Below are 288,358 nucleotides of genomic sequence, written 5' to 3'. Positions count from 1 at the left end.
AGTGCTTCTACTTCCTGTGCTTTGGGATGATTTGCATCAAATTGAATTTGATGCAAACCAAATTTCCTGACCTAATTTAAGTCAATCTGACCAGTTTGAATTTCACCAGTTTCACTCATCCTCAGTTTTAGTACTTTTTGACAATCTAAATAAGTATCTGACTTGGCACAAAAATCTAGATTTACATTTTCAGCTCTCTATTGATTTTACAATTTTACTATTTTTATATATAATGTATGTTTAGACTTTTAAAATAAGTCGATATTCCATATGGTATACTGTATGCTGTCTGCATTGGGCATCTGTAAACCTTTACCTGTCTCACCCGGATGAGGAAGCAGTCAATGTAATCTCGAGGACAGGAAGGGTCCAAGGTGTCTTCGTGAATTTTTATGCTCTCCTTTACAACTTCCCTTAGGTCTTTCAGCAGCTCAAACATTTTTTTATGTGGTCCAGGGAAATAGTCCATCCACTTTGGAAACATGTCATATGTCTACAAAAGATATAAATGACCATAAATGATGAGGTGAACTGAGCAGGCAGTGACTACATTAAGATAGAGTAATTTTTTATTATTTCTTTGCATACAGATTGTGCCCAATAGAATATGATTTATTTGTATCATATTTGTTTGATAGAGTATTGAATATCATCTTATTACATCTATGTCTGAACTTTCTCCTATGACCTCTGCCTCTGTCATTAGGAGGTGCTGCACTTGCACTGCTGACGGAGTTGGGGGGTGCAGGCACGATCCAGACCCGAAGTCTATTTCTTGATGTATGATTCTGATTATCTTTTGTAATCAGCTATCTGATGTGAGCCTTGGATTGGGCCACTCTCTATTTAAACTCCAGCAGCTAACTTCTAGCATCCAGTTATATTTGCAAATACCCCAGACTCTGGCTTTCTCTTGCCCTTTAATCCCCAATCTCATGTTGTTTAGTTCTTGACTTTGGCTCGTTTTCTGTTTACCCGAACACCTCACGAATTGTGATGGGCGGACCCAGACTGTAAAAGTCTGGATCCGCACGGTTTCAAAAGTATCCTGTTGCCGGACCCGAGTCCAGAGTTCTCAGAGAACTCCAGGTAAAAGTCTGGATCCGCACAGTTTCAGAAGTACCCAATTGCCGGAGCCGGGCCCGGAGTTCTCAGCAAAAAATAAAATAAAGGAAAAATAAATAAAACAAGCATAAAGCAGGTGTGCTATACTTACCAAGTCTCCGGCGCAGCTGTAATCTGCTTCCGGGCCCACTCATGCTCCATAGACTTACATGTGGACCGGCGCCTGGCCAGATATCTGGGATCAATTCTGGGCCGGACCTGTTTTTTTTAAATCCCGGATATCTGTGAGTCTGCCCAACACTACTCACGATTATGTTCCTGACTGTGACCTACTGGTAATTACCCGGCTTGGGCGATTCTTGTCTCTGCCAAATCTCTCCAATATCCAGGAACTACTTTAGGGTTGCAATTCAGGGGACCTTACATAAGTCCAGATTCCAGCACAGAGGTTAAAGGGTGAAGGGCTCGGTTCTTTTGGGACATGACTTGTGCAAAGCCGGTCCATTAGATCACTATTAAAAGCTGCCAGGCCACCAGAAACAGAGCTTCATTACACATCTCTACTCACACTGGATTAACTCTTCGCAATATGTCCTGGTGTCCACCTGACACCAGATTTATCTTCAGCATTCAGATGGTGACTCCTGGGTAGTTTAACTGTGACATTACTCCCGCAAAACCATGTCCTGGCTAATCTACTCCTGGCTCTAAAGTGGTTTTCTGGGACTTAGATATTAGTGAACTATCCTTAGAAGAGATTATCAGTTCCCCGAGGATTTAACAACTGCCCTCCCCAAGTGCTCAGCAGATACCTACCACAATTTACTGAGTCAGAAGATCACAGTTTTATATATATTGTGTAGTGGCAGTTTTTAGATATTGCCTCCTATGAAGTGAATGTGATCTGAATTGCAGTAGTCATGAGCATTCGTTCTACACTGTGATGTTCTACATTTTTGCATCCGTGGCACCAGGTTTCAACTGTAGAGGTGCCAAGTGAGAGACTCCAACCAATTTGATTTTGATGGCCTATTCTACAAACAACTTTTGTAACTCATGATAGGAGTTTGGCAATGCAAAAAAAATAAACTTTCGAGTGTCATAAAATAAATCATTGTATTACATAATCACCTGGCCCCAGACAGAAGAAATGATTGCAAACGACTCTCTCATGTCTCCAAGGATTTTCATCCATCTTTCATCACTGTATTCAAAACGTTTACCCACCAGTACAGAAGCAATGATATTGGAAGAAACACAGCTCAGGGTAGTGTTGGGGTTAATAGGTTGTTCTGAGGAGAAGAAATACAAAACTCTGAAAAGGCAACTAACTATGTCTATAACGAGTGACCACCTCCACTGATCTCTCAATCGCTTTCGGTAGGAGTAAGGGTTACAATACAGTAATTACTAATATACTACTAAACTAAACAGTGGCGTTTACTACAACACTTACTATTAGAACTTCTGAGATACTTCACGAGGTGTTCGGTTTCTATCTGTATTAGTTCTTCTAAACATTTTCTACCCATTCCAAAGTCTTTGAGTGTCAGGAGGGAAAACTGTCTCATTTGTCTCCAATGTTCCCCATTAATGAGTGTCAACCCTATACAATACAAATTTGGGTTAGGGTAGAAAGTCCTCTTGTCATGGTTAAAATGGTATAAAGACTGTCTGCTTGTTATATATGACCTAATCAAAAATACATAAAAACATGATGCAAAAAGGCTGCATGAAAACCCATATGAACAAAGAGCCACCCAATGGTATGATTCACACCATCCATTTCATCCACCAATGGAAATAAAGACTCACATACCATCCATTTTGGTAAAATCCATAATATGGCACCCATGAAAATTCATGAGCCCTTATTTTTCTTAGTTTATCTCTAATTTTGTACAGAGGCATCAGGAGAATCTTTCTCACCGGGTCATTCTCGGAACAATGTGTCCATGACACAGTAGCTCCCATATGGCACCTCTGAATAGCACTGTAGCCCTAGAATACCTATGTAATACAAGCAATATACCATGGCAGCACTTGGTTTTCAACACTGTGGACCTAAGCATGAACACAACTAAGGTTAACATTTGCATGGAAATTATATGTTCTCCTTGTGCTTGTGTAGGTTTTGGTCTGGATACACTGATTTCTTCCCATATTCTAAAAAAGTACTTATGGATTAACCAAGTTCCAGTTTGACCCTAGTGTTTGCCCTATAGTAGCAGGATATGTATCCCCTATGGGGTGCCGGGAGAGCAGGGATGAAAAATGGACCCTCACCCTACCTGGTGTTCAACTGCTTTTCAGACATCTGTTGGGTAAATACTGTAGACGTTGGGTGGATTTGTATGGAGTAGGCTCATGTGCTGAGTCTGCTCCATACCTGATGGATGCTGGCTGTTTTACACAGCAGACAACCTTCTGGTAAATGCTGTGATTGAAGCTATCCAAGACAGCAGCAGTTTAACCCCTGATGCAATGGTAAGCACCAACATTTGTTAGACTTGGATGGGGGGTGGCTCTATTACTTCCACTGGGCCACCCTCAAAATGTGATACAATGACTTATGTGGGTTATTTAAGGGCAGCTGAGTGAAGGATAAATATAATTGAAGACTGGATCTTTTGGATATCTACTTACCACTGTTGTCATAAAACTTCTCGAATACAGGAATAGTTCCTCTTCCTAAGAAAATATCTCCAAAATCTATCAGCACTTCTTTCACGGCATGATATCCAACAACAATGACTGTGGGCCTGGGACCAAAATGTATGGTATAAACCGGACCATATTTTTCTGCCATCTACAGAAGTATAAGACATATGTGCATGAATTCTGGCAAAGGCACAAATGTGTAAGACAGAGTTTGGTGAATTTCTGAATTCATTGCCAAATAGAGATGAGTAGACCCACCAAACACAGACTTTTCAAAAAACATCAATGTTCGAGTTTGAAGTTCGGGTGCTTTACGTATGTAAACCACTCAAGTGAGCATCGATGTGCTTTGGTACGCTCAGTGCTCAGCCCAGTGAGAGCCATTAGCAATGTTTGAAAGCCTTGCATTGGGGTAACAACAGCATGATTGGATGGAGTGTGTACCAAACCAAAAAAATGGAAAAACCCTGGTCACCCTCCCCTGGGAATGCTCTGTTTATGGTTGACTGCATGTGGGAAGAGACCCAAACTGCCCAATTAGTGACTTCCATTGGGGTTCAGGTCAAGTCTGGGTCCAGAATAAAACTTTATCTAAACTCCGGCTGAATACATCGAAACATCAACTGGTCCACTCATCTCTATTGACAAGTCATGCCCACAAATAGCAGACATGAGTGCGTCCTTTTGCAGCTCTATGCTGTTCACTATACCACAGAATAACCTTGTATGATTGACTCTGGAAATCTCTCATGTCAATTTGCCCATTGTCATAAAGGATTATTCCCATCTCCAAGATCCTATCCCAATATATAGTAGGTGTAATATTAATAATATTAACAAATACCTCCAATTAGGAATGTAGATACCTTAGGTATCCATGGTTATGATCACTCATAGTTAGTTTCTCGTGGTTCTAACCTTTGATACCTAAGCCCCTGCAATGCCCTGAACATGAGGTAAGCAACATACATTTCTAATTGGAGGCATTTGCTAATATTATTATTATTATTATACCTACTACATATTAGCATAGGATCTTGGAGATGGGAATACCCCTTTAAGCTCCGTTCACATAGGCCAATAATCAGCTCATAACATCATTTTTTTACAATCATTGATCCATATAAAAATGCTTCCAATCAGCAAACAAACTAGCAAAATAGTACCTTATTATTATTGAATCATGTATGCAGGCCATTAAAAGGAACATGTCACCAGATTCGCTGCGGCAACCAGCAGTGGGCTCTTATATACAGCATTCTAACATGCTGTATATAAGAGCCCAGGCCGCTGTGAAGAACATAAAAATCACTTTATAATACTCACCTAAACAGTCAGTGCGGTGCAGAGTGGTTGGATGGGTGTCTCTTTCCTCTGGGTGCAGCGCCTTCTCTTTTGGCCATCTTTCTGCACCTTCTTCTGAAGCCTGAGTGCATGATGCATCCTATGTCATCCACACTAGCCGTCATTAAGGTCCTGTGCAGGCGTATTTTGATCTGCCTGAGCAGGGCAGATGAAAGTATTGTAGTGCGCCTGCGCCTGACCTCAATGCCGGCTCGTGCGGATGAGGTAGGACACGTCATGCACTCAGGCTTCAGAAGAAGGAGGACAAAGATGGCCAAAAGAGGAGGCGCTGCACCCAGAGAACGGAGACACCCATCCAACCAGTCTGCACCACACCGACCATTTAGGTGAGTATTATAAAGTCATTTTTACATTCTACACAGCGGCCAGGGCTCTTATATGCAGCAAATTAGAATGCTGTATATAAGAGCCCACTGGTGGTGGCCGCAGTTTATAGGCCCCAAACCTGATGACAAGATCCCTTTAAATCATTGTTGGCACATAGAGATGATCAAATCTATCATATCATTATAATATGCATCAAAGCCTAGTTCCCGTACAAGTAAAGAGAAGAGTAGAATTGTTACTTATGGAGAAAGCAGAGGATCAGGGACAGGTGAGAGGCAAAGGTGAACATGATATTTTATTGCTTTTTTTACCCCTTTCTTGACATGATTGAATCTGGAAAACTTATGCTTGTCTGTCCCCTCTTTTGCTGAATTAGCGTGATTCAAATTCCCCAAAATTCTGATTTGCAAAAATCCGTGAATTTGTGAAAATTCTAAATTATTTCAATTTATTTAAAACTATTTATATCAATATTATGATCCACACATTATCCATGATTATGGAATAGTTGTATTAACTATTGTTCTGTCTCTATATAGTTTGGTTTAGCCCATGTAAATGAGATAATAAAAGAGCGTCAGTTGACTTTTACAGTATATTATCGATCAGTGGCCATTAGGAGCAGAAATTTTTAAACAAATCTTTACATTGGTTCATTGGCCCTTTTATGCCCCAAAAAAAGAAAATGAGTAAAAAAAATGACCATCTAAACTGGCCACAATGCTGTTTGTGTTATTATCCATGAACATTTGGACACGAGGAAGTGATCTGCAAAGTGGGTCCCCATATATTTGACAAAAGATCAGAGAAACATGGGAGTGAAAACTTTTCAGTCCATTTGTCAGCGTTTCCGGACTGATAAGAACTTACCGGATTGACTGGTCACTATGGATGAGATATGGATTTCTTTGTATGACCCTGAAAACAAGGACCTGTCAAAAGAGTGGAGACACAGTGGTTCTCCTCGTCCAAAGACATTCAGGGCGCAAAAATCAGCCACTAAGGTGATGGCGTCTGTGTTCTGGGATAAGGAGGGTGTGCTGCTAGTGGACTACCTTCAAAAGAGTTCCACCATCAATGCAAGGTATTACTTTGAACTTTTGGACCAATTGAAGGCAGCTTTGAAGGCCAAAAGGCGCAGCAAGCTCTCCAAAGGAATCTTGTTCTTGCAAAACAATGCCTCCGTTCACACTACACAAGCAACCACGGCAAAACTGGCAGAGCTGGGCTTCCAGCTGGTTGGGCATTGAGATTGGAGGAATGTATAACAAAAATCCAATAGGGCAATATTTAATACCAATAGAAGGTGCTGAGATGGAAAATAGTTTATGTCTACAGATGGCACAAACCTCATACAGTGAGATGCGCTTAAATGGCTTTTCCTGATATAAGATATTGATTCCCTATGGTTAGGATGGATGATGAATATCTGATCTGGGTGGGTCCAAAACCTGGTAACACCACTGAGCAGCTACTAGTAGCTCCAGAGATAGTAGCATTTTATTACTTAAGGCTGTCTATTGCATGGAGCTGCACTCCACATTTCTAATTAATGGGTAGTGGCTCTGCCGAGTACTGCAGATCAGCTACTATTCAAAGGAAGAAGAGCTGATCTGCTGTACCTGGCAGAGGGCACTACTCATTAAATGGAATAGCTCAGGGCAGCTCCATTCAATGAATACATCCGGAAGACAGAGCAAATAACAGCTAATCCGGGTGGGGTGCCCTTGAATCCCATATCCGATAATGATGATCTCTCCTGAGGATAGGTCATTAGTATTAAATTCCTAGAAGAACCCTTTCACTTGAGTCTTGGTTATATATTTGATACATTTTTGATGGAATGGAAAAGGTCCTTAGGGTAGGACAGAAACTGTAGCGCCTGCCTGGATCCACAGACTTAGACAGGCTGTAATGGACAGGCTAGAGGGAAGCCACTCACCAAGCAGGACCCCCAGAACCCTGAAACCCTTTAACCCCTATACAGGGATTTGGAATTACACAGAGCCCTGGAGATCACTACCTGTGGAAGGCTGCAGTCTGAGAGAGTAGTCGTCAGGCATGGTCAAACCAGGAATTGCGGAACAGGGACAAAATCGGCAGGCAATGACGTAATCAGAAACAAGCAGAGTTCTAAAACCGGATTGGGCAGTGAGGTACAAAAACAGCAGGCAGGAGGGTAGTCAGGAAACAAGCGGTAATCGGCACACGATATCACAGGACAAAACAGGAGCCAGAATTCTCAGAACTATCTCTGGCAGAGGTCAGCAGACAGGACGGGAATTAAGAAGGGTGTGGTGTCTTCCCATTGGCTGTAGCTGAATGATGGTACTTCAACTGGGAGACACCCGCCACCTACAGTCAGCCAATGGTACTGCAGATCCCCAGGAAACCCAGCCCAGTGGATGAGCGGAGCCTGCACCCACCAGCGCTGCTGGCATCGACTCCTCTCCCATCACCAGCACTATCCACGGCAGGAACACGGCGTCGCCTGGCGATCGGAGTAGAAGTCGATGGAGCGGACTCCGGTGGTGACGTAACAGAATCCTCTTCCAAGTTATGTGGAGCACTGCTATATATATGGTGCAGATATTGTAATTTTCCTCCTAGAGGCAACTTTGGTAATTTTAAGAGTAACATGCCCCAATTTTAGGCAATAATATTGTTTCATTAACACTTTGAGAAGTTATTAGTAACAATTCATGTTTTGATAATGCTTACCGAACACCGAGTACTATCCCAGTATTCGTCATGTCAAGAAAAATGCTTGACTTGCATTAGGCTCCTTAATCGTGATTAATACCGGAATAGTGCTTTGGGATTCGTTACAAATAATCCGAATGTGAATAGTTACTATTCGCTCATCACTAGTAGATATCAATCATCACCATAGGAAATAAATGAGTGGCATGCATCAGTGATGGGAATGACTTAGCATAACTGTGCAAAAATAATAGCACTTACCCACCTGTGTTTCCAGTCCAGAATTAGGTACAGAATAGATGTCATCACTTACCTTTATTAAGCATGGCAATACACCTTCAGATCTAAGTTGTAGAAAGTTGCCTAAAAAGGGCAATGGAAATGGACCAGGGGGCAACTTCCTTCGTTTCCATGTTAACCTTGCATAAGAAAGGACTATGATGATGGTGGTAAAGGCTGCCAAGCCGGCCGTTATAGAGATCAGCTCAGCCATGTCTTTGTCATTCCTGGGAAAATCTGTTTAAGCAACTTTCTATACAGTAAATGGAAGAGCGTGAGGGCAGGAGGGGAGTGTGAACTGAAGAGAGGAAATTTGGTACAGAGTTTCCGAGTCCCGCCGGTATTTGTTCAGAATTGTTTACATTCTTACTGCTCTCCACATGGTTTCAATAAGCGAAATTCTTCTGGTGCAAAGTCTAAAATGCTCTGATTTATTCCTAGCTACAAGCTCAAAAAACTGAGAGAGTGGCATGCAGTAAATATCATTGCTGCAATCTGTGCAGCTGCATTGGGGACCAAGAGTTAAGGGAGTTGTCCACTAGTAGGACAAACCCTTCTGATTCCACGTTTCCCCCAGGTAAAATAAAAAGCCTATACTCACCTCTAAGTCTGGCGTGGTGCCGTGGCTCTGACTGGACGCGGGACTCGTGTGATGTCATAACGTCAAGCGAGCCATGGGAGCAAGATCCTGGATACCGCTAGAAGGGCCCTGGTATGATAGGTGAGTATAGGTTTTATTATTTTACCTGGGGAAAAGATGTGGAATCAGAAGGGGTTGTCCTAGTAGTAGACATTACAACCCATTTAAAGAGTCCACTCCCAAGTCCAAAGCAGCAAGTAGCTTCTGTCATAGACAGAACTCTTGGATTGTAAAGGACCTGTAATGCCCATTCCAGCGTCCTCACACTCTGCTGTCTCCCTCACCCAGCGAGGAACTCGATTCCCTCATCTGTCCAGGCATCCTATGGCAGTGGTCCCGTCCTTGTTTCATGCTGCAGCCTCATGGAGCATCTATACGCCTGACAGGCTCCAGGCCTCTGCCCGTATGGCACGCCTGCGGCCACGCCCCCTGTATTAAAGGACCAGCATCCTCCTAACCCGGATGTGCCTCCCAGGTCAGCTGGGAGGCTGAAGTATTTAAGGCACCTCTGTCTTTTGAGAAGTTGCCTGGGCAATGAGTTAGAGCTAGACTCATTTCTGTAGACAGACTCCCTAGCACTGTGCTGCTGCTGCCACTGCTGACTCTTTTGCAAGTCATCTTAATTATTCCTATTTGTATTACAGAGTGCTGCCATTACCCAACCTGCCGCTGCTGCTGTGACTCGCCCACCCCAGGGCTATGGGACACCCGGTGCCGGGCCGGACTAGTCCGGTGGTAGTCAGTGGTGGCTGGGCCCGGCTCCGTGGCCCTGGTGGGTGTCAGTAGAATATGTGGCTTGATGAATAAAGTTTGTGTTCGTGACGCCACCTGTGGTCTGCGGCTATTAAGCCGCCGCTGCTGTGTGAGGCCTCCGGGGTGATGTTATGGCAGCAATGGTGGTACTGCTCCCCACAGGTGGAGCGGAGCCTGTTAGTGCTCGTGAAAGTCTATGGGGTTGTGTGGCTAACACGATGCAGGGCCGACAGGCAATGAAAGAACCAGGCACAAACAACAGTCTCTTTACCTTTTCCTCTTTTACTTTGGGAACAGTCCAGTCCTGGGAGACCGTTACAGGTGGTGATGGGGATCCAGTCGGCCTGGAAGTACTTGGGGTGATCTTTATGGCCAGCTGAGTATGAGGCCTACTCCTGTGCTTTTCTTTGTTATGATAGGACCCTGCTTCTCTGAATCCAGCAATGGCCCTCTTTGCTGCTGGGACTGATGGTACGTCCCTTTCCCTCTGTAGCAGGCTGCGCAGGCCCTCTCTCTGGTGCTTCTCTGCTGGAGTCCACACCGGGCCCTGATGCTGCAGCTGTACCTTCGGGATGTTTATGGGCCAGGTGCTTGCAGCTCTCCTGCCCTTCGGATTCGGCTACCAGGGAGTATTTTAAGCCCTGGTGGCCACAGACTCCGATGTCCGAGTCTCTCCGCTGCCTCTCTGCTACTCCTGCTTCCCTGGGCCAAGCTACTCTAGCTCTAGGCCCCAGATCCACAGGACAGCACACTCTGCGTCTGCTTCCTTCCACTTCTCTCTACAGACTGACCACTACTTCCTCCCTCAGGTCAGCCTTGAGGAAAGCTCCCTGGAATTCCAGGTTCAGAGCTCCCCCTGCTGGCCGGAGGGAGAACTGCGTTGGGTGTTAAACTTGCTGACCAATGGACCTCCCCATTATCTCCTTATTATTATTATCTTAACCCTTTGGGAGGGCAATGCTGTTGTGGCGACCAGGTCCTGGAGCGCCACAGCTGCAAGCTGCCGCACCAGCCACGTGCCCTGTTGCCTCAAGCATCTCCACCAGCTTCTGCTGGGTCAAGTGAACTTTCTTAAGGTTCAGCTGTATCTGCCAAACTGAATTTCCAAAGGTTCACTCATCTCTATCACTGATAAGGATGGACTACTTAACCCAAAGAGAGCTGGGTGCTAAACAAAGTCTGTCAGCACAAAATGATTCAAAAGTTCAAACCAAGCACAGGCATATGGGACCACCTTGCAATTGAGCAGTTTAGTGCACCTTCCGACCTACTTGTTTTCCATCTATCTCTGCTATCCTTTTGCTCCTGTAAAGATGGAGCTGTCAGTCAAGGTAGAGGCGCGTGAAGGTTGATGGCAGTGAGATGGAAAACGAGTTGGTAGGAAGGTGTGTTAAATTGCCCAACCACGTCAAGGTTGCATGGAGGACATGTGCTTCGTTTGAACAGTCATATTGTGCTGATTGTAGGCAAGGTAAGGGAGCAAACTAAGTTTGGTGCACCTTTCTATCTATCTTACCCCTTCTTGCCCAGCACTAGAATTAAAGTAGCCAAGATTGGAAGAGATGTTGATGGAAGACAAGTAATTAGGAAGGGGTACTAAATGATTAGTAGACACCAAATGTGCACCAAGCGCCTGTGCTTGGTTTGAATAGTCATTTTTGTGCTGACAGTATCCCAATAAATGAATAAAAGTTATTCTAGATATCTGATCAGCTCCTTCTTCTTTATAGCAAACCGGCCACAGATCAAACATCATGATCAATGTGACCGGACTGGGCCCTTTATAAACCTCTAACCGTTTTCTATTCTCCGCAGCTTACACCACAACCTCTTACACAAATTTACATTTCTCATGGGAGAAGCTCTGTTTGCTGAGAACATTGCTGAGGCTGCAGTTTATTCTGGCTGAGGTCCATTTTATACAAAGATTTCTATTGAAATACATTGCGAAAGAACGGATCAGTGGGGCCCGCGATGGGGCTCTCTGCCTCTCCAAATATTAATTACTTTTGGACTTTATTAAGCTTCTATTTGGTTAACTGGTCACATATTCAAACAGTTAGACTAAACAAGTATACATAAAATTTAGTTCTTATCTTATATGTTGACATCTTTTTTTTAGCAATATATACAATGCATGCCAAAGAGAAGGTATCAATGAGCAAAAAGGATTAGTACTAACGTTAAAACATTTCCTGAAAAATAAATGTATATATTTTTAGAGATCACATAGTTATTATTGCGTTTCATGTACATTATTGATTTTTGTTCCTGAAGAAGGAGTCAATGACTCTGAAACACGTAAAACAATAAAATCAGATGTTTTAACTCCCATTGATCTTCAGTGATCTTCCTCTGGCAGCATGGATTAGCCCTTGTCTTCTACCTTTTCCATTGCTTCTACAGGAACATTATTGATGTTGTTCCTGAAGAAGGAGTCGATGACTCCGAAACGCGTAGAACAATAAAATCAGATGTGTTAACTCCCATTTATCTTCAATGATCTTCCTCTGGTAGCGCGGATTAGCCATTTTCTTCCATCTATTCCATTGCATCTCCAGAAACATTATTGTTTTTGATCCTGAAGAAGGACTCGATGATTCCGAAACGCGTAGAACAATAAATTCAGATGTTTTAACTCCCATTGATCTTCAGTGATCTTCCTCTGGCAGCGTGTATTAACCCTTTTCTTCTATGTACTCCATTGCTATTATTGTGTTTCAGTAATACTTGTGACTGTACTATATACTGAGTCAGTGATGGTCACTCTATGGCAGTTTTGGTTACAGGGGTTGGCCATTTGGTAAGAAGAACCACCTTATTTTGGGCAAAATCAGCCAACCATTCTATGTGCATGGTGGCCTCCTGATTCTTAGGCAGAATGATCAGGTAGTTTGTGTTCTTATGCCCCATTCTTTCATTCTTTATTCTATACATGTTGCTGCCAGAAGTGATGGCAGCAGCTTCCTCTCCCCAGGCAGAACACATGCAAACATGTCCGATCCAAGCGTTCTTGTGTTTGTTGGAGTCAGTAGTTATACAGCAACTGTCAGACAGCCATCATTACTTGTTCGCCTCCAGACTCTTCAAACAACATAGTCACAGTGTACTTTTCTTCCACCTTTCATCTAACTAATTTTTTGACAACCTCTAATAATACTTCCATTCAAGGACTTAATGATCATGGTCACAGAGGGAACAATTGCAACTGGGCCTGTGCTGGAGGAGGTTCACCAACCAGAGAGCGTACTTCAGCTAGATGTACTTCCGTTGGGTCCCTGCACTGCAATACACGCCACTGGCCAACTTCTGGCCACCATCTGTCATTGGCGTGCCAGGCATTGGCGTCACATGGTAGAGACAACCTGTGTCACCATATCAAACGTGCTGACATCAGCTGCCAACTTCTGGACTGGCTACAGAAGGGGACACTCAATATGGGAGCAGAGGAAGGTCATAAGAATGTTTTCTTTATGTGTGAGAGAACAGCAGCAGGTCAGGGGGTACTTATACCAAGAAAGGGCCCAGGATGGGGTGCATATTTATAATGATAAGGACAAATATACCAGGAAGAGGCCCAGGATGGGGGATATATATACCAGGAAGTGGCCCAGGATAAAGGAAATATACCAGGATGGGGGACATATATACCAGGTATAGGCAAAGAATGGAAGACATATAAACTAGAATAGAGAACATATATAATTTAAAGGGTCCCCCAGGATGAAAGACATATATACCAAGATTGGGGACATATATACAAAGATAAGGACATGTATACCAGGAAGGGGCAAGGAATGTGAACATGTATACTTGGAAGTGGCCCAAGAATGGAGTTATGTATACCAGAATGGGGGACATGTATATCAGGAAGTGGTCTGGGACAGGGAACATATATACCAGGAAGGGGTCCAGGATATAATAATAATATTTATTCATTTAGGATGGAGGACACATAAACCAGGATGGGAAATATCTATACCAGGAAGGGGCCAAGTATGGGGGACATATATACCAGGATGTGGAAGCTACAGTTAGGTCCAGAAATATTTGGACGGTGACACAAGTTTTGTTATTTTAGCTGTTTACAAAAACATGTTCAGAAATACAATTATTATATTATTACAATTATATATTATATGGGCTGAAAGTGCACACTCCCAGCTGCAATATGAGAGTTTTCACATCCAAATCGGAGAAAGGGTTTAGGAATCATAGCTCTGTAATGCATAGCCTCCTCTTTTTCAAGGGAAATTAACAAAGCAGCAAGGACGGGGTACAAAAGTAATTAAAATATAACTTTTAATAATTCCTTTAAAAGGAAGCAGGTAAAGCCTCACTTCACAGAAGTTATCTTAAAACCAAAACCGCATCACAGTCCCCTTTAGCATGTATAGGGGTACCATCAAGGCCAGGACTGCGCCTGTACAGATAACGAAACTAGTATGCTGACCTGTTTTAAGCATATACCAGGACAGCTCACCAGTGGGGCTTGGACAGCCACAGTATCAATGAAGGTCCAACAACCCTGTATTTAGAGGTAGAAGAGGATGGAACAGTCTCACCAAATCAGACGACGGTCCATCCGCTACCAATAGAGATCCTCATATCCTCTTGGGCGTCCCAATAGTCCTATTTTGTGGACTTAACACATGGTCCCCTTATAGGGATTGAGGTCCCGATGTCCTTGTTCTCCCAACGCGTTTCATATAAAAAGATAATCGTCAGGGGAGTATAAAGTCAAATGTCAGTCCTTGCAACAGAAGGACAGAACAGGACATGTGGACGGCAGCAGCGGGGCTTCCAAACACTGTGCATGATTGTTTGGTGAGACTGTTCCATCCTCTTCTACCTCTAAATACAGGGTTGTTGGACCTTCATTGATACTGTGGCTGTCCAAGCCCCACTGGTGAGCTGTCCTGGTATATGCTTAAAACAGGTCAGCATACTAGTTTCGTTATCTGTACAGGTGCAGTCCTGGCCTTGATGGTACCCTTATACATGCTAAAGGGGACTGTGATGCGGTTTTGGTTTTAAGATAACTTCTGTGAAGTGAGGCTTTACCTGCTTCCTTTTAAAGGAATTATTAAAAGTTATATTTTAATTACTTTTGTACCCCGTCCTTGCTGCTTTGTTAATTTTGACACTACTTGTGGTACAATACCAGTGGCTATTATTTAATCTTTTTCAAGGGACCAAAAGTAATTGGAAAAGGGACTCTAAGGGCTGCAATTAACTCTGAAGGCGTCTCCCTCATTAACCTGTAATCAATGAAGTAGTTAAAAGGTCTGGGGTTGATTTCAGGTGTGTTGTTTTGCATTTGGAAGTTGTTGCTGTGACCAGACAACATGCGGTCTAAGGAACTCTCAATTGAGGTGAATCAGAACATCCTGAGGCTGAAAAAAAAGAAAAAATCCATCAGAGAGATAGCAGACATGCTTGGAGTAGCAAAATCAACAGTCGGGTACATTCTGAGAAAAAAGGAATTGACTGGTGAGCTTGGGAACTCAAAGAGGCCTGGGCGTCCACGGATGACAACAGTGGTGGATGATCGCCGCATACTTTCTTTGGTGAAGAAGAACCCGTTCACAACATCAACTGAAGTCCAGAACACTCTCAGTGAAGTAGGTGTATCTGTCTCTAAGTCAACAGTAAAGAGAAGACTCCATGAAAGTAAATACAAAGGATTCACATCTAGATGCAAACCATTCATCAATTCCAAAAATAGACAGGCCAGAGTTAAATTTGCTGAAAAACACCTCACGAAGCCAGCTCAGTTCTGGAAAAGTATTCTATGGACAGATGAGACAAAGATCAACCTGTACCAGAATGATGGGAAGAAAAAAGTTTGGAGAAGAAAGGGAACGGCACATGATCCAAGGCACACCACATCCTCTGTAAAACATGGTGGAGGCAACGTGATGGCATGGGCATGCATGGCTTTCAATGGCACTGGGTCACTTGTGTTTATTGATGACATAACAGCAGACAAGAGTAGCCGGATGAATTCTGAAGTGTACCGGGATATACTTTCAGCCCAGATTCAGCCAAATGCCGCAAAGTTGATCGGACAGCGCTTCATAGTAGAGATGGACAATGACCCCAAGCATACAGCCAAAGCTACCCAGGAGTTCATGAGTGCAAAAAAGTGGAACATTCTGCACTGGCCAAGTCAATCACCAGATCTTAACCCAATTGAGCATGCATTTCACTTGCTCAAATCCAGACTTAAGACGGAAAGACCCACAAACAAGCAAGACCTGAAGGCTGCGGCTGTAAAGGCCTGGCAAAGCATTAAGAAGGAGGAAACCCAGCGTTTGGTGATGTCCATGGGTTCCAGACTTAAGGCAGTGATTGCCTCCAAAGGATTCGCAACAAAATATTGAAAATAAAAATATTTTGTTTGGGTTTGGCTTATTTGTCCAATTACTTTTGACCTCCTAAAATGTGGAGTGTTTGTAAAGAAATGTGTACAATTCCTACAATTTCTATCAGATATTTTTGTTCAAACCTTCAAATTAAACGTTACAATCTGCACTTGAATTCTGTTGTAGAGGTTTCATTTCAAATCCAATGTGGTGGCATGCAGAGCCCAACTCGCGAAAATTGTGTCACTGTCCAAATATTTCTGGACCTAACTGTATATAGCAGGATGAGGAACAAATATACCTGGAATGAGCGCAGAATGGGGAAGATATATACTAGAATGGGACATATATACTAAGGATGGGTCACAGGCTGGGCTACATATATAACACAAAGGGGTCCAGGATGGGAGAGATATATACCAGAATGGGGCAAATGTACCAGATGGGTCCCAGGATGGGATACATATATAGCTGAAAGGGGCCCAGGATGGGAAACATATCCTCCAGGATGGGGGACATAGCGGTTTTAGAACTGTATTAACCTGCAGATTGACACTATATCTGCAGGTTAATAATGTTTCTTTACATGACAGGTTCCTTTAAGTTGTGCACATAGAGCGTCTCTGCTGTATTCGGCTGGAAAGAAGCCGTTTACACTTTGTCTAAGCAGAGATAATACGTTGCGGTGAGAACGGTGATGGAGTTTTTACAGAATTGCTATAAAAAAAAGCAGTGAAAAGGAGAATGTTTTGATATCTTTTTATTTGCAAATGCTTTTTCTAACCATTCTCCACTTTGGATTCCAACATTAGTCTCTTGATACACAAAGCCAAGCTGGACGGCACTTTACCAAAACAGTATCAGCACATTAACAGTACAAACAAGATACCATATACTGCACCGTGTGTAGCAAGCATAAGGTGTATATGTCAGATAGAAATGTATCAGGCTCCTTTATTACTCTGCATACATTTCTTCATTCGGCATCCTGTCTTAAAATAAGTAAAATCAAAGTGGATTTTATCTATTTCCTAAGATTGTCTTGTGCATTCCTTATCTCTTTGCAAAAATTACACAGTATGGAATAAAGGGACGGGGTGTAACGGGAAGCAGCAGTCACAATAGGAGAGCCACTTGCAGTCTTATCGATATTCCATTCACTTTCTACATTTCTGTCCAGCAAAGACAGGGTTAGTACAAGAATGTGAAGTGAGGAGGACTCAACATAACAAGAACTCCACTGCAAAATTAGTCTATACGCAACCTGATCTTGAGGATTTCTACCTAGAAAAATGACTGAAAAGGACTCAGTCACCCATAGAGACCAGCTATGGCAATCCATAGAGTTGAGTTTGGGTTCCATTGGTAGATCCTCAAGTATCACACATTGATAGCATTTCTTGCGAAAGTTGTATTCCCTTCTAAGAAATTTGTGGCATAACCATAAGTTATCCTGTAGATGTCTGACCCATGGTGATATCCTTTGGGATCCCTTAATGGGTAACATTTTCTAACGAGCTCCATCTTAAGCGTGCTTGGCTATTTTGGGAAGTCTTCTAGAAGGGAATGGAATCAGTTGGCACATGAGCACTATCTTTACATTTACAAGAGCATGAGATATAGACCCATTTTCAAGATAGATTCGAATGCCAAATGAAAGGCGTTAACATCGAAGACCTACTCTTAGGGCGGCGTTACACAGTACGATATATCGTGCGATATGTCGTCGGGGTCATGGAATTCGTGACGCACATTCGGCATCGTTAGAGATGTCGTACCATGTGACACCTCCGAACAACTGTTAACGAGCAAAAATACTCACCTTATCATTGCTCGTTAACACGTCGTTCTTTTCCATAATGTCATTCCTCCTTCTGCGCACCGGTTGTTCGTCGTTCCCGTGGCAGCACACATCGCTTCGTGTGACACCCCGGGAACGACGAACAACAACTTACCTGCATCCTGCCGGCAATGAGGAAGGAAGGAGGTGGGCGGGATGTTACGTCCCACTCATCTCTGCCCCTCTGCTTCTATTGAGCGGACGCTGTGTGACGTCGCTGTGACGCCGAACGTCTCTCCCCCTTCAGGAAGAGGATGTTCGCAGCCCACAGAGACGTCGATAGGGAGGTAAGTACGTGTGACGGGGGTTTAACGACTTTGTGGGACACGGGCAATGAATTGCCCGTGACGCACAAACGACGGGGGTGGGTGCCATCGCTCATGCGATCGCACGATAAATTGTTGCGTGTAACGCCGCCCTTAGGATAAGTCATCAATGTCTGATTGGTGTAGGTGCAATACCCGGCACCTCCACAAATCAGCTGTTTTCAGTGCCACCAGTGGCCGTATCCACTCATTTACAGAGATGCATTGCACATCTACATCTACCATATAGTGGTCCCTGGCTCGTTACTGCACATCTGCCCCTTATTGATTCAAAAAGCATATGTAGTACCCAGCCGGGGCCACTATATAGTTGATGAATCTGTGCTGTGTGGCTTCGCTCCTGAGTAATTCTAGTCGTCGGTGTCATTGGGATCAGCTGATTGGTGGAGGTGGCGGATGTCACACTTCCACTGATCAGAAATTGATGACCTATCCTGAGGATGGATCATCGATGTGAAAGTCGCAGACAACCCCTTTTAAGGAAGTGTAAACCTATGACCTTATGACAGCACTTCTAAATGGAGGTTGCCCAGTTGGATGTGTTCATGTAATTACATTGACCTAACTTTCCAGAGTACAAACTCTAGCTCCTTTTCTCCGAGCTTTTATACTACGCCAAAACCATCACCTGATCTGATTTTGTTCTGAAACTCTTCCCTTGAGGAAGCAGACCTGTTGAACATCTATTCCCAGTAGTTTTTCTTACCATGGCAGTGCTTCTCGACCAACATTTCTAGACATACCTTCAGGTGGTGTAGCTTGCTCCCACTTCCTTACACTATCACAATGCAAAGTCATGGACATGTTTTTCAAGTACGTTCTTACAGTTGACCAAATAGCGCTATTGTCACCATTCCTCCGCTTTATGATCAGGGGGTGCTGGGTTGTCAGTTGGGTGAGTGCCAACTCAGTTGCCCAACCTGGAGCTGGCGCGTGCTGAGCTGTTGGTGTTTTGAGTGAAAAATGAAAAATTGTGGTCTACTCAGTGTCTTAAAATTCAGAAATTTGGTGGTTCTGAGCCTGCATGAGCCTTATGCGGGCATCACACGGTACGATATATTGGGCGATAGGTCGTCGGGGTCACGTCGTAAGTGACACACATCCGGCATCGTCTGATATATCGTAGCGTGTGACAGCGGTGAACGAGCAGAAATACATTCTCGTTCATCGTTGACACGTCGCTCACTTTCAAAAAAAATCGCCCGTCAGGTTGTTCGTCGTTCCCGTGGCAGCACACGTCGCTCCGTGTGACACCCCAGGAAAGACGAACACAGCTTACCTGCATCCCGCCGGAAGGAGGTGGGCGGGATGTTTACGTCCCGCTCATCTCCGCCCCTCCGCTTCTATTGGCCGGCTGCCGTGTGACGTCGCTGTGATGTTGAACGTCCCTCCCCCTTCAGGAAGTGGATGTTCGCCGCCCACAGCGACGTCGCCCGGGAAGTAAGTACATGTGACAGGGGGTTAACGACTTTGTGCGCCACGGGCAACTAATTGCCTGTGACGCACAAACGACGGGGGCGGGTACGATCGCTCGTGCAATCGCACGATAGATCGTACCGTGTGAAGCCCGCATTCACCTTATGGTGAAATTACTATTCCTTTGGAATTTTGAAGGTCATGTTCACTTTCCTGATTCTATGACTACTAAAAAGGGGTTATTCTACGAAGGGCGGGGAAAAAATATATTTTGTCAATTCTCTTTTAAAAATTTTGATCTGGTCATCCATAAAAGTATATTGCTCCAAAAATGCACTGTATTATTGTTTAGGGGATATAAAAAAAATATCTTACCGATTTTAGGACATTGGGAGTGCTGCTCACACTAGAATATCACAGACCCTTCCTTTTTGGTGTAAAGAAATTATATTTATTTTTCTCACACAGAGGCACAACGGCTTGATGGTTACAGTCACTTTAAACATTTTGTGAGGTAAATCCGGAGATATGACGATAAATCATGATATTCAAGTTATGTCAGGAAGCCCTCTCCTGGTGTCACCCCCCCCCTTCCCTTCACACAACTGGTTTAGCAACAAATCCATGGCCATGTCCTGTGATATGGAAATGAGGTGGCTTAGGGACAATGGACACAGGATGACTCCCTGCCGTCACCCTGTAGTGGGGGCTGCTAGCTAGTTAGCAAGGCTATGGAAGTAGCCAGACAGAACGACTCCAGTAAAAAATGGTTCATATCTCGCAAGCCATATTTCCGATAAATATGGCAACCATAAAAATGGTGTCTCCGCATGTGGACGATGCCGGCACACCCTTTTTATGGGAGCAGGACATTGGGAAATGCCCCAGGCGTGATATCAGCCAATGGGGAACTGGCAGACAGGTCATGAGTCCCCTCGTTCTGTAGCTAAATTCATAACTGTCACAATGAGACCGTTGGCGTCTGCCTACGACGCTCCCAGGCCAAGTTATGGCCATATTCCATGTTGTGGATTTTGTCCATAACTCCAGCCAGGGGTGGAGCAGTGCTTCCCTGTGAGGTCACTAAGGTAGGAGGGGACCTGGATTGCCCAGGTTGATAACCCTACTTCGGCCATTTTCCAGTGTTCTTCTGCTCGGGGGCCTGGTTGGGAAAGACCTGTGAGAGAGTTCCTGGAAACCTGGTCTATGGCGCCCCCCTGTGGCCAGACGCACAAGGTAACTGATTGAATTCCATACCTGTTTGTAACCCATGCTTTGATTGTAACTGTACTCTGACATAACTGTATATTCTGTAGATTCCCTATTGTATATATTGTAGTTTCTAGTGTGCTTTAGGCGATTAAATTATATAATTAATCCTGGGCTGTTCTGTTATCTCGATCTTGAATCCCACGTCTGTGTGTTCGGCTAATAGTTACCGTGAAGCGGTTGGTGGCAGCGAGTTTGTGCCAAGGATTATTGTGGGGAGGCCAGTGAGATTCGGGGAGATTTTATATATTCCGCCCGCGGAGGTCGGGGGAATATATACCCTACTCTCACCGGGGACCCTTCAATAATCGGCATAAGTAGTATAGCGGCCTCCTTGCTTATTGTCGGGCAATTCCATAATTGGCCTGACTATAAGAGGGGCGCTAGAGAGCGCGTCACGTGCTCTGTCTGTCGGTCGGGAGGTATAAAGGAGGGGTGACCCCCACTTGTTACCCCCCGATTGTGACGTACTGGTAGCCAGCGCGGGGGATTTCTGAGTGACCCCCCGGTGGTTTGTGACACATTTCAATACACATTTTCTCTCATATTTGGTAATATTTTTGAATAGATAAATAGTAGAATTGTTGCAGAATTGCAGGTGGTCCCTTCCCTTGCTGAGGCCTAAAGTGCTGTGCTCACGACACTAATCCTCTAGAATATAAGGTTGTATCTCTAAAGTTGAGACATGTAGTAAAAATGAGAAATACTGGATGCGTAGTTTACAGAAAAAGGTGTATTGTGTTGTAAAGTAGCCAAAAAAGTATTGTTTGATGTTCTCAAACAAACCTCCGAGGTCTTCAAAGAACAGCTGCAGTTATCCTGAGAATTAAAGGGGTTGTCCACTACTTTGACATTGATGGCTTGACCTTAGGATAGGTCATCAATGTCTGATCGGCAGGGGTCTGACACCCTGCACCCCCACTGATCAGCTGATCCCGGTCCCAGGGGCAGCAGCAGGCAGCTGGAAATGCTCAGTGTCGGAGCTGCTCCGTCTTCTTATAGTGGCCGCAGCCGGGTACTGCACATCCGCCTCCTATTGATTAGAATAGGGCGCAGATGTGCAGTATCCGGCTGCGTCCACTATCAGAAGACGGAGCAGCTCCGACACTGAGCATTTCCGGCTGTCTGCTGCCGCCTCCGGGACCGAGAACAGCTGATCAGCGGAGGTGCAGGATGTCGGACCCCGACCAATCAGACATTGATGAGCTATCCTAAGGATAGGACATCAATGCCAAAGTAGTGGACAACCCCCTTTAAATACACAAAGGTGAACTCGATGTACTAATTATGTGACTTCTGGAGATAATTGATAACTCAGGATTTAGGGGTGTCAGATAACAGGGGTCTGAATACAAATGCATCTCACAGCTTGTAGATTTCTTTTTTTAACATATTTAGAAATCCAGGTATCATTCCCTTTATGCTTCACAAATTCTTGATACCTAGTGTTGGTAAATCACATAAAATCCCCCCAAAAATATATTTTAGTTTGTGGGTGCAACATGAAAAAACTTCACGGGGTATGAATACTATTTCAAGCCATTGTAAATGGAGGTTTAGTCTGTTTACACAATTATATTGACCGAACTTGACCTAACTTTCAAGGGTTCGCTCAATGAATCGAATTTTATGGGCTGGAGGAATATTTTCAAAACCACTTTCTATAGGAGAGATATCAAAATCCTTGGGGTCCACTGTCGGCTTCACGGTGAATTTTTGCAGGATGACTGTAAAGAAAATGAAAAGCTCCAGCCGCACCAAGCTTTCAGCGATGCATACTCTCTTCCCTGTATTGATGGGAAATTAAAGTACAGTAGATTAGCAAAGTGAATCGCTTCCATAAGAAGGCATTTATATATCACCATGTAGCACTATGGGGAATTTAAAACTATGATCATATGTATGGACTTAAAGAGGTTTTTAAAAACTACAGTGTTTCCCCAAAAATAAGACAGGCTTTTATATTATATTTGGCTCCAAAAGTTGCGCTAGGGCTTATTTTCAGAAGATGTCTTATATTTTCTGCTGGCATCAGTCGCCCTATTCACTCCCTTTCCCCACCCAGCCCACTGCACCAGTGTCACCGATTGTAATGAGTTAATTGTAAATGAATATTCACCCCTTTTCCCCGCCCACCCCTTTGCGCCGGCATTGGTGATTCAGTAAGACTGCCGTATCACTGCCTGAGAATTGAATCACAATTTTTGGACTAGCCGGCAGCTCTCCTGACCCGAGCATGATAGTGGCTTAGAAATACTGTACATGCCATCGCTCTCAGGTCAGGAGAGCTGTCGGCCAGTGCAAGAGTTGTGCTGCAATCCCAGGACAATAATATGGAAGTATGAATGAATCACTAGCGTGGCACAGAGCGGTGGGCGAGAATATGGGCGGGGGAAGGGGGTGAATATTAATTTGCAATTAACACGCAGTCCAAACACTGATGCCAACACAGAAGAGTGGGTGGGAATATGGACAGGGAAAGGTGCTGAATATTCATTTTTTATTTACACACATTCCAATCACTGATGTCGCTACAAAGGGGTGGGCGGGAGAAGCGGTGAATATTCATTGCATTAAATAGCTGGCATGTGACTATAAACTTCCAGAGCTTACACAAACATAATGGTGCAACGTACGCCAATAAAAGTTACATATCCTTAAAAGGTTGTCCAAGTCCTGTTTGAGGATACTATTAGTATGAAGATCCACAACTTATTTTTGGAGTAGTTTATATTATAATCATAATATAAAAAAAAACTACAGAAAAATCCTACTAGGGCTTATTTTTGGAGTAGGTCTTATTTTCTGTGAAACACGGTAATATAGTGATGTTTAGAACCCGTCATCAATATGAAATCATTGGCGGTCTGATACTATGTGCAGCTTCCATGGTGGTTGGATGTATGCAGTGAACAAAACTAGATCTGTTCAGCTCTGTACACCGAGCACATCCATCTGCCAAACAAATGATTAGTGAGGCTCCACAGTTTGATATTCATGACCTTCGTTAAGACTGAGCCATCAATATCAAATTCCTGGAGATCCCTTTAATGAGACACTGTCATCTGATTCATGCTGCCTAAACAATTGGCAGTATGAATCGGAGACTGGCTGCACAATTGCACTCCGGTATATTTTCTTCTGAAACAATCTGGTGTTTTAGAGAAAATAAACTTTAAAGATCCAGCTCTTCCCAGTGATGGTGGAGATGTTTGATAGTTCTCCTCGTCATATATACATCGGGAGAGACCTGTCAGTCACCAGCAGCAGCGTTGGGAGGAGGCGGCTGGAGGAGCACCGGACTAGTCTGATCTCCAGCTACCTATGGTTTGTGCAGCATGAATCAGATGACAGGACCCCTATAAGTTTGGTGTTCACAAGACTTAAGCGGGCTTTACACGCTGCGACATCGCTAATGCGGAGTCGTTGGGGTCACGGAATTTGTGACGCACATCCGGCTGCATTAGCGATGTTGCTGCGTGTGACACCGATAAGCGATTTTGCATCGTTGCAAAAACGTGCAAAATCGCTAATCGGCGACACGGGGGTCCATTCTCAAAAATCGTTACTGCAGCAGTAACGAAGTTGTTCCTCGTTCCTGCGGCAGCACACATCGCTGCGTGTGACGCCGCAGGAACGAGGAAGCTCCCCTTACCTGCGTCCCGGCTGCTATGCGGAAGGAAGGAGGTGGGCGGGATGTTACGTCCCGCTCATCTCCGCCCCTCCGCTGCTATTGGGCGGCGGTTCAGTGACGTTTCAGTGACGTCGCTGTGACGCCGCACGGACCGCCCCCTTAGAAAGGAGGCGGTTCGCCGGTCACAGCGACGTCGCCGGACAGGTAAGTATGTGTGATGGCTGTTGTGCGACACGGGCAGCGATTTGCCCGTGTCGCGCAACAGATGGGGGCGGGTACCCAAACTAGCGATATCGGGACCGATATCGCAGTGTGTAAAGTAGCCTATAGACTATGATATACAAAAGCCAATAGTTTGTTGGAAGGGAAATCCAGTTATTCCTTTTGCAGCTTTACATTTTATATTCAGATGCTATGGAGCCACCATTTATAGGATTGTCCCATCTGTACAGATTGGTTTCCAAATAGAATCAGCTTATTGCTACATGTCTGCTAGAGACAACCTGCAGTAATTAGATGTGATTTCTTGCAGTGCCCACTAATAGAGAAATATGGTTCTGCATAGTGCCAATTTAGTAAATGTATAATGCAAAAGCACAGAGTACATCAAAGCTACGGCTCTTTGCAAAGGTTTTCCACTCTCTACAGCAGGGAACCTCCATCAAATAAGTCAACATTCTGTAAAAGCATAGACAAAAAAACACAAAGCTCAATAGGGTTTTGTCCAGGTATACAGTGAAAAGAAAGCTAGTGTAGTGCTCACCGGATGTGGTTGTGTGAGACGTAACTGTGCCGCCCCATCAGCGGATCGAACCGCTCGGATCCGGGGGTAGTGTCCGTTCGTGACTCGAGGGCCTCCGGACCCAGGGGCTCAGGAGCCACACTCTAAAGTTTAAAGGGGAATATTTACAGGGGACTTGGTATAGTTTGTGATGTGATGCCACCCGTGGTATACGGTGATTGGGAGTACCGCCGCTGCCATTGGGAGTACCCGGGGTGATGGAGTGGAGCAGCTAGATGACTTTGCCCTCCATGGGTAGGGACAGGCCCCGAGACTCTGGATGGTGATGTGGGGACGCAGTGAAGGGGTCAGTCGGATACTCACTCAGCAATGAAGAACAGGCAACAGGATAAACCAAGTCTCTGAATGCCGTTGCCTCTCAAGGGGAGCTCGTCCAAGTTCCGTCCCCTGCAGTGCTGCTGGTGGTCCGTAACCTGCCTCCTGGCACTAAGCTTTAGATTGTCCATTGTGGCTCGATAGCTTGGTGCTATCGGGGCCCCGCTCCCCACTGTGGCTAAGTGAAGGAACCTGCTCTCAGGAGCTCACGCTTGGGATTTCAGTGCGCTGCTTGCTAGGAAAGCCCTATCCCCCTCATTGCACTAGTGCCCCTGAGCTCTGAGCTGGTTGAGAACAGTCCATAAAGGCCCTGTCCTCCACAGGTTAATTACTGGGTTGCCTGAAGCTTCTCCCCAAATTAGGGTCCGTGTACCCCGTCGTGCCTTTGGTCCCGGACCGGTGATAGGACCAGGCTGCTGGCCGTCCTCCTTGACGGGTTCCAGTCACCAAGCCTCAATCCCCAGCGACTGGAGGTCCGACTCCTTTTGGACCAGACCACCGTCTGCGACCTAGTTTTCTTCTCCCCTGGGAGCTCCAACTTCCAGCTTCCTCAGAGCTCCTTACAGCTCGAGTGCTACCACACAACTAACTTGACACCTCCCACCTCCTCGCCTGACCCCTAGGTGGGCGACCCTATTCCAGCTTAATCAACCCACTGGTGTGCCTGACAGGTGTATATATATACAGTATATACAAATGTAAAAGGAGTTTTGTAGATGACAAACATCCAAACCTGCAGAAAATGGCATAAAGGCATTATTTTTCTTAAATTTATTGTTCTCATCCATGAAGTGATTGATGTTGAACTCTTGGGGTTTTTCGAATTGTGAAGGGTCCCGCATTACAGTGGACAATATGGTAAGGACATCTGTACCCTGGGAAGAAACAATAAATAATCAATACACATAACACGTGTTGTCTTCTGCTGATTGGTTTTATCATAGCATGTGTTTTAGGTCTATTACCAGAGAAAAGGATGCCATAAGCAGCCTCCTAAAAGGAATCTATCATCAGCTTTTTGCTATGCAATTCCTAGATTACATAGCAAAAACCTGACGATAGGTTCCATTTAAGGGGCTGTTTATAGCATCCTAGCATCCTATGAACAAATCGACAGTTGGGTGTTTTCAGTAAATGGGCATATTCCTCCGTAATCTGACTTTATCCAATCAGTGATGGTGGTGTCAGATTGTGTAGGGATACACCCCTTTGAAAAGAAAATATTAGCACCCACTTGTTACTCAATACACAGATTATTCAGAGGAATAATCTGAGGAATTACTTTTTCTGATTTTTTTAAAAAGATTGCAAAAAAAGAAAACCAAGACTAGAGAGATGAGTGGACCCAAACCTCAAAGTTCAGTTTTCTTACCAATTACAGACGTTACAGAAAAAAAATTCAGCGTTCACGTTTGGAGTTCGGATGTTTTCCATATGTAAACTGTCATGGTTCCACCTCCCTGTCCACATAGCTACGGGGCAGAGCCTTCTCCCGGGCCTCACTTCCGGGGCTTGGATGCTTTAAATTCTGTCATCTCTGGTAAACCAGCACCGGCTATAAGCTTTGCACTGCTTTGCCTGTGATTGCTGGTCCCTGTAAGTGTTTCCTGATCCGTCCTTCCCCTGTGCTCTGTCTGTGTTCCATCCCACCTCCTTCCTTCCCACAATAGCCCCGGTCGTTCCCCCTTCTCCTACCTCCCCTTTCGGTTGCTTCCGCTGGTACTGACCTCGGCCTGACCTCGACCCCGCTTTTGCTTGTTCCTCCAGTCTTCTTTCTTACGGTACTGTGTATGACCTGGCCTGCCTGACCATCCCCCGCATGCCCCGTGACCTCTGTATTCTGGCTGACTCTGCAGTGCAGTGCTCCAGCACACACTGTGTGTCCACCTCCATGCTGATTCAGCTCTGTGTAGTGTCTTTTCCTGCAGGGCTCCAGCTCCCCCTGGTGGTAGCCTGACACAAACCACTCGTACGAGCATCGCTGTGCTCATGTACGCTCAGTTCTCAGCCCAGTGCGAGCCGCTTCCAGTGTTGGAATTTTTCGTACCTGGGGTAACAACAACGTTATCGGATGTAAAATGATGTGAACTGTTTAGGGCTGGCTGCATGTGGGCAGAGAGCCAAACTGCCCAATTAGTGACTTCAGCTGGGGTTTAGGTCAAGTCCGGGTCCCAAACTGAACTTTATCTAAAGTCCGGCTGAACCTGGAGAACCTGAACCTCCACATGTCCGCTCATCTCTAATCAAGACTGATGATGATTTTCCTTTGAGGCATAATCATTCTGAAAAACTTCTGTTATTTATTTGTCCAAAGTTGTCTTCACCAGTTGCTTTGAAACCATGTAGCAGTTTGTTATAGATACAACCATAACATTTTATAGAAGGAAGTTGACTACATTCTTATTTCCCAAACATTAGTAAAGACTATACAGTACCCAGAGATCCCAACTCATTTGAAGCTAAAAACCCTTCAGGTAGGTGTGGGATGTTCTTTTGAGTCCAAACTCCCATCACTATCTTCTCCTCTGTGTGCCTTCAGTGACCATTTGGGACTATCAGACTTTTAAGGTGCTACCACATATGAAAAGGCTTTCAAGACTAAGTTACACATTAATTTCTCACAACCTTGACTACCAGATGTAGCAAAGATTGAACCAAAGATTGACGCGCTTAGAGTGTCATTTCTTAGTGATAAAGCCCCATAACATTTCTGCCCTAATACCAAATTAATGAGGGGTGATGCTACGCAGCTCACTTTGCCACACTTGTAATTTTAATGAATGTTATACTTGTATAAGATATTAACCTCAAACGCCATAGACCGCTAAACTTCCAAATACAAAAATATGTTAGAAGTTTGAATAGTTAGGAAGATCTTCATAATTGGATGAATTTGATCATCTCCATTGGAACCAACATACTTAGAAGCACTCTTGAGAAGTTCCAAGTCTTGATGTCACCACATTAATTGCAGAGGTTTACCTTGGGGATGTCGTAGCCATAAAATTTCACATGCTTTGTGGTCGATCGAACACCGCCCATTGGGAAGACATCACTATGTCTCTGTACCTCATGTAGGAAAGCATTAGTGTAGGGCATATGGTTCCTGTCATCTGCCCTGGGCTCCTTTTCTCGTCCAATCACTTGGTCAATCTCCCTATGAACTTTATCTGTAGGTGAATATATAAAATGTACAGATAGTCGGCTTATGTTGTTTAAAGCTTCTACACTGGTTGGCATAGCAATGCAAACCTAAGGCGTTGGATAAGAATTAAAATGGAGCGAATATCTCGAAATTGGTTTTGGTCAAATTTACTCGAATCAGTCAGTAGACATGGTGTCCAGCTGGCCATCATTTTGCTGGATTCATGCAAATTGAAGAGCAAATAATTTTGCATTTCCCTGAATCTAAAATGTTTGACAACTTTGGAACAAATTTGATTAATTAAGAAATAATTTTCTCATCTTTAATAATGAATCATAATTGAAGATGACTTTGACATCGACAACTTAAACATGGTTATGCAGTATCAGTTGGTTATATTTACTCTATGGTATTCATAAAAGAATAGAAAGGTTGAAGGGGATTCAGGATCTCAATAGTGTTAGCATATCCTGAATATAAGTATTCAATGTCAGATGGGGGTCCCACTCTCAGTCTGGGGAACTTAATTAGCTCGTTGAAGGGGCAGCTGATTGGTGTGTTGGCCGAAAAAACATCTCTGAGCTACAGATATGAATTTTTCATTTTAAAATGTATCCTCCTGTTTTACAAAAATCTATCAATGTCTTGGAAGTAAATCCCATAACCTAAAAACATCTTGTATGACACATGCCATTATAAGGAGTTTTCTAGCGACACATTGGGTTGTTCTGAATGAGTTTTTGAAAGACTATCTCAAATATTTGAAGGGCATATGTGGGGGTACCAGATTGTGTACACCTGACTACTTACCTTGTATCTCTGGATGCTTTGCAAGTAATAAGAAACCAAAGTTTACTGTAATTGAAGTACTCTCTGAACCGACAAGGAACATGTCATGCACGGTTGCTACAAGATTTGTTATGGTAAAAGCTGTCTTGTCATTCTTCTCTTCCTTTGAAAAAAAGAAATTCAAAGATTGTCAATCATTTTTCTTGAGTTCAACTTGACATTGGGGAACATTAAAGGGAGTCTGTAAGCAAAAATTCACTTTTAAAACCACGTTTAAGCAGTTGGAGCATCTTTGGCTTGGCGGAGCAGTACAGCGCACCTTCTCACCAGAGCTGTTAATCAAGGATTAAAGTGGTAGAATTAGATATAAAAGAAGTATTACAGGTACATAGTTGACCAGCTTTAGGAGTCGGGAAATATTTTTTTTCCCTATGGGGAAAATTGGCTTCTACTCTGTGGGTTTTTGCCTTCCCCTGGTTCAACACAGCAGAACAGCGGCACTAACAAAAGTCTGAACTAGATGGACATAAGGTCTTCCTTCAGCCTTACAAACTATGTTACTATTTTAAGTAGCTGGGAAGGTACACTGAACGGCTTAGTCATGTCAATGATGCACTGAGCGCCTGTACTTGGTTTGATCAGTCATTTTGTGTTGACAGAATCCCTTTAAAGGGAACCTGTCATTTACCCGGTCCAAGCTTTAGGCGCCCTGTCAATTCACCCGACGAGGACGGAGCCTTCAAGATCCGTTCTCCACCCGCTCCAAAATCGGGGGAATACTAGCGTAATGAGGGGGATAGGACTTCCCATTTACCCGGTCCAAGAAATCCCAAGCGTGAACCCTGAGAGCAGGCTCACTCCATTAGCCACATGGGTGAGCGGGACCCGAGCAGTTTCATACTTCAGGGATCCACAAAGAGTTACAGACTGCCAAGGAAGAGGTCACAGATCAACAGGCAACACCAGCAAAACAGGACCCAAAACGTGCTCCCCCAGCGGCAGCAGTGCTCAGAACTTTGGTTTACAAGTTGTCGGTGTCAGCGTTATTGGACTGAGTGAGTATGCAGTGACCCTTACCTCCCCAACGGCACTCCGTCACGATAATCACCGAGTCCCGGGGCATTCCCCCTACCCACAGAGGGGTTAAACACCTGGCTGCCATCCCATCGCCACCAGGCACTCCCATCAGCAGCAGTGGTAATTCACCTTACCGCACACCATGGGTGGCGTCACGAAACATAGACTTTGTCCCCTGTACATACCTTTCACTTCAAGTGTCCGGGTCCGGAGACCCCTCGAGCCACCGCGGATCCGGATCCGAGCAGCCCCGGCTGCTGACACGGGGGCGGTACATATGCAACCCCTCCACCAACATTGCAGGACCTACGATGACGTATCACAGATGCTTGTGCAAATGTGTCTCCTACCATATTGCACAACGTGCAGCAAGATACAGTATGCTGTGCAGAGTCCAGATGTGCATTGCAGCTGACGGGGGCCACTTTGAGCATCAAAGTTAAATGAGCGCTATATGTGTGACCAGCATTCAATGTTTTGGTGGGGTCATGGGTTTCATATCATAGCATTTCTGTATGCAAGGTGTCGATTCGTATTGAATTGATGATGCCCTGCAACTTTGTAATTCCCTTTTTTTCTCTATCTCGTTCCGTTTTCGAGATGAAAATGCTAACTTCGTTGTTTTCCATGAGGTGGTGCTATAGGTGGTTTCATTGCGTAGCACATGGCTACTTTACTATACCTAGACACCACTTCTATGTCTATAGCTTCCGCCGTTCTCAAGTTAATAGCAGTGGACAGGATATGGGTGTACACACTGTATACAGTATTCCAGAATACTTTATATAAGAGCCCAGGCTGCTCTGTAGAATGTAAAAAAAACCTTTATAATACTCACCAGGGGAAGAGGGGGGCATCTGGTCAGATGGGTGTCGCTGGTCTCAGTCTGGTGCCTATCACATCTTGTCTGAATTCCATGCTCCTGATCAGCCTCGTGTGCATGTCGCATCCGGTGGCATTCACAGAGAAGGCTCCATTGTGCTCCTGCACATGCGCACTTTGATCTGCATGGCTGAGGGCAGAGCAAAGTGCTATAATGCACAGGCGCGAGAAAACCCGTGCATGCGCACTACAATACTTTGCTCTGCCCTCAGCTGGGAAGATCAAAGTGCGTCTGCGCGGGAGCACAATGGAGCCTTCTCTGTGAATGGAGCTGGATGAGACATGCACACGAGGCTGGGCAAGAGGACGCCGATCGCTGCAAAGAGGAAAAGCCTGACCGGAGAGTAGGGACACACATCAGACCGGACTGCTCCCTAGGTGAGTATTTTAAAAGTGTTTTTTACATTTTACAGAGTGGCCTGGGCTCTTATATACAGTATTCTGGAACGCTGTATTTAAGGGCTCACTGGTGGTGGCCAAAATCCTGCTGACAGGGGCCCTGTCTTTATCTTTATCTTTAAAATAATTATGAATTTGAATGTAACCTAAAAGAGTTTATGTAATGTTTCAATATATTTTTTACTTTATATGTAATATAATTGGATCTATGCCACAGAACAAAGTTCTACAAGGTGAAGACATGGCTGTTGCAATTGGGCCAGGTGTTCGATGATGCCTAAAAGCCCCATATCATATATTCCAAATTTTGTGTTGAGACTGAGTAAGGGTGAAGGGTTATTTGTTTTGATATTTATGTCCATATAGATATAAAACAATGGTTGTTTTTAGAAATGAGCAAATTTATTTGAGTGGAATTGAATTCTCAAAAATAAGGTAGAACCTTACCAACACCAGGTCAGATTACCAATGCACTAGCAGGATGCAGCAGGCCCTATGATAAAGGTGGGGGCAGCAAAGGTGCAAAATCCTGATGAAGAAGCCACTCACAGAATTACCAAATCATGCAGAGGGTGGCTGACTAGTATTAAAAATGCAAAGAAATGAAGTTTTCACATGGTACTGTTCACAAAGTTACGTGTGATGCAATGCCTGGATTACAGCCTATTGATGACACCCATACTATTAGATCAAGCCAGTTGACCAGCACTATATAAGTGCACCCCACAATGACAGACACCTCAATACACACAACCAACATTAAAAGGCGTGGCTGTATCATGCATAAAAAATGTGCAATAAAAAGATGAAAAAAAATCCATATTTTGGCTAAAATAAGTAATAATGGTTAGTAAAGATGAGCACATTTTTTTTTAGTGGAATTGAATTCTCCTCGACTTTAACGAAAATTTGTATCTCTTAAAATACAGATTTTTTTTCAATTCACTCTACTGTAATTCAGAAAAATTCCACCAAGCTTGGGCTGCCATTTGGCTGAACAGCAGAAAGCAACTGTCTAATACTCGTGTATTCATTCCAAATAGCGAGGCAATGCAAAGTTAATGGGGAATACTCGCAATGTAACAAGTAACCTGAATTCCGCACTATTCGCTACTCGCAAGAATAGTACGGTATTCGGGTTACTCGTTATATTGCGAGTATTCCCCATTGACTTGCATTGCACACAATATTCGGAACAAATACGAGAGTAGTAGACAGTACTCGTTATGAGTATAGCGAGTACGAATAGTTAGGTATTCGCTCAACTGTAGTGCTCACCTCTCTTGCTCACTTGTCCTACTGTCCCCATAGCCTCTTATCTGGTCCTCAACACCTCTTCTTTTCTCCTAATCCCATCACACTCATCCTGTTTGACTTCTTCAACTCAGATCACAGCTTCCCGCTTGATCTCGACACATGATGTCTCAACACACAATGTTTTTGGTCACAGGCATAGTTGAGATGAAAGCCATTGCCAGGCATGAAGAGTCTGAAGAGGATGTGTGCAATAGGTAAAAGAGGAAAAGAAGAGGAGTTGAGAACCAGGCGGCAGGCTCCGCGGAGAGCACCGCTGGTGAGTAATCATTTTTTTATTTACTCCCTACGGTTATTATGCTCTGGGGTCTGGACAGACATTCAATTTGTAGACAGTAATTTCAAAGTAAATCTAATTCCCTTGTAAATTTTGACAATTTGTCAGGTTTGAAGATTTGATCACCTCTATAAATTTTCTAAAACCCAAACGTCTTGTGTTGTTGCCAGAAATATGGTTCAGTGAAGCTCCTCCATAAAAAGATATGTCAATTTTCAATTACTATATACCGTGTTTTTTTAAAAAATAAGTCACTATCTTATATTTTTTTGGCCCTGAAAAAAGCACCAGGGCTTATTTTTGGGTAGATCTCGATCTTGGTGAAACACCGTTAGAGGTAAAGCGGGCTTTACACACTACGATATCGCTAGCAATTGCTAGCGATGTCGAGCGCGATAGCACCCGCCCCCGTCGTGTGTGCAATATTGTGTGATCGCTGCCGTAGCGATCATTATCGCTACACCAGCGTCACACGCACATAACTGTGCTGCGACGACGCTGTGACTGCCGAACAATCCCTCCTTCAAGGGGGAGGTGCGTTTGGCGTCATAGCGACGTCACTGCGGCGTCACTAAACGGCTGACCAATAGAAGCGGAGGGGCGGAGATGAGCGTCCGGAACATGCCGCCTACCTCCTTCCTTCCGCATTGCTGGTGGATGCAGGTAACGAGATGTTCCTCGTTCCTGCGGTGTCACACGTAGCGATGTGTGCTGTCGCAGAAACGACGAACAACATCGCTAATCAATTTTTTGTTTCAGGACGATCTCTCCATGGTCAACGATTTTGACACCTTTTGTGATTGTTTAAGGTCGCTAATAGGTGTCACACGCTGCGATGTCACTAACGGCGCCGGATGTGCGTCACAAACACCGTTACCCCGATAATATGTTAGCGATATCGTAGCGTGTAAAGCCCACTTTAGTTTACCCACCAAAAAAAGGTGACCCTCCCTTTCCAGGAGAATCATACTTACCAGGGCTTGGACGTCTGCGTGGCTCCCAGGTCCTCCTGTGATCTTTGGCGGATGCTCCCAGCACGTATGATGCACGCTGTCCTCCCCTGCTTCTGGCCAACACACTCACATACATCAGATAATGCACACACTCAATCACCACATCCGGCGATACAGATTGCTGCCGGCCAGCAGGGGAAGATGGGACGAAGTGCATGGGAGCGTGAGGACCTGCAGTGGAACACATGGAGAACTCGGCAGGGGAATGCTTCAATGCACTCCACCGCAGCTCCCCTATGTATTCCACTGCACTGAGTCCAAGATTCTCTGCCGGCCAGAAGCAATCGGTATCACCAGATATGATGTGTGCGTGTGTGTGTGCGTGCAATCTGTTGTGTGTGGGTGCGCGATCTGATTGTGTGTGCGTTCCACTGCAGGTCCTCCTGTTCAGAATCTGCTGAGTGTGATTGTGGGGTCTTGTGTGTTCTCTCTTTTGGGGGTGTCTGCTTTCTATAATGAAGTGTTCTGCAGTAGTTTCTTGTTTAGCTACATCGACACTTTATTATTGAACTCTGACTAGAGCTTATTTTGAGGTAGGGCTTTTTTTTTTTGAAAAACAGGGTATGTACACCTTTCTAGTTGGAATCTTTTCTTTAAGTGGGGTTTCTCCCTTCATCTTCATAGTCTCACAGTAAATAACATGATAAAACTACTTAGAGAAGATGTAGAGTTACCTGAAATGATTGCTAATATAATGTATGGAAATGTCTGATCCACCACAGTGAGAGCTCTGCTCTGCGGTGACTCTCCACTATGGTCCATTGAGGATAGTCCTGTACAAATGACCCCTCCACAGATATCCATATCTTGAATATAGCATATAACAAACTTGCCAACCTTTCAAAATATCTTTTCCTGAGATTATTATTTTTTTACTTCTGTAGAAGGAGGTGCTGTGCCCTACAACTGACTTACCCATGGGTTCTGGGGGGTTACTCCGGGCCAGGCCGGAGTAGGGGAGTGGGATGTCACAGCAGCCAGGCTCGGTTCCGTGACCCTGGCGATGGCAATAAAGATCGACGAAGGGAATATTTAAAGGGGAGAAGAGTTTGTATTTGTGACGCCACCTGTGGTCTGCGGCTAGCATAGGAGCCGCCGCTGCAGGAGGTGTCCTCCGGGGCAGATTGTAGCACAGCTCGGTTGGTGCAGCTCTCTACAGGCAGAGCTCAGGCCCCGGGGATGATGAGAGTAGTAGTCACTAATGATGGCAGGGTGTGAGGGCGATGCCGCTGGCAGTGAAGGGATGACACAGGGACTGCAGTCAAAGTTCTTTACTCACTGAGATGTCACCACTTTGGAGCTAGGAGATCCGCTGTTATCAGCTCCAGCAGATCCCGGATTGTATGGAGGTCAAGGCCGGTGTTCCTTCTGTGTTTCCTTTCTATTGATAATCTATCCACCCCAGTTCCTGGTCAGTGGAATGGGTCATGGGCACTTTCCGTGCTACCCGTGAGCCCTGGGATCCCCCTTCTTCCTAAGAACCCGGGCCAAGCAGCTCCAGTTCCAAGCCACGGGTTCCTTGTTCTTTTGTGTCCTCTCTCCCTTGTCTCCTGTTGCCTGTCACAGGTCCAGTCTCAACTCTCCTCCATGTGTGATGTCGCCACTCCCTTCCCCTGACCGTGCCCCGCCTCCCGGGTTGCTGAACTAGTGGGCAGGAGGTCCCATACCTTCTGATGGCCATCCCCAGTACATACTCTAGCACAGTCCCAGTGGGGGGGCAGCTAACTGTGTGTTGTATGAGTTGTGGTGTGCATCGGTGTATAACTCTCGTCTTACCCGGGATGAATACTACACCTCGGCTGAAGTGCAGTATCCTGTGGCGCCCTGAAGATGTCATAGTTCAAACATGTGTATTTGTGTGAAATGTTATTTATATGCGTGCCTTCGGGTACAGTGTTTGCCAGTTGCCAGCCATCACTAGGTGTCACCGGTTCTGGGTCCCATAGCTGTAGGGGAATGCTTAGGGCTGAGGTGTAGTGGAGAAAAGAGGCCGTCCCACAGTAAGGGGAAATGGCAGTGAGAATTTGATCGTTTTAGTGAGATAGGATCACAAGAGAGTGGAGTACAGGAGCTGTACCTGTGGGAGGTACAGCGAGTAGAAGTCCAGTGGTTAATTTGGTCAGACCCCCAGGGTCACACTGGGTAATCCGGACTGGACTCGGTGAAAGTTAACATAGACCTGGTTGAACAGGTCGACATAGAGCCAGTGGTGAAGGAACTCCGTCCAGTGGTAAAATGAATCCCTGTGGGTGGGGACGCAGATAGAGCCTTGTGGGAATCTTTGAATTTATTGCTTGCAGCTATGGTGTTACATGGAGAGGAACACAGTCTTAAAGCAACAGCAGAAATGTACGTAAAGAAGCAGTGTGCAGCAAAGTGTGAAATTTAACTAAAGTGTAAAAAGCCTGAAATGTTAAAGCTATGTGCCCGCAGTGAGTGTGATTCAAGAGTACTGTGTGAAGTAAAGAATAGTTGAAAGCTATACTGGAGTTCGTTTCTAAACTACCGTACCCCTGGAGAAGGGGTGTTTTGGTGTCTTTAATTGCACTTTGTAGGTGGCTGGGGTGCAGCCCAGAAGAGAAGCTCTGCCTGGATGCAGGGGCTCGCCCTTGCCCACGACTACTGCCCCGTGCCACTCCTTCACTTCATAGTCTTATGACTTTCTGGCATGTCCTGGCCCATCAATCCTCCTTTCCTGTCCTTAAATGTGCCCCTGGATGACAAAGCTCTGTATATCACCGCAATTAAAACAAAATTGGAAGAAAATTACTTTTTGGCATTGCTGGAAGGCTCTTGAAACATCAAAGTAGGGTTTTTCCAACTCTTACAGGATTCTGGGAGGTGTCTATATTTTCCAGAAACCTCCAGATGTTCCTTGGGAGTTGCTAAGTAGGGAATATCGACAGTAATTGTGACTATGAAAAAGTGTTAAGGCGGCGTTACACGCAACGACGTATCTAATGATATGTCGCCGGGTCACGGATTCCGTGACGCACATCCGGCATCGTTAGCGATGTCGTTGCTCGTGACACCAACGAACGGCCGTTAACGATCAAAAATACTCACCTTATCGTTGATCGTTGACACGTCGTTCATTTTCATAAAATCGTTGATTGTAGAGGACGCAGGTTGTTCGTTGTTTCTGTGGCAGCACACGTCGCTTTGTGTGACACCTTGGGAATGACGAACTGCAGCTTACCTGCGGCCGCCGGCAATGAGGAAGGAAGGAGATGGGCGGGATATTCCGGCCGCTCATCTCCACCCCTCCGCTTCTAATGGGCGGCCGCTTAGTGACGCCGCTGTGACGCCGAACGAACTGCCCACTTGAAAGGAGGCAGTTCGCCGGCAACAGCGAAGTCGCCAGGCAGGTAAATCCGTGTGACGGCTCCTAACGATTTTGTGCGCTACGGGCAGCGATTTGCCCGTGACGCACAAACGATGGGGGCGGGTTCGCTCGCTAGCGATATTGCTAGTGATATCGCTGCGTGTAACACCCCCTTTAGGTCCTGCTATTTATTGGTCTATCCTTGACAAAATAATCTCTATTAATCTATTAACAGTATATTGCATACGTACAGGTATCTTGATTAACCTTTTCTACTTAATTTTTTACTTTAAGTTTTACAAACTAATCAAAATTAAATTTACAGTCTTTTTCCGTTGTCCACTTACTTGCTTCATACGGAGGAGAAAGCAATCAACATAATCTCGAGGGCAAGCTGGATCCAGTGTCTTTTGGTGGCTCCTAACTGATTCTATCACAGCCTCTTCAAGTGGTTTGAGAAGACTAAATATTTTTTTGTGGGGCCCGGGTAAACAATGCATGATTCCAGGAAATATATCATATAGCTGCAAGGAAGAAATTAAAATTGCAGATGAAATATGAACAAACCTAGATACATTAACTAATTACTCACAAAAACTTGACCAGACTTCTATGTACTGACCAATGTGTGGACTGTCATCAACAACCATTGCACAAGCCACTCTACAGTATTCAGAAGAATCTAGGACCATCCTGGTTTTTGTTAGATACTAGGATTCTGGCCTTCACTGCAGGTACCTTAGTGTTGCATTTACAAAGTAGCTGCTGGCTGTCGAGTACGGTGAAAGAAATACTTAGTAAGCCACGTCAGAGAGATTGGAAGAACAAAATAGCAACCAATAGCCAGGGTGGAAAATACTGAGTCTGAGAACTGGATCCCAGACAGTAACAATAGGCACAGAGAAAAGTCAAAACGTAATAGGGTGAATCAAAAATGGCATCCAGGGATTATTTAGATATATTTTCAGGATATACTAAAAGATCACAGACAGCACATGAGTCATCAGAGTGATGCAGCAGCAAAAAAGGCAAATACAGTTCTGGGATGTATTAACAGAAGCATAGAGTCTAGGTCATGTGTGGTAATTATCCCCCTCTACTCTTCTTTGGTTAGACCTCATCTTGAATATTGGTGCAAAATTGTTACGTCACCGCCGGAGTCTGCTCCAGCGGCTTCTGCTCCGATTGCCAGGCAACGCCGTGTTCCTGCCGTGGATGGTGCTGGTGATGGGAGAGGAGTCGATGCCAGTGGCACCGGTGGGCGCAGGCTTCAATTATCCACTGGGCTTGGTTATCTTGGGATCTGCAGTACCGCTGGCTGACTGTGGGTGGCATGTGTCTTCCAGCCGAAGTTGCCAGCGTTCAGCTACAGCCAATGGGAAGACACCACACCCTTCTTATTCCCCCTCCTGTCACATGACCACTGCCAGAGATAGTTCTATACTCCTGGCTCATGTGCTGTTTGTATTTTGATTCCTGTGTGCTGACGTCTGTGTGTTTTTTGACTACCCTTCTGCCTGCTGCTTTTGTACCTCGCTGCCCGACCCGGATCTGACCACTGCTACGTTTTCTGTTTACGTCTTTGCCTGCCGATTCTGTCCCTGTTCTGCTATTCCTGGTTTGACCCTGCCTGACGACTACTCTCATCGGACTGCAGCCTTCCACAGGTAGAAATCTCCAGTGCCCTGTGTAATTCCAAATCCCTGTATATGGGTTAAAGGGTTTCAGGGTTCTGGGGGTCCTGCTTGGTGAGGGGCTTCCCCCTAGTCTGTCCATTACATCCCACCTGAGTCTGTTGATCCAGGCAGGCGTTACAAAATTCCAGAGAAAAGCACCAGAATAGTAACCAGTCTACAAAACATGTCTTATGAGGAACAATTACAGGATTTGGGAATGTTTAGCTTCCAAAAAAAGAAGATTGGGAAGAGACTTAATAGCTGTCTACAAATTTCTGAAGGGCTGTCACACTGTAGAGCGATCGGCACTATTCTCATTTGCAAAAGGAAAGACTAGAAACAAAGGGATGAACTGAATGGGAGGTGACACAGCTTAGATATTAGAAAAACGTTTTGACAGTGAGGGTGATCAACGAGTGGAACAGGCTCCTACCAGAAGTAGTGACTACTCAGTTGCCCTTCAATGGCAGTCTTGGAAAAGAGGCTGGATAGACATCTGTGTGGGATAGTATAGTGAATCCTGCATTGAGCAGGGGATGGGACCAGATGACCCTAGAGGTCCCTTCCAACTCCTGGAAGTTCATTGACCATTGAACCTTCCCTTGTTCTCTTATCGACCCCATTAATCGGCTAATTATCCCTTAAAGAACTATGTCAATGACATATGCTGCTTGTCTTCAAATTTATGCACCCCCGTACCTCATCCCTGCAACTAGTGACAGGGTGGTGGTACCTGCAGTAGGGGAAACTGATTATTATTTAACAAAGATTTGCAAAAGTAGAATCATAAGATGGTAATAAGGCATAACACAGTTGATACAAGAACCATTGGGCCATGCATGTAATCTATGGATATGTCAAGTCCTCCAGGATGAGAGAACCTCCTTGATGATTTTATAATTACAAAATTCCATTCTCACCTGTCCCCAGATGGATGAGATGAGTTCAAAAGCATCATGAGAGTCCTGGAGAAATCTCTGCCACTTCTTGTCATCATAGCTATAGCGTGTTCCAAATACTATGTTTGCAATTACATTAGAAGTTGCAAACATCAGAACTTTGTTGGGGTAAGCAGGCTGCCCTAAAAGAAGAAATAACCTTAGTTTTGAATGTAATGTTTTAGTTTGGCAGTAATTTATCATGGCGAACAACATACTGTACAATACATCAGAAAACAGATTGTTCGTTTACGACAAACTACTGCATAAGGCAGAAAAATGTCCAAAATGTTGAGGCGTGGAAACTTCATGTGCCCATGGTCTACCCATGCAATTCTTCTCTAAAATTGAGAAATGTATTCTTGGTTCCAAGATTTCTGTCTTTACTACTTTAACCTTTTACATAAAGGAATGGTCTTAACAACTGTGTATTAAAAAAACCCTACCGTTTAATGTTTTGAAGTGATCCACAAGGTGCTTTGCCTCCTCCTGTAGAGGTTCTTCCAAACTTTTCTTTCCCATTCCAAAATCTTTGAGAGTCGTGAGAGAAAAATGTCTTAGTTGACTCCAAGTTTCATTATTGGAGAGCGCCAATCCTTAAAAGAAAAGGACAGATATGGTTCAATTTGCTAATTAAAATGTCTTTTTATGCTTCTTAGCTCTAGGTACAAGAGATGTCGCTACTGTAAGTTAGAAGAAGTTAAGGTCCCGGATGGGAGAAATGTGTCATCGAGGTGGCTGGCCTCAGTGATCTAAGTCCCAGGAGAAAATGCAGGAGTAACAATAGGTTACTGAGATGGTTTTATTTTGACTTTGATTGATTTTGGACTTTGGGTCTGGGATTTCGGAGCTACCAATAGAGACTGGGTGGGAAAGGCCACTCCCATACTCCAGTCTGGGTCTTACAGGCCTTATGACATGAGCTGGGTTAGCTCAGTAGTGTGTGTCGAGCTGAAGCTGAAGAAAGACACCTCATGGTGGATACTCTATGTCAGAGGCTGAGAAGTGCCTGTGATAGCAAATTCGAGAGACTGATTTCTTTTTGACTTACCCAAAAAGAAAGGACTGTTTTGTTATTGATTTGTTCTGAAGAAAGCTGTGTTCCTTTTTGGAGATAAGAGTTTATAAAAGACAATAAACTTTACTTCGTTTTTTTTTTATATTAAACGATGTGCCTGGTGCCTGGTTGTAACAGCGTGGCAGGGGGCGCTGTGGTCATGGCCTGTGTCATGTCTGGGTGCGACCCCCACACATGTATGGGGTGCGTTCACTTACTTGCTGCAGTGGATGCCTCGGCTGTGATGGTGGGATGTGCGGGAGGTGTATCTTGCTGTACAGATTCCTATTTCAAGCTTGGTTCATTGTCTTATTTGAACTACTTCTGTGTACATTTCTATTGTTGTAGGTAATCAACCCCTATAGTGCAAGTGTGCAGCCTCTTGAGGCACTTCCATCCCTTGGAGTAGGGGGAGGTGGGCCTAGAGTCCAACTAGTGTAAACTCTCTGCTTACCTGGGAGATTCAGTCAGTCTGTGTGAAACTTGAAGAAAGAAGATTGATCCTCTGGGAGGGAATAGCTGAGGCTGGATCCTAGAGCCGGTGTATGGACAGTTACAGACTGGAGATCAGTGGCCACGTGGGATTGCGTTTTGTTGTTCACCTGTTGGACTCAAGGAACTCATATAAGGTTCCATTGCCATATTTTCCCTGGCATCGGAATACCAGGCGGTGCCCCTGGATCTTTTGTTTTGTTGTGGACTCGTTGCAGACTTTAAGGATCTATATTTTTGTTTGGTGCTTTATCTTTGTGGTTCCAATAAAGCCCTTTGGATTGTTCCTTGGCCTGTTGTCCCTCCTTGCTCTGCTGTACACCCCGTCACAAACTGGTTGGCAGCGGTGGGATCAGAGCAGAAGGAATGGAGGACAACGGCAGTGCAAAGTATGGGGTGTCTGATCTGGCTATGAGAAGCTTTGTGGGATCACGGGGGAACACTATTCTCCTTATGGAGACTTTGCAAGCCAGTCTGACTGGATGCTAGTAAGGGGACTTATAGCTGCCATGCCCCTCTGCAAAATATTCAAATTTTCTCTCCAGGAAAGGAGACAAACTCTAGCGCAGCGCCACCTATTGGAAGTAGCGATCCTAAAAGTTAAATGTGGATTTTTAACAATCCGTTACATATAACTTAGGATATATATGCCAGATCAGAATCCCAATTTGCAGACAAGGTGTGGAATTTCAAGTCCCAAAGAGACAGGAGAGTCTGGGAGTACAAACTTATGATGACCTTTGACACATTCAGAGCAGGAATGAATGTGCCTCATGGATTTATATCTTTTTACATCAATTAAGAAATGTGCTCTTCAGAGCATGGGGGGTGGGGGAGGGGGGGTCATGGGGCTTCCCAGCCAGGACCAGACCTCAATCAGAGGACAATTAAACTTTCACACTGCTTATCTTTGAACCACAACAATATTTATGGCCACAACAGTTTGCCCCCTTGCCATAGTGATAGTTCTGCTTCACAGGACTTGGTTTTTTTTGCTTTTTTTCACTGCACTATTCTAAGTCCTGTTGTGAATAAATAGGTGACTCTTCAGATTTTGTGTTATACCATGCCTGATGAAGAGACCTGAGTAGTCTCGAAAGCTGCTATTATTACCATCTTTTCAGTTAGCCATTAAAAGGTATCAACTACTGAGGACTCTCAGTTCTTTTAAACAAACTTTTTTTTATCTCTACTGGCTAACACGGTACAAAGATATATTTTACTGTTGGCTGTAAACTTACCTCCATTGTGAAATAGATGATCAAAAATTGGTATAGTGCCTCGATTAGAAAAAGCATCTCCCAGTTCAACCAGTGCCTCCTTTACTGCCTGATATCCAGTCAGAACCACCGTAGGTCTTGAGCCAAAGTACAAAGTGTAAACGGGACCAAACTTCTCAGCCAACTGTGAAAGTATCAGAGACCTCCTTAGAAGATATTTATTTGTTTTTTGACTATTGCATGTTTTAGCACAATGCGTAGTGAAAGGAGTTGAAAACCAAAGAAAAAAAGACAGATAGTCCAATATATGAAAGAATGTATATTTTTATGAATGGCTCAAAAGAAACACCCCATATCCAGAGCATAAATTCACATGAAACGCTATAGGCTATACAATAAAGTCATATCATGTGCACGGTATATACAGTATATGTAATATCACCGTATATACAGCAATCACAGCATAGCCAATAGTAAATCAGTATGAACACATAGAATGCAAAACGGATGGAAGGAATCGAGGTACAGGAAAAATATGCATAATGTCACTATGTATATACATTCGCTGACAGAAGTTCTGTCCCTTATCCATGTTATGTAAATGAAAGCTATTACCTGACTTTAAATTCATCCATTGGTTTTATAAATTACTCTTTTTTAAAGCTGAAGTCCTCCCAAATTTGGTTTAGGTTATGGAAATAAAGTTGCTGCAAAGCTGAAATATTGATCATTTAATGAACACAGAAAGATCAGATTTTGGCAAGACAAAAGTTTTGTCGCCTTGTCGTATAATGCACCCAATCCTAATTTACATCCTCACCTGTGCTCCCTAAATGATCGGTTAATTAGTGGGTGTGTCTAAAGAGAAACCCAGCACCCCAGACCTTCACTTGAACTACAACTTGACCTCTGACAACATGCCAAAAATCCACCCTGTGACCTAAGCCTTGATTATCTAGAGCAGAGGTTCCCAACTCCAGTCCTCAAGGCACACCAACAGTGCATGTTTTCAGGATTTCCTTAGTATTGCACAGGTGATAATTTAATCACCTACAAAGGTGCTGAATCCAACACCCTTGCAATGCTAAAGAAATCCTGAAAACATGCACTGTTGGTGTGCCTTGAGGACTGGAGTTGGGAACCTCTGATCTAGAGGTTGAAGACAAGATCCACTGCAGAGGTGGCTGGCACCTTTAATGTGTCTCAGCATCGAGTACAAAGAAAAAAAAAAGATTTGAATAGACTGGAGATGTTTTTGACAAGCCAAGGTCCGGCAGACCCCGCAAGACAACTGCTCAGGAGGAACGTTTGTTGGTTAGAAAATCCAAAGCCAGGCCCTCTTCCACTGCACCAGAGCTCCAAAAGGCCTGGTCACCTCAAGTCCCTGTGTCAACTAGAAATGTTTGTAGGATTCTGTCTCAAAATGGCCTCCATGGTCGAATCAGTGCCCAGAAGCCAGCACTAAAGAAAAGGCAATTAAAAAAAACGTATGGCATTTGCCAAGTCCCACAGCCTGCTAAACAGATGGACGCTGGAAAAGTGGCAGAAGGTGAATTTCTCTGATGAATCTTCAGTTGAATTACACCACAGGTGCCGCAAATACTGCAGGAGACCTACTGGAGCCCGTATGAATCCAGAAAATAGTTAAGTTTGGTGGTGGAAAGATCATGGTCTGGGTCTGGGGGTGTGCGAAACATTTTCAAGGTAGAAGGCAATATCAATAGCCTAAAATATCAAGAAGTATTAGCTACCTCTTACATTCCTCATCATAAAATGAGTCAAATTCTGCAACAGGATGGTTCTCCATCTCATACATCCATCTCTGCAACAAAGTTCCTCCTGGCAAAGAAGATCAAGGTGCTCAAGGACTGGCCAGCCCAGTCACCATACATGAACATCATTGAGCATGTTTGGGGTAGGATGAAAGAGGAAGCTTGGAAGACAAAACCAAAGAATCTAGATGAACTCTGGGAGGCATGTAAGACTGCATTCTTTGCTATTCCTGATGACGTCATCAATAAATTGTATGAATCATTGTTGAACCGCATGGATGCAGTCCTTCAAGCTCATGGAAGTCATACAAAATATTAAATATGGCTTTAATAGCACCACAACTTCATTCACCAATGTTATGCAACATAGCTTTGTATTAGAAGTTAATTATTTGTTTGAATTTCACATTACTTTCTGTGGGCGACAAAACTTTTGTCTTGCCAAAATCTGACCTTTCTGTGTTCATTAAATTATCAATATTTCAGCTTTAGCAACTTTATTTTCATAACCTAAACCAAATTTGGGAGGGTTTCAGCTGTCAAAAGAGTAATTTATAAAACCAATGAATGAAATTAAAGTCAGATAATAAGCTTTTATTTACATAACATGGATAAGCAACAGAATTTCTGTCAGGGACTGTATACATTTTAAGTCCCCACTCAGCCTACTACATAATGCAAGTATGGTGCCCCTGCGGCTTCAGGCACCTCAGGGTACTGCATCTCACCCGAGGTGCAGTATTCATCTCGGATACGGATGAGATCATCGCCGGTAAACCACCACAACACATCCAACACACAACTAGGGAGCTCTATCACTGGGACTGGGCTAGGGTAGGTGCCATGGGGGGCCATAACGAGGTATTGGACCTCTTGCCCACTAGTTCAGCAACCCGGAAGGCAGGGCACCTGCAGGGGAAGTGAGGAGCTACAGTGCCTACAAGTAGCATTCAACCCCCTGCAGATTTAGCAGGTTTACACATTCGGAATTAACTTGGCATTGTGACATTTGGACTGTAGATCAGCCTGGAAGTGTGAAATGCACTGCAGCAAAATAGAATGTTATTTCTTTTTTTATTTATTTTTTTTAAATTGTGAAAAGTTTATTCAGAAGGTCATTTATTATTCAACCCCTCAAACCACAAGAATTCTGTTTGGTTCCCCTAAAGTATTAAGAAGTATTTCAGGCACAAAGAACAATGAGCTTCACATGTTTGGATTAATTATCTCTTTTTCCAGCCTTTTCTGACTAATTAAGACCCTCCCCAAACTTGTGAACAGCACTCAAACTTGGTCAACATGGGAAAGACAAAGGAGCATTCCGAGGCCATCAGAGACAAGATCGTGGAGGGTCACAAGGCTGGCAAGGGGTACAAAACCCTTTCCAAGGAGTTGGGCCTACCTGTCTCCACTGTTGGGAGCATCATCTGGAAGTGGAAGGCTTATGGAACTACTGTTAGCCTTCCACGGCCTGGACAGCCTTTGAAAGTTTCCACCCGTGCCGAGGCCAGGCTTGTCCGAAGAGTCAAGGCTAACCCAAGGACAACAAGGAAGGAGCTCCGGGAAGATCTCATGGCAGTGGGGACATTGGTTTCAGTCAATACCATAAGTAACGTACTCCACCGCAATGGTCTCTGTTCCAGACGAGCCCGTAAGGTACCTTTACTTTCAAAGTGTCATGTCAAGGCTCGTCTACAGTTTGCTCATGATCACTTGGAGGACTCTGAGACAGACTGGTTCAAGGTTCTCTGGTCTGATGAGACCAAGATCGAGATCTTTGGAGCCAACCACACACGTGACGCTTGGAGACTGGATGGCACCCCAAGAATACCATCCCTCCAGTCAAGCATGGTGGTGGCAGCATCATGCTGTGGGGCTGTTTCTCAGCCAAGGGGCCTGGCCATCTGGTCCGCATCCATGGGAAGATGGATAGCACGGCCTACCTGGAGATTTTGGCCAAGAACCTCCGCTCCTCCATCAAGGATCGTAAGATGGGTCGTCATTTCATCTTCCAACAAGACAACGACCCGAAGCACACAGCCAAGAAAACCAAGGCCTGGTTCAAGAGGGAAAAAATCAAGGTGTTGCAGTGGCCTAGTCAGTCTCCTGACCTTAACCCAATTGAAAACTTGTGGAAGGAGCTCAAGATTAAAGTCCACATGAGACACCCAAAGAACCTAGATAACTTGGAGAAGATCTGCATGGAGGAGTGGGCCAAGATAACTCCAGAGACCTGTGCCGGCCTGATCAGGTCTTATAAAAGACGATTATTAGCTGTAATTGCAAACAAGGGTTATTCCACAAAATATTAAACCTAGGGGTTGAATAATAATTGACCCACACTTTTATGTTGAAAATTTATTAAAATTTAACTGAGCAACATAACTTGTTGGTTTGTAAGATTTATGCATCTGTTAATAAATCCTGCTCTTGTTTGAAGTTTGCAGGCTCTAACTTATTTGCATCTTATCAAACCTGCTAAATCTGCAGGGGGTTGAAGACTACTTGTAGGCACTGTATGTCACACAGCATTCAGTTAGCCCCAGGCGCAGCAAGCACCAGGTCAGACTCAGGAGTAGAGTTGAGCGCGGTTCGTGGTTCGTGGTTCTCCAGTTCGCGGCTCGAGTGATTTTGGGGCATGTTCTAGATCGAACTAGAACTCGAGCTTTTTGCAAAAGCTCGGTAGTTCTAGAAACGTTCGAGAACGGTTCTAGCAGCCAAAAAACAGCTAAATCATAGCTTGGTTTCTGCTGTAATAGTGTAAGTCACTCTGTGAATCAAACTATTATCACATTTCAGTGTATAGTGTGCGTGAACAGCGCCTTCAGATCACTGCTGTTTCTATAATGGCGATCGCCATTTTTTTTTTTTTTTTTTCTTGTCTTCCTTCCCTAAGCGCGCGCGTCTTGTGGGGCGGGCCAGCATGTCAGCCAATCCCAGACACACACACAGCTAAGTGGACTTTGAGCCAGAGAAGCAACGGCATGTGTGATAGGATCTGCATGTCACATGTCCCTCCATTATAAAACTGGACATTTTCTTCACGGACGCCATTATCTGCCTTCTGCGTCTTTGGTGTCAGACATCACTGTCGCAGCTCCGTCTTCCTGAGTCCTATAGCCGATACAGCTGTATGCGCTGCATACACAGCGTTAGACAGCTTAGGGAGAGCACTTTATAGCAGTCCTTTTAAGGGCTCCAACCGGCAGGGTCAGAGAGCCATAGGTGACAGGTCCTGCAAACAGCAACAGCGTCTGTGTAGCCCAGGTCAGGGATTTCCTACCTGCATTTCACCATTAGGAGGGAATAGAAAGGCAGGCTTCCATTCCTCTACCCAGAGCACCACAATCCTGCCACTGTACCCTCTTGTCCTCTGCACACTCCAACTGATAACTAAGCCATTATACTAGCAAACACTCAGTGTACCTAGTGGCATCCTATACGTGGCTATTGGACTTTGCTATAGTCCCACTAGTGCAAAGACATTTGCAGAGCGCGTCTGCCTGCATTGCACACTACAACTCATTCTAACCAAGCCATTATACTAGCAAACACTCAGTGTACCTAGTGGCATCCTATACGTGGCTATTGGACTTTGCTATAGTCCCACTAGTGCAAAGACATTTGCAGAGCGCGTCTGCCTGCATTGCACACTACAACTCATTCTAACCAAGCCATTATACTAGCAAACACTCAGTGTACCTAGTGGCATCCTATACGTGGCTATTGGACTTTGCTATAGTCCCACTAGTGCAAAGACATTTGCAGAGCGCGTCTGCCTGCATTGCACACTCCAACTCATTAAAACCAAGCCATTATACTAGCAAACACTCAGTGTACCTAGTGGCATCCTATACGTGGCTATTGGACTTTGCTATAGTCCCACTAGTGCAAAGACATTTGCATAGCGCGTCTGCCGGCATTGCACACTCAAACTCATTTTAACTAAGCCATTATACTAGCAAACACTCAGTGTACCTAGTGGCATCCTATACGTGGCTATTGGACTTTGCTATAGTCCCACTAGTGCAAAGACATTAGCAGAGCACATCTGCCTGCATTGCACACTACAACTCATTCTAACCAAGCCATTATACTAGCAAACACTCAGTGTACCTAGTGGCATCCTATACGTGGCTATTGGACTTTGCTATAGTCCCACTAGTGCAAAGACATTTGCATAGCGCGTCTGCCTGCATTGCACACTCAAACTCATTTTAACTAAGCCATTATACTAGCAAACACTCAGTGTACCTAGTGGCATCCTATACGTGGCTATTGGACTTTGCTATAGTCCCACTAGTGCAAAGACATTAGCAGAGCACATCTGCCTGCATTGCACACTACAACTCATTCTAACCAAGCCATTATACTAGCAAACACTCAGTGTACCTAGTGGCATCCTATACGTGGCTATTGGACTTTGCTATAGTCCCACTAGTGCAAAGACATTTGCAGAGCGCGTCTGCCTGCATTGCACACTCAAACTCATTTTAACTAAGCCATTATACTAGCAAACACTCAGTGTACCTAGTGGCATCCTATACGTGGCTATTGGACTTTGCTATAGTCCCACTAGTGCAAAGACATTAGCAGAGCACATCTGCCTGCATTGCACACTACAACTCATTCTAACCAAGCCATTATACTAGCAAACACTCAGTGTACCTAGTGGCATCCTATACGTGGCTATTGGACTTTGCTATAGTCCCACTAGTGCAAAGACATTTGCAGAGCGCGTCTGCCTGCATTGCACACTCCAACTCATTAAAACCAAGCCATTATACTAGCAAACACTCAGTGTACCTAGTGGCATCCTATACGTGGCTATTGGACTTTGCTATAGTCCCACTAGTGCAAAGACATTTGCATAGCGCGTCTGCCTGCGTTGCACACTCAAACTCATTTTAACTAAGCCATTATACTAGCAAACACTCAGTGTACCTAGTGGCATCCTATACGTGGCTATTGGACTTTGCTATAGTCCCACTAGTGCAAAGATATTAGCAGAGCACATCTGCCTGCATTGCACACTCCAACTTTTTTAAACTAAGCAATTTTACTAGCAAACACTCAGTGTACCTAGTGGCATCCTAAACGTGGCTATTGGACTTTGCTATAGTCCCACTAGTGCAAAGACATTTGCAGAGCACGTCTGCCTGCATTGCACACTACAACTCATTGTTACTAAGCTATTATACTAGCAAACACTCAGTGTACCTAGTTGTATCCTAAACGTGGCTATTGTACTTTTGTCTATTCACAGTATTGGAACGATATTTGCAGCACGTCTGCCTGCATTGCACACTCTAACTTTTTTAAACTCAGCCATTTATAGTAGCAAACACTCAGTGTACCTAGTTGTATCCTAAACGTGGCTATTGTACTTTTGTCAATTCACAGTATTGGAACGTTATTTGCAGCACGTCTGCCTGCATTGCACACTCAAACTTTTTTAAACTCAGCCATTTATAGTAGCAAACACTCAGTGTACCTAGTTGTATCCTAAACGTGGCTATTGTACTTTTGTCAATTCACAGTATTGGAACGTTATTTGCAGCACGTCTGCCTGCATTGCACACTCAAACTTTTTTAAACTCAGCCATTTATAGTAGCAAACACTCAGTGTACCTAGTTGTATCCTAAACGTGGCTATTGTACTTTTGTCTATTCACAGTATTGGAACGTTATTTGCAGCACGTCTGCCTGCATTGCACACTCTAACTTTTTTAAACTCAGCCATTATACTAGCAAACACTCAGTGTACCTAGTTGTATCCTAAACGTGGCTATTGTACTTTTGTCAATTCACAGTATTGGAACGTTATTTGCAGCACGTCTGCCTGCATTGCACACTCAAACTTTTTTAAACTCAGCCATTATACTAGCAAACACTCACTGTACCTAGTTGTATCCTAAACGTGGCTATTGTACTTTTGTCAATTCACAGTATTGGAACGTTATTTGCAGCACGTCTGCCTGCATTGCACACTCAAACTTTTTTAAACTCAGCCATTATACTAGCAAACACTCACTGTACCTAGTTGTATCCTAAACGTGGCTATTGTACTTTTGTCAATTCACAGTATTGGAACGTTATTTGCAGCACGTCTGCCTGCATTGCACACTCAAACTTTTTTAAACTCAGCCATTATACTAGCAAACACTCAGTGTACCTAGTTGTATCCTAAACGTGGCTATTGTACTTTTGTCTATTCACAGTATTGGAACGTTATTTGCAGCACGTCTGCCTGCATTGCACACTCTAACTTTTTTAAACTCAGCCATTATACTAGCAAACACTCAGTGTACCTAGTTGTATCCTAAACGTGGCTATTTTACTTTTGTCTATTCACAGTATTGGAACGATATTTGCAGCACGTCTGCCTGCATTGCACACTCTAACTTTTTTAAACTCAGCCATTATACTAGCAAACACTCACTGTACCTAGTTGTATCCTAAACGTGGCTATTGTACTTTTGTCAATTCACAGTATTGGAACGTTATTTGCAGCACGTCTGCCTGCATTGCACACTCAAACTTTTTTAAACTCAGCCATTTATAGTAGCAAACACTCAGTGTACCTAGTTGTATCCTAAACGTGGCTATTGTACTTTTGTCAATTCACAGTATTGGAACGTTATTTGCAGCACGTCTGCCTGCATTGCACACTCAAACTTTTTTAAACTCAGCCATTTATAGTAGCAAACACTCAGTGTACCTAGTTGTATCCTAAACGTGGCTATTGTACTTTTGTCTATTCACAGTATTGGAACGTTATTTGCAGCACGTCTGCCTGCATTGCACACTCTAACTTTTTTAAACTCAGCCATTATACTAGCAAACACTCAGTGTACCTAGTTGTATCCTAAACGTGGCTATTGTACTTTTGTCAATTCACAGTATTGGAACGTTATTTGCAGCACGTCTGCCTGCATTGCACACTCAAACTTTTTTAAACTCAGCCATTTATAGTAGCAAACACTCAGTGTACCTAGTTGTATCCTAAACGTGGCTATTGTACTTTTGTCTATTCACAGTATTGGAACGTTATTTGCAGCACGTCTGCCTGCATTGCACACTCAAACTTTTTTAAACTCAGCCATTATACTAGCAAACACTCACTGTACCTAGTTGTATCCTAAACGTGGCTATTGTACTTTTGTCAATTCACAGTATTGGAACGTTATTTGCAGCACGTCTGCCTGCATTGCACACTCAAACTTTTTTAAACTCAGCCATTTATAGTAGCAAACACTCAGTGTACCTAGTTGTATCCTAAACGTGGCTATTGTACTTTTGTCTATTCACAGTATTGGAACGTTATTTGCAGCACGTCTGCCTGCATTGCACACTCAAACTTTTTTAAACTCAGCCATTATACTAGCAAACACTCACTGTACCTAGTTGTATCCTAAACGTGGCTATTGTACTTTTGTCTATTCACACTACTGCAAATCTATGTGCAGCACCTCTGCATGACAACCTCGTGCTCTGTTTTTAATAAGCTATAATGATAGCACAAAATACTGCCATTTTGTGGCATCATAGAACTGGCTGTTGTATTCCATTAGTGCCCCACTGGTGACAAGCTATTTCTAGCACCTCTACATCACACCCTCATGCACATTTAGCTACGCTAATGTTATAGCAAACTCATGGAATTCATTGCTGCATTTCATAATTCGGAGGGATAGAAAGTCAGGCTTCCTTTAGCTTTTCCTTCTGTTCATAGACAGCATCTCCAAGACAAATTTCCCCTCCACGTCTAAGTGTGGAGAGGCAGCTAGTGCGCATGCGTGTGCCGATGTACCCCAGCTGCAGCATAATTACAGTGTTTCGCCTAGTGAGTATGCTCAGCCTGACTGTGCCATTCCTGACGCTAAGTCTTCATTTCGGGATACAGCGCATGCTCCCACACTAAGTGTGAAAAGCCTCTTTGCACAGGTGCTTGCATTCTGTGCCGGGTCTAAGTCCTGTTTTGTGCCTAGACACCATGCTAAAGCTGATAGTCTTTTTTCAGAGACTGTATTTCATGCTACTGAGCATGCTCAGGCACTTCCTGCATCAGAGACTAGGTCCGGTAATGAACTCTTTGGCCCTGGCCCTGATGTGGGGGTCCCATATAGACCACAGGGCATCAGGTGTCCTCCCAAATGGCTTGCAGAGGCCCACACCTATGACTTGTCACCGCATTATTGATGGTCAGACGATGACTGGTGAGGTGTTTGGGTCATGGCAGCCATGAGGTCATCATTGAAGTTGCGTTTCCAAATAGGACGCTAGTTATGCCACTCATGACGTGTCACTCTGCTTTTGTCTCCAGGAGGTGCATTGTGGTTCACCCTGGTTTGGGGCGGACCCAGGTTATAAAAGGGGCTGGAGCCAACAAGGAGGTGCGCAGTCTTCTATTATGCTCCGAAAGAGCACACCTCCATGTGTTGAACCCATTGCGGCTTTAGGCCAGAGGTAGGCAGGGATAGGGTGGTGGATGCAGGCCACCACCACAGTTGGTAACGCAGAACGGTTAAGACCAGCTCCTGTCCTAACAGTCCTGCTTGTGCAGCCCAGTGGCATTAACAGGCCTGCTGCTGCTGATGCGCCTGCTGTCCACAGGTGTGGCCCCTACGCACACGGTCAGCGTACTCAATGGCCCCTGTGTTGTTAACAGGGAGTTCCTGGGCTGGGTGGGCATGTGGACCCTGTGACGCTAACAGGGCTCACAGTCTCCAGATCCGAATGGCGTCTAACTCGGTTCAGGCTACTATTAGTTTCATAGCCACACAGCTCTGTATCCTCCACCAAACCTTCAAGTTGCCAACCTCTCCTTTTCCAACTGGGAGCACGGTGGACACTGACTGCTGAAGGTGATATATACCTTTCTCTTTCTTTTCTTATTAATTTTTGTTATATAGCGGTCACAGATTATATACCACTTTATCCAAATCTGCCAGTCCCACTGTAACAGATGTTGTTTCTTCAGCAAATGTTACAGTTGTTTAACCACCAAATCCACGGACCAAAATTTTTTTCCCCTTTCCAACACACCTGTTCCCCTTTCCAACAGCATCTGTCCTTTTTCAACTCATTTTGGGATATGACCAAAAGTGCAACTGTGCAGGGACACCGTACTCAACGCCATCTCAGCACAGCAGCCATCCCTCGGTCCCTCCGATGTGGACAAGTAAAAGACCATTTCCTCCTATCCATGACAAAGTGTTGAGATTCACTCTGTGCAGCACTGGTGTTTAGTGGAAAAGTAGATCTAAGATTGCGTACCACATTCTGCAGATACTCCTGTATACGTGCGTCTATTTCTATGGCAGGAATTAGTTCGCCAAATTTTGTCTTGTACCGGGGATCTAACAGTGTGGCAACCCAGTATTCAGGATTACTTCAAATTCATACAATCCGAGGGTCATGTAGGTAGTGCAGCAAGAAGGCGCTCATGTGTCTTGTGCATCCAGGAGGACCAAGTCCTTGGTGTGTTGGTGGCAGAGAGGTGAGAATCGTGCATCCTTCCTCTGCCCTCTACCCACAACCTCGCACAACCGAAATGTGAGCAAGCTCTCACTCATCTGCTGAGTCTTCCATGCCCATCGCCAGTTCGTCCTCCATTTCTTCATGGGCTCCTGCACTTTCATCAACACTTTTTGCTGATACTATGCGCCCTTGTTAATCCCTCTCCCTCACCATGACTGCCGCATAGGTGCCGCTGACCATCTGGACCTCGTAGATCTTGTTATCCCTTCCGCATATGACTCCTCCTGTACTTCCTCCCCTTCCTCTTGTCCCAACACCTGACTCCGAATAATAATTACAGTGTGCTCCATCATGTAGATGACCAGAATTGTCACGCTGAGAATGACATTGCCAGTGCTAAACATCTTCGTCGACATTTCAAAACTGTGTAGCAGGGTGCATAGGTCCTTGATCTGACACCACTCCAGCAGCGTGATCTGCACCACCTCTGGATCAACTTATCCCAGGCTATATGTCTTACCGTATTTCAGCAGGGCTCTGCGGTGCTGCCACACACGCTGCAACATGTGCAGATTCCAATTCCTGCGTGTCGGAACATCGCATTTCCGGCGTTTAACTGCCAGACCCTAAGACTTCCGGAGTGATGAAAGTTGTTGAGCTGCTGTGTGCGCACGATGGAAGTGAGCACATAGCGAGCGTGCCCGCTGCACAAGGCCATGTAGGCCGTGATGGTGTTTTAAAAATTGCTGGAGAATTCGGATCAACACGTGAGCCATAAAAGGCACGTGTGTCACATTGCCCTGAGGATGGCCCGCAGCCAGGTTTGCATCATTGCCGCACACGGCTGTTAAGTCACCAACGGAGTCCGCTCCGTCAATTTGTACTCCGGTCGCCAGGTGACAACGTGTTCCTTTCATGAATAGTGCTGATGATGGGAGAGTAGTCGATGCCAGCGGCGCAGGTGGACGCAGGTTATGCTCACCCACTGGGCTGCATTACCTTGACAGATGCAGAATCTCTGGCTGAATGTAGCTGGTGGGTATCTCACAGATGAAATACCATCATTCAGCTACAACCAATGGGAAGACACCACACCCTTTTTTATGCCCATCCTGTCTGCAGACCACTGCCAGACATAGCTATGAACCTCTGGTTAATTTTACCCCCAGTTCAGTTTTATGATTTTGTGTGCTTGTTACCTGACTACTTTTCCTGCTTGCTGTTTATGTACCTTGTTGGCCGATACGCATTTCACCTCTGCTTGTTTTCTGATTAAGTCCTGGCCGTCCCATTCTGTTCCTGTTCCTCAATTAATGTTTTGACCCTGCCTGACTACTATTCTCTGTAATAGCGGTGTGACTCACATTTCCCATACATTTCAAAGTAAAACTTTGACCGCCTGATGGCATTGAGCTCTGCTGCCAGCATAGTAAGGAGGTGTGTGGTAGTCCTTGTGCGCAGTTGCAAGGAAGGGTGGCCTGACCACACAGGGTTTGCGCAAAGGTAGAGGACCCACACGAGGTTGAAGAGGCAGAAGCAGTGTATTAACTTCTACATACAGAACAAGGATTGAAACAACTCGTGGGGACGGCAAGACTTGTACAGCAGACCCTTCTCCATCTCTCACCATAGTTTGCCAGTGCCCAGTCAGTGACATGTAATGACCCTGTCTATGCTTACTGGTCCAAGTATCTGTGTTGAAATGCACCCTGTCGCACACAGATTTTCTCAAGGAAGTGGTGATGTTGTGTGCGACATGCCGGTGTAGCGCGGGCATGCTTTTCTTGGAGAAGCAGTGGTGATTGGGCATCTGGTACTGGGGCACAGCGACAGACATAAGGTCTGTAAAATCCTGTGTGTCCACTACGCGTAAAGGCAGCATTTCGGTAGCCAACAGCTTACAGAGGGATAGAGTCAACCACTTAGCTTTGTCATGGGTCGCAGTAAGTGGCCTTTTATTTGACCACATCTGAGGGACAGAGATCTGGCTGCTGTCTGTAGACGGTGTTGAGTAGGGTGTCCCTGGAAAAATGCAGGTTTGTGAGAAAAGTGCAGGCGGAGACATGATGTTGGCTTCATCTTGCCTTCAGATCTGTTCATCTTGTATCATTTTTAAAAAACACAGCAAGCAAGGGTTACTCCAAGCGGAGTCTCCCTTTTTTTCCAAAAATTGGGCCCCACACAGACACCTTATCAGTGGCAGCACTTGTGCCCTAGTTGCAAACAGGATGTTTTGATTTGCATCAAGCACATTCCAAATCCACAAGCATTTACTCTCCCCAGGATGACACAGGGGTAGTAAATTCCTTCTGGATCCATGACTTGTTCATTTTGATGAACGTCAGTCTGTCCACATTGTCACTGGACAGACGCGTGCGCTTATCTGTCAGCACACACCCAGCAGCACTGAAGACACGTTCAGAGACAACGCTGGCAGCTGGACACGACAAAATCTTCGAGGCGTAACTGGAGAGCTCTTGACATTTTTCTAGATTTGAAGCACAAAAGGAGCAAGGCTCCATTTGCAAAGTCATTGCATCGATGTTCATTTGGAGATACTCCTGTATCATCCTCTCCATCCGTTGACTATGTGTCAGACTTGTTGTCTCTGGTGGCCTTGCAAAGGAGGGTCTAAAAAAATTATGAAAAGATTCCATAAAATTGCTGTTACCAGCACCAGATACGGTCCTACTGGTACGGGTAGACTGTTGAAGATGACGAGGCCGTCCCATGTTTGTCAAGTTACAACTGGGAGAATCACTCCCTTCACCTGCACGGTTGTTTGGTGGAAAAGCCGAGCTAAGATCGAGTAACAGCTTCTGCTGATACTCCTGCATACGTGCGTCCCTTTCTATGGGTGGAATTATGTCACAAAATTTGGACCTGTCCCGGGGATCTAATAGTGTGGCAAGCCAGTAGTCATCATCACTTCTAATTTTGACAATACGAGGGTCATGTTGGAGGTAGTGCAACAAGAAGGCACTCATGTGTCTTGCGCAGCCATGCGCACCAAGTCCACGCTGTGTTTGTGGCATAGAGGTGCTAACCGTTCTTTCTTCCTCTGTCATCTCCCCCCAACCTCTTTCAACTGAAATTTGACCAAGGTCCCCCTCATCTGCTGAGTCTTCCATGTCCATGGACAGTTCGTCCTCCATATCTTCATGTCCTCCTGCACCTTCCTCAACATCTCACCTGCTACCATGCGCCCTTGTTGATCCCTGTCCCCCATGGTCCCATGCCTGCCGCGTTGGTGATGATGAACGTCTGGACCTTGGTGATGTTGTTGTGTCTTGCGCATATGAATCCTCCTGTAGTTCCTCCCCTTCCTGTTGTCCCACCCCCTGACTACGAATAGTGTTTAGCGTGTGCTCCAGCATGTAAATGACTGTAATCGTCATGCTGATAATGGCATTGTCAGCGCTAAACATATTCGTCGCCATGTCGAAACTGTGCAGAAGGGTGCATAGGTCCTTGATCTGAGATCACTCCATCAGGGTGATCTGCCCCACTTCTGCATCTCGTTGGCCCAGGCTATACATCATGACGTATTGCACCAGGGCTCGCCGGTGCTGCCACAGTCGCTGTAACATGTGGAGAGTTGAATTCCAGCGTGTCGCCACATCGCATTTCAGGCGATGAACCGGCAGGCCGAAAGACTTCTGGAGCGATGCAAGTCGCTCAGGTGCGGCGGTTGAACGGCGGAAGTGAGCACTGCAGACAGTTTCCGTGCCCTGGTCAGAAGGCCATCTAGGCCGGGATAGTGTGTTAAAAATTGCTGGACAACAAGGTTAAACACGTGAGCCATACAAGGCACGTGTGTCACCTTGCCCAGGCGAAGGGCCGCACCCAGGTTTGCAGCATTGTCGCACACGGCCTTACCAGGCTGCAGGTTGAGTGGAGACAACCATTTATCAAAATCAGTCTCCAGAGCTGCCCACAACTCAGTCGCTGTGTGACTCCTATTTCAAAGACATGTCAAGCTAAAGACCGCCTGATGCCGTTGCGCTCTGCTACCAGCATAGTAATGAGGGGTGCGTGATTCCTTCTGCGCAGTGAGAACGCTGGTGGCCTGACCAGGCAGGCTTGGGGCGGAGGTGGAGGACCCAGATGAGGTGGAGGATGCAGAAGCAGTGGCGGAACTTGGACAGACAGAGGATTGACACACAAGTCGTGGGGACGGCAAGACTTGTGCAGCAGACCCTTCACCATCTATCACCATAGTTACCCAGTGGCCAGTCAGCGACATGTAACGTCCCTGTCCATGCTTACTGGTCCAAGTATCGGTGGTGAAATGCACCCGTTCACACACAGAGTTTCTCAAGGAAGCGGTGATGTTGTGTGCGACATGCTGGTGTAGCGCGGGCACACCTTTCTTAGAGAAGTAGTGGCGACTAGGCATCTGGTACTGGGGCACAGCGACAGACATAAGGTCTCTAAAATCCTGTGTGTCCACTAGGCGGAAAGGCAGCATTTCTGTAGTCAACAGCTTACAGAGGGATAGAGTCAACCTCTTCGTTTTGTCATGGGTCGCAGGAAGTGGCCTTTTATTTGACCACATCTGAGGGACAGAGATCTGGCTGCTGTGTGTAGACGGTGTTGAGTCGGGTGTCCCTGGAAAAATGCAGCTTTGTGAGGAAAGTGCAGGCGGAGACATGATGTTGCCTTCATCCAAAGTTGGTGCTATCGATGTCTGAGAGAGCTGTACACACTCACTTGTTTCCCCTTCCAAACCAACTGACGACCTACCAAGCAAACTGCCTGTTGCGGTTACAGTGGTGGAAGTTGTGGGTGGAAAAACAGGTGTGACAGCTGTCCCCACAGTCCTAGAAGATGACGAGCGCGCGGATGCACTGGAAGGGGCAGGCGGTGGATGGTTCGCTCCGCTAGGCCGCATTGCAGCACGGTGAGCTTCCCATCGGGCCATATGATATTTATTCATGTGACGATTCATGGAAGAAGTTGTCAAACTGCTGAGGTTTTGACCTCTACTAAGAGAACCATGACAAATTTTACAGATCACATAATTTGGGCGATCTTTTTCTATGTCAAAAAAGGACCTGGCTAGGCAAGGCTTAGAGGCCATGCGACCTGTTGATCCACCCCGAATAATGCTCAGAGGCAGAGTGGTGGCTGAGGATGCAGTTGTAGACGTGCTACCAGTGCTCCGACTGTGTCCAGGAAGGCGCCAGGTTACTTCGACGTCGGTTGCATCCTCCTCCACCGCCTCTGTTGACCTCCTCGAGTGTCTGACTGTGGGTTGACAGTAGGTGTGATCTAGAACTTAATCATCAATTGTTGTGTTTGCACTCCCCTACCCCTCAGACCGAGTTTCTTCTTGCCCTGACCGAATATTTAAGTTGTCATCCCAATCGGGTATCTGCGTCTCATCTTCATCAGTATGTTCCTCATTGCCTATAACCACAGTTGTTGGAAAGGCAGCATTTTGGTAGCCAACAGTTTGCATATGATGAAAGTCAACCTCCAAGCCATTTCATGCCCTTCTAAAAGCATGTAAAACACAGCGAGGGGACTCCAACCACAGTCTCCCTCGTTGCCACTAACTGGGCCACACACACCCCACTTGACTGGCATCGGTTGAGCCCCCTTTTGAAAAAGAAAAAGATGCTTTGCATGAAGCACTCTCAAAAATACGCGTGCCTTTCCCGTCCCCTGGCTGACCCAGGGGAAGAAAAGTCCTCTGAGAGCCATGACTTGTTCATCTTGGTTCTTTTAGAGACACAGCGAGGGGACTCCAACCACAGTCTCCCTCGTTGCCACTAACTGGGCCACACACACCCCACTTGACTGGCATCGGTTGACCCCCCCTTTTGACAAAGAAAAAGATGCTTTGCATGAAGCACTCTCAAAAATACGCGTGCCTTTCCCGTCCCCTGGCTGACCCAGGGGAAGAAAAGTCCTCTGAGAGCCATGACTTGTTCATCTTGGTTCTTTTAGAGACACAGCGAGGGGACTCCAACCACAGTCTCCCTCGTTGCCACTAACTGGGCCACACACACCCCACTTGACTGGCATCGGTTGACCCCCCCTTTTGACAAAGAAAAAGATGCTTTTCATGAAGCACTCTCAAAAATACGCGTGCCTTTCCCGTCCCCTGGCTGACCCAGGGGAAGAAAAGTCCTCTGAGAGCCATGACTTGTTCATCTTGGTTCTTTTAGAGACACAGCGAGGGGACTCCAACCACAGTCTCCCTCGTTGCCACTAACTGGGCCACACACACCCCACTTGACTGGCATCGGTTGAGCCGCCTTTTGAAAAAGAAAAAGATGCTTTGCATGAAGCACTCTCAAAAATACGCGTGCCTTTCCCGTCCCCTGGCTGACCCAGGGGAAGAAAAGTCCTCTGAGAGCCATGACTTGTTCATCTTGGTTCTTTTAGAGACACAGCGAGGGGACTCCAACCACAGTCTCCCTCGTTGCCACTAACTGGGCCACACACACCCCACTTGACTGGCATCGGTTGAGCCCCCTTTTGAAAAAGAAAAAGATGCTTTGCATGAAGCACTCTCAAAAATACGCGTGCCTTTCCCGTCCCCTGGCTGACCCAGGGGAAGAAAAGTCCTCTGAGAGCCATGACTTGTTCATCTTGGTTCTTTTAGAGACACAGCGAGGGGACTCCAACCACAGTCTCCCTCGTTGCCACTAACTGGGCCACACACACCCCACTTGACTGGCATCGGTTGACCCCCCCTTTTGACAAAGAAAAAGATGCTTTGCATGAAGCACTCTCAAAAATACGCGTGCCTTTCCCGTCCCCTGGCTGACCCAGGGGAAGAAAAGTCCTCTGAGAGCCATGACTTGTTCATCTTGGTTCTTTTAGAGACACAGCGAGGGGACTCCAACCACAGTCTCCCTCGTTGCCACTAACTGGGCCACACACACCCCACTTGACTGGCATCGGTTGACCCCCCCTTTTGACAAAGAAAAAGATGCTTTTCATGAAGCACTCTCAAAAATACGCGTGCCTTTCCCGTCCCCTGGCTGACCCAGGGGAAGAAAAGTCCTCTGAGAGCCATGACTTGTTCATCTTGGTTCTTTTAGAGACACAGCGAGGGGACTCCAACCACAGTCTCCCTCGTTGCCACTAACTGGGCCACACACACCCCACTTGACTGGCATCGGTTGAGCCCCCTTTTGAAAAAGAAAAAGATGCTTTGCATGAAGCACTCTCAAAAATACGCGTGCCTTTCCCGTCCCCTGGCTGACCCAGGGGAAGAAAAGTCCTCTGAGAGCCATGACTTGTTCATCTTGGTTCTTTTAGAGACACAGCGAGGGGACTCCAACCACAGTCTCCCTCGTTGCCACTAACTGGGCCACACACACCCCACTTGACTGGCATCGGTTGAGCCCCCTTTTGAAAAAGAAAAAGATGCTTTGCATGAAGCACTCTCAAAAATACGCGTGCCTTTCCCGTCCCCTGGCTGACCCAGGGGAAGAAAAGTCCTCTGAGAGCCATGACTTGTTCATCTTGGTTCTTTTAGAGACACAGCGAGGGGACTCCAACCACAGTCTCCCTCGTTGCCACTAACTGGGCCACACACACCCCACTTGACTGGCATCGGTTGACCCCCCCTTTTGACAAAGAAAAAGATGCTTTGCATGAAGCACTCTCAAAAATACGCGTGCCTTTCCCGTCCCCTGGCTGACCCAGGGGAAGAAAAGTCCTCTGAGAGCCATGACTTGTTCATCTTGGTTCTTTTAGAGACACAGCGAGGGGACTCCAACCACAGTCTCCCTCGTTGCCACTAACTGGGCCACACACACCCCACTTGACTGGCATCGGTTGACCCCCCCTTTTGACAAAGAAAAAGATGCTTTTCATGAAGCACTCTCAAAAATACGCGTGCCTTTCCCGTCCCCTGGCTGACCCAGGGGAAGAAAAGTCCTCTGAGAGCCATGACTTGTTCATCTTGGTTCTTTTAGAGACACAGCGAGGGGACTCCAACCACAGTCTCCCTCGTTGCCACTAACTGGGCCACACACACCCCACTTGACTGGCATCGGTTGAGCCCCCTTTTGAAAAAGAAAAAGATGCTTTGCATGAAGCACTCTCAAAAATACGCGTGCCTTTCCCGTCCCCTGGCTGACCCAGGGGAAGAAAAGTCCTCTGAGAGCCATGACTTGTTCATCTTGGTTCTTTTAGAGACACAGCGAGGGGACTCCAACCACAGTCTCCCTCGTTGCCACTAACTGGGCCACACACACCCCACTTGACTGGCATCGGTTGAGCCCCCTTTTGAAAAAGAAAAAGATGCTTTGCATGAAGCACTCTCAAAAATACGCGTGCCTTTCCCGTCCCCTGGCTGACCCAGGGGAAGAAAAGTCCTCTGAGAGCCATGACTTGTTCATCTTGGTTCTTTTAGAGACACAGCGAGGGGACTCCAACCACAGTCTCCCTCGTTGCCACTAACTGGGCCACACACACCCCACTTGACTGGCATCGGTTGACCCCCCCTTTTGACAAAGAAAAAGATGCTTTGCATGAAGCACTCTCAAAAATACGCGTGCCTTTCCCGTCCCCTGGCTGACCCAGGGGAAGAAAAGTCCTCTGAGAGCCATGACTTGTTCATCTTGGTTCTTTTAGAGACACAGCGAGGGGACTCCAACCACAGTCTCCCTCGTTGCCACTAACTGGGCCACACACACCCCACTTGACTGGCATCGGTTGACCCCCCCTTTTGACAAAGAAAAAGATGCTTTTCATGAAGCACTCTCAAAAATACGCGTGCCTTTCCCGTCCCCTGGCTGACCCAGGGGAAGAAAAGTCCTCTGAGAGCCATGACTTGTTCATCTTGGTTCTTTTAGAGACACAGCGAGGGGACTCCAACCACAGTCTCCCTCGTTGCCACTAACTGGGCCACACACACCCCACTTGACTGGCATCGGTTGAGCCCCCTTTTGAAAAAGAAAAAGATGCTTTGCATGAAGCACTCTCAAAAATACGCGTGCCTTTCCCGTCCCCTGGCTGACCCAGGGGAAGAAAAGTCCTCTGAGAGCCATGACTTGTTCATCTTGGTTCTTTTAGAGACACAGCGAGGGGACTCCAACCACAGTCTCCCTCGTTGCCACTAACTGGGCCACACACACCCCACTTGACTGGCATCGGTTGAGCCCCCTTTTGAAAAAGAAAAAGATGCTTTGCATGAAGCACTCTCAAAAATACGCGTGCCTTTCCCGTCCCCTGGCTGACCCAGGGGAAGAAAAGTCCTCTGAGAGCCATGACTTGTTCATCTTGGTTCTTTTAGAGACACAGCGAGGGGACTCCAACCACAGTCTCCCTCGTTGCCACTAACTGGGCCACACACACCCCACTTGACTGGCATCGGTTGACCCCCCCTTTTGACAAAGAAAAAGATGCTTTGCATGAAGCACTCTCAAAAATACGCGTGCCTTTCCCGTCCCCTGGCTGACCCAGGGGAAGAAAAGTCCTCTGAGAGCCATGACTTGTTCATCTTGGTTCTTTTAGAGACACAGCGAGGGGACTCCAACCACAGTCTCCCTCGTTGCCACTAACTGGGCCACACACACCCCACTTGACTGGCATCGGTTGACCCCCCCTTTTGACAAAGAAAAAGATGCTTTTCATGAAGCACTCTCAAAAATACGCGTGCCTTTCCCGTCCCCTGGCTGACCCAGGGGAAGAAAAGTCCTCTGAGAGCCATGACTTGTTCATCTTGGTTCTTTTAGAGACACAGCGAGGGGACTCCAACCACAGTCTCCCTCGTTGCCACTAACTGGGCCACACACACCCCACTTGACTGGCATCGGTTGAGCCCCCTTTTGAAAAAGAAAAAGATGCTTTGCATGAAGCACTCTCAAAAATACGCGTGCCTTTCCCGTCCCCTGGCTGACCCAGGGGAAGAAAAGTCCTCTGAGAGCCATGACTTGTTCATCTTGGTTCTTTTAGAGACACAGCGAGGGGACTCCAACCACAGTCTCCCTCGTTGCCACTAACTGGGCCACACACACCCCACTTGACTGGCATCGGTTGAGCCCCCTTTTGAAAAAGAAAAAGATGCTTTGCATGAAGCACTCTCAAAAATACGCGTGCCTTTCCCGTCCCCTGGCTGACCCAGGGGAAGAAAAGTCCTCTGAGAGCCATGACTTGTTCATCTTGGTTCTTTTAGAGACACAGCGAGGGGACTCCAACCACAGTCTCCCTCGTTGCCACTAACTGGGCCACACACACCCCACTTGACTGGCATCGGTTGAGCCCCCTTTTGAAAAAGAAAAAGATGCTTTGCATGAAGCACTCTCAAAAATACGCGTGCCTTTCCCGTCCCCTGGCTGACCCAGGGGAAGAAAAGTCCTCTGAGAGCCATGACTTGTTCATCTTGGTTCTTTTAGAGACACAGCGAGGGGACTCCAACCACAGTCTCCCTCGTTGCCACTAACTGGGCCACACACACCCCACTTGACTGGCATCGGTTGAGCCCCCCTTTTGACAAAGAAAAAGATGCTTTGCATGAAGCACTCTCAAAAATACGCGTGCCTTTCGCCTCCCCTGGCTGACCCAGGGGAAGAAAAGTCCTCTGAGAGCCAGGTCCACATTGTCAGTGGACAGACACGTGTGCTTATCTGCCAGCAGACCCCCAGCAGCACTGAAGACAGGTTCCGAGAGAACGCTGGCTGCAGGACACGACAAGATCCTCAAGGCGTACGTGGCGAGCTCAGGCAATTTATCCAGATTGGAAGCCTAAAATGAGCAGGGCTCAAGTTGCACAATAATGGAATCGATGTTTCTTTGCATATACTCATATATCTGTGTGTCTCCCTCTTTTTCCTTGTCCAGCTGTTTTGTTTTCACATGAGTATATGTCCTTGTCACTTTCCCATGTGTTTGTGTTATGTTGTGAGTTGTTTGTCACCTTTTGGACACCTTTCAGGGTGTTTTCTAGGTGTTTTACTGTGTTTGTGATTGCCTACCATTGTTTCCTATGGGCTCGAGTTCGGTTCGTCGAACGTTCGACGAGCCGAACTCGAGCCAGACCCCCCGTTCGGCGAACCGCCTCGAGCCGAACCGGGACCGGTTCGCTCATCTCTACTCAGGAGAGATGTCGTAATGTCGTAAAATACTTCACAGAATGGGGCCTGTGGTCAGGAGCTGGAAGGTCAACCTGGGTTCTTAGGAAGAATGGGGATCCCAGGGTTTGCGGGGAGTGCAGCAGACACCTGTGACCCGTTCCACAGCCCAGGAGCTGGGGTAGAGGGAAGACCACTGGTAAGGACACACAGAAGGAAACACCAGCTTTGACCTCTGAACTCTCTGGGATCGGCTGGAGCCCATCACAGCAGAGCACGGCACTCCAAAGGTGGTGTAATTCCAGTGAGTAAAGAACTTGAACTGCACCCTCTGTGTTGTCCCATTATTGCCGGCGCTCTCATCATCGCGTCCCTGCACCATAGGCGACTACAACTCCCAACATCCTCCCTGGGGCCTAGCTCTACCTGTGGAGAGCTGCAACACCCAAGCTGTGTCATCATCTGCCTCAGAAGAGAGACTTCCCGCAGCGGCATCTAATAACTGGTCGCATACCACAGGTGGCATAACTACTCCCATCATCCCCATCCCCAACTTTATTGACACCGCCGGGGTCATGGAAGTGGGCCTGTGACAACCCGAATCGACACGTAATGGTGATGAGTAACCCCGTGGGCACGTCACAAACATCACATGCACATGGACAAAAAAAACACCACATGCTCACCTTGCTACCTTTTTCTTGGCGCTCTTCTCCGGTCTACAGTGCACTGATGTCCATTTAGCACATGCGAAGATGTGACATCATCGTGTCTGCTGTGTCTCACGCTGACTGTTGTAAGACAGAGCAAGCGGCACAGTTCTCTATCAATGTGTTCAACTCTCTCTACATCCTGTGGATGCAAATATCGATGATATCAGAAAGCAAGGTAGACGGGCAGTAGATGTGTAGCCCATGGTCCACTGTTTTCAGACCTTCGGCTGTCTCCGTCCACGGGTCGGACTGGAACAGCCAGATGGTTGGATGTGGCCCACGGGCCACACTAGGCCCAGGCCCATGTAGCATGGTCCACACTGTACTTGCAATTTGTATACCATCATGCGATATGAATTGTAATTTACAATATTTGTACTTTATGAATAGTATTTTATGGTGTGGCTGCAGTCCACATGATATGACTTTATTGTATAGCCTATAGTGTTTCATGTAAATTCATATTTTGGATATGCGGTCTGTTTTTACTTGTGTTATCCACACACCTTTCTTTTGTTTCATTCAATAAAATATACATTCTTTCAAAAAGTAGTTGGACTATCTGTAATTTTTTTCTTTGGTTTCCAATATTAGGTATTGTACCTATCAGTCTTTTTCGGCCTCAAGTTTTCCATCCATACACCATCTTACTTTTGTACTAAAATGTACACATATAAAAAATCTTTTTGACCATACAGGTTTTTTTTTGTTGTAAGTTTTCACTTAATCCATTTTTTGTTCATATTTAAAGGACTTGTATCATGTTCATAAATGGCTAAAATTGCAAAGTGCACAAGCACTTGTGTCTAAAACCTATTTTGACAGGGGGCAGAGCTTACACTTCCAACATTTTTGAAGCAGGACCTCCTGGTGGACAGGGAATTAATATTCAGCATAAGAAACAGTCCAGACATGAAGCTTGGATTATGTATATTTAAGGGCGGAAACATAGCCTTTCACAGGAACCAGTGTGTTCAGTTAAAAAGATTTTTTCACTTGGGCAATGGTGCAAAATTATGAATATTGGGGATTGTAACAATCAAAGATTGATGTAAAATACTGTATATTTTCAGCTTTGGATTCCCAAAGCAAGGACATACATATTTTTCATAACTGTGAGACATGCCTATGATCTCCAAATTAATATCAGGCAGGTAGATGACAATATCTATGTCAGGTTTCCTATCTATGAACAAATAAAATCATGATAAGAAAGATGATGGTAATATCTCCCACCTGGGACCTCCAGGGGCAAACATATTGAAACAGTTGGGGATCACATACATTTCTGAAGGGCCGAGCACATCCCACAAACACCCACGCCCACATCAAGTCACCAACAGGAGGTATGTGACAGTGACTGGTTATGAATAAATACAGAAAGCTGAATTGACCCATTGTTTGATGCTGAAAGGTGCACTTCGGTGTCAGATTGATCCATATTTTCTATTAGGAGAACTTTCCTCCAAAAAGAGAATAGTGCTACCCCTGTGACCACAGGTCAAGTACTTTTTTTTATCCTTTTTATTTTATGTAATTTTAAATACCCTATTGTTTTGTCCCCTTTGTAACATCTTTTGTATATTATTATTATAAACACTGCCTGCCTTTCAGATAACATATATAAAATGTAATAGCTTTGCTCTTCTTGCACTATTTTCCGCATCCCCAAAGCAATACACTACCTGCAACGGATGTCCAATCTACCTACATAAACAATTGGTGGTGGGGAGCTAGTGTGATGCCCTGGAAAACCAGGAGTTACACAGTTTAGGTCCCTGCACAACACTAGTCCCTGGGCGGGAAAAGAGTCAGTTTGAGTTTGAGTGTTGGAGTGTAGTGAGGAGTTGAGTCTAAGAGGAGCTCAGGAGTCAAGGCCTGGAGCTTGAGCTGACAGGTGCCAGGGTTTGAGCCCTGACACCTTGGCTAGGTGGCAGATAGTAGTCAGAGCCCGCAGGAGACAGGAAGACGGAGCTGGGGATCCCAGCTGGACCGGGACAGGGTAGGAGCCCGCCGGTACAGACACAAGAGAACCGTTCCGGAAACCGTGTGCACAGAGGGGGTACTCGGACCCTGAAGTCAGGACCAGCAGACGGCTTAGCTAATTAACCGATTGAGGGCAGGATTTTAGGTCCTGTCCCAACCTAAAGGCTGCTTTACACGCTGCGACATCGCTCAAGCGATCTCGTTGGGGTCACGGAATTTGTGACACACATCCGGTCGCTTTAGCGATGTCGTTGTGTGTGACACCTATGAGCAATTTTGAATCGGCGCAAAAACGGTCAAAATCACTCATTGGTGATCGGTGACATGCCCCCCTATTCTCGAATATCGCTACTGCTCGGTGTACGAAGTTGTTCATCGCTCCTGCGGCAGCACACATCGCTATGTGTGACGCCGCAGGAACGAGGAACCTCCCCTTACCTGCTGCCGCCAGCAATGCGGAAGGAAGGAGGTGGGCGGGATGTTACGTCCCGCTCATCTCCGCCCCTCCGCTTCTATTGGGCGGCGGTTCAGTGACGCTGCTGTGACGTCGCTGTGATGCTGAATGAACCGCCCCCTTAGAAAGGAGGCGGTTCGCTGGTCACAGCAACGTCGCAGAGCAGGTATGTGCGTGTGACGCTGCTGTAGCGATAGTGTTCGCTACAGCAGCGATCACACGATATCGCATGTACGATGGGGGCGGGTGCTTTAGCGCTCGACATCACTAGCAATTGCTAGCGATGTTGTAGCGTGTAAAGCGGCCTTAAGTCCCGAAAAGTAGACAACCACCCACCGTGAGGGATAAGGCAACCACCAGGTCCCATAGATCTCAAGGGTCAGCGTCAGACGGGCACAGCTCCCAAGCAAAGGACCAGGAGTGGACTCCCGTGTTCCATACTGGGAAGTTCCATCAACACAATACAGAGTGCAGAGGAGAAAGGCTTTGATTATCATCCCGGGTGTGGGATCAGATACACCCATATGTGGCAGCCGTCCACCATCCGGTTGGTTTACCACAGACATTTTACAAACAATCCCGTACAAATACATCCCCTCTTTTATTCGGAGTGTCCGCGAGACCCCCGGGTCCGGAAGACCCCTTGAGCCGTACCGTAGATCCGGACCCGAGCAGCGCAGGCTGCTGGCACGGGGGCGGCACACTAGCATATTTCCTGGATTATTGTGGAGCTGGGCAGTGACTCTACCAAGATATATGTCGCGGGCGGAGGAGGGGACGCCGCGCTCTCCCACTGCTGCTCGGGTCCGGCTGCCGCGGCTGCTGCGGCCTGCTGTTGCTCGGTGGCTCGAGCGTTGGGCCGGATCCCGGGGACTCTAGCGGCGCTCCTCGCCCGTGAGTGAAAGGGGGGTTTTTGGGTGTGGGGATTGAGTCTATTGTCCGTGACGCCACCCACGGTTGTGGTGATTTGTTAGCACCACCGCTGCTCGATATGGGAATCCCGGGAGTGATGATGTGGAGCAGCCAGTTGTTGTGTTGCCCCTCCGTGGGTAGGGGTTGGTGATCCCGGGACTCAAGGGGGAGGTGAGAGATGCAGGGCCTGGTGGGCGCAGGGACGCGGGGGCAGCGCTGTGCCTTCCGGCACTGTGGTACTCACTCAGCCTGAGACGGTGACACAGTTCTCGGTAAACAAACGGCTGGTAAGACGGTTCCCACGGACGGCTGCACTTGCTCTCCCAGTAGGTAACGGTGATGTCCCTTTGTCCTGCACCTAATGTTCGTGTGTTGGTAGCGATGGGTTCCCACCGGTAACCCGCTCCCCGGCTTGGATATGGGCCGGAGGAGCCCTACTTTGCCCGCAGACGCTGGCCCCGAGGAACTGGTGCCCTGGCGGTGGCGGTGTTCCTCCTTAATGGTTGGACTGTTGCCTTCAATCGGGACTTGGTTGTTGGGAGACAGATGTCCCCTTCACTGACGGATTTGGCAAATTATGGCGACTCCTAGCCTTGCCGGGGTCCGAGAGGCCCCTGCCCTGGTGCTGACTGTCCTTCGTATACTGCTCCAGACCGCCGGGCCACTACCCGTCCGCGGTCCTTCCAGCAACCTCCGAGCAGTCCCCCTCCAGACAATCACCGCTGTTGCTGACCTTGCTGACACTGTCCTGCACTTAGCCGGACCAACTTCAGGTCTTTCTTAACTCTTTCTTGTTACTTCTTTACTCCACTTACAAGCTCCTCTCCTTTGCTCCACTACCACTTCACTTCCTTCTACTTTCACTTCCTAAACTGATCTTCACTGTTTACTCCTTCACTCAACTCTACTCTGGCTTCAACTGCCTGGTTCTTCCCGCCTCCAGGGCTGTGTACTCCTCGGTGGGTGGAGCCAACCGCCTGGCCCACCCCCTGGTGTGAACATCAGCCCCTGGAGGAAGGCAACAAGGATTTTAGTAGCCTTGGTGTTCCTAACTGGGATGCAGGGTGTGGTGGTGTTGTGACCTGTGACCCCTGGCTTGCCCAGGGCATCACATATATATATATATATACATTTTCCATGAGTTGGAATCAGTCGCATATACAGTATACAATAAACTCACTGTGTTCTCCAAAAACAGTGATGTTTGTGACAAATTGGTGATAGCGGTGGAATATCTGTGTGACCCCTCTGGCTGTCTACTTGAGACTGGTGATTACGTGTTTGTCATTTTTTTAGTGGTCTAAGGCTGATTTTATATTGGCTAGTGCAATTCATTGGGCCTTGGTTTTCCACCATACGGAGTACAGATACATTTACCACCATATAGTGCCTAATGATACTTATACAGTATTGAGTACCTGTTAACATCAGGTTGTGAGCTTTCTGATGAAGATATGTTTTGGGAAGTCTCGAAACTTAAACCTCAAATGCAAGTCTCTATCTTATCATATTGTATTGGAAGTGGCTTTTTGTCCTGTGTTGAGCACGTCCCATGCCAGATGAGTTAAGCCGGCACCTCCAGCTGGTGAATTTGGGGCAATATGATTAATTATGAGGTTGGGAGAGGGGGAGAAGTTGCAACAAATTCAACAGCAACAAAAATCATCCATGTCAGTAATACAACAACAACAACATAAGGTATTCTAAAAATAATGTGGTGACTACCAAGACAACAAGATCATTTTTGCCATAATCTCTTATTATGTGGTTGCTGGAGGCAATGGCTTTGTGTGAATAGTATAATTTATCTGTCATTCGGAAGTGACCATCTATTGAGATTTCACTATAAGGCAAAGACCTTCTCCTTCCTACATTTCGGGCTTCCCCAGTTCTGCTTTCAGCTCCCATGTGAACAGTGCCTTATTGCTCCCCCTTCTCTAGAGACGCAGCTTTTCGCAAGTAGAGAGTATCATGAAGACATCAGAAGTTTTTGTGGAATTTCCTCTTGGGGAAGGTCCAGGGACAGTTGTCCATTGACTAAGTTGTGCCACTAAACACATGGATTTATATTCAATTTTAGGGCCCATGGCAGCATTAGTTTCCAATATGGGCCTGTAAGTTATGGTGTTATACGACGATTATCAGATTGCAACGGACAACACAACCATCAAAGAAAACACTGATACCGATAACAGACTTACCTTTGTTAAGCATGGCATCAATCCCTGAGAATAGATCAGGAGAAAGTTGCCCAAAATCGGCAATGGGATAGGTCCAGGGGGCATCCTTCTTCTCTCCCATAAATGTTTCCAGTAAAATAAGGCGAACGTAAAAGTAATAACACCAATCAAGATGGCCAAGGCATTCTGCGGGTCAGCCATGGCTCTGGAGTTACCTGCATCTACTTTTTGCTCTGTCTCTTTGCCTTGTATGTTCTAATATGTTGTTATGGTGGGAGGTTTCATTGGATCTTCCCCAAATATTGTGAAAAAGGTTTCCTGGGGCTGTGTTCTGCAACTGGCTCTGATTAAGCAGATCTTGCATAATGATTGAATCTTTCAGAGCAGAATGAAAAGCAGAGCAAGAATACACACGATAGCTTGGAATTATAAAATGTTACGAATGATTACTGATATGGTGGAGCCAGGCATTGGTGGGCAACTGTCCTGGCACTTTTATTTATTTCTCCAGGGTCCCTTGAGCCCTGGCATATTTTTATAAATTTACATAGCTAAGAGAGTGCCCCGTATATTAGGTCCCCGTTTGTACTCTCTTAACTAAATAGTTATATTGTCTATTGCATGAAGGGCCATTCATCCACAATGTCTCGTAGTGTGAGGTCAATGCTCCTTCCCGTAATGGGAAGTTCCCAGCTATTTCTTTATAGTGAAGTAAAGTGGAATTGCATCACCACTAGAGTTGAGCGGACCCGTGTAAGTTCAAGTTTGCCGGCTTCAGCCAAACTTTAGTTAAAATTTCAGTTCGGAACCTGGACTTGCCCTGAACTTGATCCCGAAGCCCGAACCCCATATAAGTCAAGAACTAACAGGCTTGACTCGACTAACAAGTATAATTGAAGTCAATGTTGGGCAGTTTAGCTCTCCGCTCTCATATAGCCAGCTATAAACAGGGCATTTCAGGGGAATGGAGAGGGTGTTAGTTAGTTTTTTACGCAGCATCCACAAAATATTATTTTTACCACCAGTGGGAGCCATTCAGAGATGACAAGTAGCTGCAGTGGGAAGAGCATCGAGCGTATCCCTCACTGATTTTCCAGAAAAAATATTCGAGTTCCCTATTCACTTCCATTATACTAGGGTACTGGAGTCGCACCCATCTGAGCATCCAACTGTTCTTAAAGAGAACCTGTCATCAGATTTGGTGACTAAAGACTGCGGCCACCACCAGTGGGCTCTTATATACAGCATTCTAACATGCTGTATATAAGAGCCCAGGCCGCTGTGTATAACGTAAAAATGACTTTATAATACTTAACTGCAGCAGCTATGGGGTCCTGGGTTCAAATCCCACCAAGGACAACATCTGCAAGGAGTTTGTATGTTCTCACTGTGTTTGTGTGGGTTTTCCGGTTTCCTCCCAAACTCCAAAGACATAGTGATAGGGACCTTATATTGTGAGACCCAATGGGGACAGTGTTGCCAATGTATGTAAAGCGCTGTGGAATTAACAGCACTATATAAATGAATAAATAATAATAATAATAATAAGAATACCTAAACGGTTGGTTCGGTGCAGACGGGTCAAATGGGTGTCTCCGTTCTCCGTGTGCGGCGTCTCCTCTTTCGGTCATCTTTGTCCTTTTTCTGAAGCCTGGGTGCATGACGTTTACTACGTTATCCACACTAGCTGGCATTGAGATCCTGCGCAAGTATTGTAGTGCGCCTGAGCAGGACCTCAATGTCGGACATTCTGCATGATGTAGGACGTGTCATGCACCCAGGCTTCCGAAGTAGGAGGACAAAGATGCTCGAAAGAGGAGGCAGCGGTACTGGAGAACGGAGACACCCATCCGACCAGTCTGCACTGCACCACCCCTTAGGTGAGTATTATAAAGTGATTTTTTACGTTCTACACAGTGGCCTGGGCTCTTTTATACAGCATGTTAGAATGCTGTATATAAGAGCCCACTGGTGATTGATTGCTGCAGCTTATAGTCACCACATCTGGTGACAGGTTCCCTTTAATGAGTACGGTGCACTCAAGCATGGTAGCGCTCGTTCATCACTAGTAGCTACGTTATATGGATAACTGATAATTTGTTTCCAATAGGTAAATTGCAAGGAAGACAATAACACTTTAAAAGGAACATTAGCTCTTTAATACATTAGAAACATGGAATCCTAGTAATTTTTCTAATCATTGCCCTGAATACCTCTTCTTCTCCTTCAGGCTCTCACTAAGATGTAAATAACGCTGCTTAGGGCATGATAAGAGCTTACCGGGCTAGAATGTTCTTGGCAACGTTCTGTACTGGTCTTGTTAAGTTATCTGTAACACACTGGGATTAAATTTACCCTAACTGATGCCACAATTATCTATAGGACGGTTAGAAACTGTATCATGAATGCTCCAAATACATCACAGAGCTGGATCCTGATGAGAGGTTCCCTTTAAGTAGAATGCGTTAACTTAAAAAAAAAATGATTTTAAGAATCATGAAGATGATTGTGTTTGTTTAATTTGTGCTTGGTTGCATTTTCCAAGAGTAGCAGAAAACAGGAGTGAACTTGTTCTACAATTACCTAATATATACGAGTAATGTCTTCCAACTTGTTTTCAAATTCTTACCATACTTAAGTCATTTTCAATTATTATTACTTTTTAATCTTAGATTGATTATCAGCTTTTATTACCAGTTGTAAACATTAAACCTTAGTAAAATCTGGCTACGTCACAATAAATCAGGCTAATGGGGTCCCTCAGGTCAACAGTCATGGCTACCAATGGGAGCACGAGATTACAGTAAAATTGAGGTGTTACCGGCAACCTCATGTATTCATTCGCTCTTGTAAGTTGCAGTGACTGTTGACTTAGGGGTACTTTGCACGCTGCGGCATTGCTAGCCGATTGTAGCGATGCCGAGAGCGATAGTCCCCGCCCCCGTCGCACATGTGATATCTTGTGATAGCTGCTATAGCAAACATTATCGCTACGGCAGCTTCACACGGACTTACCTGCCCTGCGACGTCGCTCTGGCCTGCGACCCGCCTCCTTCCTAAGGGGGCGGGTCGTGTGGCGTCACAGCGACGTCACATGGCAGGCGGCTAATAGAAGCGGAGGGGCGGAGATAAGCGGGACGTAAACATCCCGCCCACCTCCTTCATTCCTCATTGCAGGCGGGACGCAGGTAAGGAGATGTTCCTCACTCCTGCGGCTTCATACACAGCGATGTGTGCTGCCGCAGGAACGAGGAACTACATCGTACCTGTCGCTGCAGCGAAATTATGAAAATGACCGACACTACACAGATCACCGATTTTTGTCGTTTTTGCGATCGTTTATCGGTGCTTCTAGGCTTTACACGTTGCGACGTTGTTACCGGCGCCGGATGTGCGTCACTTTCGATTTGACCCCAACGTGATCGCAGTAGCGATGTTGCAACGTACAAAGTACCCCTTAGATCACTTTTCTTTTTTTCCACGTTTCTTGAATTAAGCCCTATAGGTTTCCAAACCCTTGTTTATTTCCCCTCTTACCTGTTATTTAGGTTTAGCTAGTTATATTTAATTTTGGATTGGTGATGTTAAGTTTAGTACCCCTACTTTATTACCTTTTCTTTTTTTTATTTTTGTTTTTTTGTCTTTGCTTTTCGTCTTTAGTCCATTTCTTGCTGCTTACACAAAGATTGTCAGCTTTGATGTCCATGTACTGTAATCTTCTAGGTTCTTCCGATTTCCATACTTAGTTGATCACGTTGTTCCATTGCTTTTTCCGAAGAACGAGAAATTAATTTCATCTTATGGCTCAGAGGAAGATTCTCTAATCCACTTTCTGTAGGTGGGATATCGACATCGATGGGGTAAATGATAGACTTCAGAGTGAATTTTTGTACGATGACAGTGATGAAAACAAAGTTGGAGGTGCACCAAGCTTTCAGCAATACATGCCCTATTTTGGGTTAACATAACAGCAGCAAGGTTTGTGATAAAAAGGCAATCCCCACTTGTTTACAGGCTGAAAATCAGGCAAGAAACATGCGGGGCGGGTAATCGAGTATGGCGCCCGAGTACCAGGATATTCAATCGAGTACCATGCGTCTAGAGCATCATGGTGCTCGATTGAGTACCGAGCAGTTCCGAGCATGCTCGCCCATCACTACTGTTCACATGTTCCCCTTTCTCTGACTGTTTATCCTCCATCATATCATTTTTGGTATACTCCTAACACTGTTATACTGATGACAATTCTAGAAGTTGTTTATATCTTTTGATTTTTTTCATTCTAATATGAATTCAGTCTCTCTCGGATCATGTTAGGGATCTCCAGTCGTGAAAAGACAGGTGTCTCCACTAAGATGGGCATTTAGTGTCTTTTCTGACAGCTAATACATTGTAATAATGTATTCCAGCACTTTATCACAGTGAATCTGTTTATCATATGGCTTGTTCAGTGGCGGACATAGACAATAGAGGGCCCATGTGCAAGAGCGGAGTATTGGCCCTTTCTGTCCAATAGCTCCTCATAATACACTATTCCACGTGTTTTTAGCTCTTGTGCCCCTATGTGACTCACAGATTGTACCAGTAATATGTCCATATGAGGAATATTACATTCATACATGTCAGTCAGCTGTCACTGTTCATTGACACACACCCTGCCCTGCAACAATGAGAATTATCCAGATCTGGTCACCAAATGGCAGGGTGACAAAAGTTAATTAAGACAAAAAAAAAGATCTAGCCAGCAAGTTTCCTGCTAATAAAGTAGTCAGCTAGGGACATGGGTGGACAACTACAAGTTTTACAAGCAGATTCAAACAGGATTGTTCAGATTTTGAGGGGAGTGCTTCACTCCCACAAATAGGACAGGCATATTTCTGGCTTTCTGATGACGAAATGCATGTCAAACCTGTTTTTTATTAATAGTATGATGTTCGAATCAGCTCAAAATTAATAACTTGCTGTGGGAAGCCAACAGCCACCTTGTATTTCCTATCTCAGGATAGAGTAAATCATAACTTGAAATATGTTGATCATATCTTCCACATGGGACACTCAGAGACAGAGATGTAGGGAACACTGCCAATTCATAACGTTCTTCAAAATGGAAGCACAGCCTATGTTCAGCCCCGTCTTAGATCACAAGGGGTAGAACATGGAAGGTACATAAGTTCATAAAAATGAGAGTAAACATATTGAGTGCATCTGTTCTTACGTGTCACATGTGGGAAATTGCTAAGGAAACCAGTGGCTCCACAGTACCCCCCTGAGCCCGCACCAGGCCTAATCATATGGAACAAGGTAACTTAGCCATCTGTATATTTGTTTGCAACCATAACTTACTTGTAACTGTATTTCTGACATAATATCTGTAATCTCATCTTGAATATAGTATATTGTCTAGTGTGCACTTAAAGCAATTAAATATATAATTTAATCTTGGGCTGTTTCTTTTATCTCGATCCTTGAATCCTATGTCCGTGAGCTCAGTTTAACATTACACGCTACCTGGGCTGGTTTCTGGTATGATATAGCCCTGCTAACAGACCAGACCTATATCTAACAAAGAACTGGTGGCAGACTACTGTGCTGGACCAGCAGAATCCTGTTTCACTGGGGCTAGAGGAAAGGTTATGGTGGCCAGTCAGGGTTGTAAGAGAGCTTAGTGCCGCATTTGGGTAACATTTCTTGGGGCTAAATTGTTTATGCTTTTTTTAAGATAAAAAGAATACTGTATGTTTACCTTATCCTATTACAGTACTCTATAATTATATTTTTTTTACATTGTCCTACAGATAATACATATAGTTCAAGTTTCTGTATTTGAGAGATATATGCCAAATCTATCTATAAATTTACAATTTATATAAGTCTCTTTTTCAATGCATGGTTAATTATTTGATCTGGATGATAATAATTGTGTATTAAAAATGTTTCTGCAATGAATGTTCAATAATTGATGTATTATCATTTGTAAAGTTGACTGGTGGAGCGATATAAGCATTTCCCACCATTTGTCAGGATATACCGCTGGCTGGTCCACTAGACTGTATTTTTTATTGTCCTTTAGACCCTTAGGGTATTTTATATTTTTCTGAACACCCCCCCTTCCTCACTTCACGTTTTCAATATATTGATATTCAATAAAAGTTTAACGAAAAATTTTAGGAGTATTTTTTCTGTGATTCATATTTTCGGGTTACTCCCTTTTGATCGTTTTTTCTGTGAATTGTTTTACACATCTCCATCTACCCTATAGTGGCCCCAGCTGGGTACTGCAGATCTACCCCTCATATATTCAAAAAGGATATGTAGTACCCAGCCAGGGCCACTATATAGTTGATGGATCTGTGCTGTGTCGCTCCGCTCCTGAGTAATTCTAGTCGTTGGTGTCACTGGGATCAACTGATTGGTGGAGGTGGCGGGTGTCAAACTTCCACTGATCAGACCTATCCTGAGGATGGATCATCAATGTAAAAGTGCAGGACCTAGAACCTTATGACAACACTTAAAAATGGAGGTTGCCCAGTTGGATGTTGTCACGCTCCCCGGGTCCTTGGCTCCCCTCCCCGGGTCCTCCGCTCCGCTCCCCGGGTCCTCAGCCCCGCTCCCCGGCTCACCTGCCACGCTCCCCGGGTCCTTGGCTCCGGTGCCCGTCCTTCCCAGGCCCCCTGGTCTCCGATCGCGGCGCCCGACGGCTTCCCAGGCCCTGGCCGGCTCCCCTGCGTCCTCTTCTCAGCCTCCTTCCCTGGCTTCTGGCACCCGGGCTGCGCGCATGCGCATTAGGGCGCGCGCGCGGTCACTGACCCTTTCTTAAAGGGCCAGCGTCCATTAACAGGAAATGAGGCTAAACAGGTACAGGGTATAAAGGGGTGTATTGTCCAAGAGGGCGGGGCCTGATCTTCGTGTTTTCCAAGCTAGGAGTCAGGTCTCCTTGTGTCGTCTTGCCATACTCACGTATCTCTCTTCTAGAGCTGATCCTGCCTCGCCATCCGGTCCTGCTGAATCCCGAACCCCGCACGCTGTCCGTCTGCCATCTGACAGTCCGTACCATCTCGGATCCCTGCGGTGACCCGTCATCTCGCTCCAAAGGTTCCGGACCCCGCCTGACATCACCTCGGCTTCCGAACCTGAGCTACGTCACCCGGACTACCATCTGTGACTCCGCGGTCCCAGGGACTCCTTCGTTACACTCACTGGCACGGACTGTTCTACTGCCCATAGTGCTTCAGCTACCGGACTCCTTACCACCATCTTAGAGTTCGGCCCAGTGGATCCACCTCCTGGGTCTGCCCGACCGCCTTGCCCTGACAGTAAGATCAGGCCATGGATCCCGCTGCAGCACTAGCAGCCTTGCAAGAGGAACTCCAACGCCAGCGTGAAGTCCAGACCCGCATGCTGAACTTTATGACTTCCGTGGACACCCGCCTGACCACGCTACAAGCGGCAGTCACGTCTTCGACATCCCAAGCCGCCACTAGTCAAGCCACGTCCCCCGCTCCCGTGGCTGCTTCTTCGGATGCTTCCAGACTGCGTTTGGCCTCACCACCCCGGTACGCCAGAGATCCCAAGTCCTGCAGGGGGTTTATAAACCAATGCTCCCTCCATTTCACGCAGCTGCCACATCTGTTTGCCTCCGACCAAGCCAAGGTCGCCTTCATCATGTCTCACCTGGAGGGCGAGGCACTGGCGTGGATGAACCCGTTGTGGGAGAAGGAGGACCCTATGACCAAGGATCTTCAAGAGTTCCTGCAGGCCTTTCGCAGCACCTTTGACGAGCCGGGACGCGCCTCTGCGTCTGCTACATCCCTCCTCCGCTTACGTCAAGGAACACTGACGGTGGGCCAATACGCCATCCGTTTCCGCACTTTGGCTTCAGAACTCGGGTGGAATAATGAGGCCCTAACAGCCGCCTTCTGGGAAGGACTCTCGAGTCGCATCAAAGATGAGTTGGCGGGTCGTGACGTGCCCTCCACCCTAGATGCCCTGATTGCCCTAGCAACTCGAGTGGACATACGTTTTCAGGAGCGCTCCAAAGAGCTGTCTCGTGAGAGACGTCCGGTACGGCATTCCTCTCCTCCACAGAAGCCCTCCGTATCTCAGTCATCAACAGCTGGGATTCCCGTCCACGAGCCCATGCAGATCGACCGAGTACGACAGTCTGAACAACGTCGAGCAGAGCGGCTCGCCAAGGGTCTCTGCTTTTACTGCGGAGAGGACACACACCTCCTACGCTCCTGTCCGGAAAGGCCGGGAAACTCCAAAGCCTAGGGTTGGTAGGAGAGGCCACCCTAGGTGCTGGGACTCTCTCAGACCCGGTTATGTGGACTGTGCAAGTGTCAACGGGAGAGACGCGCTTCACGGCTGAGGCATACCTCGACTCTGGAGCAGCAGGCAATTTCATCCAGCAGGCCACGGTGGACAAGTACCAGCTGCCTGTTACTCCACTCGAGAAGCCCCTAGTGATTGCCTCTGTGGATGGGAGACCCCTCTCTGATACCATCTCCTGGGTCACCAGTCCGGTCGAACTGCGTATCGGTGCCCTGCACACCGAGAACATCGCTCTCTACGTCCTTCCACACATGTCCCATCAAATCCTGCTGGGACTTCCCTGGTTGCGGACACACGAACCATCAGTCAGCTGGGGTACTGGCGAAATCACCCGATGGGGTCCTGCTTGTCATGAGAAGTGTCTGAAGTCCATACAACCCATCCGACGACCTCCGGTTCCAGAGAACCTGCCGGAACTGCCTTCGGCCTATTGGTCCTTCGCAGACGTTTTTGACAAGAAGGAGTCTGAGGTACTTCCGCCACACCGTCCCTACGATTGTGCCATCGACCTGCTCCCAGGAACAACACCGCCTCGAGGACGGATATATCCGTTGTCTCCAGCCGAAACCAGGGCCATGTCCACCTACATCACAGAAAGCCTGGCAAAGGGATTCATCCGGAGATCCTCCTCTCCTGCGGGAGCAGGCTTCTTCTTCGTTAAGAAGAAAGAGGGTGACCTACGCCCATGCATCGACTACCGGGGTCTGAATCAGATCACCGTAAAAAACAAGTACCCTCTGCCGCTCATCCCCGAATTGTTCGACCGGCTCAGAGGAGCCCGTGTGTTCACCAAGCTGGATCTTCGGGGTGCCTACAACCTAGTTCGTATCCGCTCTGGGGACGAATGGAAGACCGCATTTAATACTCGCGATGGGCATTATGAATACTGCGTGATGCCCTTCGGCCTGTGTAACGCACCAGCAGTCTTCCAAGAATTGGTGAACGACATATTCCGGGACCTCCTCTACATCTGTGTAGTAGTTTATCTGGATGACATCCTTATCTTCTCTCCGGACCTCCAGACCCACAGAGAGAACGTACAGCTGGTTTTACAAAGACTGAGAGAGAATCGTCTCTACGCCAAATATGAGAAGTGTGTCTTTGAGCAGTCTTCTCTCCCTTTCCTGGGATACATCATCTCGGGCACTGGACTGCAGATGGATCCAAAGAAGATCTCCTCCATACTCAACTGGCCTCCCCCTTCTGGACTGAAGGCAATCCAACGGTTCCTGGGATTCGCCAACTACTACCGCCAGTTTATCCCTCACTTCTCTGCCCTGACTGCTCCTCTCTCCGCTTTGACCAAAAAGGAGGCTAATCCAAAGGACTGGTCACCTGCGGCCGACGCCGCGTTTTGCTCACTGAAGCGAGCATTTGCCTCCGCTCCTGTACTCCACCGTCCGGAGTTAAACCGCCAGTTCACCTTGGAGGTGGATGCCTCCTCCTCAGGAGCCGGAGCAGTGCTCATGCAGAAGTCCTCCTCCGGCAAGATGGTGACGTGCGGTTTCTTCTCCAAGAGCTTCTCAGCGCCTGAACGTAATTACACCATCGGTGACCGAGAACTATTGGCGGTCAAACTGGCTCTGGAGGAGTGGCGCTACCTCCTGGAAGGAGCAGTGTACCCCGTGATTATCTACACGGACCACAAGAACCTGGAATACCTGCGGTCCGCTCAGCGACTGAACCCACGGCAAGCCAGGTGGTCCCTATTCTTTGCCAGGTTTGACTTCCAGCTCCATTTTCGACCCGCGGACAAGAACGTACGCGCTGATGCTTTGTCTAGGTCTTTCATGCCCATGGAGCAGGAGGAAGAGACTACCCAACCCATCATCTCTCCTAGCAAGATCATTTCGGTGGCCCCTGTCACCCTGGCCCAGATACCGCCCGGAAAGACCTATGTCTCTGAGACTGACAGGCAAAAAGTGTTACACTGGGGTCATGCCTCAAAAACAGCCGGTCATGCAGGCCAGAAGAGAACATGGGGTGCGATTGTACGCCATTACTGGTGGCCATCCCTTCGCACGGACGTCGCTGCTTTTGTCTCTGCCTGCTCCTCTTGTGCCAGAAACAAGACGCCCAAACACCTGCCCTATGGCCGTCTTCTGCCTCTGCCTATACCCTCAGTTCCGTGGCAACACATAGCGATGGATTTTATTACGGACTTGCCATTATCCTCTGGACACACAGTCATATGGGTCGTGGTGGACCGGTTCTCCAAAATGGCTCACTTCATCCCCATGGCTGGACTGCCCTCTGCTCAGGAACTCGCGGAAGCCTATATCCATCACATCTTCCGCTTGCATGGCTTTCCATCCCACATCGTGTCCGACAGAGGAACTCAGTTCACCTCCCGCTTCTGGAGGGCGCTCTGCAATCATCTGGGAGTAACTCTGGACTTTTCTTCCGCATACCATCCTCAGTCTAATGGCCAAGTGGAGAGGGTCAATCAAATCTTGACATCCTTCTTACGTCACTATGTCAACACCCATCACGACGACTGGTCCACGCTTCTGCCTTGGGCTGAATTCTCACATAACCACCACATCAGTGAGTCGTCCTCCAAATCTCCCTTCCATGTCGTTTACGGACTTCAGCCCTCCGTTCCATTGCCTATATCCCCTTCTTCGGATGTCCCTGCGGCTGATACTGTAGCCCGTGACTTCGCTACCATTTGGGACTCTGTCAAGGCGTCCCTTGGACGCGCTTCCCAGCGGATGAAGAAACACGCTGACAAGAGGCGTCTGGACCCTCCGTGTTTCTCTCCTGGTGACCTGGTCTGGCTTGCTTCCCAGTACATCCGATTGAAGATACCTTCCTACAAGCTGGGCCCTCGCTACATCGGGCCGTTTAAGGTCCTCTGCAAGATCAATGAGGTCTCCTACAAGCTACAGCTCCCGGCCACGATGAGGATACCCAACTCATTCCACGTCTCCCTGCTCAAGCCGGTTGTCCTTGGTCCCTTCTCCGCTGCTGCCAGTCCGGCTCCTCCACCTATTGCCGATGACGACATCTATGCGGTAAGGGATATCGTGGCCATGAAGACTGTTCGAGGCCGACAGTTCTTCCTGGTGGACTGGGAGGGGTATGGTCCTGAGGATAGGTCCTGGGAGCCCAGGGAGAACGTGGGCACTCCTCTGATCCGTGCCTTCATGTCCCGGTTGCGGGGAGGGGGGCGTGGGGGGGGGGTACTGTCACGCTCCCCGGGTCCTTGGCTCCCCTCCCCGGGTCCTCCGCTCCGCTCCTCGGGTCCTCAGCCCCGCTCCCCGGCTCACCTGCCACGCTCCCCGGGTCCTTGGCTCCGGTGCCCGTCCTTCCCAGGCCCCCTGGTCTCCGATCGCGGCGCCCGACGGCTTCCCAGGCCCTGGCCGGCTCCCCTGCGTCCTCTTCTCAGCCTCCTTCCCTGGCTTCTGGCACCCGGGCTGCGCGCATGCGCATTAGGGCGCGCGCGCGGTCACTGACCCTTTCTTAAAGGGCCAGCGTCCATTAACAGGAAATGAGGCTAAACAGGTACAGGGTATAAAGGGGTGTATTGTCCAAGAGGGCGGGGCCTGATCTTCGTGTTTTCCAAGCTAGGAGTCAGGTCTCCTTGTGTCGTCTTGCCATACTCACGTATCTCTCTTCTAGAGCTGATCCTGCCTCGCCATCCGGTCCTGCTGAATCCCGAACCCCGCACGCTGTCCGTCTGCCATCTGACAGTCCGTACCATCTCGGATCCCTGCGGTGACCCGTCATCTCGCTCCAAAGGTTCCGGACCCCGCCTGACATCACCTCGGCTTCCGAACCTGAGCTACGTCACCCGGACTACCATCTGTGACTCCGCGGTCCCAGGGACTCCTTCGTTACACTCACTGGCACGGACTGTTCTACTGCCCATAGTGCTTCAGCTACCGGACTCCTTACCACCATCTTAGAGTTCGGCCCAGTGGATCCACCTCCTGGGTCTGCCCGACCGCCTGGCCCTGACAGATGTGTTCATGTAATTACATTGACCTAACTTTCCAGGGTACGAGCTCTAGCTCCTTTTCTCCGAGCTTTTATACTAGGCCAAAACCATCACCTGATCTGATTTTGTTCTGAAACTCTTCCCTTGAGGAAGCAAACCTGTTGAACATCAATTCCCAGTAGTTTTTATTACCAGTGGCAGTGCTTCTCGACCAACATTTCTAGACATACCTTCAGATGGTGTAGCTTGCTCCCACTCCCTAAGGCTATGTTCACACACTGCGTTTTTGTGCGTTTTTTAGCGCTAAAAACGCACAGAAACGCAAGAGAAACACAAGAAACGTCTTTAAAAACGCATGAAAAACACGCATGCGTTTTTACCGCGTTTTGGTGTGTTTTTAGCTGCGTTTTGCTGCGTTTTTTCTCACTGCGTTTTTCTGCGTTTTTTTATCAGTAAACATTGCCATTAAAGATTGTTGGAAAAAAAAAAAAAGGTCTGATGTCATTTCCTTCTTCCATATGTTCTTCATTCTCCACTAGTGTATGCAGGAGAGCAGACAGATGCAGAACTACTAGGCTCAGCATGCTCCATCCAGGACTGTATGCTGGAGGGAGAGTCAGGGGGAGCAGACATACAGGGCTCAGCATACTCCATCCACTAGTGGATGCAGGAGAGCAGACAGCAGCTGTCGAACTACAAGGCTCAGCATATTCCTTCCAGGACTGTATGCAGGATTTCTTTGCCCCCCCAAACAAAAAAAATGACGTGGGCTTCGCCATATTTTTATATGCTATCCGGGTACAGCAGGCAGCTACGGGCTGCCCCCAACCCCCAGCTGCCTATTTGTACCCGGCTGGGAACCAAAAATATAGGGAAGCCCTTTTTTTTAATTATTTCATGAATTTCATGAAATAATTAAAAAAAAATGACGTGAGCTTCGCCTAATTTTTGTGTCCAGCCGGGTACAACTAGGCAGCTGGGGATTGGAATCCACAGTGCAGGGTGCCCATGCTTTCTGGGCACCCCCGCTGCGAATTGCAGTCTGCAGCCACCCCAGAAAATGGCGCTTTCATAGAAGCGCCATCTTCTGGCGCTGTATCCAACTCTTCCAGCTGCCCTGGTGACGGTGGCTTGCTGGGTAATAATGGGGTTAGGGCTAGCTTTATATTATCAGCTGGCCCTAAGCTCGAAATTCATGGTGTCACGCCAATATTAGACATGGCCATCATTAATTTCTAGTAAAGATAAAAAAACCACAACACACGGAAAAATATTTTTATTAGAAATAAAACACAACACAATTAGTGACTCCATCTTTATTGAAATAAAGCGCTCCCCTCCGCAGTAATTTTGGGTCAAGGGTCCCGCACCATCCAATCCGGATGCAATATCATCTGATCGGTTTGCTGGAAGGCAAAGCGATCAGATGATGTGTCAGGTTCAAGTGCCTGAATCACATCACACATCAGCTGATTGCATAAAAGCCGTTTATACAATCAGCTGATGCATCAGTGCAAAAAAAAATAAATAAAAATACTTACTTATGTGCTGATTACCGGCAGCTCCTGGAGCGAGTCTGATCCCGTTCGATCGCTGCAGGAGCTGCCGGTAATCAGTGATGAAGTCTCCTGACGGCATCCGCTGATAGGTGAAACCAGCCGGTCGCCGGTATCACCGCGAGACTTATGATCAGCTGAAGCGTCAGGTGACTGCATCAGGTGATCCATCGTCAGGTCCTGCATCCATCGGACGTACCCGGGGAGACTGCACACAGCCGGAGCGGCGGTACCGTGAGAGGAGCTGGGAGCGGACATGGCACCGGGAGTCTGCAGACAGGTGAGAATGACTTTTTTTTTCTACTGTTCACTTTTGATTTCGCAGCTGCCTCCACCTCCCGCCCAGACATGGTGCCGCACGGCAGCATACATGCACAGGACTGGAGGTGGAAGCAGCGGTGACGGTACCGGGAGGATTCACGCTTCTGTATTTACTGACAGAAGGAATCCTCTTCCTATACATGTCACTTTACTACCCACCTCCTGTGTTTATAGCTGCGTTTTTGGTCTTAGAAACGCACCAAAACGCACCAAAATGCAGCTATAATAACAATTTGCGTTTCTCATTGCGTCTTTCAACATCCCATTGCACTCAATGGATGAAAAATGCGGTGAAAAACGTGGGAATAATTGACATGCTGCGTTTTTGTGGTCACCACAAAAACGCAGCTGAAAAAGAAACGCTGTGTGCAGTCAGCAAAAATGAAAACTCATAGACTTTGGTGGGGGATGCAAAGTCATGCAGTTTTCTGGGCAAAAACGCACCCGAAAAACGCGCAAAACCGCCACGAAAAACGCACTGTGTGAACTTACCCTTACACTATCACAATGCAAAGTCATGGACATGTTTTTCAAGTACGATCTTACAGTTGACCAAATAGCCCTATTGTCACCATTCCTCCGCTCAGTGATCAGGGAGTGCTGGGTTGTCAGTTGGGTGAGTGACAGCTCAGTTGTCCAACTGGGAGATGGAGTGTGCTGAATTGTCGGTGTTTTGAGTGAAAAATGAAAAATTGTGGTCAACTCAGTGTCTTAAAATTAAGAAACTTGGTAGTTCTGAGTCGGTATGACCCTTGAAGCAAAACCTTAAATTCCTTTGGAATTTTGAAGGTCATGGTCGTCACCCTCATGATTCTTTGGGTCCTAAAAAGGGGTGATGGGTGGGGAAAGAATATGTTTTGTCAATTCCTTTTCTAGAATTATGATCTGGGCATCCACAAAAGTATATTGCACCAACAATGCATTATATTATTGTTTAGGGGATATAAAAAAAATACCTTACTGATTTTAGGAAATTGTGAGTGCTGCTCACTCTAGAATATCACAGACCCTTCCTTTTTGGTGTAAAGCAAAGATATTTATTTTTTTCACACAGATGCACAACAACTTGATGGTTACAGTCACTTTAAACAGTTCAATATACAATTTCTCTCATATTTGGTAACATTTTTGAATAAGAAAATAGTAGAGTGGTCTGGACGGCAGCCACAGACAGAGGACGGCACGGATCACCTGTAAGCTCCCAGTGTGTTAGAGTGCCTGTCACTCGGGACTTACAGTCCTTGCTGGTAGAGCTCTAGGAATAGAAGATATACATCTGGACTGATACCACTATACAGGAACGTGATACCATACGAATTTTTCCCTTACAGGCAAGGAAAGATTACCTTTCATACATTTTTCTTCAAAAGGCGTCACTAGTATATTCAAATTCTTGAGTGATGTGATGGTTCCCAAACACCGCTAGAAAACCTAGTCTGTCCTCGTTATCTGCCAAGAGGATTGGCAAATATACCATACTATATAACTGTAAGATAAGACTATACATCTCCTTGAGAATCAGAGTGGACATAAGAACCTGCCTACTCAAAAACAAGTGTGCACACTACTACGTCCATATCCAGGGACTAGCCTCTGATAACTCCATTAACCTCCTGGACATTAAATAGTCCTCTCATTCAACTATACATTAAAAGCGAACATACATCATTACTTTGAATAAGAGGACCGGTTCCCCTGTGTCAATTTTGAGAAGTGACTCATAACATATCCCCTGATGATCCCCTTTACTGCGTTAGGGGGGGTGAAACGCGTCAGGAGAGCAGGGGGATCCATAAGCGCAGTGGAACTCCAGGCTCTTACCTAACCTATCCAGTACCTTTCTATTAGGGAACCTATACCTAATATAAGAACCCTGGACATCTATCGCATTACTATTTTTGTTTGTCTACGGTTCTATATGTATGCACCTTATCACTTTTCTGGTGGTGGTTATCCCTGCTGGAGGTCGACAAGGACAGTGAGGGTTACATATACCTCAAGTAGAGAGAGGCTAGTACATCTATTCACTAACACATCAAACGAGTATCAGCCTGACAGTGATCTAGTAACAACTATATTCTGTCCCCCTCTGTATCAACCACTGTCCGAGGCTACGCTCAGGCGTGGGTATAACCTTGGTTTACACCTGCACTTTATATGTATGACTATGCGATCTACAAATTTGAAAAATAAGAACACTACAAATGTTCTGTTTTAATATTTATGAAATTTAATAAAAACATTTTTATGAGAGTAGTCATAGTAGTGGTTTTCTGAAAATAGTAGAACAGTTGTAGAATTGCAGGTAGTCCCTTCCCTCGCTAAGGTCTAAAGTGCTCTGCTCACGGCACTAATCCTCCAGAATATAAGGTTGCATCTATAAAGTTGAGACATGGAGTAAAAATGAGAAATATTGGATATGGGGTTCACAGGAAAACCATGCATTGTGTTGTAAAGTAGTCAAAATATTATTGTTTGATGTTCTCAAACAAACCTCCGAGGCCTTCACAGAACAGGTGTAGTTATCCTAAGAATTAAAGAGGTTGTCCACTACTTTGACATTGAGGGCCTATCCTTAGGATAGGTCATTAATGTCTGATCGGCCAGGTCTGACATGCTGCACCCCCACTGATTAGCTGCTCCCGGTCCCGACAGTGGTAGCACATTGCCAGAAATGCTCAGTTCCGGAGCTGCTCCGTCTTCTGATAGCGGCCGTGGCTGGGTACTGCACATCCGCCTCCTATTAATTAGAATGAGGGGCAGATGTGCAGCCACTATCAGAAGATGGTACAGCACCTGAATTAAGCATTTCCAGCTGCCTGCTGCCGCCTCCGGGAACAGAACAGCTGATCGGCGGGGGTGTGGGGTGTCAAACCCCATACTAAGCATAGACCATCAATGCCAAAGTAGTGGACAACCCCTTTAAATACACAAAGGTGAACTCAATGTACTAGTTATGTGACTTCTGGAGGTAATTGGTAACTCAGGATCTAGGGGTGTCAGATGACAAGGGTCTGAATACAAATGCATCTCACAGCTTTTAGATTACTTTTTTTAACATATTTAGAAATCCAGGTATCATTTCTTTTATGCTTCACAAATTCTTGCTACCTAGTGTTGGTAAATCACATAAAATCCCTCCAAAAATACATTTTAGTTTGTGGGTGCAACATGAAAAAAAAAGGAAAATCTTCACGGGGTATGAATACTATTTCAAGCCATTGTAAATGAAGGTTTAGTCTGTTTACACAATTATATTGACCAAACTTGACCTAACTTTCAAGGGTTCGCTCAATGAATCGAATTTTATGGGCTGGAGGAATATTTTCAAAACCACTTTCTATAGGCGAGATATCAAAATCCTTGGGGTCCACTGTCGGCTTCACGGTGAATTTTTGCAGGATGACTGTAAAGAAAATGAAAAGCTCCAGCCGCACCAAGCTTTCAGCGACGCATGCTCTCTTCCCTGTAATGATGGGAAATTAAAGTACAGTAGATTAGCAAAGTGAATCGCTTCCATAAGAAGGCATTTATATATCACCATGTAGCCCTATGGGGAATTTAAAACTATGATCATATGTATGGACTTAAAGAGGTTTTTAAAAACTACAGTGTTTCCCCAAAAATAAGACATGCTTTTATATTATATTTGGCTCCAAAAGTTGCGCTAGGGCTTATTTTCAGAAGATGTCTTATATTTTCTACTGGCATCAGTCGCCCTTTAAAGAAAGATGAATATTCACTCCCTTTCCCTACCCAGCCCATTGCACCAGTGTCACCGATTATAATGAGTTAATTGTAAATAAATATTCACCCCTTTTCCCCGCCCACCCCTTTGCGCCGGCATTGGTGATTCAGTAAGACTGCCGTATCACTGCCTGAGAATCGCATCACAATTTTTGGACTAGCCGGCAGCTCTCCTGACCCGAGCATGATAGTGGCCTAGAAATACTGTAAATGCCATCGCTCTCAGGTCAAGAGAGCTGTCGGCCAGTGCAAGAGTTGTGCTGCAATCCCAGGACAGTAATATGGAAGTATGAATGAATCACTAACGTGGCACAGAGCTTGGGCGAGAATATGGGCGGGGGAAAGGGGTGAATATTAATTTGCAATTAACACGCAGTCCAAACACTGATGCCAACACAGAAGTGGGTGGGAATATGAACAGGGAAAGGGGCTGAATATTCATTTTTTATTTAAACACATTCCAATCACTGATGTCGTTACAAAGGGGTGGGCGGGAGAAGCAGCGAATATTCATTGCATTAAATAGCCGGCATGTGACTATAAACTTCCAGAGCTTATGTGGCACCCCAGGGTTCAGTTGCCACAAATATACCTGTACCTGGGCAGGGAAGGATCTCCACATCAGGCAATCCCACATACAACATTTCCACTCCAAGCCTGGAGGGGGAGCTCTACAAGTCGAGTTCAGGTGAGGTCCCCTTTAAAGCCAGGTTTGGAGGCGGAGTCAGAGAGACAGTTGACAGTTGGAGAAAAGGAGACTGTGCGAGCAGAGAGTGAGGGGAGACATCAAAATGGGGAGGGCAGTGCTTAGCCCGCACAAGTAACTGTGTGACCGCCTGAGGGATCAAGAGTGAGGCAAAAGAGGAGTGACCAGGGAGGTGGAGCCCGACCGGTTCATCCCCAAGGAACAGCGCTGATTATCGGACACCGGTGTCCGAGATTGTGAGGGATCTAATCTACCCAGCAATAAAGACCGGGGGCCAGGGAGACTGCAGATCTCCTGGCCGCAGCAGCATCTGAAGGCAAAGCCGCTACACAGAGCTTAGGGACCGCAGTGAGTACAGTAGTGCCCCTTAGAGAAGCTCCCGCCACCTGCCATACAGGTGAAGACAGTGAGAGAGGGACAAGGTATAGCTACAGGCAGCCTAGGACCAATGAGAGACACAGCGCAGCAGGGAGGCCACACAACTAACCTGGCATAGAGATCCTAAACTGTTCCCAGATCACCAAAAACTGTAACATCAGAAACTGAACCCATTTTTAACACCTGCAAGTAAAATCTGGTCAGAGTTAATGAATTGGTGTGACGCACTTTATTTCTTCATCTGAGGAGCCATAGGCTGCTGCACTAAAGTGACAGTTGAAAAGGCTCTGAAGAAAAACCGCCATATCTGTGTACTACTAAAACTGCCCTGGGAACCCTGCTTCACCTACGGGAAGCGTAAACCACTGGCTGCCTAACCATCACCCCAGAGATCTGACCTGCAGCCCCAGTAACCATACTGGAACCGTAGGTGGCGTCACAAAATACTTTTATTTATTTATTTATTTATTTATTTTTCTTTATTATTTTTTTTATTTATTTATTTTTTTTATTTTTATTATTTATTGACATTCAGCGACCACCAGGGCCACGGAACCGGGCACAGGCCCCCGTGACATAATCCCATTAACCAACACCCGAAACCGAGTACCCCACGGCCCTGGGGCGGGTCACTTACACAAACACAATGGTGCAACGGACGCCATTAAACGTTACATATCCTTAAAAGGTTGTCCAAGTCCTGTTTGAGGATACTATTAGTATGAAGATCCACAACTTATTTTTAGAGTAGGGTTTATATTATAATCATAATATAAAAAAACTACAGAAAAATCCTACAATGGCTTATTTTTGGAGTAGGTCTTATTTTCTGTGAAACATGGTAATATAGTAATGTTTAGACCACGTCATCAATATGAAATCATTGGCGGTCTGATACTGAGCGCTTCCATTGATCACCTGTGTGCAGCTTCCAAGGTGGTTGGATGTATGCAGTGAACAAAACTAGAACTGTTCAGCTCTGTACACCGAGCACATCCATCTGCCAAACAAATGATTAGTGAGGCTCCACAGTTTGATATTTATGACGTTCGTTAAGACTGAGCCATCAATATCAAATTCCTGGAGAATCCCTTTGATGAGACACTGTCATCTGATTCATGCTGCCGAAACAATTGGCAGTATGAATCGGAGACTGGCTGCACAATTGCACTCCGGTATATTTTCTTCTGAAACAATTTGGTGTTTTAGAGAAAATAAACTCTAAAGATCCAGCTCTTCCCAGTGATGGTGCAGGTGTTTGACAGTTCTCCTCGTCATATATACATCTTCAAAGCAGGAGGAGAAAAAGGGTTAATGCCACGCAATCCACCAGAATAAGATGTGGAAATATTGATAGATTAATAACTCTTCTATTCCATAGGTCTACTCGTTTCGAGGTATGAAAACCTCTTCCTCAGGACCAGAATATCAAACAGATTGAGAATATCAAACAGATTGTTGATATTCTGGTCCTGAGAAAGAGGTTTTCATACCTCGAAATGCATAGACCTATGGAATAAAAGAGTTATTAATCTATCAACATTTCCGCATCTTATTCTGGTGGATTGCGCGACATTAACCCTTTTTCTCCTCCTGCTTTGATTTCCATGTGGGGCCGCAGCAGCCGCCATTATCTCATGCTATCTACGGTGGTTGTGACCCTTCACAACCACATCTGGTGAGTGTATTATATCATATATTACCTTGTTTGTGTATCTGGTAAGACCCTATCAGTGCTTCTGTTTTTCTAGCTATATTACCGTCATATATACATTGGGAGTGACCTGTCAGTCACCAGCAGCAGCGTTGGGAGGAGCCGGCTGGAGGAGCACCGGACTAGTCTGATCTCTAGCTACCTTTGGTTTGTGCAGCATGAATCAGATGACAGGGCCCCTATAAGTTTGGTGTTCACAAGACATAGACCATGATATACCAAAGCCAATAGTTTGTTGGAAGGGAAATCCAGTTATTCCTTTTGCAGCTTTACATTTTATATTCAGATGCTATGGAGCCACCATTTATGGGATTGTCCCATCTGTACAGATTGGTTTCCAAATAGAATCAGCTGATTGCTACATGTCTGCTAGAGACAACCTGCAGTAATTAGATGTGATTTCTTGTAGTGCCCACTAATGGAGAAATATGGTTCTGCATAGTGCCAATTTAGTAAATGTATGATGCAAAAGTGCAGAGTCCATCAAAGATACTGCTCTTTGCAAAGGTTTTCCACTTCTAGAGCAGGTAACCTTCATCAAATATGTCAACATTCTGTAAAAGCGTAGACAAAAAAACACAAAGCTTAATAGGGTTATATCCAGGTATACTGTGGAAAGAAAGCTAGTGTAGTGCTGACCGAAAGTGGTTGTGTGAGATGTTACCACTAGAGTTAAGCGGATGGCTAATAATCCAGGTCCAGCGGATTGAACAATCAGTCCGATCCGATACGGAATCCGAGAGAGACAGAGAGAGAAAAAAAAAACAAAAACAAAAATAAATTTCCGGATCGTGCACCTGGAATCCCGCGTCCGGGTCGTCCCCGAAGATAGCACTGAAACCGTGCGGATCCGGACATTTACAGTCCGGGTCCGCTCAACACTAGTAACCACTAGTATGGTAAAGGTCCAGCTGCTGCAGCATCCATAATGTATATGAAGGAAGAGCAAGGAAAAATGGAAGATTCTGCTTTGAGGCTATCCAAAAAAAGGTCCAAGAAAAAGGATAAAAAGTGATTTTATTATCAATGCGTTTCAAAGTCAATCCAACTCTTTCCTTGGGACAACCACAATGTCCTGAGGAAGGAATTAGATTGGCTCTGAATCGCGTTAACAATAAAACCACTTTTTCTTTCTCCTGTTTTTTGGATTGGATAAGATGCTGTAAAAGGACAAATGAAAATGTAAAGTTCATACTACTCTCATATAGTCAAAAACGTTTTCTAAAGTATGGACATCACTCATTAGAGATTCAGAAATGTGATTTGCAAAATTCGCTTGAATTTGGCTTGAAAATTTAATTTACTTTCAATTTATTCACTTGTAAAGCGCCATGGAATAAATGGTGCTATAATAATAAATAATAATAATAATAATTTATTCAGGTGTGAATTGAATTGCCGGTAAAAATTGCTTAATTAGTGCTGAGATCTATCCGGACCCCATTGAACAATAAACTGGGGGGCTAAAACTAGACAAAAGCTAAAAAAAACCCCAACATTTAACATTTCACATTTCACACTCAACTTGTCTCTCATCTGTCCTGGCATCACAGTTCCCCATCCAGTCCTCCAGTGGCTCGAGTCCTACTTGTCTCCGGTCTTCTCTTCCATCTTCAGTCTTCTTCACTCTTTGCACCTGTCTAGGCTTTATGTGACGTCATCATGACCTGAGTCAACCCGCACCATCATGATGTCACTTGAGATCTACTCAGTGCCGGGAGTTCCGTCCGAAAATGGAAGAGATGACCAGATCCTGAGAGAGGAGGTGAGCCAGTGGAAGACCAGGTGGGGATCGGTAAGGCGATTATGGCTTTTTAACCCCTTTTACCCTAAAAAGAATCAAGCAAGACCGATCTTTTGTATAGTGACTTGAATCAAAACACCAAATTTTTTTTTACTAAAGTCGAAGTGAATTAGTTTCACCTTGATTCAGTTCGCTCAAGTTTATGAGCCAAACATAGCTTCTCCTTGTAGAAAAATAATTTGTAGATGAGAATATTCCAACTATATCCAGTTTATATTTATATATATATATATATATATATATATATATATATATATATATATATATATATGTAAAAGGAGTTTTTTGGTAGATGTCAAACAGTCAAACATCCAAACCTGCAGAAAATGGCATAAAGGCATTATTTTTCTTAAATTTATTGTCCTCATCCATAAAGTGATTGATGTTGAACTCTTCCGGTTTTTCGAAATGTGAGGGGTCCCGCAATACAGTGGTCAACAGGGGAAGAACATCTGTACCCTGGGAAGAAACAAGAAATAATGAATACACATAACAAGTGTTGTCTTCTGCTGATTGGTTTTATCATAGCATGTGTTTTAGGTCTATTACGAGAGTAAAGGATGCCATAAGCAGCCTCCTAAAAGGAATCTATCATCAGGTTTTTGCTATGTAATTCCTAGATTACATAGCAAAAACCTGACGATAGGTTCCATTTAAGGGGCTGTTTATGGCATCCTAGCATCCTATGAACAAATCGACAGTTGGGTGTTTTCAGTAAATGAGCATATTCCTCCGTAATCTGACTTTATCCAATCAGTGATGGTGGTGTCAGATTGTGTAGGGATACACCCCTTTGAAAAGAAAATATTAGCACCCACTTGTTACTCAAGACACAGATTATTCAGAGGAATAATCTGAGGAATTACTTTTTCTGATTTTTTTAAAAAGATTGCAAAAAAAGAAAACCAAGACTAGAGAGATGAGTGGACCCAAACTTCAAAGTTCAGTTTTCTTACCAATTACAGACTTTACAGAAAAAAAATTCAGCGTTCACGTTTGGAGTTCGGATGTTTTCCATATGTAAACTGTCATGGTTCCACCTCCCTGTCCACATAGCTACGGGGCAGAGCCTTCTCTCGGGCCTCACTTCCGGGGCTTGGATGCTTTAAATTCTGTCATCTCTGGTAAACCAGCACCGGCTATAAGCTTTGCACTGCTTTGCCTGTGATTGCTGGTCCCTGTGTTTCCTGATCCATCCTTCCCCTGTGCTCTGTCTGTGTTCCATCCCACCTCCTTCCTTCCCACAATAGCCCCGGTCGTTCCCACTTCTCCTACCTCCCCTTTCGGTTGCTTCCGCTGGTACTGACCTCGGCCTGACCTCGACCCTGCTTTTGCTTGTTCCTCCAGTCTTCTTTCTTACGGTACTGTGTATGACCTGGCCTGCCTGACCATACCCCGCATGCCCCGTGACCTCTGTATTCTGGCTGACTCTGCAGGGCAGTGCTCCAGCACACAATGTGTGTCCACCTCCATGCTGATTCAGCTCTGTCTAGTGTCTTTTCCTGCAGGGCTCCAGCTCCCTCTGGTGGTAGCCTGACACAAACCACTCGTACGAGCTTCGCTGTGCTCATGTACGCTCAGTTCTCAGCCCAGTGCGAGCCGCTTCCAGTGTTGGAATGTTTCGTACTTGGGGTAACAACAACGTTATCGGATGTAAAATGATGTGAACTGTTTAGGGCTGGCTTTATGTGGGCAGAGAGCCAAGCTGCCCAATTAGTGACTTCCGCTGGGGTTTAGGTCAAGTCCGGGTCCCAAACTGAACTTTATCTAAAGTCCGGCTGAACCTGGAGAACCTGAACCTCCACATGTCCGCTCATCTCTAATCAAGACTGATGATGATTTTCCATTAAGGCATAGTCATTCTGAAAAACTTCTGTTATTTATTTGTCCAAAGTTGTCTTCACCAGTTGCTTTGAAACCATGTAGCAGTTTGTTATAGATACAACCATAACATTTTATAGAAGGAAGTTGACTACATTCTTATTTCTCAAACATTAGTAAAGACTATACAGTACCCAGAGATCCCAACTCATTTGAAGCTAAAAACCCTTCAGGTAGGTGTGGGATGTTCTGTTGAGTCCAAACTCCCATCACTATCTTCTCCTCTGTGTGCCTTCAGTGATCATTTGGGACTATCAGACTTTTAAGGTGCTACCACATATGAAAAGGCTTTCAAGACTAAGTTACACATTAATTTCTCACAACCTTGACTACCAGATGTAGCAAAGATTGAACCAAAGATTGACGCGCTTAGAGTGTCATTTCTTAGTGATAAAGCCCCATAACGTTTCTGCCCTAATACCAAATTAATGAGGGGTGATGCTACGCAGCTCACTTTGCCACACTTGTAATTTTAATGAATGTTACACTTGTATAAGATATTAACCTCAAACACCATAGACCGCTAAACTTCTAAATGCAAAAATATGTTAGAAGTTTGAATAGTTAGGAAGATCTTCATAATTGGATGAATTTGATCATCTCCATTGTTGGAAAACAACATACTTAGAAGTTCTCTTGAGAAGTTCCAAGTCTTGATGTCACCACATTAATTCCAGAGGTTTACCTTGGGGATGTCGTAGCCATAAAAGTTCACATGCTTTGTGGTTGATCGAACAACGCCCATTGGGAAGACATCACTATATCTCTGTATCTCATGTAGGAAAGCATTAGTGTAGGGCATATGGTTCCTGTCGTCTGCCCTGGGCTCCTTCTCTCGTCCAATCACTTGGTCAATCTCCCTATGAACTTTATCTGTTGGTGAATAAATAAAATGTACAGATAGTCGGCTTATGTTGTTTAAAGCTTCTAGAATAGTTGGCATAGCAAATAAAACGTAAGGTGTTGGATAAGAAATAAAATGGAGCGAATATCTCGAAATTGGTTTTGGTCAAATTTACTCGAATCAGTCAGTAGACATGGTGTCCAGCTGGCCATCATTTTGCTGGATTCATGCAAATTGAAGAGCAAATCATTTTGGATTTCCTTGAATCTAAAATGTTTGACAACTTTGTAACAAATTTGATTAATTAAGAAATTATTTGCTCATCTTTAATAATAAATCATAATTGAAGATGACTTTGACATCGACAACTTAAAAATGGTTATGGTTATGGTTATATTTACTCTATGGTATTCATAAAAGAATAGAAAGGTTGAAGGGGTTTTCAAGATCTCAATAGTGTTAGCATATCCTGAATATAAGTATTCCATATCAGATCAATGGGGGTCCCACTCTCAGTCTGGGGAACTTAATTAGCTCTTTGAAGGGGCAGTTGATTGGTGTGTTGGCCGAAAGAACATCTCTGAGTTACAGATATGAATTTTTCATTTTAAAATGTATCATCCTGTTTTACAAAAATCTATCAATGTCTTGGAAGTAAATCCCATAACCTAAAAACATCTTGTATGACACATGCCATTATAAGGAGTTTTCTAGCGACACATTGGGTTGTTCTGAATCTGTTTATGAAAGACTATCTCAAATATTTGAAGGGCATATGTGGAGGTACCAGATTTTATACACCTGACTACATACCTTGTATCTCTGGATGCTTTGCAAGTAATAAGAAACCAAAGTTTACTGTAATTGAAGTAGTCTCGGAACCGCCAAGAAACATGTCATGCACGGTTGTTACAAGATTTGTTATGGTAAAAGCTGTCTTGTCATTCTTCTCTTCCTTTGAAAAAAAGAAATTCAAAGATTGTCAATCACTTTTCTTGAGTTCAACTTGACATTGGAGAACATTAAAGGGAGTTTGTAAGCAAAAATTCACTTTTCAAACCAAGGTTAAGCAGTTGGAGCATCTTTAGCTTGGCGGAGGAGTACAGCGCACCTTTCCACCAGAGCTGTTAATCAAGGATTAAGGCGGTAGAATTAGATATAAAAGAAGTATTACAGGTAGATAGTTGACCAGCCTTAGGAGTAGGGAAGGAATTTTTGAACTAGATGAACGCTGTCTATAAGGGCTCACTGGTGGTGGCCGCAGCTCATAAGGGAAAATCCGAGTGACAGGGGCCCTGTTTTTATCTTTATCTTTAAAATATTTATGAATTTGAATGTAACCAAAAAGAGTTTATGTAATGTTTCAATATATATTTACAGTACTCGTTATGTGTATAGCGAGTACGAATAGTTAGGTATTCGCTCAACTTTAGTGCTCACCTCTCTGCTCACTTGTCCTACTGTCCCCATAGCCCCTTATCCGGTCCTCAACACCTCTTCTTTTCTCCTAATCCCATCACACTCATCCTGTTTGACTTCTTCAATCCAGATCACAGCTTCCCGCTTGATCTCGACACATGATGTCTCAACACACAATGTTTTTAGTCAGAGGCATAGTTGAGATGAAAGCCATTTCCAGGCATGAAGAGTCTGAAGAGGATGTGTGCAATGGGTAAAAAGGAAAAGAAGAGGAGTTGAGGACCAGGCTGCAGGCTCCGCGGAGAGCACCACTGGTGAGTAATCATTTTTTTATTTACTCCCTACGGTTATTATGCTCTGGGGTCTGGACAGACATTCAATTTGTAGACAGTAATTTCAAAGTGAATGTAATTTCCTTGTAAAAATTGGCAATTTGTCTGGTTTGAAGATTTAATCACCTCTAGAATTTTCTAAAAACCAAACATCTTGTGTTGTTGCCAGAAATATGGTTCAGTGAAGCTCCTCCATAAAAAGATATGTCAATTTTCAATTACTATATACCGTGTTTTTTAAAAAATAAGTCACTATCTTATATTTTTTTGGCCCTGAAAAAAGCACTAGGGCTTATTTTTGGGTAGATCTTGATCTTGGTGAAACACCGTTAGAGTAAAGCGGGCTTTATACGCTACGATATCGCTAGCAATTGCAAGCGATGTCAAGCGCGATAGCACCCGCCCCCGTCGTGTGGGGGATATTGTGTGATCGCTGCCATAGGGAACATTATCGCTACGGCAGCGTCACGCGCACATACCTGTGCTGTGACATCGCTGTGACTGCCGCACAATCCCTCCTTCAAGGGGGAGGCGTCATAGCGACATCACTGCGGCGTCACTAAACGGCCGCCCAATAGAAGCGTCGGGGCGGAGATGAGCGGCCGGAAAATGCCGCCCACCTCCTTCCTTCCGCATTGCCGGTGGACGCAGGTAAGGAGATGTTCATCGTTCCTGCGGTGTCACACATAGCGATGTGTGCTGCCGCAGAAATGACGGACAACATTGCTAATCAATTTTTTGTTTCAGGACGATCTCTCCATGGTCAACGATTTTGACCACTTTTGTGATCGTTTAAGGTCGCTAATAGGTGTCACATGCTGCGATGTCGCTAACGGCGCCGGATGTGCGTCACAAACACCATGACCCCGACGATAATATGTTAGCGATATCGTAGCGTGTAAAGCCCGCTTTAGTTTACCCACCAAAAAAAGGTGACCCGCCCTTCCCAGGAGAATCATACTTAGCAGGGCTTGGATGTCTGCGTGGCTCCCAGCTCCTCCTGTAATCTTTGGCGGATGCTCCCAGCAGGTATGATGCACGCCGTCCTCCCCTGCTTCTGGCCAACACACTCACATACATCAGATAACACACACACTCAATTACCACACCCGGCGATATAGATTGCTGCCGGCCAGCAGGGGAAGATGGGACGAAGTGCATGGGAGCGTGAGGACCTGCAGTGGAACACATGGAGAACTCGGCAGGGGAATGCATCAATGCGCTCGACCGCAGCTCCCCTATGTATTCCACTGCACTGCGTCCAAGATTCTCTGCCGGTCAGAAGCAATCGGTATCACCAGATCTGATGTGTGCGTGTGTGTGTGTGCATGTGTGTGTGCGTGCAATCTCTTGTGTGTGGGTGAGCGATCTGATTGTGTGTGCGTTCCACTGCAGGTCCTCCTGTTCAGCATCTGGTGAGTATGATTGTGGGGTCTTGTGTGTTCTCTCTTTTGGGGGTGTCTGCATTCTATAATGAAGTGTCCTGCAGTAGTTTCTTACTTGTTTAGCTGCATCGACAGTTTATTATTGAACTAGGGCTTATTTTGGGGTAGGGCTTATTTTTGGAAAAACAGGGTATGTACACCTTTCTAGTTGGAATCTTTTCTTTAAGTGGGGTCTCTCCCTTCATCTTCATAGTCTCACAGTAAATAACATGATAAAACTATTTAGGGAAGATGTAGAGTTACCTGAAATGATTGGTAATATAATGTATGGAAATGTCCGATCCACCACAGTGAGAGCTCTACTCTGCGGTGACTCTCCACTATGGTCCATTGAGGATAGTCCTGTACAAATGACCCCTCCACAGATATCCATATCTTTACTATAGCATATAACAAACTTGCCAACCTTTCAAAATAGCTTTTCATGAGATTATTATTTTTTTTACTTCTGTAGAAGGAGGTGTTGTCCCCTACAACTGGCTCACCTATGGGGTCTTGGGGGGTTACTCTGGGCCAGGCCAAAGTAGGGGAGTGATATGTCACAGCAGCCAGGCTCGGTTCCGTGACCCTGGCGGTGGCAATAAAGATTGATGAAGGGAATATTTACAGGGGAGAAGAGTTTGTATTCGTGACGCCACCTGTGGTCTGCGGCTAACATAGGAGCCGCCGCTGCAGGAGGTGTCCTCCGGGGCAGATGGTAGCACAGCTAGGTTGGTGCAGCTCTCCACAGGCAGAGCTCAGGCCCCGGTCGTGTCCTCTCTCCCTTGTCTCCTGTTGCCTGTCACAGGTCCAGTCTCAACTCTCCTCCATGTGTGATGCCGCCACTCCCTTCCCCTGACCGTGCCCCGCCTCCCGGGTTGCTGAACTAGTGGGCAGGAAGTCCCATACCTCCTGATGGCCACCCCCAGCACGTACTCTAGCACAGTCCTGGTGGGAGGGCAGCTAACTGTGTGTTGTATCAGTTGTGGTGTGCACCGGTGAATGATCCTTGTCTTACCCGGGATGAATACTACACCTTGGCTGAAGTGCAGAACCTTGTGGCGCCTGGCGCCCTGAAGATGTCATGGTTCATACATGTGTATTTGTGTGAAATGTTATTTATATGCGTGCCTTCGGGTACAGTGTTTGCCAGTTGCCAGACATCACTAGGTGTCATCGGTTCTGGGTCCCATAGCTGTAGGGGAAAGCTTAGGGCTGAGGTGTAGTGGAGAAAAGAGGCTATTCCACAGTAAGAGGAAATGGCAGTAAGAATTTCCTCATTTTCGTGAGATAGGGTCACAAGAGAGTGGAGTACAGGAGCTGTACCTGTGGGAGGTACAGTGAGTTGAAGTCCAGAGGTTAATTTGGTCAGACCCCCAGGGTCACACTGGGTAATCCGGAGCGAGTGAGAAGGAAACACTTCAGTAGCCGGGTCAGAGAAAAGTCATTGCCTGTCTCCAGAAGTAGTGATCCTTGGCTCTAAGTGTACTTCTGGAAAGCGACTGACTCCAATTGGACTGGACTCGGTGAAAGTTAACATAGACCTGGTTGAACAGGTCGACATAGAGCCAGTGGTGAAGGAACTCCATCCAGTGGTAAACTGAATCCCTGTGGGTGGGACGCAGATAGAGCCATGTTGGAGACTTTGAATTTATTGCTTGCAGCTATGGTGTTACATGGAGAGGAACACAGTCTTAAAGCAAAGTGTGAAATTTAACTAAAGTGTAAAAAGCCTGAAACGTTAAAGCTATGTGCCCGCAGTGAGTGTGATTCAAGAACACTGTGTGAAGTAAAGAACAGTTGAAAGTTATACTGAAGTTCATGTCGAAACTACAATACCCTTGGAGAAGGGAGGGTTTTGGTGTCGTTAATTGCACTTTGTAGGCGGCTGGGGTGCAGCCCAGAAGAGAAGCTCTGCCTGGATGCAGGGGCTCGCCCTTGCTCACGACTACTGCCCCGTGCCACTCCTTCACTTACATAGGCCTGGACATGCCAGAAAGTCATGAGACTATCAATCATCATTTGCTGTCCTTAAATGTGCCCCTGGATGACAAAGCTCTGTATATCACCGCAATTAAAACAAAATTGGAAGAAAATTACTTTTTGGCATTGCTGGAAGGCTCCTGAAACATCAAAGTAGGGTGTTTCCAAACCTTACAGGATTCTGGGAGGTGTCTATATTTTCCAGAAACCTCCAGATGTTCCTTGCGAATTGGTAAGTGGGGAATATCGACAGTAATTGTGACTATGAAAAAGTGTTAAGGCGGCGTTACACGCAACATCTAACGATATGTCGCCGGGGTCACGGATTCTGTGACGCACATCCGGCATCGTTAGCGACGTTGTTGCGTGTGACACCAACGAACGACCGTTAACGATCAAAAATACTCACCTTATCGTTGATCGTTGACACGTCGTTCATTTTCATAAAATCATTGAGTGTAGAGGACGCAGGTTGTTCGTCGTTCCCGTGGCAGCACACATCGCTACGAGTGACACCTTTGGAACGATGAACTGCATCTTACCTGCGGCCGCCGGCAATGAGGAAGGAAGGAGGTGGGCAGCATGTTACGGCCGCTCATCTCCGCCCCTCCACTTCTAATGGGTGGCTACTTAGTGACGCCGCTGTGACACCGAATGAACCGCCCCCTTAGAAAGGAAGCGGTTCGCCGGCAACAGCGACGTCGCTAGGCACGTAAGTCCGTGGGACGGCTCCTAACGATTTTGTGCGCTACGGGCAGAGATTTGCCCGTGATCCACAAACGACAGGGGCGGGTACGCTCGCTAGCGATATCGCTAGTGATATCGCTGCGTGTAACACCCCCTTTAGGCCCTGCTATTTATTGGACTATCATTGACCAAATAATCTCTATTAACAGTATATTGCATACGTACAGGTATCTTGATTAACCTTTTCTATTTAATTTTTTACTTTAAGTTTTACAAACTAATCAAAATTAAATTTACAGTCTTTTTCCATTGTCCACTTACTTGCTTCATACGGAGGAGAAAGCAATCAACATAATCTCGAGGGCAAGCTGGATCCAGTGTCTTTTGGTGGCTCCTAACTGATTCTTTCACAGCCTCTTCAAGTGGTTTGAGTAGACTAAATATTTTTTTGTGGGGCCCGGGTAAATAATGCATGATTCTAGGAAAGATATCGTATAGCTGCAAGGAAGAAAATAAAATTGCAGATGAAATACGAACAAACCTAGATACATTAACTAATTACTCACAAAAACTTGACCAGACTTCTATGTACTGACCAATGTGTAGACTGTCATCGACAACCATTGCACAAGCCACTCTACAGTATTCAGAAGAATCTAGGACCATCCTGTTATTTGTTACAGTAGATACTAGAATTCTGGCCTTCATTGCAGGTTGAATGTGTTGCATTTACAAAGTAGCTGCTGGCTGGTCGAGCACGGTGAAAGAAATACTTAGTAAGCCAGGTCAGAATCAGAGAGATTGGAAGGACAAAATAGCAACCAATAGCCAGGGGGGGAAATACTGAGTCTGAGAACTGGATCCCAGACAGTAACAATAGGCACAGAGAAAGTCAGAACGTAATAGGGTGAATCAAAAATGGCATCCAGGGATTATTTAGATATACTATCTGGATATACTAATAGATTACAGAATGCACCTGAGTCAACAGTGTGATGCAGCAGCAAAAAAGGCAAATACAGTTCTGGGATGTATTAACAGAAGCATAGAGTCTAGATCATGTGTGGTAATTATCCCCCTCTACTCTTCTTTGGTTAGACCTTATCTTAAATATTGGAGCAAATTCCAGAGAAAAGCCCCAGTATAGTAACCAGTCTACCAAACATTTCTTATGAGGAACAATTACAGGATTTGAGAATGTTTAGCTTCCAAAAAAAGAAGATTGGGAAGAGACTTAATAGCTGTCTACAAATTTCTGAAGGGCTGTCACACTGTAGAGGGATCGGCACTATTCTCATTTGCAAAAGGAAAGACTAGAAACAAAGGGATGAAACTTAATGGGAGGAGACACAGTTTAGATATTAGAAAAAACCTTTTGACAGTGAGGGTGATCAACGAGCGGAACAGGCTCCTACCAGAGGTAGTGACTACTCAGATGCCCTTCATTGGCAGTCTTGAAAAAGAGGCTGGATAGACATCTGTGTGGGATGATATAGTGAATCCTGCATTGAGCAGGGGATGGGACCAGATGACCCTAGAGGTCCCTTCCAACTCCTGGAAGTTCATTGACCATTGAACCTTCCCTTGTTCTCTTATCGACCCCATTAATTGGCTAATTATCCCTCAACAAACTATGGCAATGACATATGCTGCTTGTCTTCAAATGTAAGCACCCCCATACCTCATCCCTGCAACTAGTGACAGGGTGGTGGTACCTGCAGTAGGGGAAACTGATTATTATTTAACAAAGATTTGCAAAAGTAGAATCATAAGATGATAATAAAGCATAACACAGTTGTTACAAGAACCATTGGGCCATGCATGTAATTATGGACATGTCAAGTCCTCCAGAATGAGAGACCCTCCTTGATGATTTTATAATTACAAAATTCCATTCTCACCTGTCCCCAGATGGATGAGACGAGTTCAAAAGCATCATGAGTGTCCTGGAGAAATCTCTGCCACTTCTTGTCATCATAGCTATAGCGTGTTCCAAATACTATGTTTGCAATGACATTAGAAGTTGCAAACGTCAGAACTTTGTTGGGGTAAGCAGGCTGCCCTAAAAGAAGAAATAACCTTAGTTTCGAATGTAATGTTTTAGTTTGGCAGTAATTTATCATGGCGAACAACATACTGTACAATACATCAGAAAACAGATTGTTCGTTTACGAAAAACTACTGCATAAGGCAGAAAAATGTCTAAAATGTTGAGATTTGGAAACTTCATGTGCCCGTGGTCTACCCATGCAATTCTTCTCTAAAATTGAGAAATGTATTCTTGGTTCCAAGATTTCTGTCTTTACTACTTTAACCTTCTACATAAAGGAATGTTCTTAACAACTGTGTATTAAAAAAAACCCTACCGTTTAATGTTTTGAAGTGATCCACAAGGTGCTTTGCCTCCTCCTGTAGAGGTTCTTCCAAACTTTTCTTTCCCATTCCAAAATCTTTGAGAGTCGTGAGAGAAAAATGTCTTAGTTGACTCCAAGTTTCATTATTGGAGAGCGCCAATCCTTAAAAGAAAAGGACAGATATGGTTCAATTTTCTAATTAAAATGTCTTTTTTTGCTTCTTAGCTCTAGGTACAAGAGATGTCGCTACTGTAAGGAAGAAGAAGTTAAGGTCCCGGATGGGAGAAATGTGTCATCGAGGTGGCTGGCCTCAGTGATCTAAGTCCCAGGAGAAAATGCAGGAGTAACAAAAGGTTACTGAGATGGTTTTATTTTGACTTTGATTGATTTTGGACTTTGGGTCTGGGATTTCGGAGCTACCAATAGAGACTGGGTGGGAAAGGCCGCTCGCATACTCCAGTCTGGGTCTTACAGGCCTTATGACATGAGCTGGGTTAGCTCAGTAAGGTGTGTTGAGCTGAAGCTGAAGAAAGACACTTCATGGTGGATACTCTATGTCAGAGGCTAAGAAGTGCCTGTGACAGCAAATTCGAGAGACTGATTTCTTTTTGACTTACCCAAAAAGAAAGGACTGTTTTGTTATTGATTTGTTCTGAAGAAAGCTGTGTTCCTTTTTAGAAATAAGAGTTTATAAAAGACAATAAACTTTACTTTGTTTTTTTTTATATTAAACGATGTGCCTGGTGCCTGGGTGTAACAGCATGGCAGGGGGCGCTGTGGTCGTGGCCTGTGTCATGTCTGGGTGCGACCCCCACACATGTATGGGGTGCGTTCACTTACTTGCTGCAGTGGATGCCTCGGCTTCTTCTCCTCTTTGGGATCCGGTTCAAGCAAGGAGACGCCACAATGGGTTTCTTTTCAACGTAACCCTTACTTTTCTACTACAATAAAGTCAAACTCTTCTTTTCTCTGTGCACTCCACCTGCACTGTACTAATTCTTCTTAAGGCGGCGTTACACGGTACGATATATCGAGCGATATGTCGTCAGGGTCACGGAATTCGTGACGCACATCCAGCATCGTTAGAGATGTCGTACCGTGTGACACCTCCGAACGACTGTTAACGAGCACAAATACTCACCTTATCATTGCTCGTTGACACGTCGTTCATTTTCATAATCTCGTTTCTGCTTCTGCGTGCCGGTTGTTCGTCGTTCCTGAGGCAGCACACATCGCTATGTGTGACACCCCAGGAATGACGAAAACAGCTTACCTGCGTCCCGCCGGCAATAAGGAAGGAGGTGGGCGGGATGTTACGTCCCGCTCATGTCCGCCCCTCCGCTTCTATTGGGTGGCCGCTGTGTGACGTCGCTGTGACGCCGAACGTTCATCCCCCTTCAGGAAAAGGATGTTCGCTGCCGACAGCGGCGACGTTAGAGAGGTAAGTACGTGTGACGGGGGTTTAACGACTTTGTGCGCCATGGGCAATGAATTGCTCGTGATGCACAAACGACGGGGGCGGGTGCGATCGCTCATGCAATCACACGATATATCGTCCCGTGTAACGGGGCCTTTGTTCTCCTTATGGCTGCGATTCTATCAGCAGATTGGCATTCTCATTGAACTGTTCTCAGGGTCCCGCATACCCCCATAATCGCGCAGCAGTACTTCCGACAATGGGGACCTGCCAATAGGGGGACCAGTCCGACCTCTGCACACCGCACACCTTTCTCCTTAGGCAGCCATCTATTTCTACTTAGCTTCTTCCTGTACCAGGTACTTATCCCCCTAAGACCCCTCTCAGGGGCTAAATATTTTCCTTAACCCCTGGTGTACTTACTGTGGGATGCAGCTGAGATCCCCAGCTCTGCCATCCACACAGGCCGGCATTGAGGTCCTGCACAGGCGCACTTTTATCTGCCGTGAGCAGGGCACATCAAAGTATTGTAGTGCACCTGCGAAGGACCTCAATGCCAGCGCATGTGCATGACGTAGGACATGTCATGCACCCAGGCTTTAGAAGAAGGAGAACAGAGATGGCCAAAAGAGAAGGCGCCGGTACCGGAAAAAGGAGACACCCATCCAACCAGTCTGCACTGCACCACCCCCTAGGTGAGTATTATAAAGTGATTCTTATATTCTACACAGTGGCCTGGCTCTTATGTACAGCATGTTAGAATGCTGTATATAAGACCCTACTGGTGGTGGCCGCGGCTTATAGTCACCAAATCTGGTGACAGGTTCCCTTTAAAGCATTATGGTCGGTGTCTTCAGGGGGAGGTTTTCCTACGCCAACCACCTTCTTACATGGGCATGCCCAAGCGGGTACCAGAAAGCCAAAACTCCTAAATTACAAAGAAATCAGTATTGTACCTACCATTGCTAGCCTGTCTACTGTTGGCTAAAAAAAGTTTGTTTAAAAGAACTGAAGTCCTCAGTGGTTGATACCTTTTAATGGCTAACTGAAAAGATGGTAATAATAGCAGCTTTTGAGACTACTCATGTCTCTTCATCAGGCATGGTATAACACAAAATCTGAAGAGTCACATATTTATACACAACAGGACACAGAATAGTGCAGTGAAAAAACCCCCCAAAAAATAAACAAGTCCTGTGAAGCAGAACTATCACTATGGCAAGGGGGCAAACTGTTGTGGCCATAAATATTGTTGTAGTCCATGGATAAGCAGTGTGAAAGTTTCATTGTCCTATGATTGAGGTCCGGTCCAGGCTGTGATGCCCCCCCCCCCTCCCCACCCCACCACCGGATGCTCTGAAGAGCACATTTCTTAATTGATACCTCTTGTAATCACCTACAATCCACATCTGGAGGTGTTTAGAGGAGCTGCACGGAAACTACAACCATTACTGCCAAAAGATGTCAGATTAAAATCTATTTTTCCAGATCCCCCACTTCTGTGTTTTAGGCAGCCCCCGAATCTAAGAGGCATCATTGTCAGAAGCTCCCTGTCCTCTCCAACAACAACAGGAACATTTCCCTGCAACCAGAAAAAATGTTAGACCTGTCCATTTATATTGACAACGGACAAGATAAAGATTCCCAGATCACTTCAGGACTACAAGATCCCAGGTACCTTCAGCTGCACCCCAACCAATGTGGTGTACTTAATTATATGTACCAAATGTCCAACTGGAGGTCTGTATGTAGGGGAGACAGGACAACAGCTCAGGACAAGGATGAATTCTCACCGCCACACAATTAGAGAAAAAAGGATGGATCTACCTGTGGCCAATCATTTTTGTAACTCAGACCACAGCATCATGGACATGAAATTGCTGGTACTGAAAATTTTCTCTCCAGGACAGGAAACAAACTCTAGCGCAGCGCCACATATTAGAAGTAGCGATCCTAAAAGTTAAATGTGGATTTTTAACAATCTGTTACATATAACTTAGGATATATATGCCAGATCAGAATCCCAATTTGCAGACACGGTGTTTCGGGGGGGCTTGCCCCTCGTCAGTGCAAAGTAGGGGGGAGTCTGATCTGGCTATAAGAAGCTTTGTGGGACCACGGGGGAACACTATTCTCCTTATGGAGACTTTGCAAGCCAGTCTATGTGAGCAAGGATGGTTGACCTTAGGGAGATCAACATCCACCACTGCGGAGACACCATCACGTGTTTCTCAACGTAGTGATTCTAGAGCAATGCCCCCTGGGAAATATTCAAAGCAAGAAGGCCTGCGGAGACACCATCACATGTTTCTCAACGCTGGCAGGAAACTAGCCAGGTCTTTCACCGGGAAGGAACAACCACGGGAAGGGCAGTCTCCAGTCAAGGAGACCACCTATGCCAAACATGGTATCCATCCACAGACAGCCGTTTCGGGGTATTTGCCCCTCATCAGTGTGGAGTAGGAATCTGGCTAGTGGGACATTGCCTAGTAAAAGACTATGTGAGCAAGGATGGTTGACCTTAGGGAGATCAACATCCACCACTGCGGAGACACCATCACTTGTTTCTCAACGCAGTGATTCTAGAGCAATGCCCCCTGGGAAATATTCAAAGCAAGAAGGCCTGTGGAGACACCATCACATGTTTCTCAACGCTGGCAGGAAACTAGGCAGGTCTTTCACCGGAAAGGAACAACCACGGCAAGGGCAGTCTCCAGTAAAGGAGACCACCTATGCCAAACATGGTATCCATCCACAGACAGCCGTTTCGGGGTATTTGCCCCTCATCAGTGTGGAGTAGGAATCTGGCTAGTGGGACATTGCCTAGTAAAAGACTATGTGAGCAAGGATGGTTGACCTTAGGGAGATCAACATCCACCACTGCGGAGACACCATCACGTGTTTCTCAACGCAGTGATTCTAGAGCAATGCCCCCTGGGAAATATTCAAAGCAAGAAGGCCTGTGGAGACACCATCACATGTTTCTCAATGCTGGCAGGAAACTAGCCAGGTCTTTCACCGAGAAGGAACAACCACGGGAAGGGCAGTCTCCAGTCAAGGAGACCACCTATGCCAAACATGGTATCCATCCACAGACAGCCGTTTCGGGGTATTTGCCCCTCATCAGTGTGGAGTAGGAATCTGGCTAGTGGGACATTGCCTAGTAAAAGACTATGTGAGCAAGGATGGTTGACCTTAGGGAGATCAACATCCACCACTGCGGAGACACCATCACGTGTTTCTCAACGCAGTGATTCTAGAGCAATGCCCCCTGGGAAATATTCAAAGCAAGAAGGCCTGCGGAGACACCATCACATGTTTCTCAACGCTGGCAGGAAACTAGCCAGGTCTTTCACCGGGAAGGAACAACCACGGGAAGGGCAGTCTCCAGTCAAGGAGACCACCTATGCCAAACATGGTATCCATCCACAGACAGCCGTTTCGGGGTATTTGCCCCTCATCAGGGTGGAGTAGGAATCTGGCTAGTGGGACATTGCCTAGTAAAAGACTATGTGAGCAAGGATGGTTGACCTTAGGGAGAGCAACATCCACCACTGCGGAGACACCATCACGTGTTTTTCAACGTAGTGATTCTAGAGCAATGCCCCCTGGGAAATATTCAAAGCAAGAAGGCCTGTGGAGACACCATCACATGTTTCTCAACGCTGGCAGGAAACTAGCCAGGTCTTTCACCGGGAAGGAACAACCTTGGGAAGGGCAGTCTCCAGTCAAGGAGACCACCTATGCCAAACATGGTATCCATCCACAGACAGCCGTTTCGGGGTATTTGCCCCTCATCAGTGTGGAGTAGGAATCTGGCTAGTGGGACATTGCCTAGTAAAAGACTATGTGAGCAAGGATGGTTGACCTTAGGGAGATCAACATCCACCACTGCGGAGACGCCATCACGTGTTTCTCAACGCAGTGATTCTAGAGCAATGCCCCCTGGGAAATATTCAAAGCAAGAAGGCCTGTGGAGACACCATCACATGTTTCTCAACGCTGGCAGGAAACTAGCCAGGTCTTTCACCGGGAAGGAACAACCACAGGAAGGGCAGTCTCCAGTCAAGGAGACCACCTATGCCAAACATGGTATCCATCCACAGACAGCCGTTTCGGGGTATTTGCCCCTCATCAGTGTGGAGTAGGAATCTGGCTAGTGGGACATTGCCTAGAAAAAGACTATGTGAGCAAGGATGGTTGACCTTAGGGAGATCAACATCCACCACTGCGGAGACACCATCACGTGTTTCTCAACGCAGTGATTCTAGAGCAATGCCCCCTGGGAAATATTCAAAGCAAGAAGGCCTGCGGAGACACCATCACATGTTTCTCAACGCTGGCAGGAAACTAGCCAGGTCTTTCACCGGGAAGGAACAACCACGGGAAGGGCAGTCTCCAGTCAAGGAGACCACCTATGCCAAACATGGTATCCATCCACAGACAGCCGTTTCGGGGTATTTGCACCTCATCAGGGTGGAGTAGGAATCTGGCTAGTGGGACATTGCCTAGTAAAAGACTATGTGAGCAAGGATGGTTGACCTTAGGGAGATCAACATCCACCACTGCGGAGACACCATCACGTGTTTCTCAACGCAGTGATTCTAGAGCAATGCCCCCTGGGAAATATTCAAAGCAAGAAGGCCTGTGGAGACACCATCACATGTTTCTCAACGCTGGCAGGAAACTAGCCAGGTCTTTCACCGGGAAGGAACAACCACGGGAAGGGCAGTCTCCAGTCAAGGAGACCACCTATGCCAAACATGGTATCCATCCACAGACAGCCGTTTCGGAGTATTTGCCCCTCATCAGTGTGGAGTAGGAATCTGGCTAGTGGGACATTGCCTAGTAAAAGACTATGTGAGCAAGGATGGTTGGCCTTAGGGAGATCAACATCCACCACTGCGGAGACGCCATCACGTGTTTCTCAACGCAGTGATTCTAGAGCAATGCCCCCTGGGAAATATTCAAAGCAAGAAGGCCTGCGGAGACACCATCACATGTTTCTCAACGCTGGCAGGAAACTAGCCAGGTCTTTCACCGGGAAGGAACAACCACGGGAAGGGCAGTCTCCAGTCAAGGAGACCACCTATGCCAAACATGGTATCCATCCACAGACAGCCGTTTCGGGGTATTTGCCCCTCATCAGTGTGGAGTAGGAATCTGGCTAATGGGACATTGCCTAGTAAAAGACTATGTGAGCAAGGATGGTTGACCTTAGGGAGATCAACATCCACCACTGCGGAGACACCATCACGTGTTTCTCAACGCAGTGATTTTAGAGCAATGCCCCCTGGGAAATATTCAAAGCAAGAAGGCCTGCGGAGACACCATCACATGTTTCTCAACGCTGGCAGGAAACTAGCCAGGTCTTTCACCGGGAAGGAACAACCACGGGAAGGGCAGTCTCCAGTCAAGGAGACCACCTATGCCAAACATGGTACCCATCCACAGACAGCCGTTTTGGGGTATTTGCCCCTCATCAGGGTGGAGTAGGAATCTGGCTAGTGTGACATTGCTTAGTAAAAGACTATGTGAGCAAGGATGGTTGACCTTAGGGAGATCAACATCCACCACTGCGGAGACACCATCACGTGTTTCTCAACGCAGTGATTCTAGAGCAATGCCCCCTGGGAAATATTCAAAGCAAGAAGGCCTGTGGAGACACCATCACATGTTTCTCAACGCTGGCAGGAAACTAGCCAGGTCTTTCACCGGGAAGGAACAACCACGGGAAGGGCAGTCTCCAGTCAAGGAGACCACCTATGCCAAACATGGTATCCATCCACAGACAGCCGTTTCGGGGTATTTGCCCCTCATCAGTGTGGAGTAGGAATCTGGCTAGTGGGACATTGCCTAGTAAAAGACTATGTGAGCAAGGATGGTTGACCTTAGGGAGATCAACATCCACCACTGCGGAGACGCCATCACGTGTTTCTCAACGCAGTGATTCTAGAGCAATGCCCCCTGGGAAATATTCAAAGCAAGAAGGCCTGCGGAGACACCATCACATGTTTCTCAACGCTGGCAGGAAACTAGCCAGGTCTTTCACCGGGAAGGAACAACCACGGGAAGGGCAGTCTCCAGTCAAGGAGACCACCTATGCCAAACATGGTATCCATCCACAGAAAGCCGTTTCGGGGTATTTACCCCTCATCAGTGTGGAGTAGGAATCTGGCTAGTGGGACATTGCCTAGTAAAAGACTATGTGAGCAAGGATGGTTGACCTTAGGGAGATCAACATCCACCACTGCGGAGACACCATCACGTGTTTCTCAATGCAGTGATTCTAGAGCAATGTCCCCTGGGAAATATTCAAAGCAAGAAGGCCTGCGGAGACACCATCACGTGTTTCTCAACGCTGGCAGGAAACTAGCCAGGTCTTTCACCGGGAAGGAACAACCCCGGGAAGGGCAGTCTCCAGTCAAGGAGACCACCTATACCAAACATGGTATCCATCCACAGACAGCCGTTTTGGAGTATTTGCCCCTCATCAGTGTGGAGTAGGAATCTGGCTAGTGGGACATTGCCTAGTAAAAGACTATGTGAGCAAGGATGGTTGACCTTAGGGAGATCAACATCCACCACTGCGGAGACACCATCACGTGTTTCTCAACGCAGTGATTCTAGAGCAATGCCCCCTGGGAAATATTCAAAGCAAGAAGGCCTGCGGAGACACCATCATATGTTTCTCAACGCTGGCAGGAAACTAGCCAGGTCTTTCACCAGGAAGGAACAACCACGCGAAGGGCAGTCTCCAGTCAAGGAGACCACTTATGCCAAACATGGTATCCATCCACAGACAGCCGTTTCGGGGTATTTGCCCCTCATCAGTGTGGAGTAGGAATCTGGCTAGTGGGACATTGCCTAGCAATGTCCCACTAGCCAGATTCCTACTCCACACTGATGAGGGGCAAATACCCCGAAACGGCTGTCTGTGGATGGATACCATGTTTGGCATAGGTGGTGCCTAGCAATGTCCCACTAGCCAGATTCCTACTCCACACTGATGAGGGGCAAATACCCCGAAACGGCTGTCTGTGGATGGATACCATGTTTGGCATAGGTGGTCTCCTTGACTGGAGACTGCCCTTCCCGTGGTTGTTCCTTCCCGGTGAAAGACCTGGCTAGTTTCCTGCCAGCGTTGAGAAACATGTGATGGTGTCTCCTCAGGCCTTCTTGCTTTGAATTTTTCCCAGGGGGCATTGCTCTAGAATCACTGCGTTGAGAAACACGTGATGGTGTCTCCGCAGTGGTGGATGTTGATCTCCCTAAGGTCAACCATCCTTGCTCACATAGTCTTTTACTAGGCAATGTCCCACTAGCCAGATTCCTACTCCACACTGATGAGGGGCAAATACCCCAAAACGGCTGTCTGTGGATGGATACCATGTTTGGCATAGGTGGTCTCCTTGACTGGAGACTGCCCTTCCCGTGGTTGTTCCTTCCCGGTGAAAGACCTGGCTAGTTTCCTGCCAGCGTTGAGAAACATGTGATGGTGTCTCCGCAGGCCTTCTTGCTTTGAATATTTCCCAGGGGGCATTGCTCTAGAATCACTGCGTTGAGAAACACGTGATGGTGTCTCTGCAGTGTTGGATGTTGATCTCCCTAAGGTCAACCATCTTTGCTCACATAGTCTTTTACTAGGCAATGTCCCACTAGCCAGATTCCTACTCCACACTGATTAGGGGCAAATACCCCGAAACGGCTGTCTGTGGATGGATACCATGTTTGGCATAGGTGGTCTCCTTGACTGGAGACTGCCCTTCCCGTGGTTGTTCCTTCCCGGTGAAAGACCTGGCTAGTTTCCTGCCAGCGTTGAGAAACATGTGATGGTGTCTCCGCAGGCCTTCTTGCTTTGAATATTTCCCAGGGGGCATTGCTCTAGAATCACTGTGTTGAGAAACACGTGATGGTGTCTCCGCAGTGGTGGATGTTGCTCTCCCTAAGGTCAACCATCCTTGCTCACATAGTCTTTTACTAGGCAATGTCCCACTAGCCAGATTCCTACTCCACACCGATGAGGGGCAAATACCCCGAAACGGCTGTCTGTGGATGGATACCATGTTTGGCATAGGTGGTCTCCTTGACTGGAGACTGCCCTTCCCGTGGTTGTTCCTTCCCGGTGAAAGACCTGGCTAGTTTCCTGCCAGCGTTGAGAAACATGTGATGGTGTCTCCGCAGGCCTTCTTGCTTTGAATATTTCCCAGGGGGCATTGCTCTAGAATCACTGCGTTGAGAAACACGTGATGGTGTCTCCGCAGTGGTGGATGTTGCTCTCCCTAAGGTCAACCATCCTTGCTCACATAGTCTTTTACTAGGCAATGTCCCACTAGCCAGATTCCTACTCCACACTGATGAGGGGCAAATACCCCGAAACGGCTGTCTGTGGATGGATACCATGTTTGGCATAGGTGGTCTCCTTGACTGGAGACTGCCCTTCCCGTGGTTGTTCCTTCCCGGTGAAAGACCTGGCTAGTTTCCTGCCAGCGTTGAGAAACATGTGATGGTGTCTCTGCAGGCCTTCTTGCTTTGAATATTTCCCAGGGGGTATTGCTCTAGAATCACTGCGTTGAGAAACACGTGATGGTGTCTCCGCAGTGGTGGATGTTGATCTCCCTAAGGTCAACCATCCTTGCTCACATAGTCTTTTACTAGGCAATGTCCCACTAGCCAGATTCCTACTCCACACTGATGAGGGGCAAATACCCCAAAACGGCTGTCTGTGGATGGATACCATGTTTGGCATAGGTGGTCTCCTTGACTGGAGACTGCCCTTCCCGTGGTTGTTCCTTCCCGGTGAAAGACCTGGCTAGTTTCCTGCCAGCGTTGAGAAACATGTCTCCGCTGGCCTTCTTGCTTTGCAAGCCAGTCTGACTGGGTGCTAGTAAGGGGACTTATAGCTGCCATGCCCCTCTGCAAAATATTCAAATTTTCTCTCCAGGAGAGGAGACAAACTCTAGCGCAGCGCCACCTATTGGAAGTAGCGATCCTAAAAGTTAAATGTGGATTTTTAACAATCCGTTACATATAACTTAGCATATATATGCCAGATCAGAATCCCAATTTGCAGACAAGGTGTGGAATTTCAAGTCCCAAAGAGACAGGAGAGTCTGGGAGTACAAACTTATGATGACCTTTGACACATTCAGAGCAGGAATGAATGTGCCTCATGGATTTATATCTTTTTACATCAATTAAGAAATGTGCTCTTCAGAGCATGGGGGGTGGGGGGGGGGGGCATTGGGGCTTCCCAGCCAGGACCAGACCTCAATCAGAGGACAATAAAACTTTCACACTGCTTATCTTTGAACCACAACAATATTTATGGCCACAACAGTTTGCCCCCTTGCCATAGTGATAGTTCTGCTTCACAGGACTTGTTTTTTTTTTGTTTTTTATTCACTGCACTATTCTATGTCCTGTTGTGTATAAATAGGTGACTCTTCAGATTTTGTGTTATACCATGCCTGATGAAGAGACCTGAGTAGTCTCGAAAGCTTGCAATTATTACCATCTTTTCAGTTATTAGCCATTAAAAGGTATCAACTACTGAGGACTCTCAGTTCTTTTAAACAAACTTTTTTTTATCTCTACTGGCTAACACGATACAAAGATATATTTTACTGTTGGCTATAAACTTACCTCCATTGTGAAATAGATGATCAAAAATTGGTAAAGTGCCTCGATTAGAAAAAGCATCTCCCAGTTCAACCAGTGCCTCCTTTACTGCCTGATATCCAGTCAGAACCACCGTAGGTCTTGAGCCAAAGTACAAAGTGTAAACGGGACCAAACTTCTCAGCCAACTGTGAAAGTATCAGAGACCTCCTTAGAAGATATATATTTGTTTTTTGACTATTGCATGTTTTAGCACTATGCGCAGTGAAAGGAGTTGAAAACCAAAGAAAAAAAGACAGATAGTCCAATATATGAAAGAATGTATATTTTTATGAATGGCTCAAAAGAAACACCCCATATCCAGAGCATAAATTCACATGAAACACTATAGGCTATACAATAAAGTCATATCATGTGCACGGTATATACAGTATATGTAATATCACCGTATATACAGCAATCACAGCATAGTCAATAGTAAATCAGTATGAACACATAGAATGCAAAACGGATGGAAGGAATCGAGGTACAGGAAAAATATGCATAATGTCACTATGTATATACATTCGCTGACAGAAGTTCTGTCCCTTATCCATGTTATGTAAATGAAAGCTATTACCTGACTTTAAATTCATCCATTGGTTTTATAAATTACTCTTTTTTAAAGCTGAAGTCCTCCCAAATTTGGTTTAGGTTATGGAAATAAAGTTGCTGCAAAGCTGAAATATTGATCATTTAATGAACACAGAAAGGTCAGATTTTGGCAAGACAAAAGTTTTGTCGCCTTGTCGTATAATGCACCCAATCCTAATTTACATCCTCACCTGTGCTCCCTAAATGATCGGTTAATTAGTGGGTGTGTCTAAAGAGAAACCCAGCACCCCAGACCTTCACTTGAACTACAACTTGACCTCTGACAACATGCCAAAAATCCACCCTGTGACCTAAGCCTTGATTATCTAGAGCAGAGGTTCCCAACTCCAGTCCTCAAGGCACACCAACAGTGCATGTTTTCAGGATTTCCTTAGTATTGCACAGGTGATAATTTAATCACCTGCAAAGGTACTGAATCCAACACCCTTGCAATGCTAAAGAAATCCTGAAAACATGCACTATTGGTGTGCCTTGAGGACTGGAGTTGGGAATCTCTGATCTAGAGGTTGAAGACAAGATCCACTGCAGAGGTGGCTGGCACCTTTAATGTGTCTCAGCATCGAGTACAAAGAAAAAAAAAAAGATTTTAATAGACTGGAGATGTTTTTGACAAGCCAAGGTCCGGCAGACCCCGCAAGACAACTGCTCAGGAGGAACGTTTGTTGGTTAGAAAATCCAAAGCCAGGCCCTCTTCCACTGCAGCAGAGCTCCAAAAGGCCTGGTCACCTCAAGTCCCTGTGTCAACTAGAAAAGTTTGTAGGATTCTGTCTCAAAATGGCCTCCATGGTCGAATCAGTGCCCAGAAGCCAGCACTAAAGAAAAGGCAATTAAAAAAACGTATGGCATTTGCCAAGTCCCACAGCCTGCTAAACAGATGGACGCTGGAAAAGTGGCAGAAGGTGAATTTCTCTGATGAATCTTCAGTTGAATTACACCACAGGTGCCGCAAATACTGCAGGAGACCTACTGGAGCCCGTATGAATCCAGAAAATAGTTAACTTTGGTGGTGGAAAGATCATGGTCTGGGTCTGGGGGTGTGTGAAACATTTTCAAGGTAGAAGGCAATATCAATAGCCTAAAATATCAAGAAGTATTAGCTACCTCTTACATTCCTCATCATAAAATGGGTCAAATTCTGCAACAGGATGGTTCTCCATCTCATACATCCATCTCTGCAACAAAGTTCCTCCTGGCAAAGAAGATCAAGGTGCTCAAGGACTGGCCAGCCCAGTCACCAGACATGAACATCATTGAGCATGTTTGGGGTAGGATGAAAGAGGAAGCTTGGAAGACAAAACTAAAGAATCTAGATGAACTCTGGGAGGCATGTAAGACTGCATTCTTTGCTATTCCTGATGACTTCATCAATAAATTGTATGAATCATTGTTGAACCGCATGGATGCAGTCCTTCAAGCTCATGGAAGTCATACAAAATATTAAATATGGCTTTAATAGCACCACAACTTCATTCACCAATGTTATGCAACATAGCTTTGTATTAGAAGTTAATTATTTGTTTGAATTTCACATACTTTCTGTGGGCGACAAAACTTTTGTCTTGCCAAAATCTGACCTTTCTGTGTTCATTAAATTATCAATATTTCAGCTTTGAAGCAACTTTATTTTCATAACCTAAACCAAATTTGGGAGGGTTTCAGCTGTCAAAAGAGTAATTTATAAAACCAATGAATGAAATTAAAGTCAGATAATAAGCTTTTATTTACATAACATGGATAAGCAACAGAATTTCTGTCAGGGACTGTATACATTTTAAGTCCCCACTCAGCCTACTACATAATGCAAGTATGGTGCCCCTGCGGCTTCAGGCACCACAGGGTACTGCATCTCACCCGAGGTGCAGTATTCATCTCGGATACGGATGAGATCATCGCCGGTAAACCACCACAACACATCCAACACACAACTAGGGAGCTCTATCACTGGGACTGGGCTAGGGTAGGTGCCATGGGGGGCCATAACGAGGTATTGGACCTCTTGCCCACTAGTTCAGCAACCCGGAAGGCAGGGCACCTGCAGGGGAAGTGAGGAGCTACAGTGCCTACAAGTAGTATTCAACCCCCTGCACATTTAGCAGGTTTACACATTCGGAATTAACTTGGCATTGTGACATTTGGACTGTAGATCAGCCTGGAAGTGTGAAATGCACTGCAGCAAAAAAGAATGTTATTTGTTTTTTTATTTTTTTTTTTTTAATTGTGAAAAGTTTATTCAGAGGGTCATTTATTATTCAACCCCTCAAACCACAAGAATTATGTTTGGTTCCCCTAAAGTATTAAGAAGTATTTCAGGCACAGAGAACAATGAGCTTCACATGTTTGGATTAATTATCTCTTTTTCCAGCCTTTTCTGACTAATTAAGACCCTCCCCAAACTTGTGAACAGCACTCATACTTGGTCAACATGGGAAAGACAAAGGAGCATTCCAAGGCCATCAGAGACAAGATCGTGGAGGGTCACAAGGCTGGCAAGGGGTACAAAACCCTTTCCAAGGAGTTGGGCCTACCTGTCTCCACTGATGGGAGCATCATCCGGAAGTGGAAGGCTTATGGAACTACTGTTAGCCTTCCACGGCCTGGACAGCCTTTGAACGTTTCCACCCGTGCCAAGGCCAGGCTTGTCCGAAGAGTCAAGGCTAACCCAAGGACAACAAGGAAGGAGCTCCGGGAAGATCTCATGGCAGTGGGGACATTGGTTTCAGTCAATACCATAAGTAACGTACTCCACCGCAATGGTCTCTGTTCCAGACGAGCCCGTAAGGTACCTTTACTTTCAAAGCGTCATGTCAAGGCTCGTCTACAGTTTGCTCATGATCACTTGGAGGACTCTGAGACAGACTGGTTCAAGGTTCTCTGGTCTGGTGAGACCAAGATCGAGATCTTTGGTGCCAACCACACACGTGACGTTTGGAGACTGGATGGCACTGCATACGACCCCAAGAATACCATCCCTACAGTCAAGCATGGTGGTGGCAGCATCATGCTGTGGGGCTGTTTCTCAGCCAAGGGGCCTGGCCATCTGGTCCGCATCCATGGGAAGATGGATAGCACGGCCTACCTGGAGATTTTGGCCAAGAACCTCCGCTCCTCCATCAAGGATCTTAAGATGGGTCATCATTTCATCTTCCAACAAGACAACGACCCGAAGCACACAGCCAAGGAAACCAAGGCCTTATTCAAGAGGGAAAAAAATCAAGGTGTTGCAGTGGCCTAGTCAGTCTCCTGACCTTAACCCAATTGAAAACTTATGGAAGGAGCTCAAGATTAAAGTCCACATGAGACACCCAAAGAACCTAGATAACTTGGAGAAGATCTGCATGGAGGAGTGGGCCAAGATAACTCCAGAGACCTGTGCCGGCCTGATCAGGTCTTATAAAAGACGAATATTAGCTGTAATTGCAAACAAGGGTTATTCCACAAAATATTAAACCTAGGGGTTGAATAATAATTGACCCACACTTTTATGTTGAAAATTTATTAAAATTTAACTGAGCAACATAACTTGTTGGTTTGTAAGATTTATGCATCTGTTAATAAATCCTGCTCTTGTTTGAAGTTTGCAGGCTCTAACTTATTTGCATCTTATCAAACCTGCTAAATCTGCAGGGGGTTGAAGATTCTTGTAGGCACTGTATGTCACACAGCATTCAGTTAGCCCCAGGCGCAGCAAGCACCAGGTCAGACTCAGGAGAGATGTCGTAATGTCGTAAAATACTTCACAGAATGGGGCCCGTAGTCAGGAGCTGGAAGGTCAACCTGGGTTCTTAGGAAGAATGGGGATCCCAGGGTTTGCGGGGAGTGCAGCAGACACCTGTGACCCGTTCCACAGCCCAGGAGCTGGGGTAGAGGGAAGACCACTGGTAAGGACACACAGAAGGAAACACCAGCTTTGACCTCTGAACTCTCTAGGATCGGCTGGAGCCCATCACAGCGGAGCACGGCACTCCAAAGGCGGTGTTATTCCAGTGAGTAAAGAACTTGAACTGCACCCTCTGTGTTGTCCCGTTATTGCCGGCGCTCTCATCATCGCGTCCCTGCACCATAGGCGACTACAACTCCCAACATCCTCCCTGGGGCCTAGCTCTACCTGTGGAGAGCTGCAACACTCAAGCTGTGTCATCATCTGCCTCAGAAGAGAGACTTCCCGCAGCGGCATCTAATAACTGGTCGCATACCACAGGTGGCATAACTACTCCCATCATCCCCATCCCCATCTTTATTGACACCGCCGGGGTCATGGAAGTGGGCCTGTGACAACCCAAATCGACACGTAATGGTGATGAGTAACCCCGTGGGCACGTCACAAACATCACATGCACATGGACAAAAAAAACACCACATGCTCACCTTGCTACCTTTTTCTTGGCGCTCTTCTCCGGTCTACAGTGCACTGACGTCCATTTAGCACATGCGAAGATGTGACATCATCGTGTCTGCTGTGTCTCACGCTGACTGTTGGAAGACAGAGCAAGCGGCACTGTTCTCTATCAATGTGTTCAACTCTCTCTACATCCTGTGGATGCAAATATCGATGATATCAGAAAGCAAGGTAGACGGGCAGTAGATGTGTAGCCCATGGTCCACTGTTTTCAGACCTTCGGCTGTCTCCATCCACGGGTCGGACTAGAACAGCAAGATGGTTGGATGTGGCCCACGGGCCACACTAGGCCCAGGCCCATGTAGCATGGTCCACACTGTACTTGCAATCTGTATACCATCATGCGATATGAATTGTAATTTACAATATTTGCACTTTATGAATTGTATTTTATGGTGTGGCTGCAGTCCACATGATATGACTTTATTGTATAGCCTATAGTGTTTCATGTAAATTCATATTTTGTATATGCGGTCTGTTTTTACTTGTGTTATCCACACACCTTTCTTTTGTTTCATTCAATAAAATATACATTCTTTCATATAGTTGTTGGACTATCTGTAATTTTTTCTTTGGTTTCCAATATTAGGTATTGTACCGATCAGTCCTTTTCGGCCTCAAGTTTTCCATCCATACACCATCTTACTTTTGTACTAAAATGTACACATATAAAAAATCTTTTTGACCATACAGGTTTTTTTTTTGTTGTAAGTTTTCACTTAATCCATTTTTTGTTCATATTTAAAGGACTTGTATCATGTTCATAAATGGTTAAAATTGCAAAGTGCACAAGCACTTGTGTCTAAAACCTATTTTGACAGGGGGCAGAGCTTACACTTCCAACATTTTTGAAGCAGGACCTCCTGGTGGACAGGGAATTAATATTCAGCATAAGAAACAGTCCAGACATGAAGCTTGGATTATGTATATTTAAGGGCGGAAACATAGCCTTTCACAGGAACCAGTGTGTTCAGTTAAAAAGATTTTTTCACTTGGGCAATGGTGCAAAATTATGAATATTGGGGATTGTAACAATCAAAGATTGATGTAAAATACTGTATATTTTCAGCTTTGGATTCCCAAAGCAAGGACATACATATTTTTCATAACTGTGAGACATGCCTATGATCTCCAAATTAGTATCAGGCAGGTAGATGACAATATCTATGTCAGGTTTCCTATCTATGAACAAATAAAATCATGATAAGAAAGATGATGGTAATATCTCCCACCTGGGACCTCCAGGGGCAAACATATTGAAACAGTTGGGGATCACATACATTTCTGAAGGGCCGAGCACATCCCACAAACACCCACACCCACATCAAGTCACCAACAGGAGGTATGTGACAGTGACTGGTTATGAATAAATACAGAAAGCTGAATTGACCCATTGTTTGATGCTGAAAGGTGCACTTCGGTGTCAGATTGATCCATATTTTCTATTAGGAGAACTTTCCTCCAAAAAGAGAATAGTGCTACCCCTGTGAACACAGGTCAAGTACTTTTTTTTATCCTTTTTATTTTATGTAATTGTAAATACCCTATTGTTTTGTCCCCTTTGTAACATCTTTTGTATATTATTATTATAAACACTGCCTGCCTTTCAGATTACATATATAAAATGTAATAGCTTTGCTCTTCTTGCACTATTTTCCGCATCCCCAAAGCAATACACTACCTGCAACGGATGTCCAATCTACCTACATAAACAATTGGTGGTGGGAGCTATTATGATGCCCTGGAAAACCAGGAGTTACACAGTTTAGGTCCCTGCACAACACCAGTCCCTGGGCGGGAAAAGAGTCAGTTTGAGTTTGAGTGTTGGAGTGTAGTGAGGAGTTGAGTCTAAGAGGAGCTCAGGAGTCAAGGCCTGGAGCTTGAGCTGACAGGTGCCAGGGTCGGAGCCCTGACACCTTGGCTAGGTGGCAGATAGTAGTCAGAGCCCACAGGAGACAGGAAGACGGAGCTGGGGATCCCAGCTAGACCGGGACAGGGTAGGAGCCCGCCGGTACAGACACAAGAGAACCTTTCCGGAAACCGTGTGCACAGAGGGGGTACTCGGACCCTGAAGTCAGGACCGGCACCGACGGCCTAGCTAATTAACCGGTTGAGGGCAGGATTTTAGGTCCTGTTCCAACCTAAAGGCCGCTTTACACGCTGCGACATCGCTCAAGCGATCTCGTTGGGGTCACGGAATTTGTGACACACATCCGGTCGCTTTAGCGATGTCGTTGTGTGTGACACCTATGAGCAATTTTGAATCGTCGCAAAAACGGTCAAAATCACTCATCGGTGACATGCCCCCCTATTCTCGAATATCGCTACTGCTCGGTGTACGAAGTTGTTCATCGCTCCTGCGGCAGCACACATCGCTATGTGTGATGCCGCAGGAACGAGGAACCTCCCCTTACCTGCTGCCGCCAGCAATGCGGAAGGAAGGTGGTGGGCGGAATGTTACGTCCCGCTCATCTCCGCCCCTCCGCTTCTATTGGGCGGCGGTTCAGTGACGCTGCTGTGACGTCGCTGTGATGCTGAATGAACCGCCCCCTTAGAAAGGAGGCGGTTCGCTGGTCACAGCGACGTCGCAGAGCAGGTATGTGCGTGTGACGCTGCTGTAGCGATAGTGTTCGCTGCAGCAGCGATCACACGATATCGCATGTACGATGGGGGCGGGTTCTTTAGCGCTCGACATCACTAGCAGTTGCTAGCGATGTTGTAGCGTGTAAAGCGGCCTTAAGTCCCGAAAAGTAGACAACCACCCACCGTGAGGGATAAGGCAACCGCCAGGGCCCATAGATCTCAAGGGTCAGCGTCAGACGGGCACAGCTCCCAAGCAAAGGACCAGGAGTGGACTCCCGTGTTCCATACTGGGAAGTTCCATCAACACAATACAGAGTGCAGAGGAGAAAGGCTTTGATTATCATCTCGGGTGTGGGATCAGATACACCCATCTGCGGCAGCCGTCCACCATCCGGTTGGTTTACCACAGACATTTTACAAACAATCCCGTACAAATACATCCCCCCTTTTATTCGGAGTGTCCGCGCGACCCCCGGGTCCGGAAGACCCCTTGAGCCGTACCGTAGATCCGGACCCGAGCAGCGCAGGCTGCTGGCACGGGGGCGGCACACTAGCATATTTCCTGGATTATTGTGGAGCTGGGCAGTGACTCTACCAAGATATATATATATATATATATACATTTTCCATGAGTTGGAATCAGTCGCATATACAGTATACAATAAACTCACTGTGTTCTCCAAAAACAATGATGTTTGTGACAAATTGGTGATAGCAGTGGAATATCTGTGTGACCCCTCTGGCTGTCTAGTTGAGACTGGTGATTACATGTTTTTCATTTTTTTAGAGGTCTAAGGCTGATTTTATATTGGCTAGTGCAATTCATTGGGCCTTGGTTTTCCACCATACGGAGTACAGATACATTTACCACCATATAGTGCCTAATGATACTTATACAGTATTGAGTACCTGTTAACATCAGGTTGTGAGCTTTCTGATGCAGATATGTTTTGGGAAGTCTCGAAACTTAAACCTCAAATGCAAGTCTCTATCTTATCATATTGTATTGGAAGTGGCTTTTTGTCCTGTGTTGAGCACGTCCCATGCCAGATGAGTTAAGCCGGCACCTCCAGCTGGTGAATTTGGGGCAATATGATTAATTATGAGGTTGGGAGAGGGGGAGAAGTTGCAACAAATTCAACAGCAACAAAAATCATCCATGTCAGTAATACAACAACAACAACATAAGGTATTCTAAAAATAATGTGGTGACTACCAAGACAACAAGATCATTTTTGCCATAATCTCTTATTATGTGGTTGCTGGAGGCAATGGCTTTGTGTGAATAGTATAATTTATCTGTCATTCGGAAGTGACCATCTATTGAGATTTCACTATAAGGCAAAGACCTTCTCCTTCCTACATTTCGGGCTTCCCCAGTTCTGCTTTCAGCTCCCATGTGAACAGTGCCTTATTGCTCCCCCTTCTCTAGAGACGCAGCTTTTCGCAAGTAGAGAGTATCATGAAGACATCAGAAGTTTTTGTGGAATTTCCTCTTGGGGAAGGTCCAGGGACAGTTGTCCATTGACTAAGTTGTGCCACTAAACACATGGATTTATATTCAATTTTAGGGCCCATGGCAGCATTAGTTTCCAATATGGGCCTGTAAGTTATGGTGTTATACGACGATTATCAGATTGCAACGGACAACACAACCATTAAAGAAGACACTGATACCGATAACAGACTTACCTTTGTTAAGCATGGCATCAATCCCTGAGAATAGATCAGGAGAAAGTTGCCCAAAATCGGCAATGGGAGAGGTCCAGGGGGCATCCTTCTTCTCTCCCATAAATGTTTCCAGTAAAATAAGGCGAACGTAAAAGTAATAACACCAATCAAGATGGCCAAGGCATTCTGCGGGTCAGCCATGGCTCTGGAGTTACCTGCATCTACTTTTTGCTGTGTCTCTTTGCCTTGTATGTTCTAATATGTTGTTATACTGGGAGGTTTCATTGGATCTTCCCCAAATATTGTGAAAAAGGTTTCCTGGGGCTGTGTTCTGCAACTGGCTCTGATTAAGCAGATCTTGCTTAATGATTGAATCTTTCAGAGCAGAATGAAAAGCAGAGCAAGAATACACACGATAGCTTGGAGTTATATAATGTTACGAATGATTACTGATATGGTGGAGCCAGGCATTGGCGGGCAACTGTCCTGGCACTTTTATTTACTTCTCCAGGGTCCCTTGAGCCCTGGCATATTTTTATAAATTTACATAGCTAAGAGAGTGCCCTGTATATTAGGTCCCCGTTTGTACTCTCTTAACTAAATAGTTATATTGTCTATTGCATGAAGGGCCATTCATCCACAATGTCTCGTAGTGTGAGGTCAATGCTCCTTCCCATAATGGGAAGTTCCCAGCTATTTCTTTATAGTGAAGTAAAGTGGAATTGCATCACCACTAGAGTTGAGCGGACCCGTGCAAGTTCAAGTTTCCTGGCTTCAGCGGAACTTTAGTTAAAATTTCAGTTCGGAACCTGGACTTGCCCTGAACTTGATCCCGAAGCCCGAACCCCATATAAGTCAAGAACTAACAGGCTTGACTCGACTAACAAGTATAATTGAAGTCAAGGTTGGGCAGTTTAGCTCTCCGCTCTCATATAGCCAGCTATAAATAGGGCATTTCATGGGAATGGAGAGGGTGTTAGTTAGTTTTTTACGCAGCATCCACAAAATATTATTTTTACCACCAGTGGGAGCCATTCAGAGATGACAAGTAGCTTGCAGTGGGAAGAGCATCGAGCGTATCCCTCACTGATTTTCCAGGAAAAATATTCGAGTTCCCTATTCACTTCCATTATACTAGGGTACTGGAGTCGCACCCATCTGAGCATCCAACTGTTCTTAAAGAGAACCTGTCACCAGATTTGGTGACTAAAGACTGTGGCCACCACCAGTGGGCTCTTATATACAGCATTCTAACATGCTGTATATAAGAGCCCAGGCCGCTGTGTATAACGTAAAAATGACTTTATAATACTTAACTGCAGCAGCGATTGGGTCCTGGGTTCAAATCCCACCAAGGACAACATCTGCAAGGAGTTTGTATGTTCTCACTGTGTTTGTGTGCGTTTTCCGGTTTCCTCCCAAACTCCAAAGACATAGTGATAGGGACCTTATATTGTGAGACCCAATGGGGACAGTGTTGCCAATGTATGTAAAGCGCTGTGGAATTAACAGCGCTATATAAATGAATAAATAATAATAATAATAATAATAATATGAATACCTAAACGGTTGGTTCGGTGCAGACGGGTCAAATGGGTGTCTCCGTTCTCCGTGTGCGGCGTCTCCTCTTTCGGTCATCTTTGTCCTTTTTCTGAAGCCTGGGTGCATGACGTTTACTACGTTATCCACACTAGCTGGCATTGAGATCCTGCGCAAGTATTGTAGTGCGCCTGAGCAGGACCTCAATGTCGGACATTCTGCATGATGTAGGACGTGTCATGCACCCAGGCTTCCGAAGTAGGAGGACAAAGATGCTCGAAAGAGGAGGCAGCGGTACTGGAGAACGGAGACACCCATCCGACCAGTCTGCACTGCACCACCCCTTAGGTGAGTATTATAAAGTGATTTTTTACGTTCTACACAGTGGCCTGGGCTCTTTTATACAGCATGTTAGACTGCTGTATATAAGAGCCCACTGGTGATTGATTGCCGCAGCTTATAGTCACCACATCTGGTGACAGGTTCCCTTTAATGAGTACCGTGCACTCAAGCATGGTAGCGCTCGTTCATCACTAGTAGCTACGTTATATGGATAACTGATAATTTGTTTCCAATAGGTAATTGCAAGGAAGACAATAACACTTTAAAAGGAATATTAGCTCTTTAATACATTAGAAACACGGAATCCTAGTAATGTTTCTAATCATTGCCCTGAATACCTCTTCTTCTCCTTCAGGCTCTTACTAAGATGTAAATAACGCTGCTTAGGGCATGATAAGAGCTTACCGGGCTAGAATGTTCTTGGCAACGTTCTGTACTGGTCTTGTTAAGTTATCTGTAACACACTGGGAATAAATTTACCCTAACTGATGCCACAACTATCTATAGGACGGTTAGAAACTGTATCATGAATGCTCCAAATACATCACAGAGCTGGATCCTGATGAGAGGTTCCCTTTAAGTAGAATGCGTTAACTTAACAAAAAAATGATTTTAAGAATCATGAAGATGATTGTGTTTGTTTAATTTGTGCTTGGTTGCATTTTCCAAGAGTAGCAGAAAACAGGAGTGAACTTGTTCTACAATTACCTAATATATACGAGTAATGTCTTCCAACTTGTTTTCAAATTCTTACCATACTTAAGTCATTTTCAATTATTATTACTTTTTAATCTTAGATTGATTATCAGCTTTTATTACCAGTTGTAAACATTAAACCTTAGTAAAATCTGGCTACGTCACAATAAATCAGGCTAATGGGGTCCCTCAGGTCAACAGTCATGGCTACCAATGGGAGCACGAGATTACAGTAAAATTGAGGTGTTACCGGCAACCTCATGTATTCATTCGCTCTTGTAAGTTGCAGTGACTGTTGACTTAGGGGTACTTTGCACTCTGCGGCATCGCTAGCCGATTGTAGCGATGCCGAGAGCGATAGTCCCCGCCCCGTCGCAGATGCGATCTCATGTGATAGCTGCTATAGCAAACATTATCGCTACGGCAGCTTCACACGGACTTACCTGCCCTGCGACGTCGCTCTGGCCTGCGACCCGCCTCCTTCCTAAGGGGGCGGGTCGTGTGGCGTCACAGCGACGTCACATGGCAGGCGGCTAATAGAAGCGGAGGGGCGGAGATAAGCGGGACGTAAACATCCCACCCACCTCCTTCATTCCTCATTGCAGGCGGGACGCAGGTAAGGAGATGTTCCTCACTCCTGCGGCTTCATACACAGCGATGTGTGCTGCCACAGGAACGAGGAGCTACATCGTACCTGTCGCTGCAGCGAAATTATGAAAATGACCGACACTACACAGATCACCGATTTTCATTGGTTTTGCAATCGTTTATCGGTGCTTCTAGGCTTTACACGTTGCGACGTTGTTACCGGTGCCGGATGTGCGTCACTTTCGATTTGACCCCAACGTGATCGCAGTAGCGATGTTGCAACGTGCAAAGTACCCCTTAGATCACTTTTCTTTTTTCCCACGTTTCCACGTTTCTTGAATTAAGCCCTATAGGTTTCCAAACCCTCGTTTATTTCCCCTCTTACCTGTTATTTAGGCTTAGCTAGTTATATTTAATTTTGGATTGGTGATGTTAAGTTTAGTACCCCTACTTTATTACCTTTTCTTTTTTTTATTTTTGTTTTTTTGTCTTTGCTTTTCGTCTTTAGTCCATTTCTTGCTGCTTACACAAAGATTTTCAGCTTTGATGTCCATGTACTATAATCTTCTAGGTTCTTCCGATTTCCATACTTAGTTGATTACGTTGTTCCATTGCTTTTGCCAAAGAATGAGAAATTAATTTCATCTTATTGCTCAGAGCAAGATTCTCTAATCCACTTTCTGTAGGTGGGATATTGACATCGATGGGGTATATAATAGACTTCAGAGTGAATTTTTGTAGGATGACAGTGATGAAAACAAAGTTGGAGGTGCACCAAGCTTTTAGCAATACATGCCCTACTTTGGGTTAACGTAACAGCAGCAAGGTTTGTGATAAAAAGGCAATCCCCACTTGTTTACAGGCTGAAAATCAGGCACAAAACATGCGGGGCGGGTAATCGAGTATGGCGCCCGAGTACCAGGATATTCAATCGAGTACCATGCGTCTAGAGCATCATGGTGCTCGATTGAGTACCGAGCAGTGCCGAGCATGCTCGCCCATCACTACTGTTCACATGTTCCCCTTTCTCTGACTGTTTATCCTCCATCATATCATTTTTGGTATACTCCTAACACTGTTATACTGATGACAATTCTAGAAGTTGTTTATATCTTTTGATTTTTTTCATTCTAATATGAATTCAGTCTCTCTCGGATCATGTTAGGGATCTCCAGTCGTGAAAAGACAGGTGTTGTCCACTAAGATGGGCATTTAGTGTCTTTTCTGACAGCTGATACATTGTAATAATGTATTCCAGCACTTTATCACAGTGAATCTGATTATCATATGGCTTGTTCACTGGCGGACATAGACAGTAGAGGGCCCATGTGCAAGAGCAGAGTATTGGCCCTTTCAGTCCAATAGCTCATCATAATACACTATTCCACGTGTTTTTAGCTCTTGTGCCCCTATGTGACTCACAGATTGTACCAGTAATATGTCCATATGAGGAATATTGTGAGGAATATTACATTCATACATGTCAGTCAGCTGTCACTGTTCATTGACACACACCCTGCCCTGCAACAATGAGAATTACCCAGATCTGGTCACCAAATGGCAGGGTGACAAAAGTTAATTAAGACAAAAAAAAAGATCTAACCAGCAAGTTTCCTGCTAACAAAGTAGTCAGCTAGGGACATGGGTGGACAACTACAAGTTTTACAAGCAGATTCAAACAGCATTGTTCAGATTTTGAGGGGAGTGCTTCACTCCCACAAATAGGACAGGCATATTTCTGGCTTTCTGATGACGAAATGCATGTCAAACCTGTTTTTTATTAATAGTATGATGTTCGAATCAGCTCAAAATTAATAACTTGCTGTGGGAAGCCAACAGCCACCTTGTATTTCCTATCTCAGGATAGAGTAAATCATAACTTGAAATATGTTGATCATATCTTCCGCATGGGACACTCAGAAGCAGAGATATAAGGAACACTGCCAATTCATAACTTTCTTGAAAATGGAAGCACAGCCTATGTTCAGCCCCGTCTTAGGTCACAAGGGGTAGAACATGGAAGGTACGTAAGTTAATAAAAATGAGAGTGAACATTTTGAGTGCATCTGTTCTTACGTGTCACATGTGGGGAATTCCTGAGGAAACCAGTGGCTCCACAGTACCCCCCTGAGCCCGCACCAGGCCTAATCATATGGAACAAGGTAACTTAGCCATCTGTATATTTGCTTGCAACCATAACTTACTTGTAACTGTATTTCTGACATAATATCTGTAATCTCATCTTGAATATAGTATATTGTCTAGTGTGCACTTAAGGCAATTAAATATATAATTTAATCTTGGGCTGTTTCTTTTATCTCAATCCTTGAATCCTATGTCCGTGAGCTCAGTTTAACATTACACGCTACCTGGGCTGGTTTCTGGTATGATATAGCCCTGCTAACAGACCAGACCTATATCTAACAAAGAACTGGTGGCAGACTACTGTGCTGGACCAGCAGAATCCTGTTTCACTGGGGCTAGAGGAAAGGTTATGATGGCCAGTCAGGGTTGCAAGAGAGCTGAGTGCCGCACGGAAGGTGTGCAAAACCTGCTCTGTTTCTCTCCCTGTGCCTGCCTCCCTGAGCCTGCGAGAACAGGAGATGTCAGTGTTACATTATGCGAAGTGGACCTTACGTACTCCTCGAGGGCACGGAACGTTGCGTGTTGGCAGAAGTGACAAGGTTGTATTGCATGGTTCCGACATATTAGAGATGTCAGGGTGGGGCTGCGAGGTGCACTTTCATCAGAGATTGACAGGTTCACAGCCGAGCAGAGGGATGTCTGCGTGACCTTCCCCGGCTCGGTTCGTGACAGTCTACCTCTGGCCTTATTCTTTCTTGGCAGAGGTATCTATGTACCAGGGCCACTGTGTAAATACTATCTCTACAGTTATGTTCTGCTGCCACCAAAAAGATGGACCCTCACACAGTTCTTGCACAATGGGCCTTCGATTTCATCATTAGCACAGATATCATTTCATCCTTCACCATCTTGTACTGGTTGACATAACATTTTCAAAGACAGCATCAAACCTACACAATAGTTGTGAGAGACGACTCTGGACTATATCTCCATCAGATTTTTACAAACCTTTTCTGGAGCTTTTACCAAAGTCCTTTCAGTCTCTCCCCTCCCAATTCTTCTCAGACGTGGGTGCCCCGTCAATTTAATTAGCAATATTGTGTGCATCACAAATTGCATTTGGTAACTGGGCCCCCATAGACAGGAATGTCGGCCTCCCAGAACCTCCCTCTCCATTTCCTATCTCTTGCTTTAAGAGTCAGTAGTAGATAAGAGCCGGTTAATGCTGGATTCTGGCCTTTTGGCTTTCATCCATGTAAACACAGAAGCTGCAGCTCTGCTAATGTGATCTCTGGATCTAATGCTGCTAGACATGGAGCCACTGGGATGTGGGACAATCCTGTTCTCTGCTGTCCTAGGTCTTATAGTATTTTATTTGATATGGGCCCATCTTTATAAGAGGCACAGGCTTCCACCAGGTCCAACTCCTCTTCCACTAATCGGAAATTTGATGGAAGTCAGAAATGGACAGATGGCGAAGACACTTATGGAGGTAGGAGAGATCCACGTTGTCCTTAATCATTGTAATATTTTGACCTCACAGCCCTATTACTTTGCACTTGAGTTTGGGTTGAGGCTTATGGTGTCGCATGCACAGTGCACATGATCTCCTACTCCGTTTCTGTACTTGGATGATCTAGATAACCGCATTGTTGGCTAATTAGGTGGTCACGTTATTTGGCCAATCAGAGCACTGACAATTGTATTGGATCCCTCTGTAGTGGAACATATTGTGTTGGTTGCCACTTGCTTCTAAACCAACTTGATCCTTGAATCTGCTTCTGCATCCTGTCCTTATCTGACTGTTTACTTGTTGCTGGCTTCTAGATTGTTTGACTCCTCATTTGCCAGTCTTTTTGGGACTCCTTAGGGGTACTTTACACGTTGCGACATCGCTACTGATATATCGTCAGGGTCATGGTTGTTGTGACGCACATCCGGCGCTGGTAGCGACATCGCAGCGTGTAAATCCTAGGAGCGACGATGAACGAGCGCAAAACAGTCAAAAATCGCTGATCTGTGTCACATCGTTCATTTCCATAATGTCGCTCCTGCTGCTGATACGATGTTGTTTGTCGTTCCTGCAGCGTCACAAATCGCTGTGTGTGACACCGCAGGAACGACAAACATCTCCTTACCTGCGTCCACCGTCAATGCGGAAGGAAGAAGGTGGGCGGGATGTTACGTCCCGCTCATCTCCGCCCATCCACTTCTATTGGCTGGCCGCTTAGTGACGACGCGGTGATGTTGCAGTGACACCGAACGCACCTCCCCCTTGAGGGAGGGATTGTTCGGCGGTCACCGCGACGTCGCCGACCAGGTATGTGCGTGTGAAGCTGCCATAGCGATAATGTTCGCTATGGCAGCAATCACAAGATATCGCATGTGCGACGGGGGCGGGTGCTATCGCGCTGGACATCGCTAGCCGATGCTAGCGATGTCGCAACATGTAAAGTACCCCTTAGTTTACAACCTTGGCTTGCTCCTGACCTGCTTTCTGACATGCCCTGCTTTGACCTTCATCAATTTTACACAGTTAAATTATTATACAGGGTGAAAAAAATTCTTAGGTTTATCAACTTCAACATTTCTCCACCAGTCTCTTTTTAAAATGCTAATATAGTATCTGCCATTACCTCTTGTTCTCGGTATTCCGCAGTCTGACTGCTCTAACTGTGAAGAACTCTTTCCTATTTAGCTGTTGAAATAGCATTTCCTCCACACAAAATGGTCCTTTGTAAGGTGTTTGTAAGGAATAAGTCATGTGCTCGTCCTTCCTTTGTATTGACCACACATATATTCATATGAGATATCCTTATACAGACATTCAAGCATAGGATCATAGCTGATTCTTCTTGTGAGGTAAAATATTTCTCTGCCTGTTTTTAAAAAATGTTTTACCTCAGAGAAAGACATATTTTGTGATTCCGTGCTGTAATGTCTGTATACTATTTTGTGTCCTCCCCAACCCAGGAGATGTGCTATGATCAGACCATGTCCCTGCACGGTCAGACACGGCCATTACACAGCACATAGCAGGGGCACATATATTAGATTTTCTCAGCACAGGAACAATTTTTTCAAACACATCCAATTGTGGAAATTATTATTATTCCAAGATCTATTGGTTAAAGGGACCTTTGTTCATGGGAAAACCCCTTTTTCTTAAGAAAGTGTACTAGATCATCTATGTTAGGGTACGTTCACATGACCATATGACTCGGACGAGTGCAATGCGAGAAAATCTCGCATTGCACTTGGACCAATGTTATTCAATCAGGGAGAGCAGATGGTCAGCTTTTTTCTCATCCAGATTCTGGATGAGCAAAAAGTTGCAGCATGCTGTGATTGTCAGAGAGTGCCGTCTCACTCGCACACATACAGGTCTATGGGTGCGAGTGAAACATCGGACTGCACTCAGATGACATCCTAGTGCAGTGCGATATATACACAGGCTGACAATGGAGGAGATGGGTAGAGTAATCCCTCATCCTCCTCCATAGCTGTGATCTGATCGCAGGATTGGGTCACGGTTACATCCGGCATCGTAAGTTACATTGTAGCATGTAACAGCTACGTGCGATTGCGATTGAACGGTAAAACATTCATTGCATACACGTCGTTCATTTCCTAAAAGTGAACGTCAGATTGTTCATCGTACCCGGGGTAGCACACATCGCAGTGTGTGACACCCCGTGAACGATGAACAGATCTTACCTGTGTCCTGCGGCTCCCGCTGGCAATGCGGAAGGAAGGAGGTGGACGGGATGTTTACATCCCGCTCATCTCCGCCCCTCCGCTTCTATTGGCCGGCTGCAGAGTGACGTCGATGTGGCGCCAAACGTCCCTCCCACTCCAGGAAGTGGACGTTCGCCGCCCACAGCGAGGTCGTATGGACGGGTAAGTACATGTGACGGGGGGGTTAGGCTCCTTTCACATTGCGTTTTACCTTCCGCTCACAGGTCCAAACCGCCCCTCCCCCACTCTGCCAAGTGTGTTCCAGTAGCATGCGCGTGTGTATATATGCACAAATTGGCACAAAACAGAGCACACGCTAACGCAGTGCGCTCCACAACAGTGAATGGCCCTGCCGGGCGCATGCGTCTGGAGCACGCTTTGCAGGGTGGGTGAGGAGCGGTTCGGACGGATGCTCCGACGGGACCTGTGAGCGGAAGGTAAAACGCAATGTGAAAGGGGCCTTACTCGTTTGTGCGACAAGTTCAACAAATTGACCATTTCGCACATATGATGGGGGCGGGTACGAGTACGATCGCATACGATATCGTATGCTTAATTGCAAGGTGTAAAGCAGGCTTAAGTATGTAAAATTGTATACATTACACATTCCTTGAATTCTTTACATGCCGTGGTGACTGCAACATATCGTCATTGTATACAGTCCTTGTTCCCATCCTTCCTTCTCTTATATCGTTACTCTTTTCTGCAGCTGGGCAAGAAGTACGGCCCCGTATACACCTTTTATTTTGGACCTCGCCCTGTGGTCGTGTTTTGTGGCTATGAAGCTGTAAAAGAGGCTTTGGTGGATCATGGTGAAGACTTTATAGGTCGCGGAAAACAGCCGACTGTGGACAGAGTCTTTGATGGATATGGTAAAAAAACGTTACTACATATAGAGCTGAAAAAAAAAACAAAGACAAACAAAACATTTTCAGTAGTCCATATTCACACATTTATGTAGTGGTTCTGCACAAAAACTGCTTTTCGGTTGTGTTGCGCTGTCAAAATGAAATTATGCAGAAGTAGAATAGTTACTGGGCTTCATGGGAGATAATAAAATTTACCATAAAGTGCAGTATTGAGGTATTGAAGCATATAGTACATGACTTAGGTATTGTCGTGTACCGGCAACTCCCAAACCTGTTTTCCCCCCTTTTACCCCTTAACCAACACTATAAAATAACCACTGACAACAAAAGTTGGAAGAAATGGCCACAGCAGCCTTTATTTATACATACAATACATAACATAACACGATAGGGGTGGGGTCCTCAAAGCTAAAAAATCTGGTGATGATGACACGTGACCTTTTCTAACATTACCTTCCCCCTGAACCACACTAAAGGGGGCTTTACACGGTAGCGATATCGCTAGCAATTTGTAGCGATATCGAGCGTGTAAGCACCCGCCCCCGTCGTGCATGCGATTGTTTGTGATCGCTGCCGTAGCGAACATTATCGCTACGGCAGCGTCACACGTACTTACCTGGTCGGCGGCGTCGCTGTGACTGCCGAACAATCCCTCCTTCAAGGGGTAGGGACGTTCGGCATCACAGCGACGTCACCGCAACGTCACTAAGCAGCCGGCCAATCAAAGCGGAGGGGCGGAGATGAGCAGGACGTAACATCCCGCCCACCTCCTTCCTTCCGCATTGTGGCCGGCGGCAGGTAAGGAGACGGTCCTCACTCCTGCGGTGTCACACATAGCGATGTGTGCTGCCGCATGAGCGATGAACCACCTGGATAAACAACCCTTACCGATTTTTGAGTTTGGGACGACCTCTCCATGGTGAACGATTTTCACCATTTTTGAGGTCGGTTAAGGTCGCTGGTCAGTGTCACACGCTGCGATATCCTTAATAACGCCGGATGTGCGTCACTAAAAACGTGACCCCGACGACCAAACATTAACGATATCGTAGCGTGTAAAGCCCCCTTTACTCCCAGCTGTAACCACCAAACTCGGGAGCACCAATGTAAAAGAGGAGGGGGAAGGGGTAAATTCCACACCCGGGACCCAACATTCCATTGCCGGTGTTCCTTCAAAATCACCAGTCCATCAACTAAACCATCCAGTTAAAGGGATCCACATCTCCATGGACACCAAATCACAATTTACACCAACTTCGAGGACCCACCCCCAACCGCCACAAGCTACCATACCCCTCAAATAGGGAGGGCAGGCGGGACAATCCCCAGGGACACCACAGGTCAAAGAGGTTCTCCGCCCCCCAGCCTGCCCCATATATACTCAACTGTCCCTTGGTCCCCACCCCCTTTCTTCTAAGTCACCTCCCCTCCCCAACCAAAGTCATGCCGACCTGCCTCCGGGGTGGGGGTTCCGACCGTGTACTGGAGATCAAATGTTGGCAGCTTTAAGTAAAACAAGACAAAAGTAAAAAAAAAAATAAAAAAAAACTTCTTAACAATATTAAGAAATAAAACAAAATCAAAAAGCCTGGAATTGTTAACTTTTCCCAAAACAAAAATAAATACACACATATATATCTAATATATAAAGCTGAATGTGTGTATGTATGTGTGTGTGTGTATGTATGTATGTATGTCCAGGACACTTACTTCCCCGGAGGGTCCGCACTGCCCGCCGTATGGAGGAGACTTTTCCCTCAAAAGGGACACGCGTGGCCCCCAAATGCTTCATGCTATGGGGACTCAACTCCCAGAAAGTACCGGGGACAGAGCAACCTAGGTCACTACATTGGCACTAATACTCGTGGGACCGGAACCAGCACACCCTTGGGTACAAGTGAGTGGAGACTGTTAGGGCCCTGTCACACACACAGATAAATCTGTGGCAGATCTGTGGCAGATCTGTGGCAGATCTGTGGCAGATCTGTGGCAGATCTGTGGCAGATCTGTGGTAGATTTATGGTAGATCTGTGGTAGCTCTGTGGTTTCAGTGAAATTGTGGACAATCAGTGCCAGGTTTGTGGCTGTGTACAAATGGAACAATATGTCCATGATTTCACTGCAACCACAGATCTGCCAAAGATTTATCTGTGTGTGTAAAGTGGCCTTTACAGTTAACCCGGTGTGGTCTCCATCATTATATACCATTACATCTCCCAGACACAGCCCTGCCTGTGGAAGGCCTAACACCTTTGCTGCAATCACCACCAGCTCTGGGACTACCCACATTCAGCAGCGGCGGTTCCCTATCTTTAACCGCAACCCACAGGTGGCGTCACATGACAAAACTCTTATCTCCCCTGTAAATATTCCCATTAACAAAAGGGGCCCAGGGCACGGAAATGGGCAATGGCCATCAAAGTGACATTCCCATATACTGTATATACATTCTCCGGGACCAAGTACCCCATTCTCTGGGCGCTACACATCCACATTAGGTTGCCATCTCCAATGGGGACTGGGCCAAGGTCGGATCATAGTAGGGGGTCACTACAGCGATTGGGTTTACAGGAAGCCCCTGCACCAGGGGCTTCTCAGATCCACTGGCACTGGGACCTAGGGTCAGGGACAGGCAACCATCAGGGGAAGTTAGGAGCACACGGGAGGGGGGCAGGTTGATGTAGTGAGAGTAGTGAACCAGCTGGTGGGAGCAGCTGGGGGCAACAGCTTCCTGACCGCAGTACACACTGCTGAGCGAACGCATCATGGACAGCTCCATGAGCCAAGGGGGTTTCTTTCTACATCGTCGCTGGGAGGAGTAGGGATCTGTTTCTACAGGACCAGCGCTTCGAGGTACAGAACCCTAGGGCCGATCTACTTCACGTGTTCTACCAACTCTGCAAGGGTCGCAAGAACCGGCTGAACAGCCACCGGACTCGTCCCAACGAGCCTGCAGCCAAATAGCATATAGGATCCGAGGCAGAGGTCTACGGCCGGCCCCACTTCGGAACCGTGCTATCAGCATACAGGTGGGGACACTGAACTGACACTGGGATCCTCAAATGTTTCACACCACGGGGATCCGATTCTCAGTGCATCACAGGAAGAAGGGCTCACAAGATGACACACTGCCCTTGACTTTTGGTGGGATCGGCTGGAGTTCATCGTGGCAAAGACCAGTACTCTGAGGCAGCACTTGTAAGAGCTGTGAGTAAAGACCTGGAACCGCAGCCCCTACCTCTCCTAAGCAATGCGGCGCCTGTGAGGACTATGACAACCACCGTCCCTGTCCTCTATCATCCCTCCTGAGGTAATCCTGCTCCACCTGCGGGGAGCAACACCATCCCGGCTGCGACTCCCACCATCAGCCCTGGAGAGCAGCATTCGCAACGGCGGCCATACCTGGCCGCGTACTGCATGTGGCGTCACGATCATCTAGAGACTTTCCTCACCTGTCACTCCCATCCTCCTCCACCAACTACCACCTCCATCCTTCCTACCACCCTCCATCCTCCCTTTCTGTACACCTCGGGGCAACGTAACGGGGCCAGGCCACCCTGTGACGATGCAGAGGATCTGCACCCTCGGCCCGGCAACGAGTAGGTTAAAACACCTGCTCCGTGGAGCGCTACACTGTAAGAGTAGACTCACCTTGTGGGGTTCTGAGAGTCACAACCATGGCGTAAATACAGCTGTAACAGAAGCCACGTGGAGATGCAGCTCAAATTTGGAGAGAAAAGGGTTAATAGACCTGGTTGCCGTAGAAAGGAGGATCCATGTAGAAGGAAGGATTTTATTTGTCTATGCATTTCAAAGCCTTATGGCTTCTTCCTCAGGACAAATCATATACCATATTGGATTTGTCCTGAGGGAGAAGCCATAAGGCTTTGAAATGCATAGGCAAATAAAATCATTCCTTCTACATGGTGTGACGCTACACCTGGTGCAGTTAGCAACTAAACCACCAGGTGTAGTCTAAGCACAAGCAAACAGGATCTATAGGGGAGAGTAATAGAAACAGGCCGAGGTCGATGCACAGAGAGGTAATAATAGTCAGGACAAAAGGGGAAAGCCGAGGCAGAGTCAAAACACAAGCCGGAGTCGGTACATGAGGGAGTCCATCAGGAGTAGGGGAAGGCATAAGACAACAGAGGTGGGACAGAGTGGAGAAGGTGCGTAATACAGAGGGAGGTAAACGGAGGGAATAAAACAAAACACAGGGATGAGTAGACATGTGGAAATAAGACGGAGGGGGTCACAGGGAGGTCAGGGAAAGCAGACACTGACAGTCAGGGGAGCTGGAGAAGGGGAATGATAGTGAGACAGGATCAGGGAAGACACGAGCACAGGAGAGACAGCAGAGACTAAGGCGGGCTTTGCACACTACGACATCGCAGGTGCGATGTCGGTGGGGTCAAATTGAAAATGACGCACTTCCGGCATCGCATGCGACATCGTAGTGTGTAAAGGCTCGATGATACGATTAACGAGCGCAAAAGCGTCATAATCGTATCATCAGTGCAGCGTCGGCGTAATCCATAATTACGCTGACGCGACAGTCCGATGTTGTTCCTCGTTCCTGCGGCCGCACACATCGCTGTGTGTGAAGCCGCAGGAGCGAGGAACATCTCCTACCGGCGTCACTGCGGCTTCCGTAGGATATGCGGAAGGAAGGAGGTGGGTGGGATGTTTACATCCTGCTCATCTCCGCCCCTCCGCTCCTTTTGGCCGCCTGCCGTGTGACGTTGCAGTGACGCCGCACGACCCGCCCCCTTAACAAGGAGGCGGGTCGCCGGCCAGAGCGACGGTCGCAGGACAGGTGAGTCCATGTGAAGCTGCCGTAGCGATAATGTTCGCTATGGCAGTTATCACAAGGATATCGCCGCTGCGACGGGGGCGGGGACTATCGCGCTCGGCATCGCAGCATCGGTCTGCCCCTAACACTTGCCAAAGCCGTAAATATCACTGGCGGTGCGGCAGCAGGGTCGGCTCCATAATAAAGCAGAGGAGAGTCCAAATCTAGGTCCGAGGACCCCTCCCCCAAGGTTAGGGAGAGGCTGAAAACCAAGAGGGGATCGAAAGACGTAAACCAGCTCTGCAGGGAGCCGGCCAGCAGACCAAGGTGAGAAACTGGTCATGACACATGGATCCTCTTTTCTACGGCAGCGCAGTCTATTAACCCTTTTCTCTCCAAATTGGAACTGCTTCTCAGATACTATGAAATTCTGAAAGAAAAAAAACAAACAAAAGGAAAGGAAAAACACATATGACAACAAAGAGGGCTGCACTTCCGGTTGCTGCTCTTAGCAAAATAGATACCACAATATAAAAAAAGAAAAATACCAATATTTCTGGTATAAGTGCAAACATAAATACTGAACCTTGATATTCATTCTAATTTTTTTTTTTTTTTTTTTTTTTACATATGTTTATATTTGGGAAATTGTAATTTTTGTGTGAAAATCCCTTTTAAGTAATGTGGGTCAGATGGTACACATCAGCCCGAAGTTTCCTCATTAATAAAAAATTCTAAACTAATCAGGCTCTAATCTTCGGAGCTGTAGAACAAAATATAGCAAAAACACAATTTCCTCATTACCATTGGTAAAATCTGAATGATAAAAATTCTGCCATATATTTGCCTCAAACCGGGGGGTGAATATATCATTGCTGCAATCTGTGCGGCCAGACTGGGGCCCAAGAAACAATTGGGCCCATTTCTACCTCCAAAGCAGGTGGAATTGTGCATTATGATGACCTTTTGGGCTGAAAAGGCTCCATATAATGTTCTTGCACAGGGGCCTCTTCTATTTGTGTCCTCCAGTGCCTCAAACCCCAATGAGACATTTTTGGGTGGGGTTTGTACAAACTTTGCCCCTTTTAGTTGTAGGAATTGTCTGATTTAGCTGAGATTAATTCTAAAATTTATGACTGTTCTCAAATCTTCAAATACACCAGCATCATAAATACTTGGTGAGGGATCAGGCAAATAGCATACCTCCCAACTTTTCATGAAAGGAAAGAGGGACAAAGTATGCGGCGCGCGCAGCGCGCCGCGGCAAATTTTGACCACGCCCCTAGCCACACCCCTAGCCACACCCATTTGGCAGTAAGGGTCATTCAGCAGATGCCCCGGACTGTTCATTCATATTTATAGCAGTCAGAATTTTTTTATATTTCTGTGTCACTATATGACATGTTGCTTATTTGTGCCTATCAATCTGTGTTCACACGTTGCATAAATTCTGTTTCTTTTTGTTTCTGTCTGCACCAAACTACACAATAACAATCTTCTCTGTTTTTTCCATTTTTGCTGCATTTTTCCTGCCTTTTCTCCATTATTTAATGCGTTTTTGGTTCAGATGTGAATCTGCGTTTTTAAGTGTTTTTATTGTACAGAGAAGCTTTTTCCTGCATTTTTTAAGCTCCACATAGAAACCTCCAGAGAACCCCCCCCCCCGAAAACCGCAGAATTCAGCGGCGTCTTTTCATGGAACCACATACACTTTACTTGGACAATTAAACACAGCAGAATAAATGTGCAAAAAAACAGCAGAAAAATATGCAGCATTTACACTACATGTGAATATGGACTAATTGTCCAAGCAAAGTGGATGAGACGTCCTGAAATCTCCGCCCCTGGTGCGTGGAAAGACGCCGCTGAACGGTGCGGATTTGGTGTTTCTTTCTTTATAAGCTTCAGGATTCACATCAGCAACAAATATGTATCAAATAAGGGGGACAATGTATAAATAATACCGCAAACACGCAATAATCAGAGAACATTGTTATTGCACTCGTGGCACGGACACCTGCAGAAAAAATGCAGCATTTACGCTATGTGTGAACACGGCCTCAGTGATCCATTTTTATTACATTTTTTATGGGTTTTAATAAAGAAAAATTATAAATTGCGCCTTTTTTTTCCCGCCATTTACCGATCCCCATAAATAATCCTGATCGCTGTGTTGTTCAGGTCATTACGATTACGGGGACAACAATCATCCATGCATCCATCCCTCCCTCTATCCCTCCATTCATCCCTCCATTCATCCCTCTATCATCCATGCATCCATCCCTCCCTCTATCCCTCCTTTTCATCCCTCTATCCCTCCATTCATCCCTCCTTCTATCCCTCCATTCATCCCTCTATCATCCATCCATCCATCCCTCTATCCCTCCTTTCATCCCTCTATCCCTCCATTCATCCCTCTATCATCCATCCATCCCTCCCTCTATCCCTCCATTCATCCCTCTATCATCCATCCATCCCTCTATCCATCCCTCTATCATCCATCCATCCATCCCTCCCTCTATCCCTCCATTCATCCCTCCATTCATCCCTCTATCATCCATCCATCCCTCCCTCTATCCCTCCATTCATCCCTCCCTCTATCCCTCCATTCATCCCTCTATCATCCATCCATCCCTCCCTCTATCCCTCCCTCTATCCCTCCATTCATCCCTCTATCCCTCCATTCATCCCTCTATCATCCATGCATCCATCCCTCCCTCTATCCCTCCATTCATCCCTCCATTCATCCCTCTATCATCCATGCATCCATCCCTCCCTCTATCCCTCCTTTTCATCCCTCTATCCCTCCATTCATCCCTCCTTCTATCCCTCCATTCATCCCTCTATCATCCATCCATCCCTCTATCCCTCCATTCATCCCTCTATCATCCATCCATCCATCCCTCCATTCATCCCTCCTTCTATCCCTCCATTCATCCCTCTATTCATCCCTCTATCATTCATCCATCCCTCCCTCTATCCCTCCTTTCATCCCTCTATCCCTCCATTCATCCCTCTATCATCCATCCATCCCTCCCTCTATCCCTCCATTCATCCCTCTATCATCCATCCATCCATCCCTCTATCCCTCCATTCATCCCTCTATCATCCATGCATCCATCCCTCCCTCTATCCCTCCATTCATTCCTCCCTCTATCATCCATCCATCCCTCTATCCCTCCTTTCATCCCTCTATCCCTCCATTCATCCCTCCTTCTATCCCTCCATTCATCCCTCTATCATCCATCCATCCCTCTATCCCTCCATTCATCCCTCTATCATCCATCCCTCCCTCTATCCCTCTATCATCCATCCATCCATCCCTCCATTCATCCCTCCTTCTATCCCTCCATTCATCCCTCTATTCATCCCTCTATCATTCATCCATCCCTCCCTCTATCCCTCCTTTCATCCCTCTATCCCTCCATTCATCCCTCTATCATCCATCCATCCCTCCCTCTATCCCTCTTTTCATCCCTCTATCCCTCCATTCATCCCTCCATTCATCCCTCTATCATCCATCCATCCCTCCCTCTATCCCTCCTTTCATCCCTCTATCCCTCCATTCATCCATCCCTCCCTCTATCCCTCCTTTCATCCCTCCATTCATCCCTCCATCTTTGCAGCTGAATAACCTGCTTCTGGTGTCTCCCCTGCAGTATAGAGGTCAAGATAACAAAATCTTCCCATTGCTTTCAATAGAGGCAGTAGCTCAGTGGTTAGAGCTGCTGCCTTTGAAACAATGAATCACAGCTCCACGAGTTCGAGTCCCGGCCACCCCGAAAATCCAGAGCCGATGATAATTTAATTTAATTTATTCACTCCACTGAGAGGAGGAGCCCGGACATCAGCTGTGAGCCGCGGGAGTGCGGGACAACCCTGATAAATCGTGCAAGTCCCGCAGAATCCGGGACGGTTGGGAGGTATGAAATAGTGACACGATTATTGGTTTCAGGTTTAATTCCAAGTGAAGGAAATCGGTGGCGTCAGCTTAAGCGGTTCTCCCTCACGACACTGAGAAATTTTGGAGTGGGTAAGCGGACTATTGAGGACAGGATTAAGGAAGAATGCAACTATTTAGTCGAAGAACTCACCTCATATAAAGGTAAATTACATGTTGTGTGTCACTACACTAAGTTACTCCATTTTGAGACCATCAGCAAAACAAACTAGGAAACAGTTAATCAATATAGTGACGGACCGAAAGGAAGAAATCTGATTCTTTAATGCCTGCATTTGAGGAAGTTATCATAAAAGTCTTTGCCACAAGACTTAAGGGGGTGTTACACGCAGTGATATCGCTAGTGAGCGTACCCGCCCCTGTCGTTTGTGCGTCACGGGCAAATCACTGCCCGTGGTGCACAAAATCATTAGTAGCCGTCACACATACCCGCCTAGCGACGTCGCTGTTGCCAGCGAACCGCCTCCTTTCTAAGGGGGCGGTTCATGCGGCGTCACTAAGCGCCCAATAGAAGCGGAGGGGCGGAGATGAGCGGGCGAAAGATCCTGGACACCTCCTTCCTTCCTCATTGCCGGCGGCCGCAGGTAAGTTGTAGCGATGTGTGCTGCTTTGGGAACGACGAACAACCTGCGTCCTCTACAATCAACGATTTTATGAAAAGGAACGACGTGTGAGTATTTTTCATCGTTAACGGTCGCTGCTGCGTGTCACACGCAACGACGTCGCTAACGATGCCGGATGTGCGTCACGGAATCCGTGACCCCGTCGATATATCGTTAGATCTATCGTTGCGTGTAACGAGGACTTAAGGATATAAATCAAACCAGAAACTTCACAAGAAGAAAGTAACTCCTATTTTCAGGTTGTTCCTGGGTTTTTCCCCTTCATCAGTACAGATCAAAGTACTATTTGCATGCACTCATTGAGGACTTTGACAGATTGTCAGGTGATACTGTTTCTTCTTTTGGGGACCACCACGTATAAGGGTACTAATTTGCATATAATTTTCCTAAATTTCATTTTTATGCAGGTCGTGAGTTTGATGCAGCTATAATCATCACCAAAGCTGTTTCCAATGTCATCTGCTCAGTGGTGTTTGGGAGGCGCTTCCAGTATGATGATGCTCGGTTTCACAGGATGCTGGATATTTTTTATGAAACTTTTGAGCTCATGAGCTCCACCTGGGGACAGGTACAATAACAGAAAATCCTGATCTTGTGTTTTCTAGCCATTCAATGAATTCACCATATACCAACTCGTGGCCAGGCCATTCTTTTTTTTTTATTCAGTTCTCCTTATGTGATCATGGAGACAGCCATCTCCCCCAGTCACTGTAAAAACAGTTGTAGAAATTTGCTTCACATAAAAAACCAACCTATTATCTTCTATGCAAAAGTGTAGTGAGCATGCTCTGAAGTGGGCATGTTGTGTAGTGAGCATGCTCTGAAGTGGGCATGTTGTGTAGTGAGCATGCTCTGAAGTTAGCATGTTGTGTAGTGAGTATGCTCTGAAGTTAGCATGTTGTGTAGTGAGCATGCTCTGAAGTGGGCATGTTGTGTAGTGAGCATGCTCTGAAGTGGGCATGTTGTGTAGTGAGCATGCTCTGAAGTGGGCATGTTGTGTAGTGAGCATGCTCTGAAGTGGGCATGTTGTGTAGTGAGCATGCTCTGAAGTGGGCATGTTGTGTGTAGTGAGCATGCTCTGAAGTGGCCATGTTGTGTAGTGAGCATGCTCTGAAGTTAGCATGTTGTGTAGTGAGCATGCTCTGAAGTGGGCATGTTGTGTAGTGAGCATATCCTGAAGTGAGCATGCTCTGAAGTGAGCATGATGTGTAATGAGCATGCTCTGAAGTGAGTATGTTGCGTAGTGAGCATGTTCAGCACCATGTACAATGACCAATTGACACTCATGGCAGGGAGCACGCTCTGTGTCACTAGCAGTAGTCATTGTGTATTAAAAGCAAGGAAGGAAGAGGAGATGAGCTGTGTTAACGACTTATTGTCAAGAGTTAACCATGCTGTGCCCCACCTAAGTGTACACAAGCGTGCTGGCCTATTGTGAAGACTGCAATCATCTGCCTCTAACAGCCGCGGCAGATGATAGCTGATTCTCACAGCCATCATGTGCTGGGAAAAATGTGGGCTAGAGCCGGTGAGACGACATCAAAGGCAGGGAGGTGGCACATGATGGACACAGTCCGTCATATATCATTATGGCCTGGCGCTGAGACCAACATTCCTGGCATGTAAACCATAAAGATGCTAATATCTTTTTTTGACATGTATATAATTCCTGTTTCATTTTAAATAGTCCTATAGATTATTCTTTGTTCCAGATACAAGACATGATCCCAATGATAATGAACCACATCCCAGGACCCCACCAGAAAATCACCACATTATTGGAAGAGTTGAATGATTTCATTGCTGAGCGAGTGAAGCTGAACCAAGAGACGTTGGATCCACAGAGTCCCAGGGATTACATAGACTGCTTCCTCATGAAAATGCAAGAGGTACCAGCAACAAGGCTCTTCTTAATAATTTGATATTTGGTGGATGAGATTGATTTGGATGATTTTATTGATAGAACACTAAATCTAGAAGGAAACCTGTCATGTGCGAAGAATTGTATAATCCTGCAGATATGGGGTTCACGTTTATGTGTTGAGTTTTCTGTATGGAATGTACCTGGTGGACATCTGAGATCCGATCTTGCATTTTTAGGAGAAGGACAATCCTGAATCAGAATTCCACATGAGGAATCTAATTCTCACACTCAACAATCTATTTTTTGCTGGTGGTGAGACCGTGGCCACTACCTTAAAACACGGATTTCTTGTGCTCCTCAGGTATCCGGATATACAAGGTAAGAAAAAGGAGACGCAAGGCAAGAATTCTGAACCTTCTGAGCAGTAGTTTTCCACTTTGCATATTAACAGGGTTCCCAAACAGAGGACTATGTCGTGCCTTTAATGTGTCAACTATTTTGATATAATTTTTAATTGTGTTGACTTAAAATTAAAAAGTAAAAAGTAACAGTTTTTTCTTTTTTTTAAGCTAAGATACATAAAGAAATAGATGAAGTGATTGGACGGGAACGTCAGCCAAACATTGACGACCGGAGCAAGATGCCGTACACAGACGCCGTGATCCATGAGATCCAAAGATTTAGTAATGTGATCCCTATGAATGCACCACATTCAGCTACTAGGGATACAAACTTTAGAGGATACGATATTCCTAAGGTATCAGATGAAATGATAGCAACAGTACATTGTGGTTATCGTGTATAGCGGGCACAAGTCTTCAACATTCTCTTTTCAATAGAGTTGAAAATGAGTTTGTCACGGTTTCGCCTCCCCGTCCACATGGCTACGGGATGGAGCCTTCTTCCGGGCCTCACTTCCGGAGCTTGGATGCTTTAAATACTGTCATCTCCGGTGAACCAGCGCCAGCTATAAGCTTGGCGCTGCTTTGCCTGTGATTGCTGGTCCCTGTAAGTGTGATCCTGATCCGTCCCCTCTCTGTGCCCTCGGTCTCTGTCTGTGTTCTGTCCCCTAGTCGTTCTGCCATTCCTCTGTCCCACCTCCTTCCTTCCAACATTAGCCCCGGTTGTTCCCATCTCTCCTAACTCCCCACTCGGTTGCTTCCTCTGGTACTGACCTCGGCCTCACCTCGGCCTCGCCTCGCTCGTTCCTCTGGTCTTCCTTCTCCCTGTACTGTGTATGACCCGGCCTGCCCCACCATCCCCCGCTTTTTCTTTCTGGCTGATGCTGCAAGACTCTGCACCAGTACACATTGTGAGTTCTCCTCCTTGCTTATTCAGCTCCGTGTAGTGTATTTCCCTGCAGGACTCAGGATCCCCCTAGTAGCAACCTGACAGAGTTTTCCTCCTTTTAACAAACATCACAGACTTATGCTATATAAACACTTATTGTTTTCTGTTGAACTGTTCAGGACTTTGCTAACATCATGTTTATATTATAACATTTTATTATATAGAATACAATGTTTCAAACTACGTCATGTGTATATGTATGCTAAGACTGGGTTGCAAGTCACATCCAGAGCTATCCCTCTTCCCCACCGAGTAGTGACATCCAGAACCCACTCTCTCACACCCAAAGCCCCTATTACTGGTATAGTAACAGCCAAATCGTCTATATAGAAATTGTAATGCTGCCACCAGGGGGAGCCAGAGCTCTGCAGCAGACGACACTACACAGAGCAATGAGAACCAGGAAGGAAATGCACAGCGTTCTCATGCACTGCCTAATCAGCACAGCTGAGAGGCAGAACTGCAGGGTTTGTGAGGAATAGTTAGACAGGCTGGGTCAAACACCGTACGGGCAGAAGCAGGAGGAGGAGCGAGCAGAAGCGAAGTCAAAGTCAGGCTAAGGTCAGTACCGGAGGAAGCAACCGAGTGGGGATAGGAGGGGGGACACAGGACAGAAGGGACGACCAGGGGACAGAACACAGACAAGGGCACGGGGGCACAGGAAAAGACAGATCAGGATATCACTCACAGGACCAGCAATCACAGGCAAAGCAGAGCTAAGCTTATAGCCGGCGCTGGTGCACTGGAAGTGTCAGCTTTTAAGGCATCCAGGGGCCGGAAGTGAGGCCCGAGAGAAGGCTCCGCCCCCTAGCCATATGGATAGGGAGGCGAATCATGACAGAAATCATGTAAAGGGGTTCCAAGGGATGTCCAGCCAGGCTCCTCTCTACTTCACTAAACTGATCTTATGGATGTTTTCTGCCCCAGTCGGGGGGGGGGTGCAACACTTACTTGAGTCTTCAGGGGTGCGTCCACCTCCCCACAGTTGGTCACTGTTATAGACGTAGCAGGGCAACACTTCACACACGGAGAATCTTTGCAACACAACTTTTTTATTTCCCTTTCAATCTTATGGAAAGACATGGCCATACATTCCTGGTCTGCTACAGCTATTCTTTAGGGTACTTTCCAATCTAGCTCTTGCCTTCCAGCAGCTGAGTCTACACTTCTGCATTTCCCCGTTTCTTGTCTCCACGGCTTCCTTGGTCCGCTCCATTACCTTGGACGGCATCCAGCCTCTTGACCTGTATATGACCGGTGGTACACTTGCCCCAGCATCCCTGGATTTTCCTAAGCACGTCACGGGGTGAGCCATAGGCTCTGGACCGTTGAAGTATACTTCCTGGTTCCGCGACAGACTCTAGTACAGAGCTCATCCTTGCTTCAGCAAGTATTCTGTAGAACCAAGGGGTACTTTGCACGTTGCGCCATTGCTACTGCGATATCGTCGGGGTCAAATCGAAAGTGACGCATATCCGGCGCCTGTAACGACTTTGCAACGTGTAAAGTCTAGATGCGCCGATAAACTATCGCAAAAGCGTCGTAAATCGGTGATGTGTGTAGTGTCGGACATTTCTATAATGTCGCTACATCTGGAGATACAATGTTGTTCCTCGTTCCTGCGGCAGCATACATTGCTGTGTGTGAAGCCGCAGGAGCGAGGAACATCTCCTTACCTGCCTCCACCGGCTATGTGGAAGGAAGGAGGTGGGTGGGATGTTTACGTCCCGCTCATCTCCGCCCCTCCGCTTCTATTGGCCACCTGCCGTGTGACGTCGCTGTGATGCCGCACGACCCGCCCCCTTAGGAAGGAGGCGGGTCGCCTGCCAGAGTGACGTCGCAGGGCAGGTAAGTGCGTGTGAAGTTGCCGTAGCGATAATGTTCGCTACGGCAGCTATCACACAATATCGCATGTGCGACGGGGGTGGGTACTATCGGCTAGCGATGTTGCAGCGTGAAAGTACCTATACGTCTCTTCCTGGCTTGTCTCGCTAACCAACCCTCTGCTCTCTCACACTACTTCCATCTTGGCTGTAGTTCGCTCAGCAATTAGGATGTATCTATTATACTAGATAGTTTAAAACTCTCTCTTTCTCTACCATCTATCCACTAACATTCCTACTTAACATTTCACAATTAACCCATTAGATTATACAATAAAATACATATTATACAGTAAAATGCAATTTGCAATAAAACACTTAAAACTGCCTTTTGCTAGAGGGTGCCAATCGCTGCCCTGCTGTGGCTCTGCTATATCGCTAGCCATATACTCTACCTGTAGCATTTAGACATTTACTTTAATAGACATTATTTGTACATCGTAGGAGTTAGGTGATCCGACAACCTCCTACAATCACACCGAGGCAATATTCTTATATTGAAGGCTTCCCACCTTAACCCTATATGGTATTTGTCAGTCATCTCTCTGTTGAAGAGACTAGTGACAGGTTCTGGGCCAGAGTCTCTTTGTTTTGAGAATCTGCAGATTAAATGTATTCCCTTTCCTTTGGGTACGAGAGGGTTAATGTCAGAATTTCTTGCCAGCAAGCATTTTCATCACCTTCCCAGGTGTTTCTGGTTTGGACTACTCCAAGTCCCTATATATACCTTCCACTCCCAGTCCCTATATATACCTTCTACTCCCAGTCCCTATATATACCTTCTTCTCCCAGTCCCTATATATACCTTCTACTCCCAGTCCCTATATATACCTTCTACTCCCAGTAGAGGGTGATGGTTATTCTCTCATTAATTTGGATGTTTGGCCTGGAGGTTGAAGGAGCTGGTGGTGCCCTCTCTGAAAGTTGCTTTGTAGGCTTTAGTCCCGGTGCTGACTGCAGCTCTCTGTCATTGTGTTTCCCCCTGTCTGTCTTCCTTCCCTGATGTGTTGTTTTAGTACAGTGGTGTGACTAGTTGATCCTTACCTGCCCACTCACTAGCCAGGACTATTGTAGGGTCACTTAGGGCTTCAGGTTGCTGCTCAGCAACAGGTGAGGAACCTGTATAGGAACTGGCTACGAGTGCAGGCTACAGTGGCAGATAAGTGGAGGAGGTGTCCATCTTCTCTCTCACTAGCACTAGAGCCCGCGGTTGTAAAGTGATCTTGGTGTACCCCTTTCTGTTGTATTGTGTTGTGTCATGCGCCATATATTCCTGGCACTCATGTGACAATATTCTCGCATAAAATGCTCTCACCACACTATTGTATCCAGCTTCAAGCACCTCCTCCGACTGGCAGTATCATCCTATACCAAGGCCAGTATGTGCACATCCAGATCTGCTCTTCTGTGAAGGGCTACTCATAAAATCCACCATCAGGAGATGCTCTTCACAGCTGTTTTCTAGAGCTGGTGCTAATGTACCAACCTGGGAGACAGCCGTGAGCAACACATCACAGGCCGGTGAACCACATGTGGCTCCCAAGCCACAGGTTGGGGATCCCTGTCTTAAAGACTCTATAATCCTTTCTAAACATTTACTTGCCTAATATTAAAATAAGTATTTTATGAGTTTAGCTAAAGTTGCGTGTCCTACTATGTAAAGGAAGCTTGAAGACCGCAAATTAACAAAATGGCCGATTACAATAGTATCACATGACGCATATATTGCACTATCCATTTAATATAAATTTTAGTCCAGAATTATATAAAGACTCAGAATTCAAGAATGCGTGAAGATCATGGGTTTTCCTTTTTTTATGTTCTAGGGTACAGGAGTCTGCGCCTTGCTGTGTTCTGTACTCGAAGATCCTACGTATTTCGCCACCCCAGGAAAGTTTAATCCGAACCATTTCTTGGATTCTGAGGGAAATTTTAAGAGAAATGAGGCCTTTGTGCCATTTTCTCTAGGTAAGTACACACAAAGCAAAACTACTATGGATTTCTAATACCCAATCCTCACATAACAGAAAAAAGTATTTTGCGTGAACATATCCTTAGATAGTCGTGATCTGTCTGAAATTCTTGCGGGTTTCTCCCGATCAATGTAGGATCAGCAAGACAGTTTTTTTACTAAATATTTTCCTGCTTTAGGCCTCTTTCACACATGAGTGAAAAACACACGTTTTTCACTGACGTGTTAAAGGTGCGTATGGCTCGCCATGTGCCACGATTTTGGCACACGTGTGTTCTCCGCGTGCTATCTGTGATAGCACTCGGATAGCAGGAACTTTATACTCACCTGTCCATGCCCGCTGCTGGTGCTGATGTCTCCTGCGCTGTTACTTCCAGGTCCTCGGTGCAGCGAATATTCATGAGCATAATGAGCGGACCAGGAAGCAAGTGTCAGCAGAGCTGAAGATAGCAGCGCTGGAGACAGGTGAGTATAAAAATTAATTTTATTTCGCAGACACGTCTTTTCTCCAGTACGTGTCACACGGATCACATCAGTGTGTGGTTCATGGGACATCAGTGGTGCCGGAGACTTGTCTCCATGTGGAACACACGGTCCGTGAGAAACACGGGGTCCGTGAGAAATGGTGTGTGTGCAGACCCATTGATTTTAATGGGTCTGCGAATGACCATGATTCCGATACGTATGAAAACGGCGTCATACACCGGAATTACTGACGTGTGAAGGAGGCCTTACAAAATAGAAAAATGGCACAAAATGTAGTAGAGAGATCGCGGTATGTATGAGGTATTGCAAAAATTAGACGTTATTGCATCCACTTTAATTCAGCATAGTCCATGAATTTGTTCTTGGAAATATTAGCGCAAATTCACCAATGTATGTAAGTCAGTGAAAATATGTCTAAATGCCATTATTCCTTTAAAAAAAATAAGTAGCCACATGACTCAATTTTTGCCTTGGTATGATTATAGCCCATGCTGGCTGAGGTCCACACAGTTGATGATTGAAGCATTACCTGCATAGGTGAGAGATACCGGTACACCCTGTCATGTGTGCCCGTATTAATAATCTCCTTCATTGCTGCTAAACCAAAAAAACAGCTTAGAAAATTCTACATATAATTTTTTTTTCCACTGGATGGACCAGGAACCTTTTTACTCAGTCCTTAAATGATTGGAAATGGGACCACAGATGGATACGTGACCATGATGGCCAATCAATGGCCAGAGCTCTGATATCAATTCATAAGAAACGTCAGTGTCATCCCTGTGGAGGGACTTGTCATTTGATTACTATGGTCACTAGTCCATGTATGATCAGCTGTGACAATGCCTCTGTAAGCAAGATGCAGAATTTGGCCCAAAAATGAAGTTATGAGAGATTTTATGCATAGCAAAATATAAGAGGATTCTGTATATTTGATACAATTTCTTCTTCCTCCCCATAGGGAAAAGATTATGTATTGGAGAAGGTTTGGCCCGCATGGAGCTTTTCCTGTTCTTGACATCCATTCTACAAAATTTTGTTCTGACATCACAGACACGGTTTACAGACTCTGATATTTACCCCAGAATGGCTGGTTTTGCCAATGTTCCCATTCCTTACAAGATGTCTTTTGTGGCACGTTGATTAAGATGCTCTGCTGAGGATCATTTCCGTCCTACACACTTGAAGTTTTTGATCTACATAGTTCTCACTAGTGTAGTCGCACCTTTTGGACATGTGGTAAGATCTTATTGAACATATGGTAGGACCTTCTTGGACATATGACAGGACATTATTGTACATGTTGTAGGACCTTATGAGATATGTACTAGGACCGTAGGACCTTACTGGACATATGGTAGGACCTTATTGAACGTATGACAGGACCTTATTGGACATACGATAGTACCTTATTGGACATGTAGTAGGACATATCTATATATAAAATTGCCTTATTCTGTCTGTCTGTCTGTCTGTCTGTCTTGCTCCAAAATTGTGTCCTTACGGTGACACAAAGCTGATTGGCCGCTGGGCTCGCCATGGCCCCGCCCCCCCGCACGGATTGTCCCTCGCCCAGGCTGCGCCCCCACACGGATTGGCCGGCCGCTCGCCCAGGCTCCGCCCCCCCCCACAGATTGGCCTCTCGCCCCGGCACCCTGCAGGCATTGGCAACTCGGCCCCGCCCGGCCCCCCTCACGCAATGCACGCTAGCTCTGGCCCTCTCCCCCGCATTCCCCGAACCGACACGGTCATGGAGCTACGACTACCAGGTGAGTACTGTACCCCTGGGAGCCCACATCAGCGTACGCCGCCAAACCAGCCGACACATACCCTCGCATTGCTGGGGCTGGCCGGCGTATACTGGTGTGGGCTCCCGTGCGAGCGGGGGACGAGATGCGCTGGTAACCATGGTAGCATAGTTACCAGCGCATCAAGGTCCTGCAGCGGCGAAAAATACACACACGCACACACATAACAGCACACACACACACACACTCTCACACACACATCGGATCTGTGAGTGTCGGCAGAGGAGCACGGCGTGCTGGAGGAGGCTGGGAGGGGAGAGGCTGATCCTGGGGAAGGCTGGGATGGGGAGGCTGAGAGAAGAGAGGCTGATGCTGGGGGAGGCTGAGGCTGGGGTAGGCTGGGAGGAGAGAGGCTGATGCTGGGGACCGAAAAGGCATCAGCTGGGGACAGAAAAGGCTGATGCTGGGAGGAGAGAGGCTGATGCTGGGAGGAGAGAGGCTGATGCTGGGAGGAGAGAGGCTGATGCTGGGAGCAGAGAGGCTGATGCTGGGGACAGAGAGGCTGATGCTGGGAGCAGAGAGGCTGATGCTGGGAGCAGAGAGGCTGATGCTGGGATGAGAGAGGCTGATGCTGGGATGAGAGAGGCTGATGCTGGGAGCAGAGAGGCTGATGCTGGGAGGAGAGAGGCTGATGCTGGGGACAGAGGCTGATGCTGGGGACGGAGAGGCTGATGCTGGGATCAGAGAGGCTGATGCTGGGGACGGAGAGGCTGATGCTGGGATGAGAGAGGCTGATGCTGGGATGAGAGAGGCTGATGCTGAGATGAGAGAGGCTGATGCTGGGAGGAGAGAGGCTGATGCTGGGAGGAGAGAGGCTGATGCTGGGAGGAGAGAGGCTGATGCTGGGAGGAGAGAGGCTGAAGCTGGGAGGAGAGAGGCTGATGCTGGGAGGAGAGAGGCTGATGCTGGGGGAGAGAGGCTGATGCTGGGATGAGAGAGGCTGATGCTGGGATGAGAGAGGCTGATGCTGGGAGCAGAGAGGCTGATGCTGGGAGGAGAGAGGCTGATGCTGGGGACAGAGGCTGATGCTGGGGACGGAGAGGCTGATGCTGGGATCAGAGAGGCTGATGCTGGGGACGGAGAGGCTGATGCTGGGATGAGAGAGGCTGATGCTGGGATGAGAGAGGCTGATGCTGAGATGAGAGAGGCTGATGCTGGGAGGAGAGAGGCTGATGCTGGGAGGAGAGAGGCTGATGCTGGGAGGAGAGAGGCTGATGCTGGGAGGAGAGAGGCTGAAGCTGGGAGGAGAGAGGCTGATGCTGGGAGGAGAGAGGCTGATGCTGGGGGAGAGAGGCTGATGCTGGGATGAGAGAGGCTGATGCTGCGGGTAGAGAGGCTGATGCTGGGAGGAGAGAGGCTGATGCTGCGGGCAGAGAGGCTGATGCTGCGGGTAGAGAGGCTGATGCTGGTGCAGCATGGGGGATGGAGCACGATGGGGGGTGCGCAGCATGGGGGATGGAGCACGTTTGGGAGTGCGCAGCATGGCGCATGGAGCACGTTTGGGAGTGCGCAGCATGGCGGATGGAGCACGTTTGGGAGTGCGCAGCATGGCGAATGGAGCACGTTTGGGAGTGCGCAGCATGGCGGATGGAGCACGTTTGGGAGTGCGCAGCATGGCGGATGGAGCACGTTTGGGAGTGCGCAGCATGGGGGATGCAGCACGATGGGGAGTGCGGAGTATGGCGGATGGAGCACGTTTGGGAGTGCGCAGCATGGCAGATGGACCACGTTTGGGAGTGCGCAGCATGGCGGATGGAGCACGTTTGGGAGTGCGCAGCATGGGAGATGGAGCACGATGGGGGGTGCGCAGCATAGGGGATGGAGCACGATGGGGAGTGCGCTGCATGGGGGATGGAGCACGATGGGGAGTGTGGAGTATGGCGGATGGAGCACGTTTGGGAGTGCGCAGCATGGCGGATGGAGCACGTTTGGGAGTGCGCAGCATGGCGGATGGAGCACGTTTGGGAGTGCGCAGCATGGGAGATGGAGCACGATGGGGGGTGCGCAGCATAGGGGATGGAGCACGATGGGGAGTGCGCTGCATGGGGGATGGAGCACGATGGGGAGTGCGCTGCATGGGGGATGGAGCACGATGGGAAGTGCACACCTCCCCCCAACACACACACACACGCGCGCGCACTGCACAACACACCACACACACACACTGGGAACCACAAACAACTGCCCTACACAGACACCCACACACACAGACAACGCTGCACACACAAATATACGCACATACCGCACAACACACACATTGCACAAAACATACCTCCCCCCAAAACACACCACACACACACAAACCGCGCAACACACACACAACGCTACAGACACACAGCGCTCCACAAACAACGCAACACACATAAAACACCGCTCTCACCCCCCGTCACACCCAGACAACACCCAGAACATGTACAGCGCCCTACACAAACACTTGGTAACTACACACAACAACATCTATATATATATATAACAAAAATCATACATTAACTACACAATACGTAAATTCTAGAATACCCGATGCGTAGAATCGGGCCACCTTCTAGTTGAACATATAATAGGACATTATTTGACATATGACAGGACTTTTTGGACAGATGAAAGGACCTTGCTGTACATGTAGTAGGACCTTATAGGACATATGTTAGGACCTTATTGGACATTTGGTAAAACCTTATTGGACATATGGTAGCACCTTATTGGACATACAATAGGACTTTTTTGTACATGTGGTAAGACCTTATTGGACATATAATAGTGGTAGGACATTATTGGACATATGGTAGGACCTTATTGGACATATGATAGGACCTTACTGTACATGTGGTAGGCTCTTATTAGACATACGATAGGACTTTATTGTACACGTAGTAGGACCTCATTTTATGTGTGATAGGACCTTACTGTACATATAATAGGACCTTATTGTACATGTGGTAAGACCTTATTGGACATATGGTAGGACCTTATTGGACATATGGTAGGACCTTATTGGACATATGATAGGACCTTATCGTACATATGATAGGACCTTATTGTGCATGTGGTAAAACCTTATTGGACATATGGTAGGACCTTATTGGACATATAGTAGGACCTTATTGGACATATGGTAGGACCTTATTGGACATATGATAATTCCTTATTGGACATATGGTAGGGCCTTATTAGACGTATGATAGGACCTTATTGTACACGTGGTAGGACCTTATTGGACGTACAATAGGACCTTATTTTACATATGGTAGGACCGTATTGTACATGTGGTAGGACCTTATTGGACATACAATAGGACCTTATTGTAGATGTGGTAGGACATTATCAGAAATGTGGTAGGGCCTTACCGGCTGCTCATCATTAAATCCTAAAACCACCTTTTTAAAGAGATGTTCTATATAGACAAAGTACACATGTGGATATATATTTTACAACCTGTTTAAAAGCCACTATATACTGTATACTTTAATGAACATTTTGTAAATGGATAGAAACTGCAATGTCTCTGGATCATTTTCAAAATATAATAGATGTCTGTGCTTTAAAAGTTCAAGAATAATGAGTTTGCACTAAAAAGTGATGTTGAAATCTGACTTTTTATTTAACATTTTTATTTCTTGTCCTTGTTATACCTAACAATGCACAAATGACACAAGATAAGGGTATGTTCATATGTGACTTTTTTGCAGCGTTGTTTCTCTGCAACAAAAAAACCCAGAATGATAGCAGGAAAAAAAAACCCGCTGTAGATAATACGTACATTTTTTGCTTGAGTTTTCCACGTATTCATTTTAATGGAGCTGAAAGAATTGACATGCTTTGTCTTTGGGAAAAAATGCAGGAGGGCTTAAAAATATGTGCGGTAAAATAATGCAGCATGTACTTGAGATATCTGATTTCTCATAGCCAGTGGCGTAACGTCAATAGAGGCAGGCCACACCACTGCTATGGGGCCCATGATGTCTATGTACGCCCCTGTTCATAGCTAATGCAGATACTGTGAAACAATATGTATTTTAGGCACCAAAAATGCCACATGTGAACATAGCCTAAATTCAAGGGTTTTGGTCCTTATCTAATTGTCATGCAGGGTAATTTTGTTGATAATGAGACTAAAGTGGGCTTTACACGCAACGACATCGCTAATGAGATGTCGTTGGGGTCACGGAATTCGTTTCGCACATCCATCCTCGTTAGCGACGTTGTTGCGTGTGACACCGGTGGAACCACCGGTAACGATCAAAAATACTCACCATATCGTTGATCATTGTCCAGTCATTCCTATCCTGATTATCATTGCTGTTGCAGGTACGATGTTGTTCGTCGTTCCTGCGTCAGCACACATCGCTATGTGTGACACCACAGGAACGAGGAACTACATCGTATCTGCGGCTGCACGCAATGAGGAAGGAAGGAGGTGGGCGGGAAGTTTGTCCCGCTCATCTCCACCCCTCCGCTTCTATTGGGCGGCTGCTTAGTGACGCCGCTGTGACGCCGCACGAACCGCCCCCTTAGAAGGGAGGCGGTTCACCGGCCACATCGAAATCAGTAGGCAGGTAAGTACGTGTGACGGGTTAAGCGAGGTTGTGCACCACGGGCAGCGATTTGCCCGTGACGCACAACCGACGGGGGCGGGTACGCTTGCTAGCGATATCGATAGCGATATCGCTGCGTGTAAAGCCAACTTAAGGCCGGAGTTCCACTTGCGTATGACTTGTGCGAGTCTTGCATCAGCATCACCCGGCACGGCACACACTCTCTGGACACGAGCGTCTCAGCTTCATAGAACTACATGCAACCGACCCACTCCTGTCAGGAGATTGTGCGGCCGTGCTGGGTGATGCCGATGCGAGAGTCACACGAGTCATACGCAAGTGGAACCGTACCCTAAAGGGTAAATTGAAGATATCGCTCACTTATTATCTAACCTAATTAACATATATATAATGCTGTACTGTATGTACTGTAGATAAAGCAAACAGTTTGATCTACTTTATGTCAGTTTTTATCAGCAGAGCAACTATGGAATAAGAGTGAAGTAATAAAGCAATAAAAAAGTCTCACCAGTCTACGAAGTCTGTGTGTTTTTTCATTAATTGGATGATAACCGCTAATACACTGCACTGTTGATTTTTTTGCTGGCTGTTAATCAGTATGTCATACATAGCGGAGGCAGACATATAATTGGTGCAGTCTGTGCAGCCACACAGGGGCCCAAGAGCTAAGGGGGCCCATTTCTACCTCAAAAGCTGGATCAATTGTGCATTATGATGAGATATTGGGCTGCAAAGGGTCCATATATTACTGTTGCATAGGGGCCCCCTTTTCTTTGTGTCCACCAGTGTTACAGAGCACTGTATATAATATATGGCCTCAGCCCCCTTGGCCTTTGTGACTTCTGATTAAGTCATGCTTCCATCTACCAGCCATAAACTACTCAAAAAAAAGGTCCCAAAGTCAGCTCACCCATCCATAGGAAACCGTGCTCGAAACCCGATAGGGCTTATCAGTGGATAAACTTGATCCAGAAAAAGAAAAATCCGGCATCTAGGCTTCAAAAAAGCTAATTTATTTCAAATATCCTTTAAAAGTAACAAGTTAGGTCTTCCAAAAAAAAGACATATTAAAACCACATATACAACAAATTCCAACAAACGCGTTTCGGACTGGTGGCCTTAATCATTGTACGTGTTTGTTGGAATTTGTACTGCATGTGTCTTTAACATGTATTTTTGGAAGACCACGGGGGAACACTATTCTCCTTAAGGAGACTTTGCAAGCCAGTCTGGCTGCCAGGTAAGGGGACTTATAGCTGCCACGCCCCTCTAAGAAATATTCAAATTGTCTCTCCAGTAAAGGAGACAAACTCTAGCGCAGCGCCACCTATTGGAAGTAGCGATCCTAAAAGTCACAAGTGGATTTTCAACAATCCTTTGCAATATGACTCAGGATATATAAGCCAGATCAGAATCCCAATTTGCAGACACGGTGTTTCGGGGTGCTTGCCCCTCGTCAGTGCAAAGTATGGGGGGGTGTCTGATCTGGCTCATGAGAAAGCTATGTGGGGACCACGGGGGAACACTATTCTCCTTAAGGAGACTTTGCAAGCCAGTCTGGCTGCCAGGTAAGGGGACTTCCTTTTTGGAAGACCTCACTTGTGACTTTTAAAGGATATTTGAAATAAACCAGTTTTTACAAAACCTGGATGCCAGATCTTTCACTTTTAACTACTGACAAGCATTATCTGGTTTCCTGCTTGGTGTCCCCTCTATTTTTCATAACCAGTGCAGGTAAAGCAGACAACTGCAGGCTACAACCCTCACCTGTTCACTTTACTTTGGCTGATTATTGTCATGGTTTCGTCTCCCCTGCCACATGGCTAGGGGGTGGAGCCTTCTCCTGGGCCTCATTTCCGGTGCCTGGACTCTTTTAATGGCTGTGATTGCTGGTCCCTGTAAGTGTTTGATAGTGATCCGTTTCCCCTGGGCTCCTGTCCTCTGTCTGTGTCTCATCCCTTGATCTCTGTCTGTCTCCCCTGACATACCTTCGTTCCTTCCTGCCCGCTTCTTGTCCTCTCCCCCTCCTACCTCCCCTCCTTAGTTGCTTTCTCTGGTAATGACCTCGGCCTGACTCCGACCTTTCTCCTGCGCGTCCCTCTGGTCTGTTACAGCTTCTCTTGTGTTCGACCTGGCCTGTCTGACCATCCTCCACACACCTTGTGGTATCTGCTCCCACTGCTGGTACTGTAATGTATTGCATCAGCCCACATTGTGCTTCAGGTCCCCAGCTGATTTTTGCACAGTACTGTTTCTATCCATCAGGACTCCAGCTCCCCCTGCTGGTGTCCTGACAGTTATGAAAAATAGAGGGACTCCAAGCAAATTTTGTTTTTTTTTTTAATTATTTAAGTGAATAATTAAAAAAACCCAGTGTGAACACTGCCCTACTTTTGATAAGTAGCCAAGGTAAAGCAGACAGCTGTGACTGATATTATCAGGCTGAGTAGGTCCATGGTTATTTGGCCCCTCCCAGCCTAAATATAGCAGTCTGTAGCCACTCCAAAAGTGGCGTATCCATTAGCTGCACTAATTCTGGCTCTTTACCCTGCGCTTCCCGATTGCTCTGGTTTGGTAGCAATCGAGGTAATACTTTTGGGGTCGATGTGAGCTGGGAATTGATAGCTGGCATCAAGGTCATGGATTAGTAATGGGGAGGTGACTATCAGACACCCCCATTTCTAATCTGGTAGTAATAGAATTAAAAAAATACACACGCAGGAAAAAATGTTTTTCCCCCTCACTCCCTCATTCACCATTGAATTAAAAAAATCCTCAACATTCCAAAGTAAGGAAATTGGTGAATAAACACTCCCTTGTTCACAAATTTAAAAAGAAATATGAAATCCTGGAAGGTCTGACTTACTCCAATGGAGTAATGTCTCACAATGCCCATTGATTCCTATGGACCTTTGTTCTGAGAACATTCTCATAACGAGGCTGCATCTGGTCTGGTCAGTGGTAGGTACGGAATTACTCATGAATGTAAATGTTGCAACCATCCTCCTACCTGAAGACACCTCCTTTGATTAATTTCCAAATTTCCGACACTTTTGAGGGTCATCAGATACCAGAACTTCCAAAAAATTCAAATGACCCAAATTCTTATGAAACATTAAATTCTTTATTCTTCATTAGACATACAAGCAAAACATAATTAAAAAGATGGATAATGATATAAAAATATCCTGGGCTCAACAAGTGTTAATTTTTCTTTTTTTGGTTATATATGATAAATTCATACAGGTTCACAATGCAATCAAATTGATTAGTAGGCCCAGGGCAAGTCATAGTTGTAGCGCATAGCAACTGGTCATACGAGCTATTATTTGTGTGTTTTCTTGTTTTCCTAGTTGTAGAAAGACATTCTTGCCAACTTTATCTCTTGCCAGTTTTGAGGGTTTTCCGTCCTCACTGCATGAAGTTGAATTCTTCTTTTATTAATAACCAAGGCTCTTTTTAATCTTGACCTACTTGGTTCTTCTTCCTTTACATACTTGATTCCGTTTCTCTTTCCTTTCTATCCCCTAAATGTGTACCAGAACTCCATCACAAACTTGCCAGAAGTCCTGGTTTGTAGAAAATGTTTGAGAAAAATTGTGCACATTTTCTAATTATTCAAGAAGCCAAGGATCATTGTCTTCCCAGTAACGTCCGTCACCGGCGCCGCTCACTAAACTCTTACCATCCTCCATTATTCAAGAAGTTCAAGAAGTTTTTCCTTTTTCAACAAGAATGCCAAAAAGTAATGTGGGCTCTAGTCTAGCAAGATACTAGGCTCCTTGCCTAACTAAAGCCCTTATTCATATAGTGAACATGGCAAACTACCATCTACCATGTGCAGTACCTATGGCCATATAACTTACATGAATAGAATACCTATGAATAATGTGCACTTTACAGTGAAGAATACAACCACATTTGACTATCTATACTAGGTTTTAAATGCTTATTGAGTGGAGGTCCAACTACTGAACGTCCCACAAATCACCAGAACAGGGTAACCCCCACTAATAGAATGTAACGCTCACAGCCGATGTAGGGACAGCAAGCGGAATTAGTGGACCCACTAGACCACAGGGTGGACCTGGGCTTACCCCTTAGTGGTAGGAGCTTAAATAAGCACCCACCACCAGGCGGACGCCAGTTTCTATTCCCAGGGCAGTGACCGGGACTGTGGCAGCTGACCCCTAGGACAGGAGACTTGGGTATGGACACAGATGCAGACAAGTACAGGTGAGATGACCAGAGCGGACAGGCAAGTTTGTACAGACAGGAATGGTGAGCATGTCAGGGATAGATAGGTATGGGAAGGCAGACTCGGGTACAGGAGGACACTGGGGTAACGGACCTGACAGCTAGCTAGACAGACAGGACTCTGACTAACTCAACGTGTTGCGCAGGCACTTCCCCTAATGGGAGGGTGCCTTAAATAGATAGGCTGAGAGGCCTTTCCTGGAAATAGCATGCCAGCCCTTTAAGAGGAGAGCTGGTGTGCGCATGTGCATCTTAGGTGCATTTACGGGAACCCTATGCAGCATGTACAGGGCCCAGGAGTGGAGGAAGGCAGGAGAGCACATTGAAGGCCTCAGGGCAGAAGGTGAGAACAGGACCTAGTTGGGGTGATGAGTAAGGGCCGCTTTACACGCTACGACATCGCTAGCAATTGCTAGCGTTGTCGAGCGCGATAGTACCCGCCCCTGTCGTTGTAACGATATGTGGTGATCGCTGCCGTATCGAACATTATCGCTACGGCAGCATCACATGCACATGCCTGTGCAGCGACGTCCCTCTGGCCGGCAAACCGCCTCCTTTCTAAGGGGGCGGTTCGTTCAGCGTCACAGCGATGCCACAGCAGCATCACTGAACCGCCCAATAGAAAAGGAGGGGGGGAGATGAGCGGCCAGAACATGCCGCCCACCTCCTTCCTTCCTCCTTTTCCGGTGGACGCAGGTAAGGAGATGTATGTTGCTCCAGCGGCGTCACACATAGCGATGTGTGCTGCCGCAGGAATGACAAACAACATCGTTACTGCAGCAGCAAACGATATTTGGGAAGGGACCCCCATGTCACCGATGAGCGATTTTGAACGTTTTTGCAACAATTCAAAATCGCTCATAGGTGTCACACGCAACGACATCGCTAAAGCGCCTGGATGTGCGACACAAATTCCGTGACCCCAACGAGATCGCTTTAGCGATCTCGTAGCGTGTAAAGCCACCTTTAGTCGGCATCCCTGTAGGGACGTCGGTGCTACTTAGAGCATTTGTTAACTTGACAGTGTAGAGGTGATAAGTGATAATGATAAGTTATTTTGGCTAGAATATCTTTTAATGGGGTTTTCCATTACATCAATATTGAAGATTTTTGGTAGGAGGTGGACCATTAAAATCAGATCGTGGCAGATAGACTCCCGACACTTCACCAATGAGCTATTGTATCCCAACAGTTGGATGTAAACATTGTACATAAAAGAACACTGTTAAAATATAAAATAATTTCCATGTTTTATATTGGTTATAACCGCCGATCGTTGGGTGCGAAGGGCGTCTGACCCACAATTTGATATTGATGATTAATATTGATTTCTTGGAAAACTTTTTTAAGTAAAGAGACTTTTCAGCTGCTGCTTTTAAGCACATTTTTGTATAGTAGAGTTTGTACACCTTACTAGAATCAAAATAATCAATAAGTACTGATTATAGACCAAAAAAATATGTATTTAGCTTTCCTGAAAATACATTGACTTTCTGAATAAGGCGGGCTTTGCACGCTGCGACATCGGTAACAATGTGTTACCGATGCTGCAGCGATAGTCCCGCCCCCATCGCACGTGCGATATCTAGTGAAAGCTGCCGTAGCGATTATTATCGCTACGGCAGCTTCACACGCACATACCTGCCGTGCGACGTCCCTTTGGCCGGCGACCCGCCTCCTTCCTAAGGGGGTGGGTCGTGTGGCGTCACAGCGACGTCACACGGCAGGCGGCCAATTGAAGCGGAGGGGCGGAGATGAGCAGGATGTAAACATCCCGCCCACCTCCGTCCTTCTCATTGCAGCCGGGAGGCAGGTAGGTGATGATCCTCGCTCCTGCGGCTTCACACACAGCGATGTGTGCTGCCGCAGGAGCGAGGAACAACATCGCACCTGTCGCTGCACCGGCATTATGGAAATGTCGGAGGCTGCAGCGATGATACGATAACGGCGCTTTGCGCTCGTTCATCGTATCAAAAAGGTTTTACACGTTGCGATATCGACTGCGACGCCGGATGTGCGTCACTTTCGATTTGACCCCATCAACATCGCACGTGCGATGTCGCAACGTGCAAAGCCGCCCTAAGTAAGACCAAACCATCAAGCATTATTTGTTGCCCATGTTATACTACACACAAAAAATTCTTTTTAAATACTATCCAAAAGATATTATTTGTGGGTTTTTCTTCTGTGACTCCATTTATATATCATCTGTGGACAAAATTAAACTCGAGGGACGAATGACATCTGATAAAATTTGGGAATATTTGCAAAACCGGTCATCACCGGCCTGATGTCTTCTTCTGTGAAGGTTGTCTTTGATGTTAAGTTGAAGTGCTGTAAGATGGTTGTAAAGAAAATGAATAATTCCATCCTGGCCAAACCTTCTCCAAGACAAACCCGCTTCCCTAATAAGAGAAAAATTTGTTAGCTGCATATTATATACTTAGTTGACTGCATTCCACTAAAAATTGCTTCAATCAAACATCTCATCACTCATAAGTTTGGCATGGGTTAACCCAATTTATACCTGCAGAGAATGGCATGTAGGCCTCATTTTTCTTAAAACATCCTTTGTCGTCTAAGAAATTGTTAGGATCAAACTTGGTGGGGCAAGCTAGTTTTGTAGGGTCTTGGAGAACCGAGCACAACAAAGGATAGACATCTGTGCCCTAGAAAACACAAGGGATGAAATCTGTTATGGTAAAAATTCCATAGCCGGATGATGGTTTCTTTAAAAATACAAATTGTCCCAGCTCTACAGAAGAAAAGACCCCCACACATCATAATACCACCACCATGTTTAACTGCATGATCTGCTTATGGTGAGATGCGGTATTAGCTTTATGTTAGATGTTGTAGGACACTTCCTTCTGGAGGCAAGCTCCGGGGGGCATTACCTGGCCCATATGACATGGTACACAAGTTGTTGGTCTCACAAAGACAAACATTACCTCTGATAAGTCACTATATAGAAAAATTGATGCCTCACCGTACTACCAATATCTTGCAACTGATACCATGTATTTCTGGACTCTAGGCTTGAAAGCCATGATCATGGACTGAACCCTCAATAACTAATCTTAGTACTAGTTATGCATCATATCATTATCCTACCTTAGGAATCGTGTATCCCTTGAAGGTAACATCTCTTGTTGTTGCGTGAGGAACATTCAGAGGGAGAATATCACTGAATCTCTGGATCTCATGTATTACAGCATCCGTATAGGGCATTTTGCTGCGATCCTCAATATTTGGGACTCGGCTGTCACCAATCACACGGGCTATTTCTTGATGTAGTTTATCTAGGGAAATAATATTCGGAGGGAACTAACAAAAATTAGCTGAAGCTACAAATGAAGAAAACGTAGATTTCTATAGAAACAGTGTATAATATATAAATGTAAAAAGAAAGGAAATATAATCCTATATAATATGTGATATCAAAGCTCTTGGATGCCAGTTTAAAATCAGTATCGGTGTTTCCACCTGCGATCTGTCATATACAATTCTGGTCTCCAAATTTGGGACCCAGGGCTTGGATGTTATTGCATTCTCTGCACCTCGCATAGTACTACCGGTACAAAGTGTAATACAAAGTGTAATACACTTTTCAAGATTCTAGATAAGGCCGATGTTTATTGTAAGTGGTCCAGGATATCTATTAGTTTTCTAGCCATGTCGAAAGTGTATAGAAGGGAATATTTGGTATAGGGGTTGTCCAACTTTTTTTTTACTTTGAAAAAGGATTAATGGTGGTCTTGAAGCGACCGGTGGTGGGGCCGCAGGTGTGTGTGTATGCTCTATTCCAACAAAATCCCCATACTCAGATTTTACCGGTAGTAACATTTCTTTACTAGGAAACATATTTATAATACAATCAACCGAACTTTCTGCGCACATGAGTATAGTGGAGTCCCCGGATTTTCACTCCTTCCAGGTACGCAGCAAGAAGAAAGGAAAAAGACAACAAAGAAATGGTGGCAACTTTCCCTAACTTTCCCTATAATCACGTACCAGTCTATCCCGGAAAAAGATGCCGCTCCCACGTCGCAGGCCTGGAGTCTCACGATGATGGGTCCCGGTGCAGCGCTGAAGGGATGCAGCTCCTCGGTCTTTTCCTTTGATCTTCCCCCGCTGGTAACAGATTTTAGTCAGTCTTTTAGTCCCGGGGCACACCGAGCAGAAGAAGGGTAGTCACAGCCCCCTGCACTTGCACTCAGGGTGCGATGCTCTGCAGTCCAGTTAGATCCTTGGTGCAAACAAAGTCCTGCAGACCGGGAATGGCAGAAACCACTTTCACAGGGTGATTCCTCCAAGACTCCGGTGGCAAAAGAGCCCTCTGTTCAGGAAGACCACACGCAGCTCCCCTCTGGCTGAGCTCTGCAGCTGAACAACCTTCCCGCACTTTTTCTTCCTGGTTTGAACACACAAGCTGCAGTAGGGGATTTCCCACCTCTGTGTTTGTGATTGCACAGTCTGACACTGCCCCCTTGTGGGCAATTGCTGAAGCAATATTCAAATCCATTTCTACATTAATGATGCAGTCTAAATTGTTGATTCCATTACATACCCCCCCACTTAAAGGTTGGCAGTCCCTGTCAACTACCGTCGGTTCCCAGGCAGCGATGACTGCAGATGTCACAGGGGTTGGTTGAGAAGTGGGCCATACATACTGGTCCCTGTAAGACCGCCCGGGCGGGATCCCAGCAGTGGTGCGTTCAGTGCGTCTCAAGGGTCGGTTGTTCCCCTCCCTGTCACTGTCTTTACGCCCCACTTCAGTCAGCACTCCGGGGGAAGAACTGGGTTGTGTAGGTGGGTCACCGGTCTCAGAGTCAACGTGATCACTATGCTAGGAAACGTCCGTGACGTCAGTCGTGTTGGTAGCGTCACCCCCTCCGGGTACTGTGGTAGGGGAGTCAGGCTGGGATCGGCAGGGACGCAACATATTTCGGTGCACAGTGCGGATGCTGCAACTGTCTTCACCCCGCACTCGGTATACATGCCCGTTGGGGTAGGGGCGTTCGATCACCCGGTAGACCTCAGTCTCCCACTTGGCTCGAAGTTTCCCTTGGGGCTTCTTGATACGTAGCAGAACTAGCTGTCCCAACTTCAAGGGCTGCTCTTGCACGGGGAGTGGGTCAGCATGTATCTGGCCCCGGATTTGTTGGCTCACTAGCCGGTGTACAGTTTCCATCTTCTGTCGGTGAGCATTTAGCCAGGAGGGGTAGTTATGGCAGACATCATCTCCAGGGCGGAATAGGTTCAGGTCATGGACCCCTTTTCCGGGGCGGCCAAAGAGAAGGGTGTAGGAAAACAGAGCCAGCCACGGAACAAACTTGCATCAAATGGCCCCACCCTGGAAGTATTACTGGAAGGGATCGCCGTACAAGGGTTAATGGATACTGGGTCTCAGGTATCCACCATCTCCGAGCAGTTCTATGAAGAATGTCTGAAGCCGCGGGTTGCCTATGACCCTGATACCGCCATCAAGATCAAAGCAGCCAATAATCTACCCATTCCGGTGACGGGAGTTGCCTGGATGAACACCGAAATCTGTGGCCAAGATCTCGGGAAGAGAGGGATAATCGTGGTCAGGGAAGGCTTTGGATCAGAAACGCCCAGGATTATTGGGATGAACATCTTGAAAGACCTGAATCTGGTGTTGTTTACCAAGAAGGGGCCCAAGTACTGGCATGAAGCGACCGGTGGTTGGGCCGCGGGTGTGTGTGTATGCTCTATTCCAACAAAATCCCCATACTCAGATTTTACCGGTAGTAACATTTCTTTACTAGGAAACATATTTATAATACAATCAACCGAACTATCTGCGCACATGAGTATAGTGGAGTCCCCGGATTTTCACTCCTTCCGGGTACGTAGCAAGAAGAAAGGAAAAAAACAACAAAGAAATGGCGGCAACTTTCCCTAACTTTCCCTACAATCACGTACCAGTCTATCCCGGAAAAAGATGCCGCTCCCACGTCGCAGGCCTGGAGTCTCACGATGATGGGTCCCGGTGCAGCGCTGAAGGGATGCAGCTCCTCGGTCTTTTCCTTTGATCTTCCCCCGCTGGTAACAGATTTTAGTCAGTCTTTTAGTCCCGGGGCACACCGAGCAGAAGAAGGGAAGTCACAGCCCCCTGCACTTGCACTCAGGGTGCGATGCTCTTCAGTCCAGTTAGATCCTTGGTGCAAACAAAGTCCTGCAGACCAGGAATGTCAGAAACCACTTTCACAGGGTGATTCCTCCAAGACCTCTGTGTTTGTGATTGCACAGTCTGACACTGCCCCCTTGTGGGCAATTGCTGAAGCAATATTCAAATCCATTTCTACATTAATGATGCAGTCTGAATTGTTGATTCCATTACAGTCTTAAAACAACAGAATACAGATTCGAACTGGACATTAAATTCTCTGCACCGCTGTCACTGTCCAAGTCTCCTACAAAGTCTTCTCGTTCCTTGGGGAATGTGACATGTCTGTTGATTGACTGCAGTGGTGAAATTACATTTAAGCCAGAAGAATACGTAGCAGTGTTTCTTTGCCCTTTAATGGTATGGTAGATGTTGGTATACTGTATGTAACATTATATCCCCCCAGCCTGTATCATATTGCAATCAGGCTTCAGCAGTAGCTATTGTCCTTGATTTGGTGGGGGTTGCATATATATTTTTCTCTTCACCAGGGGGTTTCCCGAGTACACAATCTCTGGAGACTGTGTCTAGAAACTTCTTTCTAACTAGTAGCTACAAGTAGCAAATGTTAAGGGGGTGGATCTAAGGAGAGGTGGGAGATTCAGCCACATGTTTTTTAGTTTAGTTATGCTTTGTTGGGTGAAGGGCGAGGACCTGTGCTGAGGCCAGCTCCTTTTTGCCCGTACATGGACGATTGGACATTGAGGATCAGCTGCCACACTGCTGGATTTAGGGAGCGCATCTGAGGACTGTTGCATTCTCCTTGGCGTCGGATTGCCCCAGATCTGTTTCCTTTGTGTGGACTCTAAAGAACCATTTGGATATTGGATATTTTATGCTCCCTGCCTCATTAAATCTTCTTGGATTGTTCATCGGTCTCGTGTCCCTTACTGCTCTGTCGCATACCCCAGCACACTGTAAGCCCAGTGGACCATTGAAAAAAGAAAAGTAAAGGCAGTGGAACAGGAGAACAACTTCCATATGTAGGAAATTCTTTAAAAAACTCCAAGTTATTTAGCTGTATGTTGGCAGGTAGAAGGAGTGAGTCTGAAGCTCAAAAAACTCACCGGATTTTAAGGCCTTGGTTCAAGTTCCACAGACCGGTGTCCACTATGCATCAAGCCCTCAAAACTCTTTTTTGAATTCCATATGATAGACATTAGGATTCAAGAAAGGTGTTCACAGGTTCAGGCCCCTCATTTATTTGTTAAAAAAGAGGGTGACTACAAAGAGTACAATATGGTGTGCATTTTTTTCAATACTCAGGCCAGTGGGCGATTGTTACGGGGGCTGTCTGATAATAAAACCTAAAGGAATGTCAGACAGTCAGGGTCCACCGTGCAAAGACTCTGCTGCAGACTATGGCAGAGGATAAGGGGTATATAAGTGTGCCAGTGTAAAAAATAATAGCACAAGTGCAGAGTGCAAAACCTCTGTTAAACTCACAGAGGAATATAATTAGAAAATAAAGCAATTCCTCCCTTACTTGGAGGGTGTGTGGAATGGTCTCTGTTAAAGATCACAGAGACAAAAGCAGTGAGTGTAAAATGGCATCTACCTAGGTCCGTTCCTCTAGTGGTGCCAGGAGACGGACAGCAGCGTAAGCCGCACAAAGCTCCTACCTGCGTTCGCTCCACTAGTGTGCGAGGACACGAACCACTAGATATGGCACCTGCCTAGGTCCGCTCTTCTAGTGGTGCAAAAGAGACGGACAGCAGCATAAGCCGCACAAAGCTCCTACCTCTGTTCGCTCCCCTAGTGTGCGAGGATACGAACAACTGCCAGACGCAGTATAAGGAACGTTACCCTAGCGGCAATGTCCACCTACGAGTAGAATCACAAGGCCCAGCCGGACCATGTGCCTCAGGCACCTGCCTATGTCCGCTCCACTAAGAGGTAAGGATACGGACTGCAGCCGAAGCTGTAAGGTATAAGAACGCTACCCTGCCGGTAGCGCTCACCTAACATAGACAGAGAGATGCCTAGAGGGATGTGCACAGGGCGTCTACCCTCATGCATGAACCAAGAGGACTGAGCGCCGGGCGGCGTGCATCAGGGTCTTATATAGACTCTGTGCCTCATCCAAGATGGAGGACACGAGAGCCAATCCGCTGCCAGAATGACAGCAATGACGTCACGCTGACCTATCACCGAGCAAAGCGTCACAAGCACATGACCAGCGACCAATTGGCATAGAAGGTGTCAGAGACATGTGACCTCGTGTCAGCGATGATGTCACTCGCACATGTGCAATGGCTCCAAGATAGGACTTAGTCTCCAGCGCTTGCACATGTGCAGTAGTAAGAAATCCGGACATAGTCTCCAGAGCCACAGCAACCGTAACAGCGAGGTATGCTTTTGTGAGGCTAGACAGGGGGTATATATTGAAGTCATCTGTCAGTGATGTATCCTGGGAAATACTCTTGATATATATCTGGTTCAAGGATCCAAAAAGGTGTGGATATAGACTGACGTCCTGTTCATATCACGTTCTTCACACCTAGAAAACTCCAATGTCAATTGAGGTCCTTTGTCACACAGAAGCCAAAATGGTGCCGAATTGGTCTGTATCTGGCCAATGCCAGAAAACACTTATTGAATAGCATAGCATAATAGACTGCAATAGTCAACCTTGTAAGGGTCAAAAATAAGTATATATATATATATATATATATATATATATATATTAGCAAGGGAGATTGGGTGATGGATGCTACTGTATAGCATCCATCATGCATATCTATAAGCCCCAGTCCCAGGTGCTCGCTACCTGCGAGTAATTCTTGACTCTACTCCCTACTTCAAGCCACACATCCAAGCCCTCTTCACCTCCTGCCGCCTCCAACTCAAAAACATTTCCCTGATTCATACATTCATTAACCAAGAGCTGCAAAAACCCTAGTGCATGCCCTTATTACCTCCTGCCTGGACTATTGCAACCCCTGCTCTGTGGCATGGCCTACCTTCTAACAGTCTTGCACCTCTATAATTTATTTTAAACTATGCTGCCCGACTAGTCCATCTGTCCACCCACTCCCACTACCTGTCCTTTCCACTCTGCAAATCCCTTCACTGGCTTCCCATTGCCCAATGACTCCAATTCAAAATTTTAGACATGACATACAAACCCATCCACAACCTGTCTCCTCCATACATCTGTGACCTAGTCATCCGGTACCTACCTGCACGTAACCATCAATCCTCACAAGATCTCCTTCTCTACTCCCCTTTTCACATGTAAAACGCCATGGAATAAATAACGCTATAATAATAATAATAATAATAATAAAAACCCTGAAGCATTGGCATGTTTTCAATAGTTTTTCAGAGTGTCTGTTTAATGTATATGTCTGGAACTTTTCCTGTAATATATGTAAAACATAGACAACAGAAACCTGATGGGACGAGAGTTGGAGAGTCCATTAATCTTCATGAACACCATGCAGTAGGTCATTTCCCCAGTTGAAGCTCTATATTAAAATTTTTTTACACTTGCTTTCTGTCCTTTTCTACTAATCTTTTGGGATGAAAGCATCTGGAAGGTATCTTTATAACAAAAAGTTATTTTCTAAAGTGAAATACGGGTTATATACTGACCTTGTATTTCCGGGTACTTCATAAGTATCATTAATCCATGTCTTAGAGTGGTGCTGACTGTTTCTGTCCCAGCAAAGAACAAGTTGAGTATGGTAAAGACCATGTTAATCCTGTCAAAATTAGGATTGTCCTTTTCCTGTAAAGATAATGTATAGCATTATACATTTAAGGGATGTTACATCCTCGAGAAACATTTCAGGAGGAGGATCAGTCAAGACTAAATTCATTAAGATTATAGGTAGATTGGCCAAATGTCACCGAAGAAATGTGTTCTTCCTCTACTTCCCTCATTTACCAAATCCTGAGCTGTGTATTACAGGAATACCAACTCTGGAAAGAAAACCTTATTTTGTGATACTCTACTGGGAGATGTATATATTATATGTTTTATCATATGTATTGTAGCCTGTCAAGGATTGTATGAGCATTTTGTAATGTAGTGTTATCTTGGTATCATAAGAAATTAGGGTCCTTAGCAAAACTGATGGAACATAAAGGGCTGGTTCCAACTTGGCAAGTTATCACCTATTTATAGGGCAGTTGTCAGGCTTCCACCAGGGGGCACAGAAGCAAAATGGAGATTAAACTTCAAAGAGCAGTTAGACTAACTCCCACATAGGGGGCACATGCACCAGAAAAAGGGTAGTCAGAAAGCTTAATGCCGGCATCACACGGTACGATATATCGGGCGATATGTCGTCGGGGTCATGTCGTTAGTGACGCACATCCGGCATCGTTAGACATGACGTTGGCATAGTGGAGTCTGGGTGCCCCTCTATACTGCTACCAAACTTCCACCCCCAATAGTTTAAACCCCTTATTAAAATAACCACAGACACATAAATGGATGAAATGGCCACAGCAGCCTTTATTTAAACATAACTTACAATAACATTATAGAAAAAAGGGGGTTGTGGTCCTCGAAGCTCAAAACAGTCTGGTGATCACCCAATACTCCAATCTTACCTTCCCCCTAAACCCCCATTACTCCCAGCCGCAACCACCAACTCGGGAGCACCAAAACAAATATGAGGGGGAAGGGTTAAACCACCAAACACGGGAACCAGCACCACCAAGCCGACGTTCCCCCATGATCACCAGACCACTCCCCAAACCAGTAAATTAAAGGGGGTTCCACCTCCATTGGGACCCCCAATCCAATTTTCACCAACTTCGAGGACCCCACCCCAACCGCCACAGCCACTATGACCCGAAACAAAAATTAAGGGAGGGTGGGCGGGACAATTTCTTCAGCTGCCACCGCAGCAATGGCTTCTTCCCCCTTGAGCTTCACTATATTATCCCCTACCAGTCCCTGTACCCCCACCCCTTTCTCACCTCACCCTATCCCCCCTAGCCACGTCATGCCGGCCTCCACCTACCCCCTGGGGAGGGGGTGTGGGGTTCCAGCCGGGCACTTGACGTTGGCATAGTGGAGTCTGGGTGCCCCTCTATACTGCTACCAAACTTCCACCCCCAATAGTTTAAACCCCTTATTAAAATAACCACAGACACATAAATGGATGAAATGGCCACAGCAGCCTTTATTTAAACATAACTTACAATAACATTATAGAAAAAAGGGGGTTGTGGTCCTCGAAGCTCAAAACAGTCTGGTGATCACCCAATACTCCAATCTTACCTTCCCCCTAAACCCCCATTACTCCCAGCCGCAACCACCAACTCGGGAGCACCAAAACAAATATGAGGGGGAAGGGTTAAACCACCAAACACGGGAACCAGCACCACCAAGCCGACGTTCCCCCATGATCACCAGACCACTCCCCAAACCAGTAAATTAAAGGGGGTTCCACCTCCATTGGGACCCCCAATCCAATTTTCACCAACTTCGAGGACCCCACCCCAACCGCCACAACGAGAGCGCTTTGACCCCCTCAAACGCTCGAGACCCCCCTCCCTCACTTGACAATGCCATGGCCCACTCAAAACCCTTCTGAATCCCCAAAGACCATAAATCCGTTCCTACTGCATTCAGGTGGACCCCCTCCGCCCACCGGTAATCCTTGTCCACCGCCTCCAAACCAAAGTGACGAAGCGCCACATCCCCATTCCTCGCCCAAAGCTGAAATTACCCGATTGATATTATACGGGTCTTAATCAGTTTTAGTCAGACAGGGCCCTACGCCCCGTCCGTCTTGGGACCATGTCTGACCAGCCGTCCAAAATCCTGGCACAGAGACCCACAGCCGAAGTAAATCATGTTTTACATCCCTTATCATATCCTGGCTCGCCACCATCCCCACATCATTTCCCCCAACATACAAGCCAGAATATCTGGCGCCCGATCCAGCCGCATCGCCTTGTGCACCTTGGGCAGCACCCGCATCCTCCGCATGCCCCGGAAACCCAACCACCTGATTACACCGCCCTTCGAGCAAAGCTCAGCTGACGTCCCTCCAAACGAATGCTCACCTGGATCACTGCCCAGTGCACAACGGCGTGGCCCCATATCCAGACCAAATAAGCCAGGTCGCCTGCAAAGAAGACAGCAAAACCTCACAGTACCATGACATAACCAAACAGCTCCCACAGCTCCCCCCATGTAAACAATACTAAAGGCACACGTAACTCAAATATCGCCTAGATGCCACCGACCTATCCTCCATACCACCTAGGGACTCAAACCGCACCCAGCCGCCTCCGTTCCCACTCCAATCCTAAAAGAATGAGGCGCGTAACAACCAGGATCCAGGCCAAAACCCTCCATGCATCTCCGAAAAATTGCCCGAAACTGATAATTTGATAACACAAACCATCTCGTGACAAAGCAACGGACCATCAACCCGTGGTCCCAACCCCCATTTTTTTTTTTTTTTTTTTAAATACCTTACCGGACACACTACTGACCCAGCCACAATACCCTGCACCACACACCGTCCTCTGCCGGCTTGATCCGTCCCTAGCCCCAGAAGCCAAAATTCCACCCCATTCTCGAGTAAAAGCACGTCTCCCGCCTGAATCCTCCCATGACCTTGCCGACTAACCGCCACCAACTCCCTAATCTTAAGCGCTCCAAAGAACGCAAGGAAAACTCAACGAAACAAAATAACCGCAAAACCGAATGACACACCAACACTCAAGTGGGCCCCCCAAGCGCTCCAACAAAGCAAGAGACACTGGCCTCCTCCTATCTACACTATGCCGCCCCCGGCGAAACCCCTTCAAGGCCCATCGCACCAATTCAAGTTTCCGGCAAATCCAGCCTGTTCTCAACTGAAACCAAAAGCCAGGCCCCGCCACCATCCGCCCCCATTTTTTCCTGGGACCAACCCCATGCTGACCACCGCCTGACCCCAAGAGCAACATGCCTACCTGATCCCCCCACCTATCAAATCAACCAAACGACTGAAACCAGTCCCCCCATTGTAACCAAGCCTGCTGATAAGCCGTCCAGTCTCCGCCGCCAACGATCCCTTGATCCAATGTCCAACGGCCCTCAACCCACCCTCCATAGTTCAAGAGGGCACGATAATCCCACGGCCATAGCCCCCCAGCGCCAAATCACTGAAGTGGCCCACTGGAAACGAGAGAGAGCGTCAGCAATAGAATTCAGCACCCCCGGCACATGAGACCCAGATACACTAGCATTGATGGACAAACAAGCCAACACTAATCTCCGCAACACTCTACTCACCGGGGGAGAGGTAGCCGAAACTTTATAAATTGCAAAACCGACCCCCATGTTGTCACAAGCAAAACCGCCCCCGACCGTTCCGAAACCGCTCCCCCCACAGCGTAACTGGTGTCAAAATCGGAAAAAATCTTTCCGCCGCGCTAAGTGCTCCACCAAACCCGCAGAACACCCACCTCCGGCCCTCACTCCGCACACCACTCGCCCCCAAAATAGGCCCCGAAGCCTTGACCCCCAGCCAAATTACCCCCAGAGGCTCCATCAACAGTGACCGCCCATTGCAGTCCCCCCCAGGAATTGTCCCCAAAAAACCTCCAAATCCGCCTCAAACTCGACCGACAACCGCACAAAAATGGTGAGGTGCAAGCGCCCCCACAGAGGCCATCCCAAGCCGCCGTGAAAATTCCGCCGCATCGGCATCCCCCCGAAATGTAAAATCGAATTTGCCCCGCAACGATTGCACCTCCCGCATGATGAGTTATCCAACCCTCAATGCCCTTGCCACCTCCTCCCTGAGGGCCACCACCTTGTCCACCGGTAACCAAACTCCCACCTGTCCGAATCAATAACCATCCCAAGGAAGGAAATACATGCCGCCGGACCCTCCGTTTTCCGGCGCCAAAGGGACCCAAAAACGCAAAGCCACCCACTCAATTGTTGCAAGCACATTCCGGCAAACCACAGAGTCCCCCGGACCGCCACAAGAAAACGTCTAAACAGGGAATAACAGCCTGCAAAACAGAAAACTCCCTAACCACCCACTCCAAAAAGGAACTAAGCCCTCAAACAATAACAAGACAACGAGCATCCCATGGATAGGCATCTATCAACAAAATAACTCCCCCCCCCCCAAGAACAGCCGAGCAAGCGCACACTATCCGGATGAACTGGCAACCGCCGAAACGCCGCGTCGACCTCCATCTTAGCCATCAGGGGCCCCCTTTTCCACACCGCCGCACCCAGTCTGCTGCTTCATCGAAAGACGTATCAACCACCCAGCAAAACTCAGGATCTATACCATCATGTACTGATCCCCCACGGATAAGACAAGAGGTGATGGAGCCGAAACTTAATCCTCTCTCTCATCAGCACCACCCCCAGCGGAGAAAACCACCAAAGCCGGAAGGTCGGGGGCCGAAAAAAGGTCCGCCATATGCCCGAACGACACCTCCCCTGACAACTTTTTCCGAACCACCTCCGGATGCTGGCTCTCCAACTGTAAGTTCTTAAAACAAAAACGCCCCCGCCCCGGACCCGCTCCCGAAGGAATACAAAACCAAATCCAAAAACCCCTTGCTGGTAACTCTGCCTCCTCCCTCCTCGAGAACCTATTTAGCTAAGGGAGCATCTCGTGAAGCTTCACCAGAGTCTCCCCCTGTCGAATTACCAGGCCCCCCCTTTCACCCTATTGCGCCGGAAACACTTCCCCGCCCCATGAATGGGTCCACTACAGTGCAAGCAGTGGTGCTTAAACTCCACAGCTCCCAAAACATGCATTGGTCCTCATAAAAGCCAGTTAAGTCCTGCGTTACGGGATACCAACTGACCTCCGGTTCCCCCGCCGGACTGTTACCCATACCGCCCCCCGGCCACCCCTGGAAAGGATTGCCCGTACCTCTTCCGTGCCCTAAACCACAACCAGAGCCCAATATCCTCCTGTCCCCACCGTATAGACGGCCGAATAGCTTTCCTCTGATGAAACTGTCCGTCATATCACAACCATGCCTGCCCCCCATGCACCCAGAGGCTTCCCAAATGAAACCCATATAGCAACAAAAGGTGCGAACAATTGTCCGGCGTCTCCTCTCCTATCACACTGGCTCGAATTGTGTCTTAGGCTGATCGTAATTGTTTGTTTTTTTTTTTGTTTTTTTTTAAAAGCAGCAAAGAGAAAATTGCAACCTATTCTTCGCCTTATCAACCAAGTGAATCCGGACCTTGCCTTTTCTTGCCGGCACCGAAACCGACACGGGCTCGGACTCCCTTTGTACCCCCCAACCTCCACTGACCCCGGCGGAGCCGCCCGTCCCTGAGCCCCCCATGGCAGCACCCCCGGACCCACCACACTACCCGGAACATAAACAGCAAAAGGAGACAAACAAAAACACAAAACTATACTCACCGAGCTGCGCAGGAGCTGTGATCCCACCAGCTGCCAATCCGGAATCCTGCCGTCCAGCCGCCGCCACTGGCGCTGTGTAACTCTCGTGCCCGTCATCCTCCACCTGACTGATCAGCGAAGGTAACCTCGGATCGGTCCGTCCTGAACCCCATCCAGGTGGCCCCCACACCGCTGCTCCTGGCTTCAGACCACCAGGCTGCCGCTGAGACCCAGAGCCATCCTGCTCTGGCCCGCCGACCTCCTGCCCAGGGATCCCGACGTCCATCCACCGCCGCCTCCGCAGTCAAGCCAGGCCGCCCGACAGGGACATCGCCAGCGCGGCCCGCCGTAGCCTCCAGATCCTCCTGATGACAGGCAGCAGTAGGCCCCTCCCCCCTCACGGGCTGAGGCCTACTAACCACCGCCGACCTCAGCCGCGGCCTGGAATTCCTCCCGGCGTGGAGGGGGCTCCCAAGGTTGGACACCTCCCCCACCGCCAGAGGGTCCCGTACGGGGCTTCCCCCGCTGCCGCTGAGGCCCCGCAGGCGCTGCACCGAACCGCCCCGACTCCCGCCGAGGCCTGTGAGCAGGCCGTGCCTACCCAGATCCACCGGGAGTGAGACGCTCCGGAGGCCTGGACCTGCAGTATGGCCGCCCCCGGGTCACAGGGGAGACCTCCGCGGCCGCCTCAGGAGCCTCCCGCGACCGTGGACCACTACAAGCCGGCCACGCCTGCGGCCTAGCGGGAGCAGACGCGCCCGATGCCTCACCGCCGGCCAGCACTGGCCGCCACTGCTCCTCTAACCAGCCCGGAGGTTGGCGCCGGGCTGCCTCCCGCAGCTCCTCCATGAACCTGCGGACCTTCACAAGTAAGCTGCAGATAACTGAACTTTTTTTTTTTTTTTTTTTTGTGTGCTGTATAAGCTGCTGACAATTTCTTCAGCTGCCACCGCAGCAATGGCTTCTTCCCCCTTGAGCTTCACTATATTATCCCCTACCAGTCCCTGTACCCCCACCCCTTTCTCACCTCACCCTATCCCCCCTAGCCACGTCATGCCGGCCTCCACCTACCCCCTGGGGAGGGGGTGTGGGGTTCCAGCCGGGCACTTATCGTGTGACACCACTGAATGACTGTGAACGAGCAAAAATACTCACCTTATCGTTGCTCGTTGACACGTCGTTCATTTTCAAAATGTCATTCCTCCTTCTGTGCTCTGGTTGTTCATCGTTCCCGAGGCAGCACACGTCGCTCCATGTGACACTCAGGAACGACAAACACAGCTTAGCTGCGTCCTGCCGGCAATGGGAAGGAAGGAGATGGGTGGGATGTTTACGTCCCGCTCATCTCTGCCCCTCCGCTTCTATTGGCCGGCTGCTGTGTGACGTCGCTGTGACACTGAACGTCCCTCCCCCTTCAGGAAGAGGATGTTCGCCACCCACAGCGACGACGTCGCTCAGCAGGTAAGTACGTGTGACGGGGGAAAACGACTTTGTGTGCCACGGGCAACTAATTGCCCGTGACTTACAAACGACAGGGGCGGGTACGATTGCTCGTGCGATCGCACGATAGATCGTCCCGTGTGCGCCGGAATAAGTCTCAACCAGGAAGTAACGTCTGAATTGGGGAGTAAGCAAGCCGTAAACAGGTGGAAGCACGAGAGTCAGTGGCCAAGGGGTTGCATCCAAAGCCAAAAAGGGGAAGCAGAGCCATGGTCAGGACCCGTTACCGAGGTCAGAGGCCGGGCGAGCAAGTAAGTACAAAGGAGGGAGAGGAGACCAAGACACAGAACACAACCAGGGTCAGGGAGACAGGGAAACGGAGGTCAGAAAGAGGTCAGCTGGGTAGCGGGATGGATCAGGGCTAACTCACAAGGATCAGTCGCATACACTGCAGAGCAGAAACTATTTCTGGCAGCGCTCCGGAGGTCTCCACACCATAATGAAGCAGCTTGAGTCCTGGAATGAGGCACAACAGAACAGACCCCACCCACATGACTTAACCCTGTACAAGCCAAGCTACAGTCATGACAGTAGTATATAACTTGCTGATGGCTGAGGGTCTGACCATTGAGACCTACATCGGAACTGAGAATAGGACTATGGAATACCCTGCTAGAATGGAGCTATTACCAATTGTATATGAGACTGTTGGAGATAGTCCATTACAGCACTCAGCTATCTCCAGAAATCCCATCGACAGTGAGTTGAACAATGAATTTATATCAAAGCCCCATTCTCAGTGTTCATGAACACATCAGCACTAGTCATGGCAGAGCCCTAAAATGCTCAAATCCTCATTACTCGATTCAATCTGGTCAGACACTCAGACTAACACGATGCCAGTAACAGGCATTATAGAAAGTCAATGTTTGGGTCAGGGGCCACATACAGCGATCCATAAACATAGAATTTCTGGCGGGAGGGAGGGCAGGGTTTTTTTGTTTTTTTTTTGGGTCACACTACATCCGAGAACATAGCTTTATCCCCCAGGAGAGCCATTCGGAGACTGGTGGTGTCGGCACACATCATGTAGTAAAGAAGCCTGTGCGTTGTGGTTGTTCTTTCACTGACAAAATATTCAACCACCCGTGATACTCGTTGAGCTCCATGAGTACCCGAGCTCCCCATTGCTCAATTGAGTAATGAGCAGTGCCGAGCAAATTCACTCATCACTAATCAGCATCCATTGGCACAAATTCCGCTATATGGCAATTGGATTTTTGAATGAACTGGACACCAATGAGGATAAGGATCGGCTACTGACCAGTGAAATTGGACCACCCAACACCCTACCCCAGTCTACTGCAGGTGAGCCTGCCTCTGATCTCCAATGCTTAACGCCCTCGTCACGATAACTCAGATGACTCAGATACCTGCTTCTGTTTTGCCAGGAAGCAATCAATGAAATGTCTAGGTGAGTGTGGGTCAAACGACTCCTCATTCATCTTTATTCGCTCACGGATGAAATCGGTGACTCTCTTCATGCTCCTGTTTAATCTCTTGTGCGGTCCCGGTACATAGCTCATGAGGGTTGGCAACATGTCTTGGAACTGGGTAAAGAAATACAAATGATTAATTACCAATATTCATAATGTTACTTAGGATGTCAGTGGCAACCCTAATAAAAGTGATCAACATATCTAAGGAATCCATTAGCCGTTGTGTGGCGCCCTGGACAAGCCAGGGGCCACAGGTAACAACACACACACACCCACCCCTAGCAGTTCACAGCAGTCATCCCCAGTGAGACCTGATTTCTTCCCTCGGGTTCAGACAGACACACCAGGTGGGTGGAGTAAAGCAGATAGGCACGCCCACCGAAGAATCTAGCTGGCCTGAGGCAGTAAACCAGCTCAGACAAGTCCAGGCAGAGGAAGAGAGAGGAAGTCTGCAGAGAGGCAGACGCAGACTGGGGCCTAGGTCGGAGCCTAGGTCCCTCGTGTAGCCAGTGAGGCAGACGGTAGTGGCCGTCTGTGGGAGCCGGGAAGACAGTCTTGGTGGAACCGTAGGTAGCCGGGGCTGGGCGGTGGCCCACCAGTACCGAACCGGGGAGCCAGCTGGAAACCGGAGCGCAGGAAGAGTGTACACGAAGGTGAAGGAAAGGACTTACGCTACCAAACTGGGTCAGGGGAAAAACACCGCAGCCATCTGTGGGACCTGTCCATCCAGCCGTTTGTTTTACCGGAGACTTTGTATTTATCATTGGCTGAGTGAGTACCACTGTGCCGTGCGGCACCGCGCTGCCCACGTGACCCTGCACCTCACCAGGCCCTGTAAACCCACCTGCCATCCCTCCCTCACCGGGCCCCGGGACAACCAATCCCCCTACCCACAGAGGGGAAGAACAACATCCAATCTGCTCCCCGTCATCGCTCCCGGGATCCCCGTCCAGAGCAGCGGTGGTGTAACAACCTCACCACAACCGTGGGTGGCGTCACGGACAATATCCCTAAACCAAACAGCCCCCCCTTTCACTCACGGGCGAGGAGCGCCGCTCGAGTCCCCGGGATCCGTCCCACCGCTCGAGCCACCGACCGAGCGAGCAGTGGGTGAGCGCAGCGTCCCCTCCTCCGCCCGCGACAGTTGAACTTCCGTTCTCCATTTTAGGTTGACTTTACAAAAAATGTATTCATGTGTAATTAAATATGCTGCTAACAAAACAAAATCAACAATTCAGAGATTGTTATTCCCCTATACTCTGCCGTGGTCTGACCCCACCTGGAATACTGTGTACAGTTCTGGGCACTCCAATTCAAGAAGTACATCGATATATTAGAGCAAGTCCAGAGAAGAGCCACCAAAATGGTAGAAGGTCTGCAAACCATGTCATATGAAGAACAGCTAAAAGAACTAGGAATATTTAGTTTGAAAAAGAGAAGGCTGAGAGGAGACTTAATAGCGGTCTACAAAAATCTGAAAGGTTTTCACAGTGCAGAGGGAACTACCCTATATGCATTAGCACAAGCAAGTACAAGAAGCAATGGGATGAAACTAAAGGAAAGAAGATTCAGATTAGACATTAGGAAAAACTTTCTGACAGTGAGGGCAGTCAGGGAGTGGAACAGGCGACCATGGGAGGTGGTGAGCTCTCTATCAATGGAAATCTTCTTGTGGAAACTGGATAAACACATAGCTGGGATGATTTAGGAAAGCCTGCACTCGCAGGGAGTTGGACACGATGGCCCTTGAGGTCCCTTCTAACTCTACTATTTTATCATTCTATGATTTAGGATTATAGTGTGGGCATCAAGGGGGATAGTACCCATCACCATGCTGCCTCTAGGTATTTTCAGACACTTGCAGCGTCTACATGCTTCTTACAACAATTTTAATATCTTTTGCCAACAATATAACAGTATTAATATCTTACATAAAGCCCCAATCTAGTGGTTTTTTTATTGCATCGCAGGAGTGGTGCTATAGATGTAAGTCCTCTGCCCCCTGTCTTACACTCACCTTCTTGCATCTTCATCTTCTTCCTATAGCCCTCCTGTTGTTCTCCGGAGATTTGTGACCTGGCAGCTACTCCAGGGTTTCATGGAGCGCGTCGGAGGTCATAACTCAATACAAGTCTATGAGTGTTACGGGGGGGCTGTCTGATAATAACCGAAAGGAGTATCAGACAGTCAGGGTCCACCGTGCAAAGACTTTGCTGCAGACTATGGCTGAGTGCAATACCTCTGTTAACTCACAGAAGGATATAATAAGTAAGTAAATATAATAAGTAAGTAAAGCAATTCCTCCCTTACTTGGAGGGTGTGTGGAATGATCTCTGTTAATAATCACAGAGACAAAGGCAATGTGTGCGAAATGGCACCTACCTAGGTCCGCTCTTCTAGTGGTGCAAAAGAGACGAACAGCAGCATAAGCCGCACAAAGCTCCTACCTGCGTTCGCTCCACTAGTGTGCGAGGACACGAACCACTAGATATGGCACCTGCCTAGGTCCGCTCTTCTAGTGGTGCAAAAGAGACGAACAGCAGCGTAAGCCGCACAAAGCTCCTACCTCTGTTCGCTCCCCTAGTGTGCGAGGATACGAACAACTGCCAGACGCAGTATAAGGAACGTTACCCTAGCGGCAACGTCCACCTACGAGTAGAATCACAAGGCCCAGCCAGACCATGTTCCTCAGGCACCTGCCTATGTCCGCTCCCCTAAGAGGTAAGGATACGGACAGCAGCCGAAGCTGTAAGGTATAAGAACGCTACCCTGCCGGTAGCGCTCACCTAGCATAGACAGAGGAATGCCTAGAGGAACGCGCACAGAGCGTCTACTCATATGCATGAACCAAGAGGACTGAGCACCATGCGGCGTGTGTCAGGGTCTTATATAGACTCTGTGCCTCATCCAAGATGGAGGACACCAGAGCCAATCCGCTGCCAGAACGACAGGAGTGACGTCATGCTGGCCTATCACCGAGCAAGACGTCACAAGCACATGACCAGCGACCAATCGGCATAGAAGGTGTCAGAGACATGTGACCTCGTGTCAGCGATGATGTCACCCGCACATGTGCAATGGCTCCAAGATTGGACTTAGTCTCCGGCGCTCGCACATGTGCAGTAGCAAGAAATCTGGACTTATTCTCCAGCGCTCGCACATGTGCAGTAGCAAGAAATCTGGACTTAGTCTCCAGCGCTCGCACATGTGCAGTAGCAAGAAATCTGGACTTAGTCTCCAGCGCTCGCACATGTGCAGTAGCAAGAAATCTGGACATAGTCTCCAGTGCTCGCAGCAACCGTAACAGTACCTCCCCCTCAAGGGCCCCCCTCCCGGCGACGCAGGTAATCGGCAACTAAGTCGGGAGCATGGACAGCCTCCTCAGGCTCCCAAGAGCGATGTTCCGGGCCATAGCCCTCCCAATCTATCAAGAAGAACCTGCGCCCTCTAACCATCTTAGAACCAACTATGGCTCGGACCTCATAGCTAGAGCGAGAGGAATCAGAGGCAGGAGAGTGCACTTCACGAGTGTGAGGTAAAATAGCCGGCTTTAGCAGTGAGACATGGAATTTGTCATGAATCCTAAGATGGACAGGTAACTTCAATTGATAGACTACAGGATTTACCTGTCGAAGAACCTCATAAGGACCCAGGAAGCGAGGAGCAAATTTGACAGAGCTCACTCTAAGTCTCACGTGTTTTGCAGAGAGCCACACAAAGTCCCCTGGAGAAAAGACAGGAGCCGGGCGACGAAACCGATCGGACACCGTCTTCATACGGTCCTTAGCTGCTTGGATCGACTCTTGAGTCCGATCCCAAACCTCTCTGGCATTAGTTGCCCAATCGGCCACAAGAGGAGGAGGTGCAGCAGCGGGAAACGGTACCGGTACCCTAGGGTGTTGCCCATTATTGAGTACGAACGGTGTCTGCCCAGTGGCCTCAGCCAGCGAATTGTTAAGGGCAAATTCTGCCCAGGGAAGGAGGGAGGACCAGTTATCGTGGTTCTCAGCAACAAAGTGTCGAAGGTATATAATCATAGATTGATTGGTACGTTCAACCAAACCATTAGTCTCCGGATGGTATGCCGAAGAGAGATTCAACTCAATTTGCAGAAGGCTACAAAGATCTCGCCAGAAACGAGAAGTAAATTGCGGGCCTCTATCACAAATGATACGATCTGGCATCCCGTGAAGCCTAAAGACATGCTTGAGGAATAGTTTGGCTAGTACCCTGGAAGATGGGATTCTCGATAACGGTACGAGATGAACCATCCGGGAGAAATGGTCCGTAATGACCCACACAAATCTATGTCCCTGTGAACATGGAAGATCACCCACAAAGTCCATGCCTACCACCTCCCATGGTCTATCTGGCACTGGTAAAGGATGCAAGAGCCCAGCCGGTCTCTGCCGTAATGGACGGTTGCGAGCACACGAGTAGCAGGAACCGACATATCTCTTGACGTGGCTGGCTAAGTGTGGCCACCAATACCACCTCTCCAGTAACTCTCGTGTCCGCCTAATACCAAAATGCCCACCCACCTTTGAGGTGTGGGCCCATGACAGTATATCATTCTGTCGATCAGGCGGAACAAAGGTCTTGCCCGGTGGGATTTGGTCTAACGTCACAGGGGAGAGCGTATGAAAAACCCTGGAGGGAAGGATAAGACGAGGTTCGTCAATCTCTTCCTGGGTAGAAAGCATAGAGCGAGACAGGGCGTCTGCCTTGTTATTCTTACTCCCAGACAGATAGTTGATGGAGAAGTGAAAGCGGGAGAAAAACAAGGACCAGCGGGCTTGGCGAGGATTCAGACGCTGAGCGGTTTGTAAGTACGTCAGATTCTTATGGTCTGTATAGACCTGGAAAGGATGTTTCGCTCCTTCCAGCAAGTGACGCCACTCCTCCAAGGCTAATCTCAAGGCGAGCAGTTCCCTATCCCCAATGGTATAGTTTCTCTCTGCCGGTGAAAAGGTTTTAGCAAAGAAGAAACACGGCCTTTTTCTACCTGCACCGTTCTTTTGATACAAGACCGCACCAGCACCCACTGAAGAGGCATCAACCTCTAAGAGGAAGGGCTTATTCTCATCGGGTCTTTGAAGAACGGGAGCAGTTGAAAAGTGTCTTTTTACTGCCGCAAAAGCCTGAGATGTCTCAGTAGACCAGGCTTTGGGATTAGCACCTTTCTTAGTCAAGGCCACCAAAGGGGCCACCAAAGTAGAATAATGGGGTATGAACTGCCTGTAATAATTTATGAATCCTAAGAAGCGTTGCACCGCCTTCAAGGAATGAGGTTCGGACCATTGCAGGACAGCAGAGAGCTTCGCAGGATCCATAGCCAGACCCTCTTGTGAGATAATGTAACCCAAAAAAGGCAATGAGGACTGCTCGAATACACATTTCTCGAGTTTAGCAAACAATGAGTGCTCCCTTAAACGGGAAAGGACACGAACGACATCCTGACGATGAGTCTCCAGATCAGGAGAAAAAATCAGGATGTCGTCTAGATACACCACTACTGAGGATAACAGTAAATCCCTGAACACATCGTTTACGAAGTCCTGAAATACTGCGGGTGCATTACATAACCCAAAAGGCATGACGAGGTATTCATAGTGACCGTCTCGGGTGTTAAAAGCGGTCTTCCATTCGTCACCCTTTCGAATTCGTACCAAGTTATACGCACCCCGCAGATCCAACTTCGTAAAAACTTGAGCTCCTCTCAGTCTGTCAAAGAGCTCCGAAATTAAAGGTAATGGGTATTTGTTCTTTATTGTGATTGCGTTGAGACCCCTGTAATCTATGCAGGGACGCAAATCACCCTCTTTCTTCCGAACAAAGAAAAACCCAGCTCCCGCGGGAGAGACAGACTTACGAATGAACCCCTTCTCTAAACTCTCTCTTATATAGGTCGACATGGCCTCCGACTCAGGTATCGACAGGGGGTAAACCCTGCCTTTAGCTGGAACCGAACCTGGGATAAGGTCTATGGCACAGTCATACGGCCTATGGGGTGGAAGAACCTCAGCACCCTGTTTGGAGAACACGTCAGCGAAATCCAAATAGGGTGTAGGTATGGGAGAGAGATCAGTTGATGCAACCGCAACGACCTTAGGTGGTAAGGGAAGACATCGGGACTGACATTTCGAACCCCAACTAATAATGCTGTCAGACTCCCAGTCAATGTGAGGAGCATGAGTCCGAAGCCATGGAAGACCCAGAAGGACGTCGTCTATACCCTCAGGCAAAACAAGAAAAGAAATCTCCTCTATGTGACCCTGAGACAGGGAAAGGCGCAAGGGAACTGTCCTCAATGTAATGGAGTCAGACAACATAGTTCCATTAACAACACGGACAGGAATAGGCGCCTCTAACATGATAGAGGGAATATTGTGTCCCTTTACAAATCCTGAGAACACAAAAATCCCGTCAGCTCCGGAATCCACAAAAGCCATAATAGGCCATGTATTCTCAGATAACGAGAGCTGACCTGGGATACAACACTTAGAGGGTGCAGAAGACGTCTCTAGTAACCCCCCTCTAATGGTTACTAGGCCAGGGAGTTTCCCTGACGACTAGGACACTTGTTGGCATAGTGCCCAGCCTGACGACATACGTAACACATAGGAGGACCAGACTTGCGTAGTCTGGAGAACGTATGACCTAACTCCATAGGAGTGGGAGATGTTTCAGATGCTGAGGAAGATGGTAGTGGACCCTCAACAACTGGAATAGCCCGATGCTTAGGGCGTGAGGAAGAGACCTTGAGTCTACGTTCCTTATGGCGTACATCGATCCTCGTTGCTACTGTGATCAAGTCCTCCAGAGAAGCAGGGACCTCACGAGTAGCAAGGGCATCCTTGACATAGCCTGCCAACCCTCTCCAGAAGATAGGAATCAACACCTTCTCTGGCCAATCTAGTTCTGCCACCAGAGTTCTAAAAGCAATGGCATAAGAACTAGTGGATAACGAACCCTGAGATAGATCTAACAGTCTCAGGGCCGCATCATGGGTAACCTGCGGACCCATGAATACCGCCTTAAGAGCATCAAGAAAGTCTTGATGTCTCAGAGTAACCACATCAGAGCGCTCCCATAGGGGAGTCGCCCATTCTAAGGCTTTGTCCTGAAGTAAGGAGATGATAAAGCCTACTCTGGACCTCTCCGTAGAGAAGCGAGAAGAGTTGACCTCTAGGTGTATCTGACACTGACTAATGAAACCACGACATGATCTGGCATCGCCAGAATATCTGTTTGGCAGAGCAAGTCGAGGATCATGTGCAGATGTCACCATGGTCTGAGGTTTATCCTCTATACTCTTGAGCCGTGACTCAAGTACTTGTATGTAACGGTGTAACTGCTGATATTCTGCCATAACTGCCAGACCCTTGGCTCAGTCCTAATGTTACGGGGGGCTGTCTGATAATAACCGAAAGGAGTATCAGACAGTCAGGGTCCACCGTGCAAAGACTTTGCTGCAGACTATGGCTGAGTGCAATACCTCTGTTAACTCACAGAAGGATATAATAAGTAAGTAAATATAATAAGTAAGTAAAGCAATTCCTCCCTTACTTGGAGGGTGTGTGGAATGATCTCTGTTAATAATCACAGAGACAAAGGCAATGTGTGCGAAATGGCACCTACCTAGGTCCGCTCTTCTAGTGGTGCAAAAGAGACGAACAGCAGCATAAGCCGCACAAAGCTCCTACCTGCGTTCGCTCCACTAGTGTGCGAGGACACGAACCACTAGATATGGCACCTGCCTAGGTCCGCTCTTCTAGTGGTGCAAAAGAGACGAACAGCAGCGTAAGCCGCACAAAGCTCCTACCTCTGTTCGCTCCCCTAGTGTGCGAGGATACGAACAACTGCCAGACGCAGTATAAGGAACGTTACCCTAGCGGCAACGTCCACCTACGAGTAGAATCACAAGGCCCAGCCAGACCATGTTCCTCAGGCACCTGCCTATGTCCGCTCCCCTAAGAGGTAAGGATACGGACAGCAGCCGAAGCTGTAAGGTATAAGAACGCTACCCTGCCGGTAGCGCTCACCTAGCATAGACAGAGGAATGCCTAGAGGAACGCGCACAGAGCGTCTACTCATATGCATGAACCAAGAGGACTGAGCACCATGCGGCGTGTGTCAGGGTCTTATATAGACTCTGTGCCTCATCCAAGATGGAGGACACCAGAGCCAATCCGCTGCCAGAACGACAGGAGTGACGTCATGCTGGCCTATCACCGAGCAAGACGTCACAAGCACATGACCAGCGACCAATCGGCATAGAAGGTGTCAGAGACATGTGACCTCGTGTCAGCGATGATGTCACCCGCACATGTGCAATGGCTCCAAGATTGGACTTAGTCTCCGGCGCTCGCACATGTGCAGTAGCAAGAAATCTGGACTTAGTCTCCAGCGCTCGCACATGTGCAGTAGCAAGAAATCTGGACTTAGTCTCCAGCGCTCGCACATGTGCAGTAGCAAGAAATCTGGACTTAGTCTCCAGCGCTCGCACATGTGCAGTAGCAAGAAATCTGGACATAGTCTCCAGTGCTCGCAGCAACCGTAACAATGAGAGCCTTGTTCTGGTCTCGTTCTGGCTCTCATAGACTTCCAATGAGGGCTTATGATGTAACTTCTGACTTCCAGGCAATTAGAAGTTACGGGCACAAGATGATGCCATGGGACAGGAGAGACGCCAAAAAAAGGTGAAGCCCCCGGAGGATGAGTATAAGACAAGGGGCAGGGGACTTAGATTTAACGCATCACTCCTGCACGGAACAAAAAAATGCTGGATTGGAGTTTTAGTGGGGAGTGGAGCTAAAAAAAATCCAATAATTTTGGTCACTTTCAAAAACTTTTTAACCATAATACCCAGTACAGCCCATCCCACCTCCCTGGATACATTTTTTTTTCAATTCTGTTTCCATATTCTGACTATTCCTAATTTCCCGGTGCATTGTGGTTTGTTTTTTTATAAGTTCTTGCCTGTCTTTATTGTTATAATTACTATACTGCCTAGAAATTGTATATTAGTCAGCTCAAAGCACAGCTTGGGTGATAAATTCTAGACTTGTCGTGCGGTGTTCTGCGTTGCACTCGCTGGGTGTCACGGCAGTGTCTGACTCTTTTCACACTGCAGAGTCCAACAAGCTGTCTGGGATTCTTTAGTTGCACAGCCTGCCATGGACGTCGGCTGTTTCTGGCCTAACTGCTCTCCAGCACAGCGAGAGTTAACTTTTGCTGGTCTGTGATCAGCTGCTGGGAGCTCAGGCTGCTGATAACCATCTCCAGGATTTATAAGGTTCTGGGTCCTGGGGCTATTTGCCAGATATAGCTTTGCTTCCTGGGTCCTGGAGTTATCCGGTTTATGTTGATCTACAAGTTGCAACTCTGCGTGGTGTGTGAGTCCTCCAGTTGTGTATTTTTCTCCTACCCCTTTTGCGTTACTCCCCAGTTCACATAATGTCCCTCCTTTGTGTTTGTATGTGGTGTGCACGAGTTTTCGTTTACCCTTGTCTGTAAGTATTTGTGGGGTTTTGGTGACTAGGTGTCCAGCCAGCTCCCTGGGTGTGGGGGGGGGAGTAGCATCAGGACTTGGACAGGAGACAGGGTTACATTGGAGTCTAGACCTTGGCTATCATCAAGTCTACCGCTAAGATAAGGGACAGCGCAGGGGCCCCAGCCTTAAGCGGGCTTTACACGCTACGATATCGTTAATGAATTATCTTTGGGGTCACATTGTTTGTGACGCACATCCGGCGTCATTAACGATATCGCAGTGTGTGACACTTATGAGCGACCTTAAACGATCAGAAAAGCGGTCAAAATCATTTACCGCAGAGAGGTCGTCCTGAAACAAAAAATAATTTTCTGTTTATTAGGGATGTTGTTCCTCATTCCTGCGGCACCACACATCGCTGTGTGTGACACCGCAGGAGCGACAAACATCTACCTGCGTCCCGTCTGCAATGCGGAAGGAAGGAGGTGGGCAGATGTTACGTCCCGCTCATCTCCACCCCTCCGCTTCTATTGGATGCCTGCCGTGTGACATCGCTGTGACGCCGCACGAACCGCCCCCTTAGGAAGGAGGCGGTTCGCCGGCCAGAGCGACATCGCAGAGCAGGTATGTGCGTGTGACGCTGCCGTAGCGATAATGTTCGCTACGGCAGCGATCACACAATATCGCACGTATGACGGGGCGGGTGCTATTGAGACACCCTGGACCTCCAGGAGTCACAGGTAACAACACCACCAACACCATACACACCCCCCCACCTCTAGTGAGGACACAACAGTCACCCGAAAGGGAGACCTGATGCCTCCCTCAGGGCCAGTAGGGCACACCAGGTGGGTGGAGTCAGGCAGAAAGACACGCCCACCGAGGAGACAACTGTCCTGAGGCAGGAAATACAAGGAGATTGAGTTGTAGAGTGACAGTGACAGGAGGTGTAGAGGAGTAAAGCTGTCAGGGACCCGGGTAGGAGCCTGGGACCCTTGTAACGTCAGGCAGGCAAACGGTGGTGGCCGCCTACAGGAGTACCGGTGTACGACCGGTGGAACCGTAGGGACCGGGCAGGGTTGGAGCCCGCCGGACCTGAACCGGGGAGTCAACCATTTACCGGAGCACTCACTGGGACTTCAGCAGCCGGCGGGTACTGACCATCCTCGAACTTTGGTTTACCAGTGACTCTGAGTTTGATTAATCGTGAGTACACCAGTGCCACCCGGGCACCACACCGCAGCGTGGCGCCCTGCACCACATCGCCATCACCGTCCCCATCGGGCCCCGGGACTCACCGCCCCTACCCATGGAGGGGTTAACACTGAGGCTGCGCCACCAACACCGATCCCGGGAATACCCTCCACTCCTGCCGCAGCGTTGGTGCATCCCGTCACCACAAACCGTGGGTGGCATCACGGCTCACCCGACACCCACCGTACAACCCCCCCACTGCTTCCCCTTAACGGAGTGACGTGGCCCCCAGTCCGGAGGCGTTCGAGCCACCGACAACCCGAGCCCGGACCCCGAGCGGCTCGGACCGAGCAGCAGAGCGGCTGAGCCCTCCCAGGGCGGTACACATATACTCTTTCTGGCGTCACGAACAGGATTTGGACAGTCCACTCACCTGTGGAAGTGCGCCTTAGAAGTGTCCGTCAGCGGCGTCCTGCTGAAAAAGTTGAAGTCCCACCACCTTAGGCGCGAAAGTTTCCCGCTCAAGTCGTCTTCCCCGAGCAGTGAAGGCGCGAAAAAGAAGCCCCACCCCCAAAGCAGAGAGTGTTGAGAAAAGACCAAGGGGGAGGATGGGTGAAGAGCGGTTCCCGGGGATAAGAAGCGGGGACTCCAGGACTCCGCACCCGTCTTGTTCCTGGAGGCCGAGCAAGCAACATGTCCGCCCCATCTAGCAAGCCCGAAGAACCCGCGCCTGGAACATCGGCGTGGCTGGAGACCCAGGCGATGCTGCTGTGTCGCCGCAACCAAGTGGAACTACGCCGCCTCATGGCCCGGTGGACGGCCGAAGTGGAGGAGCTGGTTACAGATGTGCGGTTGTACCGACCATCCTCGAACTTTGGGTTGCCTGTGACTCTGAGTGTGATTAATCGTGTGTACACCAGTGCCACCCGGGCACAACACAGCAGCGCGGCGCCCTGCAGCACATCGCCATCACCGTCCCCATTGGGCCCCGGGACGCACCGCCCCTACCCACGGAGTGGTTAACACCGAGGCTGCGCCACCAACACCGATCCCAGGACTACCCTCCACTCCTGCCGCAGCGGTGGTGCATCCCATCACCACAAACCGTGGGTGGCATCATGGCTCACCCGACACCCACCGTACACCACCACCCCCACTGCTTTTCCTTAACGGAGTGACGTGGCCCCCGGTCCGGAGGCGCTCGAGCCACCGACAACCCAAGCCCGGACCCCGAGCGGCTCGGCCCGAGCAGCGGAGCGGCCGAGCCCTCCCAGGGTGGTACGCTATCGCGCTCAACATCGCTAGCCGATGCTAGCGATGTCGCAGCGTGTAAAGCCTGCTTTAGGGTTAGCCTAGGAGATCCTGCTCCATCCGTACTTCTCCGTGACAAGATTGTTAGGGTTCGTGCCCACAATCAGTGTTTGCAGCGCTTTGTATGTCAGCTGCTTCCAAAACGCTGCGTTGTACAGTACAAGCATAGTGGACGGGATTTCTATAAATCCCATGCCCACTGTGCTTGTTTTTTCCGCAACAAACACTGACCTGCAGAGCGTCTTTCAAGACTGCAGCATGCTAATTGTTTGCTGCAGTCGCATGCGTCCTCTGACTCGCCTACCCCAGGGCTATGGGACACCCGGTGCCGGGCCGGACTAGTCCGGGGGTCGTCAGTGGTGGCGGGGCCCTACTCCATGACCCTGGTGGGTGTCAATTAAATATGGCTGGTGACTTGGGGGTGAATAGAGTTTATGGTTGTCGTGACGCCACCTGTGGTTTGCGGCTATTAAGCCGCCGCTGCTGGGTGAGGCCTCCGGGGTGATGGAATGGCAGCAATGGTGGTACTGCTCCCCACAGGTGGAGCGGTGCCCCGGGGCACAGTTGGTGCTTGTAAGTGTCTATGCAGTGATGGAATAGTGCAGGCGGAATAACGGAGACAACATCAGGGGGTGCAATTTCAAGATCTTTACTCACAGTTCCTGGGCTTCAGCACACTGGTGCCTTTGGACTGCTGGAACCCACTGTCAGGGACCTCCGCCGATCCTGAGTAGATCCTGGAGTGAAAGCCAGTGCACCCCTCTATGTGTTCCCTTTCTCAGCCGTCTCCTTAAGCCTTGCCCTTGTTGGCTGAACCTGGCTCGGCCTCCACTACAGCCTCCGGGCCAGGGGCTTGCCTGTTGGTAATTTACCCCCTTTCTAGAGGTTCTGCTGTGGGCTGTGGCCCGGGGAGCTTGCAGCTTTCCCTGGGCCTCGGTTTTCACTGTTGGAGATGATTTTTCCTCCTCCGGTTTCTAGGGATCGTCCCCTGTTTGCAGCTTCATCCATCCACCGATGTTTCTGTGGAACAGGCCACGAGCCTAAAAGCTATCTGTGGCCCTGGAATCCCTTCTTTTCTCTGCTTGGTGTCACCTGGACCCTCTGAGTCCCAGGGTCTTCATCAGGAAGCGTCACTTTCTTCTCTTGCTCCTGGCTGACTAGAGCACTACTTCTTCTTTCTCTTCTGCCTCTTGCAGACTGTCTGTCTCTTCTGCCTCCCGCAGACTTCCTCCCTCCACTCCTCCCTGAGGTAAACTGAAACTCTCTCTTGACCTTCCTTTCTACTCTGCTCTCGGCTGGCTCCTCCCACCCCCCAGTTGCTAAGCTACCACCCTATGGGAGCAGGGATGGGTCTTACGCCCCTCCCAGCATGCAGCATGGGAGGGTTGCTGCCACTGTCCCTGGTCCCTGTGTGTACCTAACAATGGGTGTAGTGTGAATTTGCCTGTGGACCGGCGTTCACTCCTTCCCTTACCCAGGATGGGACATTACGCCTCTGGCTGGGGCGCAATATTCCTGTGGCGACGGAAGCCTCAGGGGCGCCACACCTCCATAGGGAGAACACAAGCGAGAGACCTCAGCGCACTGAACCCTATTGGTGGGCACGAACAGCTGCTTTCTCCTGTGTTCTCCTGTGGAGGATATTTGCGGCTTACCCAGTCAGGATTCACTGCGTCCAGGACACAGTGAGTCTTGATCGTGGGCACATACCCTTAGGGTGCAGACTAGAATCATAGAATATTAGAGTTAGAATGGACCTCCTGGGTCATCTAGTCCAACCCCCTGCTCAAAGTTATTGAGATCCCATGAATTGCCAGAATGGGGAGCTTTTGTCTCTAGTTGTAATGAGCATGTTCAATTGGCATCCTCTTTATTCTCTATGGGACAGATGGAAATAACCAAGTACAGTGCTCTACTTTTTCCGAAAGTCTCATAGAGAATGAATTGACCATCAGTCAAGCATGCAACCTGATGCTCCATTCAAACCCCATTTCTGCTGATCAGTCGGGGTCTCAGCCTGTTGACCATTAACGATCTAGAAGTTATCACCTCTTCTATTGATGTAGCTACCAGAATGCCTTTTATTTCCATTCTTAGCAGATGTCTAAGTCAAAATGTAGAAATGTAGCAGCACTTACCTGTCCGTAGACACCACTCTGATCCTGAAATACGACAGAGAACATGGTCAGGAGCTTCTGGAAGCTATCATTACTGTATTCAAAGCGGTTCCCAAACACAATGGAACAAATTACATTTGAGACGGCCTGAACTAGAAATCTGGTTGGGTCAATGTATTGTTCTGTATAAACAACATAAAAAAATAAATCAGAATTTTCTATAATCATCTACAGTGATTCTTATTGTCCAATGACAAGAAGGAAAGAAGTATGGAAGAAAGGGAAAGAAGTAGGAAGAATAAAGGAAGAAATAAGTGAAAAAAATTAAGAGGAGAGAGGGAGGGAGAAGGAAAGAAAGAAAAGAATAAAAGTAAGGATGGAAGCACAGAGAGAAGGATGGGAAGATAAAATAGAGGAAAAGAAGGGAATGAGAGAGAGGAGTAAAAAAATTGAAGGTAGAGGCAGGGTAACAATGGACGGTATGGAGAAATATGTAGCAATGATGAAGAAAGGGAGATATTTACATTTTAAAACATCGTCAGAAAAATGTACATTTTTTAATTCCTTAATGATATCCATTATACATATACATGTGCACGTATAAATTTGATTTAGAAGATGAGCCTGCACCATACGCAGTAGATGTCACCTGTGTTTATACAGCCAGTGTACCGCCCCTGCAGCAGTCGGACTGCTCGAATCTGGGGTTGCTGTGGCTCAAGGGTCTCCAGACCTGGATGCTTGCGGTCACTCGAAAGTGAAAGGGGCTATTTACAGGGGATTAATGTTCGTGACGCCACCCGTGGTTCGCGGTAAGGGGAGTACCGCCGCTGCCGATGGGAGTACCCGGGGAGATGTAGTTGGGCAGCCAGATGACGTTCCCTCCATGGGTAGGGGAGGCCCGGGACTCTGGATGGTGGAGGTGTAGGGGAGCATGGTGCAGGGAGATTCAGGGGAGAGCAGCGTACTCACTCAGGCCATATGGATGTTGGTGCGACCATTAAGCAGACTCTGCCACAGAAGTAAACCAAGTCTCTGGGTGCTGCTGCCACTTTAGGGGGAGCTCGTCCGCAAATCCGTCCCCGTTGGTATTGCTGATGGTTCAGGACCTGCCTCCATGCACTAAATTTAGACTGTTCTGAGTGACCCCTCAGCCTGAAGCTTTTGGGGTCCCGCTCCCTAGGAGCTGTGCTTTCGATGGCTGACACTTGGGAATTCAGTGGGCCGTATAAGCTGGAAAGCCCTATCTCCTCGTTGTGTTGGTGCCTTCGATCTCTGAGCTCTTGGGGAAAGTTCATAAAGAGACCATTCTCCACAGGTTAATTATCAGGTTGCGTGAAGCTACTCCCTGATCTAGGGTCCAGTACCCCGCCGTGCTCGCTATCGGTTCGGTTACTAGAATTTCTGGTGCCGACCGTTCTCCCAAACTAAGTCTGGCACCCCTCTCTAATACTCTGCAACTGGGTCTCCGACTGCTCCGGTCCCAGACCACCGTCTGCGACCTAACCAAAGTCTCCCAGGTAGCTCCAACACCCGCCAGCTCTTCACTCTCTGAGGGCTACCACTGTTCTGACTATGTCTCTCCCACCAGTCTTTCTGACTCCTAGGGGGTGGCCCTGTTCCAGCTAGACCACCCACTGGTGTGCCTGACAGGGTGTGGTGTGAGGTGTGGCTAGGATTTGAATGCTGATGGAGCAATACCAAAGGTTTGGATCCCAGAACCATGGAGGGTGAGTTCTGCACCAAAAGAGAAAGGACTGCAGTTTCCTTTGACACCCTGACTAGTTCAGGGGCATTACACCAGCATCTGCCTGGAGCAGGAATCATCCTCTCAGGGATCGCTTAACACAGACAAGTGCTATCTGATGTATTATTAGATACCGCTCAGACTTATGTTATTTGATGGGGTAGGACTGTTCAGTGAATTTTTTTCTCATACTGATTCAGCATGAGAAAAAAAAGCAGCAAGCTTTGAGTGGCAGCATAAATCAGATGTCACGCACCCATACAAGTCTAGGGGGGCGTGGAAATCATTGGACCGCATCTGAGTGCAGTCTGATTTCCACAGACTCATAGAATGGCGAAAATGGAGAAATTGTGTTCTCTATCTTCTCCTCACCTGTGTTGTGATTCTTTGCTCCAAGAGAATTGGATCCCACTAAGCTGACACTCGGATGAAACTTGGATCAGCATTTGATGGGAGTGTAACTACCATAATTGATCCAATTATATCAAAGGAGAGAATCTACAAGTGCTTCTCAATAAATTTGAATATCATCAAAAAGTTAATTTATTTAAGTAATTCAATACAAAAAGGGAAACTCATATACAGTATTATATAGAGTCGTTACACACAGAGGGATCTATTCCTATATATTATATAGAGTCATTACACACAGAGTGATCTACTCCTATATATTATATAGAGTCATTACACACAGAGGGATCTATTCCTTTATACTATATAGAGTCATTACACACCGAGGGATCTAATTCTATATCTTATAGTCATTACACACAGAGGGATCTAATTCTATATATTATAGTAATTACACAAATTGTCTCTCCAGTAAAGGAGACAAACTCTAGCACAGCGCCACCTATTGGAAGTAGCGATCCTAAAAGTCACAAGTGGATTTTCAACAATCCTTTGCAATATGACTCAGGATATATAAGCCAGATCAGAATCCCAATTTGCAGACACGGTGTTTCGGGGTGCTTGCCCCTCGTCAGTGCAAAGTATGGGGGTGTCTGATCTGGCTCATGAGAAAGCTATGTGGGGACCACGGGGGAACACTATTCTCCTTAAGGAGACTTTGCAAGCCAGTCTGGCTGCCAGGTAAGGGGACTTATAGCTGCAATGCCCCTCTGGGAAATATTCAAATTGTCTCTCCAGTAAAGGAGACAAACTCTAGCACAGCGCCACCTATTGGAAGTAGCGATCCTAAAAGTCACAAGTGGATTTTCAACAATCCTTTGCAATATGACTCAGGATATATAAGCCAGATCAGAATCCCAATTTGCAGACACGGTGTTTCGGGGTGCTTGCCCCTCGTCAGTGCAAAGTATGGGGGTGTCTGATCTGGCTCATGAGAAAGCTATGTGGGGACCACGGGGGAACACTATTCTCCTTAAGGAGACTTTGCAAGCCAGTCTGGCTGCCAGGTAAGGGGACTTATAGCTGCAATGCCCCTCTGGGAAATATTCAAATTGTCTCTCCAGTAAAGGAGACAAACTCTAGCACAGCGCCACCTATTGGAAGTAGCGATCCTAAAAGTCACAAGTGGATTTTCAACAATCCTTTGCAATATGACTCAGGATATATAAGCCAGATCAGAATCCCAATTTGCAGACGGTGTTTCGGGGTGCTTGCCCCTCGTCAGTGCAAAGTATGGGGGTGTCTGATCTGGCTCATGAGAAAGCTATGTGGGGACCACGGGGGAACACTATTCTCCTTAAGGAGACTTTGCAAGCCAGTCTGGCTGCCAGGTAAGGGGACTTATAGCTGCAATGCCCCTCTGGGAAATATTCAAATTGTCTCTCCAGTAAAGGAGACAAACTCTAGCACAGCGCCACCTATTGGAAGTAGCGATCCTAAAAGTCACAAGTGGATTTTCAACAATCCTTTGCAATATGACTCAGGATATATAAGCCAGATCAGAATCCCAATTTGCAGACACGGTGTTTCGGGGTGCTTGCCCCTCGTCAGTGCAAAGTATGGGGGTGTCTGATCTGGCTCATGAGAAAGCTATGTGGGGACCACGGGGGAACACTATTCTCCTTAAGGAGACTTTGCAAGCCAGTCTGGCTGCCAGGTAAGGGGACTTATAGCTGCAATGCCCCTCTGGGAAATATTCAAATTGTCTCTCCAGTAAAGGAGACAAACTCTAGCACAGCGCCACCTATTGGAAGTAGCGATCCTAAAAGTCACAAGTGGATTTTCAACAATCCTTTGCATTATGACTCAGGATATATAAGCCAGATCAGAATCCCAATTTGCAGACACGGTGTTTCGGGGTGCTTGCCCCTCGTCAGTGCAAAGTATGGGGGTGTCTGATCTGGCTCATGAGAAAGCTATGTGGGGACCACGGGGGAACACTATTCTCCTTAAGGAGACTTTGCAAGCCAGTCTGGCTGCCAGGTAAGGGGACTTATAGCTGCAATGCCCCTCTGGGAAATATTCAAATTGTCTCTCCAGTAAAGGAGACAAACTCTAGCACAGCGCCACCTATTGGAAGTAGCGATCCTAAAAGTCACAAGTGGATTTTCAACAATCCTTTGCAATATGACTCAGGATATATAAGCCAGATCAGAATCCCAATTTGCAGACACGGTGTTTCGGGGTGCTTGCCCCTCGTCAGTGCAAAGTATGGGGGTGTCTGATCTGGCTCATGAGAAAGCTATGTGGGGACCACGGGGGAACACTATTCTCCTTAAGGAGACTTTGCAAGCCAGTCTGGCTGCCAGGTAAGGGGACTTATAGCTGCAATGCCCCTCTGGGAAATATTCAAATTGTCTCTCCAGTAAAGGAGACAAACTCTAGCACAGCGCCACCTATTGGAAGTAGCGATCCTAAAAGTCACAAGTGGATTTTCAACAATCCTTTGCAATATGACTCAGGATATATAAGCCAGATCAGAATCCCAATTTGCAGACACGGTGTTTCGGGGTGCTTGCCCCTCGTCAGTGCAAAGTATGGGGGTGTCTGATCTGGCTCATGAGAAAGCTATGTGGGGACCACGGGGGAACACTATTCTCCTTAAGGAGACTTTGCAAGCCAGTCTGGCTGCCAGGTAAGGGGACTTATAGCTGCAATGCCCCTCTGGGAAATATTCAAATTGTCTCTCCAGTAAAGGAGACAAACTCTAGCACAGCGCCACCTATTGGAAGTAGCGATCCTAAAAGTCACAAGTGGATTTTCAACAATCCTTTGCAATATGACTCAGGATATATAAGCCAGATCAGAATCCCAATTTGCAGACACGGTGTTTCGGGGTGCTTGCCCCTCGTCAGTGCAAAGTATGGGGGTGTCTGATCTGGCTCATGAGAAAGCTATGTGGGGACCACGGGGGAACACTATTCTCCTTAAGGAGACTTTGCAAGCCAGTCTGGCTGCCAGGTAAGGGGACTTATAGCTGCAATGCCCCTCTGGGAAATATTCAAATTGTCTCTCCAGTAAAGGAGACAAACTCTAGCACAGCGCCACCTATTGGAAGTAGCGATCCTAAAAGTCACAAGTGGATTTTCAACAATCCTTTGCAATATGACTCAGGATATATAAGCCAGATCAGAATCCCAATTTGCAGACACGGTGTTTCGGGGTGCTTGCCCCTCGTCAGTGCAAAGTATGGGGGTGTCTGATCTGGCTCATGAGAAAGCTATGTGGGGACCACGGGGGAACACTATTCTCCTTAAGGAGACTTTGCAAGCCAGTCTGGCTGCCAGGTAAGGGGACTTATAGCTGCAATGCCCCTCTGGGAAATATTCAAATTGTCTCTCCAGTAAAGGAGACAAACTCTAGCACAGCGCCACCTATTGGAAGTAGCGATCCTAAAAGTCACAAGTGGATTTTCAACAATCCTTTGCAATATGACTCAGGATATATAAGCCAGATCAGAATCCCAATTTGCAGACACGGTGTTTCGGGGTGCTTGCCCCTCGTCAGTGCAAAGTATGGGGGTGTCTGATCTGGCTCATGAGAAAGCTATGTGGGGACCACGGGGGAACACTATTCTCCTTAAGGAGACTTTGCAAGCCAGTCTGGCTGCCAGGTAAGGGGACTTATAGCTGCAATGCCCCTCTGGGAAATATTCAAATTGTCTCTCCAGTAAAGGAGACAAACTCTAGCACAGCGCCACCTATTGGAAGTAGCGATCCTAAAAGTCACAAGTGGATTTTCAACAATCCTTTGCAATATGACTCAGGATATATAAGCCAGATCAGAATCCCAATTTGCAGACACGGTGTTTCGGGGTGCTTGCCCCTCGTCAGTGCAAAGTATGGGGGTGTCTGATCTGGCTCATGAGAAAGCTATGTGGGGACCACGGGGGAACACTATTCTCCTTAAGGAGACTTTGCAAGCCAGTCTGGCTGCCAGGTAAGGGGACTTATAGCTGCAATGCCCCTCTGGGAAATACACACAGAGGGATCTATTCTTATATATTATATAGAGTCATTACACACAGAGGGATCTATTCCTATATATTATATAGAGTCATTACACACAGAGGGATCTATTTCTATATATTATATAGAGTCATTACACACAGAGGGATCGATTTCTATATATTATATAGAGTTATTACACACAGAGGGATCGATTCCTATATATTATACAGAGTCATTACACACAGAGTGATCTATTTCTATATATTATATAGAGTCATTACACACAGGGATCTATTTCAAGTGTTTATTTCTGTTAATGTTGATGATTATAGCTTACAGGCAATGAAAACCCAAAATTCATTATCTCAGAAAATTAGAATAATTAACCCAAAACGTCTGCAAAGGCTTCCAAAGAATTTAAATGGTCCCTTAGTATGGTTCAGTAGGCTACCTGCACAATCATGGGGAAGACTGCTGACTTGACAGATGTCCAGAAGGCAGTCATTGACACTCCACAAGGAGGATAAGCCACAAAAGGTCATTGCTAAAGAAGCCAGCTGTTCACAGAGTGCTGTATCCAAGCATATTAATGGAAAGTTGAGTGGAAGGAAAAAGTGTGGTAGAAAAAAATGCAGAAGCAACCGGGATAACCGCAACCTTGATAGGATTGTTAGGAAAAAGCCTTCTGTGTGACCCTGTCCTTTTAGTAAAAGAAAAGAATGAGAGGAGGGCTCCAGTGTGAATCAATATGGATAACAGGACTCGCTGGGGGTGAGTGTCACTCACTTTATGCTGTTGTGCTGGACAAGCAGAATCCTGACTGATAGCAGAGGATGATGTACCAACATGCAGTCACTGTGCTGATGCCACCACCACAAGTTCTCTGGCGAGTTCTGATCAGCTGCTGCGCCAATCGCCCACTCCACACAGCATTGGGAGTTAGAGGAACGGAAAAAAGTGGTAAACAATGGCGGATTAGCAAGTGCTGCTGATGGAGGAAATCAGAGATGGGTGTTGTATAAAAGATTTATTGGCAGTATTTGTTTCTGGGATGGTCCATTCCCTTCCTCAGCTGCTCAGGTTCTGAGGAAGGGGGCAGACCTTCCCAGATATGCATAGTAATCTTTTATACAACGCCCATCCCTGCTCTCCAGCGCCCGCTTATTCACCCTTTTTTCCCCCTTTTTTTCCGTTTTTGTCCTTATAGTGACACTTAAGGCACATGATCCTGGGGACAAGTTATTTCAGGCATCTTTTGCCTCCCACCCCACGAGGTGATTGCGATATGCGAATTGGTTGCAATGCTAGCCTTGGGACCGTTAGGCTATGTGCCCACGGGAGCTTGCTCCTGCGGATTTTGCCACGGAAAACCTGCGGATTTATCTGTATTTTCCAGATAAATCCGCAGGTTTCAGCATGTACAGACACTCCCCATGTTATCCTATGGGACATGGGGAGTGTCTGTGTCCATGCTGCAGAATGTGCGGCTGCGGAACATGGTGTGGATGTCCCGCAGCCGCACATAACTGCATGTCAATTATTCCTGCGGAATTACCAGCGGAAATCCCGGCTCTCCACTATGGAGATAGGGGCCGGGATTTTCGCAGGTAAGTCGCACGAATGCCCGCAGGTTTACCGCAGCTAAAAATAGCTGCGGATTTCGGTGAGCAGCTGCGGGAAACCTGTGATATATCCGCAGGTTCGAGCGCCCGTGGGCGCATAGCCTTAAAGGCATCTATGGCTCAGTAGGAAACTCCTGAAAAGTCCAGGATAAAAACCATATAAAAATGTCATAAAATGACATAAAAATTTGACCAACCCACCATTTACCCCATTTCAAATTATAGACATTCAAAAATTAAAAATAAACATATTTTGTATGGCTGCATCAGTGACGGTCCAACCTATCGAATATGAAGCTACTGAACATGTACAGTAAGTGCTGAAAAATAAAAAAAATTGAAACCCAGATTTTCTGATTTTCGGTTGCCGCACCTCACCCAAAAAATAAAATAAAAAGTCATCAAAACATCATAGTATCAATAAAAAACATTATCTTTTCCATACAAAAAACATCCATCAATGTTGCCAGTCTCGACAGAAAAATAGTGTTCACACAAAACAATTCTTTTTTAACAATTTGTGAAATTTTTTTTTTCACCACCAAAATATTAAAAACGAGATTAGTATGATATCACCATAATCACACTGACACTGTAAAAGCAATGGTAAGTACCTTTTTGTGATTTGATCTCAGCCATGAGAAAAGAGGACTCTTCTTGGATCCTTTCTTCAATCGTCTTCTTTCCCATACCAAAATTTCTTAGAATTGTAATGGAAAATCTTCGGAGATCCTTCCATCTATTCCCATTACTAAAAACTACCCCTGAAAAAAACCCAAAGCTCATGAGCATAAAATATATCAATAAACTATTCACCTCTCTATACAGTATATCATCTGATACTTATATTTAACTTATTTGCATAAAATATGGAAATGTATAGAGTATTGGGAAGCTTACCATATCCTTTTACAAATTGATCAATAGTAGGAAGTCTTCCGCGACCACCAAAGTCCTCTGCTCGGTCAATTAACGCTTCTTTGACAGTGTCGTAACCACACAGGACAACTATTGGATAATGTCCAAAATACACTGTGTATATTGAGCCATATTTGTCTCTAAGCTGAAGACCAAAAGACACAATGGATAATATTAAACTATCTTCTACATATTATACTACAAATAGAGTAGAGCTAGTACCTAACTATTCGTACTCGCTATACTCGTAACGAGTACTGTCTAACACTCGCATATTCGTTCTGAATAGCGTGTGCAATGCAAGTCATCCGATCAGATTAATTGATTTTATATTTTGATAGATCAGGCATTTTTGAACACGGCAATACCAAATATGTGTGTATTTTTTTATTTTTTTTAACTGTTTTATTTTAATTGGGCAATAAGCGGGTGATTTGAACTTTTTTTTTAACATTTGTTTAATTATTTTACTAATTTCCCTAGGTGATTTTATCACTGTACAGCCTGTGCATTTCTGCTGATCAGAACAGCATCGCTCTAATCAGCAGAAATGCTTACCTCCTGTGAGTGTTGGAGCTCTCTCGACTATCACAGAAGGTGAATCATAGCTATGTCAGGGGTCATCAGCTGACCCCATGCTACCATGATAACACATTGGCACCCCGTGATCATATTACAGGGCCACCGATCGAGGTGGGCAACAGCCCGACCCCTTCCATGGCCATTTAAATCCAAGTGGTTAACAGGTGCGGGTGTATCTCTGACCCACCTGTGCCTGTTATCCACACATATCTGCTGACCAGATCAGGAGACATGTGCAGGGATTACCGCAGGCTCCTCACCGGGCCCACGGTAACAGGTGGAGGCGACCAAGGACGTACCAGTGTGTCCTTGGCCGTAAAGGGGTTGACGGCATTGTAATACTAATTAAATTGATATCTTTGGTGAAGAAATCTCCTTTGTGGTTCTTTGTAAATCACTGTTTGAAGTTTTTGGCTAATTAGATTTCAGGCAACCATCTACTAGACTGATTGTGAGACTTTTTATAAAGATGCAACTTAGAAATCTAAAGTCTAAAATCCTAATCCACTTTACCCAACAAAATAGGAAACCTCAGAAGAGGGAAAACACAATAGAACTTTGTGCAATTGTTTATTAGATTTGCAACATCGGGAAAAAGAATGGAAAAAATCATATTTCACTCTAAACAATTGACGTAACAGATGTAAACCCTATTGTGTTCCTATTACTTGTTTGCAATATCTATTACGAAGGGGCAACAAAATCTTCATGAGTTCACTACAGATTTGTAGTGGATTTTGGTGTGGACTGAAAATTGTCACCACAAGTCAAATTTGCACAGTTTTTTGTTTAAAAAATAATTTGTTTATATTGTAAAACACTAGGTTCTTGTGATGCTAGTCACTACTTATGGGTATGGTAGTATGGATGGAAGAAGGAAAGTCAGGGTCTGGTAATGGCAGGACATGTATGAGCACAAGGAGTAAGCAAAGGCATAGTCAGGTCAATATCCAAGGGTCAGAAATCCAGGAGAGCAAATAATAGGTTCAGGGGGAAAACAGAGACGTGGTCAGGAAACGGTCCAAGGTCAGAAGGCAGGAGATCACGACAGTAACAGGGAGCTGGCAGAGAGAAGTCAAATAACATTCTGGGGTCAGAAAACCAAGATCAGAACACTAGCAGAGACACAAGCCAACAGCACAACTACAGAACCAGAGAATACAACTGGCAAGATTCTGGGCGAGCATGCTCTGTAAAAAAGCCTGTGCAATTACCAGGAAGGTAGAACACCTGAGAGATCTCAGCACCAACATGGAATCCTGCACTGTCAATCAGGCTGCTAGCTCAGTAACTCAAAATGCTCTGCACAGAGGAATCGTGACAGTTTTCTCCTTAGAAAAACCCATAGGGAAATCCACAGGACATCCTGCATAGATGATCATGAATTCAAGTTGATCAACACAAATTTTTTTTGTAAAGTTACAAACTCAATTTTTAGATCTACCCCATTAAAACTGACCTCCATTAAGGATTTGACCATTTCCCCTCTTTTAATATGTAGGGCATTTCCAATGATGGGTAAGGGTGTTGGACCCGGAGGCAGGTTCCGTCCTCTGTATATGGAATTCCATGTAGAGTAGATGAAAGATGAAATGATGAAAGCCAGGAGAAAGGACACAAACCAGGTAAGGTCCATCCTTAACAACTGCACAGTGAGTTATGTGCGTTCTACTGAATCTACTGTATATGTTAATCAGTGATCCCTGTATAAACAGTTATCAGAGCTACAGTACATTCCGCGTTCATACATAATACCAATATTGTTACCACTAGGTCATGGGGTGGAATCTGCTTGGAGTTACCTTTGACTTAGTCCATGTTGCTTGTTAGGAAAATCCTGATTGGGCGCTGTGTTTAGTGTTTTATTAATACTATAAAAGAGCAACCTAGAGGTAGTTCAAGGATCAGAGAAAAATGCAATAAGTACAATCAGAAGAATGCAGGGGAAGAGGCATAATACATTGTAGAAAAGATTCCCGTACTGTACAAAAGGGAAGCACATAAATCCTGCATAATACAGAACGGTACAGTAGTAAAGTAACCTGTCACCAGGTTTTCTCCATAAACACTGTGTGCAGAATTATTAGGCAAATGAGTATTTTGATCACATGATACTTTTTATACATGTCGTCCTACTCCAAGCTGTATAGGCTGAGAGCCAACTACCAATTAAGTAACTCAGGTTATGTGCCTCTCTGTAATGAGGAGGGGTGCGGTGTAATGACATCAACACCCTATATAAGGTGTGCTTAATTATTAGGCAACTTCCTTTCCTTGGCAAAATGGGTCAGAAGAGAGATTTGACGGGCTCTGAAAAGTCCAAAATTGTGAGACGTCTTGTAGAGGGATGCAGCAGTCTTGAAATTGTCAAACTTTTGAAGCGTGATCACCGAACAATCAAGCATTTCATGAGGTCGCAAGAAGCGAGTTGGGCAAAAAAGGCGCAAAATAACTGCCCATGAATTGAGGAAAATCAAGCGTGAAGTTGCCAAGATGCCATTTGCCACCAGTTTGGCCATATTTCAGAGCTGCAACGTTACTGGAGTATTAAAAAGCACAAGGTGTGCCATACTCAGGGACACGGCCAAGGTAAGGAAGGCTGAAAAACCACCACCTCTGAACAAGAAACATAAGATAAAATGTCAAGACTGGGCCAAGAAATATCTTAAGACTAATTTTTAAAGGTTTTATGGACTGATGAAATAAGAGTGACTCTTGATGGGCCAGATGTATGGGCCAGAGGCTGGATCAGTAAAGGCCAGAGAGCTCCACTTGGATTCAGACGCCAGCAAGGTGGAGGTGGGGTACTGGTATGGGCTGGTATCATCAAAGATGACCTTGTGGGATCTTTTTGGGTTGAGGATGGAGTGAAGCTCAACTCCCAGACCTACTTCCAGTTTCTGGAAGACAACTTCTTCAAGCAGTGGTACAGAAAGAAGTCGGTATCGTTCAAGAAAAACAAGATTTTCATGCAGGACAATGCTCCATCACATGCATCCAACTACTCCACAGTGGCTAGCCAGTAAAGGTCTAAAAGATGAAAACATAATGACATGGCCCCCTTGTACACCTGATTTGAACCCCATAGAGAACCTGTGGTCCCTCATAAAATGTGAGATCTACAGGAAGGGAAAACAGTCCACCTCTCGGGACAGTGTCTGGAGGCTGTGGTGGCTGCTGCACGCAATGTTGATCCTAAACAGATCAAGCAACTGACAGAATCTATGGATGGTCGGCTGCTGAGTGTCATCATAAAGAAAGGTGGCTATATTGGTCACTAATTTTTGGGGGTTTTGTTTTTGCATGTCAGAAATGTTTATTTCTAAATTTTGTGCAGTTATATTGGTTTACCTGGTGAAAATAAACAAGTGAGATGGGAATATATTTGTTTTTTATTAAGTTGCCTAATAATTCTGCACAGTAATAGTTACCTGCACAAACAGAAATCCTCCTAAGATAGCCAAATCTAAAAAAAACCCACTCCAACTGCAAAAAATATTAAGCTTTGATATTTATGAGTCTTTTGGGTTGATTGAGAACATAGTTGTTGATCAATAATAAAAAAATCCTCTAAAATACAACTTGCCTAATAATTCTGCACATGGTGTAGTACGGCCAGCACCTGTAAGCAATCATATATCGCATTCAGAAATGATGTATATAAGTCCGCAATCTGCTCTGCAAAGCAAATAAAAAGACCTTTCATTACACTCGCTTATGGGACAGTCTGACCCAATGGATGTCTCTGGTCTTTATCCAGCACCTTCTCTCTTCTTATGGTCACCGTCCTCCTTCCCTGCTTTGAGTGGATGACACGTCCTAGATCATCCACGCAGTGTTTCTGAGCATGAGTACTCCTCTCCATCTTGCCAAAGGCAAAGCAAATTGTTGTATTGCACATGCGCAACACTCTTTGGCCTTTCCTGGCGAATGCGCAAAACAGTGCTCTACTGTGCCCTTGGCAGGGTGGAGGGAAGTACGAGTGTGCAGGAATGTGATGTAAGACAATGCATGGATAATGTAGGATGCGTCATCTACATGAAGCAGAACAGGAGGGCTATGATCTTAAGAAGAGAGGAGGTCCTGGATCAAGACCAGAGACACCCATTTTACTGGATAAAAATAGTAATTTTTTTTATATATTGGTACAACAGCCAATCAGTGGGTGTAGCAGGTGTCCAATCCACAATCTGCTATTGATGACCTATATAGATTTAGTGGAAAACTCTTTAAGGCCTACTTCACACGTCCATGCAAAGCATACACATTTTGCACGATCCGTGGTTTAGGTGTGTATGTGTGTGCGTGTGTTCAGCATGTGTTGTCTGTAGGACATTTGGATAGCACACGGACAGCATGAACTTCGATACTCACCAGTGGCTGGTGCTGCTGCTTCCATGTCCGCGATGCAATGCATATTCATAAGCATAATGAGTGGGCCTGGATGCAAGTGACAGCAGCGTCAAAGACAGCAGTGCTGGAGACAGGTGAGTATAAAAAATAATTTTATTTCAAAGACGTGTTTTCTTCGGTACGTGTAACACTGATGTCACACGGATCACATCAGTGTGCGGTCTATGTGACATCAGTTCTTCTGCAGAAAAATGGACATGTCGCTCTGTGGAGCACATGGACACACATCCGTGTGAAAACAGAGGTATGCACAAACCCATTGATTCTAATGGATCTACGTGTGTCCATGTCTCCGGTACGTGTGAAAACACAAGTCACATGTACCGGAGACATGGATGTGTGATGGAGGCCTAAGTACCATTAATTGGATAATGGGTGAGAAACTGATCAACAGCTGATTTTGTGGCGCCCCTGGGGCTCAGTCGCCACGGGGTGTTGTATCTGATTTGGGGTGCAGTACTCATCCAGGTAGGAAGAGGTTAGCCACTGGTGTTTTCTAGCTTACTCAGCACAATGATTCAGCAGTTACACAACTCAGGAAGCCAGCCTGGGAAATTCCCGGTTGCTGGGACAACCACTAGTGAGTCATCAGAAAGGTGGGGGCTGCACTGAGGGAGTAGGAACACACAGTTTCACTTCAGAACTTTAGAACAGTATTTACCTCAGAATAGTTTGGAGAAGAGAAGGAGCGAGAACAGTTTGAGGCAAAACGGCTCCCCCCAGAGGGGCTGACCGGGTAACGGGCAAACTAAGAGAGAAGCAGGAGACTACCGGGTGGAGCTGTGAGACAGAGGAGTTCATACGGTAGCCAGCGGGTGAGCCCCAACAGCCCCTTCCGGATCGGCGACACGCAGGGTGCAGAATCCCTAGGGTAGAAGATACTACATGTTGGACTACCAGAATCTGCAGGGAAAGGGGATTTCACGTTCCATTGACCACCACCAAAAGTCCCGGGGCACCAGCAGCATATAGAGAAAGGAACCATGGCCACGGTCAGGTCCATAACAAGTTTTGCGCTTCTTGCGTATGAGATGGCAACTAAAGGACAAGGCCAAGGACACTGGGGTACCCAAGTAGCTTCACGCCACAGGGATTCACACTACAAGGCACAAGTAGGAAGGTCTCACACACTTCACAACATCGGTGGTGACCTCTGATTCATCCAGGATTGGCTGGGGCCCATCAGAGCGATGATTGGTACTCTGCGGGTACAGCACACGAACTGTGAGTAAAAGACCTGGAACCGCAGCCCCTGTGTGAGACTCAGATTTTCCGGCAGCGCCGCCCCGTGCTTCAGGCCCAACGGCCCTTCTCCCGTCACCACCGTCCTCCCTGGGGCTTGTTCCACCTGTGGGGAGTTAGACTATCTGAGCTGCGGTAATATCAGCCCCGTAGGAGAGTGACATCTCGCAGCAGCTAATCCCTGGCCGCGGATCACGGGTGGCGCTGCAAAGCAAACCCCCATCCCCTACTACCCGTCACCTTGTGCCCTCTTTGATGTAGCTGACGGAGACACGGAGCCGGGTGAGGCCATTCACAGCAACCCCAAATACCACTGGCCCAGAGAAGAGTAGCCCTACAGGTCTCGTGGGGCGCAACTATTTCAAATACATTTTTGCATGGTAGTGTTTTCACAATTTACTAGAATCAAAATAATCAAAAAGTACTCACCATAGACAAAAAAAAAATCCTTTATTTAGCTTTTGTGAAAATATGTTGACTTTCTGACTAATTAAGACCAGACAATTCATTACATCAATATTGAAGATTTTTGGTAGGAGGTGGGCCATTAAAATCAGATCGCGGCAGATAGACACCAAACACTTCACCAATGAGCCATTGTATCCCAACAGTTGGATGTAAACATTGTACATTAAAGAACATTGTTAAAATATAAAATAATTTCCGTGTTATATAATGGTTATAACCGCCGATCGTTGGGTGCGAAGGGCGTCCGACCCACAATTTGATATTGATGATTAATATTGATTTCTTGGAAAACTTTTTTAAGTAGAGAGAGACTTTTCAACTGCTGCTTTTAAGCACATTTTTGTATAGTAGAGTTTGTACACCTACTAGAATCTAAATAATCAATAAGTACTGATTATTGACCAAAAAAATATGTATTTAGCTTTCATGAAAATACGTTGACTTTCTGAATAAGTAAGACCAAACCATCAAGCATTATTTGTTGTCCATGTTATACTACACATGAAAATTTCTCTTTATATACTATCCAAAAGATATCATTTGTGGGTTTCTCTTCTGTGACTCCATTTATATATCATCTGTGTCCAAAATTAAACTCGTGGGACAAATGACATCCGATAAAATTTGGGAAGATTTGCAAAACCGGCCATCACCGGCCTGATATCTTCTTCTGTGAAGGTTTTCTCTGGAACAAATTTGAAGTGCTGTAAGATGGTTGTTAAGAAAATGAATAATTCCATCCTGGCCAAGCCTTCTCCAAGACAAACCCGCTTCCCTATTAAAAGAAAAACTCATCAGCTCCAATTTCTACTTGGTTGATTGCATTCCACTATAATTTTTTATACTGTCCAAGTTAGTACTTTGAGTACAACTTTTTTCTTTTTTCCCTCATTGTTCTTACAAGAAAGATCCATGTTTCTTAAAGGGGTTGTCCACTACTTGGACAACCCCTTCTCATTTCCCATTTTTGGCCGCGTTAAAATAAAAAAAGCTTATACTCCCCTCCTGTGTCGGCACCATTTCCACTCGCGGAGCTCACGTGAGGTTGTTACGTCATGCAAGCCCAGCCCCCAATCACCATTGGCTTCACCGTTCCTGCCTATGGATGTACTGTCATTGCCAAAAGTGTTACCACCCTTGAAATTGTTTCAGAAAGTGAAGTATTTTTCCAAAGAATTATTGCTTAAATCGGACAGAAGAAAAAAAATGGCAGCATACAGCGATTGCACTCGTCTATCGGACCCGACTATTCAATGCAAGTCAACGGGGGCGAGAAAAAAAATGGATGGCACAGGCGTGTCCATGTGAAATCTGTGTGCCATCTGTTTTTCATGGATACATTACCATTCTACAACATAGAACACTGTAAATGGCCCTGTAAATGACTGTAGAATAATAGCTGCTGATAAAAAAATGCATGTCATAGGTGAGAAAAAAATCACACCCTCGCATATCACTATGATATATGGAATACCAAACAAATTTTACTCGTCCCACTTTTCTTGATGAGAATGGGACTGAGATTTTATACACCAGTGTGAGAGTATCACACAAGGGGTTGTCCACTTTTAGGACAACCCCTTCTGATTCCACGTTTACCCTAGGTAAAATAATAAAGCCTATACTCCCCTCCCATACCAGGGCCCTTCCAACGATATCTGAGATTGCGGTGTCGCGACTAACGTGGGGTTATGACGTCACGCGAACCCTGCTTCCAATCAGCACCGGCTTCTGTCTCTCCGCCTTTGGACCAAACAAGTTATTGAACAGGAAGTTGTGGCTATGCTCACTTCCTGTTGATTGATTGGTTTGAAGGCGGGAAGAAAGAACCTGGCAGTGATCGGATGCAGGGCTCATGTGACGTCACAACCCCACGTGATCCACGACACCGCAATCCTGGACATCTCTTTAAGGGCACTGGCATGGTAGGGGAGTATAGGCTTTATTATTTTACATGGAGAAAATATACAACCCCTTAAAGTAAAAACTTCTCAGATACAAAAAAATAATTCCAACCTTTGACTGGAGTACATTTGCACAAACATTTTAGACTTTTTAAAAAGTCACATAACAAAAGAATTAGCTGCAAAAAATCAGCAAACCACGCTTACAATGCAGAGCAAAAAAAGCCAAAAAAACAGATCAACAAGTAGAAAATAGTCTCGAAAATAGACAAAACTTAAAATAAGAATTTGGCACAAAACAAAAACAACAGGAAAAACTAGACAGAAAATAAAAGCAAATGTAATAATGAATCAGTCCTGAGTTTAAAGAGACTTGGTTGTGCTATTCTGAAAAATGATTGCATAACTTTCACCAGTTTGGGCTTGAGGAACAGTGCAAGACTCAGGGATTCTGTCACGGTCGTCTCTTGGTGAGATTAGTGACAGGCTCAGGGTCTCTTTTATCATCAGAGGCCTTAAACATTAGACATATGTTTTTCTTTTGGCAGTTGCAGAGTTAATGTCAGTTTTCCTTTTTAGCAGCAAGGTCATTAATTCTGCCCAGGTGATTTCTCTGATGATCAATTCCGATCTAGATAAAAACCCTCTGCTTCCTGCAGAGCATGCCGGTTATTCAGTTCAGTCTGGAGCCAGGCGTGGCGCTGTGAGGAGGCGCTTGCTTGCTGCTACTATTGCTGTCTGTTGTGTTGGCGTGTGTGAAAGTAGCTTGTTTTGTTACTTTATCCTTTCTCTGTTTCCCCTCCCTGTACACCTTTTGTTGTTCCCTTCTGTTGGTATTAGGTATGAGTGAGTATTGTATGTACCCCTGTCTGTTAGTTTTGTCAATGGGGTTTTCTAATTCAGAGCTTGCCCTTCACTCGGGTGGTGGGTTGTGGAGGTAGGTCTTACCATCAGGGAGAAGAACAGGAGACAGGGAGATGTTGGGGGCCCAGTCCTCGATACCTTTAAGTGTACCTCTGGTGTCATGATCCAGGCCAGTATCTGCCTCTGTGGTTTCACCCAGCTCTGGTCTGGTCATGTCAGGGGTTAATTCCTCATCGCCTCATTCTGGTTCCGAGACGATTTATCTTGGTGCTGCACCTCCGGTTCAGCGCCAGTGATAGTTTATTCTCTGTGATGTGAATTACTGGCTCTGGTGAGTTTCCCGATCTGTCCTGCTTTCCTGCTACCTCGTTCTGATCCATACCCTCCCCCATTCGTCCGCCTGTCCCGATCCCTAACTACCCTTTCCTGTCTACTGTGTATCCTTCTCTGTCTGTCTTATCCTAGTCCTGATCTGTTTCTCCTCCTCCCTTGTTTGTACTTGGACTTCCAGACATCTGACTTGTATCCATGTTCCCTGAACCTGACCTCCGTCTCTCCCTTCGGCTGTATCTGTGACTTCTCAGCTTCTGACTCTCGGCTATCACCTGAGCACGATTGCGTGCTATTGATGAGATCTTCTGCTGTTGACCTAGTATTCTGACTATTCTATTGTCCTCTGGTGGTTTACCTGCTAACTGCACTCTGAAGCTACATTGGTTGTAACTTCAGCTTCTCCTAGTGCAGCGTGACATTTGGTTTGAGGGAAAGCCTAGGGTACGCTTAGTCTGAGGGTCAGTGTAGGGTCTCCCATCTAGTCACCACCCCATTCCTGTCACTCCAGTGACAGATTCACTCTTTGGAGCTCCCGATAATCAAGCCCTCAACAGATAACACTGTGTTATTGTCGCGGGCGGAGGAGGGGACGCCGCACTCTCCCACTGCTCAGGTCCGGCTGCCGTGGCTGCTGCGGCCTGCTGCTGCTCGGTGGCTCGAGCGATGGGCCGGATCCCGGGGACTCTAGCGGCGCTCCTCGCCCGTGAGTGAAAGGGGATTGGGTTTTGGGATATAGTTTATTGTCCGTGACGCCACCCACGGTTGTGGTGATTTGTTGGCACCACCGCTGCTCTGTATGGGGATCCCGGGAATGATGGTATGGAGCAGCTAGTTGTTGTGTTGCCCCTCCGTGGGTAGGGGTTGGTGATCCCGGGGCCCAGTGATGAGGTGGGAGATGCAGGGCTTGGTGGGCGCAGGGACGCGGGGGCAGCGCTGTGCCTTGTGGCACTGTGGTACTCACTCAGCCTGAGACGATGACACAGTTCTCGGTAAAACACACGGCTGGAAAGACGGTTCCCATGGACGGCTGCACTTGCTTTCCCCAGTAGGTGACGGTCCCTCTGTCCTGCACCTAAGTTGATGATGGTTGCGATGGGTTCCCACCGGTAACCCGCTCCCCGGCTTGGATATGGGCCGGAGGAGCCCTACTTTGCCCGCAGGCGCTGGCCCTGAGAAACTGGTGCCCTGGCGGTGGCGGTGTCTCTCCATAACGGTCGGACTGTTGCCTTCAATCGGGACTTGGTTGTTTGGAGACAGATGTCCCCTTCACTGACGGATTTGGCAAATTTGGCGACTCCTAGCCTTGCCGGGATCCGAAAGGCCCCTGCCCTGGTGCTGCCTGTTCTTCGTATACTGCTCCAGACCGCCGGGCCACTACCCGTCCGCGGTCCTTCCAGCAACCTCAGCAGTCACCCCTGCGGACTATCATCGCCGTCTGCTGACCTTGCTGGCACTGTCCGGGGCACACACCCGGACCAACTTCAGGCTTTACTACTGTCACTTTTCTGTCACTTCAGCTTTTCTCGTTAGCTCCACTACTACTTCCTTCTACTTTACTCCCCTAACTTGAACTCCACTGTTTACTCCTTCCACTTCTTCCTCCAAACTCTATCTATCTGCCTGGTTCTTCCCGCCTCCAGGGCTGTGAACTCCTCGGTGGGCGGAGCCAACCGCCTGGCCCACCCCCTGGTGTGGACATCAGCCCCTGGAGGAAGGCAACAAGGATTTTGGTAGCTTGGGTGTTTCTAACTGGGGTGTAGGGTGTGGTGGTGTGATGACCTGTGACCCCTGGCTTGCCCAGGGCGTCACATTCCCCCTTAGCAAAATGCAGACCGTCCGCGGGCTGCCCGTCCAACACAGGTTTTATTTTCTGAAAATATATAAAAAGATAAACGGTAACATATTTACATTTTATAACATCATCCCACAACGGGAGGCACATTTCTTTAACGTTGCAAAACGGTTTACGGTTACGGTTTCCGCTCTCTCCCACCCAAGCAACCTGGCCCTGATGCTGCCCCTAAAACCCAGGCAGCACCCCTTGACCCAAGTCCAGCACAAGTCACCCGAGCGGGATCTGTCCTTCCCCTCCAGAGGGTAGCCACCGGTCCCTGTGGTGGCTGGGCCCCAGCCGGCTCTACTGCGGGCCCTCCCTCCAACCTGCCTCTCCGGAGGCGGCAATACGGAAACGGTAACGGTAAACAACTTATTTACATTCCACTAACGTTTGTGGTTGCCCTGCAAGTTCACGGGCTTGTCCATGGAAAGTTCTCCATGCAACCTTTTAAACGGTCCCCTCGGGGACAACGGTGCCGGCAACGGCCGGTTTTCTCAATCACGGTTCAAATCAGGTAAAGTTCCGGTAATCATTCTCATTTATCATTTTCCACCTTTCAAACAAAACTTGTAAACATGCTGACTGGTGGTCCCAACGGGGACTGCTGCAGCGGGCATCCGCTGCCCTTACTCCGGACATTCAGCTAGAGCGGATCCATCACCCTCCACCAGGATATCAAACATGCACTGACATGCCTGCTGTGACAGGGGCACCCGGTACCCATTTCCACCGGTACGCGAGGTATGGAAAACCACTGGGGCTCCTACATAGCGGGAACGCTCACTTGCCTCTTCAAACTCAACAGCGTGCCCGGGGCTGGGGCAGGAGTCGTCCTCTCTTGTTTCTGCGTCAGGCGGGTTGCCGCCAGCTGCCGCAGCCTCCTGGTCTCCAGCATCCAACACTTCAGCCCCTTCTGCGGTAGCACGGAGCAGCAAATTAGGCGAGCTTACACTGAGGCGCCCCATAAGTAGCGGCAAGGGTGATGCATAGGCCGAGACTAGGCCGGGCCCCTCAGCCGCAGCGGCCGATCCAGGTAGGACATAGGGACGTGGGTCACCAGTCGACTCTGCTACATCCATTCCCCCTCCGTACCTCGGGGCAATCGTAGTCAGCATCTCCACCTCGCTGGTCCACTGCTCCATCATCTGGAGGATTTGTTCCTGCTGACGCTGGTGGAACTGAATCACCCGGGCCTTCATCCAGGCCACGGTCCCGGGCTCAGAGTCTGGCACAGTCTCTACTGGGACTTCTGGCACCATGCTGTTAAGGGGCCGCGGTTCTAGCGGTTCCCCCTGGTGTACTTCAGGGACGTCCCGGACGTCTGCAGCCGGCTGGTCCGCCAGAGCGGCTGGGCAGGGTATCGCTACCGGTTGGGCAGGTAGCGGGCCTAATGGCGGAGCGGCAGCAGCTATCACGGGTAGCGGGGAGAGAGGCAGGGTGAGCGGAAGCCGGCCGGGCCCCTCAGCTTCAATGACCGATCCCTCAGGAATACAGGGGTGTGGGTCGCTTACCCGCTCCTCCAAATCCTCTTCTACCTCGCGTCTCCACATAGCAGCCACCACGTCCGCCATGTCGGTCTCCCACTCCTCCAGGAGGAGTTGCATATGGGCCTGCAGACAGTTACTCAGCGGGACGGTCCGGTCCCTCAACCACGTCGCCGTGCCGGGCGCAGGGGCTTCCTCGTTGGGAGTTGGGTTGTACATCTTGTCAATCGTGCCTTCCAGGTATTGCTGCAGAGTCCTGGCGTCTCTGCTTTTATAGCTGCGTTCACATGCAGCCAGCCGCCATCGCGTCCCCCTTAGCTTCTTTCCGGCGCCTCCTCTATTGGGGCGGGGTTTTGGCCTTCGCACCTCTGCTACTCGAGAAGACGCTCGAGTGGGAACTTTTCGCGCCAAAGATGGCGGCTTCTGAAATTTTTCAGCCGGATACCTCCGTCGGTCACAAGGCGCACCTCTACCCAATGGCAGAGCGGTAAGATCCTGTTCGTGACGCCAAGTTGTCGCGGGCGGAGGAGGGGACGCCGCGCTCTCCCACTGCTCGGGTCCGGCTGCCGCGGCTGCTGCGGCCTGCTGCTGCTCGGTGGCTCGAGCGATGGGCCGGATCCCGGGGACTCTAGCGGCGCTCCTCGCCCGTGAGTGAAAGGGGATTGGGTTTTGGGATATAGTTTATTGTCCGTGACGCCACCCACGGTTGTGGTGATTTGTTGGCACCACCGCTGCTCTGTATGGGGATCCCGGGAATGATGGTATGGAGCAGCTAGTTGTTGTGTTGCCCCTCCGTGGGTAGGGGTTGGTGATCCCGGGGCCCAGTGATGAGGTGGGAGATGCAGGGCTTGGTGGGCACAGGGACGCGGGGGCAGCGCTGTGCCTTGCGGCACTGTGGTTCGTATACTGCTCCAGACCGCCGGGCCACTACCCGTCCGCGGTCCTTCCAGCAACCTCCGAGCAGTCACCCCTGCGGACTATCACCGCCGTCTGCTGACCTTGCTGGCACTGTCCGGGGCACACACCCGGACCAACTTCAGGCTTTACTACTGTCACTTTTCTGTCACTTCAGCTTTTCTCGTTAGCTCCACTACTACTTCCTTCTACTTTACTCTTCTAACTTGAACTCCACTGTTTACTCCTTCCACTTCTTCCTCCAAACTCTATCTGCCTGGTTCTTCCCGCCTCCAGGGCTGTGAACTCCTCGGTGGGCGGAGCCAACCGCTTGGCCCACCCCCTGGTGTGGACATCAGCCCCTGGAGGAAGGCAACAAGGATTTTGGTAGCTTGGGTGTTCCTAACTGGGGTGTAGGGTGTGGTGGTGTGATGACCTGTGACCCCTGGCTTGCCCAGGGCGTCACATTATAAAGAACATTTCAGCTGATTCAGGTTGCCCAAACCATGGACAGCATGAATCAGCGAATGGCTTTATTCAGTCTTTTTATTTAGTAATAAGTTTTATCGTCTTTACAAAGAGTATGGAGCACAAAGGGCAGAAATATAGAGGAGGGTAAAGACACTCCACAGAAGAACCTCTTTGCCCTAGTAAAGGCCATAAAAATCAGCACTAAACAAAAAAGCTCATAACTCTGAAAGGAAAAAAATAAATCCTCAGGGGAGCAGCGGGAATAAAATAAGAGTAAAAACTGACCATTTTTGACGTGGTGACAGGCCCAACCAGGCACAGCTGATGGACAAAAGTGGTATCCCTTCAGGAAGAAATCAGGCACCATTGTCATTAACTTGTAAGAGTGTTCAGTTAAGTTGAAATGATTGGATACCGCTTTAAGACATACACTAATTTTTTCTTACTCCGTAGTCCATTTAACATCCCTGAATACCACTGAAAATCTCATACAGCTATCCCATCACTCAATAATCTGGCATGGGTTAACCAATTTATACCTGCAGAGAATGGCATGTAGGCCTCATTCTTCTTAAAACATCCTTTATCATCTAAGAAATTATTAGGATCAAACTTGGTGGGGGAGGCAAGTTTTGTAGGGTCTCGAAGAACTGAACACAACAAAGGATAGACATCTGTGCCCTAGAAAACACAAGGGATGAAATTTGTTTTGATAGAAATTCCATAGTGGGATCATGGTCCAGGTCCAACAAAACAAAAGGTCCCTCACACATCATAATACCACCACCATATTTGACTGCATGATGTTCTTATAGCAGGATGCAGTACTAGCTTTATGCTAAATGTAGTAGGACCCTTTTCTGGAGGAAAGCTCTGGGGGGGCATTTCCTTGCTCATATGACTTGGTACAACAGCTGGCAGTCTCACAAGTAGAAACATTATCCACAATATCTAATATTAGTACTTTATCCTAGCCTACCTTAGGAATTGTGTATCCCTTGAAGGTAACATCTCTTGTTGTTGCGTGAGGAGCATTCAGCGGTAGAATATCACTGAATCTCTGGATCTCATGTATTACAGCATCCGTATAGGGCATATTGCTGCGATCCTCAATATTTGGAACTCGGCTGTCACCAATCACACGGTCTATTTCTTGATGTAGTTTAGCTAGAGAAATAATGTTTGGAGGAAATTAAGAAAAAATTATCTGAAACTGCAATTAAAGAATAAGTAGTATTCTATAGAAAGAGTGATGAATGGAAATATAGCTGTGAAGCAGGGTAGTCAAGCATTCCGGTGTCAGATACCAAGAGAGCACGTTGTGGACTAAAGGAATTGACAAAGGGTGTAGTCAGGTCATGGTCCAAAGTCTGAATACCAGGAGGATAGCAGATAAAAGCAAAGGGACAAGGCAAATAGATGGTCAGAGAAGGTTCAAGGTCTGGCAGCAGTAGCTCAGAACACAGAACACTGATGAACGGAGCCAACAAGCACTAATGAGCAAAATGCTATGACTAACAGAGATCTAGGACTTACTGCTCAGCTAAGTAACTGGGCAATCATAAAGTACAGGGAACACCTGAATAAACCCAGCACCTCCCAGAATAAAATTGGCCATCTTAGCTGTCAATCCGAAGCCTATGGCTCAAATCAGGATGGGCTTAGAAGAGTCCAGGAACTAGACATGTGTCCGAGAGAGAGCTCCTCGGGAGAGGCTAGAAGCCATCTGAGGCAGTTAGTGGTAAAAGCGGAGAGAAGAAGAAGGTGTAAGTGGAGGCTTAGGCCTGACATCTGGAAAACTAGATACCAGGAAAGCGGGATAGGCCAGACACATTACCCTGGGAAACAGCGGCAGCAGAACCTGATAAGTCTGGCCATGTCTGTCATGAAGGTGGAAGAATTAATAAAAAGTTTACCGTTATTTTGCCAAGAGTTCTTCAGTGTGGTATGTCTATCTAATACATCCAAGATGGTGACTAGCTGCAAGGTGATGGACGCTGCCTTGAAGAGTACAGTAAGTGTCACACATTTCTCCCGAAGCGCTCTACAAGCACTGTCTCTCTCTATGGCGAAGGAGTGTGGAGCCCTCACGGCCCAGCGTCCACGACTTCCTTTATGCATACAGTAAAATCATTTTATTCACTTTGAAAAGGACCAATGGTGGTCTTAAAATATCAAAAACCTACTGGACATTTTATTTTTGGCATCACTGCCCAAGTTTATATTAACTGCCATCTTCTCGCACTAGCACCTTAAGCAGCTCCTGTGCTCATACTTAAAGGTGTCCCCCCTGACACCTCCCCTTAGCCCTCAAAAATTCCTAGATAAAATCTCCCAGCCTGTATGTAAATTGTCCTGTCCTGTCCGATGGGCGTCCTAATTTGCACCTTCTGTCCCTCCTTTTGCCATCATACTTTGCCTCAGACGCCATCCAAGCAGGTGGGCAAAATCTCTCGCCTGCGCAAACATATTCCAAGCTTGGGCAGGCACACTATGCTCTGTTCTATTAAGGGCAGAGCAAAAAACATAAGTGTGCTTGCGTGAACCATCGAGCTCTCTGCACAGGCGCCAGATTTTCCCCAGAGATGTGGTTGACGTCACCCGCTTCATGCACATCGCTGGGCAAAATATCGCACCTGCGCAGAGAACTCGCTAGGTCATGCTCTTATGTTTTTGACTCTGTCCGCAACAGGGCAGAGTGAAGTGCACCTACGAGAGCCGGGATTATGGAGAGTTTGCCCACCTACATGGATGGCATCTGAGACATCATCCACATCAATCAGCACTGGAGCATGGCGAAAGGAGGGACAGGAGGCATAGAATAAGACGACTATTGGACTGAACCGGACAATTTACATATCGGGCGGGAGATTTTATATAGGTATTTTGGGGGGCTACAAAGGAGATCAAGGGGTAACGGGTAGAGATGAGCGAACCAGCTGCGGTTCGGCTCGAGCTCGGTTCGCCAAACCGAGGTCCCGTTCGAGTTCGGTTCGGCGAACGTTCGACGAACCGAACTCGAACCAATAGGAAAGAATGGGAGGCAATCACAAACACATAAAAACGCATTATAAATGTACACATACAGTTAATAAACATTGCCATAACACTTACCGGTGCCCGCGATGCGTCCTGCACTCTGTCTCCTGTCACTATTCCTTCCGATGATCGCTGCATCCTCCCGATAACCAGCACTGACAGGACCTTCCGTAATGTCGTCAAAATAGCCATGTGACCAGTCACGTGGCTATTATCTAATAGGCTACAGACTGGTCACATGGCTTTGACGTCATGTCCTGTCCTAGGTCCTGTCATTGCACTCTCCGGTACACGGTGCACATTTGTGCATTGCCGTGTACCGGCAACATGCTCTAGCACACGGTCGACTCCCCGTTCCATTAGGGACCGGCTGACACAGCCGGTCATTAACGGAGATCACCGTTGCCATAGCAACGCAGTTAGCGGTGACGTCACCGCTAACCGCGGCTCCGGGAATCACATGATCGGAGCACCGTTGCTATGGTAACGCGTCTGTCCGCTTTACCGCTGTTACTGCTAACAGCCAGCAGCACTGATCTCTCACGGAGTGAAGGCTGCACGCTGCTTCCCGTGCAGCCTTCACAGAGTGAAGGCTGCACGGGAAGCAGCGTCTTCCCCCATGCAGCAGTGATGGAGCAGGGCTGCATTTGTTGAACGATAAAGACAGAAGACCATGGAGCGTGGTGGGCTGACAGGGGGTAATAAAGATGGAGTCTCTAATGTGTCTGTGTATTTATTTCTATTAAAGTATTTTTTCTCTGTGTGGTGTCTTTTTTTAACCCTTTATTGGAGATTCTTAATGGCCGGGTCAATCGTGCCTGACAATAAGAATCTCTGGCTTAATACTAGCTAGTAAAACAAAGCTAGTATTAACTCATTATTACCCAGCAAGCCACCGGGCTTCAGGGCTGTTGGAAGAGTTGGATACAGCGCCAGATGATGGCGCGTCTATGAAAGCGCCATTTTCTGGGGCGGATGCGGACTGCAATTCGCAGCAGAGGCGCCCAGAAACCTCAGGCTAACCTGTGCTGTGGATTCCAATCCCCAGCTGCCTAGTTGTACCCGGCTGGACACAAAAATGGGGCGAAGCCCACATCAATTGTTTTTTAATTATTTCATGAAATAAGTGAAATAATTAAAAAAAACGGGCTTCCCTATATTTTTGGTTCCCAGCCGGGTACAAATAGGCAATTGGGGGTTGGAGGCAGCCCATGGCTGCCTGCTGTACCTGGCTAGCATACAAAAATATGGCGAAGCCCACGTCATTTTTTTGGTGGGCAAAAAACTTCTGCATACAGTCCTGGATGGAGTATGCTGAGCCTTGTAGTTCTGCAGCTGCTGTCTGCTCTTCTCCATACAGACAGAAAGCAGCTGCAGAACTACAAGGCTCAGCATACTCCATCCAGGACTGTATGCAGGAGTTTTTTGCCCCCTGAAAAAATTATGTGGGCTTCGCCATATTTTTGTATGCTAGCCAGGTACAGCAGGCAGGTACGACTGCCCCCAACTCCCAGTTGCCTATTTGTACCCGGCTGGGAACCAAAAATAAAGGGAAGCCCTTTTTTTATTATTTCATGAATTTCATGAAATAATTAGAAAACAAATGACGTAGGCTTCGCCCCATTTTTGTGTCCAGCCAGGTACAACTAGGCAGCTGGGGATTGGAATCTGCAGCAAAGGTTGGCCTGAGCTTTCTGGGCCCCACTGCTGCGAATTGCAGTCTGCAGCCACCTCAGAAAATGGCACTTTCATAGAAGCGCCATCTTCTGGCGCTGTATCCAACTCTTCCAGCACCTGCCTGCTATACCTGGCTAGCATACAAAAATATGACGAAGCTCACGTCCTTTTTTTGTAGTTTTTTGGCAAAAAAAATAAAAAATGCTTCCCTGGATTTTCCATTGCCAGTGAAGGTAACACCAAGCAGTGGGGGGTTAGCAGCCAGTAGCTGCTTGGATTACCCTTAGCTAGCAATACAAAAAATGCAGCTGGAGCCCATATATATTTTTTTTAATTATTTATTTAAATAACTAAAAACAAAATGGGCTTCCCTGTATTTTGATTGCCTGACATCACAGTGCTGTAAAAATAAATCTTTAAAAAAAATGATGTAGCGCGCCGCGGTATTTTTGATTCTCAGCGCAGATAAAGCAGACAGCTATGGGTTGCCACCCCCATCTGCCTGCCGTTACCTTGGTTGGCAATCAAAATACAGGGAAGCCCATTAATTTTTTCTATTTAAAAAATAGTTAAAAGAAAAATGACGTTGGGTCCCCCCATTTTTGATAGCCAGCTAGGGTAAAGCAGACGGCTGTAGCCTGAAAACCACAGCTGGCAGCTTTACCGTGGTTGGGGATCCAATGTGGAGGTCCCCCCAGGCTCTTTTTTTATAATTATTTTAAAAAAAAGTAGGGTCCCCCCAAATTGGATCACCAGCCAAGGTAAAGCGGACAGCTGTGGTCTGGTATTCTCAGGGTGGGAAGGTCCATAGTTATTGGGCCTTCACAGCCTAAAAATAGCAGGCCGCAGGCACCCCACGTGTGGCACATCCACTAGATGCGACAATCCTGGCGCTTCACCCCAGCTCATCCTGTGCCCTGTTCCAGTGGCAAACGGGGTAATAAATCGGGTTGATACTAGCTGTAAAGTCACCTGAGATCAAGCCCAGCAGTTTGTGATGTCATGGCATTTATTAGATACCCAACATCATAAACTGTCAGTACTAACAAAAAAAATCGACAAAAGAAATTTATTTGAAAAAACAGTCCCCAAAACATTCCCCCTTTCACCAATTTATTGTAAGAAAAAAAATAAAGGGGTCCCACGACGACTCTGGACCGTCTAGAATATGGGGGGAGACACTCAGGGAACGTATCCCCCATTTTCGAGGAGTGCAGACCCTTCATGTGAGGAGTGTGGGTGCAATGAATCTGCACTCACTCTCCCTGGGTCCACAGCAGCAGAGTCCATGTCGTAATGGTTGCTACCAAAGCTGCAATGCCCTGCTCATGAGGTAAGGGCATGCCTAATCAGGAGAACTATTCTACATTTCCAAATATTGGTATTTGCTGATATTATTGCTATTCCACCTACTATATATTGGGGATAGGATCTTGGAGATGGAATACCCCTTTAAGTCCAGTTATCCAGCTGAATGAATACTTAACAACAGAGCTCGCTATTTAGATGTGTTTTCTTGTGGCGTATAACGGACTCTCATGTTTGGTAGTCGTTCAGCAGGGAAACTATAAAAGCAAATCCCTCCATTTGGAAATGTAGTATATAGCTCTCCTGATCAATTATGTTCCTTACCTCATGAGCAGGGCATTGCAGTAATAATAATATTTTATTCATTTATATAGCGTTATTAATTCCATAGCGCTTTATTTCTTTGGAGTGTGGGAGGAAACCGGAGTACCCGGAGGAAACCCACGCAAACACGGGGAGAACATACAAACTCCTTGCAGATGGTGTCCTTGGTGGGAATTGAACCCAGGACCTCAGCGCTGCAAGACTGCAGTGCTAACCACTGAGCCACCGTGCCGCCCATTTAGCTTACAGATGCATAACCACCACTCACTGTGTCTGAACACAGGAAGCTGAGCTGACAGCCGCTCTGTGCATGCGGCAGCGTCTATTGTGAAGGAGAGGGCCGTGGGGGGATCAACGCTGCACAGGTACCGTGGGACACCAGGGAACACCGGTGGGGTTATAGGGGGTGACCTGGCAGGGCCTGGGGAGGAGTTTTCTGTCGCATGTGTCATGGCACATGCGACAGAAATCAGAGGAGTAGGGTGAATGCGGCCGGCGCGCTGCTGTGCGCGCGACCATCTTGGATTTCTGGGAGGGCATCAGGGGGGGCACTTTGGCGACACCGGGGGACCGGGGAGGAGATTTATCATGTTTGTTCATGCCAGATGGGAGATAAATAATTTTTTACCGGCGCTGTCATTTACTGTAACATGATCATCGGTGTACGGTGTATACCTGTGATCACGTGAGCGGGAACTGGAAAAACCGTCCTGAATCATGATCTCCAGGGTCTCAGCTAGCCCTGAAACCCCGGAGATTTTCTGACGCTGGGGGCGTTATTCACTTATTTCTGCCTGCTGTTTATAAACGGCAGATCAGAATAAGGCTACATTAACACGACCGATCCATTTTCGTGGTCTGCAAAAAACAGTCCGTTTTTTTTCACGGGTGCATCCGTGTGGCATCCGTTTCCGTTCCGTAGACGGTCCGTATGTCATCTGTTTGTCATCCGTGTGCCTTCTATTTTTTTTGTGTACTGCAAAAAAACTGAAGGAGGGAAAATACATAAATTTACCCAGGATCCATAGCTTCAACCTACATGAGACGGTCACATGTTCACTCCAGTGCCATTTTCTACTGCTTTTCACAGCGTAGAGCGCTCTGGTGATTTTCTTGTGCTTGTACACTTCATATCAGTCTTTTCTGTCATTATAATGGCAGAAAGACACATAATGTCCCACTCTCCTGCATTTTGTAATTTTGCACCCTTTGGTGCCTTTCATGTGGCACTAAGGGGTGCTTAGCTTTGTATTTAGCCAAAAAAATGAAAACAAAAATGACGTGGGGTTTCCCCTATTTTTGAAGTCAGCTAGGGTAAAGCAGACAGCTGCAGCCTGCAGACCACAGCTGGCAACCTCACCTTGGCTGGTAATCCAAAACTGAGGGCACCCCACGCTGTTATTTTAAATTAAATAAATAATTAAAAAAAAAAACACGTAGGGGTCCCCCCAAAATTGGATCACCAGCCAAGGTAAAGCAGACAGCTGGGGTCTGATATTCTCAGACTAGGGAGGTCCATGGTTATTGGACTCTCCCCAGCCTAAAAATAGCAGGCCGCATCCGCCCCAGAAGTGGCGCATCCATTAGATGCGCCAATCCTGGTGCTTCGCCCCAGCTCATCCCGTGCCCTGGTGCGGTGGCAAACGAGGTAATAGTTAGGTCCAGAAATATTTGGTCCAAGGCACACCACATCCTCTGTAAAACATGGTGGAGGCAACGTGATGGCATGGGCATGCATGGCTTTCAATGGCACTGGGTCACTTGTGTTTATTGATGACATAACAGCAGACAAGAGTAGCCGGATGAATTCTGAAGTGTACCGGGATATACTTTCAGCCCAGATTCAGCCAAATGCCGCAAAGTTGATCGGACGGCGCTTCATAGTACAGATGGACAATGACCCCAAGCATACAGCCAAAGCTACCCAGGAGTTCATGAGTGCAAAAAAGTGGAACATTCTGCAATGGCCAAGTCAATCACCAGATCTTAACCCAATTGAGCATGCATTTCACTTGCTCAAATCTAGACTTAAGACGGAAAGACCCACAAACAAGCAAGACCTGAAGGCTGCGGCTGTAAAGGCCTGGCAAAGCATTAAGAAGGAGGAAACCCAGCGTTTGGTGATGTCCATGCGTTCCAGACTTAAGGCAGTGATTGCCTCCAAAGGATTCGCAACAAAATATTGAAAATAAAAATATTTTGTTTGGGTTTGGTTTATTTGTCCAATTACTTTTGACCTCCTAAAATGTGGAGTGTTTGTAAAGAAATGTAAATTTCATTTCAAATCCAATGTGGTGGCATGCAGAGCCCAACTCGCGGAAATTGTGTCACTGTCCAAATATTTCTGGACCTAACTGTATATGGGGTTAATACCAGATGTGTAATGTCACCTGGCATCAAGCCATGCGGTTGGTGAGGTCAGGCGTCTATCAGATACCCGACATCACCAACCCAGTCAGTAATAAAAAAAATAGACGACAAACACATTTTTATTTGAAAAAACACTCCCCAATACATTCCCTCTTTAACCAATTTATTAGAAAGAAAAACAAATCCAGGTCTGGTGTAATCCATGGGGTTGCTATGACGATTCACACTGTCCCAGTCAATGAAGAGCAGGATGTTCCCCATTGGCTGGGAGAGCAATGCAGTGACTTGAGCTAACATCAATGGGTCAGCCCAGGTCACTGCAGGGGATGACAAGTGCTGCTGTCAGCGAGGTACATTACCTGCGCTCAGGGCCGTATTTACCATTAGGCACCCGTGGTCCGGTGCCTAGGGCGGCAGATTGTGAGGGGCGGCACCTTCTGGCAGCAAAAAAAAAAAAAAAAAAAAAAATTTTCTTTTTTTTTTTTACATTTTTTTTTTTGTGGCCGCCGAGCACAGGGAGCTGATTGACCCCGGAACTGCCGGCGCCTGCACTTCCGGGGTCACAGGCGCGCGCCAATCAGCTCCTTCCTCTGTGCTGCGTCCACTGCTGTGTGGACGTCACATGCAGAGCTCACAGCAGGACGCCGCGGAGGACGCCGTGATGGAAGCCGGTGTCAGAAGAGGATACTCACGTGAGCCAGGAAGATGGTGGCGGGCACTGGAGCAGGTAAGTGGATTCATAAGGAGCGTGGGAGTGTCTCTAATGCAGACCGGAGATCTGCGCATGCGGGGGGGGAGGCGGCAAAGGCAGATACTGGAGGGAGGCAGAGGCTGAGACTGGGGGGAGGCTGGAGGGAGGCAGAGGCTGAGACTGGGGGGAGGCTGGAGGGAGGCAGAGGCTGAGACTGGAGAGAGGCAGAGGCTGAGACTGGGGAGAGGCTGGAGGGAGGCAGAGGCTGAGACTGGAGGGAGGCAGAGGCTGAGACTGTGGGGAGGCTGGAGGGAGGCAGAGGCTGAGACTGGGGGAGGCTGGAGGGAGGCAGAGGCAGAGACTGGGGGGAGGCTGGAGGGAGGCAGAGGCTGAGACTGGGGGGAGGCTGGAGAGAGGTAGAGGCTGAGACTGGGGGGAGGCTGGAGGGAGGCAGAGGAAGAGACTGGGGGGAGGCTGGAGGGAGGCAGAGGCTGAGACTGGGGGGAGGCTGGAGGAAGGCAGAGGCAGAGACTGGGGGGAGGCTGGAGGGAGGCAGAGACTGGAGGGAGGCAGAGGCAGAGACTGGAGGGAGGCAGAGGCAGAGACTGGAGGGAGGCAGAGGCTGAGACTGGAGGGAGGCAGAGGCTGAGACTGGGGGGAGGCTGGAGGGAGGCAGAGGCTGAGACTGGAGAGAGGCAGAGGCTGAGACTGGGGGGAGGTTGGAGGGAGGCAGAGGCTTAGACTGGAGGGAGGCAGAGGCTGAGACTGTGGGGAGGCTGGAGGGAGGCAGAGGCTGAGACTGGGGGAGGCTGGAGGGAGGCAGAGGCAGAGACTGGGGGGAGGCTGGAGGGAGGCAGAGGCAGAGACTGGGAAGAGGCTGGAGGGAGACAGAGGCTGAGACTGGGGGGAGGCTGGAGAGAGGCAGAGGCTGAGACTGGGGGGAGGCTGGAGAGAGGCAGAGGCAGAGACTGGGGGGAGGCTGGAGAGAGGCAGAGACTGGGGGGAGGCTGGAGAGAGGCAGAGGCAGAGACTGGGGGGAGGCTGGAGAGAGGCAGAGGCAGAGACTGGGGGGAGGCTGGAGGGAGGCAGAGGCTGAGACTGTGGGGAGGCTGGAGGGAGGCAGAGGCAGAGACTGGGGGAGGCTGGAGGGAGGCAGAGGCAGAGACTGGGGGGAGGCTGGAGGGAGGCAGAGACTGGGGGGAGGCTGGAGGGAGGCAGAGGCTGAGACTGGGGGGAGGCTGGAGAGAGGCAGAGGCTGAGAGACTGGGGGGAGGCTGGAGGGAGGCAGAGGCAGAGACTGGGGGGAGGCTGGAGGGAGGCAGAGGCAGAGACTGGGGGGAGGCTGGAGGGAGGCAGAGGCAGAGACTGGGGGGAGGCTGGAGGGAGGCAGAGACTGGGGGGAGACTGGAGGGAGGCAGAGGCTGAGACTGGGGGGAGGCTGGAGGGAGGCAGAGGCAGAGACTGGGGGGAGGCTGGAGGGAGGCAGAGGCAGAGACTGGAGGGAGGCAGAGGCTGAGACTGGGGGGAGGCTGGAGGGAGGCAGAGGCAGAGACTGGGGGGAGGCTGGAGGGAGGCTGAGGCTGAGACTGGAGGGAGGCTGAGGCTGAGACTTGAGGGAGGCTGAGGCTGAGACTGGAGGGAGGCTGGAGGGAGGCTGAGGCGGAGACTGGGGCAGGCTGAGGCTGGGGGGAGGCAAAGGCTGAGACTGGGGAAGAGAGGCTGATGCTGAGGGAAGATAGAGGCTGATGCTGGGGGGGAGAGAGGCTGATGCTGGGGGAGTGGGAGAGAGGGGCTAATGCTAGAGACAGAGGACAAGGGATGAGGGATAGTGCAATGACAAAATCGATTGGGTGGGGGGAGTGTAAGGACTCAGAATAAGAGGGGGCAGCATTGGGAGCTCATTGTGAAGAAGGGGCAGCATGTGTGGGATCAGTATGGAGTGGAGCAATGTAGGGGAGTCAATATCAAGAGTGGGGTAGTGTGTGTGGGGGGGGGTCTCAGCATAAGCGTTAGTGTGGTGGTCTTAGCATGAGTGGGGCAACATGAAGGTCTCATTATGGAAAAGAGGAAGGCAGCATTAGGAGCTCATGAAGAGGGACAGCATGCATAGGACATTGTGAGAAGGGGGCAGCATGCATGGGACACTGAGGAGGGGGCAGCATGCATGGGACATTGTGAGGAGGGGGAAGCATGCATGAGACATTGTGAGGAGGGAGCAGCATGCATGGGACATTGTGAGGAAGGAGCAGCATGCATGGGACATTGTGAGGAGGGAGCATCAAGCATGAGACATTGTGCGGAGGGAGCAGCATGCATGGGGCATTGTGAGGAGGGAGCAGCATGCATGGGACATTGTGAGGAGGGAGCAGCATGCATGGGACATTGTGAGGCGGGAGCAGCATACATGAGACATTGTGAGGAGGGGGCAGCATGCATGAGACATTGTGAGGAGGGAGCAGCATTCATGGGACATTGTGAGGAGGGAGCAGCATGCATGGGACATTGTGAGGAGGGGCAGCATGCATGGGACATTGTGAGGAGGGAGCAGCATGCATGGGACATTGTGAAGAGGGGGCAGCATGCATGGGACTTTGTGAGGAGAGAGCAACATGCATGGGACATTGTGAGGAGGGGGCAGCATGCATGGGACATTGTGAGGAGGGGGCAGCATGCATGGGATATTGTGAGGAGGGGGCAGCATGCAAGGGACATTGTGAGGAGGGGGCAGCATGCAAGGGACATTGTGAGGAGGGGGCAGCATGCAAGGGACATTGTGAGGAGGGGGCAGCATGCAAGGGACATTGTGAGGAGGGGGCAGCATGCAAGGGACATTGTGATGAGGGAGCAGCATGCATGGGACATTGTGAGGAGGGGGCAGCATGCATGGGACATTGTGAGGAGGGGGCAGCATGCATGGGACACTGTGAGGAGGGGGCAGCAAGCATGGGACATTGTGAGAAGGGGGCAGCATGCAAGGGACATTGTGAGGAGGGGGCAGCATGCATGGGACATTGTGAGGAGGGGGCAGCATGCAAGGGACATTGTGAGGAGGGGGCAGCATTCATGGGACATTGTGAGAAGGGGGCAGAATGCATGGGACATTGTGAGGAGGGGGCAGCAAGCATGGGACATTGTGAGGAGGGAGCAGCATGCATGGGACATTGTGACGAGGGAGCAGCATGCATGGGACATTGTGAGGAGGGGGCAGCATGCATGGGACATTGTGAGGAGGAGGCAGCATGCATGGGACATTGTGAGGAGGGGGCAGCATGCATGGGACATTGTGAGGAGGGGGCAGCATGCATGGCACATTGTCCTCACATCATGCTGCTCCCTCCTCACAATGTACAGATCATATTTCATAATCGAGGAAGGTGTGGTGCATATACAGTAGTTTATAAGGGAGGGCAGTGTGGTGTTTATTAGGGGCAGTGTCACAGTCACAGTATATAAGTGGGGACGATGTGGTGGGAATATTTTATACTCATGCTATGTTTTGATGTGCCTGTGGTGATCCCCATTGAGGGGGGGGGGGTTCGTTTCTTATTGATACTTTTTAAAGTGTGCTACAGAGTAGATCTGCCTTAAACAGATGTCGTGTGCGAAAACTCAGTTTTACGTTGTCACTAAGGGGCGCGACCACTTAAAGTGCCTAGGGCAGCATGAAGGCAAAATACAGCCCTGCCTGCGCTGATCTCCTGCACTGCTGACAGCACCTGTCACTGAGTTCAATGACCTTCACAGCCAAGTATCCCGAGAGGCCCGTGACGTCACCGCTAGTCAGTCTCGGGTCGGAAGCGAGAGAAGGTGATGTGACAAGCGGCGGCCATGGAGGACAGTGACAGCGCTGAGGTCGGGACTTCATCACCGCAGGTAAGACGAGCGGGACCATGTGTGCAGAGTGTCAGGTGGGCGGAGCCTAGCGGGGTAATGTGTGCAGAGTGCCAGGTGTGCAGAGTGCCAGGTGTGCAGAGTGCCAGGTGGGCGGAGCCTAGCAAGGTAATGTGTGCAGAGTGCCAGGTGGGCGAAGCCTAGTGGGGTAATGTGTGCAGAGTGCCAGGTGTGCAGAGTGCCAGGTGGGCGGAGCCTAGCGGGACCATGTGTGCAGAGTGCCAGGTGTGCAGACTGCCAGGTGGGTGGAGCCTAGCGGGACCATGTGTGCAGAGTGCCAGGTGTGCAGAGTGCCAGGTGGGTGGAGCCTAGCGGGGAAATGTGTGCAGAGTGCCAGGTGGGTGGAGCCTAGTGGGACCATGTGTGCAGAGTGCCAGGTGGGCGGAGCCTAGCAGGGTAATGGGCGCAGAGTGCCAGGTGGGCGGAGCCTAGCGGGTCCATGTGTGCAGAGTGTCAGGTGGGCGGAGCCTAGCGGGACCATGTGTGCAGAGTGCCAGGTGGGCGGAGCCATGTGTGCTGGAGGCGGAGTGCGAAGTGGGTTGAGCCTAGCAGAGTCATGTGGCGCTGAGGACGTCAGTGTCATGGACTGCATGGCTGGGGACAGGTGAGTGCGAGTGTGTGTGTATGTATGTGTACATGCCGCGTGCAGGAGGGGGTGGAGCGAGCTGAGCGGGGAAGTGTCGGCTTCCTTCACACGTAACTAGGATAAATATCGGGTTACTAACCAAAGCGCTTTGCTTGGATACCCGATGTTTATCTTGGTTACCAGCTTCTGGCAGGCTGCCAGCGATGGCTCCTGCACACTGTAGCTGTAAAAAGCCCTGCTTTTTGCTGCTAGAATCGTTCTCGAACGTAACTAGAACTATCGAACTTTAGCAAAAAGCTCGAGTTCTAGTTCGATCTAGAACAGCCGCCAAAATCACTCGAACTGCGAACTGGAGAACCACGAACCGCGATCAACTCTAGTAACGGGTACCTTTATAGAATGAAGCACAGGCACTGCTTAAGGTGCTAGTTTTAGTTTAGAAGGCAAAAATCTGTTGATAGTTTCCCTTTACAAACATTGTTTCCCTCCTCAGTTACCTTTGCTTCTGTAACATCTAATACTTCATTTCCACTGTAGTGGCACTAAATTGAAATGTAACACTTGTTGCTGGGTTCTTTTAGTACTGATCTTTTGCGGATGCCGGCATCTGTACTATGAAGGATTCTTGTAGCCAAAAAGTTATTTTGAAAGTGGGGTACCGATTTAAGACTATCACATTTGCACCAGAACCTGTTACTGTAATCGGAGAGCACCACACCCTAATTACTCCTGCCAGCTTGCACCACCGTACAGCAGTTTATTCCATGGCCCCAGTCCAATGGCCCATGTTTCGGTCCAGGATGAAGTCTAGGGCAGACACTGGGATTTGGTAAGTAGAGTAGCCTGTGCTAAGCTTGTCCTTGGTAGCCATTATAGACCTGCCATGCGACCACTGACAGAACGTCCTTACAAATACTGACCTTGTACTTCAGGATACTTCATAAGTATCATGAATGCATGTCTTAGGGTGGAGCTGACTGTTTCTGTCCCAGCAAAAAACATGTTGAGTATGGTAAATACCATGTTATTCCTGTCAAAGTTAGGATTGTCCTTTTCCTGAAAACACAATATATAACAATATACTTTAAAGGGAAGTTGCATCTTGGAGAAATCATATTTAACGGTGGAAAAGTCCAGATTAAGTTACTAAAAGAGGTTGGCCACTACTCATACTCATGGCCCATCTTTTGGTTACGTCATCAATGTCTGATCGGCCGAGGTCTGACACCCGGCACCTCCATCGATCAGCTGTTATAGCTGATGGTGGCGGCAACAGGTGGCCAGAAATGTTCAGTTCCATAGCTGTGTCGTCAACTAATAACAGCCGCAGACGGGTACTGCACATCCACCTCCCATTAAAATCAATAGGATGTGCAGTACCCGACTGTGGCGGCTTCTCAGAAGACGGGGCAGCTCCGAAACTTAGCATTGCCACCGGCGGAACTGAAAACAGCTGATCGGTGGAGGTGCCGATGTCGGACCCTGGCCAACCAGATATTGATGACCTGTACTAAAGATAGACCATCAATATAAAAACGGTCAACCTTTTTAAGATTACTGGTACGCTGGCCAAATGGGACTCCTAAATACAACATACAGTTTTTTCTTCATTCACCATATCCTGAGCTGTGTATTCCATATGAATACCAACTCTTGAAAAAACCCCACCTGATTTTGTTCTACTTTTTTAGGATATGTCTATGCTATATGTTTTGTCATGTGTATTGTAGCCTGTCAAGGATTTTACAAGCAGATTGCAATAATGTATATCTTTGGCCTAAGCGAAATTGGCTAACAGTAAGACGCTGGTTCCAACATGGAAAGATATCACCAATTTAGAGGATACAGTAGATGATAACTTGCTAATGCCTGGGGGTCTGACCATTGGGACCTGCATCAGTATTGGTAACAGGATTCTAGAATATTAGTTATCTTCCTCCAACCTTATTCCCCCCCCTATACACCTCCCTGTAGTTCCCCTGGTGTTTGTTATTGGTGGGCATGTGTTTTAGTTAATATCCCCTGTCTGTTGCTTTTCTTGGTGGAGTTTTGGGGATTTCTGTCCCAATCTGTCCTCTTGGGTGGTGGGAGTGGTGCAGACATTATCATCAGGGTCAGGACAGGAGATAGTGAGAGGCTGGGGGCTCAGACGTTGTGACCTGCAATCATATGTCTGGGTAAAGGGTAAGCCTAGGGCACCCCTTTAACTTAAGGGTAAGGGTAGGTGTCGCGGGCAGGGAGGAGGGTGTCGGCACACCGCGCTCACCCCTTCTGCTCGGGTCCGGCAGCTGCTCAGTGGTGGCTCGAGCTGTGGGCCGGATCCCGGGGTTCCTCGAGCGACACTCCTCGCCCGTGAGTGAAAAGGGATTTGTGGTTGGGTGTGGGGATTGTTATAGTTCGTGACGCCACCCACGGTTGTGGTGATTTCACCACCGCTGCTCTGTACAGGGGCTCCCGGGGATGGTGATGCGGAGCAGCCAGGTGTTGTGTTGCCCCTCCGTGGGTAGGGGTTGGTGATCCCGGGGCCCGGTGATGGAAAAGTAGGTGTGGGGCCTGATGGGCGCAGGGACGCGGGGGCAGCGCTGTGCCTTGCGGCACTGTGGTACTCACTCAGCCTGAGACGTGGAGACAGTTTGTATGGTAAACCAAACGGCTGGTAGGACGGTCCCACAGACGGCTGCACCTGCACTCCCGGTAGGTGACGGTGATGTCCCTCTTCCTTGCACCTATGTTTGACTTGTGGTAGCGGTGGATTCCCTCCGGTTACCCGCTCCCCGACTACAATCTGGGCCGGAGGAGCTCTACACTTTGCCCGCAGGCGCTGGCCCTGAGAAACTGGTGCCGTGGCGGTGGCGGTGTCTCTCTGCTTCAGGTTGAGCTGTTGCCTTCAATCGGGACTTGGTTGTTGGGGGATCTGCGTCCCCGTCACTGACGGATTCGGCAAATTTGGCGACTCCTAGCCTTGCCGGGGTCCGAGAGGCCCCTGCCCTGGTGCTGACTGTCCTTTGGAACACTGCTCCAGACCACCGGGCACACAGCCAACGGAACTTCCAAACGGTCCCCCTCCAGACAGTCACCGCCGTCGCTGACCTTGCTGATCTGGCCCTACACAAAGCTGGACCCTTCAGGCTTCTTTCTCTTCCGTCACTTCGCTTGCTTTCCTCCTTTTCCACTTTTCTACTTTCACTCTCACCTTGCTGTTTACTTTCGCCCTGTCTAGACTACTCCTCCACTCCTTCCACTTCCTCCTCCCTGACTAGACTCCCTTCTTTACTCTTGCCCTGCCTGGGCTCAACTGCCTGGTTTTCCCGCCTCCAGAGTTGTGAGCTCCTCGGTGGGCGGAGCCAACCACCTGGCCCACCCCCTGGTGTGCATCATCAGACTCCTGGAGGAAGGCAACAAGGATTTCTGGTTAGCTGTGATGTGCCTACCTGGAGTGTGGGGCGTGGTGGTGTGTGACCTGTGTCCCCTGGCTTGCCCAGGGCGACACATAGGGGCCCCGTCCTATCAACTCTCCCAATTGGCCACGCCCGCCATGACACCTTTGCGAAAATTGCCACCATATGTCAGTTGTATTTCTTTAATGATGTGGACATGATAATGAGGATAAGGATAGGTCACTGATCTATGAAGTTGGACCACCCCTCCCCAATCTACTGCCGGTGAGCCTGCCTCTGATCTCCAATGCGTAACCAGCTCCTCCTAACCCTAAATCAGATAACTCAAATACCTGTTTATGTTTTGTGAGGAAGCAATCAATAAAATTTCTGGGTGAGTTTGGATCAAACGACTCCTCATTGATCTTTATTTGTTCCGAGATGAAATCGGTGAGTCTCTTCATGCTTTTATTTATTCTCTTGTGTGGTCCCGGTACATAGCTCATGAGGGTCGGCAGCATGTCTAGGAGCTGGGAAAAGACATACAAATTATTCATTTCCAATATTTCAGTATATAATGTTACTTAGAAAATCAGCGGCAACCCTAACAAATGTGATCAAGATATTGTAGAAATCTATTGGTCTCTTGATCTTTCTTTCTCCATTCTTTTCAATAAAATATGTTCATGTATAACTAATATACTGCGGAAAACCAATCAGGAATCCAGAGATGGAGAATTATAGGTTGAGTGTGAGCGAAATACACTCCTTCTATGCCCTTGGAACACTTAATTACTAAGATTTGTTTTACAAGCGCTTGGAGAAATCAATACAGCACACACATTTATGATGTACTGAATTTCTATTTTATTACAGCATGTGACCAGCTTATATAGTATCCCAAACAAAGAAATTACTCTGCACTAATAAGAGCCTCAGGGGTGTGCGTAGAAATGGGAAACTTCCCCGCCCATCAGTGTTAGCTGAACCCTTTGACATCATTCAGTTATAAGACAAGATGGTTTCTTTAGAATACAAAATGGCTTGTATTCTCTCACATGGGCTGAAAGCCCAAGGGTGTTGATCATCATATTGCCTCTAGTGCATCCCAAATACTTGCATCAATGACAGAGTTATAGACATTTTAAGATCTAGCTACAACAATATAAAAGTTTTTCTTTGTTAGAGGAGATTAAATGAATTTTGCTTAACAGTGTAATAATCTTGTGGGTGAGAGGACGGAGTAAAAAATGCAATATTGTAGGCCATTTTCAACAACTGCTTAGCCCTAATAAAGCATATTTGTTAGTTTTTTTCAATTCTGCTGCCTGAAGATTGCTGAGCCCCAATGCATACCTGCTTATTGTCATGCCATTCGTGCCTGTCGTCATTGCCCGCAATTACTATACTACCTACAACTAGCATATTAGGCATTTTCATCACAGAATAGGTGATAACTTCTAGATGTTTAGGGTTCAGACCAGTGGTGTAACAAGAGTCTGATAGGCCACGGTTCCAATTTTGGGCCTGGGCAGTCCACCCTGCATGAAGGTCAGATTTATTGGACCTTGTAGCATTCTAAATCCTGTAAAGACCTGTATTGACTCCCACCCCCCTTCATTATGTAGTTCTGTCCGCCTTCCTGTACTAATGTCCTATATTCTGGGCCCCTTCCTGGTTAATATGTCCCCCATTCTGGTATATATGTCCCCCATTCTGGAATATATGTCCCCTATCCTGTTATATAGGTCCCCCTTCCTGGTATATATCCTGCATCCATCTTGGCATATATTTCCCCATCATAAGCCACTTCCTGATATATATGTCCCCATCCTTGTATATACGTTCCTCATTCTGGTACATTTATCCCTATCCTGGGCCCATCTTGATTTATAGGTCCCCCATCTTAAGCCTTTTCCTGGTATATATGTCCTCATCCTTGTGTATATGTTTCTCATTCTGCTATATATGTCCCTATATCCTGAGCCTATTTTGGTATATAGGTCCTCCATCCTAAGTCCCTTCCTGGTATATATGTCCCCCATCCTTTTACATATCTCCCTCATCCTGGTATATTTGTCCTTATCCTGGGGTCATCTTGTTATATAGATCCCCCATACTTTTATATATGTCCCCATCCTGGCCCCTTCCTGTTATATACTGTATGTTGCCCTTATTCCCTTTGATGCACTAAAAAAACAACTTTTGTCTCAACTTCCCCCCCACTCCCATATCATGCGGTGTCCTCCTCTGCAGCTAGCGTAGGGGCCAGCAGCTGATATTAGGGTGTCTGCTATGACAATGCATGACGTCACTGACATGTAACGCCAAAACTTGGTGTGTTGACGTCAGCTGCCAGCCTCTGTACTTGATGTTCAGTCTCCACCCCAGGCCCGGTTGCAACCCCTACATCTGCAATCATTATGCCCCTGGCACAGACCATTGGAAGCCCTACCGGCTACATGAATGGTGCACTTTTGACCTTGCTTGGAATGGACATGCTCAATTATTGTCCCATTCATTCTTTATGGATGAGCTGTAACTAACCGAGTACAGTACTCTGTTTTTTCTGCCTCAAAGAGAATGAATTGAGCAGACGTCAAGCATGAAAACCCTGTTCTGCTGATCACTAGGGTCCTACTGGGCTGACCATTAATGATGTAGAAGTTATCAACGATCCAATGGATAGGTGATAACCTTTTGTCACCTGAATATCACTTTATTTCCATACTTGACAGATATCTAGAACTTTAGCAGCACTTACCTGTCCATAACTGCTGCTCATATCCTCAAATACGACAGAGAACATGGTCAGGAGCTTCTGGAAGCTATCATTACTGTATTCAAAGCGGTTCCCAAACACAATGGAGCAAATTACATTTGAGACGGCCTGGACTAGAAATCGGGTTGGGTCAATGTATTGTTCTGTATAAATAAAGTAAAAAATCAGAAATAGCTAGAGATCTACGGTGTTTATCATTTTCCAAGGACATGATGGAAAGAAGGATGGAAGAAATGGATTAAATAGGTGAGGAAAAGGGGAAAGAAGAGATTGAGAGGACTGAAGAGTGAGGAACAAAAGGGTAGAAGGGAGAAGGAGGTTACCAGTGGAAATTTCGCGGGCGGAGGAGGGGACGCCGCGCTTCTCCCACTGCTCGAGTCCGGCTGCCGCGGCTGCCGCGGCCTGCTGCTGCTCGGTGGCTCGAGCGATGGGCCGGATCCCGGGGACTTTAGCGGCGCTCCTCGCCCGTGAGTGAAAAGGGATGTTTGGGTGTGGGGATTGTTTATTGTCCGTGACGCCACCCACGGTTGTGGTGATTGAGTGAACACCACCGCTGCTCTGGCTGGGGATCCCGGGAGTGATGGTGTGGAGCAGCCAGTTGTTGTGTTGCCCCTCCGTGGGTAGGGGTTGGTGATCCCGGGGCCCAGTGATGGGGTTGGGATGGTGGACAGGCGGGTATGGGGTCTGTGGAGGTGCAGGGGCGCAGGGACAGCGCTGTGCCGCACGGCACGGAGGTACTCACTCAGCCAGTAAACACGACACAGTTCTCGGTAAACAAACGGCTGGTTGGACGGGTCCCTCGGATGGTTCACAGTGCTGCGGTTCCCTGTAGTTAGCGGTGACGGTCTCTTCCCTGCACCTATGTAAAGTCCTTTTTGGAAGCGATGGGTTCCCACCGGTTACCCACTCCTCGGCTTCAAGCTGGGCCGAAGTAGCTCTACTCTTGCCCGCAGGCGCTGGCCCTGGGAAACTGGTGCCCTGGCGGTGGCGGTGTCTCCCCTTCACGGTCGGGCTGTTGCCTTCAATCGGGACTTGGTTGTTGGGAGACAGACGTCCCCTTCACTGACGGATTTGGCAAATTATGGCGACTCCTAGCCTTGCCGGGATCCGAAAGGCCCCTGCCCTAGTGCTGACTGTTCTTCGTATACTGCTCCAGACCGCCGGGTCACCACCCGTCCGCGGTCCTTCCAGCAACCTCCAAACAGTCCCCCTGCAGACTATCACCGCTGTCTGCTGACCTTGCTGTCACAGTCCGGGGCACACACCCGGACTAACTTCAGGCTTCTTGCTGTCACTACTCCTACTTTCCTCCTTTACCACTTCACTAGCTTCACTTCACTTCCTTTCACTTTCACTGCCCTAGCTGGACTGCCTGGTCTTCCCGCCTCCAGGGCTGTGAACTCCTCGGTGGGCGGAGCCAACCGCCTTGCCCACCCCCTGGTGTGGACACCAGCCCCTGGAGGAAGGCAACAAGGATTTTAGGTTAGGCTTGGTGTACCTGCAGGGAATGTGGGGTGCATGTGATGTTGTGACCTGTGTCCCCTGGCTTGCCCAGGGCGTCACAGAAAGAATAGAGGAAATATGTGGAAAGGAAGGTAATGATGTTGAATGGGAGATAATTAAATTCTAAAACATAATCAGATAAATGTTTTTTTTCTAACTCCTTAATAAAATCCACCATACACATAGGGCAGATGTTAGGTGCACAAGTACAAAGTGGGCTCAGGAGATGAGCCTGCACCAGACCCAGCATCTTCCTGTATCTGCAACAATCAGAGCTAAGCTCCAATCGCTGCTGTTAAACCCTTAAAGGGGATGTCCACTACTTGGTGATTTGCTGTACATGGTCCGTAGCACTTAGGAGGCTAGAAGAGGGAGTGCCCTCCTCTCCCAAGCAATTGGGCACCCTGAAATGTGATCATTGGAGCCCAATTGTTGCCATCGCAACACAAGGCCATAATAATGACCTTTGGATCAGCCAGCTACTGCAAGCCTCTTAGACCATGCCAGCAGCATGATCTAATAGGCTTCTGTGAGTATAAAACTGACAGGAATAATCCATTGCAATGTTTGTGCATTGCAATGGATAATACCAGTGATCAGAGTAATAAAAGTCTCATAGAGGGACTAGCTTTTAAAAAAGTAAAAAAAAAATTGTAAAATCTAATATATAAAGCTGAATGTGTGTATGTATGTGTGTGTGTGTGTGTGTGTATGTCCAGGATTGGCATCTGCACCGTCGCAGCTACAGCCACAAAATTTTGCACACTCACACTTCTGGACCCCGAGAGCATCATAGGCTATGTTTTGAGGGGAAATTTTAACCCCGCGCTTTACAGTTATTCACCAAAAAAACTGCCTCCATTAAAGCGAATGGAGCTGGGAGCCACAGTGCAGCCAGAACTTTAGAAGAATGCGCAGCTACGCCCTTAAATGGAATGTTGGCATGTCACAATGCAGCCAGGGAAAGAGACAGACACAGACAGGGAAAGAGGCAGACACAGACAGGGTAAGAAACAGACATAGACAGGGTAAGAAACAGACATAAACAGGGTAAGAGACAGACACAAGGAGACAGACACAGACAAAGAGACAGACTGACAGGGAAAGAGATAGATAGGGAAAGAGAGGGAAAGAGAGAGACAGGTTAAGAGACAGACACAGACAGGTAAAGAGGCAGACACAGACAAAGACAGAGACAGACACAGGGAACCAGACAGACAGGGAAAGAGAGGGAAAGAGAGGGAAAGAGACAGACAAAGACAGGTAAAGAGACAGACAAAGAGACAGATACAGAGAAAGAGACAGAGGGAGAGGGAAAGAGACAGGGAAAGAGAGGGAAAGAGACAGACAGGGAAAGAGAGGGAAAGAGACAGACAGGGAAAGAGAGGGAAAGAGACAGACAGGAAAAGGGACAGACAGGAAAAGTGACAGAGATAGATAGACAGACAGGGAAAGAGATTGAGACAGACGGAGAAAGAGACAGACAGTCAGAGACAGACAGGGAAAGAGAGACAGACAAAGAGATACAGAGAGATATATACAGAGGGGGAGACAGACATTATAATTACATTTATATCTATTTGTTTTGTGGTTTTTGTGTGCAGAATACATTTTTGTTAATACATTCTATTTTGTTAACAGCAGTTTTTAACTCGGGCGAAGCCAGGTAGTACAGCTAGTTATTTTTTAAAATTCACAAAATAAAGAACAAAAAAATGAAAAAAAAAATCATACTAATAAATACATAGATTTATGTAAAAAAAAAAGCAAACACATGTGGCATCACCTTGTTCAGAACTGACCAATCTATAAACTGTCACACTATATAACCCCTTCAGTGAACACCGTAAAAAAATAAAAATAAAAACGTAGCAAAAAACCCCTATAAACTATGCTTTTTCATCACACTGCCAAACAATGTGGAATCAAATGCAATAAAGTCGCAAGTAAATAAAAATACTATAAGTGAAATCATCTTGTCTAGCAAAAAACAAGACACCATATTTCTCCATCAGCAAAGAAATAAAAAAGCTATCGCTCTCAGAATACAGTAATGCAGAAACATTTTTTTTTCTTTAAAAGCAATATAGATGTGGTATCTTTGTAATCCTATGGACCAGAAGAATCAAGCTGCCCTCACATGACTCTATCGGCAGAAAAATAAAAAAAACTATAGCCTTCAAAACTCAGTGATGCAAAAAACTTTATTTTTTAATTGTGATAGCCAAACCTAAAATATTATATTAATCTGGTATTGCAGCAACCATACAGACCTGAGAAATAAAGTCGCCCTATCACTTATACCACAGCGTAAAAATAGTAATAAAGCCAATTCTTCAACTGCTGTTGATTTGATTATTTTGCCTCCCAAAGATCACAATGCGTCATGGCTCACATTTATACTGCGCTCTTTGCTGAGTGTTTCTACTGGGGATTAAATCTCTGAATAATATGATTCAGACAAAATTCTCAATGGAAAAATTCACTGTAATGAGGCCTGGCCTGTGGTCAGGTCAGTGGTATCCATCTTTTTGCACCTGTTTTTAGACATGCACAAATGTGTGGTCAACAACACTTTTGTGAATCTTTGAAAAGCAGTAGACTGCTGAACAGAGTCCAAACAGAGTACGAAGTAACTCTGTTCGTATTTCTAAAGATCCCAAATGATATGCTAATAAGGCCAGGGACTAGTCACAAGGGCATTTGACCCCTTAGCATGTATGCACGCCCCTGTGGGCATACTAACATGCTAATAAATGTGCAGCATCAGAGGATGGTCATGCTCACCTTTTTGCTGCCATCACGTCCGACTCCTGGATTTTGGTTCAGTGCACATGATCCTGGGCTCATGCGCGCCATGAAGCCGGGTGTATGTGTCCTGGCTTCAAACTTGTGCAGTGCGCATGACCGAAAGTCCAGGATCATGCGCACTGAGTCGGAGTCCAGCGATTGCAGCAAAGAGGTGAGCGCAGCCATCCTCTGACACTGCGTATTCATTGGCATGTTAGCATGCCCACAGAGGCGTGGTTATATGCTAAGGGGGCCGACTCTCCAGGGGAACTAATGCCCTTGTGACTAGTCGCTGGCCTCATTAGCATATCATAAAGAATCTTTAGAAATACTTTTTCTGAAGATCTCTTTATCTATGCTACTATATGTCACGCTCCCCGGATCCTGGCGCCGCCTGTCACTCACCTCTCCGGTCCCCGGTCCTTCTGCCCGCGGCTGTCCCTCTCACTCCCCCTCCTGTGCATCCTCCGTGCCTCCCGTCCGCCGGCCACAGCGTCCCGCTGCGACCCAGGACTCTCTGCCCTGCTCCCCTGCATTTCCTTCACCTTCCTCTCTGCTTCCTGCACTGGTCTCCGGCATTCGGGCCTCGGGCACGCTCACTCACCTCTTCTTAAAGGGCCAGCGTCCCGGGAACAGGATATGGGTGATTTCAGGTACAGGGTATATAAGACTTCTTTTTTCATGTGGGCGGTGCCTGTTCAACGTGTTCCCATAGCTAGGTGTTCAGGTCCTCTGTGCCTTGTCTCCAGACTAACACTGTCTCTTCCGCAGAGCCCGTCTGCCGCCCTGACCTTGTCCAGATTGCTGATTTCCCAGTAGTTGCCCTGGTGACTGTCTGCTGAGGATCCCGCCATCTTCCGTCAGCCTGAACCCGTCACCGATCCTGGATTTCCCCTGGATACTTCAGCCTGCACGTCTCGCTGGATCTGGACCCCGTCTGCTTTTACTACTCGGCACCTGAACCCAGTTCAAGTCATCCGTCCTGCCTCCGGTTCCCTTCGGACAAATAGTCATCTCCTGTGCAGACCTCTGAAGGACCTGTACTCCGTACCCCTAGTGTTCCAGCTGCCGTGCATCTAGGCCCTTTGGTGGGGTGATCGGACAGTCACTGAATAGGGGTTAGCTCCGGGTTGCCTCTCTGGGGGAGTCCGGTGCAAGGACCCGTGAATGAACCTCCAGGACGCTACACTATACTCTACGACTGTTAGGCAGGGATTAGGAATATACACCAAGAACTGCTCGTGGTTCTGGGTGCATATTGCTCCTGACAGGTTCCCTTTAAGAAACCTTTGGTGACATCATGGTCACATAAAGGTCCTTAAGCAGTGTTAACCTCAGAATAGAAATGCTGGGAGCCCCTAAGAGAATGGGGCACTGAGAATTTGCCCAGTTTGACTTCCCCCAATGCCGACTGACTGTAACTAGGGCTTATTTTTGGAGTAGGGCTTATATTTCAAGCATCCTGTAAAATCATGCTAAGGCATATTTTCGGGAAAACAGGTTACCTAAGTACCTTTTTGTAATCTGATCTCAGCCTTGAGATAAAAGACTTCTTCTTGGATCCTTTCTTCAATTGTCTTCTTTCCCATACCAAAATTTCTTAGGACTGTAATGGAAAATCTTCGGAGATCCTTCCATCTACTCCCATTACCAAAAACGACCCCTGAAACAAAAAACGAGACATATCGGCGTGCAGTCTATCAACAATCTAATAATTTTATAATCCATACATCATGTGATACCTAGATGTCGCTAGTTCTTATAAAATATGGAAATGTATAGAGTATTGGGAAGCTTACCATATCCTTTAATAAATTGATCAAGAGTAGGAAGTCTTCCACGAGCACCAAAGTCCTCTGCTCGGTCGATTAACGCTTCTTTGACAGCGTCATAACCACATAGGACAACTATTGGATAATGTCCAAAATAGACCGTGTAGATTGAGCCATATTTGTCTCTAAGCTGAAGAGAAAAAGACACATCGGAAAATATTAAACTATATACATTGTACGGTAAACCCTAGGATAAAGGGGTCTTTCATCAGCATACCCAAGTGGGTCCATGTTCCAGTATGATATTGGCTTGCTTATCACTGCCTGTTAAATCTGTGATAAGCCTATTTTCGCTGTTAGGAACGGTTCCACTTGCGGATATCTTGCAATGCATCGGAAGTGATATGCTAATGACCCTATGCTGCGAGTATTAGTCAATGGTCATGCGACTGTGATGCGATCTTGCGATCAGATCACAGCTGCGGAGAAGAGGGAGGGAGCACTTTCTCCCCATCTCCTCTGCTTTCTGTCTCTCGGTACATCGCACTGCACTCTGATGACATGCGAGTGTGGTGCGATGTTTCACACGCTCCCATAGACTTGTATGGGTGTGTGTGAGCCAAGACTTGCTGCCAAACCCAGCATGCTGCAATTCATTCCGCATACCGATTTTGCATGAGAAATCAATCACAGATGGACGCTGCCCCATAGTTTTACACTGGTGCGAGTGCAGTCCAATGTTTTACCGGTTTGCACTCGTCTGTACAAAACGCAAGTGGAACCGAGGCCTTACAGGAAGAAACCAATCTATGCTCCCTCTCAGCTCCTTCCTCTAATTTTTTTGCAGGAAGAGAAAGAGAGAGAAAGGTGTGCAAAAAGTGTAAAAATGGCACCTATAATAAAAAAAAGCATGGAATATAACAGATTTCACTTTTTGCAGATCTTTTTTAACCTCAACTAATTTTAGGGCTAAGGTTAGGGCTATGGTGTTTGGGTTAAAGTTTGCCTTAAGGTAATGGCTACATTTAAAATAAAAAAAATAATATAAAAGAATAATAAAAAGTAGAAATAAATGTGTATATATATATATCTATCATTACATTAACCCCTAGGCAATTTTCCATTTTTCATTGTTTGGGTTCTTTTTGCTACTCTTCCTTTGAGAGCCATAACTTTTTTCCCATGAATTTTCCATTTGAGGGATTGTTTTTTGGGATGAGTGGTACTTTTAATTGAAACCATAAGTTTTACCATATAGTGTACTAGAAAACAGCAAAAAAATTCCAAATGTGAAAAAATTGCATGATGGTGTTTGAGATATTTTATTCACTGTGCTCATTATATCATAAAACTGATGTGTGGGTGTGATGCCTCAGATCGGTGCGAGCTCATAGACACCAAAAAATGTATAGGTTTACGTTTATCTAAGGGGTTAAAAAAAATTCAGATGTTTATCCAAATAAAGTGGCACACTTTTTGCGCCATTTTCCGTGACCCGTAGCGTTCTCACTTTTTGGGATCAATGGTTCAGTGATGGTTTATTTTTTGTGTCTCGAACTGACATTTTTAATGGTAACATTTTTGTGCAGATGCACAGTGTTCATCGTCTGTTTTTGCATTTTGTGCAAAATTTGCGGCGACCAAAAACGTAATTTTGGCATTTGGGGTTTTTTTGCCGCTACACCATTTAGCAATCAGATTAATTGATTTTATATGTTGATACATCGGGCATTTCTGCATGCGGCGATACCAAATATGTGTATATTTTTTATTTTTTTAACCCTTTAATTTTCAATGGAGCGGGGCGAATGAGGGGTAATTTGAACTTTTAGGGTTTTTTATTTTTTTAACTTTTTTTAAACTTTTTTTACTTTTCTTTATTTTACTAGTCGCCCTAGGGGGCTATAAGGATCAGCAGTCTGATCGCTCATTCATTTCTCCCGATCAGAGCTGCACAGCTCAGATCAGCAGAAATGACCACCCATATGCTTGCAAGGGAAAAAATTGAAAGTTAAATACAGGATGTCTAGAAGGGCATAATATCCCTCAAAATGACCATGTGTAGCCCTATGAATTAGTAGCTACAGCTATAGTAGGGATAAAACATGAATTCATTAAAGAACCCATATGAGGCCAAAGGCCAGGGATCTAAATGTAAACAATCCCCCTACAGTGACTCAATTGGTGCAAAACTAAGACAATAGTATTGTTCATATTGCCATTCTATCCAGCTAATTCTTCTTCTTTCCATTAGGTGTATGATATCACATGATTAAAAACTGACTAGCTGAATACTTACATAAGCTCTATGTAATAACAGGAAGTCTCCTTTCCCTACATGAGTTATCACTGCAGAAGTTCCTAGAAGAGGAGGAGGGAGAATCCGGGTGAGGAGTTGAAGAGGGGACTGATTCATGTAAGGACAAGAGACTTTCTGTTTCTACATAGAGCAGAGAAAAAGAGAAGAATTTACTGGGTAGAGAGGCAAAATGAGCACTTGTAATTACACAGTGCTATATAATATGATGATTGCAATATGTTAAGACAATAACAACTTTGTTGGACATGATTCTTTAAGTTCACCAATTTATTTTAACTCTTGACACATACAAACATGTCATACAATTTGTAAGAAACACCCTCTGAAGACTATAAATCCTAAACATATAAATTTCTATAAGTCATTATAGAAGTGTTTTTATGATCTGACAAAATAGGGCATTTGCAAGGAAAACATGTTGGTTGAAAATCAGCTTTGCAAACATTAAATATGGGCACATTTTATACTGAGCCATGCCAGGTACACAGAAAAAACAAGGACAAATGGTATTATCATGAATGGGAGGGATAGTAAAAATGTTTTATAAGGTTAGTTTGACCCTTCACCAATGCTGTGTGGAACCTATCTCTCCTAATCATAATATATATATTATGTACTGTACTGTATATATATATATACAGTACAGACCAAAAGTTTGGACACACCTTCTCATTCAAAGAGTTTTTTTATTTTCAGGACTCTGAAAATTGTAGATTCACATTGAAGGCATCAAAACTTTGAATGAAAACAAGTGGAATGAAATACTTAAAAAAGTGTGAAACAACTAAAAATATGTCTTATATTCTAGGTTCTTCAAAGTAGCCACCTTTTGCTTTGATTACTGCTTTGCACACTCTTGGCATTCTCTTGATCAGCTTCAAGAGGTAGTCACCGTAAATGGTTTTCCAACAGTCTTGATGGAGTTCCCAGAGATGCTTAGCACTTGTTGGCCTTTGTGCCTTCACTCTGCGTTCCAGCTCACCCCAAACCATCTCAATTGGGTTCAGGTCTGGTGACTGTGGAGTCTAGGTCATCTGGCGTAGCACCCCATCACTCACCTTCTTAGTCAAATAGCCCTTACACAGCCTGGAGGTGTGCTTGGGGTCATTGTCCTGTTGAAAAATAACTGATGGTCCAACTAAACGCAAACCGGATGGAATAGCACGCCGCTGCAAGATGCTGTGGTAGCCATGCTGGTTCTGTATGCCTTCAATTTTAAATAAATCCCCAACAGTGTCACCAGCAAAGCCCCCCCCACACCATCACACCTCCTCCTCCACGCTTCACGGTGGGAACCAGGCATGTAGAGTCCATCCGTTCACCTTGTCTACAAAGACACGGTGGTTGGATCCAAAGATCTCAAATTTGGACTCATCAGACCAAAGCACAGATTTCCACTGGTCTAATGTCCATTCCTTGTGTTCTTTAGCCCAAACAAGTCTCTTCTGCTTGTTGCCTGTCCTTAGCAGTGGTTTCCAGCAGCTATTTTACCATGAAGGCCTGCTGCACAAAGTCTCCTCTTAACAGTTGTTCTACAGATGAGAAGGTGTGTCCAAACTTTTGGTCTGTACTGTATGTCAACACCAAAACTCACTTAATGGCATAATATAGGTCAGCCACACAATTCCTTCTCTGTATAAATTTGTGTCATATTCTTATTTTCATAAACAGAGCAACTAAACAACCTAACTTTGTGAGAAAACAAAATTAAAGAGTCAAAATTAACGTTTAGAACAGTTCATCTGTCCAGCAGAAAGATTATTTACCAGTCGCGTCGCTTCACAACTTATCTCCGCTCCCATCCACCCCACTCCTTCCCATCTATTCATCAGACCTGTCCCCTCCTCACATAATTCTTCAAAGGTTCGCATCATCCTACAGATCTACCAGATCTGTAGACTTTTAGTCCAGGAGAGGCATGACACTAGTATAGGGCCCCATCAAATAAAGGTCACCTTGCCGTGGTTTATGGGCACACAAGAATTGGCCAATTTTTTGCGCAAAGAACCTTCATTTTTCTAAGTATAGTTTATATAACATTATGCAGTTTAAATATCATATATTCTATATTTGCATATGTCTTGGCGCCTACAGAGGCTGCTGTTTCCCTTTGTTTGTGTTTTTTGTACTTTTAGCAGTTAGCACCTGTTCATACTTACTATATTTGGAGATGCAGTTTTTTGGGGGGTTTTTTAGTACTACATATTGGGATAAGATCTTGCTGATGGTAATAACCCTTTTAGGCTCAGAATACATGATTTGTGCAGCATAAAGGGGTTTATAAGTATCATAAAATTGAAATGAATGTGTGAGATATACGGTACTTATAACATAAAGAAAAGGAAATGTTAAAATTTGATTTTTATGAAATGTCTGTATTTTGGGCTCAAATATATTTTAGTAGTTGGTTTTCATTATCTTCATTGCCTTTTATAGCCTTTGTGTTGCACTGTCTGCTGCTGGCTGTAGAATGAGTTAACTGAGAATCTTTCAGTGAGCTCCTTTTGATGGTGGAGTAGCTCTTTTATTTGTCTTAATAAACTCCTATTAGTGGAATTATGACCATATGAAAGTTCAGCTTCTTTGGATGTTGTTTGTGGTGATATATCAGCTGAGAGGAGAAAAAAGATATGTAAGATTTTCCACTGCGCTCACTGATGGATCCTTAGTTAATCTCTTTGTGCAGCCAGCAATGAACAGAGAAACCAAGAGCCTGTAAAAAACAAATTTTTAATAAAACCTAACTGCAAACATTATTTTTAGACCAAAATACATGCATTTAAGTAAAAGAAAATGCTCCCAAAGGTGTCAAATCCATATCCTTCAATTGTTGTATGTGTTAAATTCCACTAGGTCTCAGGCAATATTTACATTAATCTACTAGAACACAAATAATAGTTATTCAGATAGGGTGCGCTCTCAATTTTATTCTTGAATTTGTAATATTACTTTTTTAAACATACTAATTAGCTGATAAATTTACTGCAAGAAATATTTCGATTTGATATATTTTTATAGATTTTTATACATATGGAACATGTTTATATTTATATATGTTTATAAATAGGGAACATGTTTATATTTATATATTTTTACACATACGGAACATTTATATTTATATATTTTATACATACGGAACATTTATATTTATATATGTTTATAAATACGGACAGTTTATATTTATATATTTTTAAAAATATGGCACATGTTTATATTTATATATTTTTATAAATAAGTAACATGTTTATATTTTATTCTTATTATAATTATGGAACATGTTTATATTTATATATATATATATATATATATATGTATATATAAATAAATAAATATATATATATATATATATATTTTACACATACAGAACACATTTACATATATATATTTTAAAAATGAGGATTATGTTTATATTTATATATTATTATACATACGCAACATGTTTATATTTATACAATTTTATTTATACGGAACATGTTTATATTTATATATTTTTATGAATATAGAACATGTTTTTATTTACGGTATATATTTTTATACATGCGGAACATGTTTATATATATTTATTTTAGTACATATGGAAATCATTTTTATTTATTTATTTATTATACATACAGAACATGTTTATATTTAAATATTATTTATACATACAGAGCATGTTTATATTTAATAAGCAACATGTTTATATTTTAGTATTTTTAGAATTATGGAACATGTTTATATTTATATATATATTTTATACATACAGAATGCGTTTACACATATATATATATATATATATATATATATATAGATAGATATTTTTTATAAATAAGGGGAATATGTTTATATTTATAATTATACATACGCAACATGTTTATATTTATATATTTTTATAAATAAGGAACTCATTTATATTTATTTATTTTTTATACATACAGAGCATGTTTATATTTATATATTTTTATACATATGGAACATTTATATATATAATTGCCTTATTCTGTCTGTCTGTCTGTCTGTCATGCTCCAAAATTGTGTCCTTACGGTGACACAAAGCTGATTGGCCGCTGGGCTCGTAATGGCCCCGCCCCCCCACACGGATTGGCCGCTCGCCCAGGCTGCGCCCCCACACGGATTGGCCAGCCGCTCGCCCAGGCTCCGCCCCCCCCACAGATTGGCCTCTCGCCCCGGCACCCTGCAGGCATTGGCAATTCGGCCACGCCACGCCCCGCCCCCTCACGCAATGCACGCTAGCCCTGGCCCCGCCCCCCTCCCCCCCCCACGCATTCCCCGAACTGTCACGGCTGTCACGGAGCCGCGACTCCCAGGTGAGTACTGTACTTCCCCCCCCCCCCCTTCGGGAGCCCACATCAGCGTACGCCGCCAACCCAGCCGACACTTACCCTCGCATTGCTGGCTTTGCCGCCGTATGCTGGTGTGGGCTCCCGTGCGAGCGGGGGACGGGATACGTTGGTAACCATGCTAGCATAGTTACCAGCTGGTAACCATGCTAGCATGGTTACAAGCGCATCAAGGTCCTGCAGCGGCGGAAGATCCACACGCACACACATAACAGCACACACACACACATACACACACATCAGATCACACTCACTCTCACACACACCTCACACACACCTCACACACACCTCACACACACCTCACACACACATCACATCGCATCCACACACTCACAGCATCCGGCGATATCGCTTGCTTCTCGGCCTCGATACTGTGCTGCTGTGACCTTCCAGAACCTGACGGAGGATCACATGGCCAGAAGCATGTGGTATCTCCGGATGTTGTGAGTGTGAGCGCGTATGTGCGATTTCGTCAGTGTCTGTGTGTGTGAGTGTATGCGATCGGGTGTGTGTGAGTGTATGCGATCGGTTGTGTGTGAGTGTATGCGATCGGTTGTGTGTGTGAGTGTATGCGATCGGGTGTGTGTGTGAGTGTCGGCAGAGGAGCACGTCGTGCTGGAGGAGGCTGGGAGCAGAGAGGCTGATCTTGGGGAAGGCTGGGAGGGGGAGGCTGATGCTGGGGGAGACTGGGAGGGGAAGGCTCATGCTGAAGGAGGCTGGGAGGAGAGAGGCTGATCCTGGGGAACGCTGGGAAGAGGAGGCTGATGCTGAGGGAGGCTGGAAGGAGAGAGGCTGAGGCTGGGAGGAGAGAGGCTGATGCTGGGGAAGGCTGATGCTGAGGGAGGCTGGGAGGGGAAAGCTGATGCTGGGGAAGGCTGGGAGGACGGAGGCTGGGAGGAGAGAGGCTGATCCTGGGGAAAACTGGGAGAGGGAGGCTGATGCTGGGGGAGGCTGGAAGGAGAGAGGGTGATGCTGGGGGAGGCTGGAAGGAGAGAGGCTGATGCTGGGGGAGGCTGATGCTGGGGGAGGCTGGGAGGACGGAGGCTGGGAGGAGAGAGGCTGATCCTGGGGAAGGCTGGGAGAGGGAGGCTGATGCTGGGGGAGGCTGGAAGGAGAGAGGCTGATGCTGGGGGAGGCTGATGCTGGGGGAGGCTGGGAAGAGAGAGAGGCTGGGAGGAGAGAGGCTGATGCTGGGGAAGGCTGGGAGGAGAGAGGCTGATGCTGGGGACAGAGAGGAGAGGCTGATGCTGGTAGGAGAGAGGCTGATGCTGGGCTGAGAGAGGCTGATCCTGGGGAAGGCTGGGAGGGGGGAGGCTGAGAGAAGAGAGGCTGATGCTGAGGGAGGCTGAGGCTGGGGTAGGCTGGGAGGAGAGAGGCTGATGCTAGGGACAGAAAAGGCTGATGCTGGGAGGAGAGAGGCTGATGCTGTGAGGAGAGAGGCTGATGCTGGGAGGAGAGAGGCTGATGCTGGGAGGAGAGAGGCTGATGCTGTGTGCAGAGAGGCTGATGCTGCGGGCAGAGAGGCTGATGCTGGTGCAGCATGGGGGATGGAGCACGATGGGGGGTGCGCAGCATGGGGGATGGAGCACGATGGGGAGTGCGTAGCATGGGGATGGAGCACGTTTGGGAGTGCGCAGCATGGCGGATGGACCACGTTTGGGAGTGCTCAGCATGGAGGATGGAGCACGTTTGGGAGTGCGCAGCATGGCGGATGGACCACGTTTGGAAGTGCGCAGCATGGAGGATGGAGCACGTTTGGGAGTGCGCAGCATGGCGGATGGAGCACGTTTGGGAGTGAGCAGCATGGCGGATGGAGCACGTTTGGGAGTGCGCAGCATGGCGGATGGAGCACGTTTGGGAGTGAGCAGCATGGCGGATGGACCACGTTTGGGAGTGCGCAGCATAGCGGATGGACCACGTTTGGGAGTGCGCAGCATGGCGGATGGACCACGTTTGGGAGTGCGCAGCATGGCGGATGGAGCACGTTTGGGAGTGCGCAGCATGGCGGATGGAGCACGTTTGGGAGTGTGCAGCATGACGGATGGAGCACGTTTGGGAGTGCGCAGCATGGCGGATGGAGCACGTTTGGGAGTGCGCAGCATGCCGGATGGTGCACGATGGGGAGTGCGCAGTATGGCGGATGGAGCACGTTTGGGAGTGCGCAGTATGGCAGATGGAGCACGTTGGGGAGTGCGCAGCATGGCGGATGGAGCATGTTTGGGAGTGCGCAGCATGGCGGATGGACCACGTTTGGGAGTGCGCAGCATGGCGGATGGAGCACGTTTGGGAGTGCGCAGCATGGCGGATGGAGCACGTTTGGGAGTGCGCAGCATGGCGGATAGAGCACGATGGGGAGTGCACAGCATGGCGGATGGAGCACGTTTGGGAGTGCGCAGCATGGGGGATGCAGCACGATGGGGAGTGCGCAGTATGGCGGATGGAGCACGTTTGGGAGTGCGCAGCATGGCGGATGGACCACGTTTGGGAGTGCGCAGCATGGCGGATGGACCACGTTTGGGAATGCGCAGCATAGGGGATGCAGCACGATGGGGAGTGCGCTGCATGGGGGATGGAGCACGATGGGGGTGCGCAGCATGGGGGATGGAGCACGTTTGGGAGTGCGCAGCATGGCGGATAGAGCACGATGGGGAGTGCGCAGCATGGCGGATGGAGCACGTTTGGGAGTGCGCAGCATGGCGGATGGACCACGTTTGGGAGTGCGCAGCATGGCGGATGGAGCACGTTTGGGAGTGCGCAGCATGGGGGATGCAGCATGATGGGGAGTGCGCTGCATGGGGGATGGAGCACGATGGGGGGTGCGCAGCATGGGGGATGGAGCACGATGGGAGGTGCACACCTCCCCCCAACACACACACACACACGCGCACTGCACAACACACACACACTGGGAACCACAAACAACGCCCTACACAGACACCCACACACACAGACAACGCTGCACACACACAACACCCAACACACAAACACTGCAGCACACACAAATATACGCACATACCGCACAACACACACATTGCTCAAAACATACCTCCCCCCAAAACACACCACACACACACAAACCGCACAACACACACACACAACGCTACAGACACACAGCGCTCCACAAACAACGCAACACACGCAACACACATACAACACCGCTCTCACCCCCCGCCACACCCAGAACATGTACAGCGCCCTACACAAACACTTGGTAACTACACACAACAACATCTATATATATATATATAACAAAAATCATACATGAACTACACAATACGTAAATTCTAGAATACCCGATGCGTAGAATCGGGCCACCTTCTAGTCTATATATATAATTGCCTTATTCTGTCTGTCTGTCTGTCATGCTCCAAAATTGTGTCCTTACAGTGACAAAAAGCTGATTGGCCGCTGGGCTCGCCATGGCCCCACCCCCCCACACGGATTGGCCTCTCGCCCCGGCTCTCTGCAGGCCCCGCCCCCCTCACGCAATGCACGCTCGCTCTGGCCCAACTGACACGGAGCTCCGACTCCCAGGTGAGTACACACACACACATCAGATCACACTCACTCTCACACACACCTCACACATCACATCCACACACTCACAACATCCTGGGATATCGCTTGCTTCTACACCGGCTCCGTCACGATCCCAGCAGTGCCAGACATAACCTTGCGATGCTGGGATCTTGACGGAGCCCGTGAACGCTGGTAACCATTATACACATCGGGTAACTAAGGTCCCTTGGTTACCCGATGTGTATCATAGTTACCAGTGTACACCGGCTCCGTCACGATCCCAGCAGCGCCAGACATAACCTTGCGATGCTGGGATCTTGACGGAGCCCGTGAACGCTGGTAACCATTATACACATCGGGTAACTAAGGTCCCTTAGTTACCCGATGTGTATCATAGTTACCAGTGTACACCGGCTCCCGGTACACATGTGCAGGGAGCCGTCATTATACTCCTCTCCCCCCAGGAATACTCCTCCTATTACAGTCCTCCTATTATACTCCTCTCTGAGTATAATAGGAGATCTATTATAGCATGGGGAATGTAGCACGATGGGGGGTGCGCAGCATGGGGGATGTAGTACGATGGGGTGCGCAGCATGGGGGATGTAGCACGATTGGGAGTGCGCAGCATGGGGGATGTAGCACGATGGGGAGTGCGCAGCATGGGGGATGTAGCACGATGGGGGGTGCGCAGCATGGGGAATGGAGCACGATGGGGGGTGCGCAGCATGGGGGATGTAGCACGATGGGGAGTGCGCAGCATGGGGGATGTAGCACGATGGGGAGTGCGCAGCATGGGGGATGTAGCACGATGGGGAGTGCGCAGCATGGGGGATGTAGCACGATGGGGAGTGTGCAGCATGGGGGATGTAGTACGATGGGGAGTGCGCAGCATGGGGGATGTAGCACGATGGAGAGGTGCGCAGCATGGGGGATGTAGCACGATGGGGAGTGCGCAGCATGGGGGATGTAGCACGATGGGGAGTGCGCAGCATGGCGGATGGAGCACGATGGCGGGTGCGCAGCATGGGGGATGTAGCATGATGGGGAGTGCGCAGCATGGGGGATGTAGCACGATGGGGGATGTAGCACGATGGGGGATGTAGCACGATGGGGGGTGCGCAGCATGGGGATGTAGCACGATGGGGAGTGCGCAGCATGGGGGATGTAGCACGATGGGGAGTGCGCAGCATGGGGGATGTAGCATGATGGGGAGTGCGCAGCATGGGGGATGTAGCACGATGGGGAGTGCGCAGCATGGCGGATGTAGCACGATGGGGAGTGCGCAGCATGGCGGATGGAGCACGATGGCGGGTGCGCAGCATGGGGGATGTAGCACGATGGGGGATGTAGCACGATGGGGGATGTAGCACGATGGGGGGTGCGCAGCATGGGGGATGTAGCACGATGGGGAGTGTGCAGCATGGGGGATGTAGCACGATGGGCAGTGCGCAGCATGGGGGATGTAGCACGATGGGAAGTGCGCAGCATGGGGGATGTAGCACGATGGGGGGTGCGCAGCATGGGGGATGTAGCACGATGGGGGGTGCGCAGCATGGGGGATGGAGCATGATGGGGAGTGCGCAGCATGGAGGATGGAGCACGATGGGGAGTGCGCAGCATGGAGGATGGAGCACGATGGGGAGTGCGCAGCATGGGGGATGGAGCACGATGGGGGGTGCGCAGCATGGGGGATGGAGCACGATGGGGAATGCGCAGCATAGGGGATGGGGCATGATGGGGGGTGCGCAGCATGGGGGATGGAGCACGATGGGAGGTGCACACCTCCCCCCAACACACACACACACACACACAGGGAACCACAAACACCGCCATACACAGACACCCACACACACAGACAACGCTGCACACACACAACACCCAACACACGAACACCGCGGCATACATAAATATACGCACATACCGCACAACACACACATTGCACAAAACATACCTCCCCCCAAAACACACCACACCCACACAAACCGCGCAACACACACACACACAACGCGACAGACACACAGCGCTCCACAAACAACGCAACACACGCAACACACATACAACACCGCTCTCACCCCCCGCCACACCCAGACAACACCCAGAACATGTACAGCCCCCACACAAACACTTGGTAACTACACACAACAACATCTATATATATATATTTATATATATATATATATATATATCTATATCTATAACAAAAATCATACATGAACTACACAATACGTAAATTCTAAAATACCCGATGCGTAGAATCGGGCCACCTTCTAGTGTTTATATATTTTTATAAATAATGAACTCATTTATATTTATATATTTTTTTACATATGGAACTCATTTATATTTATGTTTTATACATACAGAACATGTTTATATTTATATATTTTTATACATACGGAACATGTTTATATTTATATATTTTTATACATATGGAACATGTTTATATATTTTTATAAATAAGGAACTCATTTATATTTATATATTTTTGTACATATGGAACTCATTGATATTTATTTATTTTTTATACATACAGAACATGTTTATATTTATTTATTATTTATACATACGGAGCATATTTATATTTATATATTTTTATACATACGGAACATGTTTATATTTATATATTTTTATACATATGGAACTCATTTATATTTTTTTTATACATACAGAACATGTTTATATTTATATATTATTTATAGATATGGAACTCATTTATATGTATTTATTTTTTATACATAGAGAACATGTTTATATTTATATATTATTTATAGATATGGAACTCATTTATATTTATTTTTTATACATAGAGAACATGTTTATATTTATATATTATTTATACATACGGAACATGTTTATATTTATATATTATTTATAGATATGGAACTCATTTATATTTATTTTTTATACATAGAGAACATGTTTATATTTATATATTATTTATACATACGGAACATGTTTATATTTATATATTATTTATAGATATGGAACTCATTTATATTTATTTTTTTTATACATACAGAACATGTTTATATTTATATATTATTTATACATAAGGAACATGTTTATATTTATATATTTCTATGAATACGGAACCTGTTTATAGTTATATATACACTGTAGTTTATACATATGGAACCTGTTTATATTTCTATATTTGTATACATTCGGAACATTTTTTTCTCCCTTAGTGTTGTTTTTTTCCATTTTTTTATTTTCATAGTATTCTCATGAAATTGACCTGATACAATATTTTTATTATATTGACTATTAACTCTTTATAGCTGGTATTTATTTTTTTTATGATATTTTAAGGTTTTATGGACTTTTTTCATAATTAAGAAGTATCATTACACTGCTATTGATGGTGTCATTTTATTGGTGACATTTTTAAGTTGTATTTATTTTTTTAATTCAACAAAATGGCACAAGCAAATCAATATTTTGGCATAAGGCCGAAAATTGTATTTTTTTTTTCTTTTCTTTAACTGATTTAATGATATTTTAGGGGCAAAAGTCACATTTCACAAAATGTCAAAATATCTGGTGTAAATGAAATCAAACAAGGGGAGGACTAGAATAGAGTTTGGCCAATTTTTTTTACTTTAAAAAAAAAAAAAGTCACATAATGATTGTGTCAAAAACATCTGGAAATGCCGCATTGATGTTAGAATCGGAATCTTATCTAAACTACAAAGTACAACTTGAAAAAAAGGCGCAAATTATTTAATCAATGTTAGAAATCAAAGGTCACTTATTGAGAGCTATTCATGCCAAATACTGGTGGAAATGCTATGATGAACTAGACCCATTGAGTTTGGTGCCAATCTTCAAAAAGTCATACTATGTTTTTTAAGGTTTGTAGATCTATTATATAAAGCTGAGTGTATGCATTTATGTATGTGTGTATGTGTGTATGTGTGTGTGTGTGTGTGTGTGTGTGTGTGTGTGTGTCCGCTAAAGGAATTTGCACTGTCACATGGACAATCACAAAATTTTGCACAGACACTCCATTGGACTCAGGGAACATCACAGACTGTGTTTTGAGGGGAACTTTTAACCCCGCGCTTTACAGTTATTCGCCAAAAACCTGCCTCCATTAAAGTCAATGGAGCTGGGGGCCACTGTGCAGCCAGAACTTTTTGAAGAATGCACAGCCACGTACTTAAGTCCAATGTTGGCATGTCACAATGCAGCCAGGGAAAGAGACAGACAGACACAGACAGAGAGACAAGGAAAGAAACAGACAGGGAAAGAGACAAACAGGGAAAGAGACAGACACAGACAGGAAAAGAGGCAGACAGACAGGGAAAGAGACAGATAGGGGAAGAGACAGACAGGGAAAGAGATAGAAAGACAGACAGACAGACAGGGAAAGAGACAGACAGTGAATGAGAAAGACAGGGAAAGAGACAGACAGACAGTGAAAGAGACAGATAGGGAAAGAAACAGACAAGGGAAGAGACAGACAGTGAAAGAGGTAGGGAGACAGACAAACAGACAGGGAAAGAATCAGACAGACAGGGAAAGAGACAGACAGACAGGGAAAGAGACAGACAAACAGGGAAAGAGGCAGACAGACAGGGAAAAAGACAGACAGGGAAAGAGATAGCGAGACAGACAGACAGACAGGGAAAGAGACAGACAGAGACAGGGAAAGAGACAGACAGGGAAAGAGGCAGACAGACAGGGAAAGAGATAGAGAGACAAAGAGAGAGAGAGAGAGAGATAGACAGAGACTGGGAGAGAAACAGAGAGACAGTTACTATCCCGGGGCAACGCCGGGTACTACAACTAGTTGTTAAATAAAACACTTTAATTCCAGTTTCTAGGCCATTCATCTAATTAGGAGACTTTTTAAAAAGTTTAAACTTAGAAATCTGTGTAAAATCATCTAAAACCTAAACTACTTTATCAAACAAAATAGAAAACTTCAGATGAGGGAAAACACAAAAGAACTTTTTTTCAATTGTCTAATAAATGGGCCACATGCCGAAAAAAATGAAGAAAAATAATATTCTTCTTTTAAATTAAAGTAACTAAACCCCATTGTTTTCCTGATATCCAACTGGCTATATAAATATGTATATTCAATTTTCAGATCTACGATCTACCCTATTAAAACTGACCTCCATCAAGGACTTGACCATTTCCCCTCTTTTAATATGCAGGACATTTCCAATGATGGGTAAAGGTGTTGGACCCGGAGGCAGGTTCCGTCCTCTGTATATGGAATTCCATGTAGAGTAGATGAAAGATGAAATGATGAATGCCAGGAGCAAGGACACAAACCAGGTAAGGTCCATCCTTAACAACTGCACAGTGAGTTATGTGCGTCCTGCCCGATCTACTGTACGGTTTTATGTTAATCAGTGATCCCTGTATAAACAGATATCAGAGCTACAGTACATTCTGTGTTCAGACATCAAGCCAATATTTTTATCTACTAGGTCGTAGGGTGGAATCTGATGGTGTTACCGTTAGATTATTCAATTTGGCTTGCTCACAAAATTAAATTGTGATTGTGTGCTAGGTTTAGATGTTATTAATAGAGCAACCTGGAGGTAATCCAAGGATAAGAGCAATGCTGAACAAGAGGCATAAGACATTCCAGTACTGGACAAATGGGAAGCACAAAAAGCCTGTATAATTCACAACTGTACACTACAGTGTCCGGTGGGCTAGAATCCTCACACAATTAACAATGCAGCAAACCAATAAAACAATCTAATACTCTAATGTACAGTGTGGGGGAGATCAGATCCCGTATTGTACAGTGTGGGGGAGATCAGATCCCGTATTGTACAGTGTGGGGGAGATCAGATCCCATATTGCACAGTGTGGGGGAGATCAGATCCCGTATTGTACAGTGTGGGGGAGATCAGATCCCGTATTGTACAGTATGGGGAAAGACCAGATCCCGTATTGTACAGTTTGGGAGAAGACCAGATCCCGTATTGTACAGTGTGGGGGAAGACCAGATCCCGTATTTTACAGTGTGGAGGAAATTAGGTCCCATATTGTACAGTGTGGGGAGATCAGATCCCAGATTAACAGTGTGAGGGAGATAAGATCCTGTATTGTACAGTGTGGGAGATATCAGATCCTGTATTGTACAGTGTGGGGGGAGATCAGATCCCGTATTGTAAAGTGTGGGGGATATCAGATCCTGTGTTGTACAGTGTGGGGGGAGATCAGATCCCGTATTGTACAGTGTGGGGAAGATCGGATCTCGTACTGCACAGTGTGGGGAAGATCAGATCTCGTATTGTACAGTGTGGGGAAGATCAGATCCTGTATTGTACAATGTTCGGGAAGACCAGATCCCGTATTGTACAGTATGGGGGACATCAGATCCTATATTATACAGTGTGGGGGAGATCAGATCCCATATTGCACAGTGTGGGGGAGATTAGATCCCGTATTGTACAGTGTGGGGGAGATCAGATCCCATATTGTACAGTGTGGGGGAAGACCAGATCCCATATTGTACAGTTTGGGAGAAGACCAGATCCCGTATTGTACAGTGTGGGGGAAGACCAGATCCCGTATTTTACAGTGTGGAGGAAATTAGGTCCCATATTGTACAGTGTGGGGAGATCAGATCCCAGATTAACAGTGTGAGGGAGATAAGATCCTGTATTGTACAGTGTGGGAAAGATCAGATCCCGTATTGTAAAGTGTGGGGGATATCAGATCCTGTATTGTACAGTGTGGGGGGAGATCAGATCCCGTATTGTAGTGTGGGGAAGATCGGATCTCGTACTGCACAGCGTGGGGGAGATCAGATCTCGTATTGTACAGTGTGGGGAAGATCAGATCCTGTATTGTACAATGTTCGGGAAGACCAGATCCCGTATTGTACAGTATGGGGGACATCAGATCCTATATTATACAGTGTGGGGGAGATCAGATCCCATATTGCACAGTGTGGGGGAGATTAGATCCCATATTGTACAGTGTGGGGGAGATCAGATCCTGTATTGCACAGTGTGGGGAAGACCAGATCCATATTATACAGTGTGGGGGAGATCAGATCCCATATTGTACAGTGTGGGGGAGATTAGATCCCATATTGTACAATGTTGGGGAGATCAGATCCTGTATTGCACAGTGTGGGGAAGACCAGATCCATATTGTACAGTGTGGGGGAGATCAGATCCTGTATTATACAGTGTGGGGGAGATCAGATCCCGTATTGTACAGTGTGGGGGAAATCGGATCCCGTATTGTATAGTGTGGGGAGATCAAATCCCATATTGTACAGTGGGGGAGATAAGATCCCATATTGTACAGTGTGAGGAAAGACCATATCCTGTCTTGTACAGTGTGGGGGAAATCAGATCCCGTATTGTACAGTGTGGGGGAGATCAGATCCTGTATTGTACAATTTTGGGGAAGACCAGATCCCATATTGTTCAGTGTGGGGGAGATCAGATCTTGTATTATACAGTGAGGGAAATTAGATCCCATATTGTACAGTGGGGGGAGATTAGATCCCGTATTGTACAGTGTGAGGGAGATCAGATCCCGTATTGTACAGTGTGGGGGAGATCAGATCCCGTATTGTACAGCGTGGGGGAGATTAGATCCCGTATTGTACAGTGTGAGGGAGATCAGATCCCGTATTGTACAGTGTGGGCTTCCACTGATGTCACGTCAACAAACTGGCAGTTTCTCTTCCTCTCTGCTCTGTTGATAGTGAGAGACTGCCGATTTCATGATGATTGACAGCTGACTTTCCAATGCCTACCTTGTGGAGTTGGCTGTCAATCAGCATGGTGTCGGCAGTTGTGGCGCCCTGGACTAGCCAGGTCGTCACAGGTAACAACACACACACACCCCCAGCCCCAGCAGTTCACAGCAGTCATCCCCAGTGAGACCTGATTTCTTCCCTCAGGTTCAGACAGACACACCTGGTGGGCGCAGTTAAGCAGATAGGCACGCCCACCGAGGAGTCTAGCTGGCCTGAGGCAGGAAACAAGTTCAGACAAGTCCATGCAGAGGAAGAGAGAGGAGGTCTGCAGAGAGGCAGACGCAGACTGGGGCCTAGGTTGGAGCCTAGGGCCCTCATGTAGCCAGTCAGGCAGACGGTAGTGGCCGTCTGCGGGAGCCGGGAAGACAGTCTTGGTGGAACCGTAGGTAGCCGGGACAGGGTGGTGGCCCTTCCGGTACTGAACCGGGGAACCAGCTGGAAACCGGAGCACAGGAGGAGCATACAAGGAGGTGCAGGAAAGGACTCACAATACCAACTCGGGATCAGGGGAAAAACACTGCAGCCGGGTGCGGGGCCCGTCCATCCAGCCGTTTGTTTCACCAGAGACTTTGCATATCTTTGTGGCTGAGTGAGTACAACCGTGCCATCCGGCACCGCGCTGCACAGTCCAAGCGACCCTGCACCTTCTCGACCCTGTCTCCCCGTCACCTCATCGGGCCCCGGGACCACCAACCCCTACCCACGGAGGGGGAGAACAACATCCCAGCTGCTCCCTGCCATCGCTCCCGGGATCCCCGTTACCAGCAGCGGTGGTGCCCAACCTCACCACAACCCGTGGGTGGCGTCACGGACCAAATCCCCAAACCCAAACTACCCCCCTTTCACTCACGGGCGAGGAGCGCCGCTCGAGTCCCCGGATCCGGCCCACCGCTCGAGCCACCGAGCAGCCATCGCAGCAGCGCCGGACCCGAGCGTTAGCGAGCGCAGCGGCGGCGACGCCCTCCCCGCCTGCGACACAGTCCCTCACTGTCAACAGAGCAGAGAGGAAGAGAAGCCGCCACTCTGTTGATGTGAGATTAGTGGAAGAAGCTGAATTGCAGGCAGGAGCAGTCTGTGACCACTCTGTACTAACGAAGAAGGACACCGGGCACAACAGGCAGATAGGAAGCAATTTTTTATCTTTTATTTAACAAAGTCCTGGATATTCCCTTTATTTAAAGTCATTGTAAGTTTCTGAGAGCGACAATTAGTTCCATGGCCAGTGAATGCTCCCATCAGCTCCCATCAGCCCTCCTTTGACACAGTTTCGGGTTGCTGATGGGTTGCCCTGTGTTGCTACCATGATGGTTGTCATATGAAGCCAAGCCGAATGCTGGAGCTCCTAAGAAGACGTCAAGTGCTGGAAAGTTATTACAGCATGCTGACTTGGTAGTCAGTAGTGACTGGAATACCTCCTAAACTTCCGCTATGGCTAGAAGCAAGTGGCTGCAGGGAGAATAAAATTAAGTTTTCTCTATAGCCAACATGTTTCCAGTTAGCTTAATAACCTGGCTTTAAACACTCTTTATCTTCAGATTGTCCATACATCTGCAGATAAATAGTATTTCTCAAGGTGACAAGTTAACGTTGAAGAGGTGTCTGGAACATTTGTAGAATTTCACTGACTCTTAATATTGTGTAATGAACTATTAGGATTTGGCTGTTTTTTACTCTCTTGGCACTTGTTACATCACTGCTCCATAAGAAATATTTACAGAGAAAAGCACTCGCCAAGCACTTTCTCTTCTTCTCATTGTTTCAATTGCGTTTTTCAAAAGAGAAACAGGTTGGCATGTGATTGTCTCTATGCAAAATGCATATGGAGCAGTAATGTGATGAGCACAGAGAGTATGAAAACAGCCGTATCCTAACACAGAATCTGAAAATATTTTTGAAGGTAAAATTAAATTTCCATAAGGTTGTTTCTTTTTAAAGCGGTGTTCAAAAGAGCCTAACTAGGTATTTGTTATATATTTAGTTTTCTGGGTTATGGTTCGGTATTTATGTAGTAAGCTTGTTTTGCTCCCATATCTATATAGTAGGCACAGTTATGGTACCATATTTAAGCAGTAAGCTTAGTTCTGGTACTATTTGTGTGCAGTAAGTGTGCCACCCCAGCAGCGTATCGAACTGCTCAGTTCGTGGCTCGAGGGTCTCCGGACCCAGGGGCTTAGGGGACACACTCTAAAGTAAAAGAGGAAATATTTATAGGGGAGTTATAGTTCGTGACGCCACCCATGGTGTGCGGTAAGTGGGAGTATCGCCGCTGCCGTTGGGAGTATCCGGGGTGATGGAGGGGGCCAGCAAGGTGTTGTTGCCCTCCACGGGTAGGGGTAGGCCCCGGGACTCTGGATGGTGCTACTGGGTGCCGTGAAGGGGAAATCACTCAGGTACTCACTCAGCCAATAAGCAGACGCTGACAACCGGGCAAACCAAGTCTCTGGGTGCCGCTGCCTCTCAAGGGGAGCTCGTCCGGGTCCCGTCCCCTGCAGAGCTGCCTGGTGATCCGTGACCTGCCTCCTGGCACAAAGTATAAATTCAGCGTAGTGGCCCAGTAGTCTGGAACTTGCTGGACCCCGCTCCCCACTGTGGCTAAGTGTGAGAGCCTGCTCTCAGGGCTCATGCTTGGAATTTTAGTGGGCTGCTTGTATTTTAGGCCCTACCCCCCTCGTTGCGCTAGTGCCCCGATTCTGGAGCTAGAGGGAACAGGCCATAAAGGCTCCATTCTCCACAGGTTAATTGCCGGGTTGCCTGAAGCTTCACCTCGACCTAGGGTCCATATACCCCGCTGTGCCTTCGGTCCCGGACCGGTGATAGGATCAGGCTGCTGACCGTCCTCTTTGACAGGTCCAGGCACCTGGCCTCAATCCCTTGCGACCGGGGGTCCAACTCCTCTAGGTCCTGACCACTGTCAGCAACCTAGAAACACAACAGACTGCAACACCAATAGTCAATGGCCGCCTGTGTAACACACAATCCGGTGGCGTTGGGACGCCTGTCTAGTATCAAGGGATCACTTGATTCCACATACCATGTAATAAAACGAATGACAGCATCCTCCTGTCAGGAGGACGCTGTCATTCATTTTAATACACCGTCTGCAACCTAGTCAGCTTCTCCTGGGAGCCACTACTCCCAGCTTCCTCTGAGCTTCTTTCAGCTCGAGGGCTACCTCCTCCACCTTTCTACTTCACTTCACTACTCCTCTTTTCTTCACTCCTCACCTTCCCTTCCTGACCCCTAGGTGGGCGACCCTATTTTGCTCAAGCCGCCCACTGGTGTGCCTGGTGGGTGTGGTGCAGGGTGTATCTAGGATTTGATTTGAAGTTGGAGGCAGCACTGTAAGATGGGGTCCCAGAACCATGAGGGATTTGAATACCGCACTTAAGAGAAAGAGCGTGCGGTACCCTGTGACGACCTGATAGTCCAGGGGCATCACATAAACGAGTTCTGTTCCTATATCTATGTAGGAGGCTTGGTTCTGCTCCTGTTTCTATGTAGTAGACTTAGTAAGCATGATTGTGTTCCCGTATTGATATAGTAAGCTTGCTTCTGTTTCCTTATCTCTGTAATAAGCTCAGTTCTACTCTCATATCTCTGTAGTAAGCTCAGTTCTGTTTCCTTATCTCTATAGTAAGCTCAGTTCTGCTCCTTTTCTCTGAAGTAAGCTCGGTTCTGCTCCAATATCTCTGTAGCAAGTTCAGTTCTGCTCCCATATCTCTGTAGTAAGCTCAATTCTGCTTCTATATGTCTGTAGTAAGCTCGGTTCTGCTCCCATATCTCTGTAGTAAGCTTGGTTCTGCCACATATCTCTGTAGTAAGCTCGGTTCTGCTCCCATATCTCTGTAGTAAGCTTGGTTCTGCTTTTCTATGTCTACAGTAAGCTCTGTTCTGCCCCATATCTCTGCAGTAAGCTCGGTTCTGCTCCCATATCTCTGTAGTAAGCTCAGTTCTGCTCCCATATCTCTGTAGTAAGCTCGTTTCTGCTGCTATATGTCTGTAGTAAGCTCGGTTCTGCCCCATATCTCTGTAGTAAGCTTGATTCTGCTTCCTTATCTCTGTAGTAACTTGGTTCTGCTCTCATATCTCTGTAGTAAGCTCGGTTCTGCTTCTATATGTCTGTAGTAAGCTCGGTTTTGCTCTCATATTTCTGTAGTAAGCTCGGTTCTGCTCCCATATCTCTGTAGTAAGCTTGATTCTCCTTCCTTATCTCTGTAGTAACTTGGTTCTGCCCCATATCTCTGTAGTAAGCTTGGTTCTGCTCCCCTATCTCTGTAGTAAGCTCAGTTCTGCTTCTATATGTCTGTAGTAAGCTCGGTTCTGCTGCTATATGTCTGTAGTAAGCTCGGTTCTGCCCCATATCTCTGTAGTAAGCTCCTTTCTGCTCCCTTATCTCTGTAGTAAGCTCTGTTCTGCTTCCATATCTCTGTGGTAAGCTCGGTTCTGCTACCATATCTCAATGGTAAGCTGGTCTGCTCCCATATCTCTGTAGTAAACTCCTTTTAGTTCTAGTATCTATGTAGTCAGTTTGCTTCTGTTGCAGTATCTATGTACACAGTAAACTTGGTTTTGTTCCCATATATATGTACCAGCCTGTTCGGAAAGCCTGTTACCTCTGCTGCCTGTAACTTAAAAAGTTAAACTGACGCCACTTTTGGATTCAAAAGCCAAAGGTTTGTCAAAAACAAGTATCAGATTTGCCTTTTCTGTGACACGCCCAAGGGGTTTCTGGGATTACTCTTCACCGGGCCGGAGTCGGTTTGGGATCTCATAGCATCCTGGACCAGTTTCGTGACCCAGTCAGTGTTAATAAAGATGGGGATGGAGATGATGGGAGTTGTTATTCGTGATGCCACCTGTGGTATGCGGCCAATAGGGGAGCCGATTCTGCGGAGAATCTCTCTTCTGGGGTGGGTGGTAACGCAGCTCAGATGTTGCAGCTCTCCACAGGTAGAGCTGGGCCTCAGGGAGGATGATGGAGGTAGTATTGTATGGTTTCGGAGCGCAGGGGCAATGGCGCCGGTAGAGATGGGATGACACAGAGGTTGCAGTTCAAAAGTCTTTACTCACTGTAACGTCGTCACCCTTGGAGTGCAGGTCTCCGCTGTGATGGGCCTCAGCCGATCCCGGAAAGTTCAGAGACCAAAACCGGTGTACTTCCATATTTGCTTTTCCACTTGACAACCTGTGCATCCTGCTCTACTGATCCCACTGTTCAATGTGCTGCCCAGAAAGTCTAGCTCTGCTGCATCAATACATCCGGTCCGTACTGCTCACCTTGACCTATAGCTTAGCAAATTCACCTCACTAAAAGAGCCTGAAAAAAGGCATTTCTCACGCTCCTATCTCCATTTAATTTGCTTAAAGGAATTTTCCAGTTTCAGAAGAAAAGTCTTCAGTCACTCTATGTGATTGAAGACTGCCAAATTACAATAGTGTGCAATGAGTCCACAAACACAGGGAATGCAGGGAAATCACGGCAATGTGAGCGTCACATGGAGGGACTACAGACCCTACTTCATAGACCAGAATACCCCTTTAAATTCTCTTCATTTGAGAAAGTCGTTGCAGTGATATATTGTTACAGCTGGCTGTTGGACGGCGTTAGTAATGGAGCTTACAGAAACATGGCCTGATTTGTCCTGCTGGCATTTAGTTCCAAGTTTAATTCTTTTCAATAAGGCTGAGAATTATTTGGATTACAGATATGTGTTGATTTAAAAGTTAATAAACATAACTTTGGCTGTCCCCTTAATCAACCCTCATGTTAAAATGTTTTCTTTGTTAGGCTTATATCTCCTTACAGTTGGTTGGCATATTGAGCCCTGCAAAATGTATTAGAGATGGTAGTTGTAATTTTTATGCAGTTGTAGTATACCGTGTGGGGAATATGTAGAAGGGTGGTATAGCCCCTGCAATGTAAACATATGGTTATGTAAATGTGTTAACAATGTGTATTAGTCAGATAGGCTTTAACACATATACCAGAATGGTATATATGGAATGTTAAGTAGAATGTTGTGCGAGCTAAAGGTATAGGATATCATTTATAGGAAGCAATGTAAAATATAGGAATATTATGTAGATGGACTATACTAGTAATAGAAACAGTGAATGTTAGGCCCAGATTACTAGGGGGTGGGACTAGTGTTGAGCAGAGTGAGAGACTTCCTGGTTGCAAGAGGCAGAGCAGTTCAGTTAAGGTTCTGCTTATGCCAATCCTTGTATTATACAGTGTGGGGATATCAGATTCTGTATTGTACAGTGTGGGGAAGATAAGATCCCATATTGTACAGTGTGGGGGAGATCAGATCCTGTATTGTACAGTGTGGGGGAGATCAGACCCTGTATTGTACAGTGTGGGGGAGATCAGATCCTGTATTTTACAGTGTGGGGGAGATCAGACCCTGTATTGTACAGCGTGAGGGAGATCAGATCCTGTATTGTACAGTGTGGAGGATATCAGATCTTGTATTGTACAGTGTGGGGGAGATCAGATCTTGTATTGTACAGTGTGAGGGAGGTCAGATCCTGTATTGTACAGTGTGGGGTAGATCAGATCCTGTAATGTACACTGTGTGGGGGGGGGGGGATTAGATCCCGTATTGTACAGTGTGGGGGAAATCAGATCTCGTATTGTACAGTGTGGTGATCAGATCCTGTTTTGTACAGTGTGGTGGAGATCAGATCATGTATTGTACACTGTCGGGGGGGAAATCAGATCCCGTATTGTACACTGTGGGGAAGATGAGATCCCGTATTGTACAGTGTGGGGGAGATGAGATCCTGTATTGTACAGTGTGTGTGTGGGGGGAGGGGATCAGATCCCGTATTGTACACTGTGGGGAAGATCAGATCCCGTATTGTACAGTGTGGAGGAGATCAGACCCTGTTTTATGTTTTTAAAAATTTGTGAGTATGGGAGATTCCACATGTGTGTGCCTGTTTCTATAAGGATGTTCAGTACCTTTCTCTGGGGTCTGTCATCAGTGGCATGTGTTACTTTTTTATTGTCAAAATGGTGGAAATGAATGGAAACCAGTTGTCCCCAATTACAAATAAATAGATTCTGCCATACGACTGATACCACATATCGCGGCTTTTATTGTGAATGTTTAATATCATACATGATACAAATTTGAGCAGAGCAATACCCAGTTTCTTTTTCTCGTTCTACTATTATACTTCTATAAAGTATTATCATTTTTAAAGACAGTTTAGTTGAAAATCAGAAATTGCTTACAACAGCAAAATTCTATTGATTTTACAAAGTGTAGATTTTGAATGATCTTAGTGATTGTTTCCGTTTCCATTTTATGCCACACGAGGAATGAATGAAAGCTCATAATCCATGGGAACATTGGCAAATCCGGTCATTCTGGGAGCAATATCACTTTCCGTGAACCTCGTCTTTGATGTTAATGTGAAATTCTGGAGAATGGTTGTAAGAAAAAGAAACAGTTCCATGCGGGCAAGACCTTCTCCGAGACAAATCCGCTTTCCTGAAATACAGAGAGTAACTATGAATTATGATCCAGAATGTGATTCTTCATCTTGTCAATCTTCTTAGTATTAATACTCAATGTCATTGATCCATGCCTCGCTCAGCCGCCGCTGAGCCATTGCTGGTATCTTATTTCAGGGTTACAGGTCTTGGGAGGGGCTAATTCTGTTCTGCCTCATTCCGAAGGACAGGCCGCTATATCCTGGCGCTGCTCCTCCGGAACAGCGCAAGTAATTAATCCAGCTCTGCAGCATGCGTGCCTGGCTCCCGAGAGTTAACCTGATCTGTCCTGCCTTTCCGCTACCTAGTCCTGACCCGCGCTGTCCACTGTTCATCCATCCCTTGTTTCCTTACTCCTCGTTCTTGTCTGTAGTTGTTGTCCCAGTCCTATCTCTCTGACCCCGGTCCCGACCTGTATATCCGCCACCCCTGTACGTTACTTTGTCTCTCCGGCCTCTGCCCTGTATTCTCATTCCCAACCTTGGCTCCGTCTCTCCCTTCTGCTGTATACGTGACATCCCAGCTCCTGACCCCTAACGGATCACTTCACTATGATTTGTTTACTCCTGTACCATTGACGAGACCTCCTGTTGCAGACCCGGATTAAGAACTACTCTATCACCCTCTTCTGGGTTATTTGCTAACTGCACTTTGGAGATCTTTGTCCAATCTCTCTCAGTGCCTTCACAAGCGAGAATGACACTCATCAGTAGTTTGTGTATTTTATGGCTTTATTGACAGCACAACAAACTGGACTTTTTTAATTCATGAATGATGGTGGTGAACTCTTTAATTGCATAGTAAATATGCACTAAGCCAAGAAAATAGTTTTACTACTTTTATTACTTTATCTATATCCTTTGATTTATAAACAATTAATGTCATATATTCTTATTAATATCCTCTAGGCTTGGTGCCAGACTCAACAGATTTATGACCCATTAAGTAAGTCCTTTGTTCCAGTCAAGTTAACACCATAAATGTTATGTCCACCATCATAAAGATACCTCTGCAAAACATTAAAGGGCCTACCCTGGCAAAATAAAACTTCGCCCAGGGACTAAAAGTGTAAGATCTACCATCTCTCATTTGGATCCAATGAATGCAGTTCTGTGTAGGGAGAACAATCTGAAAAATTCATCGTTCCATCAGCTGCTGGACCGCCGTGACTTGTGAATGGCTTCATTGGTCAAATAACAATGAGCAGAGCACAAATGACTATCCGGTGGCTCTTTCAATGGTGACATCTCCATGTCACGGGCTGAGAAGAGATAACAGAGGACTTGGGCTCCTAGACTGGCCCTCAGACTAGAAAGACCTAGCTGTCTCTAATCCCAGAGATACGTCTAATGTTGAAGCGCTTGGGCAGCACGGTGGCTCAGTGGTTAGCACTGCAGTCTTGCAGCGCTGGGGTCCTTGCTTCTAGTCCCACTAAGGACAACATCTGCAAGGAGTTTGTATGTTCTCCCCGTGTTTGTGTGGGTTTCCTCCGGTTTACTCCCACACTCCAAAGACATACTGATAGGGAATTTAGATTGTGAGCCCCATGGGGACAGTGTTCCAATGTATGTAAAGTGCTGTGGAATTAATAGCGCTATATAAATATTATTATTATTATTATTATTATTATTATCTCTGGGCTGCCTTCCTTTTCCTGTTCCTGGCAAGCCCTGATCTTATACCCCCTATCCCCCACCCAGGGGGAGGACTGGGATAGGAGTGGTTGATCCCACAGAAATAGACAAACTGGGAAACCAAAAACTCTATCACACAGCTAGTACACACAGAGATATAATACATTATGTGATAAGGAGAAAATAAAGAGCCAGAAGGAAATAACCAGATGACAAGAGGATTTCCATAGCGCACCAAGCAGTACACAATAAATCACCGGCAACTGGAACACAACTGTTACGAACCGGCGCCGCCATAGCCGCAAGCAGCCTGCTGCGGTTCCTGTTGCGCCCAGGCGCCGGCTGCCGTTCTTGGTCGTGCCTCGGGTCGTCCAGTTGGCTGCTCCTTGCACCATGTCTAAGTGTGGAGAGGCGGCTAGTGCGCATGCACGCGCCGATTTACCCCAGCCAGAGTCTAAGCCTGGTGTTTTGCCTACTGAGCATGCTCAGCCTGATTGTGTCATTTCGGAGACTAAGACCTCAGTTCAGGCTACTGAGCATGCTCCCACAATTAATCCTAACAGCCTCTTTGCACAGGTACTTGGACTTCGTGCTGTGTCTAAGTTCTGGGATGTGCCTACTGAGCATGCTCAGGCAGATAGTCTGATTTCTGAGTCTGTTGTTCAGGCTACTGAGCATGCTCAGGCACTTAGTGCATCAGAGGCTAGGTCCGGTAAGGACCTCACTGAGCATGTCCGTGAGGTGGCAGGCCCTGATAGAGCAGAGGGTGTCAGGTGTCCTGATGACGTGGCCACCCCAGACTGGCTCTCAGAGGCCCGCTCCTATGATCTGGCACCTCACCATTGGTCGTCAGACAATGACTGTTGAAGTGTTTGGGGCATGGCTGCCATGAAGTCATCATTGACGTGGCGGTTCCGGATAGGCCGCTGGTGACGTCGCTGATGATATGGCACTCTGCTATTGGACCTTGGTGGTTCCACCCTGGGTTTGGGGCGGATCTAGGTTATAAAAGGGGTTGGAGACAATATGGAGGTGCGCAGTCTTCACTCATATTCACTTAGAGTTCATGGTGGCATAAGCTTTGTTGGAAGCGGTAGGTAGGGCTAGGCGAACGGTGCCTGTCACGCCAAGATTCGTGGCTCAGCACATGAGAGTCAGGCGCCGTGCTTCCTTGCTACCGGTCCTGTTGTGCTATAGCAGTCCAGTGGCGTTAACTGGGCTGCAGCTGCTGCGTCACCTGTCCAGTTGTGCCTCCTACGCACACGGACAGCATACCTGCTGCGTCACCTGTCTGGTTGTGCCTCCTACGCGCACGGACAGCATACCCCAGGACCCCTGTGGAGTTAACAGGGTGTTCCAGGATTGGGTGTGTGAACCTATTATCCTCCTTGGCTTCCCAGTCAATGCTACTGGTGTGATCCCTTGGCCTGAAATGTCGTCTACACACGTGGCCATTCGCGTAGTGACCAGAAACGCTAATCGAAGGACCGCTTGGCCTGTCGTGTCTGACACACGTGGCCGACAGGGCACTGTCGCAGCGGTCTTCTCGGTCAACGCTACCTGGTCACCATCCGGCTTAACGTGTTCTCTGCACACGTGGTCGGGGTTGCGCCAATTCCACCAAAACGCTAACTGGGTTGTCGTCTGGTCTGACGTGTCTCTACACACGTGACCGGTTCCCAGGTCTCCTGGGTTATCTCTGAGTCATCAGTCCTACAGTCTCTGCCTAACCCACAGGGTGCCAGCAGCTCCATTGCCATGTGGAGCACGGTGGGCCCCGACTGGCGATTGGGATATATATCCCCTGGTCCTAATCTGCCAGTCCCCCCGTCACAACAACAGCACACGGACCAGTTTATCAAAAGCTATAGTCGGCATGGAAATACTAGCTCCACCATCTTAAAAAGGCGGGGAGTAATTGTGATAGGTCTCCCACAACATGTGATCCAAGAGGTAACCAACAGGCTAGCAAAGATTAATTCCTCCAAGCCTGATCACTAGTGAGCACACAACTGGTCGACGCCTAAGCCTGCCTATGTAACTCAGGAGCACCAAAGGAGGCATAGTATGGAGCTCTGCAGTGTAACTAGCATCAGATGCCACCTTGACACTCGGCGAGTGTAGAGCCAAACATTGTGGGACACTCCACTTTCTATCCCTGCACAGTGATCAACTATGATCTACAGAGGAAACTGGCAGAGTAACCAATTCTCATTAAGCACCACAGGGAAAACAAAAAAGTACACCATTGCCGTGCAGAATAAATAAATCAAACAAATGAATAAATAAATTAAAAAAATAATTAAATGTAAAATCAATAAATAAATTGGCTGTTTAAGGTAAAAGGTGTGCAAATATCCACTGTGGTTAATAAAAAAAACCCGATCCAGAACGAGGAAGGTCCGTTTTGTAATTTTTTTCTTTTACCTGTGGAAAATGGCATAAATGCATCACTTTTCTTAAAGCTTCCGGATTCATCAAGAAAGTGTCCAGGGTTGAATTGTTCTGGGCTGGAGAACTGGCTGGAGTCTCGCAAAACGGTGCACAGCAGAGGATAGACGTCTGTGCCCTGTATCCGAGGATAAAAGAAAAAAGAAAATATATCACTAATATGCGAATTTTAGAGATCATTCAAATGAGTTTTCCGCCTTGGAAATTCCCTTATTTAAGGAATGGCCTCTGGACAATGAATTAGCTGTGACCATGCATGGGGAACCTGGTTCAATTTCAATGCAATAATATTGAGGGGTGTTCATGGTATTAACTCCGTGAACAAATTGAGTATGTGAAAGTTTTCTAAGACAGACATCCCCTTTAACTGCTCTAAGGGGTACTTTGCACACTACAACATCGCAGCTGCGATGTCGGTGAGGTCAAATCGAAAGTGACGCACATCCGGCCTCGCTGTCGATATCGTAGTGTGTAAATCATTTATGATACGATCAATGAGCGCAAAAGCGTTGTAATCGTATCATCGGAGTAGTGTCCGACATTTTCATAATTACGCTGCAGCGACAGGTACGATGTTGTTCCTCGTTCCCCTGCGGCAGCACACATCGCTGTGTGTGAAGCCGCAGGAGCGAGGAACATCAGCTTACCTGCGTCACTGCGGCTCATGCCGGCTATGCGGAAGGACGGAGGTGGGCGGGATGTTTACGTCCCGCTCATCTCCGCCCCTCCGCTTCTATTGGCCGCCTGCCGTGTAACGTCGCTGTGACGCCGCTCGACCCGCTCCCTTAGGAAGGAGGCGGTTTGCTGGCCAGAGCGACGTCAAAGAGCAGGTGAGTGCATGTGAAGCTGCCGTAGCGATAATGTTCGCTACGGCAGCTATCACAAGATGTCGCTGCTGCGACGGGGGCGGGGACTATCGCGCTAGGCATCGCTGACATCGGCTTGCGATGTCGTAGTGTGCAAAGTGCCCCTAAGAGATACTTGACTGCAAAATCATAAAACTTCCACAATAGCTATAGCCATAGGAATACATATACTTGTGACTTAATAGGAATGTGTTATAATAAAATAAGCTTTAATTTAAATCAGATTTCTGGTTTACAATTTTTTTGCCAATTCATTTTGTTTTCATATCCTGGTCTTTATTAAAAAAAAAAAAATAGAAAATAATAATCTCTCAATTTTTACACTGACCACAAAGGTGTCATGATTCACTTATGGCTCTGCTCTATGCAGAGCCATTGTATCCTACTGTAGGTGTTGTCTTGTTGTCTGTATTCTTCAGGTTCAGGCTCGGTGGGAGGGGACTATTCGGTCGTGCCTTGTTCTGGGTGATCGCTCTGCCTTATCTTGGAGCTGTTTCATACAGAACGCCGCCATTAATAGCTCCTGCTCTGCAGTGTACGCTTCTGGTTTTCGTGAGGTGTTCTGATCTGTACCTGACGCTATTTCCTGGCTTACTGACCTCCGGCTTGCACGTGACCTCGGCTTCTCTTGCTCCTCTTTACTGACATGACCTCTTGGCTTCTGACTCTCGGCTTGATTGACTACTCTGCAGACCGTCCCCGCCTTTGTAGTAGTGACCTCTAGTGGGAAAGCACCTCACTTACTACATCTAAGAACTCTACACCATTCCGTGTACCTGCGCCCCTGGTGGGGAGTGTTACAAAAGGCTTTTTTTACTCATACCTCCTGTAATTGTAGGAAGATATTTCCATAAGTTTCACAATTGATAATGCAGGCTCTACCAATCACAGTAGGCAATGTCACATATGATCCTGCTTCACCTCCATTCACAATTACTTTTGCACATCCTCATTACTTTATTCAATACAAATTATGGGGTCAGAGACTGATGATTCTGACTATGTACATATGTTGTTTCCTGAAACAACAAGAAGCCAGAGTCTAAAAAGAACCCCTATTAACCAATGTGAAAATTGCAAGATTAGTAATTTTTATTTTTAATATGTATTGTGATAGGATAAAAAAAACAGCCTAAATAATAAAAAAAATTCAACACAAAATCCTGATTTAAACAATAGATGGTTTTTTGATAACACATTCCTTTTTAAACTACAGATATTCTACAATTGTAATCTGGGACAAGCAGTAGTCAAAGACACCCTACAGAATACAACAATAATGAAAGTACAAGGCTAAGTTCTTTATGCTCTTTGATATGCTATACCAGGGGTCTTAGGAGGACATTTGCATTGAAACACACAGATTCAGGAGATTCAATATTCAGCTATTCGGTTCACAGGTTTTTAGATATCATTTTCAGGAGCTAGGGATATGGCAATTAGGAAATCTAGTTTGTCAGCTTTCCAGATTTTTTCAGACCAAAATCAACAAATCAATTAGTTAATATTTCTAAAAGACCAAAGGTTTACAAGTCTTGTGACAAATGAACAACATTGTAAACGAGACAACTTTAGACAATATATCTGACCATTATGATCTGCTCACTTGTTTGTTTATTTCTTGGCCATTTGGCTTATTTTTGTGTTATCATCAGTGGTTAAGACTGAGACCATGGGCAGTGGACAGGAGCATAATGCACAAGTTGGTTTAGTTCTGGTCTATGGTGGTTAGGAGGAGAACTCTTCTGGGTCTAGGTTGGTTAGGACAACTTTTCTGGGTCTAGGTTGGTTAGGACAACTCTTTTGAGTCTATGTTGGTTAGGACAACTCTTCTGGGTCTAGGTTGGTGAGGACAACTCTTCTGGGTCTAGGTTGGTTAGGAGAACTCTTCTGGGTCTAGGTTGCTTAGGAGAACTCTTCTGGGTCTAGGTTGCTTAGGAGAACTCTTCTGGGTCTAGGTTGGTTAGGACAACTCTTCTGGGTCTAGGTTGGTTAGGAGAACTCTTCTGGGTCTAGGTTGGTTAGGACAACTCTTCTGGGTCTAGGTTGGTTAGTTGGTTAGGAGAACTCTTCTGGGTCTAGGTTGGTTAGGAGAACTCTTCTGGGTCTAGGTTGGTTAGGAGAACTCTTCTGGGTCTAGGTTGGTTAGGACAACTTTTCTGGGTCTAGGTTGGTTAGGACAACTCTTTTGGGTCTATGTTGGTTAGGACAACTCTTCTGGGTCTAAGTTGGTTAGGAGAACTCTTCTGGCTCTAGGTTGGTTAGGGGAAATCTTCTGGGTCTAGGTTGGTTAGGAGAACTCTTCTGGGTCTAGGTTGGTGAGGACAACTCTTCTGGGTCTAGGTTGGTTAGGACAACTCTTCTGGGTCTAGGTTGGTTAGGACAACTCTTCTGGGTCTAGGTTGGTTAGGACAACTCTTCTGGGTCTAGGTTGGTTAGTTGGTTAGAACAACTCTTCTGGGTCTAGGTTGGTTAGGAGAACTCTTCTGGGTCTAGGTTGGTTAGGACAACTCTTCTGGGTCTAGGTTGGTTAGTTGGTTAGGACAACTCTTCTGGGTCTAGGTTGGTTAGGACAACTTTTCTGGGTCTAGGTTGGTTAGGACAACTCTTCTGGGTCTAGGTTGGTTAGGACAACTCTTCTGGCTCTTGGTTGATTAGGGGAAATCTTCTGCGTCTAGTTTGGTTAGGAGAACTCTTCTGGGTCTAGGTTGGTGAGGACAACTCTTCTGGGTCTAGGTTGGTTAGGAGAACTCTTCCGGGTCTAGGTTGCTTAGGAGAACTCTTCTGGGTCTAGGTTGGTTAGGACAACTCTTCTGGGTCTAGGTTGGTTAGGACAACTCTTCTGGGTCTAGGTTGGTTAGGACAACTCTTCTGGGTCTAGGTTGGTTAGGACAACTCTTCTGGGTCTAGGTTGGTTAGTTGGTTAGGACAACTCTTCTGGGTCTAGGTTGGTTAGGAGAACTCTTCTGGGTCTAGGTTGGTTAGGACAACTCTTCTGGGTCTAGGTTGGTTAGTTGGTTAGGACAACTCTTCTGGGTCTAGGTTGGTTAGGAGAACTCTTCTGGGTCTAGGTTGGTTAGGAGAACTCTTCTGGGTCTAGGTTGGTTAGGAGAACTCTTCTGGGTCTAGGTTGGTTAGGACAACTCTTCTGGGTCTAGGTTGGTTAGGAGAACTCTTCTGGGTCTAGGTTGCTTAGGAGAACTCTTCTGGGTCTAGGTTGGTTAGGACAACTCTTCTGGGTCTAGGTTGGTTTGGACAACTCTTCTGGGTCTACGTTGGCTAGTTGGTTAGGGCAACTCTTCTGGGTCTAGGTTGGTTAGGGCAACTCTTCTGGGTCTAGGTTGGTTAGGACAACTCTTCTGGGTCTAGGTTGGTTAGTTGGTTAGGACAACTCTTCTGGGTCTAGGTTGGTTAGGAGAACTCTTCTGGGTCTAGGTTGGTTAGGAGAACTCTTCTGGGTCTAGGTTGGTTAGGACAACTTTTCTGGGTCTAGGTTGGTTAGGACAACTCTTTTGGGTCTATGTTGGTTAGGACAACTCTTCTGGGTCTAAGTCGGTTAGGAGAACTCTTCTGGCTCTAGGTTGGTTAGGGGAAATCTTCTGGGTCTAGGTTGGTTAGGAGAACTCTTCTGGGTCTAGGTTGGTGAGGACAGCTCTTCTGGGTCTAGGTTGGTTAGGACAACTCTTCTCGGTCTAGGTTGGTTAGGACAACTCTTCTGGGTCTAGGTTGGTTAGTTGGTTAGAACAACTCTTCTGGGTCTAAGTTGGTTAGGAGAACTCTTCTGGGTCTAGGTTGGTTAGGAGAACTCTTCTGGGTCTAGGTTGGTTAGTTGGTTAGGACAACTCTTCTGGGTCTAGGTTGGTTAGGAGAACTCTTCTGGGTCTAGGTTGGTTAGGAGAACCCTTCTGGGTCTAGGTTGGTTAGGAGAACTCTTCTGGGTCTAGGTTGGTTAGGACAACTTTTCTGGGTCTAGGTTGGTTAGGACAACTCTTTTGGGTCTATGTTGGTTAGGACAACTCTTCTGGGTCTAGGTTGGTCAGGAGAACTCTTCTGGCTCTAGGTTGGTTAGGGGAAATCTTCTGGGTCTAGGTTGGTTAGGGCAACTCTTCTGCGTCTAGGTTGGTTAGGACAACTCTTCTGGGTCTAGGTTGGTTAGTTGGTTAGGACAACTCTTCTGGGTCTAGGTTGGTTAGGAGAACTCTTCTGGGTCTAGGTTGGTTAGGAGAACTGTTCTGGGTCTAGGTTGGTTAGGACAACTCTTCTGGGTCTAGGTTGGTTAGGACAACTCTTCTGGGTCTAGGTTGGTTAGGAGAACTGTTCTGGGTCTAGGTTGGTTAGGACAACTCTTCTGGGTCTAGGTTGGTTAGGAGAACTCATCAGGACAATTAAACAAGGCTGTTGGATAAATACATTTAGATGGCCAGTGTATGAATTGATTGGGTTGGTGCCTGAAAATTAGTTGGCCATGGTAAACCACTTTCAGTAGTAAGAAAAGCACGCACCTCTTTTTCTATCTTTTGATAGCACCTCTATTTTAACAAGTCTAAATTTCAGTATGATGATTATCTTTTGCATCTGTGGACATCAGGCTCCTCACTGAACCATAACTAAGCTACTTTTTCTGGGAATCTAAATCTAGATACTGCACAAGCTAATCTTGGAGCTCAGAAATGTTGGCAAAGGGAGGAGTTGGTTCTTAACCCCTACATGTATTTCTCATTTGGTGTTCTTTTCCTACTGGAGAAAGCTAGCCGTTCTCAGGGGAGTATAAATAATGTATGGGACTGGCAGGTTCATCAGCCCCCATAACCTAGTTTATTTTCATAGTTGAGCTTTGGAACATTTTTGTATGGTGGTAACACATCCGATAACTTCATTGGTACATCAAATGGATATCAAAATCTTGGAAAAAAGCAAAACATTTAAAGGGGTTGTCCCAAGAACAACAAGATTTTGGAATATTAACAAGGTCCACAATTGATGGTGCTAAAAAAATGATCCTGTGCCAAGATAATGTTTTAAATGTGCCCCTGCTATGTAGCGAGTAGTGGCTCTGTCTGCCCATGCAGGAACATGGTGTGAATATATCACATCTCCTGGTCAGGGGAGGAAGTGAAATATTATAAAGTCATTGTCATGGGATCACAGCTGATTCTTTCTGTGAGGTAAAACATGTTTTTAAACTGGCAGGGAAATGTTCTACCTCACAGAAAGCAGTATGTGCAATCCCATTCTGTCCCGTCTGTGTGCTTTCTTTTGCTTCCTCTCCTGGCCAGAAAATGCAGTTTGATCAGACCATGTCCCTGTATGGTCAGACACATCCATTAGACAGTACATAGGTGGGACACATTTATAAGATTATCTCAGGACAGGGACTTTTTACAACATCCAATTGTGAAACCTTCTTTCAGTCCAAGATCTGTTGATTAAGCTATACTTTCTGGAAAAAATCCCCTGTAAGTATTCTTTTTTTAAGCATTTTTTTCCTCACTTGCCTTTGGAATGGAGAATCCTCTGAATGTGGTGTCTTTGATGACAGTATGGGGGACATTCATTGGGATAACGTCACTGAATCTCTGGATTTCATGAATGACTGCATCCATATAGGGCATCTTGCTCCGATCCTCAATGTTTGGACTTCGGTTGTGGCCAATCACTGTATCTATCTCCTTATGTAACTTTCCTAGAACAAACATAATGATTACTATCATAATTGATTTTATGTTTTAGTACTTTATACAGTATATCATGTTTATGAAAATTGCACGAGTCATAATGTACCAAACTGGACTCAAAAAAGCTTCCTTATCTATGAATAGTTAATTATTGGCCAGATTAACTGGTCAGTCTCACTAACGTGATCAGCCGGGGGTTATGGGCTATGTCATATAGGTCACTTATAAAATACAGGCTATTTAGTAGTTGACATCTACAGAATTTACCTTGTATCTCCGGGTATTTCATAAGGATAAGAAATCCATGTCGTAATGTGCTGCTGACCGTTTCTGTCCCAGCAAAGAACAAGTTCAGGACGGTCAACAACAGATTTCTCTTGTTGAACTCAGAAGTTGGGTTTTCATTATCCTGTAATAAAAAAATCTATATATTCATTGATCAGTCTACACTTTGTGGCTTTCCGTAATTGAAATAATTGAATAATAAATGTGATGTCAACCACCAAGGTCTAATGGAACGCTAAACCACTAGGAGTCGCCGAGGAGATTTGTGGGGTAGTAGATCAAGCCATATGTCAGAAGCCAGGAGATCATGTCAGAAACAGAGGGAGAGAGAGAAGCTGAAGTCAATGTGCAAACTGAGGTTCTGTTAACCAGGAAAGCGTGTCAAGTACCAGGAAAGAGCGGAGTCGGTATGAGCCGAGGTATGAGCCGAGGTCGGTAGCCAAGAGGACACGTCGAGTACACGGGAGAGAGCGGAGCCGGGGTCAGGAAACAAGCCGAATTTCAGGGAGGCAGGGAGTCAAGTCAAAGTAGGGGAAGAGACAGGATGGGGTACGAGGAACTAGGTAGCAGACAAGATCGGATCAGTCACTTATAGAAACCAGAGACATTCTCTGTTAAACTGGAACTATCACTGGCACTGTTCCAGGTGAAATAGCTCTCAGATAAAACAAAGCAATCACCCGGAACGATGCACCAAAGAAAAGACCCCTCCTATACTACACAGGACTAGACCGGAAAAAGTGAGTTCACCAGAAGAAAATATGAGGCTCAGTATAGGCTCTGCATGAGAGCAGAGCACCACTCATCAGAATCATCCCAGTAAGCAGTATTTGCAGAATATGATTCAGATTTAATAATTATAGGAGGTGTACATAGGGAATTTTGATACTGAGAGGCAAAAATATAGGCCTTTCTAGCTCCTGTTTGACATCATCATTACCACATTCCTACTGTAACTGTTTATCCTCCATTCCATTTTTATGGCTGACATTTTCTACTTTTTTCCTTCCTTCCTAATAATGCAGACCTTGTGAATAACAAATCGATCTCATAATCCATTGGAAGAGGCCCCCTCTCTCCAGTGGACACTATGGCGGCTGCATAGACGATCACACAGCATGAAGCTATTTAACATGGTTATTGTTAATTGGCCTTAATAAGGTGCCACAAATAACATTTTTTATATATTTAACAATGTTATTATATGATGGTGTTTGCCTCTTAGCTCTGAATATATCACATGGCGTGGCGTGTTTAGTCTGAAACCTGTTTCCTGCTATTCATCCTTTGAGATCAAGAAGCTTCTCAGTATAAAAGCTATAGTAATCCTTCATTGTGCAGTTTCCTGATCTGTAGGCAAAGGAACAGAGGCTACATTACAGAAAAAAACAAACATTTTGTGCTGTTGCTGAGTCAGTCACAGTGAGGCTTTGATTTCATTACCTGAATTTTGCATCTTCTGTATATTTACTAAGGTAGGGTATCTTATCGGTGCCCTATCTGCTCCCTTACTAAGCACTTCTGTGTTACAAAATGTCCAAACCAATCGACCCTGACTTACTAATAGTGCATATTTTTTGCAGATATATTTTATAACTGTATATATTTTGTTATCGATGTACTCCTTGATAAAGTCACATACCCTCATGTAGGACATTGGTGGGCAATATGAGTATTTTCACAAAGCTCCAGCATAGACCTAAATCTTTAAGTTCTCTAAAACTTGGTCAATTAATAATAAAGAAAATAATAGATACCTGCAGCATTTTGGCAAGGAAACAATCAATATAGTCTCTTGGTGAATTTGGATCTATCGATGCCTCATTTATCTTGACTCTTTCAGCGACAAATTCGAGCAGCCTTTCAATGATGGGATTGATCTTCTGGTGAGGTCCGGGTACATATTCCATAATGGTAGGAATCAGTTCTTGCAGCTGACGACAAAAAGAATTCATTACTGAGAGCTATCTTCAGTAGAAGAAGACATCAAATAATTCACAAATTTGCATAGTCATCACTGATACAAGGATCCTGTTACCATCCTTGTATACTCTGAGGTGACGGTCCACTTGGTGAAAACACAATCTCAATCTCCATCAATATTTGACCATGGATAGAGTCATCTCTTTACTCCTCTATTGGTCATGAACACAGTATCATAGGATGTAAGGCACAAACATTTTGAAGACACAATTTTCCAATGTTTACAAGGAACTTCAACTGCAGACCTCACCCAAGGACTAGCCCATAGCAAACCAAAAACTTAAGCCAACCAATAGTTCAACCTCTCACTCATAGTTCCATATCATTGTTCACTATGCATTGTCCATGGTCTCTCCCAGCTGCATAGAACTAGCACAATGGCAGGATTAACAGCTTCGTTGGCTGCAATACTTTTCTATAGACAACTCCACTTCTCTGCACAACCCAAGCACTCTCCGGTTGGCTCTGTGCCACACATTCTGGTGGGAGGGAAGCTTTCCTTTATTAATATCTCTCTCAGGTCTGATCTTGCTTTTCAGCTCAAGTCACCATGGTTGCAGTTGGAGAGCATGCTCTCATCAACTGGGTAAAGTGGGTGACTTTTAGGTCGGGTTAGCTTTGGGCCAACTCTTCATAGAATGGTAGAGTTGGACGGCCCTTCAACGGATATTGGGTCTAACCTCCTGCGACTTCAGGTTTTCCGAAATCGCAGTCACAGCACCAGTAGAGAGAAATCTCCTTCTCCTCCGATGCTCTCCAATACTCAAAAGAAACCATAAGCTACAGCCTCTCTACTGTTCTATGGCCATTTGTTGCATTATTCCACCCAAACAATAGGTAAGGAGACATTAACTCAAACTAGCCAACTTCACAAGAATATCAGGTGGGTAGACTCATTTCTTCCACCTAGATCCTCTGCACACCTGTATCTCTGGCCACTGTCTTCTCAACTGTGTTTTGTAGCACTATACTATGGGTCCCTAAACTGCCACTTCCAGTAGACTCATTGCTCTCCCTCATGCAGGGAGATGTGCTCACCATAAGGGCATACAGCCACCTAGCAGGAAGCCATCTGGCTCGTATTTACACCGCCTGCCCTTCCCTTTTTCTTTCGAACAGATCACTTATTCCCAAGAACCAATAAGCTCTCTCTTTGCATATTGTCATCTCCTCCTTTACCTTTAGAAGCCCCCTACACTATTTTGGTGCTGAGCCACAACTTCCAATGTAGTGGAGGCCACCAGCTATCAAAGTATTTAATGGTATTGGTCTTCTCATATCGGGACCATTCAGGTACTTCAAGGATGCAGGACTCAAGTGGAACCCTTGCACCCACTATACAGTAGTTATCTTCTCAAGTTCTGCTTGGTACAGGAGAAGCCATCATTGCAATTATCTTCTGCCTCGTAAAGGGGATACAACCAATGTTGGGCAGTGTTGGAGTGGCAGCACATTGACACATTTGTACCGATGAAGTAATTGTAAAGGAAGAAAGGATGTCCAGCTCTTCAGGCAAGGAAAACCAAGGTCTTTATTTCATTATGCAGACACAACGAATGACATGACCAGCACTACTTGGTAGTGCTGGTCATGTCATTCGTTGTGTCTGCATAATGAAATAAAGACCTTGGTTTTCCTTGCCTGAAGAGCTGGACATCCTTTCTTCCTTCATGATATACCGGGCTGTGGCAGTGCCTGTCCGTGCTCCAGGACGAAACCAGGACTGAGCTTTACACGGTGAGCTGATACATTCAATTGGAAGTAATTGTACCCAAGCCCTAGTGGCTAAATATGTTCAAAGGCCCTATGGCAAATAAGCAGATACTTGTATCATAACCGGCATATAGTAGACAGGGCTCAGTAGCTTTAGGCTATCCCTCTGACAAAAGCAATGATTCAACAAAATAATCCTATTCTTTATGTCTCTATATTTAGGGTATCAAAGCAAACATCAATATTGAAATCCTGGACTGTACCTGTCCCCAGGTTGAGCTCATCAGCGTGAAAATCTCACTAAACTGATTGAGGAGCTTCAGAAATTTCAAGTCTTCATATTCAAAGCGATTCCCAAAGACGACAGAGCAGATAACATTGGAGACGGCCTGAGGCAATATATTCTTAGGATCTGTGGGCCTTTCTGTTAGTGAAAAATAATAGAATATTATAGACAATCCATATATAAGCATATGGTTTTCTTTAAATGCCTATATAAACTACCGTAAATACTAATTATTAACTTAGACTATTGGTTAAGATGGAATAAATTCTATCAATAAATTATATATTGTTTTTAGCAATTCATGATATAATAACGACTTTTACGTGAAATGGCAATTGATTATGAATTGACTAATGATCGGTTCTTTTAACAAACATGACATCAACATTGGTTAATCCATTATATTTAGGTGGCACTTCTGGATTACTACCCAAGCTTGGGTCTCATATGGGAAAATTACTAGACATGTCTTTGAAGTCCCTTAGCTTGTCTTCATGGATCATTGAGTGGTTTTACACAGCTCAAAAGGCCTCTAATTATGTATTGTAATATAATCATACATTTAGTTTAATTATAAAACCAATCATTATGCTCTTAGTGGATGGGGTTAGAAGGGACAATGCTGCTGACAATTTGGAGGAGTGGAATGAGGGTCAATGCTGCTATCAGTGGTGGAAAAATAGGAAGGGGGACAATCCTGCTAACAGTGACAGAGGTATAGGGAGGAGGACAATGCTACTACTAGTGGTGGAAACATAGGAAAGAGGACAATGCTGCTGCCAAAGGCAAAAGGGGTACTTTGCACGTTGCGACATCGATAGCCGATGCTAGCGATGCCGAGCGCGATAGTACACTCACCCATCGCACATGCGATATCTTGTGATAGCTGCCGTAGCGAACATTATCGCTACGGCAGCTTCACACGCAGTTACCTGCCCTGTGATGTCGCTCTAGCCGGCGACCCGCCTCCTTCCTAAGGGCGACACACGGCAGGCGGCCAATAGAAGCGGAGGGGCGGAGATGAGCGGGACGGAAAAATCCCGCCCACCTCCTTCCTTCTATAGCCGGTGGAGGCAGGTAAGGAGATGTTCCTCGCTCCTGAAGCTTCACACATAGCGATGTGTGCTGCCGCAGGAACGAGGAACAACATCGTACCTGCGGACGCACCGACATTATGAAAATGAACGACGTGACACAGATCACCGATTTTTGACTGTTTCATGCTCATTCATCTTCTAGGCTTTACACGTTGTGACATCGTTACCGGCATCGGATGTGCGTCACTTTCGATTTGACCCTGACGATATCGCAGGTGCGATGTCGCAACGTGCAAAGTACCCCTAAGAATTAGGAGGAGGACGATGCTGCTAACAATAGCAGAAGTATAAGAAGGAGTACAATGCTGCTACCAGTGGTGAAAGCATAGGAAGGAGGACAATGCCGCTACCAGTGGTGAAAACATAGGAAGGCGGACAATGTTGCTACCAGTTGTGAAAACATAGGAAGGAGGACAATGCTGCTACCAGTGGTGGAATCATAGGAAGGAGGACATTGCTGCTGCCAGTGTGGTGTTACGGGGGCTGTCAGATAATAAGGGAATGGAAGGCTATCAGACAGTCAGGGTCCACCGTGCAGAGCTCTGCTGCAGAGTAGGGCAGAGGATAGGGGAAACCTGTACCACCAAAGCGGTACTGACACTGTTGCGTCACAGTGTCACCAAGACCAATAGCGGCGTATACTGTTTAAGTCACAGCGACTACCTTATTAGAATAACATAGGAGTGGAAATGCAAAAGAGTGAGGAATACAACATAAAAGTGCATAGAAGTCTCACAGTCTGTGAGCGTGAAAGCACCTGTCTCAGTTAACAGTCACAGAGACTAGGTGTAGTGTGTGCAATATGGCACCTACCTACCTAGGATACGGACAGCAGCATGGCTGCTAGCTTGAAACTCCTGCCTATGAGCGCTCCCCTAGTGTGCGAGGATACAGACTGCTGCAGGAGGCAGTGTAGTGGAGCATCACCCTAGAATGCAACGACCACCTAACCTACCTATGTCCGCTCCACTAAGGTGCGAGGACACGGACAACAGTACGGCTGAAAGGTAAAGGAGCGCTACCCTACCGATAGCGCTCACCTCAGAGTAGAACCACAAGGCCCAGTCAGACCATGTGCAGCAAGCACTTGCCTATGTCCGCACCACTAAGGTGCGAGGATACGGACCACAGCATAAGCTGCAAGGTACAAGAGCGTTACCCTACCGATCACGCTCACTTAGATAGAATAGGTGCCGCAAGGGACATGCACAGAGCGTCTACTCCTATGCAGGAACCAAGAGGACTGAGCGCCGGGCGGCGTGCGTCAGGGTCTTATATAGACTCTGTGCCTCATCCAAGATGGAGGACACCAGAGCCAATCCGCTGCCAGAATGACAGCAATGACGTCACGCTGGCCTATCACCGAGCAAAGCGTCACAAGCACATGACCTGCGACCAATCGGCATAGAAGGTGTCAGAGACATGTGACCACGTGTCACAAGCGCATGACCAGCGGCCAATCAGCTTAGAAGGTGTCAGAGACATGTGACCTCGTGTCAGCGATGATGTCACCCGCACATGTGCAATGGCTCCAAGATAGGACTTAGTCTCCAGCGCTTGCACATGTGCAGTAGCAAGAAATCTGAACATAGTCTCCAGTGCTCGCACATGTGCAGTAGCAAGAAACCTGAACATAGTCTCCAGTGCCACAGCAACCGTAACATGTGGTAAATGCATGAACTAGGATAATGCTGCTACCACGGGTGGAGGCATAGGATGGAGAACAATGTTGCCATCAGTGGCAGAAGCATAGGAAGGAAGACATTGCTGCTACCAGTTGTGAAAGCATAGGAAGGTAGACAATGCTATTACCAGTGGTGGTGGCGTAGGAAGGAGGACAATGCTGCTGCTACTAGTGGTAGATACATAGGAAGGAGAAGAATGCTGCTTCCAATAACACATTTATGGAAAATAGCATAACCCTGATAGTAATAGAGAAAATATAAGAATTAGAACAGTGCTGCTACTAGTGGTGGATGCCTAGAAAGAAAGACAGGAT

At 46.7% G+C, this 288,358-nt stretch overlaps 7 protein-coding genes across 7 annotated transcripts in view; 1 reads left to right on the top strand and 6 right to left on the bottom strand.

Annotated features, from left to right (window-relative positions):
* LOC142251106 (cytochrome P450 2G1-like) overlaps window positions 1-8,688 on the bottom strand; it is a 19,758-nt gene extending 11,070 nt beyond the window's left edge. Inside the window, exons 1-5 of the mRNA XM_075323617.1 lie at window positions 8,435-8,688; window positions 3,712-3,874; window positions 2,522-2,671; window positions 2,197-2,357; window positions 317-493 (exon numbers count right to left, since the gene is read on the bottom strand). Coding sequence (XP_075179732.1) covers window positions 317-493; window positions 2,197-2,357; window positions 2,522-2,671; window positions 3,712-3,874; window positions 8,435-8,614 — 831 coding nt within the window. The 5' untranslated portion in view covers window positions 8,615-8,688. The remainder of the gene's footprint in view (window positions 1-316; window positions 494-2,196; window positions 2,358-2,521; window positions 2,672-3,711; window positions 3,875-8,434) is intronic.
* A 13,691-nt stretch (window positions 8,689-22,379) lies between these two features.
* On the bottom strand, window positions 22,380-72,188 carry LOC142251103 (cytochrome P450 2F2-like). The gene is made up of 9 exons (XM_075323615.1): window positions 71,928-72,188; window positions 43,389-43,551; window positions 41,045-41,194; window positions 40,581-40,741; window positions 38,332-38,508; window positions 29,719-29,860; window positions 28,746-28,933; window positions 26,497-26,638; window positions 22,380-22,799 (listed from the first exon to the last, which is right to left on the bottom strand). Exons 1-9 carry the CDS (start codon window positions 72,105-72,107, stop codon window positions 22,606-22,608), a joined length of 1,497 nt encoding a protein of 498 aa, XP_075179730.1. The 5' UTR covers window positions 72,108-72,188; the 3' UTR covers window positions 22,380-22,605.
* A 14,883-nt stretch (window positions 72,189-87,071) lies between these two features.
* On the bottom strand, window positions 87,072-126,019 carry LOC142251102 (cytochrome P450 2G1-like). Its single transcript, XM_075323614.1, has 9 exons — window positions 125,693-126,019; window positions 116,393-116,555; window positions 105,343-105,492; window positions 104,878-105,038; window positions 103,298-103,474; window positions 97,945-98,086; window positions 96,973-97,160; window positions 94,724-94,865; window positions 87,072-89,523 (listed from the first exon to the last, which is right to left on the bottom strand). Exons 1-9 carry the CDS (start codon window positions 125,870-125,872, stop codon window positions 89,330-89,332), a joined length of 1,497 nt encoding a protein of 498 aa, XP_075179729.1. The 5' UTR covers window positions 125,873-126,019; the 3' UTR covers window positions 87,072-89,329.
* Window positions 126,020-132,221: 6,202 nt separating this feature from the next.
* Window positions 132,222-156,066, top strand: LOC142251104 (cytochrome P450 2G1-like). The gene is made up of 9 exons (XM_075323616.1): window positions 132,222-132,413; window positions 135,369-135,531; window positions 144,279-144,428; window positions 145,315-145,475; window positions 146,620-146,796; window positions 147,008-147,149; window positions 147,341-147,528; window positions 151,831-151,972; window positions 153,424-156,066. The coding sequence occupies exons 1-9, from the start codon at window positions 132,222-132,224 to the stop codon at window positions 153,603-153,605; spliced, it is 1,497 nt and encodes a 498-aa protein (XP_075179731.1). The 3' UTR covers window positions 153,606-156,066.
* A 5,895-nt stretch (window positions 156,067-161,961) lies between these two features.
* LOC142251109 (cytochrome P450 2G1-like) lies at window positions 161,962-206,546 on the bottom strand. Its single transcript, XM_075323624.1, has 9 exons — window positions 206,370-206,546; window positions 204,311-204,473; window positions 204,025-204,174; window positions 195,702-195,862; window positions 181,497-181,673; window positions 172,871-173,006; window positions 166,195-166,382; window positions 165,608-165,749; window positions 161,962-165,485 (listed from the first exon to the last, which is right to left on the bottom strand). The coding sequence occupies exons 1-9, from the start codon at window positions 206,544-206,546 to the stop codon at window positions 165,301-165,303; spliced, it is 1,479 nt and encodes a 492-aa protein (XP_075179739.1). The 3' UTR covers window positions 161,962-165,300.
* Window positions 206,547-210,996: 4,450 nt separating this feature from the next.
* Window positions 210,997-260,455, bottom strand: LOC142251097 (cytochrome P450 2G1-like). Its single transcript, XM_075323610.1, has 9 exons — window positions 260,239-260,455; window positions 244,958-245,120; window positions 244,672-244,821; window positions 238,848-239,008; window positions 236,437-236,613; window positions 233,627-233,762; window positions 219,800-219,987; window positions 219,360-219,501; window positions 210,997-211,808 (listed from the first exon to the last, which is right to left on the bottom strand). Exons 1-9 carry the CDS (start codon window positions 260,413-260,415, stop codon window positions 211,624-211,626), a joined length of 1,479 nt encoding a protein of 492 aa, XP_075179725.1. The 5' UTR covers window positions 260,416-260,455; the 3' UTR covers window positions 210,997-211,623.
* Window positions 260,456-270,179: 9,724 nt separating this feature from the next.
* Window positions 270,180-288,358, bottom strand: part of LOC142251098 (cytochrome P450 2G1-like) — a 22,511-nt gene continuing 4,332 nt past the window's right edge. Inside the window, exons 4-9 of the mRNA XM_075323612.1 lie at window positions 285,240-285,400; window positions 283,038-283,214; window positions 281,263-281,404; window positions 280,816-281,003; window positions 274,431-274,572; window positions 270,180-270,367 (exon numbers count right to left, since the gene is read on the bottom strand). Coding sequence (XP_075179727.1) covers window positions 270,180-270,367; window positions 274,431-274,572; window positions 280,816-281,003; window positions 281,263-281,404; window positions 283,038-283,214; window positions 285,240-285,400 — 998 coding nt within the window. The remainder of the gene's footprint in view (window positions 270,368-274,430; window positions 274,573-280,815; window positions 281,004-281,262; window positions 281,405-283,037; window positions 283,215-285,239; window positions 285,401-288,358) is intronic.

The sequence above is a fragment of the Anomaloglossus baeobatrachus genome, chromosome 9 (assembly GCF_048569485.1).
Source record: "Anomaloglossus baeobatrachus isolate aAnoBae1 chromosome 9, aAnoBae1.hap1, whole genome shotgun sequence".
Classification (NCBI taxonomy): domain Eukaryota; kingdom Metazoa; phylum Chordata; class Amphibia; order Anura; family Aromobatidae; genus Anomaloglossus; species Anomaloglossus baeobatrachus.
This window is presented reverse-complemented; position numbering and strand designations above follow the sequence as displayed.

Excerpts from the sequence above, each read along its gene's own strand:
- LOC142251103 (XM_075323615.1), bottom strand. The coding sequence starts at position 72,107 with ATGGCTGACCCGCAGAATGCCTTGGCCATCTTGATTGGTGTTATTACT. Across the intron at positions 43,552-71,927 it reads TGATGCCATGCTTAACAAAG|TTGGCTGAGAAGTTTGGTCC; the intron begins GTAAGTCTGTTA and ends ATACTTTCACAG. Across the intron at positions 28,934-29,718 it reads AAAGCATCCAGAGATACAAG|ATAAAGTTCATAGGGAGATT; the intron begins GTAAGTAGTCAG and ends ATTCACCTACAG.
- LOC142251102 (XM_075323614.1), bottom strand. The coding sequence starts at position 125,872 with ATGGCTGACCCGCAGAATGCCTTGGCCATCTTGATTGGTGTTATTACT. Across the intron at positions 105,039-105,342 it reads TCACTTCAAAACATTAAACG|GGCAGCCTGCTTACCCCAAC; the intron begins GTAGGGTTTTTT and ends TTCTTCTTTTAG. Across the intron at positions 103,475-104,877 it reads TCTCATCCATCTGGGGACAG|CTATACGATATCTTTCCTAG; the intron begins GTGAGAATGGAA and ends TCTTCCTTGCAG.
- LOC142251104 (XM_075323616.1), top strand. The coding sequence starts at position 132,222 with ATGCTGCTAGACATGGAGCCACTGGGATGTGGGACAATCCTGTTCTCT. Across the intron at positions 135,532-144,278 it reads CAGAGTCTTTGATGGATATG|GTTTAATTCCAAGTGAAGGA; the intron begins GTAAAAAAACGT and ends TATTGGTTTCAG. Across the intron at positions 151,973-153,423 it reads CTTTGTGCCATTTTCTCTAG|GGAAAAGATTATGTATTGGA; the intron begins GTAAGTACACAC and ends TCCTCCCCATAG.
- LOC142251109 (XM_075323624.1), bottom strand. The coding sequence starts at position 206,546 with ATGGACCTTACCTGGTTTGTGTCCTTTCTCCTGGCTTTCATCATTTCA. Across the intron at positions 204,175-204,310 it reads TCAATTTGTAAAAGGATATG|GGGTAGTTTTTAGTAATGGG; the intron begins GTAAGCTTCCCA and ends GGTTTTTTTCAG. Across the intron at positions 181,674-195,701 it reads AGAGTGGTGTCTACGGACAG|TTCCAAGACATGTTGCCAAC; the intron begins GTAAGTGCTGCT and ends TTCTTTACCCAG.
- LOC142251097 (XM_075323610.1), bottom strand. The coding sequence starts at position 260,415 with ATGGACCTTACCTGGTTTGTGTCCTTGCTCCTGGCATTCATCATTTCA. Across the intron at positions 245,121-260,238 it reads TGGTCAAGTCCTTGATGGAG|CTTAGAGACAAATATGGCTC; the intron begins GTCAGTTTTAAT and ends TTTTCTCTTCAG. Across the intron at positions 244,822-244,957 it reads TCAATTTATTAAAGGATATG|GGGTCGTTTTTGGTAATGGG; the intron begins GTAAGCTTCCCA and ends TTTTTGTTTCAG.